General features: G+C 45.4%; 8 protein-coding genes, 4 long non-coding RNA genes, 1 other non-coding gene and 1 pseudogene across 39 annotated transcripts; 8 read left to right on the top strand and 6 right to left on the bottom strand.

The window, feature by feature from the left end:
- The window catches only part of LOC144285279 (schlafen family member 5-like), a 10575-nt pseudogene extending 4184 nt beyond the window's left edge, over positions 1–6391 (bottom strand).
- Positions 6392–18002: 11611 nt separating this feature from the next.
- UNC45B (unc-45 myosin chaperone B) lies at positions 18003–46309 on the bottom strand. 4 transcript variants are annotated; one of them, XM_077852215.1, is made up of 20 exons: positions 46292–46309; positions 45501–45668; positions 44958–44994; positions 43407–43582; positions 42108–42197; positions 40139–40306; positions 39522–39690; positions 36016–36186; positions 33997–34168; positions 32488–32788; positions 31591–31685; positions 31279–31420; positions 30347–30487; positions 28211–28338; positions 27056–27122; positions 25965–26078; positions 25553–25668; positions 24586–24703; positions 22080–22235; positions 18003–18664 (listed from the first exon to the last, which is right to left on the bottom strand). In XM_077852215.1, the coding sequence occupies exons 2-20, from the start codon at positions 45666–45668 to the stop codon at positions 18362–18364; spliced, it is 2832 nt and encodes a 943-aa protein (XP_077708341.1). In that variant the 5' UTR covers positions 46292–46309; the 3' UTR covers positions 18003–18361. The 4 variants fall into 4 exon arrangements, with proteins under 4 accessions (XP_077708341.1, XP_077708338.1, XP_077708339.1 ...); XM_077852212.1 differs by lacking the exon at positions 46292–46309 and adding an exon at positions 46045–46179 and having other exon boundaries at positions 45501–45762; XM_077852213.1 differs by lacking the exon at positions 46292–46309 and adding an exon at positions 46045–46179.
- Positions 46310–49819: 3510 nt separating this feature from the next.
- On the top strand, positions 49820–59032 carry NLE1 (notchless homolog 1). 3 transcript variants are annotated; one of them, XM_077852205.1, is made up of 13 exons: positions 49820–49864; positions 49958–50101; positions 50953–51170; positions 51757–51836; positions 52657–52733; positions 52871–52968; positions 53283–53475; positions 54190–54325; positions 54479–54525; positions 56473–56675; positions 57742–57901; positions 58010–58080; positions 58669–59032. In XM_077852205.1, the coding sequence occupies exons 1-13, from the start codon at positions 49838–49840 to the stop codon at positions 58679–58681; spliced, it is 1467 nt and encodes a 488-aa protein (XP_077708331.1). In that variant the 5' UTR covers positions 49820–49837; the 3' UTR covers positions 58682–59032. The 3 variants fall into 3 exon arrangements, 2 of the variants coding, with proteins under 2 accessions (XP_077708331.1, XP_077708332.1); XR_013354220.1 differs by lacking the exon at positions 58669–59032 and having other exon boundaries at positions 49824–49864; positions 56473–56592; XM_077852206.1 differs by lacking the exons at positions 49820–49864; positions 49958–50101; positions 50953–51170; positions 51757–51836; positions 52871–52968.
- Positions 59033–60328: 1296 nt separating this feature from the next.
- FNDC8 (fibronectin type III domain containing 8) lies at positions 60329–69007 on the bottom strand. Its single transcript, XM_077852211.1, has 4 exons — positions 68743–69007; positions 63133–63502; positions 61341–61577; positions 60329–60782 (listed from the first exon to the last, which is right to left on the bottom strand). The coding sequence occupies exons 1-4, from the start codon at positions 68949–68951 to the stop codon at positions 60630–60632; spliced, it is 969 nt and encodes a 322-aa protein (XP_077708337.1). The 5' UTR covers positions 68952–69007; the 3' UTR covers positions 60329–60629.
- On the top strand, positions 68592–70193 carry LOC144286130 (uncharacterized). Its single transcript, XR_013354222.1, has 3 exons — positions 68592–69296; positions 69628–69851; positions 70017–70193. It is a non-coding gene; the product is annotated as an uncharacterized LOC144286130 (long non-coding RNA).
- Positions 70194–70386: 193 nt separating this feature from the next.
- On the top strand, positions 70387–88223 carry RAD51D (RAD51 paralog D). 4 transcript variants are annotated; one of them, XM_077852207.1, is made up of 10 exons: positions 70394–70597; positions 70895–70956; positions 71171–71289; positions 78092–78173; positions 78450–78584; positions 79326–79421; positions 83817–83907; positions 84032–84102; positions 87334–87498; positions 87652–88223. In XM_077852207.1, the coding sequence occupies exons 1-10, from the start codon at positions 70516–70518 to the stop codon at positions 87733–87735; spliced, it is 987 nt and encodes a 328-aa protein (XP_077708333.1). In that variant the 5' UTR covers positions 70394–70515; the 3' UTR covers positions 87736–88223. The 4 variants fall into 4 exon arrangements, with proteins under 4 accessions (XP_077708336.1, XP_077708335.1, XP_077708334.1 ...); XM_077852210.1 differs by lacking the exons at positions 87334–87498; positions 87652–88223 and adding an exon at positions 84340–84779 and having other exon boundaries at positions 70387–70597; XM_077852208.1 differs by lacking the exon at positions 79326–79421 and having other exon boundaries at positions 70392–70597.
- Positions 80125–99319, bottom strand: LOC144286131 (uncharacterized). Its single transcript, XR_013354223.1, has 5 exons — positions 99050–99319; positions 83951–84157; positions 80854–80969; positions 80562–80691; positions 80125–80315 (listed from the first exon to the last, which is right to left on the bottom strand). It is a non-coding gene; the product is annotated as an uncharacterized LOC144286131 (long non-coding RNA).
- LOC144286132 (uncharacterized) lies at positions 94509–99320 on the top strand. The gene is made up of 3 exons (XR_013354224.1): positions 94509–95750; positions 97247–97415; positions 98714–99320. It is a non-coding gene; the product is annotated as an uncharacterized LOC144286132 (long non-coding RNA).
- Positions 99321–99528: 208 nt separating this feature from the next.
- Positions 99529–183711, top strand: RFFL (ring finger and FYVE like domain containing E3 ubiquitin protein ligase). Of its 10 annotated transcripts, none has more exons than XM_077852197.1 (7): positions 99529–99667; positions 151817–152004; positions 159125–159535; positions 162458–162541; positions 163501–163711; positions 165080–165103; positions 168910–171676. In XM_077852197.1, exons 2-7 carry the CDS (start codon positions 151825–151827, stop codon positions 169089–169091), a joined length of 1092 nt encoding a protein of 363 aa, XP_077708323.1. In that variant the 5' UTR covers positions 99529–99667; positions 151817–151824; the 3' UTR covers positions 169092–171676. The 10 variants fall into 10 exon arrangements, with proteins under 10 accessions (XP_077708323.1, XP_077708321.1, XP_077708324.1 ...); XM_077852195.1 differs by having other exon boundaries at positions 99567–99698; XM_077852198.1 differs by lacking the exon at positions 99529–99667 and adding an exon at positions 100034–100527.
- LIG3 (DNA ligase 3) lies at positions 173856–194619 on the bottom strand. Of its 7 annotated transcripts, none has more exons than XM_077852187.1 (20): positions 194462–194619; positions 192326–192879; positions 189768–189911; positions 187807–188004; positions 186876–187027; positions 185404–185570; positions 185215–185292; positions 184569–184737; positions 182681–182836; positions 180862–180993; positions 180394–180473; positions 179360–179447; positions 178912–178989; positions 178482–178605; positions 177768–177910; positions 177349–177423; positions 176786–176932; positions 176245–176422; positions 175800–175882; positions 173856–174664 (listed from the first exon to the last, which is right to left on the bottom strand). In XM_077852187.1, the coding sequence occupies exons 2-20, from the start codon at positions 192873–192875 to the stop codon at positions 174431–174433; spliced, it is 2976 nt and encodes a 991-aa protein (XP_077708313.1). In that variant the 5' UTR covers positions 192876–192879; positions 194462–194619; the 3' UTR covers positions 173856–174430. The 7 variants fall into 7 exon arrangements, with proteins under 7 accessions (XP_077708313.1, XP_077708316.1, XP_077708314.1 ...); XM_077852190.1 differs by having other exon boundaries at positions 194466–194562; XM_077852188.1 differs by lacking the exon at positions 194462–194619 and adding an exon at positions 193820–194002.
- Positions 194620–194682: 63 nt separating this feature from the next.
- Positions 194683–195764, top strand: LOC144286124 (uncharacterized). Its single transcript, XR_013354219.1, has 2 exons — positions 194683–194971; positions 195484–195764. It is a non-coding gene; the product is annotated as an uncharacterized LOC144286124 (long non-coding RNA).
- LOC144287302 (U6 spliceosomal RNA) lies at positions 195271–195375 on the top strand. The gene has a single exon (XR_013355136.1). It is a non-coding gene; the product is annotated as a U6 spliceosomal RNA (small nuclear RNA).
- A 14909-nt stretch (positions 195765–210673) lies between the features above and the next one.
- On the bottom strand, positions 210674–212371 carry ZNF830 (zinc finger protein 830). The gene has a single exon (XM_077852186.1). The coding sequence runs from the start codon at positions 212320–212322 to the stop codon at positions 211210–211212; it is 1113 nt and encodes a 370-aa protein (XP_077708312.1). The 5' UTR covers positions 212323–212371; the 3' UTR covers positions 210674–211209.
- A 44-nt stretch (positions 212372–212415) lies between these two features.
- CCT6B (chaperonin containing TCP1 subunit 6B) lies at positions 212416–239054 on the top strand. 4 transcript variants are annotated; one of them, XM_077852182.1, is made up of 14 exons: positions 212416–212621; positions 214520–214583; positions 215898–216032; positions 218033–218206; positions 220525–220628; positions 225822–225932; positions 226284–226443; positions 229186–229268; positions 229618–229714; positions 229996–230143; positions 235032–235165; positions 236606–236708; positions 238282–238392; positions 238871–239054. In XM_077852182.1, exons 1-13 carry the CDS (start codon positions 212485–212487, stop codon positions 238356–238358), a joined length of 1527 nt encoding a protein of 508 aa, XP_077708308.1. In that variant the 5' UTR covers positions 212416–212484; the 3' UTR covers positions 238359–238392; positions 238871–239054. The 4 variants fall into 4 exon arrangements, with proteins under 4 accessions (XP_077708308.1, XP_077708307.1, XP_077708309.1 ...); XM_077852181.1 differs by having other exon boundaries at positions 212417–212621; positions 238282–238354; XM_077852184.1 differs by lacking the exon at positions 212416–212621 and adding an exon at positions 212844–212976 and having other exon boundaries at positions 238282–238354.
- The last annotated feature ends 20364 nt before the right edge of the window (positions 239055–259418 follow it).

Below are 259418 nucleotides of genomic sequence, written 5' to 3'. Positions count from 1 at the left end.
AGCACAAAGGAGGAAATGAGGAGGGGGAAGAGGGCATTATAGTGCCATCTTAACACCTGGCAGTGCCGACTAGCATTAACAATGCTCTTATATACATATATAATATATATTTTATTATATAATGTATTATATATTTTATATATATAATACATTATATAATAAAATATATATAATATATATAAATACAATGTTATATATCTGTAAGTTGCTAAAAGAGAATGTAAATATTGTCACCACACACAAACATACTTGGTAATTATGTGAAGTGATGGATATGTTAATTAATCTTATTGTGGTCACCATTTTGCAATATATACATGTTTGTAAAAAATCATGCTGGGGGTGCCTGGCTGGCTCAGGTGGTAGAGCATATGACTCTTAATCTTGGGGTTATGAGTTTGAACCCCACATTGGGTGTAGAGATTACTTAAAAAAATAAAATCTTAAAAAGAATAGATTTAAATGTCAATTATATCTCCATAAACCTGGAGAAAATGGCCTAGCAAAGGTTATGAATTACATGATGTGTCCTAAATGACATTTTGTGAAAGGCAAAATTATAAGGATGAAAAATAGATCAATGGATGCTAAGGGCTAGGGATTGGAGGAATTTGGCCACAAAGAGGCAAGTGAAGGAGTCTTTTTTGGGTGATGGAATTATTCTGCATCTTAACTCTAATGGTGGTTACATGAATCTATATTTTTAAGAACCCTTAGAATTTTATAGCAAAAAGTCCATTTTAAATATGTAAATTTTATTTTTTTAATTAATTAACTTATTTATTTATGATAGTCACACAGAGAGAGAGAGAGAGAGAGAGAGAGAGGCAGAGACACAGGCAGAGGGAGAAGCAGGCTCCATGCACCAGGAGCCCGACGTGGGATTCGATCCCGGGTCTCCAGGATCGCGCCCTGGGCCAAAGGCAGGCGCTAAACCACTGCGCCACCCAGGGATCCCTAAATATGTAAATTTTAAAAATTAATTTTTAAAAGTGCTTTTTGAAAAAGAGTTTTGGCTTTTTTATATGTATAAAAAAGGTTCTCAAACCTTTTGGCCTCACAAGCCCAAATTTGAAATCTAAGCAAATCTATGAACCCCAGAAAAAAATGAAATAAAATACACACAAAATTTGAGTTTTGAATTCAGGATAGAGGGAAGAGGCAAGGATGAATACAGATATCTGTGCTTGGCTGGATGCAGGATGGTCTCTCCAATTCATAGAGATAATGTGGAAGAAATGTCAGAAAAAGAATACTTAATACAGAATAATATGCAGAATAATATGTAAGTTTATTGGACATATACATGCAGAAGAAATAGAAGATTGTCAGAGTGGAAGATTGATTCTGGAAATGCTAAGTTTGAGATATTTGTGGTATACTGAATATTCAGCAAGTAATTGAACACACCAGTACAGTTCATCTGAGCTCAGACAAATACTATTTTCTGTAAGAGTGGAATAAACTTGGGGCACCTGGGTGACTCAGTTGGTTAAGCATCTGACTCTTGATCTCAGCTCAGGTCTTGATCTCAGGGTGGTGAATTCAAGCCCTGCTTTGGGCTCCACACTCAGTGTGGAGCCTACTTAAAAAAAAAAAAAGTGTGCTAAACTAAGAGCTTTTACTTTTACTTTTTCTCCTTTTACTATTTTGTTTTAACATCATTTTGGAATTGTTGGCCAGTGAATTAAACCAAGTAAAGAAATAACATGTATAAATCTAGGAAAGGTTAGATCTAAATTATCTTTGTTTTTGCATTGATAAGATTACTTAATAGTAAAATATCTGGAAATGGTATAATATATACTGTAAAACTAAGAGCTTTCCTACATGCCAGCAATTCACAATCAGAGGTTATTATCATACAAAGATCTCAATCTGGTAATAAATTTAAAATTTTCAAATTCTAGTGTAGTTAACATACAGTGTTATATTGTTTCAGGTGTACAATATAGTGCTTCAACAATTCTATACCCAGTGCTCATCACGATAAATGTACTCTTAATCCCCTTCACCTATTTCACTATCTCTCACCCACCCATTTCCCCTCTGGCAACCACCAGTTTGGTCTCTATAGTTAAGAGTCCTTTTTTTTTTGGTTTGTCTCTTTTTTCCTTTGTTTTGTTTCTTAAATTCCACATAGGAGTGACATCATATGGTATTTGTCTTTCTCTAACTTACCATTCTAGGAATAAAATTTAACATACATAGTAACAATACAGATAAAACTATGAAACAATTGAGGGGTGTATCATATTTCCCTGATTATAAATGAACTTTATCTCTGAAATCAAGATACATTTTCTAATTTAATTGGTAATATTTTCTTTTTTAGTAGTAAATAAAATGATTGTGCAATATGGTTTTCCTAAGCTTGATGAAATATAGTAAAAGAAGATTTTAATAAATGGCCAAACATTCCGTGTTCAACTATAAGAAAATTCAGTTATAAATGACAGTTCTTCCCCCAAATCATTTATCAATTTCATGTGGTTTGTGGATTATCCCAAAATAATCTCAACTGGTCTTTTTCTTTTTGGTGGAACAAAATGATTTTAAGTTTCTTCTAGAAAAGAAATGCCATGATAGTACCATTTGGGGAAAGTGTACTCTGGCATGTTTTGAATTACAATTTGGCAATGTTCACCTAGCAAAGGTTAAGGTTTCAAGAGGAGCAGAGAGAATTTACAAGTGATTATTATTACATGGAATTTATCTTTAAGGAACACCTCAAGCCATTTTTAGAAAAATGTATATTGTAGCATTCTTTAAAATAGAAAAAATTAGGTATACAAAATTCCATCAAAGACAAGACTGGTTAAAGAAGTGGTAGCGGGCGGGGGGGGGTGGGGGAGGCAGCCCCGGTGGTGCAGCAGTTTAGCGCTGCCTGCAGCCCGGGCTGTGATCCTGGAGACCCAGGATCGAGTCCCACATCGGGCTTCCTTCATGGAGCCAGCTTCTCCCTCTGCCTCTCTCTTCGCTCTCTCTGAATGAATAAATAAATAAATCTTTAAAAAAAAAAAAAAAGAAGAAGCGGTAGCAGGGGTGTTTGCAAAGTTCTATTTTTTTGACTTGGGTGGCGGTCAGGATTCATTGCATAATAATTATTTTTTTAAGTTTGATTTATTTAAGTAACAACCTCTACACCCAACATGGGGCTCAAACTCATGACCCCGGGATGAAGAGTTGTACGTTCCTCCAACCAAGCCAACCAGGTTCCCCTCACTGAGTAGTTATTTATTAAGTTATATCTTTGTTTCTATGAATTTTCTGTAAGTATAAAATATTTCACAATAAAAGTAGCTAAAATTAATAGCGTCTATGTTTAGGAATACTATGAAACACTATACAATCAATAAAAGAATTGGGTAAATCTATCAGGAAGGTTGGGATGAGATATACTTACATATCACTCAGATTCAGCCTGTGCTTGCATATATTTATAGTACATTCATTTTCACCACTGAATAATACTCCACTATGTGAACATACTACAATATATTTATCCATTGTTGTGGCAATAAATGATTTGGTTGTTTTCTGTTTGGGGCTATTACAAAGAGTAATATATTTGAGTATGCAAATGATCAACTCTGCAAGGTAATGCCAAATTTGTTTTCCAAAGGGATTAAGCCCATTGAATTCACAGCAGCAATGTACAGAAGATTGTGTTACCCACAATCTCTCCAACATCTGATATTTCAATTATACAATGTACGATGATATCTCCTTATGGTTTTGACATGTGTTTTGCTCATTGCTGATGGGTTGAACATCTCTATATAACTTTACTGGACATATACATTTCCCTTTCTGAGAAATTTATAACTATTGCCCATCTGTCTACTGGGTGGTTTGTCCCTTTAAAAAGTTGTGTAAGTTCTTTGTATATTCTTGATACCAATCCTTTGTCAGCTATGTGATTTACAATCTTCGTATAGTCGAGTCTTTCACTCTTTTTAAGGTATCTTTTGAGGAAGAGGAGTTTTTAACTTTAATATAGTGAAATTTATCAATCTTTTCGTTTAAGGTTAATACTTTTACATCTAATTTAGAAAATCCTTTCCCACATCAATGACACAAAGTAATTCACAGACATCTCCTACTAAAAGTTTGAAAGTCTTGTTCCTGACATTTGAGTCCTTAAACCTCCTGGAATTAACTTTTTATATAATATAAATAGGATATTTATATAACATAAATAGGAATCCAGTTTTATTCTTTTTTCCATACAAATGTACAAACAACACATTCCAAAGCAACCAGAGATGAATTACCTGGAAAGTAATGTTTTTGTTGTTCTTCTAGATGTTCAAAATTCTTATAAGTGCATACAGTCCTGCTCTGGGGTGTGGTGGATGACAAACTCAGCGCAAGGACCATCTCAGGAAATCTGGAAAGATCTTAGGAAACAAGATGCAAGAGTTCAATATGCAAAAAGGCAGACTCCAACAAAAAGGCAGACTCCAACTTATAGCTGAGGTGTGTTGCAAAGCCTTTGACTTTATTTTGGAACTCAAAGCATTGGTCCACAGATCTTTGTGTCTACATCCTAAGTCAGCTCAGGAGAGCCTACTGATACATTGTGGGAGTAGGGGGAGATACTGGTATGTAGCAATAGTTTTAATTTTTAATTTTAATTGCATTCTATTTAAACTTTCTATATTTTAGGATGCTTATATTTTTTAAATATATGATTAGAAGGTATAAAGGCCAATGGATATAGATTTCTGAGAAGACTCTGAAATGGACTTTGTTTTTCTGGACTTTCAAAGAATTAATTCATTTTGTCTAATTTCATCTTGGGCTCTCCTTTTCCAAGGGAGATGCACATCACTAACACTTACTCTGGCTTCTCACAGCATCACATGAAAAGTAGGAAAGGAGAGGACCAGCTACGGATTGGTCATATCTGGGTTCAGAATGGAAGTGGAGCAGTGAGAAAGGGAGAATGTTTAATCCAAGGAACAAGAATGGAAAGGCAGGGAAAGTGGCAGTAAGTTGGAGAGGACACATGCACACATGAAAAGGAATTTCCTGAATAATTAAACAAATTCATATTCAGAAAGGAAAAGAAGAGACCTGCATATGAATACAAGAAAGGGTATGAAAATAAAAATTACTAGGTCAGACAGCCCTCTACATCAACCTCTAGCGGGTCTATTAGACCAGGGCAATGTCTTTCTGTTGATCGCCAGGTATTCAAGAGGGGCAGAGAGAACGAAGTGTATCTATTAGAAATAATAAATCAGGCATCTGCAACTCAGAGAGCACCTCTCTTTCTCTAGATTCTAAAACAATATCCCCCTTCCTCCTTCCCCATCTCCCCCCCGCTGCCCCCAGCAAACATTGCAATCATTGTGGATTCTGTTCCCTGACCTGGGTCGGCTTCCATCATCCAAGCTGTCCATTCCATTGTGGCCAGCTGTTTCACGTGATTGTCCTTCACCTACCAGGAACTGGGCACTTTGCCAAACACTGCACAGCAAAATCACTTGACCTTGACTGCGCAGACATATCCATGAGGGTCCCCTGATTGTGTACTTCAAGGAATTTGACAGCATATTTTATCTCATGCCTCTGTGTACAGAAATGATGGACTGGTAGCTTATGAATATAGCAATCAATAAAACCTTCAATTTGATAAGATCTATTTTCTCCTTTTCACATTCAATGACTTGACTGGTCTCATTATGCACACCAAAAAATATGTAACCTCCCTCAGTGTCTGCAAATGCAGAAACAACTGGGGAGACTTGTTAAAGCACTGTGACATCTCTGTTGAGAACATTTTAAGCTCAACGTGAAGGGACTTAGCAAAGTTGAGCTTTTCTAGATACTGAAGGTGATTCCTAGCAAAGAAAGCAGCAGCTGAGGCCCTTATGTTACCATCATTTTGGATACCAACCAGATCTTTCTGGGGACTTAATGAACTGGAATCATTAGTATTCATAAGGGTCTGAGTTCTCCCTTTGAGGAATGCCAGTGCTTCCCGAGAATTCATGACATCAGTAGATGCTCTGTATCTGTGGTACAAATTGGAGGACAACATTGCCAGTCATATACCAGAGGCCTCGGTGTTCCATGACTTCACACACACACACAAAAAAGACGTCTCCCTGCTGCATCTCATCTAAGTAACCTTTAAAAATTGAAGGCATATTCAGCCCCACTCCATGGATTTCATAATTGTAGTCTTTGTTTTCAATCTCAGCCTTAACCCCTCCGCCACCAGAATTCAGCAGAGCACATATTGCATTCAATATGATTTATTCTGTTTCTTCTGCAGTTGGGGCTTCATTTCATTCCTTTGCTTATTCCCAAGGGTGATTTTTCCTGCATTTAAGACACATTCGGCAAAGTTAATTTCCAAATGAACCTTGATACTCATCTTTTCAGTGCTTGTCCTATTCCTACCCTGAAAGGTTCTCCTAAGAAACAGGAAGAGAGGGGATCCCTGGGTGGCGCAGCGGTTTGGCGCCTGCCTTTGGCCCAGGGCGTGATCCTGGAGACCTGGGATCGAGTCCCACATCGGGCTCCCGGTGGGTGCATGGAGCCTGCTTCTCCCTCTGCCTGTGTCTCTGCCTCTCTCTCTCTCTCTCTGTGACTATCATAAATTAATTAATTGAAAAAAAAAAGAAACAGGAAGAGAGAACCATTAGAATAGGACAAGAATAGGGGAGGTGGGAAAACTAACAGTTTGAGGCCACTTGTGTGAAGTTGGTCACTTCATTTATGCCCATGGAGGTTGAAGCCAGGTTCATACATGAAGTAAGAGTGGAGGACAGGTGAAGGAGCTAAGTCTACTAGAAGCCCACTATTACCAGAGAAATGATCAAGAGGCTATTTTTATGCTGTGATTTTAGTAACTGTTTGTGCCACGATCTTTGAGTGGCAATGTCTCCCAGATCCCCTGCAAAAAACAAGAAATCGTACAGATACACAAGGACTGGAGCTGTAATGCAGAGGGAAACTTTCACTGTCAGAAGTGCCTCTGGGACATGCTGATGTTTATTGCTTTTCTTGGTGCTCTTTCTCCTCTCATTGAAACCTGGGCAATTCTTGGATTTTTTTTTTTATGATAGTCACACAGCGAGAGAGAGACAGAGAGGCAGAGACACAGGCAGAGGGAGAAGCAGGCTCCATGCACTGGGAGCCCAACGTGGGATTCGATCCCGGGTCTCCAGGATCGCGCCCTGGGCCAAAGGCAGGCGCCAAACCGCTGCGCCACCCAGGGATCCCCAATTCTTGGATTATTTTATAGCCCATTTTGAGGAAGAAGCAAATCTGATTGAGTTGGTAATTTGTCATGGTTACTATGAAACAGACCCTCTAGCTTTCTCTGGTCCAAGCAGTTCTCATGAAAAATATATATATAAATAAAGTATAAGTATAAGTATATATATATATATATATATAATTTGTTTGAAACTAACAAATTATTGACTGTTTGGATCAACCAAGCCAACAGGTTGAGGTAGGTTTTGACATTTCTAAAACTTCAGCTAACAAAAAGGAATCTCAGAAGAGGTAAAGAGGAGTGACAGTGTGCAGACACACTATCTTTGCAACCACACTGCAGGACAGAAGGACAAGTGTGAGGGATGCACATCCCTGTAGCTGCCAATCTTTGACTCATCTGTGGCAATTGAGGCAAGAGAAGGAGCGACTAGACCAACCCATACATCATTACACAACCCTCTATCAAGGGATACTTCACTGTGAACCAACATGTCATGTTATCCGACACCTCCTCCCCAACTTCCTTCCTCAATAGCTGAAGGCAGGAAACAAAAGATGCAACCCAAGAGAGAAGCAAACACAAACCTCTGGACAGTGTGAAGGGAGATCCCAGAGTGAAGCTGTGGGTCAGGCCTAGAGGATCACAGTCAAAATGGAAACAAGATGGCAGCAAGCTTCAGTGGATGGTACATGGGACTACACAACTGATGGGATGTTTAATGAGTTTGTCACCTGAAGAGGCAGAGTTTGGAGGGGATTAGTAATAGGGACTTGAGAAAATATGTAAACACAATATAAGACAATCACTCTAAGTTTAAAATGAAAAATAGTATAAAAGGGAAGCCTGGGTGGCTCAGTGGTTGAGCATCTGCCTTTGGCTCAGGGCATGATCCCATAATCCTGGGATCGAGTCCTGCACTGGGCTTCCTGCATGGAGCCTTGCTTTTACCTCTGCCTGTGTCTCTGCCTCTGTCTCTCTCTCTCTCTTTCTCTCATGAATAAATAAATAAATAATATTAAAAAAGGAAAAATAATATAAAAAGAAAACATAACCATAAGCTACGATATGGCATAGCTGTAAACAAAATTACAGTCATAGTAATATCCACTCTGAATATTCTTCTGATCAGAAATGATATAATCATACAAGCAGGATGTGGGAAGAGAAGGAATAGTGTGAAGGAGTAGTGAAGTGTGAGAGAATGAGACCATTATCTCCAGAAGTAAACACTATCTATAAAGGGGAGGGGAGGTATGTGGACATGAGTATGTTGTTTAGAAATATGTATGTATATATATATATATACACATTTAAGATATAAATTTATTTAAGATATATTAAGATATTATATTTAAGATTTTATTTATTTATTTGAGAGAGAGCATGAGAGAGAGAGAAGTGCTCACCCACTGAGCAGAGGGGAGAGGCCGAGGGAGAGGGAGAAGCAGACTCACTGCTGATCAGGGAGCCTAATGTGGGACTCAACCCCAGGACCCTGGGATAATGACCTGAGCTGAAAGCAGACACTTAATCAATTGAGCCACCCAGGTGCCCTAGATATATATATTTTTTAAGATTTTATTTTTATTTATTCATAAGAGACACACAGAGAGAGGCAGAGACACAGGCAGAGGGAGAAGCAGGCTCCTTGTAGGGAGCCTGATGCAGGACTTGATCCCAGGACCCCAGGATCATGCCCTGAGCCAGAAGGCAGATGGTCAATCACTGAGTCACCCAGGCATCCCTAGAAATATATTTTTAAATGCTGAAAGAAAAAGGTAAAGAGGCAAGAGGTTGCCTAGAGAGCAGAAAAAGGAGGCAGAGTAAAGGACTGCTGATTTTTTTCATTATGTCTTATGAAACTATGACTTTCAAAACTACATATATGAAACTTTCACTCCCAGAATGGAGTACCAGGGACCAGATTACTCTCCTGTCTAAAACAACAGAAAGGGCAGTCCCGGTGGCTCAGCAGTTTAGCGCGTGTGATCCTGGAGATTGAGGATCCAGTCAAGTCCCACTTCGGGCTCCCTGCATGGGGCCTGCTTCTCCCTCTGTCTGTGTCTCTGCCTCTCTCCCCCCCCCCCCGCCTCTGTGTGTGTGTCTGTCATGAATAAATAAATAAAATCTTTTAAAAAAATAAAAAACATTTCAAAAGAAATAATGGCTGGAAAATTTCCAAATATGTTGTAACTTATAAAAAATCAGGATCAAGATCCAAGATATTCAACAAGCTCCAAGCACTAGAAATACAAAGAAACTACACCAAAGTGAATCATAATTTAGTTGATCAAAGCCAATGATAAAGAGAAAATCTTCAAAGTAACCAGAGGAAAAAAGATATATTACACAAAGGAAAAGAACAAAGGATGACATTAGAATTTTTTGTCAGAAAAAAAAGCAAGAAGATAATGAATCAACATCTTTAAACCAATGAAAGGAAAAAAGAAAACTACGAACCTAGAATTCTATACCCAGGGAGAATATCTTTCAAAAATTCAGTTAACAACAAAAAGACCATCTAATTTTTTAAATGGACAAAGGACTGAATAGATGTTTCTCCAAAGATGTACAATGGCCAATAAGCATATGAAAAGATGCTCAATATTATTAGTCATTAAAGAAATGCAAACCACAACCAGAGATACCACCTGATGATGATGGTGCTTGTGATGATGATGGTGGTGGCGATAAAAGGAAAATAACAAGTGTTGGTGAGGATGTAGAGAAATTGGACTCAGCATACACTGCTGGTGGGAATGTAAAATGATCCAGTAGTAGTTTGGAGATTCTTCAAAAAGTTAAACATAGAATTACCATATGACCCAGCAATTCTACTCTTAAGTACATACCAAACAGCATCAAAAACAGGGACTTAAATCCTCTAGACTCAAATAGCTCATAAATTTTCATAGCAAACCTATTCACTATAGCCAACAGGTAGAAATAACTCAAATGTCTATCAGGAGATGAATGTATAAAAAAAAAGTGCTACAGTCTATTCAATAGAATATTTTTCAGCCATAAAAAGGAATGAGATCCTGATACATGCTTCAACATGGATGAACCTTGAAAACATTATGCTAAGTGAAAGAAGCCAGATACAAAAGACAAAACATATAGCTATGGACTGTATATTTATGTCCCCCTAGAATTCATATGTTGAAATCCTAGCCCCTGTTGGGATGGTATTATAAGCTGGGGCCTTCAGGAGATAATTAGAGGTAGAGTGGAGCCCTCATGATGAGATTAGTGCCATTATAAAAAGAGACACAAAAGAGCTTGCTTCCTCTCTCTCATTGCCAAAGAAACTATATTCAAACTGGAAGTTCTCTTCCATGTATGAAACCTCTTGAGCCTTTGTCAGAAGAACTTCAGGAGACTCTATCACCATCTCTTACTCTTTTAGGACTAATGGAAAAACTTAGTGATAAGTAATTTTTTTTTCTAAAAATAGTTACAGATTTTGTTCCATCCAAGTATAATCCAAGAAGTTTTAGAAACTAAATGGAGTGGACAGATTTTCAAAGCATAAACAAAACTAAAATTCATTTAATAAAAAAATCAAGAACGCAGATGAACCAGTGCAGAAAGAAAGGGGGAAAAATCAGAAAACTTAGCAAAGTATTTTTAGGAACATTGGCCCTTTTGAAGTTAGAAGAGAACTTTTTAAACTCTTCAAAATATCATATAATTTCTAGAATCCCTGCCGAGATGATAATTTAGCACTGGCTTCTAGCTTCTATCATCAAAATCAACCCTGGAGGAGGAATTATATAGAAGAATTATAGAGAGAAACATCATGGATCCTAGAACAGACCAGCAAAAGTCTGTGAGTAAGCCCTGGGAGAAGGCAATTTTGAACCTACGTGTGTGTATGTGTCTGTGTATTGTGTAGGGGTAGCTGCAGCCTGAGGCAGTGGGGCCTAGAATAACTGTAGAGGGTAATTAGGAAGAATAAAAGATTAAATAGTAGATAGATAGATAGATAGATAGATAGATAGATAGATAGATGATAGATAAGAGGGACAGAGAGAGAGAGAGAAAGAGAGAGAGAGAGAGAGAGGTGGGGGAGAGAGATTTGGGTTCTACTCTGCCCCCTTCTACCCTACCCCATACACTATTGCCAGGAGCAATGGTGCAGAAGTCCACGGGGATAAAATGAGGGCAGTAAGGATGATGAGTTAGGGAGTATGTAGCCTCAGCCCTTCATTTCCCCACCCTCCCTTCTCCAAACCCTCAGATTTACTAAATAGGAAATGCCTCTCCTACACAATCTTTCTGGGATCCTGCAGATAAAAGCCTTGACCTGAAGAGGGGCTTTGCTTGGAAGAGCAGTACTAAACTGAAATGTTTGACCATGATTTCCCGGTGTCTGGTTCTGTTCACACCAACGCTGGTTTCCTTCGCTCTCTTTGAGTGCATCCAGCTGATGTGAACTAGGATCTGGCTCTTGGCACTGCCCCAGCAGAGTGTCTGGTACCTCCAGGGGAACCTGAGCTCCCTCACCAAAACCACAGCATATCCTTGTACCATCAGACCGCGACCGCTTGCTGAGAAGGTCAACAAAATGGGTGAGGTATCATTAAAGTCAGAGTTATTAGAATAGTCAGACCAAGAATTTGAAATGAATGTGATAAATACAGTAAAAGAGATAAGAAGACATTAGAAATAGAAATGAGGGATCCCTGGGTGGCGCAGCGGTTTAGCGCCTGCCTTTGGCCCAGGGCGCGTGCTGGAGACCCTGGATCGAGTCCCACGTCGGGCTCTCTGGGTGGAGCCTGCTTCTCCCTCTGCCTGTGTCTCGCCCCTCATTCTCTCTCTGTGTCTCTATGAGTAAGTAAATAAAATCTTTAAAAATAATAATAATAATAAAGAGCCAAGTGGAACCATTTGGTATGGAAAGTATAATAGACAAAATAAAGAACCCAACAGATGAGATCAATCACTGGAATGGAGATAAAAACACTGATTCTTGAGTTAGATTATCAGATCTCATGCAGAAAAAAGCAGGAAAGGATAAAGAAATAGAAAATATAAGGGAAAATTCAAAGATATAGAGAGTAGATAAAGAGGAATCATCCAGGGGCATCTGGGTGGCTCAGTCAGTTAAGCATCTGCCTTTGGCTCAGGTCATGATCCCAGAGTCCTGGGATTAAGCCGCCCATGGGGCTCCCTGCTTATTGTGGAGTCTGCTCCTCCCTCTCCCTATGCTGCTCCCATTGCTTGTGCTCTCTCTCTCTCTCTCTGACAAGTAAATAAATAAAATCTTAAAAAAAAATCATCCAGAAAATATAAGTCCCAGATGAAGAGCAAACCACTCTCCTCCATAGCCCTACTTTTTCGTTTGCTTTCATTTTTTAAAGTAGGCTCCATACCCAGCATGAAGCCTAACACTAGGCTTGAACTCAGGACTTTGAGATCAAGACCTGACCTAAGATGGAGCCATCCAGGTGCTCCCTTTTCTCCCCCATTTTTTCCTTTCCTTAAACACACACATGCACACACACACCAGGAAGTTAATGGAAAAACTGGTGAAATCTCAGTAATGTCTGTAATATAATTAATAATAGCATACCAATGTTCATGTCCTATTCTTACTCATTCTACTATGATTTTATAAGATGTTCCTCTTAGGAGAAACAGAGTGAGGGACCTAAGGAGCTTGGTACTATTTTTATAACTTTTCTCTGTCTAAATTAGTTCAAGATAAAAAGATTTTTAGTATTCAGTGTCTTACATTTTCCATTTTGTTTTATTTTCTCCCATTGGTAAAGCCACACTGTCAATGTTTCTTTTTTTTTTAATTCTAGAAAAACAAGGGGAGGAAACATAAATTTATCACTTACAAACTGTTAGCATTGTGATGTATGCGATCTGGTCTTTTTTTTTTCTAAACAAAAAAATTTTTTTTGCAGGTCAATAATTGAATAATAGGGGATTTTTTAAACATTTCTTTTTGCTGCTTATTGAAGAGGCAACTCTAAGATCCCACCGCAAAGATGTCTCTGTTCTCTTTTTGAAAATTGTCCAAAAGCGAGACTGAGATATAAAATGCCTGTAGGTACATACCACCAGACCTCTGCGTTCATGAAGAAGGGCTAAGGGCTACCAAGTGCAGGAGACGTGAGGACACCAAGAGAGAGAATGTGCAACTGTAGATTTTGGCACTGCCACCAAGCACGGAGTTCTGTGTTGAGTGGCTTACAGATCTTGAGGAGGAGGCTCCATCACCAGCTGTTTGGACAACCAGACAGGTGGCAGAGGTGAGCTTCAGGAGTTTCCCTGTCTCTGGATTGACAGCAAGGGTGGCCAAAAGAGACACATCATCTCTACAATCATTCTTCAGGGCTGAAACACAACTGTGGAAGACAAACCACCCTGCTGCTGCCAAATATCTAGCCTCGGCAAAGAGGAAAGCTACATCAACCCTCATAACAGTTAGTTTTAAGACCCTCTGTTGTGTTTACTGTGAATCAGGGAAACTATGGTGCCCCAAGCATTGCCCTGGATCTGTTCCCACAATATACTCTTACGAGTAGTTCAATCCAGAATACAAGGATCTAACCCTAGTGGAAAGCAAAAAGAAAACAAACAAAAAAGCCCCTGGATACATGTGAAGGGAGAGCCCAGAGGGGTGACAGCCGAGGAGTGGCCCTAGAGGGTCCCTGCTCAGGATGCAAGGACAGAGGGCTCAGAGGGAGGATGTCCTGAAGACAGGAAATTTGAATTGATGTTAATAGATGGTGTGCTCTAACATATTGACATTTAATGTGATTAACAACAAAAACAAAATGTTTCCTTGCCTGTGGCAGAGGATTTGGAGATAAGTTTGTGTTACATACAGAGAAAATTAGACAAAGAGTAAGATGATTGCAAACTCTGAGCAAAGCAGAAAATTCTGCAGGAAGTAAAAGGCACTCAATATATCACCTAGCCCAGCTGTGATTGAGAATCATAACAAGGGAAACATTGAATATTTTTCTAGCCCCAAACGGTGATATTGGCAGGATGTGGGGTCAGGAAACTGGAGAGCGAGTGTAATTGAGCTAAATCTTTCAGAGGCAAATAGATAATATCTATATAGAACCCAAAACTGCACTGTTTGGAAACGGAGGTATATACCAGAAGAAATATCAAAGTGCTCGCCTTTAGGGAGCAGGAAGGGGCCAGGCAGGAAACTGATGATTTTATACTAAAGCAGAACTCTTTGACCAACTAGCCATGTGCATAGGGAACTCTGATTATTTTAATTAATAAACATCTGGAAATTATCTGAAAAGCAGTAAGCAATGTGTTCTCTGCTCTTATAGAGTGCTTTTTTCTATATAAACAGGGTCTCTTTATAATCTTTTTTTTTTATAGTACCATATTCTTGAATGTAAAAGGCCACATACTAGACAGTCCAAATAATAATAATCCCATTCTGACTTTCTTGCATATTCTAAGTTTTGAGTTTTTGAATCTGGCATTTGTTCTCTTCGAAGCAACTAAGGAAATTGCAGTGCTTGGGCCTGAAAAGTGCAGACTCGGTGAAATAAGCAAATAATGTCCCTTTTTTGAAAAAAAAAATTTATTTATTTATTCATGAGAGACAGAGAGTGAATGAGAGAGAGAGAGAGAGGCAGAGACATAGGCAGAGGGAGAAGCAGGATCTCCGCAGGGAGCCCGATGTGGGACTGAGATCATGCCCTGGGCGGAAGGCAGACCCTCAACCGCCGAGCCACCCAGTTGTCCCTAAATTAACATTTCTAACCCCAAAACTGCTTTCATGCTTGGAGGCTGACCTTCCCTACTGGTATAGGCATTGGGAACTCTCACTCCAGCCCAAAGCAACTAGGAGTCAATTCCCCTTGTGCCAACCAGCACACATGCTGCTCTTCCAACTGCAAGCAGCATCAGCTCTCCTGGCAGTGGTGGCTCCTCCATTCCTTCCCATGACCTCTATTACTTTTTCTTTTTTTTAATGTTAAGAGTTTATTTGTAACACTTCTTTGTTGTACAGAAAGTAAAATATAACCTCAGGGTAACTGGTAGTCATGGATAGTTATGACTCATTCACCAACCATTGTTATCTACACCATAGCAAGAAGCTTTCATGAAAACCTGAGGACACTTTCAATTTGTTGGTTTAAAATACCCAAATTTGGTGGAAGGCAGAATGTCACAGGAACTCTGCTTTTTTGGGTAGGTACATAGGTATCATGCGGTCAGTACCAGAAGCATGTGTTTTTTTGTGGGTTTTTTTACAACTACCAAATTCTTATGAGCAGCCCAATCAATCCTAAAGAAGATCCTAGCACTCTCCCTTCCCAAACTCCAGGGACATCCTCAGCCCACTTTTCAGTTCCCCCAGCATCAGGCTCTGCCCTACAGGAATCCTTTCTAGCTCCCACACCCACTACAAAAAGAGGGGAGAGGAAATCTTTCTTCATGCAGGCCCCAAAGTCTGGGACTGTACCCATGGGATCTAGTTGACCTTTATGATGGGATACACAGGCTCTAGGGGCTCACCCGGCACCTACCCACCACATCCAATGCTGTTTTTCCAAGACAGTGACTCACAGGCAATCATCTGGAATACAACACTTTGTAAAATCATCTCAAGAACCTGTTCATACCTGAGATCCCAAACCCACCTACCTCACTTGGATCCCAGAACCTTAGCTGATAGTGTGGCTGTTTCCTCTGAAATCTTTCACATTGTATAAAAGATTCTATGAACCAAGAGGAAATCTATTACCTTGGTGTGTAGATGGAGTAAGTTTTGGACTTCAATATTGAGAGGGAAACAGCTTGCTGTCCCCAAAGGTCAGTGCCAAAGTTGCTCCTAGTAGTATCCCATAAACAAGGGAGGGGACAGATTTGTCCTTGGTATTTTACCGTATTAGAGTGTTTTCTTCACCTCTATCCCCTTGATAGGTTATACAATCCTACTGGCTCCGCGCAAAGTAGCACAACAGAGGCACCTGCAACTGCTCTTCCACGCCTCTCCCCGCTCTCAGACCCTGGGGGAGGAGGGATGGTCGTCCAGGAACTCTGGAGACATGCCTGATGGAGTGTCCTCAGACCTATCTGTGCAAAGGGCCCTTCACTGTTGTGCCAGGCTGCTACTGCTTCTCCTCTCTCACCCCAAAGCCCCCCTCCTTTCTCTGTGCTCTATGCTCCCCATGTCTGCAGGTGGTGGCACCTGGCTCCGCTCCCTCTCCACCCACCCCGTGGCCCAGGTCACCCCAGCCTTAAGGCCTCCGCACTGGTCTTTCTGGGAAGTCTCTGCAGAGTCTGGAGCCCAGAAGCGACCACACGGAGCTAGGAGAGGAGCGCGCAGGGCAGTGCCAGCAGCAAAGGTGCCCTGCCGTCCTGCTAACAGCCATAGGGAGCGCACTAGACCCCTGAGTGGGTGGGGGGAAGCGAGGTTTTGAGGACCTGAGCCAAGTTGCCATAAGAACCTCCCTACCATGGTGGAAAGGGAAGCGGGCGGGGGGTGGGGGTGACTGGGTGACGGGGGCACTTGACAGGATGAGCACTAGGTGTTATGCTATATGTTGGCAAATTGAACTCCAATAAAAAATAAATAATAAAATAAAAGAACCTCCCTACCCACTCACCACCCACTGCGCAGGTGCCTCCGTGCAGGCACCAGCGAGCTCCAGCTTCCCGCCTATGTCCGTCCGCTCCCTGTACCCCTGGGGGGTCTGCCCAGCTAGGATGGCACCAAGGTGGGGGCACCGAGCAACAGCAGCATCTCCCAGATCTGGGCATCCACGCCTGTTAGGACAAAAGCAGTGGCTATGGCAGGTGGGCCCGGATGGCCTCCGCGCTCCCGCGCTCCCTCCCTCACCCCAGGGGACACTTCCAGCAGGTGGGTTCCTTTTGACTTGCCCAGATATGCCCTGTTCCCCACCTAGGGAAGGAAGTGTGTGGGCACCGTGGGAAGAGGGAGTTAAGAAATAGAGCATGGGGTTCTGCAAATGTACACACCCTCTTTTTATCTTATTGCTGACATTTTTTTTTTTAAGTTGTTATTTATTTGAGAGAGAGAGCTTGAGTGCTGGCAGAGGCAGAGGGAGAAGTAGACTCCCCACTGAGCAGGGAGCCTGATTTCGGGCTCAATCCCAGGACCTGAGATCATGACCTGAGCTGAAGGCAGATGCTTAACTGACTGAGCCACCCAGGAGCCCCTTATTGCTGAAATTCTTAAAGTGAATGTGTCAAAGGCAGAGTTTCCTAGCCCCTCCAGGGAGCTGGGATTTGACTATAGATGGTGAAAGGCACTGGTGTGGGAGCTCAGGGAAAACAAAATCAAGCAAGTATTTCCTGGGCACTCCTGTGGTGCCAGGCTCGGTGCCAGGTGCCCTGCCAGAACTCCAAGGGGCCCAAGAAGACAAAGACAAAGGGCAGGGGAGCAGGCTGCACTCTGAAAGCTGATAGAACCCGTGCCTCCTGCAGACTACACACATAGTGGGGGCTCCCAGGCGATTTAGTCCAGCTGATGCTCTCATGGGCACCCTCCCTCCAATCTGCCTTGGAACCCCAATGTACAGAAGTTTCTTCATTTCACCACTGCCCGCTTTCCTGCCCAGAATCCTTAATGTTTCCTAAATACAAGGAGGCCAGATGGATGCCACTCCTTGGAGGAAATTGCAATTTCAGTAATGCCAATTTATCCATTTTCTTTGGACATTGGGGTTACTTCCATTTAGGGAGCTATAATGAAAAGTGTTCTGTCTCTGAAAACCAGCACAGCTCAACATGCAGATACAATAACACTAACCTTTATATTCACACACCTGTTAGGTCCTACTTTACCACACAATCCATTTTCCAAAGTACAAAGAATTCAGCCCATTATCCTGGCCTTTGGAATGGGTACAGAATGAATTATCCAACTTGTCTTCCAAATCACAGATGAAAATTATTCTAAGAATTTCTGGAACATGACAGATGTAAAGGAGACAGGGAGCAAGAGAACCAATGAAACATCCAAACTTTCCTGGGGCAAAGGGGAAGTCGACAACTCAGGGGACACTCAAGTCTTTCTTTTATATGGAGACTTCATTGTTACTTCTAAGATCTCTAGCTGAACTGACACTTCTTGAGTTCCCAGCTTAGGACTTTTCATAGTACAGGACCAGCCCCAGCATCCCTGTGGGCCCCTGTCTGAGACACTGGTTTAATGAAACCATAATCCATGCACTTGATGAGACATTCCCGGGCTGTCTGAACCACTTCAGCCTTCTTCTCATCTGGCTCTTGTTTGCCCACTACAGTCAGGATCTCCAGCAACTCACTCTCCACCAGCTTCTTGGCCAGCTCAGCATCGGCTGCCAGCAGGTTGTAGGCAATGACCAGGCCCCGATGTTGGACGGATAGTCGGTCGTGCAGGCAAAGCCGCTGGAGGATCTCCAACCACTGAGTTGTCTGGAAGGGAGAGGTACATAAAGAAGAGAAATCAGTGGAAGGACAGAAAGAAACAGAAGGCAAGCACGTATCTGGTAATGTGTATGGGACTCAGCATATGCCTATCTGAGCCCATTGGGACCAGGTGGCAGATGCCCACCTCCTTAGCAGAGCCAGGGTGGGAATCAGAAAACTAGAAGGAACCTGACATAATCCAATCCTTTTCACTTTACAAGTGGAGGAGAAGGGAGGGAGGGGAGGTAATTCAGCTATGATCACACATCTAAAAATAGTAGAGAATAAACACCCACACATCCATTTATTTTTTAAGCATCTGGAGAAGCAAAGGGACAGGGCCACTGCATGTCTAATTGGAAGGGGATGGAAAGTGTTCAGAAAAGAGGATTCTAACCCTGAGCACATGGGCAATGCCTGCTTCTGTCAACCCAAGGGCCCTTAGAGACATGAGCTCCAGGCATGCCCTGGGCTTGCACTCCACCAGCTTTGACTTCAACTGGAATTAACACTGGAGTCAGGAGGGTGACGGGCACTGAAGGGGGCACCTGATGGGATGAGCACTGGGTGTTATGCTATATGTTGGCAAACTGAACTCCAATAAAAAGAAATTAAAACAAACAAACACTGGTGTTAGAAGTGCAGCCTCTCCTCCATCCCTCCTCCATTCCCTCTTCTCCATTGCCAGTTGTGAAGCTGCTCAACTATGGTACATAGGGAAGACAGGACTCCAGACCATCTGATCATCCCAAAAGACAGAAATGGAGCTAAGACTAGAACCAGGGAGCTTGACTTTCAGAGATTCAGCAGACACACATGGACAGCAGAGTAGAACAGTTACTGGTATGGGTTTTGGAGTCAGAGAGACCAGTGTTCAGGTCCCAGCTTAGCCACTTACCAAATATGGCCTTAGATAAGTTTTTTAACCTTTCCAGGTCTCGGGAGCTCCTCTGTCCTCAGGTCTACCTACTTCTTTACATCGTGACGATTTAGTGATATGGCGCGTGGACAGAGCTTAGCACGAGGGCTGGAGCATGGTGAGAACTCACCAAGGAGAAATGGACAGAGATGATGATTTTAGGTACTAATCCAAGGATTTCCCCCTTTGCTTCCTCGTACCTGTTACCTCACCCTCCATTTGTCAACAGGGACAGCTTTCTACATGCACCACTCTCAGATGGGGAGACAGACACAGAAGGGAAGAAAAAGACCAATTACTGGCTTTTTGGATTCTAAGCAAATTTTGTAAACACTGCACCGAGTCTCCCACCCCAAGAAAAGGAAATGAAAATTCAGCTAGCGTGGTAGGGTTCAGGGGAAGGTTTTATGCTGACAGGTAAATGATAATAGGTCCAGTGCCATTGCCTCCAGGCACAGAAATGTAGCCAAGATTTCAGAGGCCCTCAGGAAGAAGGAAGAAGTGACCAGGAGAGGGTCAGCAATCCCGAAGGATTCCAATCCCTGCCCAATTCCCTGGCGGTGTGGTCTTGAGCTAGTTACTTCTCTGCACTCAGTTTTCCTCTCTGGTAAACAGGGATAAAATAACTATACCTGCCAGTGACTCCTGGGTGGCTCAGTGGCTGAGCATTTGCTTTTGGCTCAGATTATGATCCCAGGGTCCTGGAATCGAGTCCCGCATCAGGCTCCCCACAGGGAGCCTACTTCTCCCTCTGCCTATGTCTCTGCCTCTCTTTCTGTGTCTCTCATGAATAAATAAATTAAAAATATGTTTTTTAAAAAATAACTATACCTACTACATAGGGTTGTCAGAAGAATGGAAGAACTTAATAAACGTAAACATTTAGAGCAGCATCTAAGTCTGGTAAGTGGCTGAGTCACAGAGGGCCTGTAGGAGCCTGTTGACCGAAGTTATGTGACCAGTTACTTCAGCAGAGGCTACTTTAGGGCAGTGGTTTCAAAGCATAGTCACAAGGCCAGAAGCACCCCACCTCCAATCTACTGATTCAGAAGATCTAGGGAAAATGTTTTTGCCAGCCGTCCAGGTGACTTACATATTTTTTTAAATTTATTTATGATAGTCACAGAGAGAGAGAGATAGAGAGAGAGAGGCAGAGACACAGGCAGAGGGAGAAGCAGGCTCCATGCACCGGGAGCCCGACGTGGGATTCGATCCCGGGTCTCCAGGATCGTGCCCTGGGCCAAAGGCAGGCGCTAAACCGCTGCGCCACCCAGGGATCCCTCATGACTTACATTTTTGAGAGACTTGCCTTAGGGGAAAATGCTAAAACCCAAGGACCAACCAAGATGAGTTACATCAGACAGAGACCCTTCTCTGGTGCCAGACAGTATTAGCACCCGTGGATCTTATTTATTTATTTTTTTTTTAATTTTTTTTTTTATTTATTTATGATAGTCACAGAGAGAGAGAGAGAGAGGCAGAGACACAGACAGAGGGAGAAGCAGGCTCCACGCACTGGGAGCCTGATGTGGGATTCGATCCCGGGTCTCCAGGATCGCGCCCTGGGCCAAAGGCAGGGGTCAAACCGCTGCGCCACCCAGGGATCCCACCCGTGGATCTTAGAGAAGGCATGAGCGAACATGCAAACACAAACACAGACGTACACACACACAACACCTTGAATTGACTATCCAAAAAAGCCTGCCAGGGGGCACCTGTGTGGCTCAGTGGGTTAAGTGTCTGACTCTTGATATCCATTCAGGTTGTGATCTCAGGGTCAAGAGATGAAGCCCTGCACTGGGCTCTGTGCTCAGCGGGGAGCCTACTCGAGGTTCTCTCTCCCCCTCTCTGCCCCCACCCCCGCTGCATGTTCAAGCTCTCTCTCTCTCTTTCTCAAATAAATAAATATTTTTAAAAAATAAACAAGAGCCTGCCTTTAAAGTAGACTTGAGTACATTTGACTTGAGCTGCTTACATTTTTTTGTCTTCAGTGGAAAGGATGCCCATAAACTAAGTTCAGTTTGGTGAAATAAAGACATTTTCACTTTGCACTGCCACGTTTGTGATGGTGTGCAAACCGCTTTGCTGAGACAGCCACAGATCCACCAAAGGATCTGATCATCATGTTCATGTAAGAGAATCTGCCATTTCTTTGCCAAACCACAAGCTCCCTATGGTACCCCAACCGAGTCCATGTTCCTCTCGGGGAGCTCAGGGGCTCCACGGCAGTCGTTAGTATTGTGGCCATCCTTGTCATCATTCTGAAGTAATGAACTGTAAGCATCACCAAAGTCAGTGGGTGAGAGTACAGTGGGAGGGACCTGAGTTAGCTCACGTGGAGAGTCCCAACAATGGATGTAAGGAGCCAGATAGTATGGACTCTCCTTCCACGGTGATAGGAACAGATATCCAGGTGCTAGGGAAGTGTTACCTCGGAAGCTGGCCGCCCCACAGAGGATCACACAAGGCAGTCCCCTTGCTGCCCCCGGGGCCCGCTCTTACCACTTGGGTCATCTTGAGGCACAGTTTCTTATGTGCTGCTGTCAGCATGGCCAGCGCCCCTGCGGCTGCGTTCTGCACCTTGTCATCATCTTCCCCACAGAGCAGCACCACCAGCTTCAGCCGGTCGTTCCCATCAGCCAGGAACCTCTCCTGTACCTAAGGGAGGGAGGCAAGTATAGGGCTCAGAGACAAATGCCCCCACCTGCCAGCCTGGAGAGGGAAAGAGGCATCTGAAGCCATGTTCTCTGACCCAAGATTCTTCCGAGCTTTCCCTTGAGCAGCTTGCCACCCAAGCCTCCCCCCCACCCCAGAAAGTCTCCTCTGATTAGCTAGAGAAAGGGTCTATAAGTTCCTCCAGCTAAAAAGTTAAAGAGAGCAGGAGATTCTCCATACAGCATGTGCCACCACTCCTGTTTGCATTCAGCTGTCTACACCAGGGGAAAGGGCAGGCACGGACTCCTGAATGGTAGATGTTGCCCCAAGGTCTGTGTTTCACTTCCCTTCGGGGGTAGACTGAAATGTCCTTCCCACAACAGATGGGCCTCCAGAGTCTGCCATAAAATGACTTTGCAGTCCCTGAAGGCACAATGGCTGAGCAAGAGCAGGAGACAGAGTGAGAGCTGCTGTACCATTCAGCAGGGAAGGGATGAGCTTCCCAAGGACCCTAAAGCCAAGGGAAGGCCTCCTAGAGCCCAGGGTCCTGACATGTCTCAGAGCTCACCGACCCCCCCACCATTGGCTCCACAGTAAAATCTGGTTGGTCAAATTTAAGGGGCATTTTGTTGGCTTGGGTTTCCTAGAAGTGGAGCTCTAAAAGGATCAAAGGTCAATCATAGCTGCCCAGGTTATAAATCTCCACCTGCATCCCCCTGATGCTGGAGTAGTGGTCCTCAATGGTGAGAGCATGGTAGAGATGGTCAGTACACAGGGCACAGTTGTACTAGGAGGCAGCTACCCCAAAAGGATTACATTCCCCACCCCTCACATGTAGATGTGGCCGTAAACTAGTTCTCATCATGGAACATGAGAGAAAGTGATATGTGTCACTCCAGGCACCATGGTGGAGTACTCTAGGTAGGTGCCTTTCCCGTGGTCTCTCTCCCCGTTCACATGGAACCCACTCCCAGAGTGGCAGAGAGGGAGACAGTTCTTTTTTTTAGGGAAGCGGGGGATAGTTCTTGATGGTCGAAGAAGCCTGGATCCCAAGTCATTGCTTGGAAGCAAGCCCCTGGATCCAAATATAGGCAAGAAGTGAGGTGAGTGAGAAATGAAAATGTTTGGGTTGGGACAACTGATTATTTTGATTTTGGTTGTTGTAGCAGCTGATGTTCCCAGGAGAAGCCTGCTCCCCCTTCTCGTTCTCCCTCCTCTTCCTTTGGACACAGTCTCTTTTCCCATGTGGCTGCCAGCCACCCGGGCCAACCTCAGGCCAGCTCCCTGGGAGGTCCTGCTTAGATTGACTGGCCGACTGATTAATCTATTTAACTTCAACAGGCTTTCATAGGTTGAGTTTTCATCCTATACCAGTGGAAAGATCCAAGACCTTGAGTTAAGAATTGAGAGAAGAAACAGGGATGCCTGGGTGGCTCAGCAGTGGAGCATCTGCCTTTGGCTCAGGTTGTAATCCTGGGGTCTTGGGATGGAGTCCCACATCGGGCTCCCCTTGAGGAGCCTGCTTCTCCCTCTACCTATGTCTCTGCCTCTTTCTGTGCGTCTCTCATGAATAAAGTCTTAAAAAAAAAAAAAAAAAGAATTGAGAGGAACTGGTCTCATACATGAGGGCCCAGGAGGGCCACTTGGCATCACATCCATGAAGGGCCTCAGATTTGGCCCTATACCTCAGATGAGGTTGTGCCTACAGCCATAACAGTACTCTGGCAGGATGAAAAGAAGACATTCATTCACCACCTGGTTATCATTTATCCCCATTGCAGGACCACGAAGCCATTGGCATGTTCTGAACTCATTTTATTTTTATAAATCCTGTAATTACTCTGCGAAGAACATAATTCTAGTGCATTGCAGTTTCCATCGGAACAGCAACTGTTCATTAAATATGAACATTTAAAATATTCTAAAATTGTTTGTATCTGTGTTTGCTTTTCCTCACTTTTTTATATAGGTGGAACTTTGAAACATGTAAGTGGCCAAGCCTCCCTTGGAGAGGCCTTGGTCTTACATCCTTCTCTGCTATGAAATTATTCAGACACAAATAACTTAGGGAAATGGTACCTTCCATCTCACCCAGCTCAAGCGAGAGGTCAAAGCCACAGCTTGGAATAATACTACTTTGTATGTTTTCCTTGGTCTCCTTGGTACATATATTTCTCTCAGGGTCCCTACAGGAAGGGGGCTGTAATCCAGGAGAGATTTGGGGGTTCCTGGGTTCTCTGGCAAAATGCTACCTTAATACCACTGTAACCCCCAATCTCATGCCAGGCCCTGCCCTGTGGCTGGACTCTCCTTGTGGAGATTGTTCCCCACCCTCGTCCCGAGCCCACCTCACCTCCTTGTTCACCACCATGTTGCACATGCATTCAGTGGCCGCCTGTCGCAGCTGGTCATGATTCTCAAACATGTAGTTCTCAATGTCTGGCAAGGCTTTCTCTTTAAAGATCTTCTGCCTACAGTATGAGAGGTGGGGAAGGGTGGCCACTGAGTCCTCTGTAGTGAGCATTTGGCATTTTGGGCCACCCAAGGGCCATTGCACCCTGCTGGTGGTTCCCTCCTACATCCTCAGCCAGCATAGTCTGGATGACATCAATCCTACCCCCAGCTCCAGGAAGGGCATCAATGGGTGTAAACTAAATGACACCATAACATCCTGGCCATAGCCATGGGGTCTGGGATGAACACGTCATCAGGCTGGAGATTCTTCTGTATTGTCGCTGCAGAAGAGAAATTCTTTCTCTCTCTCCTGCTGGACATGAAGCCAAGAAGATATGAAGTCTGGAGCGACCCTTGTGTTCATGGCAGAGGGGAAGACCCCGTTTGAGAACTAAGACAACACAAGCAGAAGTGGATGGGAGTGGGAAAGTGGGGAGTAGTAGGGAGAGTAGAGAAGAAAAGAAAGTAGGAAAGTGGGGAAGCTTTGTAACGCATCTGGTCACCTCAGACTTTTTATTTATATGTCATTAAATTCCCTTTATCCTTAAACCAGTTGGGAGTTGAGTTTTTTGCAACTGAAAGAATCTCAACCCAATTCTCTCTACTACCCCTTCGCTCCCAAGAAGGAATCCCTACCTCTCCCCTGGGTATCTTTTTTACTACTTTAGTCTGAAAGAAGTGTCTTTGTCATCTCCTTTGCCTTCATACATTCACCAGGTGCTAACTCAAATCCCTTCCACTGCAGTTTATACCCGTCATCTTTGATCCTGTCCTCAGCGGGAAGCACAGATGGTGTATCTGAAATTTCCACCAAACTTTTCCTGGGGCACCTCTCTCCACCCCTGCTCCCTCCCCACCCCACTCACCTGAGTTTGTCACTCCGCCCAGACAGATTGGTGAGGCCCAGGAGAGCCTCGTAGTTCTGGAGCCCATCCCTCTGTGTGTCCAGGAGACTCACGAGGGGCCGCACCACCTCATACACCTGCGTGGAGGGGTCAGGGAGTGGGTCAGGCAGAGACTATGATCCCCCAGACCCTAAAATTTCAGTGCCCAGCTCTAGAATTTCCAAAATGCTTGCCCACCCACTCAGACAAGGTAACTGAGTTTCTAAGAGGACAGCCCTGTTAAGTCAGGGGCAGAGCCAGGCCTAGAGTCCAGGCACCACCAATTCACTGCCCTCTCTGTGACCACACCATGCCCCCTCCCAGGCAGGGGTTAGGGCAACAAGGGAAAAGACCCCTAGGAGCATTGCCCCATCCCACCCACCCCGGCACCCACCCGCTCCCCTGGAAAGGCGATATCCGGATTAGAGACGGCAGCGATCTTTGCCAGGGCATGGGCTGCCTTCACCTTGCCCACGTCCGTGCCCTCCAAAGCCAGTGGAATAAGTGCCTGTAAGAGAGGGTACAGTCACTTCTCTGTCACAGACGTCCAGAGGCCTCTCTTCCCCTCCCTCCTTTCCAGCCGTTGTCTGCTTCTGCAACATAAGCAAGCCTGAGTATCACAGAGAATGATTAAATACAGAATCATGGATTCACTCCTCCAGCTTCCCAGCATACTTGGATGTCTTCACCTACACTCTCCGCCACTCATCCACCCTGCTGGTTTTTGGAAAAACAAATGGATCAACACACTGACTTTTTACTCCCTGACTTAGGGCAAACCTAATCATCCCAGCAGCCACTTATTGAGCGCCTACTATGAGCCAATACTTTAAGTGTATTTTCTATAATCCTTGTGAAATTCTGCAGAGTAAATGTGTGGTTCCCCACCCTCATTTCATACATGAGGAAACTGGCTCAGGCAGATTGAGTAATTCGCCCAAAGTTATGCATCTAAAAAAGGAATGAGCAAGGACTCAAAGACATGTGTTCTACAGCAAAGTCTATGGTCGGTGCATCTGTACCATGCTTCCTTCCAATAGCAAGGATTATGAAAGGGATCCCACAGGGGCAGCCCCGGTGGCGCAGTGATTTAGCGCTGCCTGCAGCCCAGGGCGTGATCCTGGAGACCCTGGATCGAGTCCCACGTCAGGCTCTCTGCATGGAGCCTGCTTCTCCCTCTGCCCCCGTCTCTTGCCTCTGTCTCTCTCTGTGTGTCTCTATGAATAAATAAATAAAATTCTTAAAAAAAAAAAAAAAAAGGAAAGGGATCCCACAGTAAATCCCATGACAAACCATAAAATCTGGCTGAAGCTGGTTTGAGGCATGAGCAGATAGGAGAGATACCTGAAAGACAGTATTCCAGGAGGCTGGGTTGGGGCAAGGGGTTCATTATTCTTGGGCCAGGCAAAGAGCGTGTGCATGTGCACACATGCTTCTCCCCAGTGGATCACCTTCTAGGATGGCAAACCTTATCCCACCAATTACCTTGCCACCACCTTGAGCCACAATAGTTCCTCGATCTTTTGGGTTATCACACAGTGCCAGGAATACCCTGTAAGGCAAGGATAAAGGACACATAATGTGCACCCTCCCCAGGCATCAGCAGGCCAGCCAGTCAGACCCAGTGAAGCCCTGGAAAGTTCTGTACCTGTCCCGGCATTAGCCACCTTGGCTGGATACTGCCATGGATAGAAGGAGCTGGGGAGAAAGTGAAGCCAAGAGGGGCTGCAAAGAGCCACCCCATCCCTATGTGGGGAGGCAACAAATGGCTCCTTGCTGCCCATCAACCAGGAGAAAATCTTCAACATGGATGCACTCCAGGACCTCTGTGATCTGGTCCTCTTCCCCTCTCTGGTCTTACTGGCATCACTTCCTCTTGTGTACTCCACATTCCAGAACACTGCAGGAGAACCCCATTTCATTCACACCTTCTCCCTCTGTCCTCAGTATCTGTAGATTCTGTCCCTTCTGCCCAGAACCCTTCCTCTCTTGTAGTTGGGTGGTTCCTCTTCTCCCCTCATGGCTCCACTGATTTGTCACTTCCTCCAGGAGGCCTTCCTGGCTGCCCTTCCACCTACCTCTAGTCTGGCTGGTGGGTGTTACTACTCGGACCCCAACCAACCCTCTGCGTTTCCCCCACTGCATCATATTTTAACTGTGAGCCTGTCTGCCTCTCCATCACACTACACAGAAACTGTGCCTTTCATCTTTGGAATAGCAGGTCCCACACAGGGCCTGGGAACCAGGTAACCAGGATGGACAGTGACCTCTTTCCTCCTTATGCAAACTTCCACCAGGGATGACCTGCCCTGCCATGTCACTTTTCTTTTTTTTTTTTTTTAAGGATTTTGTTTATTTGAGAGAGAGAGAGAGGGAAGGAGGGAAAGAGGAAGAGGAAGCACAAGCAGGGGGAGGAACAGAGGGAGAAGGAGGTCCCCCACTGCGCAAGGAGCCTGATGGGACATGGAACTCAATTGCAGCCCCCAAGACTGAGGCAAAAGCAGACGCTCAAGTGACTGAGTCCCAGGTGCCCTGCCATGTCAGTTTCCAATACCCATCTTCTTTCATCTCCTCTCCAGACCCCCACAATGGCTCATTCACTCATTTACTCCCCTGCCACCTCTATCCCCTCAGCCCCACCTGGCCAGCAGCTCTTTGGTCTGGTCAGTGAGGATGGCATTGTCTGCTTTCACCATGCAGGCCAGTGCAGAGGTGACACCAGCCTTCAGAAGCCGTTTCACACGCATGTCTATAAAGTCTTTCTTGTCCTGGGGAGACAAAAGGGTGGCTGTGTGGAAGGACCTGGCACCAGGCCAATCTGTATTGGAACTAAAGGTGGTGCAGTTCTAACTGCTTGTGGCAGGCTGAACAATGGCCCCCAAAGATGTCCATGTCCTAATCCCCAGAACCTGTGAATGTTACCTTACATGCCAAAAAGGACTTTGCAAAAGGTTCACTTTCCATTGTGGGGGTGGGGGGGTGCTTAGGCAGGAGGGGGAGAGGATAGAGAACAGATAAAGTTGACATAACAATGGATTGGGTTGTGAGGGAAACCCAAAGTCAGGCCCAAGGTTGAACAGTCCCTACAGATAATTCTCGAAGTGGGTGGGAAGGGGCTGGCATTTGTGGGTGATTTCTAGAAGCCACATTTGAACTTTACAGCAGCAGAGTATGCTATACAGCCTTGCCTGCATAAAACAGTATGCAGCTTTAAAAACGGATTCAGAGAATGACATAGCAGGTGATGGGGATTAAGGAGGGCACTTGTGATGAGCACTGGGTGTTGTATGGAAATGCTGAATCATTAAATTCTATACCTGACACTAATATTACACTGTATACTGGCTAGTTGGAATTTAAACGAAAACTTAAAAAAAAAAAATGGGGCCCCTGAGTGGCTCAGCAGTTAAGTGTCTTCCTTTGGCTCAGTGCATGATCCTGGAGTCCTGGGATTGAGTCCTGCATCAGGCTCCCTGCGAGCAGCCTGCTTCTCCCTCTGCCTGTGTTTCTGCCTCTCTCTCTCTCTCTCTCTCTCTGTGTCTGTCATGAATAAATAAATAAAATCTTTAAAAAATAAGAATAAATTTTAAAAAAGAATGGCATAGCCATCTGGAAAACACCTAAAGCATTTTCCCAAAATCGGGCATAAAACATTCTAACTATGAAAAGAAAAAAGAGGGGATCCCTGGGTGGCGCAGCGGTTTAGCGCCTGCCTTTGGCCCAGGGCGCGATCCTGGAGACCCGGGATCGAATCCCACGTCGGGCTCCCGGTGTATGGAGCCTGCTTCTCCCTCTGCCTGTGTCTCTGCCTCTCTCTCTCTCTGTGTGTGTGACTATCATAAATAAATAAAAATTAAAAAAAAAAAAGAAAAGAAAAAAGATGCGCGGAGAAAAACAGCCTCTGCTAAGTAACATAGCGTGCGTACCAAGACACTGACAGTGGTCAGAGGGAGATGACGTCATTGGTGAGTGGTCATTTCCTTTTCTCTGGGGTCTACATTTTTGTTTGTTTTGCAATGTGGTTATATTTCTTTTTCTTTTTTTAAGATTATTTATTTATTTATTCATGAGAGAGAGAGAGAGAGATTGAGAGAGAGAGAGGCAGAGACACAGGCAGAGGGAGAAGAAGGCTCCATGCAGGGAGCCCAACCCGACCAATCCCGGGACCCCAGGATCAGCCCTGGGCCAAAGGCAGGTGCTAAACCCCTGAGCCACCCAGAGATCTCCCGATGTGGTTATACTTCTTTGACCATTTAAAAAAATCTAAATCTTCCACTGGCTGGAAATACAATGTATATGCATTCTAATTCAAACCACAGACAAAGCATACCCTTGAGTGCAGGGAATCACTGAGGAGGGCCTCAGGGAGATTTGTGACACCTGGGCTACAGCTGCCTGGCCCCATTCTCTCCCTTGTTATTCCTACCTAGCACCTATATCCCGAAATCCAGATATCCCAGGAAACGAAATTTCTGGAAAGTGTTGGAAACATGAAATATACTGTCTGTCTGATGTCCATGAAACAACATAAATTGCAAAACGTTCATCATGGCCCCATTTGATTTTTCAGACTACACATGATGGTTGGATCCTCACCCGCCCAAGGCGCGTAAACCCTTAAAACTAAGGGGGGGACGAGCGCCACCTAGTGGGAGACATTGACCACGATCATCTTCGGTCTATCCGCGTCCTCTGCCAAATGCTCCCACACCCACCCACAGCGCCCCAACGCCTGGTGGCGCAGACTCCCCCCACCCAGCCTCATCCCTACCCTACCTTAGGGTGCTCCTCGGGCACGTGCTGCTTGGAGAACTTGGCGAGCTGCACCAGCTCCGGGATGACCTCCTTGACATCATAGCTGTTGGTACAGTTCACCAGGGTGGTGGCCACGGAGTACAGGATGGTCTTGTCAGCCGTCTGCAGTTATGGGGCGGGGGGACGGGAGGGGAAACTTTAGAACAAATCTCTGCTTCCACGATGGCCCCCTGGGGCAGCCCGGGTTGCTGGAGGTTTAGCGCCGCCTTCGGCCCAGGGCAGGGCCTGATCCTGGAGACCCGGGATCGAGTCCGCATCGGGCTCCCTGCATGGAGCCTGCTGCTCCCTCTGCCTGTGTCTCTGCCTGTGTGTGTGTGTGTGTGTGTCTCATGAATAAATAAATACAATCTTAAAAAAAAAAAAAAAGCCGGCCCTCTGACCTGTCGGGTGAGTTGGTTTGAGCCCCGCTTGGACAACAGCAGGTGGCACCGAGGGAAGAGGAACTAGCTCTGCTCACGCAGGGTGGGCAGACATTTCTCCTGCACTAGCCACAGTACCCCAGGAGAGCAGGGCGGGGGAGCCCTCAGAGTGCGCTGCTTGCTCTGTGCCCCTCTCAAACGCCCAAACCCGACATACTTTGCCATGGGATAGGGGGCGGGGGATGGGTAGGGACTGGAAACACCTCTGGTCTGGCCCCGAGTGGAAACTCCCTCTTTCCCCTCCTCCCTTTGGTGGTGGAAAAGAACCAGGCAGGGAATTAGCACGAGCACCCATTTTATGGTCAGGTAAAATGAGGGGCAGACAGGGGGAAGTAACCAATCTGGTTTACATCGGCAGTAGGGCCAGAGCCTGGATGAAGACACAGGAGTCCCATTTCTCAGGCTAGCAGAGGACCCTATGAGCTTGAATCTAGTAGACCTTTCCTGAAGGCCAGAGGTCAGGGCCACGCTTGCCTTGGCCAGCTCAAACATGGCCTGCAGGGCGGGGATGTCCTGGACAAAGTCGTCTTTCACGTCGGCATCCAGGGTGAGGTAGGCCAGGCCCTCCACTGCCCATCGCCGGGTCCGGGTATCTATGGACGCATTGCACAGCCACCTGGAAATAGGAGAGGAAGAGCGCTGGGGAAGGGGGCCAGAGCTTGGGTCAAGAGAGTGAACCCATTTCAGGGCAGTGGGGAGCCTGTGGGGGACCTTTCACCATGCAGCATCCACTAGAGCACATCCCAGAGAGAAGACGGTGGGCCTGGGGAAGTCGAACCCCCTTACTTGCGACACTGTTTGGCCAGCTTCTCCGTGGACCCTTCAGCAAACTGCCTGAGGCCATAGTCCGTGCCCCCTGCAGAGCCCAGCTTACAGAGTCCCTGTAGGGGAAGGGAGATGCTTCTAGAGTCAGACACACTTGGAGACAAAGGGCCTTGCTCAAACAGGCCCTGTTTGAGCCTGTGGCTGGAACACTTTGCCCCTTTGTCTTTGCCTGGATACACCTCTCTGCCTACTACCGAACTCAGCTCAGGTGTCACCTCTTCCAAGATGCCTCCCCTGAGGCTTCCAGGATGGGGCAGATGCTCATGAAGCTGGACTTCTTTACCCTGCCCCATTCCGTTGCCACCATTTTGGCTCCACTGCTGTTTTGGAAAATCAGCACAATACGATACTAATCTTACCTGAAACTGCAATGGTGCAAGTTATGCTAGCACAAAAACCAGCACAGAAATCAGACCACGTGGGTAACAAATTCAGATATGCAGAATTTTACCCAGGAGAAATTGTACTCTTAGGAAAACGTAGAAAAAAAAAAAAAAGGAAAACATGCCTTCCATAAGAGAAAACTCATGATGGAAGAAGCTATAATTAGTTTCTTAAAAATTGATATAAACAGAAAAATACATCAGTGACTCAAATTGTCACTGTAATTGTTTACAAGCAAACTAAAAGACCCATGAAAAGAGTTGCCATAAAATGAAACTGGAAAAATTGAAATGGGTTATCAGTGTCATCCAGAAACTGGTTAGGGAAACAAACTGATTTTTTCGAGTTTGCTCTGAAAATGCTGGCTGAGCAGAAGCTCCCCCACAGCATGGGCTTCCCATGGAGAGGAGCCACGCCTCACTCATCTGGTGTCCCTGGGGCCCGGCACCCACCACGTCTGGTACCAACACTCACCACCAGTGTGCGGATCTTAATCTTCTCGTTTTTGGTGGTCTTGTAGATCTCTTTGAGCAGTGACACGCCATTGGTGATGATGAAGGTGGCGCGGCTGAGCTTGGTGGATGCGTGGATGAGGGCCTCCACGGCCACCAGCTGGTCTACCTCCCGCTCGGAGCCGCACAGCGCTACCATCATCTCCATCACACCTTTCATTCCCAGCAGCTGATTGCCCAGGTCAAAGGGGCCTTGCAGGATCCCTGACACTGTCTGAATGGCAATCACGTTCTTGTCCATGTCCTGGGGGTCAAACTTGCCTCTAAAATCAAGGACAAGGTGGTCAGGAGAACTGGCTAAGGTGGGTGGGAAGAATGTGGGATTTGGAGGCAGACAGATTCAAATTTACGTCCTGGATCTACCACTCATGTGCTGTGTGACCTTGGGCGATTCCCTGACCCTCTCTGAGCCTCAGCTTCTTGATCTATAAACTGACGGTATAGTACTACTAATCAGAGTTATGGTGAGGGTGAGTGATGTAACAGACATGCCATGGGTTGTGTCCCCCCAAGAAGCATAGTCAGATGGATGGGGACTGACACAAAGGACTTTGATTAGGGAGAGCTCTTGGGATCAGCTCATGTTTTAGAAGGGAAAGAAGCAAACCTCGGCAGAAGGAGGCAGAAGGATGCACTGGGCTGCAACTCAGTCATCATAAAGCCTCAGCCTGTGATGAGTGCTACAGCTGGGACACCCTCCAGAGTTGTTTCCAGCTGGGGGTGGGGGTGGGGGACACACGGGTCATTGGATGCTGGCCGCCCTGGGGAGGAGGAAGCAGCTGTCTCCAGCTGAGGGAAGTCCCAAAGAGAGGCGAGCACTGTCCATCCATGGGCTTCCCAGCAGCTCAGATGTCTAGTGGGAGAGTCCAGCAGCCACCCCAACACAAAAGGGCCCACTCTCTGTCTCCTTGATAAGCTGACATTTGTTCCTTCAACCTCAGGAGCTTGTGGTAGGTTTTAAATAAGTCCAAAAATATTTTGACACCCCTCCATGCAAAAGATAGAACCTAACTCTCTCCTCTTAAATGCAGACCACTCTTCACAACTTGCTTCTCACAAAGAGAATGTGGCGGAAATGATCGTGTGTGACTTCTGAAGCTAAGTAATAGAAGACATTGCCATTTCTGCCTTGTTCTCTCTGAATTGCTCACTCTGGGTACCAGGCAGTAATGATACTCAAGCTACCTGTGGACAGGCTCATACCGGGAGGAATGGAGGCCTCCTGTCAATAACCAGCACCAGCATGCAGGCCTTCAGATGACTGCAGCCCAGGCCGACGTGTGACAGTCAGTTCATGAGAGCCCCAGAGCCAGATCCACCCAGCCTAGTCACTCCCAAACTGCGGTCATATTGTGAAATAATAAATGATTACTACTACTTCAAGCTTCTTGCTACATTTTGGGGTGATTTGTTATACAGCCATAGGTAACTAATACAGAGCATGATTCCCTGAGACCTCCAGGAGACTCACGTGATGTATTCCTCACAGATCTTGCGGAAGTGATCGCGCTCTGGGTCACAGCGCAGGTCATCGTAGAGCTTGTTGATGAGGACGGAAGCCAGCATTCGGGTGTTGTCAGTCAGAGGCAGGCAGGATGGCAGATCTGGAACCTGCCCCACCACCTTCAAGATCTTCCTCAGGCCTGCAGGACAGATGATGGCAATTGTCAGATCTCTGCTGGGGTCTGTCCTCACAAACACACCCTCTTCTTCAGTTGTCTTAGCACCAGCTTCTCTCCAGCATATCTTTTGGCAGTACATGGCTTTTCCAGAATGAAGGGTACTGGTATGGGGCCGGGAGACCCGCATTCTGTACCTGACTCTGCCCCTAGGTGAGCAATTCACCTCCCATTGTGGGTGGGCCTCTATTTTCACATGTACCCTCTATGGGTTGATGTATAACCTTCCCCAAATACTATCTGATATTCTCTCTTCCCCAGGCCTCACTTCTATAAAATGGGAACCATACTACCTACCACAGAGCATTTGAGGACTCAATGAGATAATGTATGGAAACTGCCTAGGGCCAATCCAGACATGCCATTATCACTCAACAAACACTTACTATTTATTTAGTAAATGCTACATTTGCTATCTATTATTACTATCTCTTCTCTCTTCTGTTGAAGAAACTTCAATGACTTCCTATTACCCATTAGGCTAATTCAGTCATTACATATCTGTTGAATAAATGAAGGAATAAGTGAAGAAATAAATTAGCACCTTTTAGGTAGCAAATACTGAAATAAAAGATACAATCCTCTCCTCAAAAAACTCACAATGGAATAAGGAACAGTCGTATGAAGATTAAATAAGCTGTAATAAGGACAGAAGGTGCGATAAGGACAGAGTGGTGACACCACAGATGTGGTAATTTGCTCCAAAAAAGTAAAAGAGTTGTACATTCTCTCTTTTTAAAAAGACTTATTTATTTATTTATTTATTCATTCATTCATTCATTCATTCATTCATTTGAGATAGAGAGTACAAGCAGGGGAAGCAGGAGAGGGAGAAGCAGGCTCCCTGCTGAGCAGGGTGACACAGGGCTCCATCCTAGAACCCGGAGGATCATGACACAAGCAGAAGGCAGACACTCAACCGACTGAGCCACCAGGCGCCCCTGAGTTGTATGTTATTCTTATTGAATAACAAATATTGCTTCCCACCTACCCTACCTATTAACTGTGTGGTTGGACCTAGGTCTGAGTGCAGAGAGAAAGAGGTCTGTGATTCACCCTTTGAAATATATGCAGAGAAGACCAGAACTGGGGAGGAGGAGGGAAGGAAGTGCTGAGGTAGGAGGTTTATAAGTGCTAGAGTAATCTGTTAAAGTACACTTTGCTGAGACCTGTGAAAACCAAATGAGGAAAGGCAATATCAAAAGAGGATAAATTTCAAATGGGTGGAAGCTAATCTGAACCTTTTAGAACAAAGGATGGTTCTATATGTTTTTAAACCTGTGGGAGTTTATCACAGTAGATGATAAAGCCATAGGTATGACTCTTGAACAATTAAAGTGGATTTGGGAGAGTGGGTAATATCTTGGAGCCAACAAATTTAGGGACTGTCTGCTAGAACCTCGTTACTGTGCCTTATATATAGGACACTTGATGCCATTTCTCCCTTCTAGAAAGCCTATGAAGTATTTTGCCAACCATGGGACTTCAGGAACATTCTCCCAAGGTTGGTGGAGTCCTGTTTGTCTTTGGCATTGCCCACATTGGTTAAGTAACTCTGTCCAGGTGTTTTCCAGCATGTTTGGGCATTTTCTGTGTGTGTTCAGGCCCTTAATTCAGAGCTGAGCTTTGATCTAAATCCTCACCAGCCTGTTGGTGGTTTCTAAGTGTTAATGCCTTTTCCTGGCTTTTCAGTGGGACTGAAGACTTGTTCTAGGCAAAGGCCACACCTCCTCTGCTTTCTGCTCAGTGCCAGATATCCTGGTGCCCCCCTGAAAGATTGGAATGAGCCCCAGACCCTCCCACCTCCTCACCATTATCCACCACATAGATGGTACGCGAGTTGTCGTGAATGGCAAGGTCCTTCCTGGGGACATTCTTATTGAGCAGATTCAGGGCTTGATCCCTGCCCTGGCCAGACACTTTCTTACTGACCAGCATGTCGAGCAGGTGGCTGGTGATCTGCTTCAGGTCCTTCTTGGTGTCTGAGGAAGGAGAGGACAAGGGTAAGTAGAGAGTAGGGTCTTACTCAGATCTATAGGACCACGAATGGCAGAGGTTTTTAGAAGGGTTCTGGAAATATGGAATCCATGGCTTCCTGGAAGTTGGAATTTCCCCAGAAGATATAGTATTGCCCATCTCAGCCCCAAAAAGGGAGGTTCCTAGACAATACCCCCAATGGGCCTCCAGCCACTCTACGCTGCACACTGACTTCTACAACAGCTCCTGCCATCCTTGAACAGCTCTGGTTCTTAGAAAGTTCTTTATTCCAAGGCATGACTGGCAGGGAGCCAGGGACACTTCATGTAGCTTTTAATAAACTGATTTAACAAAATGTTTTCCAGAAAAGAAATTTATATTCCTTACAGACATCTTACTCCCTGCAGATTCAGGCATGCTGGGAGCCCAAATTCAAGCCTCAGATGGGATGCCAGATCTTCCCTGCCCGCTGGGGGATTAAAAGGTAAATGCTTTTTCCTGCATTTTCCCTGTCTGACTTCACTGCATCTTAGGGATTTTTGTTCTCATTCTAGTTTAGAGCTCAAAGGCAGGCGGGGAGGGAGGAAGGGAGTAGAAAAGAAAGGATCTCCAAAACATGTCATATGAATGACTGATGAAGTAAAGAGCCATCTAACTGGACAAGGAAAGTCATCGGTAGATGTGATAGTTTTTCAGATAAGGGTGTGTCATGAAGGCAAAAGAATAGACTTCTTCTATGAGGCTCTAGAGAGCAGAACTGGGGTCAGAGTGGGGTGGAAGCTACAAGGAGATGGATCCTAAATCAGTATCTAGTAGAATTCCTTTTTTTTTTTTTTAATTTTTATTTACTTATGATAGGCACACAGTGAGAGAGAGAGAGGCAGAGACACAGGCAGAGGGAGAAGCAGGCTCCATGCACCAGGAGCCCGACGTGGGATTCGATCCTGGGTCTCCAGGATCGCGCCCTGGGCCAAAGGCAGGCGCTAAACCGCTACGCCACCCAGGGATCCCTATCTAGTAGAATTCCTTAGCAGAGATGTCCAACAACTTTCAACTTCCCAAGGAAGCTGTGGCCCTCAGTGCACCATACCTTTCAGTGTTCCCATTCTTGGGGATGCTCTTCCATTCTGGCCCTGGGTCAATCATGTGACTTAGAGCACACCCAGCAGCTTAAAAGCACTTGCACATTGGGGCTCGTCCATTGAGAATGAGGCCACCATGCTATACAGACACCCAAGATGCCCACTAGAGATGCCACAAAGAGAAAAACCAAGATGTCCTGGCCAGCATCTCCAGTTAACCACCAGTTGTACAAGTGTACCATTTGGGACCCTCCAGTGGTTCTAGCACAGAAAAAAGAATGTGACTTGCTGACCATTACGACAGTTAAGTCAGAACCACATCAAGAATCCAGGACTCCCAAAGGTTCATGTTATTAATCTACAAAGAGCTCTTATGAATCAATAAGAAAAACACTGATACTCCAAGAAAAAATAAGGGTAATGATATATGACAGGTTGTTGGAAGACAAACGAATCCAAATGGCTAATAAAAATAAAGAAAAATGATCAATCTCACTAGTGATTTTTAAAAATTCAAATGAAGTTATTTTTACCTAATGAATAGGAAATTTTTTTTAAATGAGAGTATTCAAATCTGGTAGGAGAATGAGTGGAGATGGGACCCCCATCAGCATCATTTGGTAAGAGTACAAATTCATGCACCCTCTCAGAAAGGAATCCAAAAGTAACATGGAGAGAAAACTTCAGTTGTGTTCACAGCCTTCGACCTATATTCCCATTACTAGGAATTTTATTCCAAGAAAATAATTGCAAATGCAAGCATAACTTTGTGTAAAGAATAGCTACTGAACTGCCTTTTATAAGCATGCAACTAGGAGCAATCTAAATCTCCACTGATATAGAGTTGGTTGGTGAATTATGATATATTCATACAATGGAATATAATGAAAATATTTAAAATCAAGCTTTCTATTAGTGAACCTTCCCAGGCAGAGCAGGAACTTCCAAAACCATGCCCAGGACCTGGATGTGCTGGAAAAAGCCTGAGTCTATAAGTGCATGTATTTGAAATGAAACAAATGAAAAATGAATGATTTTTAAAATAAAAAAGAATCTTTTTAAAGAACATTTAATGGTACGAAATACTCATATAATGCTTAGTGAAGGAAAAGAAAACACAAATCTATTCCTAGCCAAATTCCAATTTTGTTAAATAGGTATTTATGTGGATGGATAGAAAAAAGACTGGAGGGACGCCTAGGTGCCTCAGCTGTTGAGCATCTACCTTCAGCTCAGGGCATGATCCTGGGATCTGGGATCGAGTCCCACATGGTACTCCCTGCAGGGAGCCTGCTTCTCCCTCTGCCTATGTCTCTGTGTCTCTCATGAATAAATAAATAAATCTTTTTTAAAAAGAGACTGGAAAGACACATGTGGCAGTGATAATCTGGATTATCTGGAGGGGAATTATAGGTGGGTTTTTTTCATCTTTACATATTTCTAAATTTTTCCAAATTTTTCCAGTAAGTCTCTTACTTTCTTCTACTTGTAGTAAAATATACATGAATAAAATTGATCATTTTAACCATTTTTGAATGATTTTATTTATTTATTTGCAAAAAAGAGCACAAGCAGGAGGTAGGGGCAAAGGGAGAGGGAGAAGCAGATTCCTCACTGGGTCAGGAGCCCGACTTAGGGCTCAATCCCAGGACCCCAGGACCATGACCTGAGCTGAAGGAAGACACTTAACCATCTGAGCCACCCAGGTGCCCTTCATTTTGACCATTTTTAAGTATACAGTTCAGTGGCATTAAGTACATTCATATTGTTGTGCTGCCATTATCACCATCCATCTCCAGAACGTTTTTGTCCTATAAAAACTAAAACTAAACAACTCATTTCCTCCTCTCCTAGCCTGGTGACCACCATCCTAATTTTTGTCTCTATGATTTAGATTACTCTAGATACCTTGTAGGAGTGGAGCCAAACAGTACTTATGCCTTTGTCACTGGCTTATTGCACTCAAGGTTCATCCATGTAGTAGCAGATGTCAGGATGTCCTTCCTTTTTAAGGCTGAATAATATTCCATTGTGTGTATATGCCATATTGTATTTATCCATTCAACCACGCATGGACACTAGAGTTGCTTCCCACTTTTAAGCTATTGAAGATGCTGCTGCTCTATTACTTTTATAATTAGAAAATAAATATAAAATAAACCAGGCCACCTCCACATACAGGGAATGAGCTATCTGAGGTGGCACCTGACTCTCCTCGGCCCTCACCCCTTTGAAAAACACTGAAGAATGTCTCCTACCTAGAACCAGGGCTTCTTCCTTCCCTCGATGTTCTTGTTTGTCCTCCCCTGACAGAGAATCAATGACGGCCTGGAGCAGGTTGCAGACGGCCAGAGACATCTCCTCGTTCTCCACTGCCATGAGGCTACATATTCTGTCTATCCGGACTGCATGGAGAATCACTGTGGCCTAAACCCACAGCAAGACCCACAGTCAGCTGCCTGCACCTCTCTTCCAGCTGTCGTGCAGGTTAGGAAGTGGGTGACAACCAGCCCCATCCTCCCTCTCCAGCAGGGAAATACACCCAGGCAGCCAGTGCCTCCTGGGCCTCTGGTCTGGGAAGGCCCTTGACACTAGCCATGCCTCTTTAAACTCTTTCCAGTTAAAAGCTGGGCTGTCCAATATAGGAACCATTTGCCATATGGGGCCACTGAGGACTTGCAGTGTGGTGAGTCCCACATTGTGGTGTGCTTAAGGTGTAAAATACACACTGGGTTTGGAAGATTTATATGATAAAATGCAAACTATCACAGCTTTTGCATTCAGCAAAGGACAGTTTAGACTTTGTATTAGGGTCTACTTATGCCACCTGCTCCCTGCCCACGTGTCACCCTCAGCCCGACACCCAGGCCCTCACCCGAGCTCGGTGGCCACTACACATGCCCGACAGAGTCCGCACAGCAGCTAGCACCAGCTCAGGCCTCTTGGTGTCCACAAGCTGCAGCAGCAGGGCCACTCCATTGTTTTGGAAGATCCTCTCAGCCCCTGCTTCTTCTCGCCCTAGGACGATGAGGTTGTTGGCGGCCTGGAGAGGGAGGATACAACAAGGGTCATGGAGGAGGCATGGCTGCCAAGGTCTTGGCCTGGGGCCAGGGCAGGGGCTGGCGTAAGGACTGGATTTTCAAAACATCTTTATACTGGATTCTTTCCCTATAGTCCTACTCCTGGAAATGTGGCCCAAAAACATGAATATGGTTTTGGCATTTGGGGTTTGTTTATTTATTTATCTGTTCAGGGCAATCTGAAGTTACAGGGGTTCTCAGGAAGGTGGAAAATGGTAGGCAGAGAGAGCAAGAGATGGGTCTTGAAGGTCCTGGGTATGAGTACTGATTCTGCTACACGCTAGCTGTATGACCTCAGGCAAGTCATGGCAGCTCTCTGCATCCCAGATTCCAAAATTAGGCAGTTAAGCTAGAAAGTTCTCCAATGTCGGGACGCCTGGGTGGCTCAGTGGTTGAGCATCTGCCTTTGGCGCAGGGCGTAGTCCCCAGGTCCTGGGATGGAGTCCCGCATCCCAGGGGGAGCCTGCTTCTCCCAGAGGGAGCCTGCTTCTCCCTCTCCCTATGTCTCTGCCTCTTTGTGTGTCTCATGAATAAATAAGTAAAAATCTAAAAAAAAAAAAAAAAAAAAAGTTCCCCAATGTCTTCCCACCCTAAAGCCTTAAGGATACATATGCCCTAAATGGCTCCAGATCAGGAGAGGAGGTCTCAGCAGAACCTGAAAAGCTGGGGTTGGGGGAAAAAAACTCATGAGGCAAGAGAAGGAGAAAGTCAACAAATAAAGAAGGAATGATGCTGGAGGAGGCTGATGAGAAAATCCCAGGCAAGTACCACCAGAACCATTATCACTCTACCGGTCAAGGGCTTTGTACTTGTCCAGGTGCAGTTATCAATAACAACTTCTTATGTCCTCACAACAGTTTGTTATAAAAGGTATTTGCGTATTGTATGGTTTACTGACCATAAAACTAACAAAAATTCCCCAGGCATCTCCTGTGAAGAAAAACAGAAGGGAACATTTGAAAAAAGAAAGAAAAAGGACAACAAATTTGGTTAAGAGTGTGGTATTATGGGCAGCTCCGGTGGCTCAGTGGTTTAGCGCCACCTTCAGCCCAGGGTGTGATCCTGGAGACCCAGGATGGAGTCCCAGGGGCTCCCTGCATGGAGCCTGCTTCTCCCTCTCCTTCTGCCTGTGTCTCTGCCTCTCTCTCTCCATGTGTCTCTCATGAGTAAATAAATAAAATCTTTAAAAAAAAAAAAGAGGGTGGTATTATGACCAAATATTTTCATATTTCAGGATGAAGTTTTGTGATATTTTATAATGAAATGGAATATATCTTAAAAAGCCATTTTTAACCTTCTCAGGGTAGAAACAACAGTATGGCAAGTGAGGCACTTGGGTGCAAAATTTACAGGGACACCGAAAACCTCAGCAATCAAGATAAATAATATCTAATGCAATATTTTAAAATATCAAAATCAATGCAATGCAAAGAAAAAATCCATGATGAACAAAATATCAAAAATTTAAGTAAAGACTCCGATCCTGCTGCATGACTCTCTCCTCATTGGTCTCACTCTAGTCCTGGCCCTTATAGCCAGGATTAGGGTATTTTCCAAAGTGCATAACCTCTGGCCTCCTTGTGTTCATTTTCTCCAAGGGGTTGCCCTCCTCCCCCTCCCGCAGGCAGTGGACGGGGGAGGTTGAGGAGTTAGGAGGACTGTCTCTGTCCAGAGATAGGGGCAGGGCCTGCGGCCCAAGTACAAATATGGGGGTGGGTGTCCCGAGTCCACCCTCTGCTGGCCAGCCCGTTGCCCAGCACTCACCTTCTCCAGCTTGTCAGCATCACTGCTTTCATCCAGGAGGATCTCGAACATCTTCTGTACCCTGGAGTCCGTGGAAAACTGCACATGGAGCTGAGGAGAGAGGAGGGAGTGGGGAAGGAGGCAGGCAGGGTCCACATTTCGGGCGGCTTAGCAAATATTAGGGTATCTCCTCGGGGCCCCAACACTGTCACTCATTCATTCCACAAACATTTACTGAACAGCTGTTACGCGTCAGTCACTCTTGCAGATGCTGCGGACAGAATGGTGAACAAAATCAAGTCCTTGCCCCACAAGGCTTACAGTCTACTTAAGTTCGCTATCCCATTTGGTCATCACAGGTCTTGGAAGGCTATAGATTATCACCCCAATTTTGCAGTCTAGTTAATAATTAGCTGTTACATACTTAAACACCGGCTAAAACAGGATTAGGTGTCTAGGACCAGAAGCCTAAAGCAATTCTCAACTTTACACAGATTAAAACCATTATGTTTGGATATCTCATCCCTCATCCCCTCAACCCCAACCCCAGTGCTCTGAATCTACCATAAAATGACCTAACTTATCATCACACACTGCCCCTCCCACCCACCCCCAATTTGCCAGCTCCTCTGTACTTCCCACTACTTTGTTCTGCTGGTCTATGGTCCTGCCTATTTCCATCCTGGGTTCATTTCCTCCTAGGGGGTCTCTCATTTGCCACCCCTTCTTGGATCACTCCTCCGTTTGTTTACACAGCCCTGGAGTCTACACTCTGGACAGTGTGCTGTTGTCCCACCATGGGGCTGCCCCAGGCACAGAGAAGTTACTGAGACTTGGAGTAAGGAGCTTAGTGATCACCTACCCTCCTGCTCTTGCAGAAAGGGAACTGACACCCTAAGGGATTCCTTAGAAAACTGGTACCTAAGCCAGGACTAGGATGCAGGATACCTCTGATCCAAGTTCTCTCCACCCCACTCCATTTGCAATACCCTCTCCTCAATGCTGCCTCTGCTCTCCTAGAAAGAAAGGAAGGTCATGTTGCATACATACAAGGTTGTTTTTTTTTAAGCCTCCATCTGAAATTTAAGAGACCCATGTTCTAGCTCTGGCTAGCTTGTGCCCTTCAACAAGCATCTCTGATCATTCAAAGATGGGCACATCTGCCTGGCTATTTTATGGTGCCACCCTGTGTCATGTGTTCATTCCATCCAAGAGTGTGGAGGAAGTGTTAGACATCCCCTGGTGTCCTGCTTCCCTAACTTGTCCCCAGTAGGGGTGGGGGGAGGCAGACTGAGGCTTGTGGGAAGGGGTCCAGCTCACCTTCTCTTGGATGCTGGTGTTGAGCCTCCTCAGCGTCTCCTGGAAGTTTTGGTTCCGTGGCTCAAGGGTAGCACAGCGCTGCACATCCTTGAAGGCCTGATCCAACTTTCCCAGGTGCTCCAGTGCCTGGCATCGCCGATACAGAGCCTTGATGTCCGAGGAGTTGATGTCAATAGCTAACGAGGGGAGGCAGGGCCTCAGGGGCCTGGGCTGCAGACCACTTTCCTCCCGTCCCTGTCCCTGCCCCTGCCCCCAATTCCAGGGCTTCTCTATCTTCAGTGGAAATTATCCACCAATGTAGACTATCTGGCCCAAGGCTCTTCTTTGTCAGGGAGGCAGTAAGAATCATAGCCTCAAGGTTGGAAGGGAACTTAAGGGTCATCTCATCTAGAGCCTGATGCTTCAGTTTCTGCTACATCATTATCTCAGCCAAGTGCTCATCCAAAGGGGACTTCATACCTCCATCAGAAGGAGGGAGCTCCCTCCTTCTTTTTTTTTTTTTTTAATTTTTATTTATTTATGATAGTCACACACACAGAGAGAGAGAGAGAGAGAGAAGCAGAGACACAGGCAGAGGGAGAAGCAGGCTCCATGCATCGGGACCCCGACGTGGGATTCGATCCCCGGTCTCCAGGATCAAGCCCTGGGCCAAAGGCAGGTGCTAAACCACTGCGCCACCCAGGGATCCCGAGCTCCCTCCTTCTCAAGGCAGCCAAGCAGCTTCATCAAGACAACCCTTCCCCCTTCCCTCTGTAACTTTGTCCTTTTATCCTAAATTCAGCCCTGGAACCCCAGAGATGAAATCCAATCCTTCTTCCTTGTGACAGTCTTTTAGACATTTGAAGACAGCTTAGGTATTTGAAAGCAGCTCTCTATCCCACCTGGGAATTGCCTTCCACGAGCTAAATATTGCCACTTCCTCAACCCGCCTTTCACAGGATGTATTTTCAGCTGGTTCCCTCCCTTCTGAACTCACTTCAGACTACCTCGGTTTCTCCTTAAAAATAGTAATCAGAGCAGAACCCAACACCTGCAGCCAAGAGAAGTTTTCTCATTTTGATGATGGACCTAAGCCAACATTTCCTAAAGTTTAAGTCTAAGGTGAAGTTAAAGTTAAGTTTAAAGGTTTTTGTGGTTGTTGTTAATGTTAATGTTCACTTCTCCCTAGTCCCTGTGGAATGGGCTACTGCCCCCCTCCTCCCCTTAGGGAGCCCAACCCCACAGAGCGGACTGGGCTGATGCTCTGGTCCTGGGAGTTGCAGGAGGAGCACATCCTAATTTACAACGGAAGAGGGTGTATCTTTACCATGACATAAGGATTTTTGGAAACATCTTTTCACAAAAGAATCTCCCTCGACTTACAATTTAATACATAAAGCAAGTTGCAAAAATGCTATCTAGGGATGGCTGCTCTGGACACCGGAAGCCCTGCCTACAACACCTAGGATGGCATTTACACAATCTGTAATTCCTTCAATTGACAAAGAGCCTTTTAGACAAAACAGGGATGCTGGGGTGGGGGTGGGGAGAGCCTGGGGGAGGGGCACTCACCTCTAGAGGCATCTGAAGCCGCCTGAACGTAGCTCTCCTGAGGAAGGGAGATGAAGTAGGAGCCAGGGTCAAAGTGGGCCCAGGCAGAGACAGCCAGAGAAGGTTTGGTGGGGAGCTGCCGGCTCTCAAGGGCCCAAGGGCGGGCCCCTCGCTGGGCATGGAAGAGTGGATGAGCTCCGGCATTAGGCAAATGCTTGGGTTTGAACCCAGGCTCCCTGCTAATTACCCAGGAGATCTTGGCAAGTTACTGAGCCCTTTGAGCCCTGAGCTTGTCATCTGCGATAGGGGCATGAAACAGCAGCTAACTGGGCTGTGAGTAAGATGCTGCGAAATAACATCTAAACAGCCCGGGCATGTTGCCAGTGCCCATTAGGCTGACTCCCAACTGAAGGAGTTTCTGTCTCCCAGAAGAGTGGGTCAGGCAGGAGTGGGGTTCAGGAGTCAAGGTTGGAACAATGATGAGGCCCATCAGGATGGGGGGCTGCCTCCACACCCCTGCCTCCCAGCCCTGGCCCTCAGCTTCCCGCCCTGCCCGCTCCAGACCGTTTTCAGGCCACAGGCTGCCCGGTTCCTATAGAGCGTGGCCAGCAGGGCCTTATCCTTGGTCAGCTTCAGGGCCTGGCTGTAGCTCTTCGTTGCAGCCTTGTAGTCCTGGAGCTGGAAATGCCGATTCCCTTCCTCCTTCAGCTGCACGGCTTCTGCCTCTGCCATCTGTCAGGACAGGAGCAGCTCTGTCTGGCCAATCCCTCACTCCAGACCTAGGGCTGGACTCCTGGCCTAAGGTCTGGAGCTCCAGGGTCTCCTCCTACCGAGATGGAAGGTGAAAGTTCTGCGTGGAAAGGACCCACCACCAACACTCCCAAACCCATTACCCAGAAGGACTTTATAGCATTTGCTTGGAGAATAGCATGATTGAGGTAGTCTTAAGAGTCCCTGTGCCTCCCTCTCTGTCCCTCCCAGCTGGACAGGTGAAGCCACCATGCCGAAGACCTGGATTCTCACTGCCAGCCTTAAAAGTTTTTCTCCATGCAGGCGGGGTGGGGGGCTTCTCCCTCCCGGGTCTGAGGAACCCTCCTGGGGGGCTCACTTTCTTAGAGGACAGTGCTCCTGGTCTATCCTCCTGTGATGCTGCTCTGCGGAGCTCCCCTGTGAACACCCGGACACCAAGCCTTAGTCTACCCCCTCCCCCACCCAAGAGGCTTTATCATCCCTGCCAGTGGCTCCAGACCATATTTGGCCACAGGGGCAGGTGGCCCTGGAGTCTGTCATTGATACTCACGGCCCTCCTCCTCCCCAGACTGGACAGTCATTACCACGTGGAAGCGCTGACTAACCTCTGCCCCAGCGTCCTGTTCAGGAGCAGTCTTGGACTCAGGCCCTCATACCACAAAGAGTGAGAGAAAGATCCAGAAAGGAGGGAGGACCTGCACCCCCGCAAGGCACAGCTATAATGCCCCTTCTCCCCTTCCACCCCAGATAAACAACCTCTTCTCTCCCCCCAACCCCTGCTATTTTAGGAGCAAAGTGACAGCTGAGGGGCTGGCAGACTTAGACAGAGCAGCTGCCCAGGTCCAGGACCAACTGGAGACTTCCAGAAATGCCTTTCCGGAGGGAGGAGGGTTGGAAAAAGGGAGAAGAGTTCCTTCCCCTCTTCCACTTGCCCACATGTCCCCTACCCTTATGGCACTCACTGTTGAAAAGGTCCTTCCTTTTCACAAAGACCAAGGGGCTTGCAAGCTCAGTTTAGTGTAAGCAGGTGCTTTGTTTCAGTGTGTATGCCTTCTGCATCTACCATCTATGTGGAGTGGATGCATTAAGCCTGCCTTCCCCATGCAACTGGGAGCTCCCTGAGGATGAGCTCTGCATATCCCCCACTGGGCTATAGTCTTGTCCTTGGGCAAGAGCTCCCTGAGGATGAGCTCTGCATATCCCCCACCAGGCTATAGTCTTGTCCTTGGGCAAGAGCTGGGTCAGTCCCTGAATTCCCTGAGCCCAAGGACTTGTACCCTCATCTGCATGGGGATTCCCCTGGGACAACCTGAGCCTCCCACATCAGAAGGAGGTCTTCCTGGGGGCGCCTGGGTGGTTCACTCAGTTAAGTGTCTGTCTTCGGCTCAGGTCACGATTCCAGGGTCCCGGGATGGAGACCTGAGCGGGGCTCTCTGCTCAGTGGGGAGTCTCCTCCCTCTCCCTCTGCTTTTCCTCCTTGCTTGTGCTTTCTCTCTGAGATAAGTAAATAAAATTAAAATAAAAAGAAGGGGGTCTTCCAAGGACAAAAACTATTTCCACCACCAGAACACGTCTTCCCTAGGGAAGGACTTATTTCTCCCCGTCTGACTGAGGGTTCCTGAGTCTTATTTGACGTTGGAGTCCTTCCAACGTCTCCAAGCCTGGGTTGTGAGCTCCCTCCCAGAGGGCAAGGACAACATCTCATGCAGTTTGACCTTCCCTGACTCAGAACACAGCAGTCAGTGCCCAGTGCGGGTTTCCTCAATTAATTAATGGATGGATGAATAGTGTCTCCATGCTAATGTTCTTCTTCACTTAACCCCATTCCACTCCCTTCCCCGCACATGTGAAGGCAAGGATTTGTGTCTATTTTGTTCACTTACATATTTCAAGTGGCTATCACAGTGTTACATAGCAGGGACTCAACAATATTCATTGAACGAATGGATGAGATAATTCCATGGATCTGTGATTTCTCTCTCTTTTTTTAAGATTTTATTTATTTATTCATGAGAGACACACAGAGAGAGTGAGAGGCAGAGACATAGGCAGAAAGAAAAGCAGGCTCCACGCAGGGAGCTTGATGTGGGACTCCATCCTGGGATTCCAGAATCACGCCCTTGGGCCAACGGTAGGAGCTAAAATGTTGAGCCACCCAGGTGTCCCTGGATCTGTGATTTCTAAATACGAAGAATACCAGGATATTTTGAAAACACATAATAGGGAAACATGGCATTGTTTCAGAGAAGGTTTCTTGAGTAAATGATTAAATGAGTTAATACATATAGAGAACAATGTCTGACAGACACTTGCTGAATGCACACACACATATTTCAGGCAAGACCTGAAGAATAAGAAATTGTTCCTGTATTTGTCTGCTCAGGCTACTGTAACAAACTGCCACAGGCAGGATGGCTTGAATAAATGAAATGTATTTTTTTACAGTTCTGGAGTTTAAAAGTTTAAGATCAAGGTGCCATCAACTTTGGTTTCTGACCAAAGGGAGGCTTCTCTTCCTGGCTTGTAGATGGCCACCTTTTCATTGTCTTCACATGGCCTCTTTTCTGTGTGAGAAGGAGGCATGGGGCAGAGAAAGAAAGAGACAAAGAAGGAGAGATATCTGGTATCTCTTTGTTACTCCCATATAGGCTCTGTCTCCAAAACTCTGGAGGTTAGGGCTTCAACTTATGAATTGGGGGTAGGGGTGGGAAGAGGGACACAATTCAATCCATAAGAATTCCAGACAGGTAAATCTGCAAGGACAAAAGCACTGACACAAGAAGGGTCATGCTTTGGAAGAACTAAGATAAAGCTGGAAGAATTGATCTTAGAGAGGAGTAGCTAGAGAGGTACGTAAGGCTGAGTGGACCATTATAAGCAGTTTGAATTTTGTTCTGTTTATAATGGGAGCCACTGTAGGACTTTAGGGTGAAGAATGACCTACCAGATCTTTGGTTTGAAAACAGCACCCTGGTTGCAGTGTGAAGGATGCATGGGAAGAGGCAAGAGTAGAAACAGGGAGGCAAGTCAAGAGGCTGTTGTAGGCAACCATGGTGACTCAGACCAGAGTGTGAGAAAGGAGGTGGAGAGAACAGACTCACCACAGGTTAAGGAGGCCAGATTGACAGAGCTTGAAACTGCCGGGATGTGGGGATGGCTGCCAAGGAAGATCCCAGGTTTCTGGTAAGAGCTCTCATGTTAGGTGGTCTCTGCTTCAGTTCTTCATCTGTAACGTGGGGACAGTAGGGCTTTTGTGAGGGTTAAATGAGTTACATGTGTAAAGCACCTAGAACAATGCCTGACAGGTTGCTATCATTCTCATCATTGTTGTTATTGCTTTACAGTGTTGAAAACTGTAGACACTTTTTGCTTTTGTACTCAAGAATTATGAATTGATTTGATCCATTAAAAAAAGAATAACATGGGACGCCCGGGTGGCTCAGCAGTTGAGCGTGGGCCTGCAGCCCAGGGCCTGATCCTGGAGTCCTGGGATCCAGTCCCCCAACAGGCTCCCTGCATGGAGCCTGCTTCTCCCTCTGCCTGTGTCTCTGCCTCTCTCTCTCTCTCTGTATGTCTCTCATGAATAAATAAATAAAATCTTAAAAAAAAAAAAAAAAAAGGCACCTGGATGGCTCAGTGGTTGAGCATCTGCCTTTGGCTCCAGTTGTGATCCTACAGTCCTGGGATCCAGTCCCCCAACAGGCTCCCTGCAGGGAGCCTGCTTCTCCCTCTGCCTATGTCTCTGCCTCTCTGTGTCTCTCATGAATAAATAAAATCTTAAAAAAAAAAAGAAAGGAGAGAATACTAATTTCTTCCTTCAAGCCAACAGGCTCTGGTTCTGTAAGCCCGCCCGCCAGGCTGCTGCGGCCCAGAGCCAAGCCAAATTAGTCTTCTGCCACTCCTGTCTCTGAGTTTGGGGGGAAATCCATTAACTTCTCAGAGCCTCGACTTCCTCATCTATAAAGTGGAGCCAGAATCCCTGTTCTACAGAAGCAAAAGGCTGTCTGTGCCCTGCGCGGCGCTGGGAGGGCGTGACACTTGCCCTCCGCCGCACCAGAGGGCGATGTCGCGGGCGGCCGTCCCCCCCCCCACCGCCCCGGGGGCGGCGCTCTGTCCCGCCGGGCTCTCTGTCCTGCACGTGGGGACCCGGGATGGCGGCGGCGGCGGCGGCGGCGGGGGTGCGTGAGTGCGGGCGGGGGCGCGGGGCGCGGGGCGCGGGGCCGGCTCCTCCCCCGGCGGCGGCGCGGCTGACCCCGCGGGGCTGTGCGCAGGGCGAGGCGGCGGCGCGCGACGTGCAGCGGCTGCTGGTGCAGTTCCAGGATGAGGGCGGCCGGCTGCTGGGCTCCCCGTTCGACGTGCCGGTGGACATCACCCCCGAGCGGCTGCAGCTCGTGTGCCACGCGCTGCTGGCCCAGGTGAGCGGCGGCCGCGCGGCCCCCTGCCCCGCCCCGCCCCGCCCCGCCCGGCCCCGCCCGGCAGGCCTGCGGCTCGGGGCGCGGGGGTCCCGGCGCGCGGGGGGGGGGGGGGCGGGGGGGACCTGGCGCCGGGCGGGGGTCCACCTGCAGGGAGCCCGGCACCGCGTTCCCAGGCCTTGAGGCACCGTGGAATTCCCCGACGCAGCCCCTCGTTGGCGTCCGTGTTACAGAGTGACCCACGGGCGGCCACTGACCTACCTGCGATGCTCCGCAGTCGATGGTGGCTTTGGAACCCGAATGTCAGATTCAAAACCCTTGCTCCTCGAAGCCTGTGTCTATCAAAATGCTGCCCTCAGGTGGGGCGAGCGTACCCTGGACCCCACCCCAGGTGTACTGACACCAAGACTCTGGGGTGAGGCAGCGAGTGTCTGCATTTTCAGCCAGCCTTTTTTTTGGATGCTTGTTACACATTGTAGGGCATGGCGTGGTGGTTTAGAAAAATACTGTCCAGTTCTGTGTATTAACGCGGACTCAGGACCTGAACTTTCTTTTTGAAGCACTCGACTTAGTCCTGAGCAGCAGCACATTGGACGTTGGGCTAATTATTAGTTAGCTGCTCTGAGCCTCAGTTTTATCATTTATCAAGCGAGAATATGAGTGCCTACCTCCCAGGGTGGTTGTGAGATGCAGATAAAGGATTTTAAAGTACTGTGTAAGTATCCTCAGTGGGCATGGTGGGGGTATCCCAGACAGTGGTGGAAAAGAATAAAGTTTCAGCTGCCCACAGCCCAGTGGGGAGTGCTCCTGCCTGTCCTTTGATGGAGGAGTTGCCCTTTGCCATTGCCCTCCAGGAGGATCCCTTGCCACTGGCTTTCTATGTCCACGATGCTGAGATCACTTCATCACTGGGGAAGACGCTGGAGTCACAGGCAGTGGAGACAGAGAAGGTCCTTGACATCATCTACCAGCCCCAGGCCATCTTCAGGGTCCGTGCTGTGACCCGCTGCACCAGCTCTTTGGAAGGTCACAGTGAGGCAGTCATTTCTGTGGCCTTCAGCCCCACAGGAAAGTAAGGACAGCCGCAGAATCATGGGGTGGGGGTGTGGGAGTACATTCTGGCTGGGTGGGGAGAACACCCCAAGTTACAGTCAATGGGGCCTCAGGCTGCTTATCACAGACCTGAGCTCTGGGCTTAAGTTGAAAGTAAGGGACTTCCCTTGGTCTTTGGTTTGGTCTTGAAAGACACCCACCTTGGAAGAATCCTTCCTGGACTTGATCTCAGGAGACCTTAGCTGTGAGCTTCCTAGCTGTGTGACCTGGACGAGTCACTTTCTGACTAATTCATCGTCTGTGAAACTGAATTTTATTTGCTTTTTGCAATTGTACGAGGAGAATGAGAAGCTTCATTCCTGATTACAGCTGTGGCCATTCCTTTCAGAAAGGAAGAGGAGAGAAAAGACCACCTGAGGTCTTCTCACAGATGGTATCAGTGTTACATTTCTCCTTCTCAAGGAAGAGAGAAAAGTCCAGCCTCAGATTCTGTGCCCAGAAGACAATTGAATAGGCAGCCAAAATGCATGTGTGCGGTGTTCTGGTGTAGGCCCTACCCCTTGTCCCCACTACAGAAATCAGGTGTGGCCTCTCTTCTTCCCCAGGTACCTGGCCAGTGGCTCCGGAGACACCACTGTGCGCTTCTGGGATCTCAGCACCGAGACACCACATTTCACATGCCAGGGTCAGTACGCAGTTAGCTTTGCAGGTGTTCTTAACCCAGTGGTGGGTGCGTGATCATTTACTCAGCTCTTTAGTTCCTGAGGAGGCTCAGAGATGATTCAGGCCCTTCACAGCCAGTTAGCAGCTGCCTGCTTCTAGGTAGACTGCTCCTCTGAGCCCAGCCAGCCACTTACAAACAAGCAGAGACTGCACCAGAGAGTCAGTGTGGGGTTTTGGGTTGTGCTGACTGGCTGGTAGCAAGGAGAACCTGGCTTAAATCCAGCCTCTACCACATTACTTCTCACACTTGAACATGCATCAGAATCACCTGAGAATCTTGTTAACATATTTATTGCTGGGGCCCACCCCCAGTTTTTGTCTCCTTAGTTCTGAGATGCTGCCTGAGAATTTGCATTTCAGGTTCCCAGCTGGTGCTGATGCTTCTGATCTGGGGACTGCACACTAGCTGGGTGACCTTGTGTGTGTAGAGCATGCTCCCTAAGCTTCAGTTTTATCATCTGAAAAATTAGGGATAATTCCTGCTCTGTACCACAGAGCTATCAGAATTACAAGGAATGACATGTATATAAACACTTGATACCATGTATCGTGTAAGGAATTATTAGAAAGTAAAAGTAAAAAAGAAAGTGAAAGTATGATCTACACAGCAGGATGCATGGCTTTTGCACTTGGGGTGGATTCTCCCTTTGCCTAGAAAGCCTCCTCTCTACTTTTGTTCAGCTGCTCATTCATTCAAGGGCCAGTTGAGGAGTGCCAGACACTGCTAGGCTCTGAAAATAAAGACAGATGTGCTCCCTCCTTCTTCCTCCCTGCTTTCCTAGGACACAGACACTGGGTGCTTAGCATATCCTGGTCCCCAGACGGCAAAACACTGGCCTCAGGCTGCAAGAATGGCCAGGTAGGTGGCAGTCAGGGTAATGAGGCAGGGGTTCTGGGTCATCTTGAGGGGAGGATGGGTTGGAGGCAGTGGCAGGCACCTTTGGTGGGCCCAGGGACAGTTCAGGGAGGGTTATTCAGTAAGCTTTTGTCCTTCAGATTCTCCTGTGGGACCCAAGCACAGGGAAGCAGGTGGGCAGGGTCCTCGCCGGCCATAGCAAGTGGATCACAGGCCTGAGTTGGGAGCCCCTCCATGCGTAAGTGGCACTGATAGAGCTGGGGGGGGAATAGAAGATAGGTGTTCAAAACTGTCCTCTCCCCTGCTCAGGGGGCGAGATGGCCAGCCTGACTGACAGTAATGGCATGCAAGCAGTGGGGTAGGTCTTCCAAGCCCTTGTTGCTGCTTGGGGCAGGGGCTGCTCGTCGTGGGGCATGAGAACTACCTTGCAATGCAGCTCGACCTTGGGGTCAGGAAGCTGTCGAGTCCCTGTCCCTGGCCTTCGAGCTAAGCGTGGGAAGGTGCTGTGGGCATTGTCAGGCCAGAAGCGAGGCCCCATCTCCCCCTCTCCAGGAACCCAGAATGCCGCTACATGGCCAGCAGCTCCAAGGATGGCAGCGTGCGGGTCTGGGATACAACTGCAGGCCGCTGTGAGCGCATCCTCACCGGGCACACGCAGTCAGTCACCTGTCTCCGGTGGGGAGGGGACGGGCTTCTCTACTCTGCCTCGCAGGACCGTACCATCAAAGTCTGGAGGGCTCATGATGTAAGAGCTGGGAGGGTCCCTAAAGTAATCTGGGGAAATCTCAGGCCATGGGATGCCAGGGCTGGAAAGAATGTTGGCCAGTGTGTTCTGGGATCCAGGTCAGGGGAGGCGCTTCGAGAATGGTGGGTCCTGTGGTTGGTGCTGCATGATAGTGGAGGTTCTAGTGTTTATTAGCACAGTCTAGAAACTCCTGCTGTAGGAAGCCTGATAGCTTTATGGAACCTGCCATATCCCAGACTTAACTTGACTGGAGCCCATGTATTCTCACATATCTAACTTCCTTTCCAGGAATTCAGAAACCATGATCTGGCCTAGTACATTCACCTTTTTTTTTTTTTTTTTTTTTTTTTTTAAGATCTTATTTATTTATTTGACAGACAGTGAGCAAGAGAGAGCAGGAGCAGGGTGAGGGGCAGAGGGAGAAGCAGACTCCCCACTGAGCAGGGAGCCTGATGCAGGGCTCTGTCGCTGGATTCCAAGATTAGGGCCCAAGCTGAATGCAGATGCCCAGCTGACTGAGGCACCCAGGTGCCCCCCAGTTCACTCATTTTAAATATGAGAGTCTTGAGCCCAGAGGGGTGATTTGATTAAGACCACAGTGAATGAGGATCCTGGTTCTGAGTCCCACGTCACTGTCTTCTGGGGCTAACCTGGGAGTACCAGTTCCCTAGGGTGGAGAGTGGGGTATGTCTGACCTGTCTCCCTCTGCCCTAGGGTGTGCTGTGCCGGACTCTGCAAGGCCATGGCCACTGGGTGAATACCATGGCACTCAGCACTGACTACGCCCTGCGCACAGGTGCCTTTGAGCCAGCTGAGGCCTCGATCAATGCCCAAGACCTCCAAGGATCCTGTGAGTGGGTGGGAGAGGGCCGCCTGGGGAAGGGGCCACTTCTCTAGCTTAATGTGCAAGATTTGGACCTGGGCCAGGACGTTTGCTGTTGGTGTGAAATTTTCTAATCAGCCTCATTCATCATCTCCTCTCTCCTCCGGTACCTGGCTATAGTGCAGGAGTTGAAGGACAGGGCTCTGAGGCGATACAACCTCGTGCGGGTGAGTGTGTGCCAGTCGCCAGCATGCCCAATTCTGTACTCATCCTCTACCGGTCCCTGAAACATTTTGCAGACACCCAGTCTCTTCCCACCTTCTGGCTGCAGCTCAGACTTTCCTTTTCCAGAAAGTTCTTCATGATAATTCAGTTTACAGTCCTAAAATCTTAACACATAGGGATCATTTTAATCATTTTGTTTTATTTGCTTTCTACTTATTGAGCTTTCTGTTTTATTTTGTTTTGTTTTTAAGATTTTATTTATTTGAGAGAGAGCAAGAGAAAAAAACACAAGTGGGAAGGGACAGAAGGAGAAGGAGAAGCAGGCTCCTTTAAGCAGGGAGCCCGACATGGGGCCTGATTCCAGGGCCTAGTCCCAGGACCCTGGGATCACAACCTAAGCCAAAGGCATACATGTAACCAACTGAGCCACCCAGGCACCCCTTATTTTATTTTTTAAGATTCATTTATTTGAGAGGGAGAGAGAACAAGCATGAGTGAAGGGTGTGGGGGGAGAAAGAATCTCAACTAGACTCCTTACTGATCATGGAGCCTGACTCAGGGCTTGATCTCACGACCCTGAGATCATGACCTGAGCTGAAACCGAGATTTGGATGCTCAACCAACTGAGCCACCCAGGTACCCTTCTTTTTTTTTAAAGTAACATATTCAGGGATCCCTGGGTGGCGCAGCGGTTTGGCGCCTGCCTTTGGCCCAAGGCGCGATCCTGGAGACCCGGGATCGAATCCCACATCGGGCTCCCGGTGCATGGAGCCTGCTTCTCCCTCTGCCTGTGTCTCTGTCTCTCTCTCTCTGTGTGACTATAAAAAAAAAATAAAAATTAAAATTAAAAAAAAAAAAAAAAAAAAAAACAGAAGAAGCAAGATATTTAAAAAAAAAAATAAAGTAACATATTCATATAGTCTAAGGTTCCAAGAACACAAAAAGGGAGATAGTGAAAAAGTCTCCCATTTCTGTTGCCCTTCCATTTCTTCTAAAAGTATGCTACTGGGGATCCCTAGGTGGCTCAGCAGTTTAGCACCTGCCTTCGGCTCAGGGCATGATCCTGGAGTCCCAGGATCAAGTCCCACATTGGGCTCCCTGCATGGAGCCCGCTTCTCCCTCTGCCTGTGTCTCTGCCTCGCTCTCTCTCTCTCTGTCTCTCTCATGAATAAATAAATGAAATCTTTAAAATAAATAAATAAAACATGCTACTAGTAGCCTGTGTTTCCTTCCAAAGACTTCATACGTATATATACATACAAACCCACATGAAAAATCTTTTTTTGAGAGAGAGAATAGGAGCAGAGTGGGAGGGCGCTGCAGAGGGAGAAAGAGAATCTTAAAAGTGTGTCCAGCATGGAGCCCTTCTCGGGGCTCAACCCCACGATCCTGAGATCATGACCAGACTCGAAATCAAGAGTCTGCTGCTTAACAAACTGAGTCACCAAGGAGCCCCAATTCCTCCCTTTTTTTTTCTTTTTTTAAGATTTTATTTATTTATTCATGAGAGATACAGAGAGAGAGGCAGAGACACAGGCAGAGGGAGAAGCAGGCTCCCTGCAGGGAGCCCGATGTGGAACTTGATCCTGGGAGCTGAAGTCAGACGCTCAACCACTGAGCCACCCAGGCATCCCTCCTTCCCTTTTTATTTTATTATTTTATTTTTTTTTATTTTTTCCTCCTTTCCTTTTTAAATAAATGATTCTGTACCTTGCTTTTTTTTTTTTTTTGTAATTATGTACAATGATTAGAAATTATTTCATCTGCATAAAGTTACCTTTGGGGGAAGTGATTTGCCAAGGGTCCCATCTGAGTTCATAGCTGGCCAGGCCTTATTTCTCCTAGTGCTAGCTCCTATGCTGGTGGGTAATCAGTGGTGCGTTTGCTGCCAAGGTCAGGCTCTTCTGTCCGAGACAGTCTCCACACAGTGTGCTTTCTGCCTCTCCTAGGGCCAGGGCCCAGAGAGGCTGGTGTCTGGCTCAGATGACTTCACCTTATTCATGTGGTCCCCAGCAGAAGACAAAAAGCCCCTTGCACGGATGACGGGACACCAGGCCCTCATCAACCAGGTGCTCTTCTCCCCTGACTCCCGCATTATTGCCAGCGCTTCCTTCGACAAATCCATCAAACTGTGGGACGGCAGGACGGGCAAGTGAGTGGGGGCGTGGGGAGGGAGAAGAAAGGCCCTAGTCCTCTGGGAGGAGCTTGGCTCTGCCACTTATTGGCTACATAGTCTTGGCAAGCATTTGGATATTCTGAGCCTTTGTTTGCTCTTTTGTAATAGGTGTCTCAGCTTCATTATGAGGTTTAAGTGAAAAGGTATATTTAGGGTTGGCAATAGATGGCACTGAAATGCTAGTTCCTTTCATATCAAAGGAGAGAAATAATCTTAAGATGGCCAGGCATGTGGCAGAAGTGTAGGTTTGAGGGGTAGTCATTTCCTGGCCCTCCTCAAAGTGTGATCCACAGACCAGCAGCTGCCAGCATCATCTGGGAGCTTGTTAGCAATGCAGAACCTTGGGCCCCACCCTAGACCTTGTGAATCAGAATCTGCATTTTATTAAGCTCACCAGGTGATCCTGCTCCCATTATAGTCTGAGAAGCACTGGTGTAATGAGGCACCGTGGCCTTGAGGTTGATAGGTTAGAGGAGAGGCAGGGGCATGGGCAAGAAGAGAAAAGGGGCAAGGGAAACCTTTGTGGTGGCCACAGGGGCACCTCGGTCTCAGCCGTTGTGGATTTCCATATAGCAGCCTTTGAAATAGCTCATTCCATTCTTCTTTAAGATAAGGAAACTGAGTCTCAGAGGGGCCAACTCTTGTCCAAATAGACATAGCTAATTTGTATTGATCTGAAAGTTCCAGGTGGGCCTAGCCCACTGTTATTCCATGGCACTTGTCAGCAGGCAGCTTGTGTTGGGGGATATCAGGCAGATGGGCTAGGCAGGTGGCCGCATTGGATTCTAAGTCATGCACAGTTGTCCAGGTACAGAGGCCTGGCAAGAGGCACCCTAGAAGCCGCTCATTTGGAAAAGTTGTACAAAATCGTTACAACCTTGGTAATGATCACACTGGGGTGGGGGCTAGGCAGTGAGATTTTGTATAAGTTCTCGGGTAATCCTAATGTGTAGCTAAGGTTGAGAATCACCACTGTGGGCATAGGGGCCCCTTCAGACATATTTGAAGACCTAATACCCACCATCACCTTTTCCTGGCCCAGGTACCTGGCTTCCCTACGTGGCCACGTGGCTGCTGTGTATCAGATCGCCTGGTCAGCCGATAGCCGGCTCCTGGTCAGTGGCAGCAGCGACAGCACGCTGAAGGTGTGGGATGTGAAGGCACAGAAGCTGGCAGCAGATCTGCCAGGCCATGCAGATGAGGTATGGCCAACCCTTGTGAGCAGAGGCGGGGCGTGTGGTGAAGCCTGGCCCTCCTGTCCCCCCACCCTCCTTACTGACCTGCCTCCCCCTACTCCTGCCTTGGTTTAGGTATATGCTGTTGACTGGAGTCCAGATGGCCAGAGAGTGGCAAGTGGCGGGAAGGACAAATGCCTCCGGATGTGAGTGTGTGCTTGGCTCTCTTGCCCTTAAGGTGGTCACTCTTTGCACCTTTCCCTTCTGGTGGAGAATTCTGAGGACTCTCCAGGGGCCTAAGACAGTGTGGCACCAGGTTCTCTGGGTGGTTAAAAGGGAGGGCTGCTGAATTACAGGGAATAGGTGCTCTCCAGAGGGTGAGCCCAGGGGCCCTCTAGCACAAGGCGGTAGTTTTCAGTTCCAGTCCTGGCTCTGGCTTTCACTGTGTAGTCTTGGAGAGTGTGGTTCACTTGCCTCCTGGGAGTTACCAAGCCTCAGTAGACAGGAAGATCAAAGATAAGAGATGAACACACTTGGGAACCTGAAGCATGTGTACTTGTGAAGAATTGTCATTGTTTGCTACTGGATGACCTTGGTGGGCCCTGGGATGAGGTCTTGGCCAGGGCAGGCAGTGGATGCCAAGCCTGAGTGGGTAGCTAGAGCAGAGATGGTAGCCAGGCTCTTAATGACCGAGTGAACCCCAAGCTCTCCCTGTAGTGGGCTCCTGGGATTATATGGCAGCCTCCCTTTCCCAAGATAGGATCCCCCTGCTATTGCCTCCCCCTTCTCCACAGATGGAGGAGATGAGAAATCCTATGTTCCGTGTGACCCCTCCTTGGACTTGCCGCTGCCAGCTGCCTGCCCTGACACAGACGAAAGGCCAGGGTGGTAACCCTGCAGACCAGCATGGTTTGCTGTCCTTGGACAGATCCCAGTGGGGTCCCTCCCCAGAGCAGGAGAGTGGAGCTTACAGGACAATATAACTGAGCTCAGCCCTCTGCCATCACTCTGTACCTGGCGGGGGCGGGGGTGGGGTGGGGATGGTGGCAGGCAGTGACTGGACCCCTGCTGCCGGCCCGTCGCCTTTCCTAAATGTTCTTTCTATTCAGTGTGAGGCCCTAGATTCTGTGACCAAATAAATAACTTATATTTTGTGTGTTTGGGTTGTAGTTCCTTGTCCTAGAATCCCAAGGCCCACCGGAGGACTATGCTAACAGTGTATATGTCTTCCATCTGGGCAACACCAAATCTATACTGACCAGGAAGTTGCCGTTCTTCTCTTTCCTCTGTGCCTATGAGGAGAGGCCAGCTGGGGCAGGGGAGACTGGCTTAAGCCATAGGGTAGTAGCCAGAGGAAAATCTGAGCCTGTGCCATCCAGTGTGGTAGACGCTAGCCACATGTGGCTGTCTCCGTTTACCAGAATTCCATATGGCTAGGAATGCAATCCTGTGTGGCTAGCATCAGGCTCCTCACTGCATTGGATAGCATAGGTCAAGACCACCTTCATCACCACGGGGAGTTCTGTGGGCCAGCTGCTTGAGGGCTGCTTTCCTCAGCCCCTCTCACACGCAGCACTCTTCTTGAGGCCCCACAGTGCAGCGACCACTGTGCTGGGCTCGGGGTACAGAGCGGAAGGTGACAGCTGTCCCAGAGCTCACAGAGGTGAGAGTTGGAGCAGCAGTGGGTGTGGCCTGACATGGGAGGATGAGTCTTTTTGGCCCATGAGGACTTTCACGATCGAAGGGAATCCCTACTGGATGTCCTCAGACCTTTGACCAATATCTTGCCTTCCATCCTGCCTCTACTTTCTGTTTCAAATCTCAGGCAACCTTCCCAGGTTAGATTCTAAACTGTCATTGTATGGATTGCTCAGGGCCACGGCATTTCTAACCTCTTGTTCCTCCCCTCCTCCCCACCGCTTCCCCACACCGTGCTCTCAGGATTTTGCATATCAGCTGGTTCTTCTTGGTCTCTTTTGTTGCATGTCCCTGCAATGAGACTGCATGAAGGTAAAGGGGGTGCCCTGTGGAGGTACTTGTCCTGCTGTGCGCTCATGTGATCCTCAGGTAACCCCACTGTCATACTTTTAGAGTTCTTACATCCCTGAATTAGCCCAGGGAGCTTAAACAGTTTGTCCATGCCCTCACATCCAGGAAAAACCAGGATCAAATCAGACTGTGCTCCTAAACTGAGCACTCTGTCCTTCCAGGGCCGAAGTCTGATGTTGACAGTCTACAGGCTGCCACCACCTCTGCCAGCATTGCTCTTTTTCCTGGTCCTAAAATAACATTTCTTCCTCATGTGGGAAAGTGGTGATGTTAGCAGAGCCAGGCAGTAGGTGTGGATAACATCCCATTGCCTCGCCACCCCCCAACCTGGACTCTTGGTTCCGGCAGAAGCTAGGAAGGCAGATGGCAGCTAGCCCAGCTGTCAGCATGAAGCAGAATTCAGGGTGCTGGGGGACCTGCAGTGCTTTAATGAGGGATCTGGACCCAGCCCAAATCTGGGGAGGGGGATGCCTAGCAGCTGTGGGCAGTGGCAGACCTGGCCTGGCCTGTGGCGTCTCCAGGTGAATGGGGCTCCTGTCTAGCCTCAGCCCCAACCCAGAAGTGGAGTTTGGGGACCACTGCACCAGGCCCTGGGCGGGGTGATCAGCAATTCCCTGGCATAGTGCTGGTGGTCCATTTCACAATTCTGTTCCTGAGAGCCCTGGGCTGAAGCTGAAGGTAGGTAAGGGACTTCCTTGGGCCCGCTTTAGTAGGGAAATAGGTATTCCAGATCTTCGAGCTTCCGCATATCCTCCAGCCCGATGGACACCGTTTTCCTCTGGGGTTCCTTGCGCTGCACAGTAATCTGGATGGGGTTGTTCTCAGGGAAGCTGTTCAAGTCAGTGGCCACGGTTGCAAACTGAAATAAAGCAAAACCTCTCAGAATTCCTTCCCAGACCTGACCCTACCTCAGCTTTGTTTGCCAAATGGGGTCTTGCATGGCCTTACCACCTGTTCATGGACACCCAGAACAGGTACGGACCTATGCCTTCCCTGTAATGTGAGGTTTCCAATCACAAGGCTGTCTGTCCTCAAGCCTTCCCCCACACCCCTGCCTACTCCCTTTTCTTTGTCCCCCTTTCGCCTTTTCCCTGTATTTCTCTCAATGCCCTTCACTTTCCTGGCCCACTCAATTCTTGGTACTAAGCTGAAGAATCCCAAAACTAATGGCCTTGGGAGCTGAACATTACAGAGATGCTGATGAATATACTAGTTTGCATTCCCAGTGCACCCTGGAGTGGCTTAATCCTTAAGCCTCCCAGATGAAAGACTAGAATTTGTGCTCATTCTCCTAGGCAGAAAGCCAGCAGGAAGATGAGCCATGGGGGCATAGTGGTGTCCCCAGCCTCCAAAACCCCTGGCTCAGACCTCTCCCTGGCCCACCCCCCTCACCGGGCCCTCTTCTCCCAGGGCTCACTTTGTAGGGCTTGCACCACTTCCCCACCCCAGCTGTGTTAGCTGCACGGACGGTGAGACAGTAACTCGTGTTAGGCTTCAGCTCCATCAGCTTGACGGTGGTGCCCAAGATCTTGTTGAAGATCCATGGGCGATTCTTTGCCTTGGGTGGCTCATTATCATTTGTCTTGGCCACTTCCTGCAACAGGACCTGGTAGAAACTGACCTGCTGCTTGCCCAGGGCATAGGTCCAGGAAATCTAGAGGAAGAGAGCCCCCCCACCCCGCCAGGCTTCCTCAGACCTGCTCCAGGCTGTCCTCCCCTCCCCTTCCACCCTCAGCCATGGGTCTAAATGCCCCACTCCCATCCCCTGCCCCTCTTGGGGCCAAGGCAGGTCTGATGGAAGGTGTAAGGCACTCCCGGCCTGCAGCATAGGTGACTCTCCCTGGGCAGCCCCACCCACCTCAGAGTGTGCCCCCATCCCATATTTCTCCAAGACTAGTTGGGAGGGCCCTTAGAGATCATCTTGTCCATCTTGCTCATTGCAGATGAGGCTCAGAGAGGGTGAGTGGCTGGCCTGTGTACACACACAGCACCAGAGCCAAAGTTCAAACCAGTAGCTCCAGAGCCCACATACTTTGTGCTACAATAGTGGTTGCCACACCTGGCTGAGGAGCTCAGGGAGTTTTTATAACACTGCAGATTCCTGGCCCTGCTGCCTCCTGTCTGGTTTCCTTCTCCCCTCCATCCAGGCCAGTGGTTCTCAAAAGTGGATGTGCATCAGAATACCCTAAAGGACTTGTTAAAACAGATTGCCAGCCCCCATGGTTTCTGGTTCAGTAGGCCTAAGGTAGAGGCGGAGAGGACGAGAATTTAAATTTCAGGGCAGCCCCGGTGGCCCAGCGGCTTAGTGCCACCTTCAGCCCAGGGCGTGATCCTGGGGACCCGGGATTGGGTCCCACGTCGGGCTCCCTGAGTGGAGCCTGCCTCTCCCTCCTCCCTCTGCCTTTGTCTCTGCCTCTCTCTCTGTCTCTCATGAATAAATAAAATCTTAAAGAAAAAAAAAAAGCATTTAAATTTCAAACACGTTGCCATAGGATGCTGATGCTGTTGGTCTGAGAACCACACTTTTGAGACACTGCTCATCTGGGACTTCCAGATTTATCTTCCTAAAATACAGCACAAATTGCATCCACCACCAGATACAAAGCTTTGCAAAAGCTGTCTGTCCTCTATTGCTTACGGAAAAAAATCTGTAAGGTAGCCTAACATTGTAGGACCTCTGAGTGGATACAAATTCTCAGGGCCCACCCCAGACTTACTGAATCAGAATCTCTAGGGATGAGGCCCAGGAATCTCCTTTTTAACAAGATGATTGGATGTGCAGGCACAGAAAAGTGCGAGAAACCCTAGATTGGGACCCGGCTGTGTGCTCCCACATTTTCCCGCCTGTGAGGCATTGCTCTTGTCAGCCCCTCCATGGAATGCCATTCTCCCATCTCTAGATGTTTAAATCCTCCCTGTGTGTCCCAGCTCAAATGTTACCAAAGCCACCAAGCTTTTTCCTGCACCTGGATGTAATGTTTCTCCCTCTGAATTCCTGGTGGCACTTGGTCTGAGCTCTTCCTACAGCACCACACCCATTCCAGCTGGCACTGGAGTTCCTACCAGACATGGCTTCTCTCCTGAGCCAGGAGCTCTAGGGTAGGATGCAGGTGGTAGGCACCTTCACACTCCCTACGAGCTTAGCTCAGAGCCTGGCACACGGGGGCGGCCAGGAAGCCCTTGCTGAATGCACCAAGAGGGAAACATACCACAGCCGTGGAATCGCTGACTGTGTGTTCACAGATGAAGGGTGCCTCCGGCACATCCATGACCACAGAGGACTCTGAGGGTGTCGACGAGGTGTCTGTGTCCAGTTCAGGGTTGTCAAGGTCCAGCAGGCCCCCAGGGGCCATTTGAGACTTGGATTGGTGGGGGCAGAGGGCCAGGTCCTTCTTTTCTGTATCCTTGCCAATCGAGGAGAAGCTGAGTTTGTTCAGCTCGCCCTCTAGCATCCCTGCAAAGAAGCTGCTGTTGGGCTGGGTCACAGCCAGTTTGATGGGATTCAGCAAGGTGGATGAGATGGGGGAAATGCTGGTGTCGTCAGAGCTGCATTCAGAGTCCTCCACTGGCATCGGCTTCCTGAGTGGGAGGGAGACGGGTGAGCTGCTGAAGGAGGCCACACCAGCCCACGCAGCCTGGAAGCTCCTCGAGGGCAGGCCTTGTACCTGACTTGCCAAAATCCCCAGCTGCTTTGAATAGCTCAGAACATCCATACCACCCTGTAGCAGGGCATCAAAACCACCAGTGCACCTATTAAGAAATAGATTCCTGGTCCCTGCCCCACTTTGGGACGAGATCTTTAACAAGATCTTAGGATAATTCTGAGGCATGTGTTCAGAGCACCGTAACTTGAGACACTGCTAAAACCTAAAGTCCTTCCAAAGTGGAGTGCAAGTACCTCTGGGGAAATGCCCAAGCCAATCTAGCAGGGTATGGAAAAATATCTAAAAGTATCCAAAAGAAAAATAATTAAGCCTTACTAATATTCACTTTCATGGTTTAACAGTAATTACTGATTGATTTACTTAGGTTTTCTAACATTTAGCAATATTCATTAATATGTGGCATGTAAAATTAACAATACTCTGCATAGATTTACATATATTGGGATAATTGCTCAAAACCTTTTTCTTCCATTCTAATTTTGTTAAATTATTAAATATTTTAGACCTATACAAGATAATCAAGAGTAATACATTAGCAGGGACATAATATACATAATATACAGTATGAGAACTATAGTTAATAATATTATATTGTAGGGACACCTGGGTGGCTCAGTGGTTGAACATCTGCCTTCGGATTGGGGCATGGTCCCGGGATCCAGGATCGAGTCCCATATCAGGCAGGGAGCAGGGAGCCTGCTTCTCCCTGTCTATGTCTCTGCCTCTCTCTCTCTGTCTCTCATGAAAAAATAAATAAAATCTTTTAAAAATGTATTGTATATTTGAACTTACTGAGACAGCAGATTTTAAAAATTCTTATCATGGGCAGCCCGGGTGGCTTAGCAGTTTAGCGCTGCCTTCAGCCCAGGGTGTGATCCTGGAGACCCGGGATGGAGTGACGTGGGACTCCTGCATGGAGCCTGCTTCTCCCTCTGCCTGTGTCTGTTCCTCTCTCTCTCTGTGTCTCCCATGAATAAATAAATAAAATCTTTTTAAAAAGTAAATAAAAATTCTTATCACAAGAGGAAAATCTTTAACTGTGATGACAGAAGGAATCTGAACTATGCAACCACCTCCCATACACACATCAAATCATGTACACCTTACACTGATATGTTATATGACAATTATATCTCAAAACTGGAAAAAATAAAACGAATATATGATAAAGTGAGGAAATCAAGATTGATATATTAAGCTTCCACTTAGCCACTATCCAATTTCAGAACTACAGTCTCACCATTACAGTTAAAGCTCGCTGGACACTTCTGTCCCCACCCCACTCTGTATCCTCCCGCTCCATGGTAACCAGTAGAGTACATTTCAAATTTTGTGTTTAGGGATGCCTGGGTGGCTCAGTGGTTGAGTGTCTTGAGCATCTGCCTTCAGCTCAGGTCGTGATCCCGGGGTCCCACATCAGGCTCCCTGTGAGGAGCCTGCTTCTCCCTCTGCCAATGTCTCTGCCTCTCTCTCTGTGTCTCTCTTGAATCAATAAATAAAATCTTTAAAAAATTTTATGTTTATCATTCCATGTGTGTCTCCATAGGTTCATTAGAGATGTCCACTATCCTTAAGCAACATCTATTATTTTGCCTATTTTAAGACTTCACATAAATAAATTCATCAGCAGCTCATTGTTTTTTTTTACTCCACATTGTTTTTATTTTATTAAAAGATTTTTTTACGTAATCTCTCTACCTGCAACATAGGGTTCAAACCCACGACCCCAAGACCAAAAGTCACTCCACCAACTGAGCCAGCCAGGTGCCCCAACACTGTTTGTACTGATACATGTAGCTTTGGTTCATTTTAACTGTTGCACACTTTTCATTACATGGATATTGGTATTGTTACCAATTCTTTGCTACTACAAAGAAAAACCTTGTACGTGTTTCCTTACTATTTAATTTTGTGTTGTTTACTGATAAAGAATCCAAAAAGTTTGGCTTTCAAATCTTTTTTTTTTTAATTTTGACCCAACGTAAGAAATACATATTACCTAGTATACTTAAACATACACATAAAACCAAAACACGGGGCTCCTGGGTGGCTTAGTCATTTAAGTGGCCACTCTTGAATCTGGCTCAGGTCATGATCTCAGGGTTGTGGGACTGAGCCCCCCAGCAGGCTCTGCGCTTAGTGTGAAGTCTGCTTGTCCCTCCCTCTTCTCCCCTGCTCACATGCTCTCTCTCTCTCTCTCTCTCAAGTAAATGAATAGAATCTTAAAAACAAACAACAACAACAGAAAAAAACAACTATGGGCGCCTGGGTGGCTTAGTCGCTTAAGTGTCTGTCTTTGGCTCAGGTCATGATCCCACATTAGGCTCCCTGCTCAGCGAGGCATCTGCTTCTCCCTCTGCCCCTCACCCTGCTCCTGGCTCTCTTTCTCTCAAATAAAAATATTTAAAAAAACAACAGCCAATGAAAACACATTTCACAAACCAGTACTTACTCTGTGATATGCTCTGGAATTCTTTTTTTAAGATTTATTTGCTTAAATAATCTCTACACCCAACGTGGGGCTTGAACTCACAACTCTGAGATCAGAGAGTTGTACACTCCTCCAACTAAGCCAAACAGGCACCCCTGGAATGTTCTATTCTTTTATTTCATTTTTATAACACTGGTCTCCATTAACTAAAATGAGTTCCTGACCCATTAATGGATCACAACTCCATAGTTGAAGAGCAGTGATAAAGCAAGAGCAGTCACTGGGCCGTTAGGGACCAAGTACCTTGACCAAGGTCACATGGTGAGTTGGAACTAGACCCAAATCTTCTGAGTCCCATCTGCCTCTGGCATATTCTGGTTCCTCTTCTCTGGTTCCTGCTCCATTTCCCTGGCTGCTCTGGCCAGATCCAACAACCAATACACCTCCCCTACCACCAGATACCTCAATCCAGGCCAGCCACTGGCTTCATAGGTGATGGATTTGCCAAATTTTTCTTGAGCTCCAGCCCTCCGAGAAATCCTGATCAGCCCAAAGCTTCTAGGCTAGCCTTTGGTAAAGTAAACATTTGTAGATGACCCCTCATCATGGATGGTCCTTTGTAGGCTGAAGAGTCTGAGCGTTGATGTCATTTATATTTCAGATTGTCCTAATGAATCCCTATTTTATTATTTTTTTAAGATTGAAAAAAATTTAAACAATCTGTACACCCAATGTGGGGCTTGAACTCACAACCCCAAGATCAAGAGTCACATGCTTTACTGACTGAGCCAGCCAGGCATCCCATGAACCTCTATTTTATTTTTATTTATTTATTTATTTATTTATTTATTTATTTATTTTAAAATTTTTATTCATTCATGATAGGCACACAGTGAGAGAGAGAGAGAGGCAGAGACACAGGCAGAGGGAGAAGCAGGCTCCATGCACCGGGAGCCTGATGTGGGATTTGATCCTGGGTCTCCAGGATCGCGCCCTGGGCCAAAGGCAGGCGCTAAACCGCTGCGCCACCCAGGGATCCCGAACCTCTATTTTATTTTATTTTTTTAAAGATTTTATTTATTTATTCATGAGAGACACAGAGAAAGAGAGAGAGGCAGAGACACAGGCAGAGGGAGAAGCAGGCTCCGTGCAGGGAGCCCGATGTGGGACTTGATTCCGGGACTCCAGGATCACGCCCTGGGCGGAAGGCAGGCACTAAACCACTGAGCCACCCAAGGATCCCGAACCTCTATTTTATATTCACTTATTCAAAACAGCAGTGCTAGGGCACCGGGGTGGCTCAGTTGGTTAAATGTCTGACTCCTGATTTTGGCCCAGGTCATGATTTATAGTCGTGGGATCAAGCCACATGTTGGGCTCCCCAGGAACCCACTTGAGATTCTCTCTCTCTCTCCCTCTGTCCCCTCCCCCCACTCACATGTGTTCCCTCTAAAATAAATAAATAAATAAATAATCTTTATAAACACACCCATAAAACAGTAGTGTTGATTGAAGTGGAGGCAGAAAGCAGCTAAGCATTGAGCTATATGCTGGACAAAAATCTTTATGATCTTCATGACAGCCCCCTGGATGGGTGTTAGCCCCCCCATTTTTCAAATGAGGGACTGAAGATGCTTGATCGTAATTAACTTGTCTATAGTCATATACCTAAGTGGTAGAACTTGGATTTGAATTTGGGCTCGTAGCCCAAGACTTTCCTACCACACCATGACATTTCCTACAAGCATGTTATTTTATCTATCCCTGCTTACTTACAGGTCCTCTGACTGGATGCCACATCCCCTTCAAGTAATCAAGAGTAGCTACATAGTTTGTGGGGCCTCTTCCTCAAAATTATTAAGAATTTCAAAAACAGTGACAGCCCCCTCTGGCTCCTCAAGGTGTCCTGCCAGCACAGACCATGCTGTATTATTCTTGCTTCTTCCTAACATCCCCCAACACACATGCCCCAGGCTGAGAGCGCCTTGAAAGCAGGTGGTGTGTTTTTCAGCTCTGCATCCCCAGAACTTGACATTAGGCCAGACACCTGGCAGATGCTCAGAGTTTTGTTGAATGAGCTAAAGAGAACCCAGAATCACTGAGGAGGAACAGTAAACTTCATGCTGAAAGTAGGCAGACTATAGGGGGGACACAATCAGGCAGGCAAATGCACCAAAAGGGAGGAATAAGGAAGAGGCACCATCAGGGAATGGAGTGGGTTGTCTGTATGGGGGTGTGTGGGAGTGGTGAGGACCATAGCTAGACAAAGCAGGAGAAGTACCGTCCACAAAGCTCTGACTAATCCCAGAAGGCCATCTGGAGTAGGAGGCCTCCAAGCCTCCAAGAACTGATTTGGGATCAGGAATCCATAGTGCAGGGGCACCTGGGTGGCTCAGTGGTTGAGCGTTTGCCTTTGGCTCAGGTCATGATCCTGGGATCCTAGGATTGAGTCCCGCATCAGGCTCCCCACAGGGAGCCTGCTTCTCCCTCTGCCTATGTCTCTGTCTCTCTCTGTGTGTCTCTCATGAATTAAAAAAAAATAAATCTTAAAAAAAAAGGGCGGGGGGGAGAGGGAATAGTGTGACTTCCGCACATGCTCTTCCCAAGGAGTCCAGGGATGGGTTGTGACAGGTGGAGGAAGCATCATTGCTTCTTTAAGCTCCTCTCCCCGCCCCTCTCCTCTGGCCTTAGGAAGGGGAAAAAGGACCAGACTTGGGTCTTACGGTAGATTGATGGCATCTTCCTGCAAGAAGTTAACCAAACTGCCCCTTGCAGTAAGTGGGAGTCCTTTGGTAGTGACGGTCCTGTTCATAGACTTGGGGTTTGGAAAGGGCTTCGACATTTGATTGAGTGCATTCAGAACGTTGAGGGTTTCCTTCTTCAGCATAGCCTCCTCCCCATCTCCCACTTTACATAGCGTCTCTGATGCCATCTCGTTTGTTTGGGACCACAGCCGTCACTACACAGCTGACAGGAAGCAGAAAGAAACTGGGAGCAGCGGACCCGCCCTTAGTTAGCGTGGGATGGGGATGCAATGAGCTGACTTCATAATCATCACTGAATGTAACAATTAGGGGCCAGCCTCCCCCTTGAGCTGAAGCTGCTGCTGCCCAGGGCCAATGTCAGGAGTGGGCTACAAGGGACAGACTACGTCACCCTGTGGACCCGTTCTGGTTCTAATGCTCTGTGATTACTGCAGCCCTGCCCCTCTCTGAAGATCTGAAAATGCTAACCATCTGTTCCCTTTGGAGCTGCTCTGGGAAGGAGGAGCAGGGTGGTGAGAGAAGACTCCTGGGTGCAGTGGGAGGTGGCAGGGGCCCTGGGAGACAAACGGGACTGACATGGGTCTCTGGGAGTGGGGGACTTTGTCTCTAGAATGCTGAGACTCTATATCTGGAAATCCTAGGCAGCAACCCCCCACTATGTCCCTATGCACAGGGAGAGTCCAGATGGCTCATGGGGTTCACAGCCCACATACAGCCAGGTTTTACTGCTAGAACTCTTAAATGTGTTGCATCTTCACCCGAAAGTGTCTTCATGTGTTGAGTGACAATGGTGGGTGCTGCAGAGGAATACAAATAGGGCCCAGGCATCTTTCTGTTCTCCAGGAAACCACCTTACCATCAGAAAACCTACACGCAACTTCGGGAGTAGGATGAGCGGCTGTCTACACCACACTGGCTTTTCACGCGTGTGGATTTGTCTCCTCTAACACTGGCTCTGCACCTGCAGGTTGTCTAACCTTTGGCAAGCGCCTTGACGGGCCAAGCCTCAGTTTCCGCCTCTGTGACATGTGGATAAAAACAGCCCCCGCCTCAAGGAGGGTGAGGAGGTAACCCAGTCAAGTTGCTTTAGGACTTCCAGAGGACGAGGCAAAGCAGAGGACATTTTAAAATGCCACATCGTATTTTTTTTTTTTTATGTTCCAAGTCACCAGGGTTTTTGTTGTCTTATTCATCCAAAAAATAATGTGTTTTTTTTTTTTCTTCAAAAATAGAAACGCAGATGCCCTCTCTGCGCTCTGCTGCTTCCCAGCACCTGCCACCCAATCTGTAATTACCCGGTATCTTCGATTCCTCTTGGCTGTCCTCGTCACTAACAGGGAGGCGTCTCGGGCAGGGAAGGTCGGTCGGGTAGAAGGCGGACGCGCAGCGCTTGGGACAGAAGCGCGCGTGGGGGGAGTCGGGTGGAGGTGGACGCGGGCGCGGGGGCGGGGCCAGTGAAGGGGCGGGGCCATGCCGGGGGCGGGGCCATGCCGGGGGCGGGGCCGGGTGGCTCTGGCCCGCGTGGGGCTCCGCCCCCATCGCCCTGTCGCCGCGCGGCCAGCAGGTGACGCTGCAGGCCAGGCCCTGGCGCCTGGAAGGCGGAAGCGCGGCGGGCGCGGCGGGACCCGGGCGAGGACCCCGGAGGCCGCCCCCTCCGTGCCAGCGCCGCGCCCACCCTGCAGAGGGTGGCCCGAGAGCCCCGAGCCCGGCCCCGCCGAGCCCCCGGGCGGCATGGGCGTGCTCAGGGCCGGGCTGTGCCCGGGCCTCACCCAGGACACTGTCCTGCAGCTGAGGAGCCGCGGGGTCAGGACAGGTGACGGCGTGCGCGCCACCCAGCCGGGCCCCTCGGTGCGCGTCCTGCCCCGCCCCGCCCAGGCCGGGAGGCAGGCGGGGTGCGGCCAGCCCAGCGCCCCCCTGCCCAGGGCTGGGTGCCGGCCGCGCCAGGCCCTGGGGCTCTGTGCTTCTGCCTAGGCCTCCCGCCCGCCCGAGCCTGCGCGCCCCGAGCCTGCGCGCCCCCACCCCGCCCGCTGCGTGAAGAGGCGAAGCCCAGCGTGGGAGGCCCCAGCCTCCCTTCCTGCGCGTCAACCAACCACGTGTGTTTTGTTTTCAGTGGTGGACCTGGCTTCTGCAGACCTGGAGGCCGTAGCCCAGACATGTGGCTTGTCTTACAAGGTGAGCTGCTGAGCTCCACTCTCCAGCCCTGGCTGTCTCTACGTGCTCAGCCCTGAGCCAACGGAGCCAAGGGTTCCCAGAGGTTGATAAGTAGGGTGGTGGAGCCGGTGAGACCCTGGGATGCCCCCTCCTCCGCCTGCCCCGTACTCTGGGCTGCTTTGGGTTGAACCAGTGTCCCTGGCGGCACCCTGAGTTGCTCCTGCCCCTTCCACAGGCCCTGGTTGCCCTGAGAAGGGTGCTGCTGGCTCAGTTCTCAGCCTTCCCCTCCAATGGCGCTGATCTGTACGAGGAACTAAAGACTTCCACTGCCATCCTGTCCACTGGCATCGGAAGGTTTGTATGTGTACTCGGGGAAGACGGCCAGAGGCTGGAGGACAGGAGTGCCTCCAGGGAGGCCTTTTACATTTGAATCTAGAGAGCAGGGTTTTTCAAGCAGCGATGAAGGCAACATGGACAGATGGTCAGGACCTCTGAGTTCTCTTACCCTAGAACAGGGTTTCTCCACTTCACACTTCTAACACTTGGGAATCTGTAATTATTTGGTGGGGGAGGGAATCTGTCCTGTGCATTATAGGATTTTTGGCAGCATCTCTGGCCTCTGTTCACCTCCGGTCTCCCCATGTTGTGACAATCAAAAATGTCTCCAGATGTTACCAAATGACCCCAAAAGGGGCAAAATTGCTTCTGGTGGAGAACCCCTATTCTATAACACAAGACGTCAGTTATTTCATTATTATTCAGCAGATCAGATGGAACCACTCCTCTGACCTGCTTCCCACTTAAGTTTAGGGCAAGAGAACAGGGCAGGACTGACACTCGCTGAGAGCCTCCTGGGTGCCAGCCGCTGACGTCAAGTTATGAAATCTCTTCAGTAACCCTGTGTGTTGTGATTATTAACCAAACTTGAGTTTAACCCAAGAGAATGAGGGGCAAGGAGTGGTGGGAGGCGCCCTGGGATACTTGATCAGAACCAAGTGTGTTCCCCATACTCTGTAGCAAGAGGGATCAAGAGAGCTTCTGCAGAGAACGAGTAGTTACATCCTGCTGTGTCGTTTGCAGAGGGAAAGAGTTGGAAGACAACAGCCAGTTTCTGGCCAGGGGAGTCTGACCTCTTTCCTGGCTTGTTTGTGCAGAAGTTGATGAGGAACTCTGCCGCCAGCAAGGCCTCTGGATCGGTTTGGCCCTTGCTGTTTTCCTAACACATTCTCTTGGCATGGTTCATACAGCACGGCCCTTGGTCTTCCAGATGGGGGTCCGAGTCTGTTATCCATCAAGCACTGTGTGCCCACTAGGGGCCAGATATGTGCAGAGGACTGGTGTACGAGTGTGGCATGGCTCCTGCGCTTAATGAATGTGGGGTCTGGTGGGTAGACAGAAGAGCAGGTAAGCAGGAGAGATGCATAAACATGTGTGGAGGCAACAGAAGGAGGGACTGGCCAGAAGCAGACCTGGCCCTCAGGCTTAGAGAGCTTGTGAAACCAACATAGGCAGAGGAAAGGTTTAGGGAGCAGTCAAGTGGTAAATGGACTGGACTGCTGCTGCAGTGGGTCTTTGCAAGGGAGATCAGAGTGGTTCCACGAAGCTCTGTGGAGGAGGCAGGACTTAGGCATTGAAGAACAGATGGGCCTTCTCTGAGTGCCCACCGAGGACCCGGCACCGTGCTTATACTTCATAGCTCATGATTTCATTTGTTCTCCACAACTGCCAATGAGCACAACAATTAAACTCAACTATTGGGGTGGGGGTGGGGGGTGATACCTGAGTGGCTCAGTCAGTGGTTGAGCGTCTGCCTTCTGCTCAGGTATGATCTCCAGGTCCTGGGATTGAGCCCCACATCAGGCTACCTGTTCAGTAGGGCGTCTGCTTCTCCCTCTGCCTCTGCCTCCCTTCACTTGCTCATGCTCTCTCTCAAATAAATAAATAAATAAATAAATAAAATCTTAAAAAAACAACAAAACTCAACCATTGGAAAGATGAGGAAACGGGCTCAGGTTAAGTGGCTTGCTTCAGTTCAGTCAGCTGGTGGCCAACCAGGTACTTGAGGTCATATCCATCACACTCCTGACTCTGACTCACCTGCCCTGTTCCCCCCCATCCCCACCCTGGGGAGGCTTTAATGCAAAAGAGAGCTGTCGACATGGGGCAGAGGTGTGCAGGGTGGACCGGACTAGAGAGACTTGCAGAGACAGGCTGAGAGAGAGCTGGCAATGGTGGGGTGTGTGAGTCCAGTCCAGGGCAGGTGACAGCAGAAAATGTGTTGAAAGAGGTGCAAGAAAAAAAGAGAAAACAGGTGCAGACAGGCCTTGCCACCTGGCAGGATATAGGTGTGAAGAATCAGATGAGACACTAGGTTTCTAGCCCTGCTCACAGTGTTCTGTGGACACTTAGTGGATGTAACTTTTAAAAGAGAGATGGGGAGTTATGTAGTCAAACATTTGGGAAATGCTTCATTAACCCAAATTAAACTAGTTTTTTGGTTGTAGGCCATCTCAGAGTCTGATGTGCACCATGAATCTTTACAAGGACAATAGAGCATGAAGTGTACCTTGCAAGAAGCTATATCGACTGTGGGAGATAGGTGGTTCCCTGAAGGCCAGAGCTATGTCTTGTTCATCTCTGTATCTCCCTCATTTTATTTTATTTTTTTAAAGATTTAATTTATTTGAAACATAGAGAGTGAGAGAGCACAAGCAAGGGGGGCAGGCAGAAGGAGAAGCAGACTCCCCACTGAGCACAGAGCCCAGTGAGGGGCTTAATCCCAGGACCCCAAGATCAAGACCTCAGTCAAAGGCAGATACTTAACTGAGCCACCATGTGCCCCTGTATCTCCCTCATTTTAGGGTAAGACCTTCAGGAAATATGACATTTTTAGGCCATGTTGGAATGAATGGCCAGAAAAAAAAAAAAAAAAGAAAGAAAAAGAAAAGACTAAAAGCCAATTCCAAGGGAAAGGTGAGGATAAATCCCAGAAACCAACTGTATTCAAAACAGGTGGTGAGACCCCAGTGTGGTTTTGCTGCAAGAGACAGGCGGGGGTCTCTCTCTCCTTGATGACAGTGATGTGCCGAGTTAGAGGTGGTTGGTAGGAGGGTCCTCTGGGTGGTAGGAGACATGAAACAGGAACACAGGTGAGAAGTCGGCTGGTGTGATTCTGTGTGTGTGTGTGTGTGTGTGTTGGGAATTCCTTAAGCAGCGTGGTCCTCACAGCCAAGAATGAGGTTGATTCTTGTCTGGATAGTCAATGCCAGTTGGTTAGACCAGAATCATTAGAATCATCAGCTGAGCCCTGAGTCAAGCTCCCTGCTCAGCGGGGAGTCTGCTTCTCCCTTTCCCTCTGCCTCACCCTTGTGTGCACTCGTGCTCTCGCTCTCTCTCTCTCTCAAATAAATAAATCTTTTTAAAAAATAAAATAAAATCTTAAAAAAACAATCCAATCACTGGGGGAATCCTTAAACACCCCAAAGGTCATGCCTCCTGCAGACCAATTAAATCATTCTCTGAAAAAAAAAAAAAAAATCATTCTCTGGGGATGGGACACAGGCACCAGTAGTGTTTGAAGTTTGCAGATGGCTCCATTGTGAAGACATGTTTGGGAACCACTAATACAGGCCTCTTTCAAAAATCCTCTGGTATATATATAAAAAAAAAATCCTCTAGTGATTTATTTATTTATTATTATTTTTAAAAATATTTATTTATTTATTTATTCATGACAGACACAGACTGAGAGAGAGTGGCAGAAAAATAGGCAGAGGGAGGCAGAGGCTCCTCACAGGGAGCCCGATGTGGGACTCGATCCCGGGTCAGGACCTGAGCCAAAGGCAGGTGCCCAACCCCTGAGTCACCCAGGTGTCCCCCTCTGGTGATTTTAATATGCAGGCAGGACTGAGAATCATTAGTATAGCCTCATGGTTTTCAAACGTGAGCATGCATCCAGATCACCTTGAAGCCTTATTGAAACTCGGATACATTCTCCAGAGTTTCTGATGCAATGGGTGCAGGGGAAGGGGGGTTAAAGTTTGCATTTCACACCAGTTCCCAGTGATGCTTTTGGTCTGGGGACCACACCAGGAGAACCACTGCTATCATGGAGCTAGGACTGTCTGATCTCAATGGGAGAAGCCACAGGGCTGGAGTGGTGACCAGAGTGTTTTGACTGGCAGGGACCTGTGCTTATAATCATGGAGTCCTTGGAACTGAAATTGATGGGGTTTTTTCTAAGGTGCTCCTTGGCATACACAGAAGTATCATGGAAGGTCTTTGAGAATAATTTTAGGATCCCATGAGGGTGCTTGCAGGCCTGGAAAAGGGATGTGTGAGGTCAGAACACTGAGCCATTGGTATGGGCTGTGGTTTAGGAGACGCTTCAGCCCACAGGTTGGGCAGAAAGTGGAGTGTGGTTAGTGACTTATTTCATGGTAGTTCAAGGACAGAATGTGGACTAGGAATTGGCTACGTCTTGAATTTATCCAAAGGCTTCCACAGCCAGAGCATCAATGATACAGGAATTAAGTGGTACTGTTCTATCACTTAATTCTCTGGGAACATTCATTGTATGTCTCCTGTGTTTCCAGCACTGTGCCAATGTCCTTGCCCCAGGTGCTCTGGGCCAAATGGAGAAGAGAGACAAAAACAAGCACATAGAAAATAATCACCAACTCCCAGGACTAAGTGAATTCAGTAAGGCCGCAGGATACAAGATCAGCACATAAAAATCAATTGCATTTCTATATACTCAAAACGAACATGTGGAATAGGAAATTAAAATGTAATACCATTTACAGTTGCTCCAAAGAAAATGAAATACTTAGGTCTAAATCTAACAGCAGGTATAGGAGCTGTATGCTGAAAACTAAAACTTACTGAGGAAAGAAATCAAAGATGACCCAAATAAATGGAGAGACACACTGAATTCAGGGATTGGGAGACTCAGCATAGTAAAGATGTCAGTTCTCCGCAAATTGCCCTATAATCTTAATGCAGTTCCTACCAGTCTCAGCTGATTTTTTTTTTTTTTTTGTAAAAATAAGGCTTATTCTAACACTTAAATGGAAAAGCCAATGACCTTGAATCACTAAAATATTTTTTAAAAAGGATAAAGTTGAGAGATCCCTGGGTGGCTCAGCAGTTTAATGCCTCCCTTAGGCAGGGCGCAATCCTGGAATCCCGGAATTGAGTCCCACATCAGGCTCCCTACATGGAGCTTGCTTCTCCCTCTGCGTGTGTCTCTGCCTCTCTCTCTCTCTCTCTCTCTCTCTCTCTCTCTCTCTCCCCGTGTGTGTGTCTCTCATGAATAAATAAATAAAATCTTAAAAAAAAAAAGGATAAAGTTAGAGGAATCAGTCTGCCAAACACGAAGGCTTACTTATAAAGCAGTAATCAAGACAGGTGTGATATTGGCTAAGCAAGAGAGATACAGGTCAGTGGAGTCACATAGAGAACCTAACAATAGGGATCCCTGGGTGGCGCAGCGGTTTGGTGCCTGCCTTTGGCCCAGGGCACGATCCTGGAGACCCGGGATCGAGTCCCACGTCGGGCTCCCGGTGCATGGAGCCTGCTTCTCCCTCTGCCTGTGTCTCTGCCTCTCTCTCTCTCTCTCTCTGTGTGACTATCATAAATAAATTAAAAAAAAATTAAAAAAAAAAAGAGAACCTAACAATAGATCCACAAATATGTCAAATTGAAATTTTTTAAGTAATCCCTCTACGTAACGTGGGGCTCAAGCTCACAACCCTGAGATCGAGTTACATGCTCCTCCATCTGAGCCAGGCAAGTACCCTAAAACTGTCAAGCTTTTAGAACAAAACAGAGGGGAAAATCTGAGAACTAGAGCTAGGCAGAGAGTTCTTAGACTTGACACCAAAAGCATGATCAATTGGGGTGCTTGGGTGGCTCAGCGGCTAAGCATATGCTTTCAGCTCAGGGTGTGATCCTGGATCATGGGTCTGGTGATCGAGCCCCACATTGGGCTCCAGTAGGGATCCTGTGGTCCTGGAATCAAGTTCCGTATCAGGCTTCCCACAGGGAACCTGCTTCTCCATCTGCCTGTGTCTCTGCCTCTCTCTGTGTGTCTCTCATGAATAAATAAATACAATCTTTTAAACAAAACAAAACAAAATCATGATCAATTAAAAAATAGTTGTTAATAAAACTATAAGATTAAAAATGAATCCAGATTTAAAATTTTTGCTCTGAAAAGAGGACAAAAAGACAAGCACAGAGTGGTTTCCCCACAGAGTGGGGAAAATATTTGCAAACCACATATTCAACAAAGGACTTGCATCTAAAATATATAAAGAATTCTTTTTTTTATAAGGATTCTTTTTTTTTTAAGATTTTATTTATTTATTCATGTGCGACACAGAGAGAGAGAGAGAGAGAGCAAGGCAGAGACACAGGCAGAGGGAGAAGCAGGCTCCACGCAGGGAGCCTGGTGCGGAACTCGATCCTGGGTCTCCAGAATCACACCCTGAGCTGAAGGCAGCGCTAAACCGCTGAGCCACCCTGGCTGCCCAGTTTAGTAGTTTCTTATAGTTTAGTAATTTCTTATAAAATTAACATGTGCTTGCCATACAACCCAACAGTTGTGTTTTTTGTTTTTGTTTAGAGAAGGGGGAGAGGGGCAGAGGAAGGGAGAATCTTAAGGAGGCTCTATACCCAGCACAGAGCCCTATGCCAGGCTTGATCTCACAAGCCTGAGATCATGAGCTGAGCCAAAATCAAGAGTCAGATGCTTAACTGATTGAGCCACCCACGGACCCCTTTAAATTTTCTTTTTAAGACAAGGCATTGGGGGTCTCTCTCTCTGTGTGTGTGTGTGTCTCATGAATAAATAAATAAAATAAAATAAATAAAGTTGAAAAAGTGACGAATTATGGGAAATGCTATCAAGGAAACCTGTAGGGGATTAAGATAGGCAATAGAAAGAGGACCCTTTGATGGGTTGGCAGAGACCTCTGTGGAAAGTGATCTTTAGGCCAAGAGTGAATGGATGGACCTTGGAGCCATGCCCTCTTTCCCTAGATATGTTCAGAACCAGTGCTGGGAAGGAATGTCTTACTTTTCTTGGTTCCTACTCCCCTCTGTCCCCACCAGTCCACTGGGTTGATTCTCTTTCTTCCTCTTCTTTCATCAGCCTGGACAAACTGCTTGATGCTGGTCTCTACACTGGAGAAGTGACTGAAATTGTAGGAGGCCCAGGTAGTGGCAAGACCCAGGTACATTTGTGGCCAGCAGCAGGTGGCCATGGGGTAGGGAAGGGGAGGGGAGAAGAGGGAGGAGGTGGTGGGTAGCACCAGATCTGTGTGTGTGTGTGTGTGGTGGGGGGCGGCTTCTTCTAATGTACTTGTGATTCAGAGAGAAGATAAGTGGTGAGGAGTTGGGCATGAACTTCGCCCATTCGAGTTGCTGGATCCTGGACAGGATTTGGTGGGGAGCTCCCATTCTGGGCCCTCTTTGGGGGCTCACTATCTCCCAATGCCTTGTCCCTTCAGGTATGTCTTTGTGTGGCTGCAAATGTGGCCTATGGCCTGCAGCAGAATGTTGTATACATTGATTCCAATGGAGGATTGACAGCCTCCCGCATCCTCCAGCTACTTCAGGCCAGAACCCCAGATGAGGAGGTGCAGGTAAGGGGCAGGAGGGTTGAGTTCCCTTGAGGTTCTGATGTAGAAAGATGCCATTATTCCTTAGAGTGCAAGAATTTTAGCTGTTTGGATAGTCACTTCTGAGTTTGAAACCTATTGTTCTTAGTACTTCCTGAATTCTTTAAGTGTCCCCTGTTATAACATTAGCCCAGCTTGGATGCTACCCACACTGATCTTCCAAGGTGACCTAGCTCCATGCACACCCTAATTCATAGCTGGCAAACACCCAGCATCTGTGTTTCCTTCCCATTTTTCTTGCCCATAGCAGACATTCCTAATCAGACAGAGCTCTGACTTGGCTTTGCAGCTCAGCCCCCAGACAGCCTCCACTGTAACAACTGGCCCAGTAGACAGACCCATTTACCATCTTGTACTGGAGTCCTTACATCTAGGTGTCTCATTTTGCTCAGCTTTAAAATCCCTCTTTGGGGGCACTTGGGTGGCTCAGTTGGCTAAGCATTTGCCTTGGGCTCAGATCATGATCTCAGGGTCCTGGGGTCAAGCGCTGAGTTGGGCTCCCTGCTCAGCAGAAAGTCTTTCTCCCTTTTCCTCTGCCCCTCTCCCAGCTCGTTCTCTTTCTCAATCTCTTTCTTTCTGTCTCTCGCTTACTCTCTGTCAAATAAATAAATAAAATCTTCAAAAAAAATAAAATCCCTCTTTATCTTACTTGAGCCCCTGCTCCCTCTTACCCAAAGCCCCTCCTTCTCTTTCCTACCTCTTTAGGCAGGAGCTCTCCAGAGGATCCAGGTAGTTCGTGCATTTGACATCTTCCAGATGTTAGACGCGCTACAGGACTGCCGAGGCACTCTGTCCCAGCAGGTGAGCCTGCTGTCCTGCCCCTCCCTGCTTCACCCAACTTGCTGGGGCTATCTGTATGTGGGCAGATGTCCTACGGCTGACTGTTTGGAAATGCAGATGTGCAATCTGGTGACTCCAGCTGTGCTTGCCACCTCCAGGATGGGATTCCTGAATGCTTAATCATTCCTGAGTGCCTCTTGTTTACTTGCCCATCTTCCCCACTAAACACTAAGGCGCTTGAGTGCAAGGATCACGTCATTCATTTCTGCATTCATCCCCCCACTGGATCAGTGAGGATTACTTTCAGCTGCAAGTAATAGTCTGTCTGACAGGTACTTGAACCTTGAGGACATTTAATTATCTCACGTGAGTCTGGAGGTTGGCAGGTCCATGGTGTCAGGGCTCTAGGTTGATGTGTCTGATTCTCTGGCTCTTCCCCCTCATAATTGCAAAGTGGCTGCTATAGCTCTAAGCACTGTGTCTTCATACATCAACACCCATATTTGGGGCAGTACTAGATGGCCCCTCTTCTGTACTTAACCTTTTTATCGGGATAGAAAAATCTTTCTGCAAAACCTACTAGTAGACTTCACCTTACATCTAGTTGGCCAAAACAGAGTTTTAGGTGTATCTTAGCCTAGGGTTTAGGCCCATCTTCTATGATGCCAGATTTTTCTTTCTTTCTTTCTTTCTTTTTTTAAGATTTTATTTATTTACTCATGAGAGACAGAGACAGAGAGAGGCAGAGACACAGGCAGAGGGAGAAGCAGGCTCCATTCAGGGAGCCTGATGTGGTACTTAATCCTGGGTCTCCAGGATCAGGCCCTGGGCTGAAGGCGGCACTAAACTGCTGAGCCACTTGGGCTGCCAATATGATGCCAGATTTCTGCCCAGTACCGGAACACATCCAGAATCCTGTTAACAAGGAAGAGGGGGGTTAGAATGGCATTTGGGTTGGTACACCACTACACCACTACACATTTGGGTGCTTAGATAGGATTTGGTGCACTGATTTACAGGTCATTAGATTTGGAAAGGCATCTTAGAATAGTTCAATTCATGTTAAACTTTCTCTGACCCCTATGGGCATATCCAAAATTGTATATAAAATAAATGATTTTTATAAACTTTAGAACATGTAATAGTTGAACAGATACTTACCATAGGAGCCGTAGCTGGTTATGACCCATGTGTTTTGAGACCTGAAGTAGTCTTGATCTAATCCAGTCCTCTCATTTCTAGAGATGAGGAGAGTGAGGGCCAGAGATGTTCAGTAATTTGCTTGAAGTCACTACATAATTAGGATAAGAACTAAGCTTATAATGCAAATCTCTCAACTCCCAGATTAAATGACTATATTTTTTTTATTGGAAGATCATTATGATAGTATATAGTCTATTATTGCATAACAAGTTACCACAAATGCAATGATTTAAAATAACATATTTGCTACCTCACAGTTTCTGTGGATCAGGAATCTGGGCATGGCTTAGCTGGGGCCTCTGCTTAGGATCTCAGTAGTCTGTAATCAAGATGGCAGCTGGACTGTGTTCTTATCTGGAGGCTCAACTGGAGAAGAATCCAAGTATAAGTTCACTCAGATGGTCATCAGGATTCATTTCCTAATGGGCTCAGTGTCTTGCAGGCAGGTGTATCCATGCTGTCCACTGTCCTCTGCCATGTGGCCCTTTCCATTGGCAGTTCATAGCATGACCACTTGCTTCATCAAGACAGCACAAGAGTGAGAGAAAAGGGCGCCTGGGTGGCCCAGTCAGTTAAGCGTTGGACTTGGGCTCAGGTCATGATCTCAGCATCCTGGGATAGAACCTGGAGCTGGGCTCCCTGCTCAGGGGGGAGTCTGCTTCTCCCTCTCCCTCTGCCCCTCCCCTGCTCATGCGCTCGCTCTCTCTCCCTCTCATATATATATATAATTTTTTTTAAGATTTTATTTATTTATTCGTGAGAGACACACAGAGACAGAGATACAGGCAGAAGGAGTAGCAGGCTCCATGCAAGGGAGTCCGATGTGGGATTCAATCCAGGGACTCCAGGTTCACACCCTGAGCCAAAGGCAGACGTTCAACCGCTGAGCCATCCAGGAATCCCTCTTTCTTACTTGTTTGTTTGTTTGTTTGTTTGTTTAATTTTTTTGTTAAAGATTTTATTTATTTATGAGAGACACAGAAAGAGAGGCAGAGACACAGGCAGAGGGAGGAGAAGCAGGCTCCATGCAAGGAGCCCAATGTGGAACTCGATCCTGGGAATCTGGGAGCCACCCTGAGCCAAAGGCAGACGCTCAACTACTGAGCCACCCAGGCGTCCCTCTCTTATTTATTTATAAATTAAATTTTAAAAAAAAGTATGAAAGCAAAATGCACCATGCAGTTTCATATAATATAGTGTAATCTTGGGAGTGATGTCCCATTGCCTTTGCCTTATATAGCCTAGTCAAGAGAATGACATTCCAGCACATTTGACACCATATTAGTCAGAAGCAAGCCACAGGACTCACTCTCCGTTGGGGGAGGGGATTATACAAAGGCTCAAATACCTGGAGGGTGGAGATCAAGGGGCCGCTTTAGGGTCTATCTGCCTATCAGATGACCTGATATCCACAGTTACCAGCAGTGCAAAGGCTGGCTGCCTGTCTGCATTTTAGCCAGAGATTTCAACCTGCTCTCCCAGAGTGAGGAAGAGCTAAGCTGATTTCAGTTTTAGCTTCTCTCTTTTCTGCCATCCTCTCTCTTAGACAAGCTGATGCCCGAGAGTCAATAACTGGAAGATGGAAGAAGACATGCAAAAGATAGACCAGATAATGCTGAATATTCAAGATTTGGCTAGTGTGAAGTAAGAAAGTTGTAAAAACAGAATCAGCAAATGAGTTGGACATAAGGAGTAAGGGAGATTAGGTCCAAGAAACTAGGGCGACGCTAATGCGTGTGTGGAGACAAAAGATTATGGTTTTAACAGATGGCTGTCTATATAGTCTGTATTTGGAACTGCTTTAGATGTGGAAGATGAGGCCCTAGAGGCATGATCTAGAAGGAGACTGAAGTAAAGAGAAGGCTAACACCTTCAGCACAGGAAGTAAGCAGAAGAGGGAGAAGAGGAGCCTGGCAAAACAATGGGGAGCTGGCCATAAGGAGATGATGGCTAAGAAAATTCAGGACTGGGGGTGCCTGGGTGGCTCAGTCAGTTAAGCATCCCACTCTTGATCTCAGGGCAGGTCTTGATATCAGGGTTGTGAGGTCAAGCCCCGTGTTAAAAAAAAAATCTCGGGGCTCCTGGGTGAGTCAGTCAGTGGAACATCCCACTCTTGTTTTCAGCTCAGGTTGTAATCTCGGGGTCCTGGGATCAAGCCCTGCTTTGGGCTCTATGCTCAGCATGGAGTCTGCTTATCCTTCTCCCTCTGCTCCTTCTCCTGCACATTCTCTCTCTCTATGAAATAAATAAAATCTTTTTAAAAATCTTTAAAAAAAAATTCAGGACTGGAGGTCTGGCTGGCTCAGTAGGTAGAGCATGCGACTTAATCTGGAGGTTGTGAGTTCAAGTCCCAGGTTGGGTGTAGAGATTACTTAAAAATAAATAAAGAAAACTTCAGGGATCCCTGGGTGGCGCAGCGGTTTAGCGCCTGTCTTTGGCCCAGGGCGCGATCCTGGAGACCAGGGATCGAATCCCACGTCAGGCTCCCGGTGCATGGAGCCTGCTCCTCCCTCTGCCTGTGTCTCTGCCTCTCTCTCTCTCTCTCTGTGTGACTATCATAAATAAATAAAAAAAGAAGTAAAAAAAAAAAAAAAAAAAGAAAAGAAAACTTCAAAAAAGAAAGAGAGAGAAGGAAGGAAGGAAGGAAAGAAAAAGAAAGAAAATTCATGACTGGGGCCACAGAACTTGTAACAGGGATTTCTCAAATTTTATTATTTTTGGCTATCTGTGATGCCCTGTGATTTAAAATCCCTCTATCGGGCAGCCCTGGTGGCACAGCGGTTTAGCGCCGCCTGCAGCCCGGGGTGTGATCCTGGAGACCGGGGATCAAGTCCCACATCAGGCTCCTTGCATGGAGCCTGCTTCTCCCTCTGCCTGTGTCTCTGCCTCTCTCTCCCTCTCTCTCTCTCTGTGTTTCTCATGAATAAGTAAATAAATAAATCTTTAAAAAAATAAAAATAAAAAATAAAATCTCTCTATCAAAATAATAATAATAATACCACCCCTCTATCCACCCAAGGCTTCAGTAAAATATGTTATACCTAGAAACGGAGATGGGGGGAAAAGACCTTAACTGAAATTCCGTGATGCTTGCACAACTATATTTGAGGCTGAGGAACTTATTTCTTACCCATTTCTGATAGAGGAGCAAGCTTGTCCTGTAACGGACGACCCCTAGAGGCCATCTGGTTCATGGCATCTGCTTCTCCCCAGGTGAGCAGTGCCTCAGGGACTGTGAAGGTGGTGATTGTGGACTCAGTCACTGCGGTGGTCTCCCCACTTCTGGGAGGTCAGCAGAGGGAAGGTAAGAGGTGTGGCAAAGTCCAGGATCTGGGACATGATCTTACCTCCCAGCTCTGGAACCCAGTCCCTGGTCAGCCTGGTCATAGGTGCCCTGCTGCCCTGACCCTCTGCTTCTCCTCCTCCAGGGTTGGCGCTGATGATGCAGCTGGCTAGAGAGCTGAAGACGCTGGCCCGGGACCTTGGCATGGCGGTGGTGGTGAGGAAGTGGGCTAGGCCAGCTTGCTGGTCTTCTCTCTGCTCCCTGGGCTGTGCTGAGATGGGGGGACATGGATTCGATTTCTAGTTCCAGCTGTTTGCTTCCCTTAAATGGCAACGTCTGAACCCCCAAAGTGGCCCTTCTTCCTTGGGCCATCTAGAGCACTGGACTGTGTTGGGGTCAGACATAAAGAGCCAAGGGGTAAAGGACAGCCTCGGTTTTCTTTTTTACTTTAAGACAGATCTATCTAGGTATAATTCACACAGAGTAACTCCTCGTTCGAAGTTTGGCTAACAGATGCTAATGTATCCGGTCTCGTTACCCCGGCATAATCAAGATCTAGAATATTTCGGTCACCGCAGAGAGGTCCCTGAGCCCCAGACAACCACTGATCAAGTGTCTGTTCGTATAGTTTTGCCTCTTCCGGTGCTTCACAGAAAGGGATGTTTTTGCTTTCAACATCACTTTTTCTGCTTACAGAGTACTTTTTTAAAAGTCTGCCTGTTTCTCATAGAGTAAAAAATAGTTAAATATAAGAGACAAATGTGTAGTAAATCTCCATATCCACAGAAAACATATTAATATTTTTTATATATCTCCATAGGATCTTTTTAAAATTTTTTTATTTTTTTAATATTTATTTATTTATGATGGACATAGAGAGAGAGAGAGAGAGAGAGTGGCAGAGACGCAGGAGGAGGCAGAAGCAGGCTCCATGCCGGGAGCCTGATATGGGACTCGATCCCGGGACTCCAGGATCCCGCCCTGGGCCAAAGGCAGACGCTAAACCGCTGAGCCACCCAAGGATCCCCATCTTTTTATTTTTATTTTTTTTAAGATTTTATTTATCCATTCATGAGAGAGAGGCAGAGACACAGGCAGAGGGAGAAGCAGGCTCCCTGCAGGGAGCCCCATGCAGGACTGGATCCCAGGTCTCCAGGGTCACGCCTCTGGCAGAAGGTGGCGCTAAACCACTGAGCCACCTGGGCTGCCCTCTCCATAGGATCTTTACTCTCTGCATATATATATACATATACTTTTAACCAGCTTTCCAATTAAACTGTAACCTTATTTAAAAAAATAACTCATTTCATTCCACTTCCCATGTCTTTAAATAGATGCTTTAAGAATGCCATTTTTAGCAGTTACATATTTTATTTAATACCTGTGTTAGGGATCTCTGGGTGGCGCAGCGGTTTAGCGCCTGCCTTTCTTTGGCCCAGGGCGCGATCCTGGAGACCCGGGATCGAATCCCACATCGGGCTCCCGGTGCATGGAGCCTGCTTCTCCCTCTCCCTGTGTCTCTGCCTCTCTCTCTCTCTGTGTGGCTATCATAAATAAATAAAAATTAAAAAAGAAAATCTTTAATACCTGTGTTACTGGGGGTCAGCAAACTTGTCTGCAAAGGGCCAGACAGTAAATAGTCGAGGCTCTATGGCGATAACATTGACGTCACAGCTCCTCAGCTCCACCTGGATTGCGTGAGAGCAACCACAGACAGTCCTGAACAGAGGGCGTGGCTATGTTCCAGCCAAACTTGATTTTCAGAAACAATTTTGGGGCCATATTTGGCCTGTGGGGAGTAGTTTGCTAATACCCTGGTATCCCATAATGATCTATTTCCTCATTTGGTGCTTGGTAGGTCATACTGGTTTTCCTCTATTTTAAGTAAAACTCTGGGGTGCCTGGGTTTTATACATTGGACTCAATCTCAGGTCATGATCTGGGAGTCCTGAGATTGAGCCCCATGTTGGGCTCTGTGCTCAGCAGGGAGTTTGGTCGAGATTCTCCTCTCCCTCTGTCCTTCCCCACTGCTCACATGCTCACATTCTCTCTCTCTCTCTAATAAATAAATCTTTAAGGAAAATTCTAATGAACACCTTTATACCCTAACTTCATTGCACATTTCATATTATTCCTTCATATTATTCCCTCAAGATTTCAGTAATCTAAAAGTATAATAACTGAGTTAGGGATACACACATTTTTATTTCTTATTATTTTATTTTTTAAAAAGGTTTTATTTATTTGAGAGAGAAAGAGTAGCAGAAAGAGAGGGAGCACGAGCTAGGGTGGGCTTTGGGCAGAGGGAGAGGGAGAATCAGACTCCTTGCTGAGCCAGGAGTCCAACACGGGGCTCAATCCCAGGCATCCCGGGGATACACACATTTTTAAATATGTAGGTATGATATCGCTGAATTTCCAGGAAGGTCATACTAATTTCTACACCCACCAGCAGTGTTCTTTTGTACTTAAGTTGAGTTCTAGGGCTTCTCTCTCCTGACTTTAGGGTGTACGTGATCTTCTGCTTGTGCCCCTGCCCCTGGTTGGAGGGCTGGTGGGGAGAATCTCATTAAAAGGGTGCCGTAAAGCTCAGGTTGCCTGCCCATGACTATCCTGGGCATAGTAGAACTGACTGACCAGACTATGACCTCCCTTTCAAAGCTCGCACGACTCCCCTACACACAGATGTGCTCCGTGACACAAAGCACGGGGTGCATGTGGCTTCAGAATGCCTGTCTGGGGATGCCTGGGTGGCTCAGCGGTTGAGTGTCTGCCTTGGGCTCAGGGCATGATCCTGGTCCCAGGATCGAGTCCCACATCCGGACTCCTTGAGAGGAACCTGCTTCTCCCTCTGCCTGTGTCTCTGCCTCTCTCTGTGTATCTTTCATGAATAAATAAATAAAATATTTTAAAAAAAGAAGGCCTGTCTGCTGGGTTGGGGATAGGAGGCGCAGGCCCACCACTGGCTTCCCATCAGCAGAGTGCAGACAGCCCTGCTTATTCCCAGACACATGCCTGTTACCTTCTGCTGTAATCAAGCCTGAGACATTGTGATTTTTTTTTTTTTAAGATTTTATTTATTTACTCATGAGAGACACAGAGAGAGAGGCAGAGACACAGGCAGAAGGAGAAGTAGGCTCCATGCAGGGAGCCCGATGTGGGACTCAATCCCAGGACCCAGGATCATGCTCTGAGCCAAAGGCAGACAGATGCTCAACCACTGAGCAACCCAGGCATCCCAGACATTGTGATTTAGTGGAAAAAGTTAAACACAAGTGAGGACCCAGGGGGCTAGTTCCAGAGCTGCTGTCAATAACTTTGAGAGCCTTGGAGAAGTCATTTCTCTGTGCTGGGCCTCAGTCTTGCCACTTAAAGAATGAAAAAGCAGTAGGAACAGATGTCCTCACACTAGCATTATCAATCTGGAAATCTTTGATTCTGCTTCAGGTGACCAACCACATGACCCGAGACAGGGACAGCGGGGAGCTCAAACCTGCCCTTGGACGCTCCTGGAGCTTTGTACCCAGCACCCGGATTCTCCTGGACATTGATGAAGGAGCAAGAGCATCAGGCAGTTGGCGCAGGGCGTGTCTGACCAAATCTCCCCGTCTGGTGAGCCTGCCACAGGGGAAAGCTGGGAATCTGGGCCTTTGAGGGTGTCTGCATGCCCAGAATTCTTGGATGCTGAGAGTTGGCAACCAAAGAGGCTTTCTGCTTGGATAGCTTAACTCAAAAACTTAACCCTTCCCTCCTGTCTCCTTCCAGCCAACAGGTTTCCAGGAGATGGTTGACATTGGGACCTGGGGGCCTCCAGAGCAGAGCCCAGCGTCACAGGGAGATCAGATATGACTGTGCTATTGATTGGGAAAGGGAAGGGCATCGAGCGCCCCACCTCTGCACACAGTGACAGCTGCTGTTCACTGCCACCCAGCACTGGGGACTAGGGTTGAAGCTCCTGGGCTGGGCAGAGACGGCTCTGTTTCCTCAGCTGCTCTTTCTGTGGAAACAGAGCTACCGGTGAGAGAAGATGCTATGGTGGAAGGACACAGAAACTCATGCTGGTGCCAAGTTTTCTTCCTTGTTTCTATCCTGTCTGTTTCCAGTGGGGACCCAAGTTCACTCTGAAGAGGTCTGCTAGTGACCGGACAGAACCCGGTGTATCACCATCATCGCCATGCTCCATCTTCATGCAGTGACTGAGCTGGGAGGCCTCCAGCTTGCTTCTGCTTTTCCTTCTCTTTTTTATTTTGCCTTTTTCCACCTGTAAGATGGGGCGCCCTTTTCCCCAGCTTTGTCTTTGAGTTACTGGGTGGAAATAAATTCAAAGCCCTTCTTTATCTATGTTATGCTCTTAAAAATATGAACAGGAAATTCCTGGAGCCCCAGAGCCACCTAATTTCCCCCCCAGAAGGGTGTTTTTCAGTTTCCCTCAGTGAGGTTCCAAAGAATGGTTATTCCTTTTTTTCCTCTTGCTGATATGGTTTCACACACCTGCATGCATCACTGTGACTAGGTGAGACCATGAACTCGCTGTAGTCCCAGGGATATAATTTAACAGGAAGGGAGAATGTGGCCACAGTGAATCCAGCTACTTGTTTATTATGCACATGCCCTGTAGGGCCCCTCCACAGTAGAGAGTAGCCAGAGGTGCTGAACCATGGCCTTGCCCATAAACAGACAGAGGAGAATTTGCACAGTAAATAGAGCCAGCTGGGAAAATTGATGCTGGCGTAAATAATACATGGCAAATCTAGTCCTTTATGCAGAAATTCATTGCTAGTGGCTCCGAGATGCAATATAATTACCCTTCTCTTCCTGCCAGCTGTACCACAGCCTGGTGCCCTAGTGTATGAAATAACCCCCCTGTCTGTTAGTGGCACTGTGGCCATCCATCTGAGAGCTGTAGCCCTGGCTGGGGTAGGGGAAAGGAGGACACCAGGGGAGGAATAATAAAAGGCAAAGTAGAAAAATGAGCAGAATTGTTCACTGACCACATTTTTTTTAAAGGAAGGTCGCCTTTTTTGGTTAGAGAGCCTGTCGTGATTAATTAGTTGTGTCTTGGCTGCAGGAAGAGGGGGGGTCAGAGTTACAGGGGGAAGATAGAACATTAAGATGATGAGCATAGCAGAGAGAGAAGCAGGAAGCATTGAGGGTTGGGAACGAGTGGCAAACCGGCTCCAGGGTAACTACCTGTGTTGGGGAGCCTGAGACTGGGGAAACCTTGGCACTGCTGCCTGCAGAGGGGATCCCAGGAGAAACTAATCTTCTGTAACCTCATACCATGAATGGTTGGTGTATTTCCGCAACCATAGTAGGAAGCAGTACATTAAGCTAGGCATGACAAATCCCTGCCACTCCTACCATTTGGGTATTTTGAGCCCATGGAGGCCTCACCAATCATCCAAGCATTCATTCTTCGTGGAACTTGGAGTGTTTTGCAGTTTTTCTCTGCATGGCACTCCAGGTAGTCATGATCTGCTAGTTGGGAGTTGGCATGTGAGGTGGAACCTGGCTGCCGTCTCTTCCACAGGCTGATCTACCATGTTTCCTGTATGTGGTGAGTTGGGACCCTGGAATATGAGAGGCCTGTAAAGGTCGTGTACCCTATCCTGTCATTTAACAGAGAGGGATACTGAGGACCAAAGAGGGGCAGTGACAGTCCCGTGGCACTCAGGACTCCTGATTCCTTTTTTTTTTTTTTTTAAGATTTTATTTATTCATGAGAGACACACAGAGAGAGGCAGAGACATAGGCAGAGGGGAGAAGCAGCCTTCATGCAAGGAGCCTAATGCGGTACTTGATCCTGGGACTCCAGGATCCTGCCCTGAGCCAAAGGCAGACACTCAATCTCTGAGCCACCAAGGCGTCCCAGGACTCCTGATTCCTAAGCCAGGACTCTCTGAGTCTCCATGTTGCCTGTAGTTTCCCATGTGTGCAGCTGTCTTCCCACTGGGCACTGACTCCAGTCAGGATGCCATGGCCATCACCTAGGTGGCCTCGCTGGCCATGGTAAGGTGCCCCATTCACTGTGCTCCAGACCACCTGTGACATTCCTGTAGGACCTTGTCCCTCACAGCTTACTCCCTCCCTGGACTTTGCTGTCAGACCAGGGCTTTATCTCGTGCTGCCTGCTGCCCCTGCAAACCATTCCAGGCACACTGCACTGAGCAGTTCCCCTTACAGGCCTCAGGCCAGGCTGACTCTCCTGTCCAGGTGTGTCTTGCTTCCTTTGCTTTAGTGTCTGCTTCTATGTCCAGTGCACATCCATCCTAACATCCTCCCCCCCTTTTTTTTACATCTTCCCTTTTAATGCATGAAGTATGATCTATATAGACTAACCCTTCTCTACCACTCATCTTTGTGCACTTGTCTGCCCATGCCCATGAGCTCAAGATCCATTTCCTTAAATATTTTATTTACTTGTTTGTCTATTTGTTTATTTATTTGAGAGAGAGGGAGAGCACAAGGAGGAGAAGGGCAAAGGGAGAAGCAGACTCCCCACCTAGCAGAGAGCCTGATGCAGGGCTTAGTCAGAGGAACTCAGGATCATGACCTGAGCCAAAAGCAGATGTTTAACCAACTGAGCAACCCAGGTACTCCAAGCTCAAGATCTATTTTAAGAGCTCCCATGTCAATTTTTCTTTTGTTCTTTCTATAGTCTGGGAACTCAATAATGGTTAGCTATATGAATGGCTTCATGGGCTTTCATGCATTTTAAAGATGGCAGAGGAGGAATGCAGGAAAGATTTTCTCTTCATCTAGATAGTCATTGAACCCCCAAAGTATCTTCTTTTTTTTTTTTTAAGATTTATTTATTTAAAAAAAAAAAGATTTATTTATTTATTCATTCATAGAGAGCAAAGAGAGAGGCAGAGACACAGGCAGAGGGAGAAGCAGGCTCCACGCAGGAAGCCCGATGTGGGACTCGATCCTGGGTCTCCAGGATCACACCCCAGGCTGCAGGCGGCGCTAAACCACTGCGCCACCGGGGCTGCCCCAAAGTATCTTCTTATGTACCTTTATACAGAGGACTCTTGTATTATTATTGATATTAGACAAAATTAATGTTGAGTCCCCACTGCAGGCTAGCACTTGATGACTTTAAGTGAGGCACTTGAACTCCCAAAGACTCTCAGGCAAAAGGTCCACGTATCATTGAGGCTGCTGTCCACTGCAGGCTGTGGACACCTGGCTTAAAGAGGCTTCAACAATAAGGACATTATCTCTAGTTACATGAAGTCCAAGGTTGGCTCATTCAGGGCTCAGTGTGAAGGGATGTAAGGCCCCTTTTACCTTTCTAGTCTGCTCTCCTTTTGTACTGATTTTGTCTTCAAGCTCATTCTCCTCATTAAAGCCTGGGTGTCGCCATTCTGAGCATGAATCCAGACATGACAATATCTACCGGCAGGAACGTAATCTTTGCATCCTTTTAGTTAAAAACTCAACTTCCAACCACAGCAGACTTACCTCATGTCTTCCTGAGGTAAGTGTTGCTTCCTGAACCCACATCTAAATCACAGCAAGGGAAATTAGTCTGTGATTGGCTCAGATCAACCAGAAAATAGCCCTGGAACTGGGGCTGGGGACAGGCTTTCCTTAAGCATGTGCTATGGCCATTGGAAGGAGATGGGGGTGTTACTAGAAAGGATGGGATTGTGTGGAGGAATTGGACATCAAGGGCAACTGCTAGTGCGTGACATAGTCCAGAAAGCAAGTTTATTAAGGCTGTCCTGTGCTTCCGCCCTTTGTACACATCTCATTTAGATCTTAGGATGGCCTTGTGGCATGGGGAATCATTCCATTTTACAGACAATAGGAGCCCAGCAGGGCTGAGACCATAAGGCTAATTGGCAGCACCAGAATCCAAACTCGAAGTCTCATTCCAAACCCTACTTCTTTCCATCCTCATGCTGCCTTCAGCTCTGAATATGTAAATGTTTTGATAAAATTCTTTTTTTTTTTTAAGTTTTTATTTATTCATGAGAGAGAGAGAGAGAGAGGCAGAGACACAGGTAGAGGGAGAAGCAGGCTCCATGCAGGGAGCCTGATGTGGGACTCGATCCTGGGTCTCCAGGATCAGGCCCTGGGCTGAAGGCGCACTAAACTGCTGAGCCACCCGGGCTGCCCTAAAATTCTTTTTTTTTTTTTTTTTTAAATATTTTGCCCAGATAGTAGCCAAGGCTACATATCTTGACCTTTTCACAGCTTAGCTCACCATAAAAAGCTGGATCAGAGATCTACTTTATCAGTTCTTTCTGATTTCCTCTAGGGAATTTATGAGATAATGATATGCACATGGAGAAAGATTTCATTGGTATGAAAGTGAACTGGAGGGGTACATGGCTGGCTAAGTTGGAAAGGCAAATGACTCTTGATCTTGGTGTCGTGGGTTGGAGCCCCACACTGGGTGCAGAGATCACTTAAATAAATAAATAAATAAATAAATAGGGCATCCCAGCTGGCCCAGCTGTTTAGCGCCACCTTCAGCCCAAGGTGTGATCCTGGAGATCCGGAATCGAGTCCCATGTTGGGCTCCCGGCATGGAGCCTCCATGAATAAATAAATAAAATCTTAAAAAAAAAATCTGAATAAAAAACAATGGTCGCGGGATCCCTGGGTGGCGCAGCGGTTTGGCGCCTGCCTTTGGCCCAGGGCGCGATCCTGGAGACCCGGGATCGAATCCCACGTCGGGCTCCCGGTGCATGGAGCCTGCTTCTCCCTCTGCCTGTGTCTTTGCCTTTCTCTCTCTCTCTCTGTGACTATCATAAATAAATAAAAATTTAAAAAAAATTAAAAAAAAAAAAAAAAAAAAACAATGGTCGCAGGCAGCCCCAGTGGCGCAGCGGTGTAGCACCGCCTGCAGCCTGGGGTGTGATCCTGGAGACCCGGGATCGAGTCCCACGTCAGGCTTCCTGTATGGAGCCAGCTTCTCCCTCTGCCTGTGTCCCTGCCCTTTTCTCTCTGTGTCTATGAATAAATAAAATCTTAAAAAAACAAAAACAAAAAACAATGGTCGGGGCACCTGGGTGGCTCAGTTGGTTAAGTGTCTGCCTTTGGCTCAGGTCATGATCCTCAGGGTCCTGGGATCGAGCCCTGAATCAGGCACCCTGCTCAGCAGAGAGTTTTCCTCTCCCTCTGCCCCTGCCCCTGCCCCTTCCCCTGCTTGTGCTCTCTCCCACCCTTCCTCCCCACCTCTCAAATAAATAAATAAAATATTTTTTAAAAAATGGTCAAAACAATAGTCTGTGTGTCCCAGAGATGTGAACCAGGAGGAAATAAGGGATTTAGAAATGTGCAGATCCCGCTAGGTTTTTGCTGTGTTCTGGCATGGAATTGTACTGGGTAGAGTTAATATTGTCCAATGCGGTGTGTTGGGGAAGGGCATTGGAGAAGGCTCTGTGATGCATGGAGCTTAAATTAGAGCTGGTTATATTATTCATCAAAGATTATCCTCAAAAAGGTGTTTTTCTCATTTTTTTCTTGTCTTATTGCACTGGCTAGACTAACCTCAGATTTTTTTTTTTAAGATTTTATTTATTTATTCATGAGAGACACACAGAGAGAGAGAGAGAGAGAGGCAGAGACACAGGCAGAGGGATAAGCAGGCTCCATGCAGGGAGCCCAACGCGGGACTCGATCTGGGGTCTCCAAGATCACGCCCTGGGCTTCAGCTAAACCGCTGAGCCACCTAGGCTGCCCTAACTTCAGATATTAAGTCAAATAGAAGCACCCATAGCCATCACCCTGGTCTTGCTCCTGACTTTAGTGTGCTGTTTCTAGTATTTTATCATTAAGGTGCTGTAGGTTCCCTATCGTTACCTTTTATCAAGGTGGAGACCTCATTGTGTCTCCTGTTTATTGTGGAGAGGGAGGCCAGGTACTGGCTGTTACACTGGCCATACACACAATTCTCTCTCTCCCAGTTGATGGAAGGTATGTGTGTTCTGGGGCTATACAGCTGTACTTTATGTGCTGCACTAGTTTGAATAGCCTTTGAACCCTAGCTTTTCTCAGCCCCCTGTAGTTTCTGGGTATAACAGCCTTAATTGAAACCTAGGTTTTGCCAGAAGACAATGGGCCTATGGGGAAAAGGATACAAAGTCAAGGAACAAGATTTTTTTATATCTCAACTAATTCAGTCTTATCTCTGACACTTACTTGCTGAGTGTCACTGGATGAATCACTTAGACTCTTTAAGTCTTAGTTTCATCTACTGTGAAATGGTGAAAATAATGCCTGCTGTATGGGGTGCCTGGGTGGTTCAGTTGGTTAAGTGCCTTTTATTTTATTTTACTTTATTTTATTTTATTTTTATTTTATTTTTTTTATTTTAAAGATTTTATTTATTTATTCATGATAGTCACACAGAGAGAGAGAGAGGCAGAGACACAGGCAGAGGGAGAAGCAGGCTCCATGCACCGGGAGCCCGACGTGGGATTCGATCCCGGGTCTCCAGGATCATGCCCTGGGCCAAAGGCAGGCGCCAAACCGCTGCGCCACCCAGGGATCCCTTATTTTATTATTTTATTTTATTTTATTTATTTATTTATTTAATTATTTATTTATTTATTTATTATTTATTTATTTTTAAATTTATTTATGATAGTCACAGAGAGAGAGAGAGAGAGAGAGAGAGGCAGAGACAGAGGCAGAGGGAGAAGCAGGCCCCATGCACCGGGAGCCCGACGTGGGATTCGATCCCGGGTCTCCAGGATCGCGCCCCGAGCCCAAAGCAGGCGCCAAACCGCTGCGCCACCCAGGGATCCCTATTTTATTTTTTTAAATAAATTTTTATTTATTTATGATAGTCACACACACACACACACACAGAGGCAGAGACACAGGCAGAGGGAGAAGCAGGCTCCATGCACCGGGAGCCCGACATGGGATTCGATCCCAGGTCTCCAGGATCGCGCCCTGGGCCAAAGGCAGGCGCCAAACCGCTGCGCCACCCAGGGATCCCATGACTTTTATTTTAATTTTTAAGATTTTATTTATTCATGGGAGATACAGAGAGAGGCAGAGACATAGGCAGAGGGAGAAGCAGGCTCCCCATGGGGACCTTGATGTGGGACTCGATCCCACTGGGATCATGACCCAAGCCAAAGGCAGATGCCCAACCACTGAGCCACACAGGTACCTCAAGTGCCTTTTATTAAAAAAAAATTATTTACTTATTTTCAAGTGAGAGCGAGTGAGCAAGAGAGAGCCTCAAGTGTGGGGAGGGAAGGGGCAGAGAGAGAGGGAGGACCCTGGGATCCTGACCTGAGCTGAAGGCAGACACTTAACTGACTGAGCCACCCAGGTGCTCTGGAGTGGCTGACTTGATTTCATCTCAGTCATGATTGTGGGATCAAACCCTCCTCAGGTTCTATACTAACTAATCTAGGAGAAGGCTTGAGGATTCTCCCTCTCCCCCTGCCCTTCCCCTTTCCCTTTAGAGAGATTTCTCTCTCTTTCAAATAGATAAATCTTTAAAAATAAACTAATGCCTGATGGATAGTCATATGTAAGCACCAAATACTTTTCCAGGCCTATAATGGGTTTTAATCTCATATCATTGTGGGGCTTCTGATGCTTGGGAGGTAATAGCAACAGCTTCCTTCTGTCCAGGTAAGGCCAGCTTCATGGTAGTGTGATCAGTGCAATTGCACAGAGCCCTGTGCTGACTTTAATATTTTACTGTTGCCATATTGAAATTCTTTTTTTTTTTTTTTTTAAGATTTTATTTATTTGACAGGGAGCACTAGCAAGGGGAGTGGCCAGCAGAGGCCAAGGGAGAAGCAGACTCCCTGCTGAGCCCAAAGCGGACATGTGGACATGCGCTCCATCTCAGGACCCTGAGATCATTACCCGAGCCAAAGGTAGATGCTTAACCAACCCAGCCACCCAGGGGCCCTCATCCTGAAATTCTTAATACTTTTTGAACAAGGGTCCCATATTTTGTACCAGGCCCTGCAAACTGTGTAGCCAGTCCTATCTCTAGGAAGGAGCAGAACTCTTGTACTGGTTCTTATCTTTGAAAAATACCCTACCCCTGATTTCTTAGGGAATAACTCCCTTAGAGAGTTACCTCCTGTAGAAAAATTGGAATTGGGATCCCTGGGTGGCGCAGCGGTTTGGCGCCTGCCTTTGGCCCAGGGCGCGATCCTGGAGACCCGGGATCAAATCCCACATCAGGCTCCCAGTGCATGGAGCCTGCTTCTCCCTCTGTCTGTGTCTCTGCCTCTCTCTCTCTCTCTCTCTCTGTGACTATCATAAATAAATAAAAAAAAAAAAAAAAAAAGAAAAATTGGAATTAGCATCTTATGTCTGCTTATCTCTGTTCCATTCTGGGGTAATCTACACAGCCTCTTTCAGAAAGGAATACTTTATATTTTACATAACTTATTAGGTCCAGAGGAGTTAAGAGGGGACTGGTGAAATGGAATGATGATTTGGAGTTTTGGGTAAGGAAAAGATTTAGGCTCAAAATGCCTTACGTGTCCATTATACTTGGACAAGGTAATGTCTCTGTCTCATTGGTAGAATCTGTGTTGCAGGGGAATTATATTTTCCTTCTTGGTAAAATTATATGTCTCAGGGGAATTTAACAGGTAATTTGTGTACAGTACCTTTCACAGAGAGTCTGGCACATAGTAGGTGCTCAAGCACCATTAATTCTTTCAGCCCTTGCCAGAAGTAACAAAAATCAGGGCCCTAGGACTTGGTATGCTGCTGCCAATAATAGAAATAATATGATTTATTTTTTCACTACTGTTTGGGGAAAGGCATGTGCTTCATAAATATGTATTGGAAAGTACTTAGTAAATGAGTAGAAATAATAAAAATATGTCAAAGTAAACAGCTCCTATAAATATGTCACTTGGTAGACAAATTAGTGTTTTATAACTACTAAATACCATTGCTTGCCGAAAAGGATTTTAGATTACTTGCACAATGGGCACATTATTGAGTGCCTCTGCAGAAGGACATGCTAAAGATGAAAAATAGTGATGGTGATAATGTTAAAGGTGGAGAAAGGAGAAATGTGGGCAAATGCAGCTCTGAGACCTTCTTGCTTCAGTGATAGGCACATTATTTAACAGCATTCTCATGATTTAGCTGTAATGTGGACAGAGGGCCCAGGGGGAAAAAATGACCTCCAGAGGATGTCATGAATCTAGACTCTAGTCATTGGGTCCAGCTAGTGGATTGAGTGTTCTTCTGTTTGGGACTGAGCACTCAGCTTGTAAACTGAGCTTACAAGAACATCTCTGGTCTCACCCCATCCTTGTTCTGGGCCTATTAACTTTCTATGACTATAATTAACGCTGAAAGGAGGAGAGATCAGGTGGAGAACGCTGTGCCTTAATCACAGGTCACAAATCCATTTCAAAAATGAGAGGATGAACAATGTCCTGACATCTCAAGAGGAAAGGAATCAGAGGGGAAAATAGAAGACAATGCCTCCCTCCATGGGGGGAATAAAGCCTCGGAGAGAAGCAGAGAAGACAAAATTCCATCAAGGAAAGTTACGAAATAGCCAGGTAGGAAAAAACATGAGGGTCGGGAGTCCTCTAGGCTGCCTGTCTTTCCATGAGTTACTGGGGGTGGAAAGACCTGGTGTCAAATTTCAGCTTGGCCTTTTTCAAACTGTGTGGCTTTGGGTAAATTACTTAACCTTCAGATCTTCATTAATAACATGGGAATGAGGGATCCCTGGGTGGCGCAGTGGTTTGGCACCTGCCTTTGGTCCAGGGCGTGATCCTGGAGACCCGGGATTGAGTCCCGCGTCAGGCTCCCGGTGCATGGAGCCTGCTTCTCCCTCTGCCTATCTCTCTCTCTTTCTCTCTCTCTGTGACTATCATAAATACATAAGAAAATTAAAAACAAACAAACAAACAAACAAAAAACATGGGAATGATAGTACTCAGTTTGCTGGGTTGTGAAGATTAGAAATACTTGTGGAGGGGATCCCTGGATGGCTGAGCAGTTTGGCGCCTGCCTTTGGCCCAGGTCAACCCTGGAGACCTGGAATCAAGTCCCATGTCGGGCTCCGGGCATGGAGCCTGCTTCTCCCTCTTCCTGTGTCTCTGCCTCTCTCTCTCCGACTGTGTCTATCATAAAAAAAATGTGGAGGGACAGTCCAGGTATATAAATGATAGTATCTTTTTAAGAGAGAGAACGAGCACAGGGAGAGGGAGAAGCAGACTGCTGAGCAGGGAGCCCAAAGCAGGGCTCTCTATTCCAGGATCCTGAGATAATGACCTGAGCCAAAGGCAGATGCTTAACTGTCAGAGCCACTCAGGCGCCCCTAAATGGTAGTATTTTTATGTCATTTTTTTCCCCGCCTGATAGTCCTTATATTGAAATACAAATTGCAAAGAACAACTGTGGGAGGTTTCATTGGAACCTAAAAGCAGAAGAAAATTAAGTGTTAATAGACATGCTCCGAATAATTATTAAGATGTATATTACAATAGTGAAAGGGAAAATAAGGGAAGGGAGAAGAAATGTGTGGGAAATATCAGAAAGGGAGACAGAACATAAAGACTGCTAACTCTGGGAAACGAACTAGGGGTGGTAGAAGGGGAGGAGGGCGGGGGGTGGGAGTGAATGGGTGACGGGCACTGGGTGTTATTCTGTATGTTAGTAAATTGAACACCAATAAAAAAGAAAAATAAGATGTATATTATTTTCATAACTAGGTATTTTCTTTGTCCACGCTGGCTAACGATCCCCATGCAACCCTGGTGCTTTACAGGTTACTAAGCACTTCTATGTGCATTAGCTTAGATCATCCTCACAGCACCCCGCCTCCTAACAACCATACCAATTGTTTCAGGGATGAGGAAGCTGGAGTTCAGAGGCGTTAAGTACCTGCTGAAAGGTACGCAGCTGATGACTGCCCGGGGTGGGCTCCTGAGCACATTCTCCTACCAAGGCCTTCCTTTGAGCACTTTCCTCACTCTCCTAAGGTAAACGTAGCTAGCCCTGGGGGTTCAGACCTGGAAATGCTAGACGAGGGCGGTGCCAGCAAGTGAGTGGGACGGGCATGGGTTTTGAAGTCTTACACACCTGGCTTCTAATACCTTCCAGCTACGAGACCTCGAATAAGCTAGTGAACCCTGGTGGGCCTGGGTCTCCTCCATCGTGCTCTGGGCAACCATCACCTGCTTACCGCATTGTCAGAACCGGGAGATAGGAGTGAGGCAACTCGCAAACTCTTGCGACGAGACGAGTTCAGGGATGTTAAGGGACTGGCCCAAGGTCACCAAGCTGGACCTCCACCTGGCTGAGCCCCGGACCTGGACTCCAGCTTCTCGCGCAGAGTCCGGTGACCAAGGCAAGGAGGAGGAGAGGACGCCCTGACACAGGGCAACCGACGGCTGGGTCGCCGCCCCGCAGGGCTCTGGTCCCATCTCGGCCGGCCGGGCCTCCGGCGGCCTCAGCTCCGCCAGGGGGCGCGCGCGCGCGCGCGCGGGACACGCTCTAGCCCGGCGCGCGCCTCGCCCCTCTCTATGGTGGCTCGGGCACGGCGGCAGCGGCCGCGCGCTCCCGAGGGGGCGGGGCCGCGGGAGGGGGCGGGGCCGCGGGGGGCGGGGGGCGGGGGGCGGGCGCGGCCGGGCTGGGCCGCTGGGGGTGGGGTGGGGTGGGGGGGCCGACTTCCTGGGGCCGCCCGGGAGGATGTCGCGGCCGCCCCCCAGTGCCCCTCAGCCCCCGAGACGCGGCGGCGGCGGAGCCCGGAGCCCCCCTGCCTGAGGCGTCCGCGGCCCGGATCCGGCCCCTCCCCTCCCAGGTGCGGACCGGGCGGGCGGGCGGCGCGGCAGGTGAGGAGGCGGCGGCGGCGGCGCGGGGGCCGCGGGGGCCGCGGGGGCCGCGGGGCCCGGCCTGGGCGGGGTCGCCGCTGGGCCTCGGGGGTCGCGGGGCCGCGTCCGGAGGCGCCTCCTGCGTGCGGGGCGCGGCCCGGGACTCCCTGCGTCGCTGGGCGCCTCCGCACCCGGGGCGGCTCGCACCTGTCCCATTGAAAGTCCTTCGAGGCGGGCGTTTCGGCTGAGGGGCGGGGCCCCGGGCCGGCGGTCGTCGAGGGTCCCGGGCGCCCTGCACACCGGCCGGCTCAGTTGGCCTCGGGGCCGGATGCGTCCTTGCGGCCGAGGAAACTGAGTCAGGCCTGTAGGGGGCCGCGCTCGCCCCTGCTGCCGGCAGGAGCCCCGGGGCCGCTCGCGGGAGGCGGCCGGAGTTGGAGGCCCGGGGAGAAGTTGGAGAGCGTGGGCCCGGCCCTCCGCCCACTCTTCCCTCGTGGGGGCCTCGCCCTCCGTGGGCTCGAGGGGATGTGCGAGGTCGCCGGGGGCCCAGGCGGAGAAGGGCGGTGGGGCCTCTCGGCCTCGGCTGCCCCGGGCCTTGGCCAGGCCTAGGGCGTCCCGGAGCTCGAGTTCTCGCTGGCAGGACAGAGGAACGGCAGCGTCGTTTCTCCTTTTTGTCGGTCTGTCATTCGTTCTAGTGGGAGAAAACTGCTCGTGTAACCACGGGGGAGCGTCTCAAGCTCCTCCCAGTCCGCCTACGGCAGGGAAGAGTTGCTGGGCAGTAGGGCTTTGCCCCCGACTGCCCCTTCGCACCGTGGCGGAAGGCCGCGGCGACCTAACGAGCCGCCATCCACAGGTGCGTGTGGCCCCCAGGAAGGCGGCACGTCCCTTATTCATCCCGTGTGCGGGTCGTTTGGAGGACGGGGAAGCCTTCCCATCACTCTCGTTGCTGGCGCCGTCTGGGGAGCCTTGGGATTTTCCCAGGGACGGGCCAGGTGACCGAAGCGTGGCCGGCCAGAGCTGTCCCCTTATCGAGCCATTTTTCTAGGAATGGGAATAGGCAAGGGAACACGGTGCTTTGCCCAGTTCTCAATCCAGAGTCCCAGGGCTGGGAGCTGTAGTGTTACTTCCTTTCTCTTCAGGGGATTTCAGGTTTGACAACTTCTTTATCCTTTTTTTTTTTTTTTTTCCTGATTGCTCGCTCTCTTTCATGTTCAAGGAAAATCATGATGGCAAGTATTTCTGAAACGTTATGGCATATTTCCTAATAATTCTGGACTTGAGAGTACAGTTCATAGCCGGCGGTTTAGAGGGGTCATTTTCTTCAGTTTGGAAGTGGTGTGTAACTGCAGATTCATGTGGCAGGGAGGGCCATGTAATACCTCAGTTGTGCTTAAAGTTTCCATGTAATGTAGGACACACATTTAATGTCTAGATCTAGTTATGAGGATCAGCCCACTAAAAACTTCCAGATTTGTCATGTAGACAGCTGTTATTCTGATTGTTTATATTGGGATCAAGAGTTTTATTTTTTTTTTAAAGGTTTTATTTATTTATGAGAGACACATAGAGGCAGAGACAGGCAGAGGGAGAAGCAGGCTCCATGCACCAGGAGCTCAACGTGGGACTCGATCCCTGGTCTCCAGGATCACACCCTGGGCCGAAAGCAGGCGCTAAACCACTCAGCCACCCAGGGATCCTCTGGGATCAAGTGTTTTAAATCCTCTATATTGACTTCATTTAACCAACTGCTAAAATAATATGCAGAGAAAAAGCTGTTTCAGACTAGGAATTAATTTGTTTTTAATCTTTCTTACGGCCAGGTAGGTTGACACAACTAACTGCTTAGCACCATCTAATAGGAATACATCTTTAAGGCCTCTTAAGAAAAAAAAAGCATGGAAAAAGCATTTTCAGTTACCAGCATTTAAGAAGGCAAAAATAACAAAAAAGGGCACAGTTTCTTCCCTAACATGTTCACTGTGATGTTTATTTTTTTTAATTTTTTTTTATTTTTAAATTTTTTTTATTTATTTATGATAGTCACAGAGAGAGAGAGAGAGGCAGAGACACAGGCAGAGGGAGAAGCAGGCTCCATGCACCGGGAGCCCGATGTGGGATTCGATCCCGGGTCTCCAGGATCGCGCCCTAGGCCAAAGGCAGGCGCCAAACCGCTGTGCCACCCAGGGATCCCCACTGTGATGTTTAATATAGCCACACCCATCTGTAAGAGTATTGTGCCTAGGACTTTCTGAAAACACCTACAGAAACTTAAGGAGTGTTGGGGAGCCTAATCCCACCCGGATTTTTTTAATTCTTATAATAGAACCTTTAATACTGCTATTGTTTTTCTAATACTGCTATTGTTTTAATGGTAGATTAGAGACATTTCTATCAAATTTGTACTGGCCATAGTGTTTTTGTTTGGGAATGAAAGTTTTAGTCTCTGCACCTTGGAATCTCATCACCCCTGCAATACAGAGCTAAGTAGTAATTTAGAGTTTAATGAGAATACAGAGTTTAAATCGCTAGCTATTGGTGAAGTCTTCAGGGACTAGCTTCTTCCTTGTTATTGTTTGGTAATGGTTACTGGTTTGGTAATGGTTACTAGTTATTGTTTTTGTTTGGTTATTGGTTATGGTTGCATGTGTGTTATTTTTTTATTTTTTTTAAGAGTTTATTTATTGGGCAGCCCCGGTGGCTCAGCAGTTTAGCGCCTGCCTTCAGCCCAGGGTGTGATCCTGGAGACCTGCGGTCGAGTCCCACATCGGGCTCCCCGCAGGAGCCTGCTTCTCCCTCTGCCTGTGTCTCTACCTCTCTCTCTCTCTCTGTGTGTGTGTGTGTCTCTCACGAATAAATAAATAAAATCTTAAAAAAAAGTTTATTTATTCGTGAGAGACATAGAGAGAAAGGCAGAGAGACATAGGCAGAGGGAGAAGCAGGCTCCCTGCAGGGAGCCCAATACAGGACTTGATCTCAGGACCTAGCCTAACAGTAGGCCGACACTCAACCACTGAGCCATCCAGGTGCCCTTGGTTATTTGTGTTTATGTAAGAAAGATTTTAGCATTTTTAAGGACTGTCTTTATTTTTTATTACCTTTTTTGTCTGCTTTTTTTTTTTTTTTTAACTGAAGTTAGTTGACACACAAGGACAATCTTTTTATATACAAACATAACTCCACCCTCTTCCTTCAATAGGGAAATGACTTGGTCATTTTCTTGTATCATGGTTTTATATTAAGAGCTTTAATAGGACTTTTAATAGGTTATTCTGTTACATTTCACATGAAAGCTATCCCAGATAGGAAGGAATCACAGGCCTCAGTTCTCCCAGTTTCCAGGATTTATCAGTTGCATGGTCAAGACAGTGGTTTTATCTAATCCTATAATGCCATTCTTAGTTTAAACCCATTATCTTCCTTTCTCTTAATTAAGATGGTCATGAAGTTTCCTTGCTTCTGCAGGTTGAATGTTGCACATTTTTGATGCATTTAGGCCTGTTAACGTTCTGAATTGTAGCTAAACAGAATCCTATTGCCTGATTTTAAACATTTTCGTTTTTAAAGCAAGCATAAAAGTTATGTATCCTCTGGGGGAAACCAGCTTTTATCTGTTAGAAAAACCAAATCTGGTTTTTCCAGCTTTGTACCAATGTGAAATCTTAACCTTTCCTTTCTGGTTTCTCCAGTACTGTGACTAGTGACCAATAGTGAATGAGGAACGAGAGCTGTTGGGAGATCCTAAAGTCTTAATGAATCAGCAAAAGAAGGTCTCATTGTATTCAGTGCAGTTTTTAGCCTTTTTAGTGTGTTTTATTGCAAGGAGTTCCCAAAAGCCAGCCAGCCAGCCATTCCTTGAAAGCTGCAGTTCGAAGCTGAGTCACTAAGGGGTTCTTTAAAAGTACAGATTTCTCAGCCCCACCTCCTGGAGATTTGATTGAGTGGATAAGCAATGACCAAGAATCTACATTAAAAAAAAAAAAAAACAACACTCTGGCCTCTATTTCCAAAGAGCTCCCCAAGTGATTCTGATCAGCATCCAGGTTTGGGAGCCACTGTTGCATTGCTTTGAAATTCTTTATAAATGGTTGTCCCTTTAAAGCCATCATTATGTTATCCAGGATGTTTGATTTGCTAGAATAGCCCATTTCCTAGTCATGACAGATAACAAAGAGCTTTTATAACTTTTATGTAAATTACTTTACAGAGAGGCTCCCCCACCCCACTGCTGTATTATCTATCAGGAGTCATGAGGGAGGGTTGGTGAAAGTAGCTTCCTTTATTTCCTGAGTGGACAAATGAATGATAATGTGGAAACAACTGGAGGTCGTAATTGGTAGGTGAATCTAGTTATGATCAGTGTTGGTGGGGGTGGGGTGCCTGGGAATTCTCCGCGTGTAGAATTTAAAAATAAAGCCGACTTGCCAGATGTTTCACTGCTTCGTAGCTGAAGCGCTTATGGAAAATAATGGAGGCTTAATAGTCAATACAGTTTAGTCACAGGTCCTTTGCTGAGTTCCCGGAAGGAAGAAAAAGTGCTGAAGTACAGAACCATCCGCGTTAAAACAGAATCAGGGCACTTACGATATGTTAAGGAATTAAACTTGGGGAAAGCCTAACAATTTAGGAAATTGACACATCTGGTTATGAATCCCAGCTCTTCTGCCTCCTGGCCATGCTACTTCAGGCCTCTTCCTTAATTGCCATCAGCTTCATTTTCTTCATCCCCAAGATGAGAATAATACCTGCTGGGATTGTTACAGGGCTTAAAAGAGAGAACATATTATTCTTTATGTATGCAGTTGCAGGCAACTGCATGAATGTTCCCTTCTACTTTTCTGCTAGGATCTTTATTCCAAAGGCTGAAGATGTCTTTCTGAATTTGCTTTCTCTCAACTCTTTCAGGAGTATCTACTCCCACAACTCTTATTTAAGAGTCTATGAGAGAGTGAGGACTGAAGTTAGGAACTGGATGATAGGGATAAAGAAGAGTGAGTCCTAGGACATTCAAAAACATTTTTGAATGAGTGGAGCACAGGCATATATCCAGAGTTACTGTCCGTGTGTATCTGTCATCCATCTGGGTGGTAGCCGGGGCACTCCCCTTAGGCCAGGAGGCTCTAAGGGTGGCCCCGTGAAGTGGTAGCTGACATCCATTTTTTCCCCCCTCATCTTCCTTTCTCCCTTTTGGTGTCTTTTGTCTCTCTTCCCTTCCCATCTTTCAAAGTGCTCTTGCTTTCGACTTGCCAATCATGCCACAAAAATCGCAGGCTAGGCCCCTGAAACTCCAGGCTAAAAGAGGTTGCTGGTTGCTAACACCTGTCTCCCAGCTAAATGAATAGGCCCCTTTGTAGGCAGGATGTTTAAAAAAGCTGATTAGTACAATGCTGGCTTAAAGGACCTATTAATGATACAGCATATGTAAATCAGAGAGTGATTCAAAGCCATTTTAGAGATTTGTTTCTTATATTAGATATTTTTTATATTGAGTTATGATGTTGGTTGAAATTTTATATCTAAACCACGAGTCCATTTATTACCTAAACAGACTAATTTTTGTCATTTGATTGGGGATCATTTATATTCTAGAGAAGTTTCTACCCTTAAGGGCCTTTGTATTGTTCAGCAAATGTCTAACTAGTGTGTAATACAATTAAAGTTTTGTTCACTGTGCTGCTGACATAATTAGTTTAATTTCTGCTCCTTATATATTTCTCTTGGCAGCTGGGAAATTAAAATACTAGACGTTGCATCAAACTGCTTTTTTTCGAGGGGGTGATTTTACTGTCAGTTGAATGGACTTAGGCCCCAGGGTACATTTTTTAAGATGTCTTATTCAACTTTCCTGTAATAGTCTTCTTTCTCTCCATAGAATTAATGTATTAAGACACATAATTGGCTATTTAAGCATTCAGAAGAGACCATGTTTGGCCTTTACCCTGTGATTATATTTTTCCCTCCATCTCTTTGGAGGGCAATGTGTGTAATTTTTGAAACCCTGAAGTATATTACACTTACATGAGCCCATGAACTTTTGCAAAGACAGGAGAATGGAATGGTTTTCTCTGATAAGGTGTATTATGTAATTCCCTCCCCAAATCACTGCCCTGTTCTTTTTAGATCATAGTGTCTGCAGACCTGATGTGAGAGTGGAAAAGCTGTGATGCCTGGCAAATCCTCTTCACAATTTCTCTGTGATACATTTCACAGAAATGGCTCTAGTCTTTAGAACAGAAGTTGCTCTCAAGGAGACTTTACATTTAATTACGCTAATCCACACTTCATTTCCTACAGGATTCTTGGAGAGATTCTCACCAGGCTGCGATTTCACGGATTCATGACTTAACGCTGGTTTTTATCTCCTGTTAAGGCTTCCAACTTTTTTTTTTTTTTTTTAATGGAAAGTGACCTTGGTCTGGTAATTTCTTCATTGACCTCTCCTATAAAAAGATAAGCAAAAAAAAAAAAAAGATAAGCAAAACTGTCTCGCTCCCTCAGCAGCCTTTTTCAGCAGTCATGCCCCATGTTGCTTTTGCATTTCTACAAAATTGTGTTGAGTAAGTGCTACTTGACTTTTTAAAACTGCCCTTTACCGGTGCTGCAGGTTAGGCCTTCCTCTCCTGGTTTAATGTACTCATGCTTTTGCTGGAATTGTGTGGATTTCATTGTTTCTGGGTTGTAGAGTGGTCAGGGTGCCCTGGGACAGCTGTTTTTTCCACCAGGGCCCAGTTCTAAAAGTAGGGGAACCCACCCCCACTTGAACTACCAGGAGCCAGTCTGATTGCTGAAGACATTTTAAGTGCCTTGATCCTCTTTAAAGAAAGAAATGGTGCCTAGTCATCCTGAAACTTTCAGGAAGTTTGGCTAACTGGAGGCTCTGCTGGACTCTGAGTAGTTAAATGTAATTCGTTAGTAATCAGCACCCATTGTTTATTTGCAACTGCTGGATTATGTTAAAAGACTTGCAAAAAAAAAAAAAAAAAGCTTTTCTTAAGTAAATGTAGCATCCTCCTCTCCCACCCCGTCCTCGTTGTGGTTTACTCTTTTCATTTGCTTTGGAAATCTTTCAGTCTCTGTCCAGATCTCATGCATATAGATTTACGGCACAGGAATCAATATATTAGATCCTAAAATACATAGGGAAGTGTGTTGTCTCCAGCATTTCTGTGATTCTTACTTTTTTTTTTTTTAATTTTAGTAATGATTAAGACACCTGCCTGAGAAATAACCAAACCTCATCCTCTCTCTGCTTCCAACCTTTCCCTAAGTCTTGAATCAGTGGGCCCACAATGAATTAATTATACTTCCTCTTGACCATGCTAAATTATTATTTTACATGGTGTGGAAGATTCACCAGAGCATAAGCCTTTATTCGAAAATACTGGACAAAAGGAGCATTCTAGTTTGGAGAAAGAGAGCAGAGTGTTTTCTAGGGCTTGCTTTAGCAGGAGTGGGTCAGCTGAAGTTCAGCTGGTTTGAGGAATCTGCAGTCAAGGATGATTCTAGGAAGAGGGAGGAATTGTTTTTGCAAATTAGCAGCCATTGTTTGGACATTTTGGATTTTTCAGAGAGGTGAAGAGGGTGAGTTAGGGGCTGACCGAGGTGGGGAGGAATGAGTGCAGGTGCTCAGACTTGCACAGTCCAGTGGAAAATTCTTAGTCTTTCAGTTTCTCTCACATTTGTCTACCTTTGTTTCTACCTTTCAGGCACTACTGGATTCAGGCACCATTCTTGGTCGTTTCATTTACTGATGGAAGAGTTTGCTTGATCATTCAGAGTATGAGCTGAAGTTTATCTTTGTTAGTGTTTGCTATAAAATAGATGGGGAGAGGAGCGTTAGAATATTCCCAGAGAGCTTGATAGGCCACTCCATCTTCCCTGCTCCCCTCACCATATAGTGAGACCCAGCACTCCAGGTGACTCTGAATCGACCACGCCCATGCCCACTGGCCTATTTCAGTGGTTCCTAACTCTGGATTGTTGACACAGTTGCAGACCTGCAGCTTGATGAGTAGGGACAGTGAGCCAACCTGTTAATGGGAGACATAAAAATTATACTTAATTCTGCGACTTTGCCTCCAGATGATCTTCCATCAATTTCCTAAATATTATTTATTTGATAAAATTTTTCATATAGCAGATCAACATGTCTTTTGTACTACCAAAACTAATATTAAAAAGGAAAATACATTGACAATTATATCTCAGTTGGCTTTTATTTGAGATGCAAGCTGTCCATACCTGGACTGTGTTACTTGTGGAAACACAAACAAACATAAAAATAAGCCACTGGCTTTATTCAGGAGGGATTGGTACAAAATTCAAGAGTTCTAAATACCATGTCAAGAAAGCAGTTTTTGATGCCATAGAATGTAAATATTTGCGTGTATTGTAATTTACATTTGTTCCTTCCAACCAAACAATTTTTTTAAGGCTCTTTGCCCAATGTGGGGCTCAAACTCACAACCTCGAAATCAAGAGTTGTGTGCTCCACTGACTGAGCCAGCCAGGCACTACTCCTACAACATCATTTTTTAAAATGGGAAAAAGTTGGGGCACCTTACTGGGCTCTGTTAGTGGAGCTTGCAACTCTTGATCTCTGGGTCATGTATTTGAGCCATACTTTTGGTGTAGACATTACCAAATAAGTAAATAAATAGGGGCCCCTGGGTGGTTCCATCAGCTGAGGGACCGACCAACTCTTGATTTTGGTTCAGGTCACGCTCTCAGGGTTGTGAGAACCTCACCGGGCTCTGTGCAGAACAGGGAGTCTGCTTGAGATTCTCTGTCTCCTTCTGCCCCTCCCTCCACTGCATGTGCTGAGTGCTCTCTCTCAAATAAACATTTAAAAATAAATAAAATGGGGAAAAAGTTGAAATTTGTTGTTACATTTTACAAATATTATAAAAGCATATTAAGATATGCTTTCTATAAGTTTTAATATACTGATTTAAAAATATTCTTTACCTAAGATAATTTCTTTATCGAGGATTATGCACAAATGATGACCTTTTTTTATTTCTAAAAGCATTGGTAACATCATCTATTGCTAATCTCAAATTTTAGCATGACCAGAATCTCCTGAGCACTTGCAAAAAAAAAAATCCAGTTTTCTGATTCCTAGCCTAGACCTAGAGAATCAAGAGTGTTTGGGACTGAAATTTGGGATTCTGATGGCAAGGACTACCATGATGGTGGTGATGTTGAGAAATTCTGTAATTAGGGGGCTGCCTTTATTTTGCAGTGGAGGGATTTAAGGCACACAGGAGTTTAAGACACTTTGAAAAGCATTGTTCTGAGTGGTACTGAGGAGATCATTTTCTTCCTTATGCTACTTGTAGATGAAGCAACCAGCTGAGCACTCCCATTCCTACTTGGGGAGAGAAGTATTGCCTGGTGATTTGCTAGACCACGACCACAATTTTTACTACTTGGAAATTAGGTGAAGGATGCTTACTTTTAATATGCTTAAGAATAAGGCAATAAAACTTGAATTTGGTAAAACAAAAACAAAAAAACAAAAAACAAAAAAACAAAAAAAAACTTGAATTTGGTGCCTGAATCAGGAGGGATATTTACCTCTTGACTAAATACTAAAAAGGAGTTTTCAACTTCTTGGCCTTTACTCATAGTTAATAAAGCTGCTTAAAAGTAGAAGACAGAAAGTAAAATTTGGGGGTGTACAGGTTTTTTTTGGCACTGAAGTTTGCTTTTTAGAAACCTTTATAAGTAGTCTAGGAACAAGAGTTGTTTGTATTGCTATAATATCAAAATGAATGTTGATATGGAACAGGGGGAAGTATCTCTGCGTGCTTTGCATCCTAGTCGAATTGCTTAGTTGGATGAAATGTCAAACTTGATAGATTATTGGAGCTGTTATTTTGGTGGTTAAACAAAAATGAAACTGTTGTGGATGTTCACAAGAACACTGTTCTCTGTGTCTGGACTTTGCACTGGAGAAAGTTTCAATTGTTCGGAAGCAATACTAGTTAGAAAATGCGGCTTCTGTGGCTCCTAGCACAGCTGTCTAAATTACCAGCTCTACTGGGGCCTTTGGACAAGCATTGTTGAACACTTTTGGAAACAATTTATGTTTCTGATTCCAAAATGTCTGTGGTTGTTCCCTGAATAGTTGGGAAGCCTAGAAATGGAGAAAGAAAGGTATGGTACTGTGTCTAGATTTTGTGTGTGTGTGTGTCTAGATTTTTTAAATCAAAACTTTAAGTGTCTCTAGAACAAACTTCACCTTTCTGACTGGGGCGGGGTGGGAGTTGGGGCTGTTAAGAGAATATTGACTCCCTGGGCCTGGCTTTCCCCGTTAGTGACTATTCAGTAGGATGGCATGTTGTCAGCCTGTGTACCACCAGCCTACAGAGAACTTTGGTTATTACAACCTTGATTAGGAAAGAAGGATGGGGAACATGAATGGGGGTACAGATGTTTTGAAAGTCTGTGCCTGCTGTGTGAAAGCCTTGAATTTTCACTTTGAACATTTCATTTGGTGTAAGATGTTATAAAACTGTCTTCTTTACAAAACAGCCCCCTTCTCCTATTGAAATCATATGTTGCCCATGAGAGCTTGGGAAACATTAGGCTTGCTCAGCAGGATTTATTTTACTCATTCCGTTGTGTAAAATGATACTTTTTTTCTGAATGGAATTGTATGCATTCTTTGGTGGGAGTTAGGAGAAGGCTTACTTGTGTCTAAAAGTAGAAGAGGGTTTTGTGTAAGACTAACATTTCTTTTGCTGTGTGATACTTGTCTTTGTGCCATATTTTACATGTATAAAAAATTACCAACAGTCATTGTGTACTGGCCATGTGCAGGGACTTTACTATATGAACTTATTTCATTCTCCCAACAGTTTTAGGAGTTGTAGGTCCTAGTATCTATGTTCCACAGATGTGAAAACACTGCATGGAGAAGTTAGGTGATAGGCCTAAGGCCACACAGTGTTTGAACCCTTCTGGCTGTAAAGGCCAAGCTCTCAACCACTAGGGTATAGTGGCCTCACACTACACTGTCTCATCTATGATGATTACTTTTCAGAGTAGTAGGTCCTCAGAACTAGGTTCCATTTCATATAGTAGTGGGCTTTGAATTTTTTTTTTTCTTTCAAAGATTTTATTTTTTTAAATTTATTCATGAGAGACACGGGGGTTGGGAGGAGGGCAGAGGGAGAAGCAGGCTCCATGCAGGGAGCCCGATGAGGGACTGGATCCTGGGTCCCCAAGATCACACCCTGGGCTGAAAGCAGGTGCTAAACCGCTGAGCCACCCAGGCTGCCCTGAAATTTTATTATACATGGGCCTCCTTGTGTGGAATGTGATTTAAAAATGATATTAGTGATACCTGTTAGGTATTTTGCTAGTTCTGTTAGCACTGAAGGATTGTTGTATTGTTTATTCCTAATTCTAATATTATAATGATATTTGATGTATAAACCAGTCACCCTTAAGCACATTCAACTAAACAGCTAAAGCATTGGCTTAGAGAATTCATTGGTGGCAGTTCATTTTTCAGGTTTTTTTTTTTTTTTCTTGTCAAGGGAGTGTCTTCCTGTTTGTCAGTAGGCCTTCTCTTATACATAAGATGTATAGGTGTTCTGGCCTCATGTTGTAAGTGATAGTGGCATAAATGGTGACAGGCCACTTTCAGGAAGAAGCCCTGATCAGTATAGAAAGTAAAACTTTGCTATCTGGGCTTGAGATCTGTGTCCTGCTTCCCTTACTAGGAGGGCCCTGTGAGGACTGGCCCGAAGAATCACAGAGGAAGCGCGTCACTGAAAGTTTTTCTGCTAACCTCTGCCTCACATTTTGGAGGCTCCTAAGACTTTTGTAAGAAAAGCTAGTTGTGGTTAAGAAGCCTGTCACATGTGAGATGCCTGGTGTAACCACATCTTTCACAATTTCTTTGTCTAATTGCTGCAGTGTTTTGATGCTTTTGATTTCAAGCAGGACAGTTTTGGCTGAATGCTGAGCTGGAACTACAGCAGAGTTCACTCTGCACTGGTTACTTCTGCCTTTTGGTTCATTTCTTGTGGCTCCAGGGGAGCTCAGATCGAAAGGAGAGGAGGGTTGGGGGAAATGCAGGGAGGGGAGGGGTGGGGCACAGGTAGTGCCTGAAATGTGTTTCAGGTCAATGGGCCAGCAATTGATCCATACCTAAAAAGTCCGTGTCCTTCCCCACCCCCCACATAGTAAGGACTGCAAAATAATAAGAAATGTGATCTGCTCTACAAACTTTTCGCTTTTCTGAGTTCTCTGTAGTGATTGGACAGTGGAATGAGCAATTGTCACATCATCCCTAAATCTTTGGCAGCCAGCCATCTGTTCTCTCACTCTCTAATTTTGTCATTTCTGAAATGTTAGGGAAATGGATCATAACAATTCATGACCTTCTCAGATTGGCGTTTTTCACTCAGCACAATGCCCTCCATCCAAGTTGTGTGTAGCAATAGCCCATTCCTTTTTATTGCTAAGTCATATTCCATGGTGTGGATGTGCCACAGTTTCTTTATTCATCTACTGAAGGCCATTTTGGTTGTTTCCAGCTTAAAACTGTTGTGAACAGGGATCCCTGGGTGGCGCAGCGGTTTAGTGCCTGCCTTTGGCCCAGGGCACGATCCTGGAGACCCGGGATCGAATCCCACGTTGGGCTCTCGGTGCATGGAGCCTGCTTCTCCCTCTGCCTGTGTCTCTGCCTCTCTCTCTGTGTGTGACTATCATAAATAAATAAAAATTAAAAAAAAAAAAAACTGTTGTGAACATTTGCATGCACGTGTTTTTTGGACATATGTTTTAATTTCCCTGGGTTAAGTGCCCAGGAATGCAGTTGCTGAATCTGATGGGGAATATATGTTTAGCTTTTTAAAGAAACTGCCAAATGGTTTTCCAGAGTGGCTGTACCATTTTACCATTTTATAGTCCCACCAGCAATGTAGAAGATTCAATTTCTCTGCATCCTTGCCAGCATTTGGTATTGTCGACATTTTTTATTTTAGCTTTTCTACTAGATAGCATATCTGGTTTTTAAGTTCATCAGATAATTTGGTAAGACTGATCTGACTGACGAAGAGCAAAGATTTTTGAGCCATCTTGTTGTTAGCCCACTGTGTGGCTCTGTCTCTGTACAGCATTCAGTGGTCTGTTGATTTGCTCTTTAATTCCTTGGCTGTGGTTTCCTTGAGACAGGGAGACCAACCAAGACTCACTTTGGGGGAAGTAAGAACTGTGAGCCTGAGAATCTCTCCTTTTACCTCATAGTACCTACCACAGCATCACTTCTAGCACAGTGCTACCAATGATGGTGAACAAATAGTGCTATCCCCAAATTATGAAGTTCTGGTTAATTCTTTAGAAATTTGCCTCAGTGGGGATGTCTGGGTGGCTCAGGGGTTGAGCGTCTGCCTTCAGCTTAGGGCCTGATTCCAGAGTCCAGGGATCGAGTCCCACATCGGGCTCCCTGTTAGGAGTCTGCTTCTCCCTCTGCCTATGTCTGTGTCTCTCATGAATAAATAAATCTTAAAAAAAATTGCCTCAATGAATATAGCTTTCAATATGCTGAAAATTTGGCTTAGAATGGCCCTGTTAGCTTGTTCAAACTGTTTGTCAAGTAATCTTAGGTACCCTATTTCTGGTAAAATTAATTATCTTATGCCTCTAATGTTAAAATACTAAAATAGCACAGAAGTGTACATATAACACAGAAAGTGAACCTTGTCCTTATCAGAAGTAACTACTATTAAATGGTTCTAGACTTTTAAAAAAAGCCTTCCTTCCTTCCTTCCTTCCTTCCTTCCTTCCTTCCTTCCTTCCTTCCTTCCTTCCTTCCTTCCTTCCTTCCTGCTTAGAGCACGCAGGCATGCACAAGCGCTGCAGGAGAGTTGGTGGGAGACAGGGAGGGAAAGGGAGAGAATCTCAAGCCGACTTTCTGTGCCCAACTCAGGGCTCCATCTCACAACCCTGAGATCATGACATGAGCCAAAATCAAGAGTCGGACGGTTTAACCCACTATGCTACCTAGGCACCCCATTGATTCTAGACTCTTAAATTGTAGGTTTTGTATCTTTTTTCTTTTTTTTAAGATTTTATTTTTTTATTTATTCATTCAGGAAAGACAGAGATTAAGAGAGAGAGAGAGAGGAGGCAGGCAGAGACACAGGCAGAGGGAGAAGCAGGCGTCCCGGGTCTCCAGGATCATGCCCTGGGCCAAAGGCAGGCACCAAACCGCTGAGCCACCCCAGGATCCCCTGTATCTTTTTTTTTCACTCTATGTTCATATGCATGTATATATATTTTTTAAAGATTTTATTTATTTATTCATGATAGAGAGAGAGGCAGAGACACAGGCAGAGGGAGAAGCAGGCTCCATGCAGGGAGCCCAACGTGGGATTCGAGCCTGGGTCTCCAGGATCGCGCCCTGGGCCAAAGGCAGGTGCCAAACCGCTGCGCCACCCAGGGATGCCTGCATGTGTATTCTATGTGTGGTTCCTGACTGCTGTTCTACTAATGCTTTTTTGTTTTCAATGGGCATGTATTATGGGCATTTTCCCTGTGATTTTTTTTTTTTTTTTTTGGTGGTAGTGTTCCCTTATAAAAGGGATGAGAGATAACTTTGAAAGATCTAAACAGAATATATTTTATTCTCTGTTACATAGGCTTGAGTTGAAACAAGGTTGTAGCTTGGTTTGCAAGGAAATCAGTAGAATTCTGGATATTAGAATCTACCTATCCATTTTATTATAAATAATGCAAGTTTGATTTTATGAACCTTGAAGAAAGCAGGAACTGTGAGCAAAATAATCTTTGGAAAATGTACAGTCCTTTGGGTATTCGTCTGCTCATCAGGTGCTTAGTCAGATGAAGTGTTTTCTTAAGTGCTACTGAAATGCACAGTTCAGTCTTTATTTTGAAATCCCCTCCCCCTCCCCTTCTCTCTGTCTTCCATTATTTTGATTACCTTCATGGGACATTCAAGCTGTGTAGTCTTACCCTTTTATTTCCATAGCCTACATAAGCCAGTTTGAAGATTAACTGTAGGTGAACAGGTAACCTTATCTACTTGGCTAGAAATTACCCATGCACATGAAACACATGTCAACAAAGGCCACCTAGTCTTGGGAACCTGCGAGAAGGTAACTTAATCTTGTGGCATTTTTAGTGGAAACCAATGGGAAAAGTTAGGAAGTTTGTTATTGGAGGCAGGGCATGAATATGGGAGGTGGCAGGGAGTAGAGAGAAAGAAGAGAGCATGTGTGGATGTATTTGAGGAGGAGAAGAATCCAGAGGCACACAGTAAAGAATTGTGAATTCAGGAGATCTGCAGAGTTGAATGATAGAATCTTTGTTCTGAGAGGAGCATGGGCAGGAGGGTGGTTACTGGGGGTAGGACCAGTGCTTACTAGTCACTTCGTTATGAAGCTATAGGAATCGTTCAGGTGATGGAATTGGATGACAAGGGCCTTTTCCTGCCATTCTGTATTAGCAGCTCTGGGGGCGGGGGAGAGGAGATGAAGAAGAAATAGCTTTGTATAGAAAGTTACACTGTCGAATGGTTCCAAGATTTCTGTTGCCAGGTTTCCAGAGTGAGTTGCCCAGGATAGCAGTTTGGTTGTGTCACTGACTTCCTTTCCCCCCATCTTGTTATTAGGACCTCAGCCTGTGTCCTGTCAGCTTTGTACTCTTCCTTTTCCTGCAGGCTTGCTACTTTTTCAATTCCCTAACATTTAGGGATCTCGTATTTCACTGTGCCTGAGGTAGGCAGTTGCCGCACCCTTGATATTGGATACCTTTCTGAACTCTTACACTGCAGCAGATCATTAGGTCCCCACAATTATATTACAGGACAGATCCTGGTAACTGTACCAGTGGAGACAGACTGACTTCGCGTGCCCTTACGCAGCTCTGGGGGTGTTGTGCGGCCAAGTGCTGTGAGGCAGGCTGAGCCTCACCCTGTGCCAGTTCTGCATCTGAACATGAAAGTGGCTCGTTAAAGATTAAACGGACAGCCTGGTCCTTCTGGCCCCAGGATGGAATGATCCCCACCATGGCGACAGCCTTTGTTTCCCAGGAGAGGCCATTTTATACAGGAGGTTTGTGCTTCCAAATGTTACAGGGAGCCTGCGTTGGCTGATGCTGCGGTGATAAGTTGGCATTTGGGTACTCTGAAGACATATGAGCTATATAGCATCCCATGGTTTGAATTTCTGGGCAAAACTGCCTCATCAGGAACTCAAAAGCCTCTACTTTGAACCTGTGCCTTTGGGGAGGTTTTATCCTTTGTTTTATTTGACTATTCTGTTGAATCAAGTGAACTTTAATTTTCACAGCCATAAAAATTCCATTAAGCCCTTTCTACTGCATCCCAGGTGTGAAAATGTCTCTGTATAACGACTGTGGGTGACAGCTGAAATCTTTAAGAGTAGTTAGGATAATTGTCTCTGGAGGCTTGAAGAAAATAACGGTCCAATTGACAAAATAAATACAGTTTAGTTCTTGTGGGTAAGGGGACTTATGTCTAAGACCTACTCTGTTGAGACTATTATTCATTTTGGTGGTCTTTAAAACAAAACTTTTCATTTTTGAACAGTGCTCAGGGAACATAGCTGTATGACCGGGCTCTCAAAATATCCAAGGCCCACCTGCATCAGAATCACATGGGAGAGGGAGATTCTTATTGAAAATTCTGATTCTTTTTTTTTTTTTAAAGATTTTATTTATTTATTCATAGAGACAGACAAAGGGACAGAGGCACAGGCAGAGGGAGAAGCAGGCTCCATGCAGGGAGCCCGACATGGGACTAGATCCAGGGTCTCCAGGATCACACCCCAGGCTGCAGGCGGCGCTAAACCGCTGCGCCACTGGGGCTGCCCGAAAATTCTGATTCTGAGGCCTCTCTCCACTTGCATTAATCCAGAATGTCTGAGGGACTGGGATGGGAAATAATCATTTTCAATAAGCACCCCTGTTGATTGTTAAGTACCCCAGAGTGGATTCTCCAGTATCCTAAAATTTACTTCATTTTTCATGCTTAATTTCTGTGATTTATTAGATGCTAGATGTTTGGTTGATGCTCATTTGTCTTTTTTGAAGAGGAGGTGCTCTATTTCTTTTTCTTTTTCTTTTTTTTTTTTAAGTTGTAAGATCCTAGAACTCCAAAGATTAGAATTTGGTAATGTCCCTATTCTCAACAAGGTGAGATAGCCAGCCACTGGTTCCTTCCTGGAAACTTTGATTTATCAATTCTACCCTTCTAAGTAAGAAAAAGGATATGGGTATAAATAAGTTTAATTTTGCTAAAAAGAATAAATGTGCAGTATCATTTAGGATGTTGGGGAGGGGAAAATAGGTAAAAGGGAGCTGTTAGGAAAGAATGAGAAAGGGAAAAGATTAGTTCATGAACAGTAAAAAATTTAAAACTAACCCAATTTTAAATTACCGAGTAATATTTGACTATGTAGTCCTTGCTAAAACAAAACAAAACAAATTTCAAATACTCAATAAAGCTAAAAATACCTTCTTGATTTACTGCCCCCACTGTAGTTCCCTTCTGGTGTGTGTATCTTTTTGTATTTGGTAATTTTCCATGGATTTGGAAGACTAAAGGATCCTGAGATGTGAGCATTTTTATTTTTCTTTTGACACCTATTTGCTGTTTATAAAGTTAGATCTCCTGCAGGAAAAAAAAAATGTGGCCTATAAATGGGATTATGTATTCCTGTTCAAGAAAAACAGTGAGTATGAGTGTGTGCAAATTTTAATACACACACTGAATATCTCTTGTGACCACCCATAAAATGGACCTTTAGATGGTGAATAACTTGTCTGAGTTTTTTTTTTTTTTTTTTTAAGATTTTATTTATTCATGAGACACAGAGAGAGGCAGAGACACAGGCAGAGGGAGAAGCAGGCTCCCTGTGGGACTCAATCCCTGGTCTCCAGGATCAGGCCCTGGGCTGAAGGCAGGCGCCCAACCGCTGAGCCACCCAGCACCCCACTTGTCTGAGTTTTAAGATAATGGATTGAGAGAACTTACTAAGCACAAAGCCAAATTATTTTTATTTTTCATATTGTCTCATTGTTTTCATATAACCCCATAAAACTTCAAGTGCCTGAAGTCATTTGTTCAGATTTAGCCTCTTTTTTTTTTTTTTTTAAGATTTTATTTATCCATTCACAAGAGAAACCGAGAGAGAGAGAGGCAGAAACACAGGCAGAGGGAGAAGCAGGCTCTATGCAGGGAGCCCGATGTGGGACTCGATCCTGGGTCTCCAGGATCACACCCTGGGCTGAAGGCAGCGCTAAACTGCTGAGCCACCCAGGCTGCCCAGATTTAGCCTCTTTTTTTTTAAAGATTTTATTTATTTATTCATGAGACACACACACACACACAGAGAAGCAGAGACACAGGCAGGGGGAGAAGCAGGCTCCATGCAGGGAGCCCGACGTGAGACTCCAGGATCACACCCCGGGCTGAAGGCGGTACTAAACCGCTGAGCCACCGGGGCTGCCCTAGCCTCTTTTTAAAGCCCTAAACCAGTGTAATCCTCAACCTTTCCATCCTAAAAGAAGGAACTGGATTGGGGTATGGCTATATTTTGGGGAAACAGATGGGAACTGTATACAATCCCAAACAGGGAAACGACAATCTCCTCACCTGCTAAATGGTGTTTATTTTAGCAGGATCAGGAAAATCTGATGCTCTGGTCCTTGTGTTGCTCTTTGTGTAATTCGTATTTACTACCTGGGCACAGTACCATATGAATTTTCTCTTCCTTATTTAAAGTTTACTAATACATAGAATGCACCAGAAGCTTCTAACAATAATGTGTTTTTCAAAAGATGTTTCCTATTTGTCCATACCGTATGCATTGAGGGTTGCGCCATATTAGAATGTTTGTGACTTATCATCAACTACAGAAATATTTTTTAAAGTGTGGTCCATGAGATAATGGTTGCCAACTGCTGTAAAGATGCTTTTATCATTTGAAAAGAACTAATTAACACATACTGTAGGAAAACTTTTTTAAACACTGCCATTTCCTGAAAAGGAAAACACTGAAAGGGAGGAAATAAAAGAGGGGACATTTTATAAAACCTTATAAAACTTAGTGTGGCTATCCTCCTGGAATAATGTGATTAAGGGATATTAAGCCAGTTGGATAAATAATTTTTTTTTTTAAATTAGCCCCTTGAAAGGAATAGAATTAAAGAGCATAGTTTTTAAACCCAAATTCTGACGGCCTGCACGTAATTATTTATTAAGTGACAAGTGGGGTTGGCCCCTAAATCCAGAGTTCATTCCATATGGACCTGCCTTGAAGGACAGACAGGGCTAGGAACGCCCATGCTGTAGAAGAGCTGATGGTTGTGGGAAGTTTTGAGCAGAGAACAGAAGGCTCTGATATGAACTTTAGTTTCTTTCTTGTCAAAAGGAGAAAAAAAGAAAACACCACAGAAAGCAAGGACTTCATCTTTTGTATTCTTTATATAGCACCAAAGTCCATTCTAGCTGGTCAGGGCAAATTCAATAATAATTAATAGTGGTTGATGAGCCAGTCATTCTAGAATTGATTTTTTAATAAGCTGTCCAATAAATAAGAATTGACAGAGATTTAGGGATTTTTCTTTTAAAAGCAAGTGTTGGGATCCCTGGGTGGCGCAGCGGTTTAGCGCCTGCCTTTGGCCCAGGGCGCGATCCTGGAGACCCGAGATCGAATCCCACGTCAGTCTCCCGGTGCATGGAGTCTGCTTCTCCCTCTGCCTATGTTTCTGCCTCTCTCTCTCTCTCTCAGTCTGACTATCATAAATAAATAAAAATTAAAAAAAAAATAAAAGCAAGTGTTAATACGGTTTTCGCAGACTCTTGGATTCCTTGAGCATCCGGTAGGTGTGATGTGGGTAATGTAGCTTTAGCTGTGTGTGGCAGCTCATTAAAGCCTTCAGTTACTGACTTTCTTACTTATTTATTCATGAGAGAGAGAGAGAGAGAGAGAGGCAGAGACATAGGCAGAGGGAGAAGCAGGCTCCATGCAGGGGGCCTGATGTGGGACTGGATCCCAGGACCCCAGGATCATGCCCTGGGCCGAAGGCAGGTGCCCAACTGCTGAGCCACCCAGGCATCCCTAGCTACTTCTTTCTTTTTTCTTTTCTTTTCTTTTCTTTTTCTTTTCTTTTTTTTTTTTTTTTTGCTACTTCTTTCTTAATTAGAGATTCTGCATTGTCTAAGGAAATAGAGAGGTTAGAGATGGTCTGCTGGAGAAAAAAAGAACGGTAAGCCTGGTTAAAGCTGACAAAAATTCACTCTGATGATTTGACCAGCTAGCAATGACTGGGCAAGTTCCCCATTTCCTCTGACCCAGATGTTCTAATTTGTAAATGCAAAGTGACTTCTTTATCAGCCTCTGGGGGCAAATATTCAGGGCTGTGAACCTGCTGCCACCTTCAGTAATCTTGCTGTCCTGAGCCCCCCAGGCTGTTCTCAAATGAAATTTCAGAAAGTGACCAGTGGAGCCTTCCAGGTAATGGCTCCAGGGGCAGCTGAGCGACCAGCAGAAGGGGAATGATATATGTGCCCCCAGTTATCAGCACTCGATTAAAAAAAAATCAGTGGGGCGCCTCTGCTTTTCTGGGTTGCAGTGGTTGGCTGAGGCTGGGTTGTTTGGGAAATAGGAGTTTTGCCTCGCATGAGTCAGCACTGCCCTCGGTAAACTGCCTGCTCTGTTGCAATCTTGCTTACCAAAGATACGTCCCCAGGCGGCACCATTCACTGCCTGAAAGCTGCTGCTGTTGGGTCCTGAGATGAGCTCATCTGAAATGGCTCCAAGGACCTCAGCGGCAAGAACTGGAGGCACCTTGCTCTCTGCTGTGGTAATGTTTTGAAACAGGCAAAATCAGGTAACCCCAGACTGTTTTCTCTTAGTTGCATTAGCTAGACTGAGCTACAGGAGGACCTGGGAAAATCCTTTCTTTTCAGAAGTTAGGTAATGCCTTAGCAATGTGGGTATCCTAAAGTCAGTCCCTCAGCCCTTTGGAGGGGGCCTTCGGGGTGAAAAGTTTCATTTCATTTGGCACCCAGATGTGGTTTTATTTTTATTTTATTTTTTTTAAGATTTTATTCATTGATTCATGAGAGACACAGAAAGAGAGAGGCAGAGACAGAAGGAGAAGCAGGCTCCTTGCAGGGAGCCCGATGTGGGACTTGATCCCGGGGCTCCAGGATCACACCCTGAGCCAAAGGCAGACACCCAACTGCTGAGCCACCCAAGCGTCCCTGGATGTGGTTTTAGACTTAAGTAGACCACCTGTCATAGAAACCTTAGAGAAGACAAACATGTCAGGTTTACAGCTTTATCCGTCTTTTGCTCTTGTATTTTCTGTCCTTTTTCTGTGTCTGGGGTGAAGCAGTTTAGTCAAACTAAACCATTATTAAGGAAAGAGAGAGAAGCGAATATATATTACTACCTGTCTGATCATTGGGAATACTGAATTGTAGGGAACACTGTCTTACCAGTGAGTTTCTGTATTTCTCTCCGAATTGCTGTGAAGAACCTCCCCTCATCCCTGGTTCAGACTGCTGCTCCATCTCCTCCTGCTCTTTACATCTAAAGTTTTTAACACTTAAGTCTCGCTGCTAGGTATTTGCCTCTCTCAGAATTTGCTTCTGCTTCTTATAGTTCCCCTCAAATGGCTCAGGTTCTCTTTCACCCTAAGCCATTACACGAGCTACCTGTCTCTAAAACACCCTGTTCCACTTCACCTAGCCATCTGGCTTCAGCCTAGAAGTCACTTCTTCCATGAGGTCCCTTCTTATTCACCAAGACTGGATGAGTACTCAGGAGAACAGTGTATTTACTCTGATCATAGAGTATGTGGAGAATCAGCGCCTGTTTTGTTAGAATGATAGATGCCATGTTGCTTGGCACATAGTTGGTTCTCAGGGTAGAATGAGGAAGAACCTATACTGTACTTCTTCAACTCTGATCCTCTTATCAACCCTTTGTTATTTTGGCTTCTACCCATATTACCTTACTCATGTTTTCCTAAAGATCACGAGTAAACTCTGGGTTACCAAACCCAGTGTTGTGGCTTCGGCCTCTACCTTACTTAATCTTGGCCTGACATGTGGCACTATTGGGCTGTTCTTTTTTTTTTTCCCCCAGTGATCTTCATTTGACTTTGAGGTTACCTTGTCTCAGAATTTCCAGAGTGTCCTTCTGTTATTTCTTTGCATTCTCTTTTTGGCTATCCCATACATGTTGAGATGCTTCAATGCTTGGCATTGGGCATCTTTCCACTCTTCCCCTGCCCACCCTCCCTTACCCTAAGGATCTCAAATAGGCCCATAAATTCAGCTGTCCTCAGTATGTCTTAGCAGCCGAGCTGTCTCTCCCAAGCTTTAGATCCTTATCTCCACCTAAATACACTTTATCCAACTTGTCAAACCTACAAGAGTGGTCAAAAGGCATTTTATTTTATTTTATTTTATTTTATTTTATTTTATTTTATTTATTTTTTTAAAGATTTTATTTATTTACTCATGACAGACACACACACACACACACACACACACACACACAGAGAAAGAGAGAAAGAGAGAGAGAGAGAGAGAGGCAGAGGGAGAAGCAGGCTCCATGCAGGAAACCTGACATGGGACTCGATCCCGGGTCTCCAGGATCATACCCTGGGCTGAAGACAGCGCTAACTTCAGCGCTAAACAGTTGGGCCACCGGAGCTGCCCAAAAGGCATTTTAAATGGCATATGTTATCTCCCCTACTCAGTATCAGTCAGCTATCTACCTATCGCTGTAGGTTTGAACTCTGTTAATTATATCCACGAGATCTTCCTGTCCATTCTGTTTATGCCTCACATCACCTACAAATGCTAAATCCATGGTTGCTAAGTGCTTTTGATGATATTATTAGAATACTGTTGATTGATATGTGGCTTTTTTTCATTTCCATTGTATTGCCTTAATTTACTAGAGGTAAACTAGACATTTTGTTTAACCAGCCAGTTTTTTTCATTTCCATTGTATTGCCTTAATTTACTAGAAGTAAACTAGACATTTTGTTTAACCAGCCAGTTAAACAAACAGTGGCTTAGAATTTAGTGTGTGAATACTTTGAGGAAGGTCCTACATTCTTCAACAATTACAGGTAACCATTCCCCCAGATGTTAAAGATTAAAGATGTTCCATTTTACCCGTTTTGCCTTCAGGAATTTGATTGTAACTTGTGGTTGAAACCCTTATCAAATTTTTTTAAAAGACTGATTTTTATATTTTAAAGTAACCTTGGGCAGCCCCAGTGGCTCAGTGGTTTAGCGCCACCTTCAGCCGAGGGCCGAGGGCCTGGTCCTGGAGACCCGGGATCGAGTCCCGCGTGGGGCTCCTTGCATGGAGCTTGCTTCTCCCTCTGCCTGTGTCTCTGCCTCTCTCTCTCTCTCTCTCTGTGTCTATCATGAATAAATAAATACAATAAAAAAAAATAAAGTAACCTTTACCCCAAAAGTGGGGCTTGAACTCACGATTTTGAGATTAAGATTTGCATGCTCTACTGACTGAGCCAGTCAGGCCAAGCCCCCAATCAAATCTTGACTGAGTTTTTGGCCACTGCACCGTAAGTCTTTCTCTGCTTCTGTCTCCTCCACATTGTTGCTCAAGTTCTCTTTCTAAAGGCCCAAATCAGTCTTCTCATTCTCCGGTTTTCAGAGTGCCACTGGTTTCCTGTTTCCTACTTAGCTTGATAGGTTAAAGCCCTTCACAATGTGACCTTGTCCTACCTGTTACTGTTACCTGTTTCATCTCTCTCCTTTCCCCAATCATTTCTCTTCTCTCCATCCTCACCAGACTTCTCTCATTTTCCCAGTCCCTGGTTATAGCATATTGTTCTACGACTCTGTCTCTTCCTAGTGGCCTCCCCCACTCTGACTTGCAAAGTACTCATTCCACAGGAGACTTACTAGTCCATATGTGAAACTTTCCCTGCTTTCCTCAAGTAGAGTTTTTCCTCCTTATTTGGACTTCCACAGCACTGTCTGTTTTATCTAACAGACTGTTCCTTCACTGAACCTGTTCCCTGGCTTAGAGCCTGACACCATCAGACAGCGGCTGAAGTGCATCTCCAGGGTCAAACCAGTAGTCCAAACATCTTTATTAGTTTTGGCAGTATTAGAAAATTCATAAGTTCTCTTGTTTGTTGGCATGTTTTTATTTCCTATTTGATGAACTTGAGTCCATGGTGCTATTTCATATATGTTACCTGAAACCATCAGGTAACCATTCAGAATTGATTTGAAGACTTATTGGGCTTGCTGAAACTTAGTTCTACAATGTCACCTAATATTTTTATAATACTTCACAAAATTATTTCACTTGGGTCATTTTTTTAAAGATTTTATTTATTCATGAGAGACAGAGAGAGAGAGAGAGAGAGAGAGAGAGGCAGAGACACACGCAGAGGGAGAAGCAGGCTCCATGCAGGGAGCCTGACATGGGACTCGATCCCTGGTCTCCAGGATCACACCCTGGGCTGAAGGCAGCACTAAACTGCTGAGGGCTGCCCTACTTGGGTCATTTTGACACCTACAATACTGTGTTTTGGGTAGGATTTATTTCTATTTTATTGGTGATTATAAAGTTCCTTTTGACATTGAAGCATACACTCAGGTAAGGCTTCAGAGAGACAATATGTTTTTACATTGCATTGAGCAACTGGTTTGTCTCTTTGTAGTTAAATATACCCTATTGGGTCCTACAGAGAAGGTGCCTTTGCTCAATAGGCAAGTGCTAAAGATCTTGCCTTTTACAAGGTCACTTTACCATGGGGGTAGGAGGAGGTACCTAGTACAGAAAGGCCTTGACTGTGGTTAGAAAACTTGATGGAAATTAATGGTGTGCCCATTCCAACCTCACGTTTTTCTATTGTGCTTCAAATGTCTAGAATTTAACAAAAACCTATTTCAATATTGGAGTGTCAAACCAGGTGGATGAGTTAGCACAAGATAGTCAGCTGAGTGTTAAGAATCCAAAAGGTTTCATAGTAATTTCAGTAAATAATTACATTTGTAGGGTAATAAACTTTTGTGGTGCTTACATGCCATATTTGGGACAGCGTGGAATTGGATTGTGGAAAGATGAATGAACCATAAGGGCTAGAAAATAATCTCTGTTAGATACTGACAAGTGGCATCCAATTTTTGTCATTTTCCCCCCACTCCCACGTCCCCAATACTTGAGAGGATAAAAATGATTAAAAAGTTTAAAAATAAGTCCTATCATTATAAGTTAAAAAAAACCAGGAATGATTTTAGCCTACAGAAGGAAAAGCTAAGGGATGGCTTGATTACCATCTTCTAGTGTAAGAATAGTTTTTGCCAGGGGGATTTTGATTAATTGTTCTTCCTGTACTTCAAAGATTTACGAGGAAATGAGCTTAAATTGAAGGAGGAGTAATTGTAATGAATATGGCGAAGTTTCTTGATCATCAAAGCTGGAAAACAATTGAATGATGGCTAAAAATGAGTTGAATTTCTGACTATTTCAGTTATCTACTACTGTGTAGCAAATCACCCTAAAACTTTTAGTGGCTTTAAATGACAACCATTTTATTGCTCATGATTCTGTGAGTTATAATCCAGGGAAGAAAGACATATCGCTTTACTCCATGTGATTTCATTGGACTGGGGGCTCCAACATGGCTTCTTCACTCACATACATGAGTCTCTGTGCTGTTGGCTGAGCCATCTTGGTTCTCCATGAGGCTTGACTCTCTTGGTCTTTTATCATTCATTAATCAACAACATTGGGCTCCTTTTACGTGGTGGTTGGCTTCCCGGGTAGCCATAATGGCAGCTGTAGTGTCTCTTAAGGCCCAGGCCTGGGAGTCCTACATCATCACTTGCCTCATTCATTTGGTTAAAGTAAATCACAAATGTAGCCCATGTCCAAGGGGAAGGGACACAGATTCTACTTCTGGAAGTGGCAAAAGGCCATAGAGTATGGTTGAGATTGTTGTAACCAGTAATTTATTGTGACCAGTAGTTTATCCACACCAACTTTAGGAGTTTTTAATGAGATACTAATTGATACATGTTTATTGAGTGGATAGTTTAGGCATATGATTTTCAAACTTGGCTGCATATCAGAGTCACCTGGGAGCTTTTTACAAGCATGAATCCATGTTAATCATTATCTCCTGGGGGCTGTTGGCACATTTGAGACACTATGTCCTTTCTCTCAGGTGACAGTAAAATGAGGATGGGGTTGGGGAAGGGAACAAGACTAATCCTGATATGTGTAATATAAAAATAGGCATGCTGGTCTCCTCTTGCTTTCAGGCCTGGCTGAACCCTCTGCCTGGCATGTTCTCCCCTCTAGTCGGCTTGGGTTAAGTTTGTCTCCTTCAATCAGCACATCATTAAAGAATATTTTTTGATGCCTCACATTTTTTCTTCTAGTTTTTAGCACTTTTTCCCCTCATAGCATTTTTCAGTTTATAATTTTTATAATACATAACATTTGTGTGATTATTTGATACACAGTAGACAAAAATATGTCTGCTTTGCTTTCTGGTATCTAACACCGTACCTGCCTCATAAAAGGCACTCAGTATTTGTTGAATGAATAAGTGGTTGATTGAATGCATGAACGAATGAAGTGACTTGAATTCAGTTTTAAAAGGTGGTTAGAATTGTGGACAGGTGGTGCAAATGAATGGGAAATTTATGGTTCTGAAGTGGAGGTATGGCTCAAACTGCTTGGCGTAGTAATTTTAGAAGATGGGAGGAGCTGGTTTGGGAAGAGATGAAGGGTTTGGTTTTGAGTGTACTCACTGTGCGAAATTCGAGGTATGGGTATCTAGCAAGCATTTAGAAACGAGGTGCTGCAACTGAAGGGTGGGATTGATTCCAGATATATTTAGATTTGGAGTTCTCTGACTAAAGACTGTGGAATCTATTCAACAAATACTGAGCTCCCACTGTGTGCCAGACAACTGTGTTATAGGGCAGGCGAGCAGAAGTCTGGCTGATAAGGAGCCAGCTTGGTGAAAAGAGCTGTGGAGAATGTTCAGGCTGGAAAGGAACTAAAAGTGTGCAGACCTTGGAGCAACAAATAGTCTTTTTACTTTTGAGGAACTGAAAGGGGGACTGCCAAGGGATTAGAGTGAGATGAATGGGGGTAGGGGACAGTATGAGGTAAAGCCAGAGAGGAAGATGGTGGCCTTTGTGGGCTATATGGGGAGTCTAAGCTTTAATGAAAAAGCATGATGGGAAGCCACTGCAGGAGAGTAACAAGCGCTGGAAGGTTATCCTGACTACTGTATCGAGAAAAGAGAGTGGCAAAGAGGGGATCAGTCAGGAGGTGTTTGCTCTAGTTCTTGAGAAAGATAATGGCACATAGGGCAGGGTATGGCAATGTATATGGTGAGAATGGGATATTTGTGGGTAGGTTTCTTTTCATTTTTTGAGAAAGCGGGGGTGCACGCGTGAGCAGGAAGAGGGGCAGAGGGAGAGCAAGAATCCTAAGTGGGCTCCATGTCCAGCGTGGAGCCCAATGAAGGGCTTAATCCTACGACTCTGAAATCATGACCTGAGCTGAAATCAAGAGTCAGACACTTGACTGAGCCACCCAGGTACCCCTTGATTTTAAAAGAACCAGTAGAATTCACTGGAGAAGGAAGGAGTGGTAAGTACAGAGCCCTAGTAGAATAGAGAGCAAAGGAGGAGCCAGGGAAGGACAGGGAGAAATGTTGGTCTTTGAAATCAAAGGACAGTTGAGTTACTGCAGTTTTCAGTGGAAATGCAAGGGGAAGAGTGAGCCTGCGGGAAGAACATGGGTAGGTCGCTGGTGTCTGGGGCTGCAGGGAAGTCAGGAAGGTGGAGCATTTAGGAAAAAACCCTGCATTCAGCCATCAGATCTTTGGTGACCTTGGAGAAAGGACTTTCAGTGAAGTGGAGTAGATAGAGTGAACAAGCAAAGCGTGTGACCTGCAGGGGAAGCAGGGTACTGCTGCTTTGTGGGGGAAGTAGGGAACCAAAGAGAAGGGGAAACGAGGCTTAGGGCTCACTTTCACAGACCTGCACAGAAAAGCACGTGTGTGGAGGCTGATTTGTAAAAATGGTGACAGCAGACTGTGTCTGCTGAGCACCTACTCTATGTCAGGTGCCGTGCTAGGAGCCCTCCTGAGCCTATTCTATTTATCTTTGTTTCTAAACCGGTTGCCTAATAGTGTAGTGACCTCCAAAATGGGCTTAATCCTACGACTCTGAAATCATGACCTGAGCTGAAATCAAGAGTCAGACACTTGACTGAGCCACCCAGGTGTCCCTTGATTTTAAAAGAACCAAAATGAAATACCAGATTCTAAGGGTCTGGAAGATGTTACTTTGGGGTATGGGAAGGAAATATCAGAACTATATTTTTCCATATTTTTATCTTACTCTGAAATTTTTTAGTGCTGTATTTTATTTTTATTTTTAGCTTCTGGCTTTGTTGTATTTTAGATTGAACACAGTATATTTGTACAGTGGCACTTGCCTAATTTGCTATTACATATAGATATATTGGAGATGTGCTAATTTTTTTTTTAAATGATAGAGATGGTACTCTACACTGGTCAAGTGAATAGAGGGGAGTATTTGGGATGGAAAGAAAAGAAACGCCAGAAAGGAGGAGAGGAAACTAACATGCTAAGTAGTCTGTACATTGTTTTAAACCTGTTCAAAAGGGCAGCCCCGGTGGCCCAGTGGTTTAGCGCCGCCTTCAGCCCAGGGTGTGATCCTGGAGACCCGGGATCGAGTCCCATGTTAGGCTCCCTACATGGAGCCTGCTTCTCCCTCTGCCTGTGTCTTTCGCTCTCGCTCTCTGTGTCTGTCATGAATAAATAAATAAATAAAATCTTAAAAAAAACCTGTTCAAAACCCTGAGGCAGCACTGCTTCCCCGTTTTACACACACACAAGAAACTTGCCCAAATTCATACAGTTAGTTAAGTGGTAGAACTGGAATGTGAGACCAGGTCTGTTTTGCTTGAAAGCATCATGACCTCACTTAATCGCCCCCTTCCCATCTGCTTGATGCTCTTTCATATTTTCCCATTTAATTCTCTCATATGAAAATACCCATTTTGCAGTTGAGGAATTAGAGGTAAAGGTGAACCGGTTATTTTGTGGTCCCATATCTCATGTAGGGCATCAGCTGGACTCCTGATTCCAGTATTCCCATGGTACCACTCCTGCCTCAAAAGAAACAGTTGGAACCCAGTTGACTACTTTGGTAAAGTAGGTGAGGAGGTTTCTGATTACTTGACAAAGGAGTGAAGTGGAGGAGAGGGGCAGGGCTTAGACAAAGCAGAATAATAACTTAGTTCTTACTTTTTTTTTTTTAAGATTTTATTTATTCATGAAAGACACAGAGAGAGGGGCAGAGACACAGGCAGAGGAAGAAACAGGCTCCATGCAGGCAGCCCAACGTGGGGCTTGATCCTGGGGCTCCAGGATCATACCCTGGGCCCAAGGCAGGCGCCAAACCGCTGAGCCACCCAGGGATTCCCTAGTTCCTACTTTTAAGCACTTAGTGTTGTTAAGGGCTTGTGTTAATTACCTCATTTAGGATCTCCACTCTACAGAAGCTCAAGTGAAGATCTGGGAAGTCCAGCACATTGACCGAGGTTGCACAGAAAGACTGTGAGTTCTGTCTAACTCCAGGCCCCAAATCCTAACCCCTGCATGATACTGCCCTTTGGAAAGCCGCTGTGCAGACATCAACTAGAGATGAATAAAAGACTTCTGAGCCCGGTGGTGGCTAGGTCCCAGTTGGATGAATTTGTTGAGCATCCAGTAAATAAAGTCTTCTGACGTTTCTGTAATACTTGGTAGCTCAGGTGTGGAGAGGTTGGGGAGTTAGAGGAGAAGAAAACCATAGAATGAAAGTTCAGTAAATCAAAAGAGTTCCATAAATCCTGCCTCAAGGTGTAGGACTGGTGAATTGCAATGGATTGTTGTTAAAGAAAGTTGTATTTGAAATTCATTTTTATAATAAATGTTGTGGTTCTGTTTGATGCAAGGTATATCAGGATATGTAGGAAAGAATGCAAAGATGATAAGATGGGATCTTTGACCTCCAGAAGATCAGGGAGGCAGATAAAGTGCTTTTGCCATGTGCATGATTGAAGGGTTTGGAGAGGTGGAAGGTGAAGAAGCATAATAAAGTGATACTGTTATAAACTGGCTTGTAGATTGAGGGTGGCAGTAGGTAGGGCTAGCCTGGTGGATGTCCTCTATTTTCTCAGGAAGACCCCACAGGGTTTTGGTCAGTGTATTTTAGTTATGGTTCTCAGGTCACAAAATTTGTTTTGTTACCTGGAAATGATCAGTCTTTTGGGGACAGCCCTGTATTCAGACTTGAGCTCAGTATGGAGTGAGTTTTTTACTCCAGAGTGAAGGAGTCCTTTCCTATTGACAGGATTCTGGATTTTGCTAGGGTATTGCTTTTCTATTTCAAGAGATCTGAGAAATGAAATTTAGTATCAAGCTTGCTTGGTAGCATAGAATCATAGAGTAGTTTGTGGGGGGGAAGTTAGAAAAAAACTAAGATTATCGGTTGCCTACTATATGCTCGTTACTGTACTAAGTGCTTTTGCATACAGTAGGACATTTAATTCTCCCAGTGGGCCAATTATCCCCAGTTTACAAATGAGAAGACCAAGGCTCTGTCCTAGCTGGTAAGGGGATAACTGAGATTGGAACCAACTCCTCCGGATTCTAAGAGCCTATTCCCCCAACTGCTACTACATGCAGTTCCCACTTAAGCTTCATGAAAGAACCTTGTCCTACCGCAGAGAAGATGATGCGGTTGTAGTATTTCTCTGCAGTATTTCTCTGCCTTGGGTGATTCTGGAGTCAAAATTGCTCCTTTCTATTTTTTTCTAGATTTTTCTAAGTTTGTAGATCACACTTTGATGTGGTGATCACGCTTTTTTTAAAAAAGTAATTTCTGAAATTTTAAAGTAATTTCAACATGGGGCTCCAAACTCACAACCTCAAGATCAAGAGCTGTGTGCTCTACCGACTGAGCCAACCAGGAGCCCCAATCATGTCCTTTGTTTAAATATGTTCATACCATCACCCAAGCCGTTTTATCCCCCTGTCTTCTTGCTTTTAGTTTGGAAGACATTGCATCTCTTTGGAGAGACTTTAAATATCTGCACACATTGATTTTGCATTAACTTTATTTTTTTTATTTTTTATTTTTTTAAAGATTTATTTATTTATTTATGATAGAGAGAGAGAGAGAGAGAGAGAGAGAGAGAGGCAGAGACACAGGAGGAGGGAGAAGCAGACTCCATGCCGGGAGCCCGACGTGGGACTCGATCCCGGGACTCCAGGATCGTGCCCTGGGCCAAAGGCAGGCGCTAAACCGCTGAGCCACCCAGGGATCCCTGCATTAACTTTTATCTTAATTTTATGGGTTATGAGATTCCTCCAAGCTCCTGTCACCCTCCTTCCTTCCCCCTTTCCTTCTCCATTGGATTTAAACTCAAATTCTAAATCTGACTTCAGAATACTTGTCTGGCTCTAATCCAGTTACCAATTTAGCCATGGCTCTATGGATTGCTAGCTATTGTTATTGCTATGCCTCCCTTCATGCCCGCCTTCTATCTCAGATCAAATCCAGTTACTCACTGTACCTGTATGTCCTTCATTTCCTACACGGGTATCCTTGTTTCTGTTGTGTTTTTGGCTTGGAATGTCATTCCTCCTATGAAGCCACCTTGTCTGATCCCTCACTGGGAGTAATCACTTCTTCCTCTGGGTCTCATAGTAGAAAATTCTCTTTTATGGCTTCTTTATGGCAATACACTTTCTACTGTGTATTTCAGTGGTTTATGTACATGCCTTTATGTCTCCTACTAGACTGTAACCTCGTTGAGCAGATTTATCTGATTGACCTTTGTATCTCCTCTAGTGTCTGGTTCAGTTCTCTCTGCACATAGTAGGCATCCGGTGTCCATTGGATAACTAGATGAATGGATAAGCAGAATTTAAAATGTAAGTGTCTGCTCATTGATTTGGATTCCCCTGCTTCTTTGCTCCTCTTCTTCTTTTCTCATTTCTTTTTCTTTTCTGTTCAACTTGCTGGGTTTTCCCTTGCACTGACTCACCCAACTTGTTTTCACCACTCCCTTTTCTTACCCAAATTTTGCCTCATTCTTTCAGCATTAGCAGTCACTGTGTGGGAAGGCCACAAGCTGCTGGTCAGATTTTCTCCATCCTTTTGTGGCTTTATTCTGTCCAGGAATCTTATGACCAGTATGAGAACCGAGTGGTGATTACATTAAGATCTTAATAAAAAGACCATGTGTAAAGAGAACAGTCCTTAAGGTTTGTTATTTTGCCTTCAGTGGAAAACTTTCTGATCCACATTTCAAGGGAAAGGGAACAGAATCCTTGGGTACTTGAGAGGTAGATTAAGGCATATATTCACACTGTGGATTGTGGCACCCCAGAGGCATCTTATTTGACCAAAGAAATAAAGCTGGAGGGATCCCTGGGTGGCGCAGCGGTTTGGCGCCTGCCTTTAGCCCAGGGCGCGATCCTGGAGACCCAGGATCGAATCCCACGTTAGGCTCCCGGTGCATGGAGCCTGCTTCTCCCTCTGCCTGTGTCTCTGCCTCTCTCTCTCTCTCTCTGTGACTATCATAAAAAAAAAAAAAAAAAAAAAAAAAAAAAGAAATAAAGCTGGAAGCCACAGAAGCTTCCTCTAAGTCTTAGTGTTGAATCCTGGAATTTTTTTCAACAGCTGGAAGAAGCATTAGAGATTTGTGTCATTCTACCTTCCTATTTTCCAGATGAGAAAACAGACCCAAGGGGGCTAACTGATGTGTCCATAAAAACTGGGATATTCTCTGCCCAGCATTTACTCCCTACACTGAACATAGCTTGTGGCGGGGAAACTACACAAGCTCTTTGAAAGTCATGGAAATTTCACTTCAAGTGGAGTGAAAACCCTAAAACTGGAAAGCTTTTGCTGACAGGTGGACTCTGGTTGGTAGCTGGTTGGATAAGGGGGCAGTGTTCACCAGAAGGGCCCTTTTCTAACTCTTGTGATCACTTTGGGTGGTTCCCTTCCTGGGATCTGCTCAGTGAGGAATTCTGGCTGCTAGAAATCAGTTCCTTCTACTTTTGCAAAGGGGCCCATGTTTAATAATAAAAGCATTTGCAATCTTCCTTGCTCTTTTCCCCAGCCCCCATATTTCAAGTTCTGTTTCAGGCTTAATTTTCTTATCTCAGTACGTATTTGTGTAAAGTTTTTATTACATAGGTCAGACGTCAGTAGGACCATAAGAGAGACAAAGTGGCTTAGAAGCTCATGATTGGTTTTTGGTGCTCTTTAGGTGAATCTTTTTTACCTGTCTCGTAGAATAATGTATTTTATTGTCTGTGAAATAGTGCTCAGTGAACCGGTTGTTGGCAGGTATGAAAGATTACCTATTTTGTGGCTAGGCAGCAGCAGTGTAAATAGATCAGCCTGCCCAGTACAGGAAGTCAAGTGCAAACAGGATGTGCTTGTCTTTACTGTAACTTTGTGTGTCTGTTTTGAAACGTGGTGTGGTTAAAAAGTTAAGACAGTATTTGAGCTTGATGGAAGATGTCTCTGTTTCTGGTTTGAAAAGGAGCTAAGACAACTAGGCCTTTACTGTTCCTTTCCTTTATACAGGTGTACATCTTCCTTTTAGGGATCTGGCTGTTCTTCCTGGAGCAGGATGGTTTTTCCTCACTTGGACCGGATTGCATCCATGTACTTTATAGAGCAAAACCCTTGAATTGCCTGCTGCTCTGTTACTTTTGGTAGAAGAGGGATCCAAGCTGTGCTTGGCTATTTATTTCTTAATAACAATAGGAAATCTTAGTTTGTAATTCACCAGCCTTTTAAATTACAGGTTTCTTTTGTTGGATTCCAGGATTTATTTATTTATTTATTTATTTATTTATTTATTAATTATTTATTATTTATTTATTTTTTTTTAGATTTTATTTATTTATTCTTGACAGAAACAGAGAGAGAGAGAGAGAGAGAGAGAGAGAGGCAGAGACACAGTCAGAGGGAGAAGCAGGCTCCATACAGGGAGCCCGATGTGGGACTTGATCCTGGGTCTCCAGGATCACACCCCGGGCTGAAGGCAGCACTAAACCACTGGGCCACTGGGGATGCCCGATTCCAGGATTTCTAACACACCTTTTGAGTATTTCCTGAGTGTGGTAGTTTGCAAATTACCCTGGGGCTGTGTTAGTCTTTGAGTTGAAAATTTCCTTGAGCTTGGAGGCTAGATCTCTAATGCTAACTGTTGAACTGTTTTACCCTTCTAGGCAAGTTTCTGGAGAAGAGATTAAATAACAGTTTGGTTTTTGTTGGTGGTGGTGTCACTCAGCCAGTAAACAGTCTTAGAACCCTTAGAATCTCTCTTCTCATTCCTCATTGCTTCCTATTGCTGAAATCTGCTTTAATTATGTTCATCACCAGGCTGGATTGAAAAACTGGTGTGAAATAATCTTGAGATCCATGTAGATTATCATAACCACTTGAGCTATTCCAGAACAGGTCCATTCTGATGGTGTCCAACTATAAACTAATGAATATGGAGCTGGTGAAAGTCTGGGTAATGTTTTTTGTGCATTTCATATCCTTGCCACATTGCAGACTATCCTTCCGCTTTGTAATTCCAGGAGCAAATGGGTAAAGTAGCACATTTTAGCATCGATGAGAACAGCATTACAGTATCAGCACTATGACATTTTGATATAGGCACATGTTTCTTATCTTGAACCTGTCAAGGAGTGGTGAATATGAGCCAGTCTGCACTTTATTGTGGGATATACTTAGCAAAGAATAAAACCCAAAGACCAGGTCAAGCACAGGTGTTCATCCCAAAGAGAGAATATGATGAGAATTTGAAGGTTTTCTTTGTGGTATGAGGTGAACCAAAAATCTCCATTTCTTCTTCTTGGGATAGATAGTGGGGAATATCAAATCCTGGCAGAAACAGTAAACATTTCAGAAAGTCAGCATAATTTTCAGATTGAGATCAGACTTCAAACCAAGCCAAAGGTCTGTGGGAAGAACGGGGTGGTTGGTCTAGATTTATTTTGAATTCATCACAAAATCCCACTTGACTTCAGTGCAGCAAGGCAGTTATGGAGCACCAGGAGGGGCCAGAGGTATATGTGTTCAGATCTCTGAATCTGGCGGACAAGAGGGTTGAGGATCTAAGGGAGAAAGTCTAAACTGGCTTCACTGTGGGAAAAGTAACAAATTTACGGGCATTGCCGTAGAATTGGGAATAAAAGTAACAGCCTAGGCTGCACGGAGGCCAAACCACCTCAGAACCCCCCCCCCCCCCCACACACACACACAAATTCTCCTGGGATTATTAAATTAAGAGCTGGTGGGAGGAGCCTGGAGTCCTTTCTTCAGTTCTTGTAGGTTCATTAGAAAATTACATTGAAGGGCTCCTGGGTGACTCAGTCGCTTAAGCGACTGAGATCAGCTCAGGTCATGATCCCAGGATCCTGGGATCAGGTCCCATGGTAGATTCCCTGCTCAGCAGGGAGTCTGCTTCTCCCTCTGCCACTCTTCCAGCTCGAGTGCATGCTCCCATGTGTACACTCTCTCTCTCAAATAAATAAATCATTTTAAAAAAACTATATTGAGCCTGATGTAAAGGTATCAGCAGGTCTTTACATAAGTAGACGGGATAGAGCAGATAAATTTTGTCACTTTAAAGAACCTTGAAGAAGGTTTTCCTTGAATTATTTGTAGCCAGCTTTTACTGAGTGCCTGTTAGGTGCTAGGCTCTGGAGAAATGCTTGACATGCATTATTTTAATCCTTTCTATTATCCTTTAAATGTAGCAGGTTCTTTTATTTTTGAGGAAAATAAGGTTTTAAGGGATTAGATGACACCAGAGTCTAGAGTCCTCTTTGAGTCCACACTGCGTACATTTGGCTGCAGTAACTTTTGTGCAGTCCACTTCTGAAAGGCAAGCTGCATAATTTTGACCCTAGACAGAACTCATGTCCTGGAGCGCTGCCTTTCCCTGGGGCATTAGCTGTACCAGAAACCCACTATTTGAATCCCTGGCTTTGTTAACCATTGTTTTGTGTGTGTGTTTATTTTTCAGGGATTTTGTTTTTAAGTAATCCTCACATCCAGTGTGGGGCTCGAACCTACAACCCAGAGATCTAGAACCGCACACACTGAGGCAGCCAGGCGCCCCTCGCTAACACTGGTTACCCAGTAGTCTATCACTGTGATAGTAGCTGGAGAAAGCAACTGCTTGGGTCCAGAAAAGCCTACCTGGTAAATCCTGTTTTCTGCACTAAGAGCACAGGCTTTTTATTCTTGATGAGCTTTGTCATCAGTTTTGATGGAAGAAGGATCCTGTGGTAATTAAACTGCAGGTCCGTTTATTCTGTTTTCAGCTTGTTTGAAGACTGTACTCTGAACTGCTTTCTCTCCTGATTGACTCGCCCTTTGGGGCAGAATGCCTGGGCTGAAATTAAATGTGTAGGTTTCTCTGCTGCAGTGTTCAATCTGTCATCTCTCCTGAACGCCACACTAAGAAGCAGCCATTTAATTGGTCAGACCCCGAGGGTGAGATTTTGGCACAAGTCCATTGGTTAGAATTACTTTTCCCTGAACTTCATAGCAGATGCTGAGGTCCCTCTGCAGATATTTGTCACAGACTAGTTGAAACCAGGGAGTTTTCAAGAACATTTATAACTTGTGATTATTGTGTATGTTTTTCACTTGTTTACAACAGTTATCACTTCAGGAAAAGAGCTCATTTATTACTAGCAGAAAGTGAAACCTCTCTCCTTTCTCCTTCTTCTTATTGTCGTTTTAACACTTTATGCTCCAATACCTTCTGCTGTGGTTTCTTCTTGTCTTGAGCTTCTCCTTCTCCATGGATGGGCTGTGCTTCTTGGCAGCCACAGGCAAAGCTCTGCTTAGACCTGGGTATATTTGGTAGAGCCTCTTCAATTTTTTTTTTTTTTGTTAAGATTTTATTTATTCATGAGAGACACAGAGAGAGAGAGAGAGAGAGAGAGAGAAAGAGGCAGAGACACAGGCAGAGGGAGAAGCAGGCTCCGTGCAGGGAGCCCGACGTGGGACTTGATCCCGGGTCTCCAGGATCATGCCCTGGACTGAAGGTGGCACTAAACGCTGAGCCACCCGGGCTGCCCAAGCCTCTTTGATTTCTAGCATTTCTTTTCTCTTATTTTACTTCTCCATGTATTGTTTTCATTTTAATTTGTATTCTTTGCAAAATGTATTTATTCTGAACCAAAGCCACTGGGAGGTAACTGATAACTTCTTTTTGCCTTTCCTTGTAGGGGGGAGATGGACATGGCCAGATCTTGTTCATCTTCGAGGCTGTCCCTTTCTGGCTTTCTAATGCTGTTGTAACTGATAATTTTAACATTTTTCTGTTACTTTTAGAAATTCAGTCTGCTAACCATTCTTGCTTTTCAAGTCATCTTAGCAGACACTTAAAAGCTTACCTTCACCAAGTGTGAGGTAGGCATGTTCTTATCCATTTTTTTCCTCAAGATACTGCTATGGTTATTTGGGTTTAAAACTCTTAAATTTGGGGCAGCCCCAGTGGCACAGTGGTTTGGCGCCGCCTGCAGCCCAGGGTGTGGTCCTGGATACCCAGGATCGAGTCCCATGTCGGGCTCTCAGCATGCAGCCTGCTTCTCCCTCTGCCTGTGTCTCTGCCTCTCTCTCTCTCTTTGTCTCTATTTCTCTCATGAATAAATAAATAAAATATTAAAAAAACTCTTAAATTTGCTCATCTTCCTGGAATCCTGATTGTGGAGTTTTGAAGTGTGAATTTGTCCTTTTTTTTTTTTCCCCTCTGTTGCTGTTACCACTAGTAAGACTTCAACAAATGCCTGGTGATTGCATTTATCTGGCACTAAGTCTAGAAATGAAGCTGTACACTCCTGTTTCATTCCCTTACCATGGGAGACACCTGCGTTATACACTTTGTTAGCCCATTGATTAAATCCAGTGCTGCTAGCTTACTTACTCCCTCAGAATGAAATCAACGATGTGGTGCGGGGCCCTTGCCTGGTTTGTTTTCTCAGAGTCATGGTACCTGGAAGAGGGCTTGGCTGAAAGTAGCACTAACCAGACAGATGAATGAGTTAAAGTTACCTGGAGGTGTACGAGATGCTGGAAGAGTACAGACAGGGTCAGAGGAGGTTTTCCTGAGGAAATAAGTGCTGCACAAGGAGGTCAAGACCAAGGGAATAGGTTGCAAGAGGTACCTGAAAATCAGAATAAGCTTGGGATTTGAGGGGCGGAAAGAGCAACAGTGGAGATGGAGCTAAGAGCCAGGAGGGTGAAGCCCTGAGCACTGATGATTTGCTTTCATCATTATTTAATGGGTACCAGTGAAAACACTTCTTAAAAGGAGAGCATTAGGTAGTTGAGACAATTAAGTCAAGAACTCCTCCTCACTGGAAAAGAGGTAGACAAGAATAGAAGCCAAAACCTTTTCTTTTTTTTTATTTTCATTTTTATTTCTTTTAAGATTTTATTTATTTATTAATGAGAGATACAGAGAGAGAGGCAGAGAGAGAAGCAGGCTTCATGCAGGGAGCCTGATGGGGGGGGGACTCGATCCCCGGTCTCCAGGATCACGTCCTGGGCCGAAGGCAGGCACCAAACTGCTGAGCCACCCACGCGTCCCTCTTCTTCTTTTTTTCTTTTTTTAAAGATTTATTGGGATCCCTGGGTGGCGCAGCAGTTTGGCGCCTGCCTTTGGCCCAGGGCGCGATCCTGGAGACCCAGGATCGAATCCCACATCAGGCTCCCGGTGCATGGAGTCTGCTTCTCCCTCTGCCTATGTCTCTGCCTCTCTCTCTCTCTCTCTCTCTGTGACTATCATAAAAAAAAAAAAAAAAAAAGATTTATTTATTTATTCATGAGAGACCCAGAAAGAGAGAGAGAGGCAGAGACATAAGCAGAGGGGAGGGAGAAGCAGGCTCTTTGTAGGAGCCTGATAATGGGACTCCATCCCGGATCCCGGGATCACGACCTGAGCGGAAGGCAGCCAGCCAACCGCTGAGCCACCCAGGCGTCCCCTGAAACCTCTTCAATATGGGGATTAATACTTATCTTTAGAAAGTTGGGGATCTATTCGCAGCATGGGTACCCTGAAGTTGTAGTAGATTGGAAATGCAGATGATTTACTGGATGTCTAAGTTAAAATTCTGGATTCCCAGGGATAACTTTTTTTTTTTTTTAAGATTTATTTATTCATAAGACACAAACAGAGAGGCAGAGACAGAAGCAAGCTCCATGCAAAGAGCCTGATATGGGACTCAAACCCAGGAATCTGGGATCATGCCCTGAGCCAAAGGCAGGCGCTCAACCGCTGAGCCACTCAGGCATCCCATCAGGGATGACTTTTTTTTTTTTTTTTAAAGTTTATTTTTTTTTAAAGATTTTTTATTTATTAATTCATAGAGACACAGAGAGAGAGAGAGAGGCAGAGACACAGGCAGAGGGAGAAGCAGGCACCATGCAGAGAGCCTGACGTGGGACTTGATCCAGGGTCTCCAGGATCATGCCCTGGGCTGCAGGCGGCACTAAACCGCTGTGCCACTGGGGCTGCCCAGGGATGACTTTTTGTCTGCTATACCTTTTACAAGGTTCCCAAGCATTGAAAGGGTAGATTTCCATGGTCTCTCCTGCAGGCAGCTCATTTTGCTTTTTCTCTTGAGCACAAAGCACACAGGCCCTGAGTTACTAGTGCTCTGGGGAGAGAGTTGGGGATGGTGAAAGCATCCCTCTCTTTCCACAGGACCACAAGGTAATTCTCCTATAGCTGTGTGACCCCAATCCAGTTAGCCAACCCTGAGGGCCCAGCCTCTGGGTTTACAAAAGGAACATTTTAATTCTGATGTTTCCAGGATTATTGTATTAAAATAGACAATAGATGCAGACAAAACCACTCACTTGGCATGTTTTAGGTGTTTTATAGTTTTTTTTATTTTTTTATTTATTATTATTATTTTTTACTTTTTCCTTAAAAAATAATATTTTCTAGGATCATGTGAGACGGGACTTCTGAACCCCTGAGTCTGAATACATTCTATTTCCGCCATTTCTACCTTTGAAATAACAGCACAGGGAATTCTCTCACCTAAAGCTTTGATCCTTTATATTAAAGTCTACCTTGGGAACTGGAGTCCTAGTATCTTTGAAGTCTGACATCTCAGTGTGAATGGAGGCTCTGGGAGCCGGTTTGGAGAGAGGCAAACATTTAAATCATTAGCCCCATGCCTTATTATAATGCCTACCATTTGCTGAATTTCCAGTACCATCTTCTCTTTATATAATGTTAGAAAGCTCGTTAAGGTATGCTCCCTCTTTTTATTTTTTATTTATTTTATTTTATTTTATTTTTTAAAAATATTTTATTTATTTATTCATGAGAGAGAGAGAGAGAGGCAGAGACACAGGCAGAGGGAGAAGCAGGCTCCATGCAGGGAACCTGACGTGGGACTCGATCCCGGGTCTCCAGGATCATGCCCCGGGCCGCAGGCGGCACTCAATGCGCTAAACCGCTGCACCACTGGGGCTGCTCCTATGCTCCCTCTTTCTACTGAGCCACCTACTGTGTGTCCAGCCTATGAGGTTTAGGTTAGTTTATTCCTGTTCCACTGATGCTCAGAGAGGCCACTTTCTCAGGCTCATTCAGTTACTTAGTGTTAGAGCCAGGATTTAAGATCCTGTCTGAGTCTAAAACCAAAGTAAAACATCGTTGGGAATTGTTTTTAGACCTCTTTTTTTTTTTTTTTTAAGATTTTTAATTTATTCATTCATTTGAGACAGAGAGAGAGAGAGAGAGAGAGAGAGGCAGAGACACAGGTAGAGGGAGAAGCAGGCTCCATGCAGGATCACGCCCCGGGCTGAAGGCGGTGCTAAACTGCTGAGCCACCCGGGCTGCCCTAGACAAATTTTCTTTATTTTTATTATTTTTTTTTAAAGATTCTATTTATTAATTTGAGAGAGCATCTGAGAGAGACCAGGAGCAGAGGGGAGAGGTAGAAGCACACACCCTGCTAAGCAGGGAGCCAAACCTGGGAATCGATCCCAGGACCCTGAGATCATGAGCAGAACTGAAAGCAGACACTTAACTGACTGAGCCACCCAGGTGCCCCATAGGAAATTCTTATCTAGGAAATACACATTATCCACTACCCATGTCCTAAGAACTGCTTCGGAAGCTGTAAAATGTCTATTAGGATTTAAAGCCTTTGGAAATGTTTTCCTCTGCTGTGATCCAGCCTTTGTGAAAGATCCCTTGTTTATGTCCAGTGGGGCTGCTGATCTGATTCAATCAGGTCTTGGATTCTAGGGTTCCACAATATTCCTGTCTTCTCTGTGACTTAGCTGTTCAGAATTCTTTATTCTAAAATAAATGTCTCAGAAATGACTTCAACATCACAAAGAACATGCTTCACTGTTGCAGGTGCAGCACGAGACCAGTGTGCACTGGTATACTCTGGCTTGCTTCCTCGCAGAGCAACAGTTGCCCTATTTCACGTTCATTGTGTTGTCACCAGCAGTTTAAATCTTCCCCAGGCAGGGTGAGCACTGTAGGCAGGTTTACTAGAAAATTCTAATTGCAACTCAGAGATTCTGTTTTATTTTATTTTTTTATTTTTTAAAAAATTTTTATTTATTTATGATAGTCACACAGAGAGAGAGAGAGAGAGAGAGAGAGGCAGAGACATAGGCAGAGGGAGAAGCAGGCTCCATGCACCGGGAGCCTGACGTGGGATTCGATCCCGGGTCTCCAAGATCGCGCCCCAGGCCAAAGGCAGGCGCTAAACCGCTGCGCCACCCAGGGATCCCGAGATTCTGTTTTAAATTAAAGCATTTTGAGGGATTTTAAGTTTCCTTTCAAACTTATTTAAAAAAAAAACAACAACAACTTATTTTTTAAAAAGTAAGCAGCCTTCCAAGTTGAGAGATGATTTTAAATTTCGGGTGAGTTTTCAAGATAAGGATTGATTCTTGATTGTGTGGGTGATATGATCAGCTGTGCCAGACCCCCCCATACAGCCCCGTCCCTTAGGTGGTAGGAAATTCAAGCTTGGGGTGACCAGAGAGAGAAAGAATGAGAGGCATGTTGGGCTTTCCAGCCAGTAGTCACTACTGAAGACTTAGGCTGTCACCATTTTATAGTTTAATGATAATTTCTTTTAATGTGTTATTTATCGATTACTTACTACAGGTTATGAATATTATTTTTCATCTCTACACTTGCCTCCCAACAGGGAGGGATTATCCCTTTTATACAGTTGAGGAAACAGACTCAAAAAGCTGAAGTGACCCCTCCAAAGTTACCCAACCTTTGTTTTTTATAAAGGACTTTTTTCATAGTCCCTTTATGTCACTGTAAATGTTGACAAAACGCTTTGGGCCCTAAGGGGAGATAACTAGTACTTGCCTCATTGGCTGTATTGATAAAATACTTGAATGTTCCTCTGACCTCCGTTTGTTCATTCCACCAATTTGGGTGCCTGCTGCAAGGTGGCACTGTGCTAGATGTGGATTAAAAAGCAAAGACAGATGAGGTCCCTGCCCTTGGAGGTTCCAGTCTGCAGGTAGAGACAGGCTGTAAACAAACATTTAGGGATCCCTGGGTGGCGCAGCGGTTTAGCGCCTGCCTTTGGCCCAGGGCGTGATCCTGGAGACCCGGGATCGAATCCCACATCGGGCTCCTGGTGCATGGAGCCTGCTTCTCCCTCTGCCTATGTCTCTGCCTCTCTCTCTCTCTCTCTGTGTGTGACTATCATAAATAAATAAAAATTTAAAAAAAAAAAAAAAAAAAAAAAAAAAAAAAAAACAAACATTTATAATGACAGATTATGGCAGTCCCCAGGAGGGTAGTGGAAAGGACAAGGAGGGAGCCTGTGACTGAGGGGGATTCCTCTTATGTGGGTGGCATGGGAGTCCCACCTGAATAATGAGGAGCATGGCATAAATCAGGCAAGTGGACTGGGACTGGTGGGATAGGCCTTTTAACCATGCCAGGAGTTGAGTTTTCCTTCTAAACTGCAATGGGGGTGGAGTGCCTGGGTGGCACAGTATGTTAAACATTCAACTCTTGGTTTTGGCTCAGGTCATGATCTTGGGGTTGAGGTCATGAGTTTGAGCCCGGCTTTGGGCTCCGTGCTCAGCGGGGAGTCTAGTCTGTTTGAGATCCCCCCCCCAGAATAAATAAATCTTAAAAAAAATAATAAAATAGAATACAGTGGGACACTATTTACGAACTGTGTGTGTGTGTGTGTGTGTGTGTGTGTGTGTGTGTGTGTTGGGAAGAAAGAACTGGAGAGGCAAAATGGAAGCTGGGAAACTAGTTAGGAGCAGTTCTTTCATCCAAGACACCATTTTAGACTTTGGAATTACAGTAAAACACAAAATCCCTGCCCTCATGTATTTTGTTAATTCTAGTTAGGAAAGGCAGTTAACAAGTAAGCCAGTGATATCTGTTAGTGCCAACTCTTATGCATGACATTAGAAAATGACATTTAAATTGAGGGGTGAATGGCAAGAGAGAGAGCCAAGTATGTGGTATCCTGGCAAGAGGAGTCCAGGCAGGACTTTTCCAGGAGCATACAGCAAAAGGGTCTAAGGAGGGAAATGTACATAATAGATCAGAGACGGCGACTGAGATCACTGCTGGGGGCCAGGTAGGATGAGGAGAGGAATTTATGAATCTTCAGCTTAAAAATAGTATCCACAGCCACCTGACAGGCTCTCCTTGGGAGATAATATGGACAGAAAGGGTGCCAGAGACAGCCTGGGAGCTCCTACCATTGAAGAACAGAGGGAGGGGGAAGAATCAGCAAGGAGGCTTTGAGGCAGAAGGCAAACCAAGGGTGCAGAGCTGTTGTCCTTTCAAGGAGGAAGGAAGCAGGGCACGTGGGTGGCTCAGTCAGTTGAGTGTCTGCCTTCAGCTTGGGTCATGATCTCAGAGTTCTGGGATCAAGCCCATTTCGGGCTTTCTGCTCAGCAGGGAGTCTGCTTCTCCCTCTGCCTGCCACTTGGCCTACTTGTGCTCTCTCTCTCTCTCTGTCAAATAAATAGATCAAATCTTTGAAATCTTTAAAAAAAAGAAAAAAAGGAAGAAAGGGTCACTCGTGTCTGGTACCGCTGGGATGTTGAGTAAGAGGAAGATAAGTGTCACTTGGATCTGGGATTCCTTGGTGACATTGCAAAGAAGAGATTATTAGGTGAAATGGTTCAAGCAAGACTGGAGAGGGTTAAAGAGTGAATTTGAGATTGAGGAAGTGGAGTCCATTATTTGGAGAAATTTCAATGTAGAGGAGAGCAGAGAAAAGGACCTTTACTAAGGAGTAGGGGATTAGGGGTCAGAGTATTTTGTCACTGGTTTTTACAAATCATCTACTAGATGCTTTAAAAAACTTTTGATTGAAATATAAGTAGAGAGGGGCACCTGGGTGGCTCAGTGGTTGAGCGTCTGCCTTTGGCTCAGGGTGTGAACCCGGAGTTCTGGGATTGAGTCCCACATTGGGCTTCCTGCATGGAGCCTGCTTCTCCCTCTGCTTGTCTCTACCTCTCTTTCTGTGTCGCTCAGGAATAAAATAAAATCTTAAAAAAAAGAAAAGAACTATAAGTAGAGAAGTACACCAATTTTAAGTGTATGGTTTAAATTTTTCACAAAGTAAACATCTGTGTATATAACCAGCACTCAGACTGAGAAACCAAACATCAGAAGCCCCCTGTGTCCCCTCCCATTTACTTTCCTACCCCAAGGATAACCGTTACCCTATTTCTAACACCACAAATTAGTTTGCCTGCTTTTTGAATTTTGTATAGATGGAACTGTTTAGGATGTATTCATTTGTATCTGTCTTCCTTAACTCATCATTGATCTGTATTGTTGTATGTAGCACTAGTTTGTATATTCTCATTGCTGTATGAAAGTACTGTAATTTGTTTATCCATTCTGCTGTTGATGGACATTTGGATTGGTTTCCAGCTTTGGGCTGTTAACAATAGTACTGCTATGAACCTTCTTGTGTACTCCTTTTGGTGAATGTATTTCTGTTAGGAATATACCTGGAAGTGGAATCGCCAAGCAGTGGGGTGTGTGTGTTACTAGTTTACACTGTGTGTTGTACCAGTTCACACTGTGTGTGTGTGTGTGTGTGTGTGTGTGTGTGTGTCGTACCTGTTAACACTTCTGCCAGGAATATTAGACTTCCAATTGCTTTAAATCCTTTCCAACACTGGCTAGTATCCAATTTTCCCATTTTAGCCATTCCAGTGGGTGATTGGTGGTAACACATTTGGTTGCACTCTGTATTTCCCTCATGACAAGGGGGATTTTTAAAGATTTATTTATTTATTCATGATAGACACAGACTGAGAGAGAAAGGCAGAGACATAGGCAAGGGAGAAGCAGGCTCCTCTCAGGGAGTCTGATGTGGGACTCGATCCCGCATCCCGGGATCAGACCTGAACCAAAGGCAGGCGCCCAACTGCTGAGCCACTCAGGCGTCCCAAGGGTGAGTTTTTAAATCTGAGAGATCCTGGAGCATGCCTGTGTGCTGATGGGAAAGCTTCCATAGAGATGGAAAGCAAAAAACTCTTGTATACTCTGCAGCCCATTCCCCTCATACTGATTTTATTATTATTAGATTGATTGCAGAATCAGGAATACTTGTAGCCTGCAAAGCACTGGCTTCCTGGTGTAAGCGACTTAAGTTCACATCCTGGCTTTCCTACCCTCTAGCTATGACCTTTAACAAGTTATTTAACCTTTAACAAGTTATTTAACTTCTCAGAACCTTGGTTTTGTCACCTGAAAATGGGATGAACGAATCTAATCTGCCTTGCCAGAATTGTGAGGGCCACATGATAAAGCACTAGATAGTCCCCATAGCTCAGTGACCGGCAGATAAGGAGCATTCTTCCAGTGGAGAATGACTGCTTTCTTCTTTACTTCTCAAAACATGTAATTACTTATCATTTATTTCAAAGAGGCATAGCTAAGCCATATCGATAGGCTATGATAGGCTTTCATAGTGTTTCCTTTCAAAGTCATTGCAATTATACTTTAATTGCTTTTTAATTGCTTTTTAAGGATAATATACAAGGTAAAGCAAAGCCCATTCTGTATTAATGATCCACAATGTGGAATACTTTTCCTAGTGCACTTACAGCCCAGCTGCTTTGAACAATTCTGGGAATATGGTAGTGACAGCAGGCAGGCTTGCCACGTAGCTGCTTTCTGATTTGCCATGTCAGAAAGGGTCTTCTTTGAGGGTTGTGGGCATCATGATTAGGTTTTTTAAAAAGAATTTTTGTGAAGTCTTACACAGTAGGTTCACCATAAGTACATTAATTCCAAGATCTTGCGTCTGTGTAAAGCCCTTTGTTGCAGAAGTACCTTGGCACACAGAGCAGTTAATTAAAATCAGAACAGATTGGATGAGAACCTTGGGGACTTGACTTTACTGCCTTCGATTTTGGTGGTTAGCAAGGTGGTTTGATATTGCATTGCACACTAGCACTTACTTTACTAGGGCACTGACATTCTGACCCTTCTACTCCATGGGTCCATTCTGATCCTTCTCTCCTCCTTGAGAAAGCCCATGACAACCACTGATCTGCTTAAAATTATTTGCCTTGGGCAGGTGAACAAGTGGAGAAGTGACTGTTTTAGAATTACTTAGAATTCTAGGACTTAATGGGGAGAAATCACATTATCTCCCTTCTTGCCTCTAACTATGACTGTACTCAGCCTACCTGGGATAGGTCATTTATCTTACCCTGTTATTAAAACTGTAATTTTCCTGTTCAGCAGAGCTTAATCTCCCAAGAAATCCCATATACTTGTCAAGCTGACAAACTCCCACGTGCCGACTAGCTGCCCTGGCCCTTACTGCAGGGCTCCTCCATGGGGAAGAGCAAGTTTTCTTGTTTCCCCTCAGCACTACATCTCGCCTCATTCTTAGGCAGAGTGAAAGAGGAGAGGCTGGCAGGTTTCAAACAAGCTCTGTAGGTGACAGCAGTCAGAGACTATTTGAGGATGAAATCACCAAGTGTGCATCTTTTCTGAAGAGGGTGAGGGGAATTGGGGGAGGGATTTTCAAGCCCTCATAGGAGATTTCATCATTTTCCTTCAAGATCAGGAGGCTTGCAGATCAGGGATGGAAGTTTCTCACAGTGTCACCATAGGTAGAACTCATCATACACCCCCTAGTTGGTTCTACTTCCAGCCCTTTTAGTAACATAATCGGATGCCAAGTGTGTGTATCAGTTTGGGGCCGAAGGATGAGAGAGTACTGCCAAGAGAAAAGTGTTTGGTTTGTATGACAGTGTTAAAATTACCCACTCTTTCCTTTCATTCCCTGAAATAGCCCTGACCATAGTTGTTTTTAGGCTTAACGTTTTCCAGTTTGGCAAGAGAGTCCTTTTAACTGACCCCTTTAGGAAGTGCTATTTAACTATGGGTCAAAGAGAGTGAAAGTCTAGTTTCCTGACATTGGTACCTGTCCTGTTGGGCTGAGCAAGTCTGTGGGAATTTTAGCAATGGAGACTTTCTACCCATCCCTTTCCGTGCTAGTCCCTTCCCCGAGTATACATCTGCTCAGGCTGAGACTCCATCCTTCACCTGTGTGTGTGGGGGGATGCCTAGAGAATAACCCAGACGTAAATTTTAATTCTTCCCCCCAGAGCCTTTTCCTTCAGAGTCTAGCCAAAGACTTGCATAGGCTGACAGCTCATCACAGAAGGCAGGTTAGATTAGAAGTAAAGTTGAGAGAAAATAGTGCTGAGGGAGATAGGTTATCTTGGTTCTCCATTGAGGAAGAGCCTTCTTAGCCCTCCTGTCAGGATGGCGGACCTGAGCTGGTCGGCAACACCTCACTGGGTCCAGAGGTCCCTGGGGGCCAGGACCAGGTTGGTAGCACTTCTGATCCCAGTGCCTAGCCTGCCACTGGTGTTCCCTGCACGCTTGGGGAAGCACAGGAATTTAAACCACATACAGCTGGCCTACCTTCTGGTTCTTTCCCAGTTGCACCTTCCAATGCAGGCTTACCCATCCTGTGGCAAAGTCCTCCGCTCTCAGGAAAAATTGCCATGTACAGGTTCCTTGTGTGGAGGAAAAGTTTGTTTTCTTCTTGTGGTTAACTACATCCCCTTCTCCTGGCCTTTTTACTTCATTCATTTACCTTTGCGGATGCTGTAAGCTTATTATCTTTGGTAACCTCTGTCTCCCTTCCATTCCAGTGTCTAGTGAAAGAGGTGATCTTTCTCCTGCCCCCAAAGCTGGTCAGTGGGTCACCTTTCTTTCTGCTCCTGGCCCTTACCCCCACCACTTGTTGCCAGCTTCCCTTCTTCTGAAGCCTTTTCATCTTTGGGAGTCTCCTGCAGTCTGTGAATTCGTCTGCCTCTCTCTTCCTTAGTGACCTGGATCTTCTACAGCCCTGGCTTTGTGTCTTCCCTTCATGGTCAAAGTTTCAGAGAATAGTTTATCCTGAGGGTCTGGCACATCCTCACTCTCAGTGGCTTTCTGACCTCTGGCTGTCAGCTTCTCTCTTCCTTACCTCTCAGGTGAAGAGCACACTCACATTTTCCTAAAACTAGGTCCATTGGGCATTTTGTATCCCTGTATTCTCTCCAGGTCATTCGACAGCATTGACCATTTCTTCTTGAAACGTAAAATCCTCTTCCAGACTGCTCACCCCCAAACAGTCTTCCTTCCACTGTCATCTGTTTTTCCTCCTCTAGCCCTTCAGGTCGGGTGCCCCTGGGGTTTCTCCTACGCCATCCTCTGTGACCCCCCCCCCCACTATCCTGTCAGTCTGCCATTTTCTGGGTTTTGGTGCTCCTGGTGGTCCAAGGAGGCCCAGACTTTTTCCTCAACCAGGTCTGTCCTTTTGTATTCTGTGTATCCACCAGCAAGTCCCCTGGGTACAAAACTCAACCCATCATCTTAATTGCCCCCTTATTTCACACATAGACACATACCTCATCCTTAGGGCTTTGTCCCTGATTCCAGTTAATGATTCCCCTCTGTGTCTTCTTGCATAATTCAGAGACCCTGGGGTTCGTCCACAACTGTTTCCTCTCTCCCTTCTTCCACTGCTTCAGTTCACCCACGCATCCCACGAGTTCTGTCAGAGATCCATCTGTCCCTTTCTCCTCGTGTCTTGCCTCTCCTCCAGCAGCTGACGGCTTGCCGCCTGCCCCTCACAGATCTGTTCCCACACTACTTACTGCCAGAGTGCCCGCTATAAAATGCAAATAAGGTCACAGAACCTCTGATTACTTGGACCCCTCACTGCTTCCCATTGCCTGTAGGATGAAGTCCAGGTTCCTTACCCTGGTTCTCCATGGCTGCTTTTTTACCTGCCGTACCCTAGCCACCCCACCCTTACTCTGGACCCAGCCAAACATTTGGTACTTTATTTAGGGCCATGTTGCATGTGGTTTGCCTTTTCTTCAAAATTTCTTTTACTTTGGGCTTTCTGACGAATGCCCAGTCACACCAGCAGCAGGATAGGTGTGGCACCTCATTGGGGAAGTCTTCTCTGGTTACCCCTCCCCACCCCTGAAGAGCTCATTGTCTCTATCTCCATAGCTCCCTGCCCGCCCACCTGGGGACTGCACAAACCTGTGAAGGCACTGATCACCCTGAAATTTCTGGTTTGGGTTTTATATTTCTTGCCCCTCTACTAGACCACAAACTCCTCAAGGGCCGGTTCTCTGCCTTACCTATTGCTGGAAACAGCTAGGCATTGGCTTCAGTAAAGGTTGTGTACATGGGTGAATTGAGATTCTGACAGAGGTCAGCAGATCACCCACGGCCTCATCCCCGGGCCCCTCTGCCTCTTGCTTTGCCCCCACCTCCTTCAGTTACTTGACCCATTCTGTTGATTTTGTCAGAAATCTCCCTTGTCTCTTTTTGGGACAGTTCCAGAAAGCCAGATGGTGATTGTGGGGAAACCTCTAGGTTTACTTTTTATCTGAGCCTTGCCAGAGAAACTGTCGTTGAAGTATTATTACAAGTATTGTTACAATGCTCGTAGCAACGACTGGTGTTTGTTAGTGCCTCATGGCCTGGAGCAGGTCTCGGTGAGAAACAGGAAGAACAGAAGGGTCTAACTCCTTAAAGGTGGGTGCAGTAAAGCAGGGATTGAGCCCGGTCCTCTGATGCCAGATCCTGTATTTCCTGGTTTTATTATACACTGTCTCAGATGCTTTTGTCAACAGGTTATTTAGAGAATTGCAAAATCCCTCTTTCCAAGGGGTGCCACTCTTGCTGCTACCACTATTATCTTGCCAGCAAAGAACTTCTATTGAACTGCTCTTTACTTTGTTATTCCATGTGATCTTTTCATTGCAATTAAGGCTGTCTCCTGGGACCTCAGAGGCTTTGGACAAGTCATAGTGAGTCAGAGAGACATGTTGTTGATGTGTAGGAAATGGAAGAATGTGGTGAGTTAAAATTTAAATATTGCGTGACTCATGCAGTAGTCTTTGTTGAGCCACCTGTCGCCTGGGCACTGACTGTCAAAGTCCCTGTCGTCGCCGGGGCCACAGGCAAGCAGAGGCCACAGGTGTGAATTGGACCTACTTGCAAAAGTGAGTGAATTCTGGATCAGGAGTATCGGGAAGTGGAAGCTAAAAAGGCCATAGAGTTGTCTGGAGACCTAGGGGTACAGCTGTGTGGGCCAAGACGTTAGTTCCCCCTGCTGGGCCTCTGTCTTTTCCTCTGTGAGATGACTAAGGTTGAACGAGCCGGCTTCTTGTTCTCAGTGCTTTCCAGCTTAGCACATCTTTGAACTATGATTTAACAAAGGCACTTTCCATGAGTCAGGAGGCAGAGCAGAAGGTACTGTTCTTTTGTGTGAACTGCTGATTGAGTAGTAACACTAAATGTTTCATTTATTATCTCTATAAGCAGAGAGTTCGGGCTCAGAATGTCCAGATTGACTGGTCTACTGAGAAAAGCACATTCTTATCACAGCAGTGCTTGGCATTTCAGTGGACCCTTTTGCAACTTGAGATTATTCAGACATTTGAGGGATTGGATTTCCTTCTGTGATCTTAAAAAATCATCTACCCCTTTGTCCCTGGTACCTGTATTTGGTATGTAAAATGGGAATAATATCCCAAACTTCTTAATAAATCCACAGACAGCATCTAGCACCTAGTCAGCAAGGCAACAAGCCTTAGTTGAGCATCTTCTGTGTGCAGGACACTGCAAGGGTGCTGTATACATAGGAGGAAGTCATCCCTGCCCTCAAGGAATTTATGGTGTAGTGGTAGCAAACAAAGGGTAAGGATGTCTGTGCAAACGAACTGTTAGAGGTGCTGAGAGAGAGGGGTTTAGATAGAATTGGAAGTACAAGCATTAGAGTAATTCCGTGCTGCTGACCAGCAGAGGGGAAATCAAGAAGGGCAGTACCGTCAAGGAAAAGAATGTTAGGGTTAGGGTCAGAGGACCCGGGTTTTTGGAATCTCAGTTATCTATTAGCTGTGTGACCCTGACTTCTCTGACCCTGACTTCTCTGAGCCTGGGTTGCCTCATCTGTGTAAAGGAAAGAATCATGCCTCCTCTCCATGGTCAGTGTGAATATGGGATCATATGTGTATATTTGCATGCACATACATGTATGATAAAGTTCCATCTCTCTGAGCTCTAGGAGCAAGTTCATATGCCTAAATAAAGTGGGCTTCAGGCCACTTATAATTGCTAAGGCAGTTTTTTAAAATCTGCAGTTAGATCTCAGACTAAACCAAAATAGGGATCAGCAGTCTTTCAAAGGTAGTATGCCAATTTGGTAGCCATGTTGTCCTGGCATGTCAGGTGTCTGTATTCTCCTCCTGTATTCAGTGGCAACTCTGGTGAAGCAGGAGGTGGCAAGATACCTGTGGCTCCTGAAAACATGTCCTCACCTTGGCTCTGGCAGCAGATGTGGAATGAGTGTCCCTGCTCACTTGCACCTTTGGGATGGGGGATTGGGGTAGATGTATGTCTTAACTCTGACCTTTTCCCCTTCCTCCCTTGCACCAGATTTTATCATGTGGGCAACCTGCTGCAACTGGTTCTGCTTGGATGGACAGCCTGAGGAGGCCCCACCGCCCCAGGGAGCCAGGACGCAGGCCTATTCCAACCCTGGGTATAGCTCCTTCCCTTCCCCAACAGGCTCGGAACCAAGCTGCAAGGCTTGTGGGGCCCACTTCGCAAACATGGCCAGGAAGGTGAGTGTTGACTTCTTGGCCTTCTTGGCCTTCTTGGCCTGCTCGGCCGCTATAGCCTCGGGCCCTTGGGCCAGCCCGCTGACCCCTCCATATTATCTGCCAGCTTGCCATTACCTATGCAGGCAGGGCTGGTAACCCACACCTGATCCTTTCACTAAAGCGGGAAAGGAAAGTTAGCCTTAAGCAAAGCATCTCAGTGTCGTCCACTTGGAGCTGACTGGCCTGAATTCAGACATCAGCTTTGCTGCTTTATAGCCGTATGATCTAACCTTTCTGGAGATTCTTTCCCCTATCTTTAAAATGGGGGTATAGCAGTTGTGTGCATCTCCCAGGGTCATGAGAATAAAATGAGATAGGCTACCAGGTTGATGGTAGCATGATGGTCAGCACACAGCAAGCACTGGTGTCAGTCCCTTCATTAGGGGTCATCACGAACACCTGACTTTGTATCACACGCAGTGTCAAGGACATCTCAGGTACATCAGGACCCTGACAGGACAAAGACTGGGGCTCCTTTACTGTAGCGATTTCATGTGAAATACTTGGTAGCCACATTTTCCAGATTAGCAAGCGGTGGCGGATGTCCCTGGCTAGGTGATGGCACATGGCTGTGGGCCATCCTTGTGCCAGTGCCCAGAGGCAGCACGTTCTCCAAGGTCAAGCATGACGCGGGCTAAGGGTGAGTCCTGGGAGTTCCCGCATTCTACATTCTTCTGCAGAACCGAGAGGTTTGTAGTCCTGGATGTGAGGTTAAAATGGTGATGATGGGAAAACTGAGAGGAAAAAGCTACTTTTTAAGCCATTTGCTATATGCCAGGGACTGTTGTGAGCAATTTAGATTTTTTGGTTTAATTTAAGCCTCATGATAACTCTATGGTAGTGATTTTAGAGTCCCTAAACTCCCATTTTATATAGGAGAAACTGAAGTTTAGAGTGTAACTGTTAAGAAGGAAACTGTACTTGTCAAGTTCCTGATAAATGGCATAAGACAGATGGAAATACTCCTTCCTTTCTGGCTTAGTAGGTAGTGCCCCCAAGATCACATGGTTATTATTATTATTTTTTGATCACATGGTTATTAATTGGCAGAGCCAGGATTCAAGTCCAGCTCTTTGAACTCTCTCTCTTTTCTTTTTTTTTTTTTAAGAATCCACGGTTAAGTGGACCCTACATGTTTTTTTTTTTTTTTTTTTTAATGATTTTATTTATTTATTCATGATAGACACAGAGAGAGAGAGAGAGGCAGAGACACAGGCAGAGGGAGGAGCAGGCTCCATGCAGGGAGCCTGATGTGGGACTCAATCCTGGGACTCCAGGATCACGCCCTGGGCAGAAGGCAGGCGCTTAAACCGCTGAGCCACCCAGGCTGCCCCAACTCTTTGAACTCTCAAGCTGTCTCCCAGAATACACGAGGCAGGTCAGAATTCCTACAGCCTGCACTGCTGACCAACCACCCACCCTTTCATACCCACAAAATGAAGGAGGATCAACCCTTTTTGCCTTGCAGGTTGCATGCTGCCTGCACTTTGCTGTAGTGCAGTGAAGGTGCGCATGTAGCAGAGTTTTGTTGATTTACTTGGCTGCCTCGGTGACCATGAGAACACAACCAGAGAGGCCACTGCAGGTGGCAAGGAGCTTTGGTTTGGCGGGCTGCAGGATTGCTCCTTTTGTACTTAGACTGGAAGGTTGAGTCCATAGGTGAGGCTGAAGTAGGGACTAGAAAGATGCTCAGCGCCACCTGCCTCAGTCTTATGGATGGAGACGGTGGTGGGGTGGCTTTGGGATCTGAGGTGAGATGGAATGAGGCCCATAGGCTACTTGTCACATGCTAGGCACTGAGTTTGGCTTATCATTTTTTTTTTAAGATTTATTTATTTATTCATGAGAGACACACAGAGAGAGGCAGAGACACAGGCAGAGGGAGAAGCAGGCTCCATGCAGGGAGCCTGATGTGGAACTGGATCCTGGGCTCCAGGATCACACTCCAGGACGAAGGCAGGTGCCAAACTGCTGAGCCACCCAGTGATCCCTGAACCTTTATTTTAAACATCAGTTACACTCCGTGGAGTGGGAATAGAGAAGGAGCAAAGTGGACAGTGATGGTGATCAGGCTCAGGACCGGCATGCTAAACATGTTGAAAAGCATGTTAAGAGAACCAAGGATCTAGCGAGTTCTTGGCATACCTTAGCTAGAAGAGAGAATGAATGAGCAAGGAAACTGCCCCCACAGAAGAGAATGATGAGTAGGTGAACATGGGAAGATGCTCTGTTTTCCTGTAGAGTGCCTATTGCCACCTGATGTACATGTTTGTGGATGGCCTGTCTTTTCATATGGTACATAGAACAGGGATTTTGTTGGTTTTGTTCACAACTTTCTCCCCAGTGTCTAGTAGAACAATGACTGACACATAGTAGGCAATACAGTTTTATAAATGAATGAGGGGAGCTCCTGGGTGGCTCAGTTGGTTAGGTGTCTAACTTTTGGTTTTGGCTCCAGTTGTGATCTTAGGGTCATGGGATCAAGCCATACGTTGGGCTCTGCACTGAGTGTGGAGCATGCTTGAGATTCTCTCTCCCTCTTCTGTGCTTCCCCCCACTTTAAATCAACCGATCAATCAATGAAGGAAGGAAGGAATGAGCAGTTGAGAATAATTTGCAAGAAGAAGTAAGCTGGAGAGTTTCTGTTTTTATTACTTTGTGGTTGATAATTCCATGCTGAAGGTTTTCATTGAGGGCCCAGTTCTGAGGCACCGGCAGTGTGCCAGCAGCTAGAGGTTACAGCTTTGCGGAGATGAAGCTGAATCGGCCTTTCCCTCGGGGAGTTCCCCAGCTGGCTAAGGAGGCCCACATTTACTAAGAACTAAGAGCAGCTGTGTAAGTTAAGTGCTAGGGAATCAGACATTGCTGGTAATTTGAGACACTAGATGATAATTCTAGCTGGATGAAGGAAGGTTTATTGATCTGCAAAGCCATGGCTGAAGTGAAGGCACCAGTTATGGGGCAAGTGTGAGGTGTATTTGGGAACTGTGAGTGGCCTATTTGGCCAAGTACATGATACATGGGGAATTAGGATGGAACAAGGTGGGATCAGGTGGTAGAGGCCAGGACTGCTGTAGTAAGGAGCTTATAGTCACTAGACAACAAGGAAGCACGAGAAAGATTTTGAACAAAGTATGAAAGAGATAAAAGAGATGTAGAGAAAGCTTCTATAGCAAAAAGAGCTTCTGGGGTTGTGGGAGGAAGAGAAGTTCCAATTTGAATGGTAAAAGATGGCTTTTGCCACGATATTTTCTTGCCACAAAAATATGTATTGATTTTGTGTAATTCACAATGAATTTTGTGAATATTAAGGATGATTTCCCCTATGAGAATTTTTCATTTGTAATTTTGTGCTTAACTAGATCAGCATTTTTATCTTTAGGGTTTGGCAAATAACAACTATAAGCTTTTAACATGTGTTTTCTATAATTGATTGGAAATGATTACGTGGATCCTACTGTTCTTTTCTTCATTGTTTACATTGTGCTCATTGAGTACAAAGCACAGATAACATTAAGGACTCTGTAGAGAGAACAGAAGTAGGATGTACCTGCTACTTTCCTAGAGTTTTTAGTCTTGGAGAGGAATGGCAGGCTGTGATTTTGCTGCAAGCTGAATACCCCATCTGTATTGGTAATATCCTCATGCAGTTCAGCAGCAGCCTAACAATTTTGGAGGAGAGTTGGTGCCCAGCTTCTTTAGTTGGACCAATTGGAGGAGGCAAAAGAGGAGGAGGAGGAGGAGGAGGTTGTGCTTAGAAACATGGATGGATGGGGGGACGCCTGGGTGGCTCAGTGGTTGAGCATCAGCCTTCGGCTCGGGGCATGACCCCGGGTCGGGAGATCGAGTCCCGCATCGGACTCCCTTTGAAGAGCCTGCTTCTCTCTGCCTGTGTCTCTGCCTCTCTCTGTCTAATGAATAAACAAATAAATCTTAAAAAAAAAAAGAAAAAAAAAGAAAAAAGAAACTTGGATGGGATTTTGAAATCTGAGAGTGGAAAGAGAGGGGGAGTAGTCCTGGCAGAAGCTCAGAGATGAGGCAGAAGGGGGAAGGGATTAAAAGGTGACTGTGTTACCTTTTTTGGTGATTGCCCACCTTATGCTAAGGTTTTAAATACCTTATGTCACATAATACTTTCAGTGGTCCTTAGTGATGGATTGACCATCTGACTTTATAGGTGAGGAATTGGAGGCCCTGGGAGGTGATTTGTTTTGCACAGTGTTCCCTTAGCTAGGAAGGGGGCCGGCCAGGAATGAATCCTGACTGTGTGGCTCCTCAGGCTGCCCTTTTCCTCCCAGTGGGCTGTGGGAAGGCTGGTGAGGAGGAGGGCTGGCCTGCCTGCAAGGGCCAGGGGATTTTTGTGGATGGGGGGTAGGATTGAGGCTAGGGCAGTTGAGCAAAGGAAAGCAGCCCACCGGCATCCCTGAAGAGCACTGACTGCCAGAGGTACCGTTTTGATGCTGGATGTGTGCATGTGCTCTTGGCATGTTCATAGGCATGTTGGCTGCACAAATTCATCTTTCATGCTACCTGGTTACTCAGTTGGTTTGCGTGGTTTGCTAGCGCTTATACATACGTGTTTCCTTTGCTCATTATGCCCACATGTGTTGACAGCCGTTTTCTCCTGTGCTCCGGCCTGTCTCCACAAGCCGGGATTTTAGCCTGGAGCGCAGTCTTACTCCTGAGGGCGTGTTTCAGATGCCGGTTGACTTCAGAGTCCCTGGCTAGCCAGATACGGAGAAGCTGGGCTGCTGCCTTTGCATTCTGATCTTGCCTCCAATAAGTACACGTTTGAAGAAAGAATAGAAAGTTGTTTAGATTTGGCTGATTGAGCAACTCAGGGCATTTTAATTGTGTCAGCTAGGTCTTGTCAGACTGCATGGACTTAAGTAATGTTCCACATCAGGACCTGCAGCGTATGACACCAAAGCCCCCTCATCGCACTATCAGTCATCCTAAATGCATTTCCTTTCCCAGAAGAAAAGCTCTGGGTATAAATGAACCCCTAAGACCTCAAAACATACATTTTCCACCCGAGTGGCTACAGGTCCCAGAACCATTATGACTCTAGTGGAGCCACGTGTCCTTTTAAGTCGGCCCCTGCACATTTTATTTTATTTAATTAAATAAATAAATAATTAATTAATTAATTAATTAATTTTTTTCCCCTGAACATTTTATTGTGTGGTTGTAACTGTAGAGAATGAGGGAGCTCCATAGGTGTCCTTTCGAAATGCCTTTCAATATTTATAGTCAAAACTGGGTAGTGAACATTCTACCCATTTCCCTGCACGATGCGCGTGACACTGGGACAAAAGTAGGTGCCACTACCTCAGCTGTGCAGGCCTCTTTGGCCCCCCATGAGAGTCTCGGATTTCCACTATGTGGATCTCAGTCTCCAGGGCATTATTGTTAGTTTGAACTCAGCTTTCTATATTTAGAAAAGAGGGAGCAGAAATATTTAGGTTTATGGTCAAGTCACCAGAGGATGAAAAGTTCTTAATCTCTTTAAAGGACTAGTGAGTGTGCTCCCAGGACCATCCCAGTGTGCCCGGGAATTCCCTTTACTGCAGAAGTGTGGCCTGCTCTTGGCTGGAAGAGCTCAGTCAGATGTCACTGTGCTGGCTCAGCCTGTGGGGCGAGAGGCTGAGGATTTGCTTCCTGTGTGTTGAGCAAGGTTTCGTGTGGTGTGTTGTCTGCCGTTGTGGGAGTGGCTGCTGCCAGGCCATGCAATCTGCCTACTGGGTGCTCTTGTCGAGTGGCTAAGGCACTGTCCTTGTACAGATGAGAGCTCCCTGATCATGTCCAGAGGGTCCCCCTTAGCTGTCTGAATATTTGTCTTGGATATGGTCTTATGTGCCACTTGATTCCCAGTACTCTGAGCGGGCCTTCCCAGGGTGGGGAAGCTGTGGATGAGGCACTGGGTAGCGCTTTAGAGATGGAGAGCAAGGGGCCGGGACTAGGTCCTGCTGTCGGCTTGGACGGGGCTGAGTTAGGCAGCTTGGCTTGGTGGAAAGGTCATGACTGTGGGCATTTCACAGACAGACCTTGAAGGTGAGCCCCGGCTCTGCTGTTCCCTGCCTGCCCTTGAGTGAGATGCTTAATCTCTCTAGGCCTTGCTTGCTCTGTGAAACAGGGAGGTATGTTGCTAATTATTATTATTATTATTTTTAAATATTTATTTATTCATGAGAGACACACAGAGAGGCAGAGACACAGGCAGAGGGAGAAGCAGGCTTCCTGAGGGGAGCTCGATGCGGGACTTGATTCTGGGACTCCAGGATCATGCCCTGGGCCAAAGGCAGGCGCCAAACCACTGAGCCACCCAGGCGTCTGTACGTTACTAATTATTAATGATGATGGACTTCAATACATGATACAGTGATATAGTAATACTTTGCGGGGTTCCTTTGAGAATTGAATGACAAGCTCTAGCACTTAGTTTCTCGGTAAATTTAATTAATATTAGTAATAACTACCATCATATTTACACAGTTGTTGTCTTTTCTCAAAGATAAAATAGAATCAGTTCAGGATTTGAATCTTGGCTCTCAACGTTAGCTTGTGTTGCCTAGCAATAATAATTATAAGAGGTAATTCTGAAGAATCATGTGTCACATACACGAAACGCATTGTCTCTTAACTGTAAGGCAATCCTGAGGTGTAGGTGCTGTTATCACTCCCATTTTACAGATGAAGACGCAGCCAGAGAGGCTAAGTTCCACATCCAAGGTGACACCATAATAAACGGAGGAGGAAGACTAAATGAAAATGTGGGCGTTTTCCATTCTAAAGTTGGTAATCGTAATTACTAGTCTCTGTTTCTCTATCTGTTATCTCTTATCCTTATAAAGTAAGGCTCAACTGGAATAATAAATGTGGGATCCTGGACGTGGATACACAGATGCATACGACAGGATCTGTCACCTCGGAGTGGAGTTTAACCTGAAATCAAGGGAGCTTGTACCCTGACATACAGGAGGCAGCAGTGATTGGGGCAGGTCTCCCTAGGCAAGCAGCCCCTCCCTCTGTGTCCTCTTCTCAGTCTAACATGGTTTCCTTGGCCTCTTGGTCTAAGCAGCAGACCTGCCTGGACTGCAAGAAAAATTTCTGCATGACCTGTTCGAACCAAGTGGGGAACGGGCCCCGCCTCTGCCTCCTCTGCCAGCGATTCCGAGCCACAGCCTTTCAGCGGGAGGAGCTCATGAAGATGAAGGTGAAGGACCTGAGGGACTATCTCAGCCTTCATGACATCTCTACTGAAATGTGCCGGGAGAAAGAGGAGCTCGTGTTGTTGGTGCTTGGCCAGCAACCCGTAGTCTCTCAGGAGGGCAGGACTCGTGCCCCCGCCTTGTCCCCGGGCTTCCTGGAGCAGCAGGCCTTCCTGACCCAGCCTCACGCCAGCACTGTACCTCCTACCTCGCCGAGCCTCCCCTCTGTGCCTGCACAGGCCACCTCTGTTACCCCAGCCCAGGCTCAGGAAACCCAGCAGGTACGTACCAGTTTGTTGACTCTGCCCATCTCTGCTGCTCTGGGGGTTCGTTTTGCTCTCGTGCCTACAGTGTGAAAGCAGGGTGCAGGGTTAAGCATCTTGATTACATGAGGCCCTTGTGCCTACTGAGGCAGGAATGTTTTCTGTACTTCAGGCTCCTATTTTGTTTTTTTTTCGGAGATGATAATGCGTGATTCCAGGTATTTTTGTGGGTTTTGTATTTAAGACCTACATATCCCAGCTAGTCATTTTTTAAAAACTTATCATTCCAGAAATATTTTGAGAAAACTCACTGTTAACTCTCCAAATTTGGTTCCTTTCAGACTGCTCACCTTCGTTACGGTCTTCCTTAGTGGGTAGGGAATTCAGTGCCTTGGTAACCATCACAGGGCACATGGAGAGGGAAGTAGGGGGGACATTGACCAAGACAGGGTCACTGCTTCTCTTGCCAGTCACTGTTTGGGTGAGGTTGTGGTTGGCATGCTGTTGAATGGTAAGGGCCTTGTCCTGGTCCCAGGGGGCTCAGCCATGGTAGGTGAAGAGCAGCACATGGGCTGAACTGTGAACCGGCCATGGAGAGTGCAGGATTGTGGGTGCCCTCAGGCCCTGTGATAGGGAAGTTGATGTGCAAACCTGCTGCTGGATTAGAGTGAGGCCAGGAGCCTTAACTGGTGCATCAGGAGTGATGGCATCCCACAGATACACTTCAGTGCCTCGGTGACCCTTTTGTTTACATGGCTTAGGCAGTAGCTGGGGCCTTAGGACCTAGAGGATCTCCTTTCCATATCCATTCTGTCATTGACTCTTCAGTCACCTCGGGCAGACTTTAAGCCTTCAGCAGTGAAATGGGGTTAGTAATCCCAGAGTACTTCTGCTCCTGCCAGGACATTGGGAGGACTGGCCAGCGTGACAGCATGTCTTAAGAGCTGTGAGCTCCTTCTAGCTGGCAGAGCATTGGTGTTGTCAGCTCCCGTGCGGGACATGGCCGCTGCCTCCTGTTTGCCAAGACTGGGCCCCTGAATCAGCTGTGGCGGGCACTGAGGCATAAAGGCCGGGGTGACAGTGCACTGCACCTGCTCCTCGGCAGCTATAGTGTGTGCCCTCCCAGCTGGGGTTTAACTCTGCCCTACGCTGGGGCTTGTCAGCCGACAGGTTCTACCTCCTGCTCTGACTGCCTCCCTTTGCTTGGTAGAACACTTCTCTCTGTTTATGGGGAGCCCAGGGGTAACTCGAGGAAACTGTTTTTTCCTAAGGTACCTTCAGGTGAGTTTTTCAGTGAAAGCCATAGGTTCTGAACTTGCTATCATTAACCAGAAATTCCAGACTGCACCTCCAGGTCACACGCATGTGCCAGATTGCATGGGGTGCTTCTCTGGTACTTTTAGAGGGCCCTTGTGTCAGCTTGGACGCTCTGTCCTGGTGAGCTCTGCATTCGTTAAGCCAGGAGAACAGACACGGGGAAGTCAAGCCTTGTGCAGGCTCCTTGCACCTAGGATGCATATCTGCCCAGAGCACCTGCTCCCACATATCCCTGGTGTCCTAGCAGTGGTTGCTAGGGAAGAAGGGGGTGGAGTCAGCAAAGCGGTAGACAGATTCAAGTTAGAGATTTTGATTTAGCCTGTGGGTAGACTGAAAAGACAGGGCACGGTTTCTTTGCGGTATGAGATCCAGTTTCTCTTCCCAGGAAAAAAAGGACCCACAGAAGCATCCATTCAGGAACAGGCTAAGCTCGGAGACACTTGGTGATAACTCCAAGGTGACACCAGGTGACCTATGGGTGCCACATTTACATAGAGCTAAGGGGAAATGAGAGGCATGGATGAAGACAGTTTTGGATGCCTCCCCACACCTGTGTGCTTCATGTGTGCCTTTCTCACCACTTGGTATTTTGGGTGATTTCCACTTTTCATTTCCATTGTAGTTATTTGTATTTCCTTCACCAGCTGTGTTACACATCCTAATCTGGGATGAATGGTTGGGGCTGTGGGTGATTGGTTTCCTGGGCTGTCCCTTTATCGGTGTTCCAAGAGTCTAGAGGAAAGGCCATGAGCTCAGACACACCTTTGCTCCTGGCTCACGTGAGGCCCTTTACCTGGAAAGGGGAGGAGGTGAAGAGGACCTAGTTATGGGGTTTGTGGCCTAAGTGGTGATGAGACCAGGAGGCGCACAGTCTTAACTACTGTTTGACAAAAACCTTTGGAGAAGTTAGAATTCTAAATTCCTTAAGCATAGACATCAATCTTTATAGTTTTAGGTGAATAGATTCTTAGGTACATTAAAATAATTTTGACCAGGTTTCAAGATCATTCTTAGTGTGTGCTGCTGGTTGGAGCCTATTTCTAGAATGAAAGAACAGTGACTGGATGGAGGAGAGGGAACATAGTGGTGAGGGTCTAAAAACTGTCTCATCTGTGTCAGAGGAGGATGCCAGGGAGATGTAGCATGGAGGCAGGAAGACTTGATATGAACAATGTGTAAGAAAATTGTGGGCACTGATGCCAGGGGCAGAACCAGAGATGGTGGGTGGGAGTTACCAGAAGGGTGGTTTGGGATAAGTGTCCAGGAGAAACTGAATGGTAGTTAGAGAGCAGTCCTGCAGTGGAGTAGACCGGTGGTCTTCCTCTCACTCAGATTGTTCAAGCTGAGACCAAATTGACAGTGAGTGACCACTGATTGCCAGCCTGGTGATGAGCAGAACTGGTGACCTTCTTGTTTTAGAGTTGAAATGTTTGTGTTGTTTCTCTGCCCAGCAAAGTCAGTAGTAAGGAGCAGGCTTTTGTAATGCTGTTTGTTGTTCAAGATGCCAGATTCCTGGGGGAGATGGGAATATGTTTGGATATGGTGTGAGCTGGGAAGAGGCCCACACTGTGTGAATCCCTGGGACATCTCTGTGGATGTGATGGCACCTTTCTCTTCCCACAGGCCAATGGCCATGTGTCTCAGGACCAAGAGGAACCCGTCTACCTGGAGAGCACAGCCAGAGCACCTGCTGAGGATGAGACCCAGGTGGGGCCTCTGCTTGGGTCTGTGCCTTTGTGTTTGCTCTTTCTCTGGTGTTATCAGGCTGTGATTAGGACCTTCTCAGCAGACTCCAAAGTGGAGAAGAATCAGTCTGTGATGACAGTCCTACAATTCTGTTTTCAGGGGTAGAGCTTAGTGCTAGCTTTCCAGACTAGCTTTTGAAGCCAGGTGTTAGGGCAGAGTTGTGAGGTCTCAGTGGAGACCAGGGAGCCTCATGGCCCATTCGTTTCTAGTCTCTTGACTTTCTGTAAGCTGCCAATGGGCAGGCTCCCGGTGCTGCTGTGCAAATCTTGTTTGTTTCTTCTGCTTCTCATGCACAGTAGCTGTTGTGAAGGGAAGGAGGTCAGAAAACCAGGAGGAGGGGAGGATGCAAGGGGGTTAGACCTCAGCCATGTTTGGGCCAGTCCAGAGGCCCAGTCGACAGGGCCACGAAGCTGTGGTCAAGGTGGTGTACAGAGCAGTGCTCGCCAGGGAGGTCTGCTTCTTCCACAGGGCAGCAGAATTCTCTCCTAACACCCTGCTCGGTGCTTTCTTGTGCTGCTACATTTCATCTTTACAGGAACCCAGTACAGTAGGACAGCTATGTCTCCTTGATGGAGGGGCAGACAGGCTTAGGGAGGTGAGCTACTTGCTCCATAGTATTTAGCACCAGCCAGTGGAGGAGTCAAAATTAGGGCCATGTGACTCACACTGGTGCCCCTTCTACTGTGTCATACTGATTGGTTGGCCTGGGGCTGGCCACGCCCGAGCCCCAAACCATGGGCCAGGAAGAGTTTGTGGTATCTTTCACACTGCCAAGTGCCATGCCAGGTGCTCTTCCTGCCTCTAGTCCTGCTCATCGAGGTCAGTCCCCAGAAGCGTGACCGGATGGATGCTTTGGGGTCCCCCAAGAGAGAGCTTGGGAGGTGAGAGCTGAGCCCACCAATCCACTGTTGCCATTGCAGTCTGTCGACTCGGAGGACAGCTTTGTCCCAGGCCGGAGGGCTTCCCTGTCTGACCTCACCGACCTGGGGGACATTGAAGGTCTGACCGTGCGGCAGCTGAAGGAGATCCTGGCCCGCAACTTCGTCAATTACAAGGGCTGCTGCGAGAAGTGGGAGCTGATGGAGCGGGTGACGCGGCTGTACAAGGACCAGAAGGGGCTCCAGCACCTGGGTGAGGGGCTCTGCAGCACTTGCTCTCTCTCTGCAGTGTGATAGCATCAACCTGAGTGTTTCCGTGCTTTTAGCCAAGCCAGGAGTCACCTTCCACATTTGCACCGGCTAATAATAGCTGCCATTTGAAGTGGAGTGCCAGGACCAGACAAGGCACTGTAAACATTTATTTAGTCCCCAGAGCTGCCTGTGAATAGGCCTTATTAACATGACTTCCCCTCCCTTTTTAAGATTTATTTGTTTATTTGAGAGACCGAGACAGCACATAAGCACCAGTTAGGGGAGAGGCAGAGGGAGAGAATCCCAAGCAGACTCCCTGCTGAGTGTGCAGCTTGATCCAGGGCTCGATCTCATGACCCTAAGATCATGACCTGAGCCAAAATCAAGCATGGACACTCAACTGACCAAGCCACCCAAGCACCCCTAGCCACTACCCTTTTATTGTAGAGCCCAGGTTTGCAATGAAGATTTCCTGGACTGAGTCCATAGCCTTTCCCACTCCGTGTCACCCCGCCATACTCGCTAGTAGCTCAGCAATACTGTTCTAAACAGTTAGGAGATGAGGATGTGAATCTCTGCACACATGGTGCAAGGGGAATATATCTATGCTGCCTGAGCTTGGGCTTTCCCCATGGTCATTTCCCAAAGCATTCTACATGGTATCATTTTTAGGTGGTGCCCAGTAAAATGTCCAGGTTTGTGGTTAAGTGAGTTTGGGGGGGAAAACATTGTCTCTCTGTTACTAGGGTAGATGGTTTAGGAAGGGCAGAGAAGTCCTGCAGAAGAGGAACATGTTTAGCTGTTTTAAACTCATTTCCTAAAATTTCACCCAACTGATTTAGCTCCTGCAATCAGCATTTTGATTCCTTAAATGCTGTTAGTGGTTGAAGTCAGATTTCAGTCTCTCCTATCCCACTAGTTCATCAGAGTTGGGGAAGTTTGACTAGTTAGCTAGGCGCAGACTACGTTTTCCTTCCGGGGTCATCCCCAGAATCCCATAGAGTTATGAGGTCCTAGGGAGTGGGACATGGCCCCACCTGGGAACTTCATCCAGGCTCCTTGGCTGACTGGAACAACAGTTCCTTCCTTCCTTTAATGCTGGCTTCAGGAGCGATAGGAAAGGATACTGTGTCCGTGCGGTGTCCTGCCTACTTGGCAGTGTTGTTCAGGCAAACCGATGGAATCCCTTTCTCTGCTGGACCAGACCCACCAGCAGGGGCTATGCGTGAGAGGAGGACCGGCGTCTGGCTTGGCTCTTGGCCAGTCTGCTTCCCGAACAGGGATGCAGTCAGTGCGCGATGAAGCCAGCCTGGTTGGAGACTTCTCATGCCATCACGTATTCAGACCTTTTCTTTCTCTTTCCTTTCAGTGTGTGGTGCTGAAGACCAAAATGGTATGTATTGCTTCTGTTTGGGACCGTGCTTAGACTCTGAGCTCTTCTCTTTCCTTTCTGCCACCCTACTTCCTCTTAGCAATCGAAGAATTCTGAGCATATTGACATCCATAGAGAGTGTGGGGGAAATGCACCGGGAAGCAGGGCTTCTAGCATCGTTAAAAATTCTCATTCTTGCCTTGCTGGGAAGGGTGTAGAGTGGCAGCGTACCCAGGGGCAGATTGATTTGCATGTCTCTGGGTTGCCAGAGCTCAGGAGCCAGCATTTGTAAAATATTTAACAAAGTGAGTGGTGGCATGTGTCACATTCGGTTCATTTTTCATATTCCTGCTGCTTCCCCTATAGTTTTCACTCAGTTCTGGTCTGAGTGGGGAGGGTCTCTGTGGGTACATCAGGGACATTACTTGGGAAGCTTAACAACTTCTGCTACCAACCAATCAGAAAGGGAAGTGACCTGAGCCTTGTTTATACATGTGTCACATGTGGTGCTCTCTGGGCACAAGCATGACCATCTCTGCTGCCACACCCCCAGCTGTGTCTTATAGACCACACTGGGCCTTCAGGTACCCCAGAATGCACTTGCAGGTGTCTTGCTGGGTCTGGGCTCCGTTCTAAAATCTACCTTTCTGAAAGCTTTAAGGCTATGTGGTTGTGAGCTCTTCCCCCAAGAGAGAATGTTCTCAAAGTGGTGTTGAGGCCAACAAAACATTCTAAAACTTTCAGAAGACTGACTCCAAATTTGTAAATTGGCAAAATGGCCTTTCACTCAGAATGAGGCTGTCTTCTGGCTGATAAATCCTGAAGAGTTGCTTTCTTAGCTCCCCAAAACCCTTGGGGATTCTAGACCCACCCAGGCCCCTGATACTAAGATCAGGCTATTCTACTTGCTGTCTTCCTTTCTTTTTCTTTCTTTCTTTTCTAAAAAAAAATTTAAAGATTATATTTATTTGACAGAGAACACAAGCAGGGGGAGTGGGAGAGGGAGAAGCAGACTCCCTGCTGAGCAGGGAGCCCAACATGGGTTCCATCCCAGGACCCCTCAAGATCATGACTTGGGCCAAAGGCAGATGCTTAATTGACTGAGCCACCCAGGTGCCCCTTCCTTCCTTTTTCTGATTCCCTGGGAGAATGCTGGCAACTGAGTTGATGAGTTTGTTAGTCCTAAGAAAATTAATATATATGTATTTTAAAGATTTTATTTATTTGAGAGATAGAGAGATAGCAAGAGAGAGGAAGAGCAAGGAGAGGGAGAAGCAGACTCCCTGCTGAGCAGGGAGCCTAACTGACACGGGACTTGATCTCAGGACCCCAGGATCATGACCCGAGCTGAAGGCAGATGCCCAGCTGAGCCACCTGGGTGCCCCTTAATATGATACTCTGTACTTCACTCCAGCTCACATTATTTGTACAGTTGAGTCCTTTCCAAATCCCTTTTAGGGCCAGTAGCTGCTCAAAGGGGTAATGAGTTTCACTGCCTTTTACTACTAGCCCCTTTTCAAGTGTTGCTTGACTTTTTGTATAGTCCAGGAAGCAGGAGAAAAAAAAAAGTGCAGAGCAGCAGAGTACAGATAATTCTGTGGAGTGGGGCAGGTGACTGGTACAAAGACAGCTCCCTACTTAGGGCTACCTTGTTCAGGCTACCTTTTTTTTTTTTAATTTTTTTAAAAATTTTTATTTATTTATGATAGTCACACACACACACAGAGAGAGAGAGAGAGAGAGAGAGAGAGGCAGAGACATAGGCAGAGGGAGAAGCAGGCTCCATGCACCGGGAGCCCAACGTGGGATTCGATCCCGGGTCTCCAGGATCGTGCCCTGGGCCAAAGGCCGGCACTAAACCGCTGTGCCACCCAGGGTCCCCCCCCCTTTTTAAAAGATTTTATTTATTTATTCGTAAGACACACACACACACACACACACACACACACACAGGCAGAGACAGGCAGAGACAGGCAGAGGGAGAAGCAGGCTCCATGCAGGGAGCCCCGCGTTGGACTTGATCCCAGGTCTCCAGGATCAGGCCTGGGCTGAAGGCGGCACTAAACTGCTGGGCCACTAGGGCTGCCCCAGGCTACCATTTGAAGATTTTATTATTTTTAGAGAACAAGAGAGAGTGCAGGGTGGGGACAGAGAGAATCTCAAGCCGACTCTGCACTGAGCATGGAGCCCCACCTGGGGCTTTAGGCTACCATTTAAAACATGCTGGGAATGGCTGGATTTTTGGACATGAAGGTTTTTCTGTGTTTGCACTAACCTAGGATACTGGCCATGCCCTCTGCACCTCCCCAGCCACATGAGCCAGCCAGCTGTTACTGAGTACTTTGTGCCCTGAGCAGTTAATACTACTTTGATAGTCCCTGTCCTCAGGCCTGCCCAGAAGGCCAGCCGGCCTGGATTTGAATCCTGACTCTGCCTAGCAACTGTGTGTCCTTGAGCAAGCCACTTTAACTTCTTGGCCTCAGTTGTCTCATCTATAAAATGAGTAATGAGAGTACCTACTTCATAGTTTTTATGAGGACTCAGAGTTAAAATATGCAAAGCTCTTAGGACCCTGCCCCTGGCACAGCATTCTGCAAATGTGAGCTGTTATCGCTTCCTTGGGAGGTGTTCATTTATCAGATATTTTGAGAACACCGAGCACATGATTGGCATTTTAGGGATTCAAAGAGAAATATCTAACCTCAGAACACCGAACAGATGCTAAGTATATAGATGCAGAAATTGACTGAATTTGTTGAATTAAGGAGCTCATAATGTAGTGGGTGAGTTTAAACATTTTAATCCAATGTGAGCAGCAGGTATGGGGTATGAGGAAAGTTTTGTGGGGGTAGCACTGTGGAGGGAGCCCAGATCTCTGTTGGGCTCTTCCAGCAGCTAGCCTCCTCAGAGAGAGCCCTGGAGAATGTTGCAGGACCACACGGAGGGACCCCCGGGATCCTTGGCTGTATTCAGTTGGGCATATGTTTACCTATAAGCCTTGCCCATCCTTCATGAACCACTCACTATGGTTCCATATTACATTTTTGAACCTTTTTTTTTTTTAAGATTTTATTTATTCATGAGAGACACAGAGAGAGAGGGGCACAGACACAGGCAAGGGGAGAAGCAGGCTTCACGTAGGGAACCTGACGTGGACTTGATGCCTGGTCTCCAGAGTCACGCCATGGGCTGAAGGTGGCGCTAAACCGCTGAGCCACCAGGGCTGCCCTTGAACCATTTTTATTTATTTATTTTTATTTTCTTTATTTATTCATGAGAGATGCAAAGAGAGAGAGGGACGCAGAGACACAGGTAGAGGGAGAAGCAGGCTCCACGCAGGGAGCCTGATGTGGAACTCGATCCGGGACTCCAGGACCACGCCCTGGGCCAAAGCCAGGCTCCAAACCACTGAGCCACCCAGGGATCCCCCCTTGAACCATTAAAAAAAATCTTTTTAGCATGATCTGCCTCAAGGGATAACGAGTTGCTGAGTGCCACTTACTCACTATATTAGAGCCTCAACTGTCTGAAAAAATTTTTAAGCTTTTGAGGACTTTGCCTTATTTAGCTTTCCTGTTCTATGTTGTATTTGATCTCCAAGTACTTTATTCTCCAAGTCTACAGCCTGACCTGCAGAGGGTGGGCTTCAAAAAGCAGCTGGGTTTGACTGGGGGGAATGTTTGCTTGGAGTTCTAGCTGAGGGCAGTGTGTGGATTTGGGGGTTTGTTCCAGCATGCCTGGTCTCCCTCCTCCATCCCCCTGCCGCCCCATGCACTTACACAATCTCTTTTTGCCTCTGCCCTCTTTTCTGCCCTGTGTTTGTACAGGGGGAGCAGTGCCGCCCGGCTTGGAGGAGAACCTGTGTAGGATCTGCATGGACTCGCCCATTGACTGTGTTCTGCTAGAGTGTGGCCACATGGTAACCTGTACCAAGTGTGGCAAGCGCATGAATGAGTGTCCGATCTGCCGGCAGTATGTGATCCGAGCTGTACACGTCTTCCGATCCTGAGGGCTTGCACCGGCTTCTTCAGTGCCTTACAGGGACATAGCTTGCAGTGTCTGGGCTCCAGATTGGCCAGCTTGGAGAGGGGCAGGCTAAAAAATCTGCAGTGGTCCTAAGACCAGGGCAAGCAAAGTTGCTGTCACCTCTGGGTGTGCCTATCTTGCCACGGAGGTGCACCTCTTGGCTAGCAGAGCCTGAGGCCAGTGGGAGCTGGTACAGATCGCATGGGCAAGTCCTTGTTTCAGTGATCTTGGGGTAATGATGGTAATTGATGGAGAGAGGACTTTCCAGAACTTGGACCATATCTTCCTCCCTTCGTCTGCAAACCTAACAGTTTCACCCTTCCTCCTGTGCCCCGCCCATCCCCGAGCTGCCTGTGTGTTTCACTGGTCAGAAGTCCTGGTGGAAATGGTTCTCTTCCTCCCCAGCACATTGGATTTATTTCTGGTCTCTCTGGCTTTCTGTGCTTTAACCAGCTTTGCTAAAATCTCTTGCTACATTGCCTAAACTCCATTTGTTTGTTCAGACCAAAAAGATGTTAGGTTACCAGACCGATAGTGATCCTCCTTAGGACTAAATTTGGACCAGTAAACTTTCTCTGGTGAGAAATGAAACACAAACGCTATTGAAAAATTTCAAAGTCATCTAGAGTTGCTTCCTTAAGTGCTGGGCTTGGAAGCGGGGAGTCTCCTGAGCTAACCCTGGGAGCCTGCAGAGCACCCGGCTCCGAGACTGCAGGGAAGTTGGGAATCTGTGTGTGTGTGTGTGTGTGTGTGTGTGTGTGTGTACACGCACGTGTGTGCACACACGGTGGCGTGTGGATCATCTCTGCTTCTCTTAGGGCCTGTGTGCCATCCTTAGTTTACAAGAAAAGGGAAAGTGTTGGATGGAAGCAGTAGCTTTCTGCTTTGATTTCTCCAGCACAGAGGGATTATAAACCACTTTGCCCTGAGAATGAAGCCCCTCTTTCCATGGAGGTTTTAAACATGGGCTCACTGAAGGCATAGAAACAAATGCAAAGAGCCTTACTTCTTTCTAGCTAGACTTCTGAAATTCCTAGAGACCAAACCTGAGCCCCTCCGGGGTGTCTGAAGGTACTGAATGGGACTGGATTCAGCCCTCAAGCAGACAGCTTCAAGTCTCAACCCCTGGGTTCATGGGGCCCCCTGCTCCCATTTCCTTCCTCAGCCTACTGACTTGAAGGCAGGTAAGGAAGCAGCCTTCTGTCAGCCCTTTAGGAAAGCCCTTACCAGTTAGAGGGTAGTCTTGAGCCCTCCTAGGGTGGTTATTACCACTGGAAGAGCCAAAGGGCCTAAGTTTGCTGGAGTTTAGCCATGAACAAACACATGCTAGAAGAGCTGTGTGCTGACATCACCAGTGGGAGAACTATACAACCCTGAAGCATCTGAGGGCCTTGGCACTAAACTGCGCCCCCCCCCCCCCCCCCCCCGATGTGCAGTCAAGTTCTCTCCGACTGGAACCAGTCATGACTTTGGAAAACAGTGGGAAACCTCCCAGGGGACCTGTTTATTGGTACAGATATACTTGGGCTCTCCCCCATCATCAACCACTATTCCACTTCAGAGGAATGGAATTCTCTCATAAAGTAGTTGTCAGTTGCACACTGGGCTGCTTACCTTGACATTACACCAAGTCCTGGATGATTTGATTCTGACAGCCTTTGTAGGAATTGAGGGAATCAAGAGATAGGTCTGTGAAAAGGACCTTTCACCTTTCTGCTGGACAGTATATACTACAGTTTACAATGCCTACCGGTTTAGCAGGGGATTCAGCTACTTTTCGATTCCACTGTGAAACAGGTCTCTATATATGCAACTCAGTTAAGATCTAGCAATAACTTCAGGGCAGAAACTGGCTCTCTCCCTACCCATAACTTGCTTTCACTGCTGAGGCCTTACCTCTCCCTACCTCCCACATTCCCTCCTAGACAGAAGTTAAAAATAATATCCTGAAGGTTGGCTAGTAACCTCACTAAGAATTAGAACTGATAACATTTGCTCATTTTGGAGAACTTGCCTTTAAATCTTTTGATCTCTTTTGGTGAAGGTTTCGTTTCCATTCAGGAAAAAAGGTGTCAAACAACCCTGATTTGTTGTTGTTCATCATTATTGCACCAAATAAAGGCTGGGAATTCCAAGTTCCCATTTCAGTTACTATCTAACTTAGGTAGGAAACTTGATTTTTATCTCTGAGTACTCTCTTTTGCCCCTTATGGATCCTTGGTCTTAATGATCATGAAACATCTAATTCTTTCAATTATTCCGTGGCTGCTTCCGTGATTGTTCTGAGATTTCATTTGAGACTTGTTTTAAGACTTGGGAAAGCTGACTGGTTCATAATATATTGGAATAGCTGGATCCACGCTAGTAAGAATAAGCTGTACAGGAATTAGTGCACAACATATATTGTATAAATTTGTTGCAATCTTTTGGATGTGAATGTGTTACTTCAAGTGGCTTATATTGATTCTCTCAGACTTACTTGGGTGTTAAAGCAAACCCAAATGTATATTTTTTTTTTTTTGTTACAGAGCTCTGCTTTATAATTTTGTAATAAAATTTCACTCTAGATACCTGTCTGATCTGGTGGGAGGACACCAGAAGTCTGAGAGTTAAGACTGACAAAAGAGCTAATAGACCACAAGCTGACCCTAGGCTGTGTGCACCCAGGCATGCTCTTGAGAGACTGCATTATTTGTGGAAGTGCTTGGCCTCCTGTTCAACACATGAGGAGACTGAAGTCTGGTTGTGGTTTGACTCATTCAGGATCTCACAACCAGTATGTGGGAGAGGCCACAGAATAGCCTAAAAGAGGATGGGAGTTGTGTAGCAAAAACGGCCAACCTTAAGACCAAATACGAAGAAACACTTAAGTAACGTCAGACGTTGACACTGATCTTGTAGAGATGGGCCGTAAAGGTGTGGGTAGTAAGGAATGTGAGGACAGCCAGCGTGCCGAGTTTAAGTGTTCAGGTGCCCCTGGGACATAGGCAGTAGCTTTGGGATACAGCTGTATATTGGTGTGGCTCAGAAGCCGGGCCAGCCTAAGGGGGGCAGATGGCCTGTATGGGGAGAATTGGGTTCATGCACTGCTGCCCTGGGACTTGAGGGAGAAGAGGAAAGAATCTTGCCCAGAGGCTGTACAGGCTGGAGGCTGTCTGTGGGACTGACCCTCGGGGCCCCCAGGATGATCTGTGGTCTGCTGCCAGCCAGCAGCATGTAAATAAAGGTTCAGAGGGCAGGCCTCCCAGCACTGTGCCGGGGAGGTGTGAGAGGCTGCTGCCCGGGGTCTGTGGAAGTACAGAATTGGACAGACTGCAGTCTTGGCAGCAAAGAGACCTAGGACCTTTAATGGGATCGGAGGGAGTGCACAGCAAGGCCGGGAAGGGCCTACAGCCCATGCTCATTACTGAGATGCCCTCTGCGGCAGCGGCTGCCCACCCCCTGGCTGTGAGGGTGCACCCTGAGTGGAAGCTGCCAGTCAAGGCTGGTGGGGCTGGGTCTAGGGCAGCTGGGCCTAGGGCAGCTGGGCCAAAGGGCAGCGACTGCCGCTGAATGCCAAGGGGAGTGCTTTGTTCTGCCCCGGCCGGCTCCTTGGCCTGAGGAGGCTAGAGGGGGAAGGAAATTTATCTAGGTCACTGCTCAAAGGAGCAGTGGCCTTTGTCTGCACAAGGGATAGAAGAAAGAGAGTCTTATTCGCCATTCTGCCGCTAGACTGAATGGTGCCTATTCAAAACACCCACGTGCTGGGTCAGAGTCAGGGCAGTGCCAACCCCTCCTGCCCCTTCCTCCCAGCGCATCTGAACTGGCAGGTAGAGACCCAGGTCGGGTTAGAGCTGGCCTCTGGGCTGACCAGCAAGCAGCCTCCGGCAGAATATTCCTTTAGGGGAGCACACCAGAGGAAGGTCTGGGGAGGCCGCAGTCCTCATTGTCACAGGCCCAAACACTCCAGCATGTTCCAGAGGCTAAGGCTGGTTACCTTAACTCGCGGGGGACAGACACACAAGCCTGGCAGCCTGCCCACAGTAAGAAAAAAAAGAAAAAAAAAAAAAAAAGAGTATGGACTCCGAGCACTCCTGAACTGCCTGGAGCCAGCCTGTAAAGGGATGGCAGCCACCCCGTGAGCCTGCGCTGGCCTGGGGCTGGGGAGGGGAGGCCCTGGGCCCTCTCCGTGGGGCGGGGTGTGCACGCACGCACCCATGCTCCTGCACCACACCACCCCACACCCGGCCCCAGGTCACCTGCACCTCACAGCAGCCTGTGACTGAGGTGCTGGCTCCCAGTCTCTCCTGGAGGGACTGAAGCTCAGGTGCTGAAGACCTGGCTCAGGGTGGAACAGGCCCGCCATGCCCGGTCCCCGTGGCCGCCATGTGCGACTGAAGTAGAACCCAACCTTGAGCTCCTGCTGTGTCAGTGGCTGGGCACCTGGTGAATTGTGCCTTGTTCATTTTAGCCAGTGAGGATTTACAGGGCGTTTACATTGCCATGAGAAGTTCTCCTGAACTGCACTCTGCTCCACTAAATTGCACATGGGAGAAGATGGATCGGTTTTGTCCTCAGAGGTGGGCTTATGTTAAAGACCCCTCTTGGTTCCAGATTTGGGGTTGGCATATCCTCTCCAGGAGCCCTTTAGCTCCCAGAGGAGCAGCTCACATAACCTCCCCCTTCTTTATAAAGGCCCCAGTTTTCTGATACTGGTTCCCTCCCTTCAAACCAGGGCCCACACCCTACCAGAAGAGAACACAGAGAATTAATTTCTAAAATTCATTTTGTTTTCTTTCAAATGAGGCTTCATTCCTGGCAAAAAAGGGCCAAGCTGAATACAAGTTCTGCCAAATAGAAGCGTTTCTGAGGGCAATCTTTTAAGTACAACTTTAAAAGGAGCCTGCAAGGAAATGGGCAGGTAGGTGGCTCTGTGGACGAAGCTTCAACAGCCCAGCTTCACTCCGGCCTTTCCAGCTAGGAGAATTACAGGGGGGAGAGGGAGCAAGGGCAGGGTAACTGCAAGATATTTATAGGGGAGGGAAAAAAAAGCTTCCTTTTAAAAGAAAACAAAAAGACAACCAAACCAGCACCCAGATCTGAAAGATCTATGTAAACCAGCAGGAGAAACGGACTTCACTGGTGGCACCCACAGCACCTAAGTCCTGGTCAGGAAGAGACCAAGCACGGTTGGTGGGTTCTGGAAGATGCACTGCTTGAAGAAAGGCCATCCCACCTTGTCCTTGCCATTGGCGCCTGCCTGCCCCAGCCTGCCCCAGCCAGAGCGCAGCCCTGCAGTGTGGTAGGGAAGTGTGTGGCTGACGGCCAGGGAGGGCTGCAGTCCTAGCAGGGAGCTACCAGCCTTCGTTTCCGGATACACGCCCAAATCCACTCCGGGGAGACCTGCTGAGCCTCAGGGTTCTTGTCCCCGCTACCCAGCACATGTGTGGCTGATGCCATGTCAAATTCCTGCACCAGGTCCCCATCGAATGCCACAAAGTAGCGTCTGAGACGGCTGAAGTCTGGCGTAGAGGGTGGCAGGTAGAGCCGCACGCCAGTGAAGATGTCCAGCAGCACCTGCAAACGCACAGGGGTCAGGGTGTGTCCCCACCCAGAGGAGTGCAGGCCAGAGAGGAAGGTCTGAGGGCAGAACAAGAGCCAGAGCTGGAGGGAGCCTAGTCGTCAGGACGCGACCGCAGAGAATTTACTGGAGAATAGGACCAGGCAGCAAAACCCCAGTCCCTTACCACTACAGAGGACACATGCCCCTCCCTGTCTAGAGGAAGAGTAGGAAGAGCAGGGCCCACACTGGGGCCCGGGAGAAGGGAAATGTATGTCCAAGCTCCGTCCTGTGGGTCAGACCAGTGGCTCTTTGGCTCAGTAATGCTATGCTGGCTGGCAGAGCAGTCCACTGGTGCACAAGAAGCTAGGCTTGGGGGTGTCAGGAGCCCAGCTCTGCTGGGCATGGGTTCAGGGGCTTCAGGCAGGGAAATGATGGGAAAGGTTCCACACTTCTGCTGGGGACTGAGTTCAGGGCCCTGCCTGCCAAACTCTGATGCTTGCTTTCACTTGGGGAGTAGGGGAGGATCATGTGGCTCCATCGCACCGTAGAGAGATCAAACGTTTGCCTATGTGCCCTTTAGGCCAGCAGCTCCCCCAGGGCTGAGCCGCCTTCCTGGATTCAGTAGGTGCTCAGAAGTGGTTTTCAAACCAATGATGGACAAGGGAGCATGAAAGGAGAAAGGCTTTTAAGGTAGGAGGACAATCACCAAGCCAGTGCCCCCTGCCCGCTCTTTGTGGGCTCCTGCTTTGGCCCAAAGCACAAACTCACACTGCTGCACTCCACCTAGACTGGGCTTTCTCCCCTTTAATGTAAATTGTGAACGGGACCAGCAGCCTGGTGGGTCCCTGCAGCCTCTCAGCTAGCCTGGGCTGTTCTAGCTCCTGCCTGCTGACATAGTTCTTCCTCTCTGCTCCTTGGCCGGCCACCTCTGCAAGGCAACAAGAGGGCGGAGGGTGGAGCAGTGTCCTGCAGGCCCTGCCCAGGCCAGATGTGCAGCTGGAGCAGGCCAGGGGGGCTGGCCCTTAGCCCCCACCACACTTTCGCTCGGCTCTGAGTGCCCAAGTGGAGGAGGTTGGGATCACCAAGCCCTGGGCCAAACTGGTCCCCACCGCCTGCCCCACTGCCATACACCAGGATTCTTCTGCTCACCTTTGCTGGGCATGAAGCCTCATCGGGAGCCTTCCGCTTCTGCCCCACTTTCACAGGGGAAGGTTTGGCTATCAACTTGTGGCCTGCAGGGGGAGAGCTCAGGATGAGGCTGGGGGGAGGGCCAGGATCTGGCTCTGCCAGGAATGTGGGTGAGCGGGGAAAGGGGAGGCTGTAAGCTAGTAAGCCCTGTAGCTCAAGGGTGGCTTATCGCTGGGTCCGAGGGGTCTCTCCTAGGGGCCTGTTACTCAGGTGCAGAGCAGATGGAAGGCACCTAGAGAACGGCTTCTGGCCGACAGCCAGACACACCGAGGGAAAGCACTCCATGTCTGCTTTTGGGATAGAGTGAATCACATGCTCTCAGAGCTGGAACGTGAGACCGGGTCCCCCTCCTTTGAGCTCTGCCTTCAAGGCACACTCACCACCCCAGCCCAGTCCCTTCTCTTACCGCCTCTGTCATTGGGGCTACTCGGCCTCCCTCCCACCTTCTTGGCCTTGCTAGCCCCAGCAGGCCCCGAGACACCCCCGTTCTCTCCGCCGCTGCTGCTGCCCCCTGTGGTGGAGCTTCCCTCCTCTCCAGCCGCCACAGCGAAGTCTGCCTTCTCCTTGGACAGCTGGTACAGTTCCTGGGGAGGCAACGGAGAATATCAGGTGTTCCTGGCCACTGGTTTCAGAGGTGTGTCTCAGTCGCATGTGGCTGAGGAACAAAAATGGGAGGGACACAAATGGCCGGGAAAAGCACCTGACTTTCTTGGTGCTTTTCTAAACTTGGGCCATTTCTTGGGTAATCCATGCAAGTCACTGTTCTCTGTCCCCACCCAGTTCTCAGCAACAGAGACTACAGCCGGGGGCCAAGTCCTGAGCAAAAGGCTGAGAGCAACACGGCTCTCTCTTGGGAGGTGCTGTGGCCCCCTGGCCCTGCGACAGGCAGGTCTCCCTCCTTGCCCTCCCTCTGGACAGGAACACACACACACAGTGTAAGCTGGCACCTTGAGCTGGGGAAGGTTAGTGGCAGATTTCCAGTCCTTATCGTCACGGATCCGGGTACAACGAGGGAATCGGATGGAGATCCCATCGGCCGTGTGAGCCTCAGACCTGGAGAACTCAGCCCCCGTGATTTCCCACACAGCAGCTTTCTGTTGGGAGTTGTCGCTGGTTAGGAAGGAAAACCTCTCCCAACCAGCTAGAAGCAATACAGACTAGCTGAAACCCAAAAAGCCCTGGCTAACGGGGAGATAGGTTCTAATCCCACTATTGCTGCTGCTATATGACCAGAGGGAAGCTCCAGCTCTCCCCTGGGGCCCCAGCTTCTCTGTCAGCGCCTGGAAGGAACTGGGCCAGGTCACTTCTAGAGCAAACCGTTTCTGTGTGTCTAGTCTCATCTTCCCTCTACTAAGGATGATTCCTCACTGTTGACTGGCCCGTCCCTGGGCTGAACAGTCCAGAACCCCTCAGAGGCTGGACCGTCAGGTTGAGATGGTATTTCTGTGGCATTAAAGAATCTGCAAGTTCGTTCTGTGGGCTGGAGGGCCTCAGGTCACTGGGCTGGTACCTTTGGGTCTGGGACTATGAAGTCAGGATAGTAGATCTTGTTGATTTTCAGCCAGTTGGGTATTTTGCTGGGATCCTGGAAGAGAAAAGATGCTATCCTGGGCCATTCCCAAACCAAACCAAACCTAAACTTAACCCTCCCTGATCACGGGCTTGTGTGAAGAGGTGACTTCACAAAAAGCTGCCCCTCACCCCATGGGATCCTCCCTGCCCAGAGAGGGTGTGGCCTGGGGGCATGCAGGCCAGTCTCCACAAGGTGGGCCCTCCAAGCCTCTGAAGGCCTAGTACTTCTCCCACGGCCAAGCAGGAGCTCTCCTCTCTGTGGACACAGGTGAACAATCCCTGTTGTCCCCCAAGCACAGCCAGTCTCAAGGATGAGGTCCAGTCCAGAGGCTTGGGCCAAGCAGCCTCCTTCCTTACCTTGCTGATCTTTACCATGTCCAGTTCCTTCTGCAGGCGGGCAAGGGTCGCATCATCATGGCCTCCTGAACACTTGGTGACCGTGCACCACTTCTGGCTACTTGGGTCATAGCAGCCCATGAGGAAGATGGACATCATGCCACCTGGGAGGGGGGATGAATTAAGCTGTGGATGGAGGGGCCACTGCTGCCAGCCCCATGTGCCCAGTGAGGGGCAGCCTGCCGGAGGGGAAAGGCCTGGGCCCTGCCATCAGAGCGCTGAGCTCACCTCCTGGATCTACCTCCTACCAGCTGGAGGAGTCTGACCTTTACGAGCCCATTTTCCTTTTCAGTAAATTGGGGATAATCACATACAACTTGTAAGGCTCTGGTAAGGAGTGAAAAAAAAAAAACTGAACAGCGTCTGACACACAGTTGATTCCTCAAGCCCCAGCTTCCTTGCCATTTAGATTTGGGGATTTTCCCTGAGGAGAAAGTGGCCAGGCCCCAGGAACTAGCGGACTGTGAACTTTTTGTGCCAGCCAGCATGGGGTATTCTTGCTGACCTCTGTCCACCCGGGTCTGTCGCGCTCAGGGGTCCCTGCCTGTGGTGACATGAGGGTTGGGGCCCTCAATCGCAGAACAGTGGGAGTCCTGCCCGGACGTGCTGGCAGATGGAGCCAGTGAGAAGGCCAGCTACACTTTGAGTGGTGCCTTTCAAAGAGGCCATCCTGACCTTTGCTCCCTTGCCCATAGAAGGCCCCAAGGACCACCAGGTCCGCCATATCAGCCATGGCCCCCTCATTCAAATAGTCTTTCTTCACTTTCAGCCAGTGCCGCTTTCCAGGCTCATAGGTACCCTGAGGGAAGAAGAGTAGGACAGAGACCAAATTAGAATGGAAACTCCGGGGGGGGGGGGGGGGATTTTTCCTCTTCATTCTACCTGTTGGCTCTACCACAGTGCCCAGTTCACCCTGGGCAGGGGCCTGTTAGCTCCTGGGCCTGGGAAACACAAGTCCATCCTCTAGGTCCAGAACAGAGCTACTGGAGGCCCTGGCAAGGCCCCCCTGTGGCACCCAGCCCTGGCCACCTCAGACCGCCACCGCCCTCTGCTGGCTGGGGCTGGGGAGGCTGGGGGGAGAGCAAGCAGAGGGCAGAGCGCTCACCTTCACGTCCTTCAGCACCAGCCCTTCCAGCCCCTCTCGGATGACCCGGTTTATCATGTCGACCAAGTCTGAAGCTTTCTGAGGGCAACAGAGAGAAGCTGAGGTTGCTGTCAGAACAGAGGGCGCCGTGGCGGGGAGGTGGAGGTGGTTCCCTTTTGTACACTAGTCAAGTGTCCACTGCAAACACCCCGACTTGAGCAGGTCGAACAAAGGTCTTGCAAAGCAGGGGTCCTCCCAACCAGAACCCGGGTGCAGCTTTGAGACACAGGGAGCCCAGCTAGGTAGGATGTTTTAGGCCCCACCATCCTACGTGGAGACTGGGAGATAACCTAACACAGTGGCAGCCCCCAAAAGAAAAGGACTTCTTGTCCCAGCCACATCTTGACCAAGAGGCTCTGCCCTGCTTTCAAACCACTAGGCTGATATGTGGGGCGGGGACTTTGCTTACAGTGACTTGCTTCATTTCTGAGAACATGATCCGGTTGGGAATTTCCACCATGTTGTCATGAAGAAACTTCCGGCGCTCAGAGAGAGGCCTAAGGGGGATGAGAGAGCTGAGGTCAGGTCGGGACTCTCCACTCCCATTAGGAGTGCTGAGGAGAGAAGGCACAAGGACCACAGGCTGCTTCGTGACGGGCTTACCATCACGAAGGCTCAAAGCCCCCCACGCCTAACAGTTCTGTCTCTCGGGGCCTACAGGGCTCCCTCATGACAGAACCGACAGCCATGAGCTGCAGTATGGAGCCACTTCATCCTTGCGCTTCCTAGTCTGTCATGGGCCATGGGAGAACTGGCCTCTAGCCTAGACAGTCTGGTCCCACATGACAAATGACTCCCTCTCTCATTTTTCACCCATGCAGCCCCCCGCCCCCAGGCTGGCTGGTCCTCAGGACCAACCAGTCTCTCCCACTTCCCACCCGCCATGCTCAGTGACGGGGCAGTGCAGGAGGGTGGGGGCAGGGACACTTGGCTACCTGAGCAAGGGGCCATACTGGTTTCTTGGGCCCAAGAATCTGATGCAGCGGAGTCAAGACCACTAGTTCTCTGTCAGATGGCCCCACCTACAGTCAGTCCCTCTAGTCTCCAGCGTCCTGGTGGCCTCTTCCAAAAGCAAAACCTGAGCTGAAAAGCACCCGCCTTATGCTCCCATGGGTGGTGTTTGTGGAGAAATAAACTGAAATCCTATAGCATTCATAGTCTTTTTCTTAACAGCCCACTTTGCCGTAGCAGAGAAACTTCTGTGGGGATCTGGGTTTCCTCTCTGACTTCAGCTCTGAGAGATATCTAGTCAGCAAACTGGGTCTCACAAGTGGGGAGCTGAGTGTGTGGCAAGTGTGTGACCTCTTGGCTCCTCCCCAACCCCCCCAACAAAGAGCCAAGTGTGTGACCTCTTGGCTCCCTTCCCCCAACCCCCCTTCCCCTCCCTCCTGTCTAATCTGAACCCCCACCTCCCAACTCAGGAACCAAAACCAGATCTCTCACCTATCCATCAAACTGACATCATTGAAGTAGATACAATCAAAAACAAAAAGGCAGACATTAGCATCCTGGAAGGCAGCTTTCTGTAAGGGAAAATGAGGTAGTAAGTACGAGAGCCAAAAATAAGAGGGCGTGAAGCAGTGGGGAGGACCAGTCCACTTCTGGAGAACCTCTGAAGCACTGGACAGTAAAGCCCTGTATGTGTTCTGAAGCCCCTGGGCCACAAGGGCACTTAGCAGATGGTTCTAAACAGAAACCGACCCAATTCTAAGTTCCTAATACTAGTTTCTTTTATGTAAAAAACAACACACCTAAACTTGGTGCTAAATTCGGAAACAGTTCAGAAACAAAGATAAGCCCAACCCTGAGTGAGGAACAGAGTCCCCCTCTGTCCAGACCAAGAGCGCACACAAATACTTGTACAGGTGCGCATACCTGCCCATTCCTGCACACCCGGCCCTGAGCCAGTACCTTGTGCACTCCAAGAGTCCCAAAGGGCAGCGGTTTGCCTGTCTTCGTGTCGATCAGGAGCACCTCGGAGTCCAAGATCATGCTGTGGCCCCCAGGGAAAGCCTGGGGGATGTAGTCCTTAAAGTGGGCCACCTAGGGGGACAGAAGAGTGACTTACTTGAGGGAAGAATGGGCAGCAGTGATCTAAAGCCAGGCCAGAACGCAAGAGCCAGGCCCCAGAAGGAACACAGAACACCAACACGTGGAAGCCAAACTCAGGTCCAGAACAGACCTAGGCCTTACCCACCACTGAGACGACAGTTCGAGAGAGTGTTCGAGACCCAGGAAGAGGTCGGCCTGGGCTGAGCCACTCTGGGCCATGATGGAAAGTTTGGAGGAAAAAGGAAGAAACAGGGAGTTGGGTATGTGGAGGAGGAGGTAGGGGCAGACACCTGTGGAAGGGAGGCAGCAGTTCAAGCAGCAGGCACCTGTGGGGAGAACAGGTGAGTTATGACAAGATGGATGGAAAGGAGGCAATGAACCCTCTTAGGAGCAACAAGGAAACAGAAGGGTCTTCTCCAGGGTGGGAGCTTGGGACCCGCAGCCATCTTCAGAACAGTACGAAAGGACGTTTGCAATCAGAGTTTTTCCTGATACAGGCAGATCCCTAGTCTCTGAGAGTTCCAGACAGGGAGTAGTCCCACTGTGACGGAGGGTGGCCCCTGCCACATGATACCAGCAGTGAGGTCCGGAGAGCACACTTGCTACCTATGGGGCTTGGAGTGGGGAGAGAGGAGGCCTGTATAACTGTCCCCCAAGCACAGGAGAGACAAGGGACAACTGGTAAGAGAGAGTCAGGAAAGGTCTAGAACTCTGAAAGCTGGGCCCAAACCTCTTCCAGGTAGCAGAGGTGCCCACTGAGCAGCAACCCAGGAGAGTTCCTGGACAAGGTTACTGGGCCCCACCAAGCCGGTGAGTCTGCACTAATCTCCCTGGGGAGGCCAATGCTTAGCCCTCCTCTGCATATCTGAAATGAATGGCCCAATGCCCGGTGCTCCAGCAGGGAGGCAGGGGTGAGGGAAGCACGCGAGCCACCCAACACATCTCCTCCACCCCCAGGGCTCTGAAAAATGGAGTCTGTCCTGGGAGAGAAGGCACAGCAAGCACAGAGAGTCCCCTCTACTCAAAGGCTACTGGGGCCAGATATCCCAGCAGCTTTTCCCTGAGGAGTGCCCCAAAGCTCACAGAAACCCTGGCTGCTGAGGACTCAGGGGCAAGGTTCTTAAAGCCCCTTAATAAAGGACAGGAGTCTGTGCTCTCAGATGTCCCCACTGGATTGTGTTTACATCACAATGTAAGCTTCTGGCGGGGGAGGAGGGCAAGTACTTTTGTCCATTTTTTTTTACTGCTGTACATCCACTATCAAGAATAGCACCTAGCGCAGACTAAGCACTCAGTAAAGGCTTATCAAATTCATGAAGGACAGCCCAATAGCTTCTTTGTCCCTAACCTGTAATTTCACTCGTGGAGCACACAGGACATGGAAACGCAGAAGACAAGCACTGCAAGTCACTTGCCAGGTGAGCTCATGGTCCCAGCATCAATGTGGGCAAGGGGAATGTCACCGTCCCCTGGGGCTCTGTGCTAATCCAAGTGTGGGATCTTCGGGTGTCCCCACTGAGCAGCCCTTCATTGCAAGACTCCAAAAATACATACATTCATTCAACAAATACAAAAGAAACTCTACTGCGTACCAGAGCTGAAAGGACTACAGAACCACAGCCTCGAGGTTCTTAGGGGAAGGGAGGGAGATGGTCCCAGCAGAGGAAGGGACCTGTACCTTGTGAGGCAGCACAGGCTTAAGGCTGCGGCTGAAGTAGCTGAAGTGATCCCCGTTCTTATGCACCTGGACTCGTTCCCCATCGTACTTGATCTCGGAAAACATGCCGTTAGGACACTTCTTCATCGCATGCTCGATGGACTTGCAGGCCTCGGCCTTGGGAGGGGGAAGGGGAAAGAAAAGCCTGGAGACTTATAGGTGTTCTTCACTGGGGGCTGCTTGGGCATGACAGCCCCAGAGTCCAGGTCCCAAGGCCTGCTGACCACAGGATACCCTCCAGGCAGACTGCTCAAGAGCTGGGGGAAATGTACAAGGCTAGGCAGTGCTTATTTGGACTATAAGCATCACTGCAGCTGAAACAGGAGCTGGGCTTTTGGGGACTACAAATAAATAAAATTCCACTGAAACAGTATTTCATTTTTTTTTTCTCAGTAATTCAGGATCTTGCAGGGCCTTGGCTTCCTATTAAACACAGCAGTAGGGATGCCTGGGTGGCTCAGTGGTTGAGTGTCTGCCTTTGGCTCAGGGTCCTGGGATCGAATCCCACATCGGGCTCCCTAAGAGGAGCCAGCTTCTCCCTCTGCCTGTGTCTCTGCCTCTGTCTCTCATGAATAAATAAATAAAATCTTAAAAAAAAATCCCCCAAAACAGCAGTGACCTCAGCACAGGAGATATGTAGAGGGGAAGATAAAGAGAGGTAGGCGACAGAGAGGCTGGCATGGTAGCAGTGGTCAGAGAGCCCCAGGACAGGCCACAAGAGTGCCTCTGCACATACCAGTGCCATCCAGACTCAACCTAACCACTACCATCCTGGGGGTGTCTGTATGTGTCAGATCATCTTATGTGATAGACACAGTTTTCATTTTATGGATGAGAAAACCAGTTTGAAGAGCATTAGAAGTCCTCACTTCAAGTTATACAGCAAGTGAGGGGCAGGAATGATGCTAGGCCCAACTCCAAAGCCTGTGTAGTTTATCACGAAACTATCTAACCTATACACTCTTTGAATAAATGGCAGGTTGTACAACAGACTCCAAGAAGAATTCGTATGAAAGTCAGAAAGATCACTACTGTGATCTGAGTCCTGTCCCTGGGATACAGAGCTCACTACTTTGGTGCTGGCCGTGCCACATTCCGGGAGAGAGAAAACACTTCCCCATCCCAAACACAGAACCCTAACCAAAGGCTGTAGTCTATATTGTAGACTACATGTCACAAGACAGGCTCATGAAAGGCACTGCACCCCAATGGAGCAACCCCAAGGCTCTCACTAGGCATGGCATTTGGGGAGGGTCCCACTGCCCAGAAAAACCAATGTAGATAGGAAATCCTACTTCTCATGAAATGAGCAGAGGCTCAAGATGATCTTGAGCAGATGCTCAACCACTGAGCCACCCAGGGCTCCCATGTTATACCAATTCAGACCTGGTCTTCATTCCTTAGGCTTGTTTCCAGAAGAAAGAGGTCAAGTCACTGTGTCACAGGAAGCCTGGCTCTGCCACTATAACTGTCAGAGCTACTCTGGGGTAGGTCACAGAACTTTAGGAGTTAATGTATCCACCTATCTTTAGGAAAGATGACTGAAAAAGGATTCTAACTAGATGCTTCAGATGGTTTCATACATAATTCACGCAAGGAAATGAAAAACCAAGAAAGGCTAGGTAATTCATTCCAGATTCTACAGCTTGCTGGCGGCAGAGCTGGGCCTCAAGTTCAGACATTTCTACCAGACCACAGTCTTCTCCTTCACCTTTATACACCCATTGAGATATACCCTTTTGCATCTCCATTGTGCCTGACCCAAACTCCTCCGACATTCATACCCTCCCAGATCTCACAGGGAAGGTTAGAACATCTGGACAAAGTAGGGCCAGAGCAGCATCCTTACCAGCATGGGCTGCACTGGCGTCATCAAGGAAGCCTGGACACTCAGAGCTCGTCTCTGGCCTGGCTCCTTCTCCACCTCCTGCTCGTTGCGGAGGACCCGCTCGACCACATCCTGCAGGTTGCGTGAGGCTTTGAAGGCTTCATAGGCATTGGGGTCAAGGGCATCTAACCTGCCGGGGCAGACAGGAGCAAAAAAAAAAAAACAAAAACCATTGCCTTTGACCTTATTGCTTTAGCTAGCTAGCAGTCAGTTCTTGCAGAGAGGAAGGATTCCAATATAGGGAGAAAGCTTACGTTCTACTGTTTAAAGCCTTCTGCAGGATAAAATGTTCTTGGAAAACTCAATGATTTTGAGATCCTGGGTCAACATGGATACTGCCTTAAGCAAAGAGGGAGCTAGAGTGGGCAAGTAACTCATACTCTATTTATTGAACATTTCTATGCTTTCAATTCTAATAACTATGTGAGAAGGGTATTCTGACATTTCATATAAGAAAATGGAGACTGAGCTAGGTCAAGTGATGGGCCCCGAAGGAAGGAGTAAGGTGGAACTAGGACTTGAATCCAGATCAGGACTTAAAACTCCTGACACCAGCTGGCAACACAGGAAGCCAGCAGCTAAGGCTGTCAGAGGGATTGGTACTTACACGTGTTTTGCACCCGAGTTCATCTTCAGATCGTGTTTGATCAATCTGATGATGCACTTAAGGTCATTGGCTGTACACCTAGGGGGAAGGCACATTCCACTTGGTCTTTGGAGAGCTCTGGACCCCTAAACCTTCCTTTCCTGGTGATTCTATCACCCCAAGCCCATCCTCACTGGGCAGCTCTCCCACCTGGAGGCGATGTCCTGCAGGGCCTGTTGCTGCTCATCCTCCTTGGTGAGCTTGGAGAGCTGAAGGAGGAATTTGTCCACCTCCTGGATGGTAAGAAGGCTCTTGGCAGCTGGGGGGAAAGATCTGCTCTGCTCAAAGAAGACTCTGATTGTCTCTGACACGTCGCCCTGTCTCCAAAAACCAAAATTGTTGCAACCCCAGAATGGCCAAGTGTTTCCCCCAAGCCTTCAGGACTAACAGTGAACATCACTCATGTCCCCAACTCACACATATTAATCTCACTTCTTGGACAATCTATCCCACCCACAGTTTCTGAAAGAGCACCTCTACCCACCACAAGATCTGGCCACCTGCCTTGGCCGAGAGGTGATATAAGGACTAATCCAGGACTGAGCCAATTTGATTCTTGTTAGAATTTTTTTTAAGCTTTTTAAAAAATTTTTATTTATTTACTAATGAGAGATACAGAGAGAGAGGCAGAGACACAGGCAGAGAGAGAAGCAGGCTCCATGCAGGGAGCCTGACGTGGGACTTGATCCCGGGTCTCCAGGATCACGCCCTGGGCCAAAGGCAGGCACCAAACCAATGAGCCACCCAGGTGTCCCTGATTCCTGTTAGAATTTGAACTAAGCGGGGGGCACCTGCATGGCTCAGTCAGTTAAGTGTCTGACTCTTGATTTTGGCTCAAGTCATGATCTCAGGATTGTGAGATTGAGCCCTCTTGGGCTCATGTGCTGGGTGTGGAACCTGCTTAAGATTCTCTCTCCCTCTGCCCCTCCCCTACTGCCCTCCTCTCTCTCTCGAAAAATATTAAAAAAAATAATGAATTTGAACTAAGAAACAAATATGGTCATCAGATAAGGGGGGGTGGCTTGGATAAAACCTTCCATGATGCCAAAACTGGAGTCACGAATAAACAAAGCTGAATGTTATACCAAGTTTTTTTTTTTTTTTTTTAATTTTGAAAAGATTTTATTTTTTATTCATGAGAGACACACAGTGAGATGCAGAGACACAGGCAGAGGGAGAAGCAGGCTCCATGCAGGGAGCCTGATGCGGTATTCGATCCCGGGACCCTGAGACCCCAGGACCATGTCCTGGGCCAAAGGCAGATACTCAACCACTGAGCCACCCAGGGCTCCCATGTTATACCAAGTTACACTGAAAAAAGCAAAAAAAAAAAAAAAAAAGTAGGGTCCTGAACAGGAACCCAAGGAGAGACCATGGGAGATCTCAAATCCTGTCCCTCGAAATCTAGGCCCCTTGGGGCTCTGTGGCAGTATGACTGCAATCCTCAGAATCTTGTGAAACTAACGGCTGTAGCCTCACATTGAGCTCTCATAAAGGAAGCTTGCTCAAATGGGTTTCAGTTTCCTGAAACAGTATGTGCCCCAACCAGAAAAAAGAGGCTGCAGGTGCCTGGCTTGGCAGAGCCCCACCTGGAACGCTGCCCACCCTCCCTTTCCTCTGACCTGCTCTAGGTCCCGTGCCATATCATCTGGGTTGCAGTTAAAAATGCGGCTGAAAAGCTTCACAATCTGCTTATCATTCAAGTTGTAAACACTCTTAATAACACCCGGCAGCAGCAGCTTCACTGTTAGGTACACGTCACCGTGGAAACCATCTGGAGACAGAAGAATCGAAGCCTTCTTGAGAAATGGAGCTTAAACAAATACATACATAAACTCAAGGACTGAAAGAGAGGTCTACATTGCTGTCTGCGCTACCACGATACAAGATACCCTGCGTGTTTTGTTACAGTAGTAGAGACCACAGCATCTGGTGGCTGGTGGCTCACGTGGCTACCTCCCCTGGATGAACTCCCAGAGGGCATGGCTACACTTTCAGTTCAGTGTCGCCAGCGATGAGCACATTACAGATGCTCAATGATGATTTGTTAGATGAATAAAAGAACTGGAAGACTACTCCAGCTGTGCATGTGGGTCACAAAAACCTGATCAAACATGCAGGGTAGTGAACTTTCCTCTTGGTCAAATGCAATACATTCTCCTGGCCTCCAGGGGATCAAATAAAGGCAGAAGAAGAACGATACCAATATGCTCTGAGCAGAACTGGCTGTATTCTTTGTGGGGCCCAATAAGAAGTAAAAGGCAAGAGTTCTCTGTTCAAAATTATTATGAATTTCAAGGGGTGCCTGGCTGGTTCAGTCAGTAGAGCATACAACTCTTGATCTTGAGGTTGTAAGTTTGAGCCCCAAGTTGGGTATAGACATTACTTAAAAATAAAAAATCTTAAGAGAGAAAGAGAGAGACTTTAAAGGCAGTATTAACAGAGGATTAAACCACGCATGGGGCCCTGTGCAAAGGTATGGTTCACATGCCCATGAAACCAGCCATGGCTCTAAGCTCTTCAGAGGAAAACCCATCCAGTTCTAGATCCCACCTCCTGCTGAACCTTTCCGAAGAAAGTCCTGGATGATCTGGGTCTTCGTGTTGTAGCTAGGATTCTCAGCCACCATGGCACACAGCTTCCGAAACTCACGTAGCAGACAATCCTTGTGCTTGGGATCACATCTGCTTGAGGACAAACTTGCCTTAGGGGTAGGGCTTGAGCGGGCTTCCCCAGAGTTGTTGGGCTTGGCTGTTGGAGAAAGAAACATCAGGGATGATTCATTTGCCTTGCTGAGAAGGAAGAAAGGGAAACTAATAACTCTGCTGGCGCTCCAAATGGAGCTCCACTTCATTGCCCCAAATCACCCTATGGGGTGGATACCATGACACCCATCTTACAGGTAATGAAACAGGCTCACACTTGCGCAGAGGCTCAGCTGCTGTGCGTTTCTTTATAGAAGTGCCGCATAGAACAAGTAGCCTTTGTGCAGAGGGTGGGCCTTAGAGCAATGGTAAAGCTGACCGAAAAAGTGCAGAAGAGAATGGAAGAGAAACCAAGGGACAGGTTCGTCAGTGGTAAACTGTCACTATCGTAGACTTGGGGCTGGAAGAAGCCTTAAAGATGACCTGGTTCAATCTCTTCTTACTGCTGAGAAGCCCAAGACCCGAGAGAAGGCATCCCAAGGCTTTTGGTGCTCTCTCCCACTCACCACTTCTTAGTGCCAAAATAAAAGGGGGTCAATGAGTAAGACTTTCCTCCAGACACCCCAAAATACTGTACAACTCCTGAGTGATTCTCTCTTACCTCCTTTACAAAGCACATTTCATTCTGCAAGCTTGCAGCAGAGCCATTAGCAAGCAGGCTGCTGATGTAAGCTTCCTCTTGCCTGGGGTCTGTAAATTATAAATCCATCCTCATCTCTGACCTAGGGTCTAAAGATGATTTTAGGGAACAAAATCTCCAAAGTGTTGGTGCTTGGCAGATTGTAAGACTTTAGAACACCCCATTTCTCTCAGCTCCTCCCAAATTTCCCTCCCTAGGACCTGGGCCCTTCCAGGAACATGCTGTCCTTATTGCCACCGGGACTCTTCTGTATTTCTGGTTTTGGCCTACCACCAAAGAAAAAACAAACCTCAGGGTTACTGATTTTGCCATCTTTTCTCCAGTAGTTCTCATGCAAATACTGTAGGGTAAAGGAGGCAGGTGTTACCATTCCCCCTTCACAGATGAGGCCACAGAGGCTCCGAGGTAAAGCAACTTGCTCCCCTGAGCAAGCTGTCCCATGGCAGCCCTGGGACCAAGACCCAGGTCTCCCAACGTCAAGTCTACGTTTCTTTCACTTGCTTAAAGCTCCTTCCCCGAACAACTTCTGAGTTCATGTGTTCCGCTCTACTTTCTTTACCTGAGTTGGTCACAAGAATGTCTCCCAATAAGAGGCAACAAGGTGCAAGGTAAAAGAGCACAGGTGTTGGGAGTTAAAGAGACCTCAACATCAATACTAACTCCATAATGAACTGGACATCAGCTCTCTCACTCATAAAATGGGGCTCGCGAAAGTACTTCCTAAGGTTAACTGAAGAACAAACAAGTAACTACAGAGGTAAAAGTCCCGAACCCAATGCTCCCTATTATGTAAGGCCATGCAGGACATTGACCATACTTTCATCTCTGCTTTGGGCAAGTTTAGGGATGCAATTTCTCAAAATTCCTTCATTACTAAAACACAAGGAAGTATAGGGTAGGTTATAATCATTTCCATCTGACCCAGGTGACTACTTCAAGGGGAAAAAGTCTTGAAAACACATCTTTTTTGTTGCACTAAAGATTAAAGTATACAAAGAAATGCTATACCAGGGGAATGTTGAAAATTAGCCATTACCTGCCTCTTTGCTCAGACGGAAGCAAATTATGAATGAGGATAGATAGCACAGAATTTTCACTCTTGGCCAGAATCCCAAATAGGATTCCAAATTAAAAGGACCATAACAGCTAAAGTAGCTCAAATCTCTCACCTGAAAAACCAGAAAATTTCCGGGGATTGGTATTGGTGACAAATGAGGCACCTTTCACTGGAGAGGTCACCTGGCCAGTGGCTGTCAGCTTAGCCTGGACGACAGCTTTCTTCTTTGGTGTTCCTGTTGCCTTAGAAGACAGATCTGTAGGACCCCCAAAAGAGGGAAAATGTTTCAGTGAAAGATCCCTGAGAAAAACTTCCCAAGAATTTAACAACTGCTCTTACAGCCTTCCCAGATGAGTTATTACCGTGACATCACTCCAAGGTTGGCTGCGGACTGCTGACCTTTTTGAGTGGAGTCAGTGGGTGAGAGTCCTGGGGCGAGGAGCTCTTTACTTCTATTAGTAATTTATATTTTCATTGGCACTCTCCACCTCTTAACCCATATAGAATGACCTCCGGATTTGGGAAAAATCAGAACACATCTCCACAGATAAAACCTGGGGTCCTCAGCTCCATGGAATTAGCCCCAATTTATAGATGAATAAGAAAGTACAATGAAGATGGAGAACAGCAAGTATTAGGATGGCCCATGCAGGGAAAGTCCCTGTTGCTGAGTCTTCTGAGCTGTGTGAGTTTGATTCTACCTTGTTTTTCGATTAATCAAGAAGTAACACAGGCTGAGGCAGATGGCCAAGTCAGAGCAGGGCAGGGCAGGGCAGGATGGGGAGCTTGAGAAAAAAGTATACTCAAAGTAGCTTTCTCTCCTGGACATCTTCTCTCAAAGAACAGTGATAGATAGTTGCCCATTTTTATTTTTTTGCCCATTTTTAGGGCCACTGCCAGAGTCCTCCAAAGTGACCTTCTAGAACTATACTTAATTGAAGATACAAAAATTACTTTAAAGATGAGCACATGGAAGGTCATAAATGACTAACTGGATTTGGAAGTATCAGTATAAGATTTCTAAAAATACGCACACGTGAATCTGTACATATGAATGCATACATATATATATATAACTGTGTATGTGTAAGCATGTGTTTTGTGTGTAAACATGCATATATTTTCTATTTCTGCCTGCTGAAAGGTCTTAAAAGCAAAGACACCTGGGATGCCTGGGTGGCTCAGAGGTTGAGCATCTGCCTACAACTCAGGTTGTGATCCTGGGGTCCTGGGATTGAGCCCCATATCGGGCTCCCCGCAGGGAGCCTGCTTCTCCCTCTGCCTATGTGTCTGCCTCTCTCTGTCTCTCATGAATGAATAAATAAAAACTCAAAAAAAAAAAAAAAAAAAAAAAGAAAGGCATAAACACCTCATGGCAACAAGGAAAGAGCATCTAGATTTTGGTCTCTAAAGCCATTCCCCACTAATTGGAACCAGGATTCTTTAGACAAATGGCTGATTCCAGAGTGGTGGTAGGTAGGATACATACAAGGTAAGCCTAAGAAGGGTGCCTGGCTGGCTCAGTCGGTGGAGCATGCAACTCTTGATCTCAAGAGTTGTGAGTTTGAGACACACACTGGGTTGTAGAGCTTACTTAAAAACAAAATCTTAAAATAATAATAATGTAAGCCTAAGCACATGCTGCAATGCTAGAAAGTAAGGAAGTCCTTAAAAACATTAAAACAAGGAAAAAAAAGAGGCAGCATCCAGGACACAGAAACCAGAGCAAAGGGGCTTCCCCAAGTGGCCAAATATAGGACAGTCAAGTATAGAATTATAAAATACAGTAAATTAAAAATCACCAGGAAAAAGTAATCTGTAAGTCCACAGGATAAAATCAAAAGATAAGAGGGGGTGATGGTAGGTACTCTATTCTTCAAAAATATCAATGTCAAAAAAAAAAAAAAAAAATCAATGTCATAAAAGAAAGATTATGGAAATGTTCCGGATTAAAGGAAGCCACAGAGACAACAAAATGCAATACCTGAATCTTAGAGTGGGATTCTACTGTGGAGGGAGAAAAAGCTAGAAGCTATACAAGATAACATTTGACCAATGGACAAAACTGGAATACAAATGGTGCATTACAGTACTACATAAAGGATCAATTTACTGGAGTTGATTGCTGTATTATGGTCATGTGAGAGAATACTCCCTTTTTTTTTTTAAGTTTTTATTTATTTATTCATGAGAGACACACACAGAGAGAAAGAGAGAGAGAGAGAGAGAGAGGCAGAGACACAGGCAGAGGGAGAAGCAGGCTCCATGCAGGGAGCCCGATGTGGGACTCGATCCCGGGACTTGAGGATCACGCCCCGGGCTGAAGGCAAACGCTCAACCACTGAGCCATCCAGGGATCCCGAATACTCCCATTTTTAAGATACACACACTGAAGTATTGAAAGGCAAAGGCCATAAAATGGTTCAGGAAGAAAAGTCAAGCTGTGATCAGGTGGAAAGAACAACAGTGCACATAAGAACACAACTGATAACGCTTAGAGAACAAAATGTTAACAACAGGTGTGTCAGGGGAGAAGGAATATGTACTTTCTTTTTTCTTTTTTTATTCTCACAACTCTTCTGTAAATTTGAAATTCCAAAAAAAAAAAAAAAAAGTGGGAAGGAAGAAAAAAATGGGACTCTCCTCTCCTCTTTTTTTCCCCTCACCCACCTGCAATGTGCTGGCTTATCTGTTCCTTCTCATTATCTTCCAGCTCTTCCCAGCCTTCCAGCTCTGTGAGGTCCTCAATTTTTTTTGTGGTGGCCCGGGCCCGCTCCAATTTCTCAAACATGCATTTAACGTGATACCACTCTTTCATATCACCCCCGGACTCTGAGAAGGGATTGGGCACCACTTTGCCAATCCGGCATACACCTTTCACAATCTTTTCTTTGCATTTTTTGCAGCCAGCCGTGCCACGCTTGGCATAGTCCACACAGAACCGTTGCTCAGCCATCTCACAGGGCCCACTGCAGAGTCCCACATGCGACCCTGGCACAAAAACAAGGCAGGTGGCACGTGGTCTTAGACTGCCTTCCTGGAATGACAGAACAGGCTTTCTTCTCTGGAGGAGGCAGGACCCATGAAGCAGACCTCTTTCTGACCAATGGCTGAACTGTCTTATGTCAGGCCAGTGATGTGGCTCTCGGAACAGGCACAATTCTTTTCGCCTGAGTGCGCGGAAGGTTGGTGGGAAGAGGATCTTGAAAGCCAAAGTCATACAGCTGTGTGAGAGGCAGAAAAAGTGAGATATAAATGAGGAGCCAGGCTTCCACTTTTTCCTAAGCCCAAAGCCTTAATACATCCCATGCTGACCAACCAAACATTTCCCAAAGTATTAAAGATTTATTGCCTATAAGATGAAGAAGAGTTCCAGGACAGGAAAATTCAGTTTGCAGAAGGGTGTTCAAATACTTAACGCACGCATGTCCATCTAACAAATCACAACCAAGAGAATCAAATCCAAATAACATGAAAGCTTTTCTCAGGCCATCAGCAATACCAGATACTTATAGTGGATGATGACTCTTACGTATTACAGGATCCTGAAGTTTCTTTTTAGTCATCATCAAAGCAAAACAAAAAAAAATTACATAATGCTCATGAAGTTTTTTTTTTTTTTTTAAGATTTATTTATTTATTCATCCATTCTGAGAGAGAGAGGCAGAGACACAGGCAGAGGGAGAAGCAGGCTCCATGCAGGGAGCCCGACGTGGGACTCGATCCCAGGTCTCCAGGATCACGCCCCGGGCCAAAGGCGGAACCAAACCGCTGAGCCACCGGGGCTGCCCTCATGAAGTTTTTAATGTGAAGTATAACATACAGGCCATTCTCAGAAAATAAAATGAGGTCACCCTATAGACTTGTGATGTAATCAGATGACCTATTTTGAGAGGCAATTAAATGGAGCCTAGAACCAGCCTGCCTGGGTTCCTATCTTCGCTCCTTAGCTGTGTGACCTCTCCCAATTCCCTGCAGCGCTAGGGCGCGGACAACAAGACTCCCCAGCTTGTCCTTCCCAGCGCGGGAGCTCTTACCCCGCTCAGCAAAGCGGAGGCTCCCTCCCGCTGTGCGCTCAGCCTGCTCTGCTCGGAGCGCGGTGTAGGAGGCAGGAGGCAGGGGAACCCATAAATCACCCCAAACGGAAGCGGGGGTTACGCTCACATGGTGTCCTCCCGCCTTTCTAGATTCCTATGTTCTAAAGCATCTCGTTGTTCTCATTTTAAATACGCTGGGAATCCTGTGCAGCCCGCGCAGGCTTCGCGGTGAGACCGTGAGACCGCGGCGGGTCTGCGAGGACCAGCAGGCTTGAGGTCCCGCAGCGCAGCAGAAGGGGCCCCCGGCGCTCAGCACCCCCGGGCCTCCACCCGGTGCTCGGGAGGCCCCGGGCCCCGCCCCGCCCCGCCCCGCGCCGGCCCCGCCGCCCCGCGCCCGCCCCGCAGCCCCGCATCCCCGCGCCTCCTGCGGGGGCCCCGTTCCCGCGGGGGCCTCCCGACGCCCCGGGGCGTGTGCAGGGCGCGCCGGCCAGCGCGGCCCGGAGGCGGTGCGGGCGCGGGGGCACCGGAAGCCTCCCGCCCGCCCCGCCGCGCACCGGCCTCGGCGCAGCCGCCGTGCAGACCTGGCCCGGCCCTGGGAGCCCTCCCACCCGCGGAGCCGCGGGGTCCCGGGGAGCCGCGGGCCAGCCCCCGCGGGCTCCCGGGGGGCCGCCACGTCACGGAGGGTGTGCCCCGGGGCTCGGCGGGCGGGGGAGGAGCCGAGGGGGCCGGCTCCGGCCCGCCGCCCGGCCCCGCCGCGCCCGCCCCTCACCTGCCTTCCCGGCTCCGGCGCACCCCGCAGGCCTCGGACCCGGCGCCCCGGGCCGCGCGCCGCCACGACGGTTGGAGCGCCTGTCTCTTTAAATCCGGGTCCTCGAGCCGGCCGCAGCGCGCAGGCGCAGAGGGCGGAGCCCGCGCCGCTCCAGGCGTCCCCGCCCCCCGCCTGCCACGTGGGCGGCGGTCAGGTGAGGCTCCGGGCGCGGCGCGGCGGCGGCGGCGGCGGCGGCGGCGCGGGAGGCAGCTGGGGGCGCTGCGGGCTCGGCCCGGCCCGGCCCGAGCGGAGTCCTTAGAGAGAACGGTCCAGGGAGCGCGTCGTGATGAGGCTGGGGCAGGCGGGGGCCTCCTCCTTCCACCTGTTTCCCTGTGTTCGGCCGTGTGTCCCGCACGGTACACCGGTGAAAAGAGGCGCCAGGTATATAGACAGAGACCTAGAGTGTGGAGCAGTGATGGCGAGAGGAAATACCTTGTATTGCTTAAGTGCACTTACTGCCCTTCACCTCAGGTCAGTTTTTGGGGGGATCAGGATGGCTGTTTTTACCAAGGACTAGCCGGCTCAGAACCTGAGTGACTTGGGGGCGGGGTGGGGGCGGGGTGGGGGCAGGAACTGCGCGCCGCCGGGCGTCGTTGGAGGGTTAAGCCACAGTCGGATTCTGCAGAGAATTCTATGCTATGCGAAAAAGAGCTCGGCTTTTGTAACGTAGGGGATGGAGAGCCACCAAGGGCCTCGTGGAATCATCCTAACTACTTTTGAGGCTGGGAAGGGGAGAGACTGAGGCAAGGGAAGACATTAGAAGGTTCTTGGTACTTGCCGAGACAGCGTATATACAAAGTTGGAGCATACGGCGAAGGTTAGCGGGGCCCCTGTGCAAGGATGCCCCACACATTCGTGAAGAGTTCCATACTGTTCAGGAAGATTCTTTAAAAATTGTATCTATATGAGATGGTGTATGCTAAGTAAACTTCCTGTGGCAATCGTTTCCTGGTATATGCAAGTCAAACCCTTATGCTGTGTAGGCCTTGAACTTCCGTGGTGATGTTGAGTGCTGTCATTGCTACCCACATGTGGCTCCCGACCTCTTGAAATGTGGCTAGTCCAAATCGAGATGAACTGTAAGTTGTAAAATGCACACTGATTTCAAAGACGGGTTGCCAAGCAAAAAAAAAAAAAAAAAAACCTGTAAGACAACTCATCAATGATATATATGTTAAAAAAAATATATATGTATTCGTGTTGATTCACATGTTAAAGTATTATTTTAGATATGTTGGGCTGAATAAAAATATATTAAAATTAATTTCAACTGTTTTTACTCTTTTGGAAATGTGGTGGTGCCCAGAAAATGTAAAACTGCGTCCTCAGCTCATATTGATACGTACATCGGAAAGCACTGCCCTGGACTTCAAATGTTTGTGGAGGGTGACATCTGTGCCTTGAGACGCGTAAGGCATCTCTTTCTCCTCAATGTCTAGGGTAATACTAGACACTTAGTAGGCACTCAGCAAATATTTATAAATAAACCCCTGAGTGACTGGAATGAAAGTGATCAGCTCCCTAGAAGGATGTTTATTACATTGTATCTTTGACAGTGTTTGATGTTAATGTGCAATAAGACTCAGGCTTTTAATGTTTGTTTTGCTTGATGACAGCTCCAAGGAACCCCCAAATCTCTTTGATTCACCCGCACTCCCCAGTCCCCCACCTCTCAGTGTAAAATGGAACTAGGTGTGAATGCTGGCAGTTGCATTTCCTCAGAGAAGGAGAATGAAGTAATGTGTGGTGGGCACTGATTTAGGTTTGAATTCTCTTCCACTACTGGCTGTTGTAACCTTTGTCTATTTTCTTAACTTCTCTGGGCTTCAGTTTTCATGGTGAACTGGGGATAAAAATACCTTCTAGGATTGTGTGTGACAGTTAAATGATATGACTGATACTAACTTGCAAACTGCTTGGCTGGCACTTGGAGGTATTTCAGCAAATGTTCATTCCCTTCTACTCCCCATCCTGGATACATTCATACCCCTGCAGAGTTGAATCAATCACGCAATTATTTTTTATTTTAAGATTTTATTTATTTATTTGACAGAGAGGGAAAGAGATCACAAGCATGGGGAGCAGCAGGAGAGGGAGAATCAGCTCTCAGCTGAGCAGGAGTCCCAATGCAGGGCTCCATCCTAGGACCCTGGGATCATGACCTGAGCCGAAGGCAGACCCTTAACCGACTGAGCCACTCAGGCACCCCTCAATCAGGCAATTATTGAATGCCTACTCTCTGTGAGGCACTATTCCAGGAAGTGGAATACAGTAATGAAACAGACACAAATATCTCCTCAAGGGGATCCCTGGGTGGCTCAGCGGTTTAGCACCTGCCTTGGACCCAGGGCATGATCCTGGGTTCCCAGGATCGAGTCCCACATCAGGCTCCCTGCATGGAGCCTGTTTCTCCCTCTGCCTGTGTCTCTGCCTCTCTCTCTTTCTCTGTGCCTCTCATGAATAAATAAATAAAATCTTTAAAAAAACAAAAACAAATCTCTCCTCAAGGAGCTCAGAGGTTAGTGTGGGAGATAGATAATAAACCGTAAATAAAATGCATAGTATGTGCACTGATGATGAGTGCTGTGGAGAAAAAAATGCAGAGGAGGAGGATAGGAGGTGCCAGGCAGGGTGGAGGTGGGGGGGTTGCGTTTTTAAACACAGTGTTCAGGAAGGTCTCTGCCACGAAATGACAATGGAGTAAAGACAACAGAATGAGAGCTGCGTGGTGTTCTAGGGTACGGGGAACCGCAAGTAAGGGCCGAGGCCAGGCTAAGTCATGTAATGAGATCAGCAAGGAGATGGCTGTGCTTACAGCAGCAGGAGTTAAGGTTGAGAAGAACTGGAGCCCAGGTCAGCAGGGGATCTGGAGACAGACCCTAGAGCGCCTTGTAAACACATTAGAGTTGTTGCCATTTGTGGCAGGTAAATAGGAAGCTGGTGGATTGTATGGAGCAGAGAAGTAACACTATCTGACTTCAGTTTTAACAGGATTGCCATCAGTCTGGCTGCTGTGTAGAGAAACTGGGAGGCAGTCAGTTGGCTACTGTAAAAATATAGAGGAAAATGAGGACAGCTTGGGTGGTAAACAGTGAAAGAGTAAGTATTCATGTAAATATTTGTAAGTGCATTTTTCGAGGGCATGCTTTAATTGAAGTCTTTTTTTTTTTTTTTTTTTAAGATTTTATTTATTTTAGAGAGAGAGCAAGCGTATGAGCAGGGGAAGTGCAGAGGGAGAGAGTCCCAGGCAGTCTCCGTGCTGAGCCCGGAGCCTGTCACAGGTCCTAATCACAGGACCCTTGAGATCCGGACTTGAGCCACAATTAGGAGTCGGACACTTACTTCCTCAAGTGGATGACAAAACTACCTAACTTGTCATTCTAAGCATAAAGCCCTCAGAACAGAGCTGGGCATACAGCAATTTCATGATTCAAGCCAACAATGACCTTGGTGGCAAATGCACAGGATACCCACTACCTGCCTATTCCTAGTTACTCGAAGTCCTATGATTAAGTCCTCCTCTCAGACCTTGATGCTACCTAATCCTCCAGGGCACTGATTCTGCTGTGAGCTCTCAGAGCTTCTGCCACCCGCTGTAAGACTGTAGCATCCCTGACTTCCAATTTAAGCTCCTGAGGATTGTTAAGAAGAAGAAAAAAAAAAAAACAGAGGGAAATGGGTAGATTCTGTTCATTTTTCATGCTGCTCATCACTGTGAAAGCTTGGCAGCCACAGGCAGGAATAGGGAAAAGGCTTCACACCTTCCTGGAGACGGTGTGGGGCACTCGTGAGGCTAGTTTGCACTCAGTGGATTCCCTTTTTAATAAGCTCTGGTCTATGAATCACATAAATCTCAGCACTGAGAGCCAATTTTACGGTTTGGTTTGCTTAATAGTCACACAATTAAAATAAGTTGTAAAAAACGGTGATGGTGTTTGCCAGGATAAATATTTAAAAGGGAACAGCTGTAGGAAGATGTAATATTTCAAATCAGCTCATGGCTCTTTATTTTCAATAAAGGCGATGCATGTAGGTTCCTAAGCAGTGGAATTTCTTGGCCTCTCCTTGGATATCTTTGTGCTGCAGCTGCCAGATTGAGAGAGGACAAAGAGGAGAGGTGTCAAGTGTACCTCTGGGAATAGCTGAACATCACCCAGAGGCAGGGGCAGGGCTTGGGACCCTCAACCCAGGGATTGAGCTCACAGATACCAAGTGAGGGAGACTCAAAGTTGCTACCATCTTCCCTAAGCTTCTGGGTTGTGTTTTCTAGTAATAAGTCCTGGTGGTCAGGTCTTTTAGGTGGCAAGTTAATAATTTTCAAAGGGAAAATTTATTTTACAAAGAGATGAGCCTATTTGGGAAGCAAATTTAAGTTCTGTCTCCTCCACTGGACTCTAGGCTGGCAGAGAGGTAGTATTGATGCCAGTTGGTTTTCCAGCTTTGGTATGGCAGCAGAGGTTGAAAACCAGGTTGAATGCTTCCTTCCTCTCTTGTACCTCACATGCCATTTCCTTTATGTCAGGAGAGCTCCTACCCTCTTCTCTCCTTCTCTGGGAGCTCCCTCCCCCCCCCCCCCCCCCCCGCTTTTTTTTTTTTTTTTAAGATTTTATTTGTTTGAGAGAGCGAATGAGCATGAGGAGGGACAGAGGCAGAGGGAGAAGTTGACTCTCGTTAAGCGACGAGCCTGGACATGGGGCTCCATTCCAGGACCCTGAGACCGTGACCTGAGCCAAAGGCAGATGCCTAAATGACTAAGCCACCCAGGTGCCCATTCTCTGGGAGCTTCTGCCGTGCCCTCCTCTTGAATATTCTTGACTATGCAGCCCACTGTGCTCTCCCTCTCCTGCCTTCAGCTTGTTTTGGTCTTGGTGATGGTAAAGGAAAAAACTCAATGGTTTCCAATCATATTATAGATGGGGCTCTCTGAAAGCTAAACTTCTAACACCAGATGTGTGGGTTTTCAACACTTTCAATGAAAGTGTTTTGGTTAAGGGTGCAGTCCCACAAGACTGCCGCCTACCCCACTTCAGATGCCAATCCCTAGTCCAGGGTGTCTGTCACCTGTGCTTCTGACTGCCCAGCTCTAAATCAGAGCTTCCCAAAGCCCCCTCCTCGGGTTTGATAAATGTGGTAGAGCAGCTCACAGAACTCAGGAAAACACTTTATTTATTGGATTACTTGTTTATTATAAAAAGATGTAACTCAGGAACAGACAGAAGAGATGCATAGGCGGAAGGTATGTGGGAAGGGGTGCAGAGCTTCCTTGCACTTTCTGGATATGGCACCCTCCCAGCACCTCCATGTTCCTGCTCACCAACATGTTCACCAACCGTGAAGCTCTCAAACCCCATCCTTTTTGGATTTTGTAGAGGTTTCCTCATACAGACATAATTGGTCAAATCATTGGCCATTGGTGATTAAACTGAATCTGTAGCCCCCTCCCTTCCCAGAGGTGGGGAGGGGTGCTGAAAGTTCTAACCCTAATCCCAAGGTTGGTTCCCCTGGCAACCAGCTCGAACCCTTAGGGCTTCCTAGAAGGCACCTCATTAACATAAACTCTGAGGTGTTTGGGATTGTTTTGAGTAACAAAAGCCACCTTTAGGACTCTCACCTCTCTACTCAGGAAATTCCAAGGATTTTACCTTTTTATTTTAATTTATTTATTTATTTAAAAAGATTTTATCTATTTATTTGAGAGCAAGCACGGGGGTGGGAGTGGGTATGGAGGGAAAGGAACAAGCGGACTCCAGGCTGAGTGTGGAGCCTGATGCAGGGCTCAATCCCACCACCCCAAGACTCGAGCTGAAACCAAGAGCTTAATTGACTTGTGCCACCTGTGGAGGCTGAGAAAAATCAAGGCCATCCCACCTAATGTTTAGCATTAGCACAAGTACAGCCATCGTAGGCCCCTGTGAATAAGAGCTGAACTTTATGGGAAAAACTGCAGAATATCCTCAATGTCCTCGGCAGGTAATCCCATATCAGAAAGACAACAGAGCTCAGAATTGCCCTCAGCAGAGAATCCCATATCAGAAAAACAACAGAGCCCACGCCCATGGTAGAAAGTCTCATTAGAATGAGAACAGAGCTCAATGCCCTTGAAAGCCCCACATCAGAATGTAAACAGAACTTGGAGAAATTCTTCCACCCCTTCTGAAAATCCCCTAGACCAGCCTATAAAAAACCCAGCTGTAACCCACTTCGAGGTCCAAGTCCCAGCTCCGCTGTGTCGGGCACACTTGGACCCGAGCTCGAGCTTGTAAATAAACCCTCGTGCGCTTGCATTGGTGTCGGCTCCTCGGTGGTTTCTCGGATTCGCAATCTTGGGCACAACAGGAGCCCCTAGGAAATTCCAAGGATTTTACATCTCTTCCAGAAATGGGGACAAGGGGGATCCCTGGGTGGCTCAGCAGTTTAGCGCCTGCCTTTGACCCAGGGTGTGATCCTGAAGTCCCTGGATCGAGTCCCACATTGGGCTCCCTGCATGGAGCCTGTTTCTCCCTCTGCCTGTGTCTCCGCCTCTCTCTCTCTCTCTCTCTCTCTCTCTCTAATGAATAAATAAATAAAATTTAAAAAAAAGAAAGAAAGAAATGGGGACAAAGTTAATATGTGTGTGTATTTAAGATTTTATTTATTTGAGAGAGTGTGAAAGAGAGATCACAGAGGGAGAGGGAGAAGCAGACTCCCCACTGAGCAGGGAGCCCAATGAGATGATGCAGGGGTCAATCCCAGGACCCTGAGATCATGACTTGAGCCGAAGGCAGATGCTTAACTGACTGAGCCACCCAGGCACCCCAAAATACATATTTCTTATTATAAATTACAATACCGAAGTGATAGAGGTGGGGGGGTGTTAGGGAGTACCCAGATAGCATAATACTACAGATGATAAGACTAAGGCTTGGGGAACAAACCGATGCAATAGATAACTGGTGAATGGGAAAAGTCAGACTACAGACTTTTGATTAGCTCTCTTGCTGCTGCCTCTATCAGTAGTTTAGTAAATAATTGGGTCCTGCTTAATTTCTTATACCACTTACAATACAACCGGCTTGTAGGTTTCTTGAATGTAAGGGTCTTGTCTTTAGTCACAGTCATTTATTCAATAATATTATTTGCTTGTACTAAAAACACTTACATGCATTGAATTCATTTAATCCTGTCAGTAATTCTAAGAGGTAGAAACTCTAACTCTACCTGCATTGGAGGAAACAAGGGTGAGGTAACTTACTCAAGGTCGAGTAAAGAGTGGTGGACCACATGGCCCAGTCTAACGATTGTCTCCCAGTTGCAGTGTCTGGGAACTGAAGTCATTCTTGCTCCCATCAGAGACCACTAAGTAATCTAATTGATTGCTGGTGAAATAGAGGAAGGTGGGGCACTGTGGACAGAGTCTGTTAACAAATTTCTGAAGAAAACACAGCTTTCGGCCCAGCCAAGGTCTCTGAACAGCACCAAGGTCCCTGAACATTGATCATAAACCTCCCTAATCGGGATCCCTGGGTGGCGCAGCGGTTTGGCGCCTGCCTTTGGCCCAGGGCGTGATCCGGGAGACCCGGGATCGAATCCCACATCGGGCTCCCGGTGCATGGAGCCTGCTTCTCCTTCTGCCTATCTCTCTCTCTCTCTCTCTCTCTCTCTCTCTCTGTGACTATCATAAATAAAAAATAAATAAATAAATAAAAATAAAATAAAATAAACCTCCCTAATCTTAATTTCTGTTATTTTGGGGGATCCTCTTCCACTTTCCACATTTCACTGTTAAATAATAGAATAGGGGACCAGGAATCAAGTTGCATCCTAGTCTTATGGTAGCCGTTGCTGAATGACCTTGGACAAGTCATTAGATGGTGTCTATAAGAGCGTTTTACCTCTGGGGGGTGTTGAGCCTTGAAAACTGATGTGCAGCTCCTTCATTTCTGAGCATCAGTTTCCTCGTTTGTAAATGAAGATATTATGTTGTTTTGAGGATTAGCGGCAGAGTATGTCAAACCCTAGCACAGTGCCAGATACATGGTAGGAATCCAGTAAGTGGTAGCTATTATTAATAATAACCTGACAATCTGGCTTGGTTGACACTCTCTTATAACCACATTTGGCAGAACAGCAAGCAAACAAACACACACACACACAATGAAAATAGCAATAACCACCACCATCAACCACCCAATCAGTGTGGTCCTCCCGAACTCCCCTAAAGGTGACCGCTGGCTCCCAAGTGCGCGAGAAGCTGGCCAAATGCTGTTAGCAAAATGGAAGTACAGCCAGATGGAACTCCTTTCCTCCTCTGAGAGACTGGGAGTGATTTCAATGAAGGATGGCTGAGTGCAGACTCACTCTGAAATAGCTTTGACTGCCAAGTGACAGGAGGAGGGAGCCAAATGAAATGATGGTGGCAGAGAAGAGGACGGAGGGCTGTGAGAGCAGCTGGGAAGCAATGTGTCCTTGCTGACTCTTTGATCTTGCTGCTAAGAATCACTTTATTCCTCCTTCTCTCCACTCCAGAGGCCTCTAGGCAATCAGGGCTGCCCACTTGCTCCCACTAACATATGGCCATCCCTTTTGTTTGTTTGGTGCCATGAGGAATTCTCATTAGCTGCTAAATATGGAGGTGGCCCATTGCACTCCAGAGGCTGTTATGGATACCTCCTTACCTGCAGAACAGGTAAGAGCTTCAGGTGCCAGAGAAAGGAGAGACCCAAGATAGGAAAAGATTTCTCAGCCCTTTAAGCTGCTGAACTGACTTTTGTTCTGGTTCCAACTTCCATGAGTTAGCTTGGTCTTTTTTTTATTTTTTTATTTTTTTATTTTTTAGCTTGGTCTTTTTTACCAGTTTTCCAAGCAACTTCCTGCTGTGTGGATATTATTCATTCAGTAGTTAGTTATTGAGCTCTATTATTGCTTGGCATTATTTTAGGTAGTGGGCAAGACAGACAAGCCCTCTGCCCTTGTGGAGTTTACATTCTGGTGGGGGAGAGACATAATTCTTTTTTTTAATTAATTAATTAAATTAATTAATGATAGTCACAGAGAGAGAGAGAGAGAGAGAGGCAGAGACACAGGCAGAGGGAGAAGCAGGCTCCATGCACCAGGAGCCCGACATGGGACCCGATCCCAGGTCTTCAGGATCACGCCCTGGGCCAAAGGCAGGCGCCAAACCGCTGCGCCACCCAGGGATCCCGAGAGACATAATTCATGTGCAAATAAACACTCTAATTCAAGATAGTGGTAAGTGTAATGAATTCACAGAATCATGTGACAGAGTGACAAGAGGTGGTGGGGGATAGCTATTTATGTCATCTGAGAAAGAAACATTAGGGCTGAGAACCGAATGATGATTGACATGCTGTTTGAGGTCGGGTTCTGAGAAGAGGGAACTGCAAGGTGCAGGTCTTAACATGGCATATCTAAGGAACAGAAAGTTAACCAGTGAGAACTGGGATGTGGAGAATAAAGGGGAGAGGGTAGCAGATGGAGTTAGAAGACAGGTTGCAGCAGGGGGTGGAGGGGTGGGGTGGGGTGGGGGAATGGAGGGGAGGCTAAGGATCACATTCAACACACAAGGTGTTTTTGAGATTTCACTAAAAATGAAAACCAGTCTTGACTTACCATTCCTCTTGATAATTAAGGACACTTGGCTATGCCAACCCACTATTGAATGATGACAGTTGATTTCAACATAGAGCAGCTATGCTCTCCTGCCCTTTCCACCCCACTTTAGTGGGATTTGTGGTCGGTTATTAGTTCATAAGTAGTAGACATTTGAACCAGCAAATGCTGAGCATCATGTGAGCTTAATAAGGGCCTGGATTTTTTTTTCTCCCAAGTGTAATGGAAGCATATGATGAACAGTTTTTTTTTTAATTTTATTTTTTATTTTTTATTTCTGATGAACAGTTTTTAGTGACAGTGACTTGATCTAAATTTTTAAAAGATCACTCTTGTTGATAACTGATCGTGGCTAGAGTGTGTGTGAGGGAACAGGTAACACTAATGCAAGAGATGGTGGCTTGGACCAGTGGAGACAGAAAGTAGTAGACAGATTCTGGGCATATCATATTTTAGAGGGAGAGCTGCCAGGACTCTGGCCAATGCATTAGATTTGGGGGAATAAAGGCGAATGAAGGATGACTCTTAGGAGAAGGGTCAAGGCTAGGGATATAAATTGGGAGTCACCAGTATATAGGTGATATTTAAACCCACAAGAATGGATGAGATCACTGAGAAAGGAACTATAGATAGGAAATAGAATGCATAAAAAAAAGAAAATAAAAATAAATAAATAAATAAAATAAAAAAATAAATAAAAAAGGAAAATAGACTGCAGAGTTTTGGGATTTTCTTCCTGTTCAAATGTAAAGCTTCTCAAGTAATTATTATTATTATTTTTTTTTTATTATTTTTTTATTGGTGTTCAATTTACTAACATACAGAATAACACCCAGTGCCCGTCACCCATTCACTCCCACCCCCCGCCCTCCTCCCCTTCTACCACCCCTAGTTCGTTTCCCAGATATGCAGTCTTTATGTTCTGTCTCCCTTTCTGATATTTCCCACACATTTCTTCTCCCTTCCCTTATTTTCCCTTTCACTATTATTTATATTCCCCAAATGAATGAGAACATATAATGTTTGTCCTTCTCCGACTGACTTACTTCACTCAGCTTCTCAAGTAATTATTGATATTATACAAACTACTAGACTGTTAGTATTAAAAAGCAATAAAAAATTATCTATGTAGGGATGCCTGGGTGGCTCAGCGGTTAATCGTCTGCCTTTAGCTCAGGGCATGATCCCAGAGTCCCAGGATCAAGTCCCTCAGTGGGCCCCTTTCATGGAGCTTGCTTCTCACTCTGCCTAGGTCTCTGCCTCTCTCTCCATCTCTCATGAATAAGTAAATTAAAAAAAAAAATTATCTAGCCACTATTCCTACCCATATACTTACTCAATTCCCCCTACACAAATATCCAGCTAAGTAGCCAGCCAATTAGTACATCATTAACAGGAAACATACTATTTCCATTAAGACCTTGATTCTATGTTCATTAGTAAGTGATTTTTCTTCCAATAAAAATTCTAGGTGGGTATCTATACCTCCAGAAAAGGAGTGTTGAAAGGGAAGGTGAGTACTGTTCATAATCACACCAAGATAAATGGGGACTATGCTGGGCAAATAATAAAAGCGGCAACACTTTAGCCATATATCTCCAGATAGTCCATTGGATGACTTTAAAAATGTTTAAAAGGTGAGATACCACTTGTCTCATGGCAAAATTAAAAATTTGGAGGTAAAAGAAATCTCAAGAAAATCACCTGCTCTACTTAACTCAATCACAAAGAGGAAATTAGGGGCTTTATGTTAGACTAAAATCAAGTTAGCATGTGGCAGGGGAAGACTAGGCCATCTTTCTCAACATATGATGGGCATATTGGGATGTAACCCTGCAGTAAGTCTCAATAAATCCATCATAAGATGAAAACATTATAGTTTAGTCTAGCCTACCTTAAATGTGCTCTTGAACACTTACATTACTTACAGTTGGGCAACATCTAACTTAAAGCCTATTTCATAATAATAAAGTATTGAGGGGATCCCTGGGTGGCTCAGCGGTTTAGCGCCTGCCTTCAGCCCAGGGCGTGATCCTGGGGTCCTGGGATGGAGTCCTGCATCGGGCTCCCTGCACGGAGCCTGCTTCTCCCTCTGCCCGTGTCTCTGCCTCTCTCTCTCGCTCTCTCTCTCTCATGAATAAATAAAATCTTTTTTTTTTTTTGAATAAATAAAATCTTAAAAAAAATAATAAAGTGTTGAATATCCCATATAATCCATTGAATATTTCATTCAAAGAATAGTTGTGTGGGTACAGAATGGCTGTCAGTGTATCGATTGTTTTAACCTGTGATCACGTTGCTGACTAGGAGCTGTGGCTCATTGCTGCTGCCCAGCATTCCGAGAATGTCAAACCGCTTACTACACTTGATCTTAGCCAAAAGGCCGAGAAGCGATCAAACCGCTTACTACTAGCCCAGGAAAAGATTCAAATTCAGAATTCAAAATTTGAAGTACAGTTTCTGCCGAATGTGTGTCACTTTCCCACCATTGTAAAGTCGAAAAAACGTGAAGTACAACCATAGTAAGTGGGGGACCATCTGTAGTAGACATACTTGTATTGCACTTGTTTATAAACCCTCTTCACATGCATGTGTCATTTGGCCTGTGAGGTATCATTGTTTGATAGTAGAGTGCAGTACGGTTTAGAGATGTGACTTGCCCAAGATCACTAACCATTAAAATGTAGAGTGGTTTATACTATATGTTGGCAAATTGAATATAAGTGAAAAAAAAAATAAAGTTGAAAAAAAGAAAAAACCCTATTGTATCATATATACTCAATAAATGCTTATTAAAGAAAAAAAAGTAGAGTGGGAACTTGAACCTGTGTCATCTGTTTTCTCTTGCCAATTCCCCTGTTCTTATAGCTCCAATCTGGTGATTGTTACTAGTAAAGGTTTTAGGCGTAAATTGATTTTTCTCCTGGAATTTTAATTCCGGAGCCTCTTAGTTTCCTGGTGTGTAAAAAGTACTTATTACTTTCATCAATAAAGAAATACAAATACATCAATAAAGAAAATACAAATGTGAAAGCATTTTGTAAGTTGTAAGCCACTGAGCAAATTTACATTTGAAGGCTAGTTAGATCGGCATTTTTTTCCTCTCCAGTTAGGGGAACTACACTGAATTGGTAAGTGAATTGGTGAGAGAATTACCTTTGTTTCATTCACAGTAACTCTAACATATTGTTGGCTAAATGAGGGGGGTTCTCTAAAAAGAGAACAGTGACTGGAAGAAATCTTGGGACTAAGTCTTATAATTTGGGAACATTAGTGGATTCACAGTCTAATCCCAAAACCTATTTGACCCAGCTCAGAGAGGTATGAAGGAAGGATCCTTCATACCAATGTGTGGAGAATCAGGAAGGATCCACTAACCCTGGTAGCTGTTTACATTGGTCAAAGATCCAACAAGGATTTCCTTCATTTTGTTCAGGGTCCCCCATTCTCCCGGATACAGAGTATTGGGAACAGCTCTCTCTCTCTCCTAAAAGCCCAGTGCTGTTTATTTGTATAGTAACATATACCTGGCATTCCTTAAGCTTTCTGTGTTATAATGAACTCAACAACTTCAAGGATACTCAATTGTTAACTTATAGAAAACTCCAACTACTTAGAGCATGGCATTCAAGACCTTACAGAACGGTTCATAATCTACCTTCTTTTTTTTTAAAGATTTTATTTACTCATGAGAGACAGAGAGAGAGAGGGGCAGAGACACAGGCAGAGGGAGAAGCAGGCTCTATGCAGGAAGCACGATGCAGGACTCAATCCTGGGACCCTGGGATCACGCCCTGAGTGGAAGGCAGATGCTCAACTGCTGAGCCACCCAGGCATCCCATAATCTACCTAATAGTAACGTCCACTGTTATCAGGAAAGAACATTCCCCTCTAAATTGGTCTGCTTACTCCCTCCTGTGCATGTTTTATTTTTCCACCTGCACAACTTTCTCGTTGTCTGTGCTGTCCTTTACTGTTAGTCACATACGGCTAAGTACGTGAAATGCAGCCTGTCTAAACTGAGATGTGCTGTTAGAGATATACCCAGATTTCAGAAATCTAGAAACGGCAAAATGTAAAATATTTCGTTAATGATGTTTAAATATTGATTATAGGGACACCTGGGTGGCTCAGTGGTTGAGCGTCTGCCTTCAGCTCTGGTCGTGATCCTGGAGTTCTGGGACTGAGTCCTGCATTGGGCTCCCCAGAGGGAGCCTGCTTCTCCCTCTGCCTATGTCTCTGCCTCTCTCTCTCTCTCTCATGAATAAATTAATAAAAAAAAATTTTTAAAGATCTTATTTATTCACGAGAGACGAGAGAGAGAGAGAGAGAGAGAGGCAGAGACATAGACAGACGTAGAAGCAGGCTCCATGCAGGTAGCCTGATGTGGGACTTGATCCCGGGTCTCCAGGATCAGGCCCTGGGGTGAAGGCGGCACTAAACCACTGAGCCACCAGGGCTGCCCAAATTAATAAAAATCTTTAAAAAAATATTGATTATACATTCAAAAGTGACTATTTTGGATATATTAGATAAAATACATTAAAACTAATTTTTTAAAAAAGATTTTATTTACTTATTCATGAGAGACAGAGAGAGAGAGAGAGGCAGAGACATAGCCAGAGGGAGAAGCAGGCTCCAAGCAGGAAGCCCGATGTGGGACTCACTCCCGGAACTTCAGGATCACACCCTGAGCCAAAGGCAGATGCTTAACTGCTGAGCCACCCAGGCCTCCCAACATTAAAATTGATTTCATATTTCTTTTTACTTTTTCATGTGGCTTCTAGAAAATTGAAAATATATATGTGGCTTGCCCCGTATTTTTAAATGGGCGGTGCTCTGCTAGATCATCAGCCTAGCTTCTTAAGCCAATGTAGAACAGGGCCAACTATCAAACTCACCTTTGTATTTTCTCACTCTAAAATAATAAAAGTGGGGACGTCTGGGTGGCCCAGTGGTTGAGTGTCTGCCTTTGGCTCAGGGCATGATCCTGGTCTGAGGATCGAGTCCCACATTGGGCTCCTTTCGAGGACTCTGCTTCTCCCTCTGCCTATGTCTTGGCCTCTGTGTCTCATGAATAAACAAAATCTTTAAAATAAAACTGAAGGATGATAGAAAATTGTACTTGTGGGTTTATACATTGAAAGCAGGCTGTTATCAAATCAAAGCTATTACCAATCAGCTGACAGCTCAAGGAAAGACTTTCTGCCAAAGACAGTTAATTTGCTCAGTTAAGTGTTAGATAACTTTTTTAGGAACCCACACTAAAAACCCCCATGCCTGTGAATTTCATCTTTATCCCTCCTGTTTTTCTTCTACCTCTACTCACTAAAATATTAGCCTTTCCTGTGAAATTTTTCAACTTTGTTTACTCTCAGTTCGTAACTGTCTTGTTCACTTTACCTTTAAAATCTGTTTCCAAGTAGTCTCACAGCGTTTCCTATCCACATTCATTCCATTTTATACACTGCAACTAAAATCATCTTCCGTAATTGTTTTTGCAAATATCATTTTTTGCTCAAAAACTTCTATTTTTCCTACACTGCTGACAGGAATAATTCCTTCACCTAGCATCCAAGTGAGGCTTTTTCATACCTTAACTCTTGGTATTCTTCATAAAACCTGAGCTTTAAATTTTTTTTTTAAAGATTTTATTTGACAGAAAGAGCACAAGCAGGGGGAGTGGGAGAAACAGGCTCCCCACTAAGCAAGGAGCCCGACGTGGGGCTTGATCCCAGGACCCCAGGATCATGACCTGAGCTGAAGGCAGATGCTTAATCGACTGAGCCACCCTGGCCTCCAACAACTGAGCTTTAGAGCAACTAGATTTGGTTTATGTAAAACACCTAGAACCACTTAGAACCAAGGTAAAGGCTATGTTTTACTTATTATCATCATTACTACACACTTTCATTTGAGTATGCCATATGCATTTCTACCTCTGGAACACCGCTAATTCCTTTTTCACTTGAATATCTCTATTGCCAAAGGGAAAAGGAGTGATTTCAACAGTTCGTTTGTGACTGGAACAAGCTAATTGTTACTCCTTGAGAAAAAACTTATCCTCCCTACAATGGACAGCAACTCTGAACCCTTATTTAACTATGAAATGTAATAAATTTAAGACTGGATGAAACCTAAAAGGTGGTATTTCTTTTATACAGTAGATGATAAACTTATGGAAAGCGGTATTTAAAAAAACAAAGCGTGAAAACATATAGATGGGTTCTGGATTTAGGGCGACCTAAACACGACCCTTCTACTTTGGCATATACTAGAACAACCTGGGATGCTTTCAGAACTAATACAGATACCTGGGCCCCACTCCACAGAGTTACTGAATATTTAATGGTAGGTTCTGGGCACACGAATTTTTTAAAAGCTCCAAGGTACTTCATAGGCACCTTTTCAAAAGCTTGGCAGGTGATCTTCATGTGCACCTACATCACATCCAAGAATCATTGGTTTAATCAAGAGAAACAATTGGGTTAAGGAGGTTTGGTCATATATTTTCCCATGTTCTCGTAGTGCATGTTTTTGAAACAGAAACAATACTCAGAGAACTGATTTGCCCTGAATGACTTATAATGTTTATAAATAGTATTCTTAAAAGCAAAAAACAAACCCTCTTCCCCACCTTTCTACAAAACCCTTCTGCTGCAGGAAGTTGAGTTGATTTAGGGGATCAGAAAAGAAAAAACACATATATCCCAAATGCCACACTTGGTTTTTATCTAAAAGCTTGTCTGTTAGCCTGGCTTCTATTTATTTATACATTTCAAAACAGAATTACTTAAGTAAATATATATTTAACGAGGTACAATATTTACAGCTTACGGATTTGACAACGCAAAATTATTCACTTAACGTGTGAAAAAAGTTGACATTTTAGTATACAATAGCTCAAAAATTGCAAAAACAACCTCACCTCAAAAATATTTTACACCAATTTTCAAAAGTGCTATCTTCACAGGCTCATTGTATGTCAACAACCCAGTTAGGTCACCAAATCTCCACGCACGAAGGAACCAGTAATCATACCCAGAAACAGCACTTTTCGTACCATTGTAGAGGGTGTAAAAATCTTGGGTCTTGAAACCCTATAACAAAGCCCCTTTTACCCTCCAGTCCTGTGACAGCAGATCTTGTAGTTCTCCCTCATCATCGCTGTCAATATTCTCCTCTTCCTTTTTCTGCAGTTCCTTTATAGTCAGAACCTCCTTAAGCTTATTTTTTATTTCATCCTGGCGATTCCGAAGCTTTTCCACCCGACGGTAACATTCTATCTGCTCATCGATCTCCCCAATTTGCCGGTCCAACCGTCCCTCCTCATCCTCTTCAGCAACTATGGCTTCGGAAATGGTATTGACTTGTCTCATGGCCTTCTGAAATTCGTCCCACTCTTTGTCCATTTGATCCTTTGGGGCGTCAACCTTTCGTACCCTTGCGTCTATCTCAGGGTCGTCAAAAAAGCCTTCTGGTAATGCTTCCGCTGTGTTTTCTCTCCTTTCCACTACTTTTTCGTGTATTTCTGCTTTTTCAATTGACCCTGAATGGGGAATTAAGGGGGCCTTGGGGGGATTTGTATCCGAGAAACCGCTTGGCAGCATACTACTTGTTGCCTCCCTCGGGGAGGAAAGCGAGTGGTCCTTGCCCTGTGCGTCGGGCGGCTGCTTGCTCGAGTCCCCTCCTTTCCCTCCTCCTCCCTCTTCCTCCTCCTCCTCCTCCTCATCCTCATAATCAGGGAGTAAACCGAGTCCCGAAGCCTTACTGAGGGTCGCTCTGGTGGATTCCTTCCCTGCTTTGTCAAAGTTGGTGGGCAAAGCGGATGTGGAGGGTTGCACCTGAGGCAGCGGGGAGGCCTTGAGTCTTTTGGCATCTTGGCCATCGGCGTCCGGCACCTTCCTCTTGGCTGACTGAGGCGCTGCGCTGGAGGACGGTCCCTGGGTGGCTTCCCTCGCGCCTTTCAGCTCGGCCACTTTCTCCCGGTGCTGCTTTCCCAGAACGTGGGTCTGCCACAGGAGCTCGCTCTTCACCGGCGTATTACACAGGGCGCAACTCAGCTGCCCCAAACGGTTGTACTTCGCAAATGGAGATTCTATCCGTTTCCGGTTGGTGCTGAGACGCTGCTTCTCCTTCATCAACCGCCGCAGTTCGTCCTGATTCACAACTCGCTTCCCCGCGGGAGCGCGAGCGGAGGTGGAGGACGCCATCTTGGCGCCCCGACCCGAAGCGATTGCGGCTTCCGTGCGGGCGAGGCCTGGCGACGTCACTTCCGCTCCCGGCGAGGATTGGCTGAGGCTCCGGCACGGGCTTCCGCTCGGGATCCGGGCTGAGGCTGCCGCTCCCTGGCGGGTGGCGCGCCGGGTGGTGCGATGGCTGCGGTCCAGGCGATCAACTCCAAGGCCGAGGTGGCGCGGGCCCAGGCGGCCTTGGCCGTCAATATCTGCGCCGCCCGAGGGCTGCAGGATGTCCTGCGCACCAACTTGGGGCCCAAGGGCACCCTGAAAATGTGAGCCTGCGGGGCGGTTGGAGCGGCGGTCAGGACCCGGGTTGGCCGGCTGCCGCGGCCCGCCCCGGGCACACGTTCCGCCGAGAGCCTGGAGCCGCAGGAAGCACCGTGGGCCCGTTGTCCTCGTTGTCACTCCTGCGCGGAGGGCGCCCGTGGCCCGGGGCGGGTCCGTTAACGTTCCCGTGCCCCTGATCTGGTCCCTTGGAAGCGCCAGCCGCGGAACTCCCCCGCGCTTTGACACTGTGTGTCTTTACTTGGGGATTGGTGGGGCCGTGTCGCAGCCGTAAGGGCACAGGCCTTGGGCCCGGCAGGTGTGGGTCCACATCCAAGCTCCCTTCCAGCTGTCCGCCCCTAGGCAAGTTGTCTGAACGCTCTGTGCCCACGCTGCTTCCGAGCCACCCTTTCAGCGTCTCTCCGTAGCATCACCATCTTCTTTAGAAGAGTGAGGAAAAGAGAACAAAAATGTTTAGGACAGGGAGAGACGTTCTAAGAGGAGTAAGCAGAATTCATATTAACGGTAAAAGAGGGCGCTTGTCTACTAACCGGATGCTGGGCACCCAGGTGATGAAGGGGTGGTATGTATGTATGTGGCATCTAGGCCAGGAATCCTGTGATAGGACTGAGGGAGAAGGAGAAGCCTCCCAACAGGGTTTGTTTTTTTTTTTTTTTTTTTAAGGCTTTGTTTATTTATTCATGAGACACAGAGAAAGAGAGAGGCAGAGACACAGGCCGAGGGAGAAGCAGGCTCCATGCCGGGAGCCTGATGTGGGACTCGATCCTGGGTCTCCAGGATCACACCCTGGGCTGAAGGCGGCGTTAAACCGCTGAGCCACCCGGGCTGCCCTCTCAACAGATTTTTGATCAGAGCCTTGAAAGATAAGTTAGAGTTCACCAGTTGGAGAAGGGACTAAAGTCCTAGTAACTTAAGGAACAAGAAAGCCCAATGGTGTAAATCCAACAGAAATGAAAACAAACGTGATGTATAAAAGGGAACCACAAGATATCATTGGCAGGTGTGGCAGGAAAAACAGACATAAGCCAGAGTGGGAAAGGTGAACTACCTCATTGCTAAATAGTCTGGATTTTACCTGGAAGGTGATGGAGAACATAGATTTTTGATTAGGGAGCTGATAGGGTCACACTGTGTGTTAGAAAGATAAATAGAGTGTGGAGGGTAGATTCAAATTCAGAGATACCAGGATGCTAAGTCCAGGCTAGAACTCATTCTCTCTTTTAATCGTTGACGACAGTGGACGTGGAGAGGAGGGAGTAGATTCAAGAAATATTTAGGTTGTAAAATCAACAGAACTCGACGATCTAATAAATGTGAGGGATGAGGGAAGACACTAAGTTGAGTGAATGAATGGTAACATTTCACCAAAATAAAAAGCTTGCAGGAAATTTACGATTGTGTAGTTTGTAGATTTCCAAGTATCCTTTTTTGACCAAACTGCTGTTCATAACTCATCAGTTTCTCTCAACTTGTAAATGCTCCATTTCGAATGAAGAATGAAATCGCTATAGCAGTCTATATGGGGAGAAGTGATTCTGTAGGCTGCACATGGTGGTGATTACCATGGTATTGCCACATGGCACATGGGAAGTTTTGGGACTCAGTTCTTTTTTTTTTTTTTAATTATTTATTTGTTCATGAGAGACAAACAGAGAGAGGCAGAGACATAGGCAGAGGGAGAAGCAGGCTCCGTGGGGAGCCCAATGGGAACTTGATCCCAGGACCCTGGGATCACGACCTGAGCCAAAGAGATACTCAACCACTGAACAACCCAGGTGCCCCGAGGCTCAGTTCCTTTTATTAAGGACAGTGAATGGCAAGAAATGAGAATGTCTTGCTTGACTCTTGACATATGAGGTTAATAATATCACTGTTTTCTGAACAGGCTTGTTTCTGGTGCAGGTGATATCAAACTCACCAAAGATGGCAATGTACTGCTCCATGAGATGGTGAGCTGACGCTGCTGACTTAAATAAATCTTAGTAAGCCTAGAACATAGTACAAATTGTATATGTTTAAACCAAGGCTGTCACTTTAGTACTGCAGTCATGGGTTATACTTGTTTGGTTAAACCTTAATAAAAGATGATTTTGGTGTTTTTCAAATCTTTTTACAATTCAAATAATAGCTTACAGATACTTCCAAATTACATCTTTTAAAGGTTTTTTTTTTTTTTTTAATATTTATTTATGAGAGACACAGAGAGAGAGACCGAGGCAGAGACACAGGCAGAGGGAGAAGCAGGCTCCATGCAAGGAGCCCCCCACGTGGGGCTCGATTCCGGGTCTCCAGGATCACACCCTGGGCTGAAGGCGGCGCTAAACTGCTGAGCCGTTGGGGCTGCCTAGTTACATTTTTTTTTTTTTTTTTTTAGTTACATCTTTTAAAGGCACTGAGTTGTAATCATGAAAATATAAAAAATCCTTTGCAATTTTAGTAAATATATTAATCTTAGAGATTGAAGGATTTGATCTCATTTTGGAAATGTCATTGCATTCTGAAACAAAGACTTTTTTTTTTTTTTTAAGATTTTATTTATTCATGAGAGACACAGAGAGAGAGGCAGAGACACAGGTAGAGGGAGAAGCAGACCCCATGCAGGGAGCCCGACGTGGGACTCGATCCCGGGACTCGATCCCGGGACCCCAGGATCACGCCCTGGGCCGAAGGCGGGCGCTAAACTGCTGAGCCACCCAGGGATCCCCTGAAACAAAGACTCTTAAAAAACGTTCAAACCTTATTTTCAATTTAAATGATTTGATATTGACATTTATTAAGCATTGATAATAACAATTTGTGAACTTGTATAATGAAGCTTCTTTTTTTAAAAAAAGATTTTATTTATTCATGAGAGGGGGGGGCGGGGTTGGGCAGAGACACAAGCAGAGGGAGAAGCAGGCTCCGTGCAGGGAGCCTGACGTGGGACTTGATCCCGGGACTCCAGGATCACATCCTGGGCTGAAGGCGGCGCAAAACCACTGAAGCTTATTTCTTAATTTTACTATGGGCCCTTAGATTATCTTGTTTCATTAGACCAAAACTCATTCTCTCTTTTAATCTGTTGTTTAGGACAGCCCGGGTGGCTCAGAGGCTTAGCGCCACCTTCGGCCCGGGGCGTGATCCTGGAGACCCTGAATCGAGTCCCACGTCGGGCTCCCTGCATGGAGCCTGCTTCTCCCTCTGCCTGTGTCTCTCTATGTGTGTCTCTCATGAATAAGTAAAATCTTAAAAAAAAATAATAATCTGTTGTTTACCTTTTCCAGCAAATTCAACACCCAACGGCTTCCTTGATAGCAAAAGTAGCAACAGCCCAGGATGACATTACAGGAGACGGTACTACTTCCAATGTTCTAATTATTGGAGAGTTACTAAAACAAGCTGATCTTTACATTTCCGAGGTATTAGCATTTTATAGAATTCCTATTCATTTGAATGGGGGAATTTTTTTCACTACTAAAATAGTTTAATTTTGAGGGCAAAAGTAATTTTTATCAAGATACTTTTGGACAATTATAAAAGGAAATAATAATGTGCTTTTTGGCCAGAATAATGCCTTTCATTGGAATTATATCCCACTTTTTAAAATGAAATATTTAGGATATATCAGTAAAAAATTAGCCATGTAACCATGAATAATGGCCTAAAAAAGAAAACATCATTGATAATCTTGAAACTAAATTGTACACCTTTAAAAAAAAATAACCGGAGAAAAATAATTGAAGGTTTTCACATTGTGAATTTACCTATCTTTCTAGTTTTATTTTTCTTACATACCATCTACTCTAGCCAGACTCCTTCAGGCTACTCACAAGCCTCTGAAATCACTACACACATTTCTACCTCAGTGCCCTTGTTCAATCTGTATTCTTCTCTTGGTGTTACTTACCTGTCTTCTCTAGTTAAGTATTTGAATTTTTCTTTCTTTTAAGGACTATTTTAGCAAAGCATTACCTGGTCAAAGTCCTAAAATTATTACTTCTTGACGTTTCATTTAGTATTGGGAATTGTCTAGTAATTCAGTACCTGCAAGGTACCTCATTTAGGATGCTTCTGGCTGTAAGCAATAGAAATTTGACTAAAAGGTACTTAAACAATAAATAATCTCCCATGACAAAACTTCCAAGGTTGGTTGATTAAAGAATTCTATTAGTCATCAAGTACCCTGGTCTTTTCTGTCTCTTAGCTCCTCCGTTTACATTGCTGTTTCATGATAAGTCTTATTTCTATCCTGATTATAAGACTGTCAGAAGAAATTAGGAATACCAGCATACTTTAGTAACACTCAACACAAGAGGGCAAAAGAAAGCCATTTGCCCAATTATGGAATATAAGTCCTTCCTTTATAATATGATTGGGTCAACTTTGGTTTGTGTCCATTCCAAATCAGTAACAGGTTTTCAGGGAACTGACTTAATATAATCAAGATCCACCCCTAGAGCTAGTACAGAGGGTAGCTTCCTTTGAAGACTGGAGGAAGAGATACCTAAACAAAATTAGGGTTTCTTAGGGAGGAAAAAGTTTGGGAAGGGGGAGGTGCTGACAGACATTGACAAAATTATGAAACTGTGGCAGTATAGTGATAGAGCTAGGCACAAGATATGATAGAAACATTGAGGAGGGAAGGATATCCTAAACCAGCACTTTGGAAATTGGTGAATTACGAGGCACTTTCTGAAGGAGTAAGATCTGGGCTAAATCTTTTTTATTTTTATTTTTTATTTTTGAGAGAGAGAGAGCATGAGCATGAGTGAGTGGAGGGGCAGAGAGAGAAGGAGAAGCCGACTTCTAGCTGAGCAGGGTGCCCAATTAAACTGGAATCATCTTTACATTGTGTTTTATGACATTGCTACTTTTAGAGCACAGGTCAGTTATTTTGTAGAAAGTCCCCAGTTTCGATTTGACTATTTTATCATAATTAGGCTCAGGTTATGAACTTTTCGCACAAATACCATACAAGTTCTAAGGTGTCCTTAATGCATTGTATCAGGAGGCACATGGTGCCTATTTGTCCCATTACTGTGTTAATGTTTGGTGAAGGTGGTTTCTGTCTATACTTTTCTCCAAACCAGTGCTGGTTCTTTTCCTCGGTATTAAAAGGAGTTTTTTTCTTTTGTGCCCATTCAGAAGGGTACCATATAACAGTGTGTCATAATTTTTGGAAATAAAGAGGACTTTTGTAGTTTTTTCTACTGGACTTACGATTTTTCTGTAAGTTTGAGGTTGCTTTAAATATGAAGCACCGAAAAATTACTTTTATAGATTATATACATAAACATATTTAGTGGCATTAATGTGGGTAATATTACTTTTTCTGTATATACCTATTAATAGGAGAAGATGATTACTTTTACTTTGGATGACTTACTTTATAAATTTTAGTTTTATGTTGTTATAATAGGGCCTTCACCCCAGAATAATAGCTGAAGGATTTGAAGCTGCAAAGATAAAAGCGCTTGAAGTTTTGGAAGAAGTTAAAGTGAACAAGGAGATGAAAAGAGAAATCCTCTTAGATGTGGCTAGGACATCTCTACAAACTAAAGTCCATGCTGAATTGGCTGATGTGTTAATAGAGGTATGTGACTAAACTTTTGCATTCAGAATGAGTATAGAACGTGGTGATTTCTTTTTTCTGTAAAATAATCAACCATTGCATGTGGTTCTTTTGAACATGAAATAAAATATGGAAGACAAACATTTATAGACTTACTTAGAGACTAGACTTGATTGGTCAGAATAGTATATGTAATTTTTTTAAAGTATCATATTAAACCTTCTTTTAAGTTAACATGTAGGTTAGGAGGAGTTTGGTTGCCTGTGAGTCATCTTGTGTGGATGTCATTAGGGTGATATACTGGTCTCTTAAACCTAGTGGTCCATATTTATTATGTGAGGTGACACATGGGGAACTTGTTAAGCTTACCACTTTAATGAAGCATGATTAATCTGATAGATAATATTCACATCTGGGAAGCACATATTTGTTTTGTTTATTTCTAAAGGTAACATATATGGAATATAAGGGCAAGACTGAGTATTTTGAGAAGGTTTTTATCAGATGGCTATCGTTTGATACCATCACTGTTCCTCAGCTTAGTATTTTTTGAAATTTGAATATATAGGTTTATCAGGAATGACAAATTCATAACCAAAATCACAAGACATTGACATATAAATCAGAATGCTGTCTTGCTAATTTACTTTAAGAAATATAAATGACAAATGGACTGGAATACCTGAGTTATTTCTGGTTGATTCCCCTTACTAATAGGAAAACCTACTTGGCAAATCTCAGATTAAGATCAGATAATTTCTTGCTCAACGGAGTTCATATAAAGACTGCAGTATTTCCTCCTGTTGGGAGTACATATATCAAGTGATCCAGAATCTTCATGTTATCTGGTTAGGGCTCCCATTCTCTTCTGGTGTTCTAGAAACACTGATATTATCCAGGGGTCTTTGTCTTTATATCCTATGAAGCCCCAAAACCAAATACCATGTGATCTCAAAGTTTTCTAAGATATAGCTGTTTGCTTTATTTATATTTTAAGATGATTACACTGTAGCATTTAATTAGTTGTTTTCATATTACTTTCTGAGCTAAAGAATAGTATATATTGCACCATGCTTCTCAAATTGTATATCCTTAGGGATATGTGGTAGAATAAGTAGGGCTTGTCTTTCTAGAATGTCAATTTTACTTTACAGTTTTGGGGGAAAACATTGCTTTACTACATTAAAACGAATGTACATTATGGCATGATGTGGAAACTTTTCATGATAAAGCACAAAACTTAAGAAATTCCATATTGGTATAGCCAGCAAATTTTAGCTCTTACCTTAGATTACATTCCCCTCTTTTCCTTTAATATGTTCTTTGGTGGAAAAGTTTGAGTAGTGTTGATAGTAGAAAGAGTAATAGGTTGACAGTTGAAGAGAACTGAATTCTAGTCCTGGCTTTGCGACTGTCTTTTAGACTGTTTTAAGACAGCAACTTTTGGGGCATCTGGGTGGCTCAGTCAGTTGAGCATCTGCCTTCAGCTCAGGTCATGATTCCAAAGTCCTGGGATTGAGCCCTATTTTGGATTCCTTGCTTAGTGTGGAGCCTGCTTCTCCCTCTCTCAACCTCTCCCTCTGCCACTCCCCCTGCTTGTGCTCTCTCACTCTTGCTCTCTCTCAAATAAATAAATAAAATCTTCAAAAAAAGGAAAAAGGGATCCCTGGGTGGCGCAGCGGTTTGGCGCCTGCCTTTGGCCCAGGGCGCGATCCTGGAGACTCGGGATCGAATCCCACATCGGGCTCCCAGTGCATGGAGCCTGCTTCTCCCTCTGCCTGTGTCTCTGCGCCTCTCTCTCTCTCTCTGTGACTATCATAAATAAATAAAAATTAAAAAAAAAAAAAAAACGGAAAAAGGACCGTAACTGCTTTTTGACAAGAGAGTGTAAGCTAGCAGGGTGGGGATTGGGGTTGCAGAGGGAGAGGGAGAGAGAATTCCAAGCAAGCTCCACGCCCAGTGCAGAGCCTGATGTGGGCTTGATCCCATAGCCCTAAGATCATGACCTGAGCTAAAATCAAGAGTTAGACACTTTACCGACCAAGTCACCCAGATGCCCCTAAGACTGTAATTTTTTTTTTAAATTTCTTGAACTTTTATTGGAGTTTACTTATCTGTAAAATGGAGGATTTGGGCCTGATAATCTCTGAAATTCCTTTAGGCTCTAAAGTATCCATTGGTATTGGTTATTATTAGTGCCCATGATAGAGTGGCCCTCTTTGGCCTTGCCCTGTATTTTGAGATATGAAGCCCTTTGTCTGCTTAGTCTGGTGATACTTGAGTCAGTGGTTCCTTTTAGTAGACCACTAATTTACTGTTCTCATTCGCTTCTCTTTCAGGCTGTTGTGGATTCTGTTTTGGCTATTAGAAGACCAGGTTATCCTATTGATCTCTTCATGGTAGAAATCATGGAGATGAAGCATAAATCAGAAACTGATACAAAGTAAACCACATAAACTTTGACAATCCATAGATTCTAGAATATTTGGCTTAATTCAGATATTTTTCGTTAATTTCCTTAGTTACTTTTATTCAACATGAGTCTATTAATTCAACATATATTAATTGAATATGTACCCTGAGCCAGTCATTATTTTGGGTGGTAGGAATGAAGAATAAACAAAACAGAATTTCTTTCTCCAAGAAGATTATGTTTCTAGTTGAGGGAGATAGTAAATCCATAAGTGATAATAAATGCTGTGAAGAAGGTAGAGTGACTATGTGAGAGCATGTGTGTGATTTTACAATGTTAAGAAAGGACCTTGTAATAGGAAACTAGAGAGCAAAGGAGGTATCTGAAGAAGTAAAAGGAGCTAGCCATGTGTGTATCTGGAGGAAGAGTGTTCTAAGCCAAGGGAATAATGGTTGAAAAGGCTTTAAGGCACAAGTGTGCTGAGATGTTCCAGTGTGCTTGGAGCACAGTAAGAGGAAAAAAGGATAGGAGATGAAATCATAGAGGAAAGAAAGGCCAGGCAATTGACATTGTCAGAGTATGTATGTACTCAGGGTAGGTAGCACCTTGTTGATTTTGGACTTAATGACTTTTAAACATTTTATTATGGAAATCTAAACATATAAAAAAGAGAGAAAAATATAGTGAACTCCAACATACCTATCACCCACCTTTATCAATTTCAACATATAGCCTATCTTATTTTTCCTTTTATTTCCCTTCTATGCTCCTCTTTCCTCCCTCCCTCCTCCTTGCCCCAAACCTGGATTATTCTGAAGTCAATCCAAATACATTTCATTTGAAAATGCTTTCTTATTTATTTTAATATATATATGTGTGTGAGTGTTTGTGGGTATCTTTATTTACTTATTTCTTGAAGTTTTACCTGGTTTTTCTTAAATTTGCCATGGCACTTTCTATGGTGTCCTATTCCCGGCAGATCTTTCCAAACATATAGTTCATATCTGATAATTACAATATTTGAAGTTTTGGCTTGTCTATTTTTTGTGTTTATTCTGTTTTGTTGGTTCTCACTAATTGCATTTTGTTTCTATATGTGCCATTCATTGTGTTGGAAAAAAGTATTTGTAGAGATAATTTGAGACCTAGAGTGAAGGTCCATTTTTGCATAGAGGGTTTGAATTTGCCTCTGCAAGGAGCCCAGGGAATATTTTATTTTATATTTTTATTTTTTAAAAATGGGGCTTGAGGGCAGCCCGGGTGGCTCAGAGGTTTAGTGCCGCCTTCAGCCCAGGGCGTGATCCTGGAGACCCCAGATCAAGTCCCACGTAGGGCTCCCTGCATGGGGCCTGCTTCTCCCTCTGCCTGTGTCTCGGCCTCTCTCTCTCTCTCTGTGTCTCTCATGAATAAATAAATAAAATCTTAAAAAAAAAATGGGGCTTGAACTCATGACACTGAGATCAAGACCTGAGCTGACATCAAGAGTCCAGATGCTTAACCACTGAGTCATCCAGGTGCCCCAGGGAATACATTTTTTTTAATAAATTTATTTTTTATTGGTGTTCAATTTGTCAACATATAGAATAACACCCAGTGCTCATCCCATCAAGTGCCCACCTCAGTGCCCGTCACCCAGTCACCCCCACCCCCCGTCCACCTCCTCTTCCACCACCCCTAGTTCGTTTCCCAGAGTTAGGAGTCTTTCATGTTCTGTCTCCCTTTCTGATATTTCCCTCTTATTTTTTCTCCTTTCCCCTTTATTCCCCAGGCAATACTTTAAATTAAATCCACAGCTTGGGGGCTTTTTTTTGCTTTTCGTTTTTAATCTCCAACTAATTCTTTTTTTTTTTTAGAATATATTTATTTGTCTTAGAGAGGAAAAGAGAACACATGCACATGTGAGCAGTAGGGGGGAGAGGGAGAGGGAAAGAGAAACCTTAAGCTCTCCCTTTATGCTTAAGCTCTCCCTTTATGCTCCCCACTGAGCATAAAGCTCACTGCAGGGCTTGATCCCAGGACCCTGAGATCATGACCTGAGCTGAAATCAAGTCAGCTATTTAACCAACTGAGCCACCCAGGCACCCCTATCCAGTTAATTCTAACTGCTGGTTGGTATGAAGGCTGCTTGCTTAGTTCATCCTTCTGTTTTATACCCTGAGTATGTACCCCTTTGGGGTTCCTACTTAATGGGAAGAGCGTCTCCTATTAGAGCTTGGATGAGCCCTGAGCTTTCAATTCTGTCCTCTTTTCATTGTATGAGCTTATTGAAAACAAAGCTCAAATGTTCCTGAATTGTCTAATGACTTTAGGATAAGAGTGCCTGTAGTTCTTTTCCTATCTCTTGGAGTTTATGTTTTATTTACTATTTTATAGCTCTTTAATGTTTTTGAGTTTTTTTTTTTTTTTTTTTTTTTTAGGGATTTGAGCGTGTGTGTGTGTGTGTGTGTGTGTGTGTGGGTGCGTGCGCGCGCGCATATGTGCCAGTGCGGGTGGGGTGTAGAGGGAGAAAGAGAGAGAAAATTTTAAGCAGGCTGTACACCCAGTGCAGAGCCTGTTGCAGGGCTCAATTTCACAACCCTGAGATTATGACATGAGCTGAAATCAAGAAATCAAGAATCAGATGCTTAACCAATTGAGCTACCCAGGTGCTCCAGGGCTTTTGTTTTTAACCCAGAATTTTTAGTTGGTTTTATTATTTTATATATATATTTATTCATGAGAGACCGAGGGGGCATAAATATAAATATATATATTTATTCATGAGAGACCGAGGGGGCATAAATATAAATATATATATATATTTATTCATGAGAGACCGAGAGGCAGAGACACAGGCAGAGGGAGAAGCAGGCTCTATGTAAGGAGACTCCAGGATCACGCCCTGGGCCCAAGGCAGGCGCTAAACCGCTGAGCCACCCAGGGATCCCCCTTTAGTTGGTTTTAGTAGGAGGGTTGTTCCAAATTAGTCTGCCATTGCTGAGGGCAAGAGCAGTTCTTGATTTGTATTTCAGAAGGGTCTCTGGTTGTTGTAATATAGGTGAGGGATGAAAACAGTTTAGATCAGAGTATACTTAGAAGAAGGAGCAATAAGATCTGTTGATGGTTCAACATAGAATGTGACAGGTGAAGAGTCAGGGATGTATCTTGGGTTTTTGCATGGAGCAGCTGGAAAAGGGGAAGTACCATTTCTTGGGATAGAAAAGACTGAGAAAAGATTTGGGGAGGGCAGCCCGGGTGGCTCAGGGGTTTAGCGCCACCTTCAGCCCAGGGTGTGATCCTGGAGACCCTGGGTCCAGTCCCATGTCGAGTCCCATGTCGAGTCCCATGTTGAGTCCCATGTCGGGCTCCTTGTATGGAGCCTGCTTCTCCCTCTGTCTTTGTCTCTCTCTGTGTGTCTCTCATGAATAAGTAAATAAATAATCTTAAAAAAAGATTAAAAAATAAAAAAAAAGATTTGGGGAAATAAGAGTTCAATTTGGGAAATGTTATGTTTTTATGTGCCTACTAGGCATCCATGTGAAGATGTTAAGTAGAGAGTTGAAGTGTGTCTGGAATTCAGAACAGAGGTCTGATCTGGAGACAAATTTGGGCGTCATCCATGTGTAGATGACTTAAAGCCTATGAGAGGTAATGAGATCACCTGGGAAGTGAAAATAGGTAGAAGAGGAAGTTTAAGGTTGAGCCATGAAAACTCCAAAGTTTAGATATTGAGAAGACAAAGAGAATTCAGCACAGGAGACTAAAGGGTAGTCACTGGTAGGAGGAAAGCCAAGAGAAGGTAGTGTCCCAGAAGCTAAGAGAGGAATGTTTCAAGGGGGTAATAATCAACTATGTCATATGCTACTGAAACTTTGAGCCAGTTGTTATGGATTGAAAAATGACCATTAGATATAGAAAGCATTTAATGTTTTTGGTGGCTTAATGAGAACTGATTCAAAAAAGGAGTGAGTGTGAACGTCAGATTGAAGGTGGGATCGAGAGGGAAGGGTTAGGGAAGAAGTGAGGATTTAAGTTTACACCACCCTAAGGAGGTTAGCAAAGAAATGGGGCAGTAGCTAGAAGGGAGTATAAGAAAGGACTTGAAGGAGAAACATTGTTTTAAAGATGGAGATTACCAATGGCAAGTCTGTAACCTGATGAGAATGCTCCTGGAGGCAGGAGGAATTGATGGGCTGGGAGGAGGGGTTGGATGGGGAGTGGGGACAATGCTGGAGCAGAGAGGAGAAATAGAGTAGAGTACACACGTGTAGAGGAGCATGGACAGTTCATTCATAGGAATAGGAGGTTTAGGTTCAAGTGCAGGTGGATTGGTGGAGGTAGTGATAGGACAGTATTTTTATTTTCTCAAAGCAGCAAGGTCATTTGCTGAGAGTCAGAGGGGGAAGTCAGGAGTTGAGTAATTAGATTAAATTTTGTAGTTAGATTAAAATCAGTAGTTAGATTAAAATTTTGAAAACTCCTTATAATTACATTTACTTAAAAATTATTTCTTTACTTTAATGTAGAACAAATACTGGTTATAAAAGATTCATAAGTAGAAATGCTATTCCCTATTTGGGTATAAATGAAGTTTTAGAGGTTATAAAAATATTTACTCTTAAAAGAAAATTTGGAAAACAGGAAAAAAGCCTCTCCCACCCTCAAATTATCTGTATTTCTACCACCCAAGCATAACTTTACTCCAGGTTCCTTTTATTTTTTGTCAATAGCAAGGTGCTTATTTTTTAAAAGAATACATATAATCATTCTTTATAGGTAGTTTGTTGTTCTGTGTTTATCAGCTACCTCTGTAAATATTTTTCCATGTCATTACATAGTTTTCATGACCACCAAATAGTTGGGTCATTTATTTGCTGAACAATGCCCTATTGTTGCACATTTAGGTTAACAATTTTTGGTTGTTCCATATAATTATTTTGAACAAATGTTCCTAAGGAACTCATTGTGTGCCCACTTTTCATTACTTGACCAGCTGTGTCATATGTGTGAGCCACATAATTTAGAGAATAATTCTGAGTTGACTTTTCATTGTGACTTCACAGTCATACTGTGTTAAAGTAGATTTTCTTTTCTAATTTTACTAATTATGTGTTAGGCTTAAAGTTGGTGCAAGGAAGCAATGTGTGGCCTGATAGTTCTATTACAATTTTAAGAATACAATCCTTATTTTATAATAATTTAGAGTGTATATTCAGAGTAAGAAACATTACATATTTTTAATAGATTGATCAGAGGATTAGTTTTGGATCATGGCGCCCGTCATCCAGATATGAAGAAGCAAGTGGAAGATGCATTTATCCTTACTTGCAATGTGTCACTAGAATATGAAAAAACGTACGTGGCAGTTACTCTTTGTAAATTTTGAAATTGTATTTTCTAAAAGTGTTTTTAAGTTTAATTAGTTAATTTAGAGAAGGAGAGAGTGGGGGAAGGACTGGGGGAGAGAGAGAGAGAGAATCTTAGGTTCTATGCTGAACATGGAGCCTGACACAGGTCTTGATCTCAACACCCTGAGATCATGAGCTGAGCCCACACCAAGTTGGATGCTTAACTAACTGAGCCACCCAGGCACCTCCTAGAAGTGTTTTTTAATCTCTTTCTTCCCTCCGAAATGTTTAGTGTAAACTCCTACCTTTATCTCCTTTTTCCTCCACTGGTACTAGCTTGTTTTTATTCATCTTTTAGAGAGGTGAGCTCTGGTTTCTTTTATAAGACTGCTGAAGAGAAAGAGAAATTGGTAAAAGCAGAAAGAAAATTTATTGAAGATAGAGTACAAAAAATAATAGACCTGAAAGACAAAGTCTGTGCTCAGTCCAATAAGGGATTTGTTGTCATTAATCAAAAGGTGAGAAAGTTCAAATTTTAACTATTTGTAAATGTTTTTCACCATTTCTTGGAGTGTGGTCTGTGGATTCTGAGGAGTCCTTAAGACCATTTCAAGGAGTCCTTGAGGTTAGAATTATTTTCATAATAATAATAATGCCTTTGACATTGTGTCCACATTTGCAATGGTCATGCAAAAGCATCGTTAGGTAAAGCTACTGATACCTTAGTACAAATCAAAGCAGTAGTACCAAACTGTTCTAGTAGTCATACATTCTTTATTGCCACACTACCACACATTTGCTGTTTTGTTTTTGTTTTTGTTTTTTTAAAGGCAGTTTCTTTTGAGAACGTCTTTTGTTTTTAAGGATTTATTTATTTATTTGAGAGAGGATGAGAGAGAGAGTGCATGCAAGTGCAGGAGAGGGGCAGAGGCAGAGGGAATCACCAGTAGACTTTTTGCTGAGTGTGGCTGACATGGGGCTCAATTCCATGACCAGGAGGTCATGACCTGAGCTGAAATCAAGAGTCCGATGTCCAACCAACTGAGCCACCCAGGTGTGCCTATTTGGGAATATCTTGAAGTGGTAAAACTTACTACTTTTATTAAATTTTTAAAAAAATATTTAAAAAATTATTTGTTTGTTTATTTATGATAGTCACACAGAGAGAGAAGAGAGAGAGGCAAAGACATAGGCAGAGGGAGAAGCAGGCTCCATGCGCCCGACGTGGGATTCGATCCCGGGTCTCCAGGATTGCGCCCTGGGCCAAAGGCAGGCGCCAAACCGCTGCGCCACCCAGGGATCCCCTTTTTATTAAATTTTGATCCTTAAATATGCATCCTCTTATAATTCTGTGTAATAGAGTATGACATCTGCATATCTAAATAGGATTGTCTTGGGGCATCTGGGTGGCTCAGTTAAGTGCTCCCCCCTTGGTTTCAGCTCAGGTCATGAGATCGAGCCCTGTGTCAGGGTCTGTGCTGAACTGAGCATGGAACCTGCTTGGGATTCTCTTTCCTCTTCCTCCACCCCTCACCCCTGTTCATTCTCTCTCTCAAAAAATAAAATTTTAAAGGTATGGTTGTTTTGAGGGAAAACTCTTTATAATTGAACTAGCCACTTTTTTCATGGAATGCCATTTTTACTTTATTGATTGATTGATTGATTGATTGATTTTTGCCATTTTTACTTTAAAAAATAATTGGCAGGGGCACTGGCTTAGTCAGTAGAGTATGTGACTCTTGATCTTGGGGTTGTAAGTGCAAGCCCCATGTTGGGCAAAGAGATTACCTTAAAAAAAAAAAAAAAGAATAACTGACAGAAAAACTGTGGTTATTTAGACATGGCAGGTTTTTCTGAAAAAGGAAGAAGCGGTTCTGTCACTTCAAGGAAAACAACTGACAGTATTTGTTGCCAATAAATTTGAGCTTCCAATCCAAAATAAAAATTTTGGAAAAGGGATCCCTGAGTGGCGCAGCGGTTTGGCGCCTGCCTTTGGCCCAGGGCGTGATCCTGGAGACCCAGGATTGAATCCCAAGTCAGGCTCCCGGTGCATGGAGCCTGCTTCTCCCTCTGCCTGTGTCTCTGCCTCTCTCTCTCTCTCTCTCTGTGTGACTATCATAAATAAAATAAAATAAAATTTTGGAAAATTTGCATTTGCCACTGTGATCTTGACCACTTTCCAATACCTAAAGGATTTTTCTGTTAATATTAATGGTGATCAGCAAATGTGATATTTTTGATACTATATATCCATGAAATGTATCATTTGGAAGCTCTGCTTAACATAGCGAACCACAAAAAAACAAAAAACAGTGAATCACTGTTTTCTAAGTGACTAAAAAATATATGATTTAACAAAGTCATGCATGGGTGAATAATACAAAGTGTAAGATAGACAAATGGATTTTAATATGAGAGAGTATAAAAAGTTTATTGGTAGGTTCCATAGTTCACATTGAAATTAACCTTTAAGACTTTATTGAGTTGTGATATAGTATCAAAGAATATCCACATTCATCTGAAAAGGTTAAAAACATTCCTCTGTTTTCTAGTACGTACTTATGAGTCCCAAGGTTTCTTCATATATTTTAACCTGAACAACATATCATAGCAAATTGAATGCAGAAGCAGATAGGAGAATCCAGATGTCTTCTATTAAGACAGATATTAAAAAGATATTAAAAATGTGAAATACTTTATATATTTTTTTGCTTAGGAAAGTATAGTACATTTTCACTTAAAGATGTTCTTTATGTTAATATGAAATGGGTTTCTTATTTTGAATGGATTAATATTTAAATTTTTTCAATTTTGATTTCTAATATGCCATTTTTTAAGTTTTTTATTTTTAAATTTAATTTTATTTAAAAATATTTTACTTATTTATTCATGAGAGACACAGAGAGACGCAGAGACACAGGCAGAAGGAGAAGCAGGCTCCCTGGGAGAGCCCGATGCGGAACTCGAACTCGATCCTCAGACCTGGGATCACGCCTTGAGCTGAAGGCAGATGCTCAACTGCTGAGCCACTCAGGCGTCCCTTTTTTAAGTTTTTTAAATTTAAATTCAATTTGCCAACATATAGTATAACATCCAGAGCTCATCACATTAATATGACAAGTATTATAGATACAGTTCACATAAACAAAAGCTTTTTGGGTTCTTAATAATTTTTAAGAATGAAGCAGTGCTGAGATGAAAAAGTTTGATAAGTACTGGCTTAAAATATGCTTATAACTTTTATGCTAATTTGATTTTAGGGAATTGATCCATTTTCCTTGGACATTCTTGCAAAACATGGCATAGTAGCTCTTCGCAGAGCAAAAAGAAGAAATATGGAAAGGTAAGCTTGCAGATAATTATATATCCTGTTTTTTAACAGATTGAGTTGAAATAATCCTATGATATTCCTTTTAGCTTATGTGTAAGCATTGTTGAGCAAAATAGTAGCATACAAATTCAAAATGTTTTTGATTTCAATAAATAATGCAAGTGTCAAAAGTCAAAATTGTTGACCTACCTCAGAACTTTGTTGAAGTACAAAGAAGGTTTTTATCTTCTTAAAACAGATTTTAAAAACAATACAACTCAGCGACAATGCAGTCTTCTATGTTAGGTATCTTTCCACCGTTAAGAAATTAAGTCTTTAATGCTTTTTATAACCAAAGTTATGGTGACATATGTCATTTCAGACTTTCTCTTGCTTGTGGTGGAATGGCTGTGAATTCTCTTGAAGACCTCAGTATAGATTGCTTGGGACATGCTGGTCTTGTACACGAGTGTACATTAGTGAGTATCTCTATGGGCAATGGCTATAAAGTGAAGAGTAAACCTTTTCTAAAAAATCCTGAATCTTTTAATTCAGCCTTTAACATTTGATGTCTGAATAATCCACAGAACAGATTTTACAATTTATTTATCGAAATGTTTGTTAAGAGTTCAAATATAACTTAACTGCTTTTAACACATATTTTAGTTAGTTTGATAAGAAAAACTCACATGAAGGTTGGATTCTTTTCATAATGACATTAAGCATTAGAGGAGTTATATCTTCTTGAATTATCCTCTAGGGTGAAGAAAAGTTCACTTTTATCGAGGCCTGTGTTAACCCTCGTTCTGTCACCTTGTTGGTTAAAGGACCAAATAAGCATACTCTCACACAAATCAAGGATGCTATAAGGGATGGACTTCGTGCCATCAAAAATGCCATTGAAGATGGTAGGCTCTTTTTTGTGATGGATATAACTTTATGTGTTTTTAAAGTAGTAATAAATCTATCATTATATATATATATATGTATAAATATAGTATTTCAAAAGGTATGAATGATTACTATTCTTTCACTTCACTCTGGATAATTTATAGTTTGGATTGTGAAGATTTTTCTATTGGAATATTCTTAATAAATATGCTGTGCTTTTTTTTTTTTTAAGATTTTATTTATTTACTGAGAGAGACGGAAGAGAGCGTGTGAGCACAAGTCAGGGGAGGGAAGAGGGAGAGGGAGAAACAGACTCCCCCTGAGTGGGGAGCCGGAAGTGGGACTTGGTCCCAGGACCCTGAGATCATGATCTGAGCCAAAGTCAAGTGATTAACCGACTGAGCCATTCAGGTGCCCCACTATGCTGCCCTTTTAATTAACTTCTATTTATGAAATGAAAAAGCACTTAATTTAATGCTATAGTATCATTTTTTTATTTTTAGAAATTTATTTTTAAAACCATTGTATGGTTCTATTTCTGGGTTCTTATTCTGTTCCATTGATCCGTTTGTCAATTTCAATATTAGTATATTGTCCCAGTTACTTGTAACTTTATGATAAGTCTTGGAATCAGCAGTGTCAGTCCTCCCATTTTGTTCTTTTTCAGGTTCTTTTGATTATTTAAAATCTTTTTCAGGGCAGCCCCGGTGGCTCAGCAGTTTAGCGCCACCTTCAGCCCACAGTGTGATCCTGGAGACCCGCCATCGAGTCCCACTTCAGGCTCCCTGCATGGAGCCTGCTTCTCCATCTGCCTGTGTCTCTGCCTCTCTCTCTCTCTCTCTCTCTCTGTGTCTCTCATGAATAACAAATAAATCTTTAAAAAAAAGCTTTTGTATTTTCTTTCTTTTTTTCTTTTTTTAAAGATTTTATTTATTTATTTGTGATAGACATGGGGCAGGGGAGCAGAGGGAGAAGCAGGCTGCATGCCAGGAGCCTGATGTGGGACTCAATCCCGGGGCTCCAGGATCACGCCTTGTGCCAAAGGCAGGCGCTGAACCACTGAGCCACCCAGGGATTCCCAGCTTTTGTATTTTCATATGAATTTTAGAATCAGCTTGTCAGTTTCTACCAGAAGACTTGAGATTTTGGTTGGAATTTATATATTTATATTTTTATATATATTTATATAATTATATTTTTATATTGATATTTTAAAAATATTGAGTCATGGTATATTTATTGATTTGAGCCTTGTTGACTCTATTTCAACTATATATATTTTTTTATTTACTTCAGAAATATTTTGTCATTTTTAGTGGCATATCTTTTTTGGATTTATGAGGGAGTGAATTTTGGTCCAATTGTACATGATGTTTTGAAAATTCAACTTCTGATTGTTGTTAACATATAGAAATACGGTTGATTTTTGTGTATTGATCTTGAATTCTGCAACCTTGTTAAACTCACTTATTGTAGTAGCATATAGAGTTCATTGAATTGTCTATATAAATGATCATGTTGTCTGCTAATAAAGACAGTTTTACTTCTTCCTTTCCAAAACGAATATCTTTTATTTCTTTTTTCCCATTATTTCATGGGCTTGAAGCTTCAGTACATTGTTGAATGGAAATGGTGAGAGTGGGCATCCTTTCCTTGCTCCTGATCATAGGGGGAAAATATTCAGCCTTTCTGTATTATGTATGATATTTGGCTGTAGATTTTTCTAAAAGCCTTCTGTCAGGTTGAGGAAGTTCTCTTCTCTTGCTGAGAGTTTTTATTACGAATAGATGTTGGATTTTGTCAATTGCTTCTCTGGTGATCTATATGTTTTTTTCTCTGTTGGATTATTAATGTGGTAAATTATCTTGATTTTCAAATGTTCAACTAGCCTTACATTCTTAGGATAAACCTTACTTATGAGGTATTATCCTCTTTAAAAATAGATTACAGTTTTTAAATTATTTTTAAATTGTGGATATATATATATATAATTTCTCATTTTAATCATTTTTAAGTGTTACAATTCAATGGCGATAAGTTACATTCTTTCACGTGTTGTGCATCACCATCATCCATCAACAACATTTTTCATCTTAAAATACTGAAACTCCAAACCCATTAAACAATAACGCTCAATTCCCCTCTCCTCCCAGCTTCCTGAACCCACCATTCGACTTTCTATCTCTATGCATTTGACTCTTCTGTGTACCTCATGTGAGTGAAATCATCCAGTATTTGTCCTTTTATGATTGGCTTATTTCACTTAGCATGATGTTTTCAAGGTTCATGTGTCAAAATGGGCATGTGTCAAAATATCTTTGCTTTTTAAGGCTGAATAATAGAGCATTGTATGTATATACCACCTTATTTATCCATTGATGGAAACTTAGATCACTTCACCTTTTGGTTATTGTGAGTAATGCTGCTATGTGTATTATTCCTCCTGTATATTGTTGGACTGGATTTGCTAAAATACTGTTAAGAATTTTTACATCTATATTCATAAGGGATATTTGTATTTTTCTTGTAATTCCTTTATCGTTTTGGCTGTTAGAATAATGCTGACCTCATAAAATGAGTTGGAAAGCATTCTCTCCTCTTTAATTTTCTGAAAGTGTTGAATTCTTGTGTAGAATTGATATTATTTCTTTCTTAAATTTGGTAGGATTCACCAGTAAAGCCATCTGGGCCTGTAGTTTCCTTCATGGGAAAAATGTAAACTATAAATTCAATCTTTTAAATAGATACAGGGCTATTCAGGTTATCTGTTTTTTTGTTTTGTTTTGTTTTTTGACTTTGTGTCTTTCAAGAAATATGTCTGTTTTTTTCTGTTGAGATGATCATCAAACTACTGCCCATGAGCTAAATCTTGTTTGCTGCTTGTTTTTGGTAAATAAAGTTTTATGGGAATATAGCTATACCCTTTCATTTATGTATTACCTTTGGCTCTTTCTGTGCTGCAATGGCAGATTTAAATAGTTACAAAGGTGGTAATATGGCCCACAGAGCCTAAAATATTTATATATGGTCTTTTGCAGAAAGTTTGCTAATTCCCGATCTAAGCTTTCAAATTTATTTATTTATTTTTTTGTTTATTTACTTATAATTTATTTATTCATGAGAGACATAGAGAAAGAGCCAGAGACACAGGTAGAGGGAGAAGTAGGCTCCATGCAAGGAGCCCGATGTGGGACTCAATCCCAGAACTCCAGGATCACACCCTGAGCCAAAGGCAGACGCTCAACCACTGAGCTACCCAGGAGCCCCAGTTTTCAAATTTGTTAGCATAAAGTTGTTCATAATATTCTCTTACTATTACATATATATATATATATATATATATATATATATATATATATATATATTTTACTATTTTTAATGTCTGTGGAATCTATAATGATATTACCTTTCCATTTTTGACATTGTTCTTTTTTTGATGTTCATGTTTATTTCTTTTTTTTTTTTTGTTCATGTTTATTTCATTGATTTTTTAATTTGCTTTCTTCTGTTTACATTAGGTTTCATTTGCTCTTTTCTATTCTTTTTTTTAAAGATTTATTTTGGAGAGAAGGGAGGGGCAAGGAAGGAGGAAAGAGAATCTTTTTTTTTTTAAGATTTTATTTATTCATGAGAGACACAGAGAGAGAGACAGAGACACAGGCAGAAGGAAAAGCAGGCTCCATGCAGGGAGCCCAATGTGGGACTCGATCCCAGGACTCCAGGATCACATGCTGGGCCAAAGGCAGGCAGAAAAACCACTGAGTCACCCAGGGATCTCCTCTTTTCTAGTTCTTAAGGTGGAAGCTGAGGTCATTAGTTTGAAACCTTTCTTTCTTTCTAATATAGGTGTTTAATGATACAAGTTTCTTTTTGGGTATTGCTTTAGTAGCAACCCACAAATTGCGATATGTTGTGTTTTCACAGAATGGGGTCAGGGAAGTTTTCACAGCTACTGGTAATGTTCTGTTTCTTAAGGTGGGTGGGAGGTACATGAGTACATTTATTTGTGCATTTATTCTTTATACTTTATGCATATATTCTTTTGTGTATATTCAGTATTTCACAGGAAACTTAAAAAAGTTTTTTAAAATTAGTTTTTAATTCCATCATAATTAATCTACAGTGTTACTTCACAAGGAAGTTTTAGTGTGAATGGGAGACAAGGGTACAGTCACCTTGTGGATAGACAACTCTTTCAAGCAGTTATGTTGTACAGGGAAGCAGAAGAGGGGGCGAATAATTAAAAAATTATGTGGGTTAAAGAGAGCTTCTTACTGAGTTGTTGTTTTGTTTTAAAGATGAGTGATTCCAAAGCAAATTTGCTGATTCAAAGGAGAGTAATAAACTTTATAAAAACTATACTGGCAGGTATAAAAGTCATATCCTGTTGTGAAAATTGATGTTTTTAACCAGAGCTTTTATCTTAGGATAATAAGAACACCTATATTTTTTCCTCAGATGACATTTTGGGTTTTGCTTCGGTACAGAAATTCTATACCAAAATAGTGGCCAAATCACATTGGTCTAAAGTTTTTTTTCAAATGAGCTACCACAATTAGTTACTTGTCCCTATAAATTATAGATAACTATCTTTTAGATGTAGTCATGAAGGAATAAGATGAAGGTGGAAGAAATGCCTACTCTTACAAACAATGAGATAAGCTGCTTGCAGCCAGTTGTCTGTACCATGCCTAATTATTTAATTGTGTATAATTGTGAAGGATTCTTCATAAGGCATCTTGAATAACCACTGGACTGTACTTTATTGCAACTGTACTTTATTTTTGTATATATTTAGATATATTTTAGGTGTTGGCAGTGTAATTGAACACACTTGGATAGCTAAAAGCTTTTTTCTCTGGTGTTTCTATCTGGCACGCCTTGCCAATCTTTTCCCTCCAATAGGCTGTGTAGTTCCGGGAGCAGGTGCAGTTGAAGTGGCAATAGCAGAAGCTCTTGTTACATACAAGCACAGTATAAAAGGAAGAGCTCGTCTTGGAGTCCAAGCTTTTGCTGATGCCCTCCTCATTATTCCTAAGGTACAGCTATCCTAATGGCCAAAGAACAGCTGGTTAGACATTACAGGTGTTGGATTATAAATTGTCCGCATTATCTAACACTACAGTAGAAAGACAGTTTTTATTTGCATTTCCCCACATAGTTCTCTTTAAGATATATTACAACTAAAGCAGGGAAACTTTTGGTTAATAGCTCAGAATCCTTGTCAGAGTTTCATGAAATAACTAAATTACCCCCTTGCTTATCTCTGAGCACCAAAAGTTGAAGTAAGTCCAGAAATTTCCTTCAAAAATGATTCATGATTAATCATAATAAAAAAGTTTAGAACTTAAAATTTAACTAGCCTTTAGGGTAGATTTATATCTTGGTGGTATCCAGAGTATTATCATTACTTTAAATTGTAAGAAATGAGAACTTCAGGCTGTTCAGCACTCCTAAATACAAGTGTGCTTTTGTCATTTTCATTTTAGTACTTAGAAAAGGAGAGAAAGTGATGTTTTTTTTCCATGTATTAACAGAAGGACAGAGAATTACTTCTGCTTTTCCTTTGCCTTAATCTGGTTTTCAACCACTTAGAAACACAGAAGACCTTATCAAAGATGTTATTATCATGAATTAAAATATTAAGAACAGTGCTAGTGAAGTATCTTTGATAATTGCTTTAAAGTTACTCATAATTTGTTAAATCTTTGAGAATTGGATATCTTATTTTTCTCTTTGCCCAAAACAGCAAAGTCAGTTAAGTGATGATCCAGTAGTTGACACAAACTGGTAAGCCTGGTATACAGTGGTGGTTCCTTTTTACTTATAAGCTATTGGTTTCGTTTGGTACTCCTTGGAAATAAACCTAGTTTGGAGTGCTGTTATCTCCATTCCTGTTGCCACAGGTTGTGACTGTCCTCATGTTGATGAGATACACAAAGATCCTGAAAATATGTAGGGTTCCTTTAGGAGGTGCCTAGGAAAAGCTGGAACATGTGTGGCTAAAGGGGTGAGAAGAAATAATACCATTCTACTAATTTTCTATTTTTTAAAAAAATATTATTTATTGAAGTAATCTCTACACCCCTTTGGGGGGCTTGAAGTCATGACCTGAGATCAAGTGCTCAACTGAGCCAGCCAGGCGTCCCTTTCCTTTTTTTAAAGAAATCTTAAAAAAAAAAAAAAATCTTTTGCGAGGAGTGAAATTAATGTAATGGGATGGAAATGGGGGAGGGGGACTGTAATGTCCTCAGAATTTAGTGTGATGTACATAGGGAAGATGTTTAAGTAAATATAAAAACTGCTAGATACTTAAAATACATAGTTTGATTTAGATTAAGAAGGAATTTTTCAAAAGGAGATGATTACGGTATTATGAATGTTTTCACAAGATTAGAGAGCGGTGCCTTTTTATATTTGATATTCAAATATACATGTGAAGATATTTCAAAAATATATTATTATTTTTATTCTTAAAGGTTCTTGCTCAGAATTCTGGTTTTGACCTACAAGAAACACTAGTAAAAGTTCAGACTGAACATTCAGAATCAAAGCAACCTGTTGGCATAGATTTGAATACAGGTAAGAAAGTGAAGAAAAATTACCAGCTCAGTAAAGAAAAAGGTTGTACTACAGTGGCCCAGAACTTACAGTAAGGGAGTAGAGATTTGGGTGACTTCAATATTTAAATTTTGGATGATTTACTTTAATTTACTTTTGAACTTCTTAAAAGTTTTGAACTTCTTAAAACTTTTGAACTTCTTAAAAACTTCTTAAAAAAGTTCAAAAGTCTTTTAAGAAATAGTTTTTAAGTGCTTGTGATTTGACTCTTGAGATTCACAAAGAACAAAAGAAATGAGTCCCTGCCCTTGTAAGCTTATATTATAGCAAAGAAGGATAGGCAGTAAACAATAACCTTAATAAATACGTTCCCTGAGTATTTAAGAAGTAATAAATTCTATGAAAAAAATAAAAGAACCCTATAAGGATGATTGTGAATGGTAGCATGAGGCAGGGGTAGGGATCTGCAATTTAAAGAATGTGGGCAGGGTAGGCCTCCTTGAAAATATGTCTATAGAAAAAAAGTCAAAGGAAGTAAGGAAGTAGCTATGTTGGGGAGCTGGGCAAAGAACATCCTGGGCAGAAGGAGCAGCCAGTGGAAAAGCCAGTGTCTAAAGTTTTTGAAGAGGAGGAAGGAGATCAGAGAAGTAATAGAAAGATCACACAGGGATGTGGGGTCATTCCAAGGACTTTGCTTTTACTGGTGGAATAGGGAGCAATTTTTAGCAGAGGTGTGACATGGCCTAATTATGTTTGAAAGGATCACTCTGGCTATTCTGTGCAGAGGAGTGTGCTGAACAACTGGAAGATTGAAATTGCCATTACCCACATCAGAGAACTGTGGGGAGAGCAGGTTGTTGTGGGGGGAAGTCAGCATTGAATTTTGGCAAAGTTCTGAGTACCTGTAGACTTTCAAGTGAAATAGACAGTTGGAAGTATGAGTCCAGGGCTCAAGAAAGCTCTGGGTTGGAGTTGTCAGAGTGTATATGGTTTAGGGACGCCTGGGTGGCTCAGTGGTTGAGCGTCTGCCTTCGACTCAGGGCATGATCCCACCTCTGGGAATTGGGTCCTGGATCGGGCTCCCTGTGAGGAGGCTGCTTCTCCCTCTGTCTGTGTCTCTGCCTCTCTCTCTCTCTGTCATTAATAAATAAATAAAATCTTAAAAAAAAAAAAGAGAATGTATATGTTTTAAATCCAGAGTACTGGATATGAGATCACCTAGGGAGTGAGTATAGAGAGAGAAGAAAAGAACCCAGGACTAAGCCATTGGGTACTCCAACATTAAGATCTCTGGGAAGAAGAGAAGAACCAGGAAAGTCGACAGAAAAGGAGCCACTAATGCAAAAGAAAAACCAGGCTGGGCGTGGTGTTCTGGAAGACAAGTGAAGAGAGAATAGTTAGGAGGCTGTGTTAAATCCTCCTGATCCATGAGGCCTGAGAACTGACCACTGCATTGGATTTGATAACATGGAGGTCATTGTGACCAGGACACTAGAAATTTTGGTGGTATATTAAACACTGTTAGAGTATATAATCAGTATTAACAGAATATATCAAGATTGTAGTGTTAAAATAGTTTGTTTTTACTTTGCAGGTGAGCCCATGATAGCAGCAGATGCAGGAGTTTGGGATAATTATTGTGTGAAAAAACAACTTCTTCACTCTTGGTAAATTCATACTAATAAAAGAGAGAAAGACTTTTTAGGTACATAATCAGTAACTTTAAAACCCATCTATTTTTACCACCTTATAGTGAGAAATGGTTAAACATAAGAAAAGGTGTGGCATTCATTTACTAGTGTTAGCATCTGTCATTTTGCAGTCCTTTTTCCATTTTAATTCTAGGAGTATCAGATATAAGAAACATTTATCTTACTGTTTACTTGAGGGGGAAGGGAAAGAAGTTTACTGAAATAGTACCACATGCATAGTGGGGGAAAAGCAAATGATGTGGTAAAAATGAACTCAGTTTTGCTGGTATATGAAATCAAATTTATTTTATCAGCAAAGGAGTTGAAATTATAACACAAGGGGGGTGATGTTTGTATTTACGATAGCTCTGTCTCCTAAGATCTCATACCAACATCACTGAAAAACAAAGCACTTTTAGTAGCTGCAGGTTGCTGGGGGAAAAGATGAAAGTGGGTGGTAGGCTTTACTCACCCTGTTATCTTTTTCCTCAGCACGGTGATTGCCACCAACATTCTCCTGGTTGATGAAATTATGCGAGCTGGTATGTCTTCTCTTAAAGGGTGATTGAGTTCAAAATCAACTCTTCTAGAAGCTGAGATTTAGTACATCTTACATCCAAACTACCATTATATAGCCTAAGCCTTAATTTTTGCACAATAAATGCAATTTATATTTGTTGGTCTTAGTAGTCTCAATAATACTTCATCAAGTAAGAAGAACATAAATAACTTTCACCATGAAGGAATAATAATGAAAATATTTTTCCTTAAGAGTTCTAACTTCTGAGGTGCCTGGCTGGCTCAGTTGGAAGAGCATGTGACTCTTGATCTCAGGGTCACAAATTTGAGCCTTACATTGGGGGTAGAGATTAATTAAATAATAAGTGTAAGAGAAAAAGAGTTCTAACTTACTTTTATTGTATGTGTGATACTACGAAATGATAAGAAATATTTATTTGGTTTTCATCCCCAGTTCCTGGCACAAGAGCTTTTAAAACTTTTGTAATTTCTTGAGTAACAGGGGCAATAGGAACATTGTTTTGGTTATAATATTTGGTCTTAGTCTTCACTTCCAGCCATAAAAGCTCCTAAGACCATTGGAATCTCTCGAATTAATGAATGTCTTTTTGTTTGCTAATTAGTGACTTTTGATGGGCCCTTAGGAGGGCACCTGAGTGCTGGAGGAACCAACCTTGTTATTAGAGGACTATAACTTTCAGCCTCTTCCCATTCCTTATGCTCTACCCCCTACTTCTAGTGTACTAATCAGTCATGTTTATGTGATGAAACCTCTGTAAAAATTTCTAAACTATGGGATTCAGTGAGCTTCCAGGTTGATGAACACATTCATGTGCCAGGAGAGTTGGCACTCTCCAACCCTCCTAGGGGTAGAAGCTCCTGTGTCTGGGAAACTTCTGGACTCGTGCTATGTATCTCTTTATTAGGTTGTTCATTTTTATCCTTTATAATAAGCTGCTAAATGAAAATAAGTGTTTCCATGAGTTCTGTGAGCTGCTGTAGCAAATGCTGAACATGAGGAAAGGGTCATGGGAACCCATGATTTGTAGCCTGGTTGGACAGAAGTGTGATGGGTACCTGCTACTGGTGTCTGATGTGGGGGGGGCAGTCTTGTGGGACTGAGCCTTTGATCTATGGGGTCTGCCCTACCTCCAGGTAGTCAGTGTCAGAACTGATTGTAGAACATCCACTTGGTGTCTGATCAGTTGGAGAATTGGTTGGCCTACAGAACCCCCGCATTTGGTGTCAGAAGTGTTGAGTAGGGGAAGCAGTATTCCCTTAGTAGGCCACTGCAGTTTTCATAAAATAGAATCTGTTAAGATTCTTAGACCTTTGAATAACTTTTAGTGAACAAAACACGGTGCACAGGTTTTGAGTACCCAAGTCAGTCTCCATTTTATCAGAGGGTATAAATGTAGCAGGACAACATTTTATTCTCTCTCAAAATTCCTTCAGTAGGGATCCCTGGGTGGCGCAGCGGTTTGGCGCCTGCCTTTGGCCCAGGGCGCGATCCTGGAGACCCGGGATCGAATCCCACGTCGGGCTCCCGGTGCATGGAGCCTGCTTCTCCCTCTGCCTGTGTCTCTGCCTCTCTCTCTCTCTCACTGTGTGCCTATCATTAAAAAAAAAAAAAAAAAAAATTTCCTTCAGTAATGGGGCACCTGTGTGGCTCAGTTGGTTAAGCATCTGCCTTTGGCTCAGGTCATGATTCCAGGGTCCTGGGATGGAGTCCCATGTCAGGCTCCTTGCTCACTGGGAAGTCTGTTTCTCCCTCTCCCTCCTGCTTGTGTTCGCTCTCATTATCTCTTTCTATCTCTAAATAAAATCTTAAAAAAAAAAATTCCTTCAGTGACTTCTTGCTGCCACTCATTCCTCTTATAAATATGATGCCATTTTGTGATTATACCTTTGGGTTTCATTGAGACCCGGCAGTTTATTTTCTATGTAGTATATTATATTTTACCTGACTCTTTGGTATGTATAATCAGCAACTTATGCTTCTGTGCTAGCTCTCTGACGAGGTGGTTAAATGGAGCAGGTCTCATCTGGAAAGGGGAGGAGCGTTGGCACCAACACTGGGAAATAATTGCTTTTGGCTTTGAATATAGCTCTTCTGTCAGTATTATAGCAATAAGCTTTCTTGTTTGAAACACTGGAATTAATCTTTTGTACTGTTTATTATCATTAGGTTGCTTGTAGTTAATTTCTTTCCATGGATGCAAGTTGATAAAAGATTAAAATAAAGCAGGTGCATTTATGGAACTTTGGCCTGTTAGTGCATATAGGAGATTTGTTTAACCATTTCCTGCCTTACCTGAAAACCTATACTTTTTTATATCCCTCTTTCCCCTGACTTGATAGGTTGTCAACATCTTTCCAAGTTAATAACCATGGTTCTGAGCTGTAATTTTTTTGTGGTTACATGACATTTGATTGTATGGCTATTCTGTGATTTATTTAATTCTGTTTTCAATTTTTTTCCCATTAAAAACAAACATCTCCTAAAAAAAAAACCTCCTTTTTTAGCTTCTATTTTTGTTTTATAGCATGGGCCTTTTAAGATGTGCATATTGCCAGATTTTCTTCTACGTAAAAAGTTTAAATTATGAAATATTTTAAATATATTGGAAGGACAGAAAGAATATAAACCCCTTTGTACCCCCCACCTAGCTTTAACAAATAGTAACATTTTGTCATGTTTGCTTCAGATTTTCTTAAAGAAATAAAGTACAGCTGTTGTTAAATTGCCATCCTTCCCCACCCACACCCCATCGTATGCTTTTCCCACTCTTTTTCCCTAGAAAAAGACTGCCTAGAGGTAGTCTTTGATCTTTGATATGTATCATCCGCATGCACTTGCCTGTAGCAATGTAAAATTACTCCTTTTGGGTTTTTAAAATGTAGAAAAAGTATATACTTTTGCTGCTTTTATTTCCTATTTGACATATGGTTTTGAGATTTATCCATTCATTCATTTTAGCTGTTTTTGAATATTCCCCTGTATTTCTATACTATAATGTATTGATCCATCAATGGACCTTTTGGTTATTTCTAATTTACATCATTTTAAACACCATAGCATTGAATTTCTGTGTTCATGTCTCTTTATGTGCATTTATGAGAGTGTTTCTAGAGATTATACCTAGAAATGGAATGGCTTGGTAGCATTCCTTATCTTTATATTTACTAAATGATTATACCAGTTGACATTCTCCCTTGCAATGTTCCATGCCCCTATAACATTACTAAATCTTAGTATTTTTAAAGTTTTAATTTTTGCCCATCTGAAGGGTATAAAATTGTATCTCATCTTAATAGCAATTGCCTTGATTACTAGTGTAATTGAACATATTTTCATAAATCTGTTGGCCATTGTCAGTTCTAGAAAATTGCCTGTTCACATTATTGACCATTTTTTTCATTGGATTTTTCTTTCAGATTGGCATATGTGGGGCTCTATCCCTGTCTGTCTATCTGTATTTTACAATATTTTCTCCCAGACTGAGGCCTTCTCATCTTGCAAAGTACATAGAAGAATTTGATACACATATTTTTAGTTTTTGAAGATTTTATTTATTTTTTCATGAGTGGCAGAGAAAGATAAGCAGAGATGTAGGCAGAGGGAGAAGCAGAATCCCCGATGAGTAGGTAGCCTGATGCAGAACTTGATCCTGGGACCCCAGGATCACTATCCAAGCCAAAGGTAGATACTCAGCCACTAATGCACCCAGGTGCCCCACATATTTTTATTTTTATAGACTAAAATTTGTCATAAAAATTTTTGTTTTTTTTCTTTTCAATTTTGTGTCTCTATGAGAAATTCTTCTCTACTTCGATAATAAAGATTTAAAAAATATTTTTTGAGCTTTCACATTTTATCATATTTAGGCCTTTTTTTTTTTTTTAAATATTTTATTTATTTATTCATGAGAGACACACAGAGCGAGGCAGAGACACAGGCAGAGGGAGAAGCAGGCTCCATGCATCGGGAGCCCAATGTGGGACCCGATCCCAGGTCTCCAGGATCGTGCCCTGAGCCAAAGGCAGGCGCCAAACCGCTGCGCCACCCAGGGATCCCCATATTTAGGCCTTTAATTCACCTGGAATTTATTTTTGTGTATAGTATGTGTTGTAGATCTAATTTTTTCCTCCTACATTCCCAACCAAGTGTTCTCAGACTGGCTGATTTATGTTATCACCTCTATCATATATTGCATTCCCTTGGATTGATCAAATTTTAAAATTTGCATTTGCTTCTGGTTTAAATATTTTGTTCCCTTGGTCTGATAGATTGTTATTATATCAATACTGTTTTAATTCTTAAAACTTTATAAAAAAGTCTTGATATGTGGTACGGTGGTCCCCCAATTCTTTCTTTATTTTCTTCAAAATTGTTTTGGCTATTTCTAGAGCTCATCTTTTCCTTCTTCCATATGAATTTTAGGATCAGCTTGTTGAGTTATGTGTTGTGATTAGAATTGCAATAATTTAAAGGTGATTCCAGGTTGAAATTAATATGTAAGTATAAATACACACCTCTCACTCTTAAGTATTTAATAACCCTTCATTTATATCTTACTAAGTGCTTTAGTTATTTTATTTCAATTTATTGATTTAAAGATTTTATGTATTTATTTATTTAGAGAGGATATGAGTGGGGGGAGTGGCAGAAGGAGGGAGAAAGAGAATTTCAGGCAGACTCCATGGTGAGCATGGAGCCTGACAGGGGCTTAATTCTATGATGGTAAGATCAAGACCTGAGCCAAAATCGAGAGTTGGATGCTTAACTTCCTGAATCACCCACCTGCTCAGTGCTTCAGTTGTTTTAGATTGGTAAATGTTTTGTTTTCAACAAAGCTTTAGATGATTCTTATAAAAATGCGTTACATCTTTGGCTAGATTTATTTCTATAAAAACTCTCATTATGGTAGTAGTTTTTCTGTACCTGTGCAGGGTTAAGTTTATTCCTTTTTTAAGATTTATTTATTTATTTGAGAAAGACAGCAAGCATGAATGGGCAGAGGGACTGCAGGAGAGGGAGAGAGAATCCTCAAGCAGACTCCTCACTGAGCATGGAGCCTGATGTGGGGCTCAGTCCTAGGACCCTGAGATCATGACCTGAGCCGAAATCAAGAGCTGGCCATTTAACTGACTGAGCCACCCAGGTGCCCCATCAGGTAGCATCATAAAATTTTCATCTATCCCTGAATATGGTGCAGACTTTGGGCTTTAATTTCTTGTAGGATCACTGAGCAGAGCAAGTTTCCTTACTGCTTCACTTGATAGGTGGGTGGAGTTTGTCCACCATCATGGAGAGGTGGCCTTTCCAAGACTCTTCTTTCATTTATGGTATTAAATGAAAGAAGTACAACCTCTTCCTTGAAGGGTGACCCTGTTTCTGTTTGGGCATCAAAAACTTGACACCTAAACTAGATCTTATGTCTAGTTTCTTATTTTCCTGGGCTTCTACTATTCACCTTTAGAGTTTATCACTGTGTTTGGGTTTCCCCATGAGGAAGATCTCCCTCTCAGTTTTTGTTATTTGTTTGTTTGCCTGTTTTTTTTTTTTTTTCCTATTTTATTATTTAGCGCCACTGGTGTAGTGGTATCATGCAAGATTCCCCCTATTTTATTATTTACTTAAATTGTATAAAATATACATAAATGAAATTTACCATTCTATTTATTTAAAGTGTATAGTTCAGTGGCATTAAATACATTCATACATTTTACATCCCTTCCAACACTGCACAAGAGTTCCTATTTCTCTACATCTTTGCCAACACTTGTTATTTTTTTTATAATGGTCATCCTAGGGATCCCTGGGTGGCGCAGCGGTTTAGCGCCTGCCTTTGGCCCAGGGCGCGATCCTGGAGACCCGGGATCGAATCCCACATCAGGCTCCCGGTGCATGGAGCCTGCTTCTCCCTCTGCCTGTGTCTCTGCCTCTCTCTCTCTCTCTCTCTCTTTCTGTGACTATCATAAATAAATAAAAATTAAAAAAAAAAAAAAAGAAGCCTCAACTACTTTAAAAAAAAAAAATAATGGTCATCCTAATGAGTATAAAATAGTATCTCACAATGAGCCATATAGTTTCAAATATGCTGCATTTTATCTGGCATTTTTCTGTGTTTGTGAATTGAGAGTGAGTGAGGTGGAGAGTTGTCTACATTAGCTAAATCTGTTATGTGCTATAACTAGCCAGACCTATCCTTTTTTAATGAAAATAGTTTAATTTTCTGTTTTCTGTAGAGTAGGCAACTTAAAAAAATATTTATTGAGAGAGAGAAAAAAGTACATTCACGTGGAGGAGGGGCAGAGGGAAAAAGCAGACTTCCTGCTGAGCAGGGACCTTGACTCAGGGCTTGACTCAGGACTCTGTCCCAGGATCCCAAGATCATGACCTGAGCCGAAGTCAGTCTACCAACTGAGGCACCCAGGCACCACTGTAGAGTAGTCAACTTGTAAGTATGTAAAAAAATTCATGACAGTACTCTTAAAATTAAAAAAAAATTTTTTTCCTAAGTTTGTTTCATAAACCTCTCAGTTTCAGTTAAAGTTTCATGAACCAGGAATCATGTTATCCCCATCTGCCATTCTCCTAACAATTTGTTTCTTACCTATCTTTTTTTAATAGTCCTTTCCATAACAATAACTCTCTCTTTGAGATCACTTTATTGGTGCCATCACTATTGCTTTATGTTTTGATCCTGTCTGATAGTCATACATTACTATCCTCCCAGCCTCCCACAGTACCACTGCTATCTCAGGGTTTTGGCTCTTGAACATAATTCAGTTTAATATTTCTAAGTATTAAGGTCTTGTAACAATCGATTCACTCTTCCTTTACAGCTGCCTATATAATTGTCAAAGAGATCTAGGGGAACTAGAATGCAATCATTAAGGACATCCCTAGTGACTCTGTAGATAGACTTACTTTCCTTAACCTATTCTAGATTAAGGTCTTTAAGCTTATCAGTGAAGAAATCAAGTGTCTCAAGAATTAATCTTCAGGCATACAGATGTTTAGGCTATACAGGAAAGGGACAGAAATGGGAAACTGGAAGATCAGTGTTTTAGAGTTTGGAAGATCAGTGACTTAGTGCTTTAGTGAAAAACAAACATGTTGCTAAGCTATTTCTAAAGATTGCCTTGTACCATAGATTTAATTATGGATTCTTGACTACACTGCTTTTTAGTTATTTCATAAATATTAGCCTTTAAGGATTTTTAAAAAAGATTTATTTATTTTAGAGAGAGAGGCAATGTGGAGGGAGAGTCTCAAGCAGACTCTACGCTGAATGTGGACCCCAGCACAGAGCTCAATCTCATGACCCTGAGATCATGATCTGAGCCGAAACCAAGAGTTAACATGCTTAACCAACTGCACCACCTAGGAGCCCTAATATTAGCCTTTCTAATATTAGTCTAAAAAAGGAGACTTGAGCATCTGAGTTGGAGCCTTTACTGAAGGGGCATTATGTTTGAGGATGGAGAGAAGTACTGGGGTGATAGATAATGTTTTCCCAGACTCTACAGATATTAAGAATGGCTTTCCCATGACCAGATTTGCCATCTTCTCAATGCTCAATAGAGTTGATGTACGGAACTGAGCTGATGACAGTCACAATGAGCAATGACTGCAGTCTCCTTCCTTCTGAGACTTTCTCAACATTTCTCATACACTTAGTTCCAGAATCAGCTGGCATAGCCCTGTGTATGCTCATTGCCTGGGCCAGGATGGAGCCAAGTGTCTTGTTGGACAAATAACCTGTGGGCTTAAATCTGGCTCCTGCCCATGCCTTGGAGATAAATCTAGATGCAGAGGTTGAAGAACAGGTTTGGGCCATATGCTTACCTGGCATGTACTCATGAAAAGATGCATGGGATAAGGCTGCAAAGGCAGTGAGGTTAAAAGAATCATTCTTCTTGCCTCTTTCTTCTGTAGCCCTTGAGTTATATGCAAGGGCCAAGAGCTGTATGCAGTATTTGTTACTGGAGGTGCTGTTGACATATGGGAGACATCATTCATTGAGCTATCCATTGTAGGATGTTTCACATTCCTGGCATTCAGGCAGTATACCCCCCTTTCTTATGACAACCAAGAATGCCTTTGCATTTCCAGATATCCTCTGGAAGATGGTACCACTGAAGAAAAACTTGAACCGTTCAGGAATCTACCCGTTTTTTGTTTTGTTTTGTTTTTTAAAGATTTTATTTATTTATTCATGAGAGACACACAGAGAGAGGCAGAGACACAGGCAGAGGGAGAGGCAGGCTCCATGCAGGGACTCGATCCTGGGACCCCGGGGTCACGCCCCGAGCTGAAGGCAGACACTCAACCGCTGAGCCACTTAGGCATCCTGAATCTACCCATTTGTATATTGTTTTTATTACGTGGTTCTTTGTCTTCACTAAATTTCAGTCCTAAGAAGTACTCTTTTCTTCCTCACTCCTGATCTGGGTCAGAGAATGTAATGGGCTATCCTATGGGGAGGACAGTGTTAGAGACTCCCTCTGTCATGAAGTTGTCTTTGTGGAATGGGGTTGTGCTGGCAGTTAAGAATGCTGGCTCTGGAACCAGAGTGTGTGGGATCATATTCTATCTTGACTGACCATCTATTAGCTGTGTGATCTGGGGCTAGTTAATTAATCTAAGTTTTCTCAACTGTTAAAGGGGGATAATATTGTATGTATCTTACAGGATTGTTGTGGGGATGTTAGTGTGTATAAATTGCTTTACCCAGTGTTTGGTCCATGTTTTGTACTTAATAGCTGTTTAATTATTCTCATTTTTATTACTATCAATGGTATGTATAAAAGAAGGATAGTTGGTGACATAAATAGAGTAAAATCAACTAGTGACAGTAATTCTGCAAGCTTCTGGCTTTAGCTGTCGGAGCTTAAGAAGTGTCAACGTTGCTTCAACGTTTGGACCAAGATCATGCTGCCTGGAGGCAGGTTGGATGCTTGAGAGTATGCCAAAGGGATATGTCAAGTTAGTGTTGTCTTTCCTGTTCCCCTGTTTGACACACTGTTAGTCTCCACCGCAGACTATGACTGATGAAACTTATGTAGACTTTTTTTTTGGGGGGGGGTGGGGGCAAATGTTGCTGAAAGACCATAAGGCCTATAAAGCCATTTTCCCTACAGTGTAGAGGAAATATTTCTGCGTAAGCACTGTGTGACATGAGATGAGAATTATTTTCTGTCACTCCAAATTAAATGTTCTAGAGATGCAGGCTTGACATTATACATACATGTGGGTAAGCTGAATGAGTATGATTTCAAGGCACCAAGAATGTTTTGACACTCAAACCTTTCTACTTCCTGGGGCTAAAATTCCAATATTAGCACTCAGTTCTTTTGTATTAAGCATTATCTGCTTTCTTGGTTTTTTTTTGAAATGCAAGTGTCCAGAAGACTTAACTATAGCAGACCTGACTCCTGCTATACTCCTTTGATAGGCCTGCTTCTAAGGTTGGGTCCTGATTGACATCTGGTCACTTGGATTTTGGGAGTATTCCCACTACTCTGACTGATAAAAAGTGGCTCACTGTGTCTCAGCTACGCTATCAACAATATGCTTTATGCTGAACATTTGCTTTCCTTCGGGGAGTCTGGAGCTTGGGTTTATCTCAGGCATGGGTTGCCCATGTGACCAGCCTCCAAGAGAAACCCTGGTACTGAGTCTCTGCTGTCCTTCCTTGTTTGGCAGCATTTCATGAATGTCAGTTTCTTGATGGGGAATTCAGAGCATCCTGTGTGACTCCACTGAGAGAGGGCCTTTGAAAACTTACACTTGGCTTCTTTTGCTGATTCTGCTTTGTATTCTTTTTCTGTAATAAGTTATAGCCACAAGGAGGACTATATACGGAGTCCTTTGAATCTTACTAGTGAATCATTGAACCTGGTCTTGGGGTCCCCCAACATAATATTCTTGGTATCACAAGAAAATTACAGAACAATATCTGAGCAAAAATCCTCAATGAAATATTAGCAAGCTGAATCCAATATCATATAAAAAAGATATTACACTATGACCAAGTGGGATTTATCCCAGGAATGAAAAGTTGTTTTTATATTAAAAAATCAATTAATGTAATACACCATATTAATAGAAAAAAGGACAAAACCCATACAATTATCTCAATATGCACACACAAGAAAAACATTTACAAATTTCGTGACACAACTCAATAAACTTAGAGTAGAAGGAAACTTCCTCAACCTGATAAAGGGCACCTATAAAAAGATAATTATTTAATGATGAAAGCCTGGATGCTTTCCACCTAAGATCAGGAATAAAACAAGTAAAACAAAAATGTCCACTTACATGTTTTTGATTTAATAGTGTCAGAGGAAGAATTTTGTTCACAGACAACATTATCTGGTCTCTAGAAAGTGTTAAGAATTTGAATTAATAAACACAAGTTGTCCTTAGAGAAGAGTACATTGTCAGGTTTGCATAAGAATGAGTCTAGGGGACTTTCTTCCTGGAGTCCTGAAAGAGCCTGGCAACTCCGGAGACTGAGGAGGTGTAAAATGGGAAATTAACCATCTGCCTGCTGCCTGGTATGTGGTTAATTTATCTCCTAGAGTACATAGGTAACTAGGAAAATAGTCTGCTCTGATGTGTATCCCTAAGACAAGAGCAGGAAATGTAGGGGCTGTCGGCTGTTTAAAATTCTGCTGTAATGCCTGTCTGTGCCTTCTCATGAATTACTGAGAGTGAGCAGGGCTCTTACCAAAGGGATGGGAGGGGCATGACTTTTGGAACCAGACAGATTCAACTTTGAATCCTACTTCTTTCCCTTACTTAGCTGTGGGATTTGGGACTATAGGTCAGCCTCAGTTTCCAAATGGGGATGATGGTAATAACTACTGTATCTGTTAAGATGTGTGTTTGACTGCCAGCAACCGAGATGAGGAATCATAGTAATTTAAGCAATAAAAGGGATCCCTGGGTGGCGCAGCGGTTTGGCGCCTGCCTTTGGCCCAGGGCACGATCCTGGAGACCCGGGATCGAATCCCACATCGGGCTCCCGGTGCATGAAGCCTGCTTCTCCCTCTGCCTGTGTCTCTGCCTCTCTCTCTCTCTCTCTCTGTGACTATCATAAATAAATAAAAAATAAAAAAAAAATCTTTAAGCAATAAAGAAGTTTATTTCTCACTCATGTTCAGAGGCAAGGAGATCAGGCTTGGAAAGTGGTTCCTCAGTATCATCTGGGACCCAGGACCCTAATTTTTTTGCTCCACTATTCTGAACATAAGATTTCCATCCTCAGAGTTGCCTTTATGATCCATGATGTCTGTTGGAACTTTAGCCGTCATGACTGAGTTCCAGACAGAGAACAGGAGAAAAGGGCCCACCTTACGAGGCTCTTCGATTTAAGAATCTTTTCTAGAAGTTCCACACAGTGACTTCTTTGACATTTCATTGGCTGCAGTTTAGTCTTATGGTTATACCTAATTGCAATAGAGACTTTAAAATGTGATCTTTAGGGGATCCCTGGGTGGCTCAGCGGTTTAGTGCTTGCCTTTGGCCCATGGCGTGATCCTGGATACCCAGGATTGAGTCCCACATCAGGCTCCCTGCATGGAGCCCGCTTCTCCCTCTGCCTGTGTCTCTGCTTCTCTCTCTCTCTCTCTCTGTGTCTCTCATGAATAAATAAATAAAATCTTAAAAAAAAAATAAAATGTGATCTTTAGTTAGGCTCATTGACACTCTCGATAAAACCAGAGTTCTCATGCTCTAGAAGTAGGGAAGCATGGCACTCGATACACAAAGCAGTCCTAGCCACATGTATCTTGCTGGGCTAGCTGATGGAAACTAAGCACAGAGCAGGAGCTCATGAGTGTCCTTCCCCACCCCACCTCCTGGCTCTGGCTAGCTGTAGTCAGCAGTAAGATGAATGTTCCTTACAGGGCTGAGTGGAGGATGTAGGTGACAAGGACACTAACCAAGGGCTCCTAAGGGCAGTGCCTTTCCCCATATTTGAATACTTCGTTCAGTGCCTGCCACTTCACAGGTGCCCCTAAGTGCTTTTGGATAAATAAAAGAGCATGGGATTTGGGTTCGGACTTGAATCTTGTCTTTGCCACTTCCTGGTAAGGTTACTTAACCTCTTGAATCTCAGTGTCCTCATCTATAAATTGGGAGTGATGATAATAGTTCCTTCAGAGCCCGTGAAAGGATCAAAAAGGAAAGCACTTTGTGAAATTGCCGAGTCCTGAATGGTTAGCAGCATCACTGGATTTCATGGGGAGTAAAATACTATGGGAGGCAAAGTTCATTCCCTGAGCTCCCTCCCCCTTGGGGGCTTGCTTCTCTTTAAGCCATCTATGCTTGGGTTGGGCATCATCCCCTGGTCCAGGGCCTGCTCAGGGCCAGACTGCTACACCCCTTCCCAGCCTCGACATTTTGCTGCAGGCTATTAAGGGCCCCCATCTGCACATCTCTCGTTAATTAAAAATGCTACAAACCATCTGTTTGAGAGGAAGCCTCAGAGAGGGGCTGCCTGCCCAAGGCTGTGTTTTCTCATACCTCTCACCTTTAATTGAAAACTTAATTTTAGAATAAAGCCCAGGCCCATAAACCCTTCTTGCTGCTGGTGGCAGTGATGATGGAGAGGGTGAGCCAGGGGAGCGCATAGGCAACAGAAGCTCTGGGCTCCCAGGACGGTGGTGCTGGGCAAAATTTAGGAGCTTGTGTTAGCCAGCTTATCAGAGAGGGTGGAGAGAGGGGCAAATTCCAGAAGCCAGGGGCTAGAGGAACAAGGCCAGAGATGCAGGGGGGTAGCCCAGCCTAGAGGAATACACCTTGGGCATGAGGGGAGCCAGGAGGCCCAAAGGATCTCCTAACTGTCCTGACGGTGTGTGGCCAGGCCACTTCCCCAAGTTAGCTACTTCCCCTCCCTGGGACACTGGAGTCCAGTTGGGTCCTTGGCTTTGTGCAATGGGATGGTTTAGGGATGAGGGCCTTCTCAGGGAGTAGGAACAGACCTTGGCTTTTATCCTGCTTTTGACTGCTTCCTTCCAGCCTCGGTCTGTCTTCCCATTGCCCCTGCCCTGCCTATTTCCATGGGACTTAAAGGCTTTGAGGTCCTAGTTTTATGAGGTGAAGGAGATTTCAGCCAAGGCTTGATCCCCTGGATACTCAGGCCCCATGACTAGATTTCTTGGAGATGGGGAAGGCAGCTCCCTCCCAACTGAATAGATGGCAGTCCTTCTCCATCAACATACAAAAGTCCCTCTGGTTCACTAATGACATTCTTTTTACTTCACTCCCCCAGGAAGAGAGAACAGGAATGTTCATCCCACTTCCCCATTTCCCAGGAAAGGAGACTGGTGGCTAGGCACAGAAAGTGACTTGCCCAAGTCAGTAACATGACAATTAGAGCCAGAGCTGGCTCCAGAACCCAGGCTTGACACAAGGCCAGTTCTCCTGCCCCATCTCACTGTTTCTCTGGTCCTCCCCCTGTGGGTCTTGGAGCAGAGGGGATAATGCAGGCAGGCAGTGTACTCTGAACCTGATGCAGAGCTCAGTCCATGGTGAGGGTGACTATAAGCTATCCAGGAGCAGCTAATTTATACGTGTGTCCCCAGGGCCAACTGCAAAATCTACAGGTCCTCAGTCATATATACTGAGTGCAGAGGTGAGTGAATGAATGGATAAGGGAAAGAAGGAAGGAAGGAAGCTTGTTTCCTCTAAGGCAAGCCATTCTGACAGCCTCTGAGACTTAGAAATTGGAGTGATGCAGGCCAGCAGAAATCACTGGTAAACCTGGACTAGCCCAACCTGCGCATTTTATTTTATTTTTTAAATTTATTTTTAAAAAAGATTTTATTTATTCATGAGAGACGGAGAGAGAGAGGCAGAGACATAGGCAGAGGGAGAAGCAGACTTCCTGCAAGGAGCCTGATGTGGGTCTCCATCCCAGATGCCAGGATCATGCCCTGAGCTGAAGACACTCAACTGCTGAGCCACCCAGGCATCCCCCAACTTGCTCATTTTAAAAAAGGGCCCAGGGATCCCTGGGTGGCGCAGCGGTTTGGTGCCTGCCTTTGGCCCAGGGCGCGATCCTGGAGACCCGGGATCGAATCCCACATCGGGCTCCCGGTGTATGGAGCCTGCTTCTCCCTCTGCCTATGTCTCTGCCTCTCTCTCTCTCTCTCTCTCTCTGTGACTATCATAAATAAATAAAAATTTAAAAAAAAATTTAAAAAAGGGCCCAGGGGCGCCTGGGAAGCTCAGCTGGTTGAATGTCTGCCTTTGGCTTGGGTCATGATCTCAGAGTCCTGGGGATCTAGCCCTGTTCGGGCTCCCTGCTCAGTGAGTGCCTGCTTCTAACCGGAGCAGGCGCTCCTGGGCCCTTGTGGGTTTTTTTGTTTTTGTTTTGTTTTGTTTTGTTTTTATCTCTCTCTCATATAAATAAATCTTTTTTTAAAAAAATAAAGAGGCCCAAGCAGGAAGTAACAGTTCCAGGGTCACAAGCCCACTTTTGGAGGGCCAGGCCTGGATCCCACATTTCCTGACTTTTTCTCTTTCCCCTCTTGCCCTGGATGGGGATCAAGGACAGGAAGATCTGAGCTGCTTAGAATGGGCTTCACATCAAGTCGAGCCAGCCTTTCTCCATCTAATCTTCCCAAATCAATTTGCAAAACTTCCATTAATACTGTCAGGAAATCTGCAAGCTGTTTAAAGCCTGGGCAGTGCAGTAACTGCTGGCATAACAGCTACCTGGGGGAGACCAGCATTAACGGCATAATTAAAGATTAGCATGGCCTTGGGCGATTCAACAAATTTTACCTTTCTCAACAACTGCTGGTAGAAGAACTTTGAATGGTGGGAGAGCCCCACACTCACTAAGGGCTGGGCCAGGGGGCTTTGAACCATTTTTATTTATTTTTTATTTTTTATTATTATTTTTTAATGGTAAGAGGGCATCGGTTTTTTTCTTTTCTTTCTTTTTTTTTAAGATTTTATTTATTCATGAGAGACAGAGAGAGAGAGAGGCAGAGACACAGGCAGAGGGAGAAGCAGGCTCCACGCAGGGAGCCGACGTGGGACTCAATCCCAGGACTCCCAGATCACACCCTGGGCTGTAGGCAGCGCTAAACCACGCGCCACCAGGGCTGCCCTTGAACCACTTTTATTAACACTGTGCTTATCCCCAGCAGGCTGGCATCTTCTCGGGACAGGGACAAGAGCAGCATCCTGTCTTGCCAGGTAGAGTGAGGTTGATCCAAAAAAATACTGTAGAACAGGGCTTCTTAAACTCTGGTGGGAAGCCACATCACCTGGGCATTCTGTGAATGCAGGTTCTTAACCACAAAGGTTGGGGGTGGGGGATCCCTGGGTGGCGCAGCGGTTTGACGCCTGCCTTTGGCCCAGGGCGCGATCCTGGAGGCCCGGGATCGAGTCCCACGTCGGGCTCCCGGTGCATGGAGCCTGCTTCTCCCTCTGCCTGTGTCTCTGCCTCTCTCTCTCTCACTGTGTGCCTATAATAAAAAAAAAAAAAAAATTAAAAAAAAAAAAAACAAAGGTTGGGGGTGGGGCCTAAGACTCTGCATTTCTAACAAGCTTCCAAGTGATGCTTGTGGGCTAGTTCTTGGAGCACAAAGTGACTAGCAATGCCATAGATAAAATTCAGATATGAGGACAGGAGCTATAGCTCAAACGGTCATGAACACAGGAGGAAGTGGCCAGATACCAGGTTGTTTCACTGAGGTTTCCAAGCCAGCCCTGAAAGGGGTTTTTTTCTTAGGCATGGCACAGGGCTTAAGACAGATAGCTCTTGAAACCCCAGCTGCCCCAGTTCAGAATTCTGGCTCTAGCATTTAGTTCCTAGAAGATGGAGATAATAACTGTACCTACTTCATGGAGTTATTTCAAGGGCTAGATGAGATCATTCATTTAAAGTGTTAGATTGGAGCATGTAGGAAGTCCTCTGTATCACTGTGAGATTTCTTTCAAGCCTCAAGACAGTTTGCACACAAAGGATATTCAGAGGATACTTATGTTTTTGAAAGGACTATCTAATTCATTAAAACCATGAATTTTATAAAAATCTAGTTCTTAAATTTTTTTTTAAAGATTTTATTTATTTATTCATAGACAGAGAGAGGCAGAGACACAGGCAGAGGGAGGGGGAGAAGCAGGCTCCATGCAGGGAGCCCGATGTGGGACTCGATCCCAGGTCTCCAGGATCACACCCCAGGCTGCGCCAAACAGCTGCACCACTGGGGCTGCCCTAGTTCTTAAATTTTAAGATTCAGCTTGTCATTTTTCTTTTTATAAGTTTACCCAAATTTAAGTTATTTATTTATTTATTATTATTATTTTTTTAGAATTTAAGTTATTTAAAGGGGCTTTTGGATGATATTGGTTCCATTTACAGAGTTAGCCAGACACCCTCAAATACTTAAAATATCATGTGATAAATTTAATATATTTCATTTTATTTTTAAGTACTATGATTTATTATCTGACAAATCTTCCCAAATAATTAAGTGATTCCTGAAAATGCAAGGGAATCTTAAGTTATCTTAAGTGTTCCAACACTTAGCACATATAAATTTTAAGATGATTTTTTCACCTTAAAATCACAAATCTAACTCAATTATTAAATTACATTTTAGATGGAACTAAAGGCCAACTTGCTATTCAAATAGGCCAAATTCTCAAAACATTGCAAATACCTAAGTTGCCAATGTGCACGGACCCTTTAACATCTAAAAATATTCATCCTGTGGGTTTGAATTTCTATCCTTGAGGATACTTCTAAACATTTCTATATTTGAGGATGGAAGATTTTTACCCACTAAGGAGATAATTATACCTTCCTAAGTGGTTTTGGGGTCACCTTCTCAGAGAGTTGAGGTTGCATAATAATCAGAGTTATTGGCCATGATGCTGGCTGGATTCTTATCAGTGGCCTTGATGGAACCCACTAAGCTCCATATTGAGAAGCTCTGTCAGGTACTCCGTAAAGTAAAGAAGGAGGTGGATACACAGTTTGCACCCAGGATGGGGGGCTTTAATGATGCAGTTCTTCAGTCCACTATGTAAATGTGCAACCCCTCCTAGGCCACCACACCATATGGTCAGACTTTGCATTTGCTGGCCTTTTGAGATATTGAAATATCCTCTTGTCCCCAGGTTTTTTTTTTTTTTTTTTTTTTTTTTAAGATTTTATTTATTTATGAGAGATGCAGAGAGAGAAGCCGAGACACAGGCAGAGGGAGAAGCAGGCCCCATGCAGGGAGCCCCACATAGGACTCGATCCCGGGTCTCCAGGTTCACTCCCCGGGCCAAAGGCAAGCGCTCAACCACTGAGCCACCCAGGGATCCCCATTGTCCCCAGGTTTTAATAACCTTTGACCTTGAGGAGATGCTGCAGTTCTGTTTATATTCTATTTTTTAGGTTCACACTTCCTTAGATATGAAAATGGCATTCTTTGGAATTCTGGTTCTCTGTTTTGATTTGGTTTAACTTTGTGGTTGTAACTCCCAGGGTTGTGCTCTGATAAATCAGTGTTAGCACTAAATACTGATTATTGAAAGTGATCATCTTAAAAGGAAGGTGAGAGGGGGTCTCTGTGCAGATCCCTATGATATCCAGGAGGAGGCCTCAAGGTGGCCCCCTGCATCTCGGGTCCTGAGCATTTGCGGTTGCTCCTCTTCTGGACGTTGATGGTGCAAAGGAAGGAGCATGAGCTCAGGGTCTGGACAGAGACCTCCTAGGCAGTAGCTTTACCTCACTGAGCCTCAGTTTCCTCTTGTGTGAGATGGAGATTGTGGTATTTCCCTTGGTAGGGTAAAATCAGGAGAAGCCAATGAGAATAAATAATACATAGTACCTGGTACATTGTAAGTCCTACAAAAAGTTACGTCCTTGTTCTTTTTCTTTCAGTCCGTTTTCAAAATAGCAGCTGATTCCATGTATCTCCATAATTATAGGCAAGAGCAAATCTAAGCTGACAGACCAGACAGTGTTGTCTTCAAAACGCTAACCATGGCCACTGATCACTATGGCTGTCTGGCTGAGTGAGAATGTCACACTGATGGCAAAGGCTTGCTCAGTTCAGACCTCACAATGTGTGTGGATTGGCCTGGGTCTGGGGATGGCAGCTGGCCTGTTTCAGAGAGCCATGACCATTTCTTCACAATCTTCCTTAACCCCACCTTGGACCCACTCCACTCCCGCTGCCTCCTTTGTAGCACCCTCCTCCTGGGGACAAACTGGCATCCCTAGGGTGGTAGAAAGAGCACAGGTTTATGGAGTCAGAGAAACCTGAGCTTGAATTCCAGTTATTTTTTTTTTTAAGATTTCATTTATTTATTTCAGAGAGAGAGAGAGCGAGCACAAGTGGTGGCAGAGTGAGGGTGAGTTGCAGAGGGAGAAACCGATTCCCTGCTGAACAAGGAGCCCAATGCAGGGCTCAATTCCAGGGTCCCAGGATCATGACCTGAGTCAAAAGCAGATGCTTAGACTGCTAGACCGGGCCACCCAGATGCCCCTAGACTTCCAGTTCTGCCATTGACTGGCTGGAGACCTAGACAAGCCATTTCACCCATTCCTCCGGGGCCTCTGTTTCCTCATCCACAGAGTGAATGTAATAGCCTAAGCCCTGCTTCACAGGGATGGCCTGGGATGTACTAAGATGATGAGAGCTTTGCAAACTGTAAAACCCTGTACATTGTTTACTGTGAGGACCATTGCAGTATTAGAATGCCATTATTAAATTGACTTTTTTCCCTCCCATGTCACCTGCCTTTCTGAGGAGCAGCACAAATGCTCTGTCTACCACAAAATCTTCTATAGGCAAAGTGAAGCCTCTTCTCCTTGCTCCCTCAAAGCCCAAACTTTCCCCTATTGTGGAATGCTGTAATCTATATAGCTGTGGCTTATAAGTTAGTGTCCCCCATTACACCATGAATCCTAGACTGTGTCTTTTTCTTTTCTGTCCAACATAAAATGGGGCATGCCTCAATGGATACTAATTGAATGAAAGCATGATTCATGTACTGAGTACAGTAGAGCAAGCTATGCCGCATCTCCCCAAGAATGTCTTCTCCAGCCATCTTCCTCTGAGTCTCTTCCTGGACTGCATTGGCCCTCCCTCAGACTCTCCCTGGGCTTCTCCACCCCTTTTCATTTCAATCCTGGAACCAGATGTGCAGCTCCCTCCCATTCCTTGCCTGAAGGATTAAATGCAGTGATGAGTGATGTCTTTTCTTATTGTTTTAGGAAGCCCAGTAGGGTGGCAGGGGCAAGGGAGGGAGGAAGGGAATAAGAGGCAACAATTTATCTTGTGCTAAAGGATCGACCAGGGTTCCAGGAAACCGGTGCTCTTACTGCACACCTCTCCCCCAGTGCTGACCCCGCCTTTACTGGGAAGGTCATTGGCTGGGACAACTGGCAGCCCAGGTGTGCCTGCCCTTGCACCTGAGGGGATGGGGTTCAGTGGCCCTGAATAGAATTCTGATTCTGCTCAGGGGCTTTTCCTTATTGTAGGAGCAGGCAGGGGGGCCTGTCAGCGGCTTTGCCTCAGCTTCTCAGGCATTGATGTGTCACAGAGAGAAAGTAGGGAGGAGATAGGAGGCAATTGCCTTTGCTAGGTATGTCACCTCTTGCCTGTTTGCCTTTCTGGAGTAGGGATAGGACAGAAATGTGTGCCTCACATGGGCTGGTTGGGTCCTATGCCTGGCCTGTGCCTCCTAAGCTCCAAACCCCAGTTTTATCCCTGTGCTCAGAAAGGTTCTGTCTTTGGGGCTGATTCATGATGACAGGTACGTAGAAGAAGCAGACACACACAAGCCAGCACGCTACCCTATGGTTCATAAAGAGAAGTACAACTGCCAGAGGGACAGGATAACTGCCTGGGCCAGGCTGTTGCAACTGAGACCCAGGCCCAAATGTGGGCTCTGCCACTTGCCTGCTGTTTGAATCTCTTCAAGTTGGGGCCTCGGTTTACTCTTCTCTAAAATAGGAAGAATAGGGACAGCCAGAGTGGCTCAGCGGTTTAGCGCTGCCTTCAGCCCAGGGCCTGGTCCTGCAGTTCCAGGATCAAGTCCCACATTGGGCTTCCTGCATGGAGCCTGCTTCTCCCTCTGCCTGTGTCTCTGCCTCTCTCTGTCTCTCATGGATAAATAAAATCTTAAGAAAAAAAAAAATAAAATGGGAAGAATATTAATATCTACCTGATAAAGTTGTGTGAGGAACGAGGAACTATTATATGGTAAAAGTTTAGCTCTGTTTGGCATTTAGAGAATACATCAGAGCATGTTAACTGTTACTGTTATTAGTTGGCCTTAATTAAGCAAGGCCATTGCTTGGGGAGATTTTCCAAGAAAGAAGGAATAGATCTGTCCACTTAGCCAAAGTGTTCACAGGGCAAGAGCTGGGGTGGGCACTTCAAGGTTTGCTTCTGGGAAAGTCTTTCTTTCTGTTCCCATTGCTGACCAAGCTGCTGTGGATGTTGGACAGAACACAATGACTGGGGACCCCTGGGT

The sequence above is a fragment of the Canis aureus genome, chromosome 16 (assembly GCF_053574225.1).
Source record: "Canis aureus isolate CA01 chromosome 16, VMU_Caureus_v.1.0, whole genome shotgun sequence".
In the NCBI taxonomy this organism is placed as follows: Eukaryota; Metazoa; Chordata; class Mammalia; order Carnivora; family Canidae; genus Canis; species Canis aureus.
This window is presented reverse-complemented; position numbering and strand designations above follow the sequence as displayed.

Bases quoted from the DNA above. Each gene is read 5' to 3' on its own strand.
- CCT6B (XM_077852181.1), top strand. From the start codon at position 212,485: ATGGCTGCGGTCCAGGCGATCAACTCCAAGGCCGAGGTGGCGCGGGCC. The intron at 218,207-220,524 runs GTATGTGACTAA...CTTCTCTTTCAG, and splicing joins TGGCTGATGTGTTAATAGAG to GCTGTTGTGGATTCTGTTTT. The intron at 220,629-225,821 runs GTAAACCACATA...TATTTTTAATAG, and splicing joins AAATCAGAAACTGATACAAA to ATTGATCAGAGGATTAGTTT.
- LIG3 (XM_077852187.1), bottom strand. From the start codon at position 192,875: ATGACTTTGGCTTTCAAGATCCTCTTCCCACCAACCTTCCGCGCACTC. The intron at 178,990-179,359 runs GTAAGCAAAGTC...TGTTGCCCTCAG, and splicing joins CAGAAATGAAGCAAGTCACT to AAAGCTTCAGACTTGGTCGA. The intron at 178,606-178,911 runs GTGAGCGCTCTG...TTCTTCCCTCAG, and splicing joins TGGTGCTGAAGGACGTGAAG to GGTACCTATGAGCCTGGAAA.
- UNC45B (XM_077852215.1), bottom strand. From the start codon at position 45,668: ATGGCAGAGGCAGAAGCCGTGCAGCTGAAGGAGGAAGGGAATCGGCAT. The intron at 22,236-24,585 runs GTGAGGTGGGCT...TCCCTCCCTTAG, and splicing joins ACATGGTGGTGAACAAGGAG to GTACAGGAGAGGTTCCTGGC. The intron at 18,665-22,079 runs GTAAGAGCGGGC...TCTCCCTTCCAG, and splicing joins GCCTCAAGATGACCCAAGTG to ACAACTCAGTGGTTGGAGAT.
- FNDC8 (XM_077852211.1), bottom strand. From the start codon at position 68,951: ATGGCATCAGAGACGCTATGTAAAGTGGGAGATGGGGAGGAGGCTATG. The intron at 63,503-68,742 runs GTAAGACCCAAG...CCTCCCACTCAG, and splicing joins GAAGATGCCATCAATCTACC to GAAGCCGATGCCAGTGGAGG. The intron at 60,783-61,340 runs GTGAGCCCTGGG...GCTTTATTTCAG, and splicing joins AGTGGTGCAAGCCCTACAAA to TTTGCAACCGTGGCCACTGA.
- NLE1 (XM_077852205.1), top strand. From the start codon at position 49,838: ATGGCGGCGGCGGCGGCGGCGGCGGGG. The intron at 51,837-52,656 runs GTCAGTACGCAG...CTGCTTTCCTAG, and splicing joins ACCACATTTCACATGCCAGG to GACACAGACACTGGGTGCTT. The intron at 57,902-58,009 runs GTATGGCCAACC...GCCTTGGTTTAG, and splicing joins TGCCAGGCCATGCAGATGAG to GTATATGCTGTTGACTGGAG.
- RFFL (XM_077852194.1), top strand. From the start codon at position 103,974: ATGATAATGTGGAAACAACTGGAGGTCGTAATTG. The intron at 104,008-151,816 runs GTAGGTGAATCT...CCCTTGCACCAG, and splicing joins ACAACTGGAGGTCGTAATTG to ATTTTATCATGTGGGCAACC. The intron at 159,536-162,457 runs GTACGTACCAGT...CTCTTCCCACAG, and splicing joins AGGCTCAGGAAACCCAGCAG to GCCAATGGCCATGTGTCTCA.
- RAD51D (XM_077852207.1), top strand. From the start codon at position 70,516: ATGGGCGTGCTCAGGGCCGGGCTGTGCCCGGGCCTCACCCAGGACACT. The intron at 70,598-70,894 runs GTGACGGCGTGC...TTTTGTTTTCAG, and splicing joins GAGCCGCGGGGTCAGGACAG to TGGTGGACCTGGCTTCTGCA. The intron at 78,174-78,449 runs GTACATTTGTGG...TTGTCCCTTCAG, and splicing joins CAGGTAGTGGCAAGACCCAG to GTATGTCTTTGTGTGGCTGC.
- ZNF830 (XM_077852186.1), bottom strand. From the start codon at position 212,322: ATGGCGTCCTCCACCTCCGCTCGCGCTCCCGCGGGGAAGCGAGTTGTG.